Source organism: Asterias amurensis, chromosome 4 (assembly GCF_032118995.1).
Source record: "Asterias amurensis chromosome 4, ASM3211899v1".
In the NCBI taxonomy this organism is placed as follows: domain Eukaryota; kingdom Metazoa; phylum Echinodermata; class Asteroidea; order Forcipulatida; family Asteriidae; genus Asterias; species Asterias amurensis.
In genome coordinates, this window is record NC_092651.1 from 14272367 (window position 1) to 14560724 (window position 288358).

Here is a 288358-nt window from a genome sequence, read left to right on the forward strand (position 1 = left end):
GTATATTCTCAAGATCTTGTCCGTTGTCAATAACAGAAGATGGTTCATCATTACTACGCCGGCCGTCGGCCTTACTAGCCAAGCTGATGGAAGGTGGAAGTAAAGGCTTCCGGGCCCTCCATCGACCAGTCATGTCTTTCATTGTACAACGCCATGATCTTGAAGGGCTACAGCTAGCCATGAAGCAGGCGCTACGCAAAGCATCGTGTCGGGTCTATGCACTTCAGGTATGTCTACATCTTTGGTGTCTTTACACAATGACTGGTAACGCATGTTACTGTACAGAACAACATGTCCCATGCTAAACAAACCTAGTCTGTCTTGCTGCTTTCATTGCCTAAATTGTCATTTTTTGCATTTGTCAGCAAGTGTTCTTGATGGCCAAATCAAGTAGTTCAATGCCACTCATAGATAACCACAAAATTCAATTCAAGAACACATTTATTTCCATACTCTCATAAAAGAATAACAACAGTTACATGTATTATGGAGTAAAGCAAAACATATCTTTAAGTAAGAGTAAACATAAATAAATAAATAGATGAATAAATAAAGTTGAGACATCAAAATTGGTTTTGAATGGAAACGATTTACAATAAATAAAACAATATTATTTAAAAAATAAATCTCTCAACAGGCGCTGAACTGGCTTCTACGCAGTGTAACCCAACTGACATCTCTACATGACCTCCTATGGCACTATGTGGGTGCCTTAACACCACTGGGCCCTGAGAAGGAGGAAGAGGTTGCAGACGCTGATAAGGGCAAAGGGAAGGAAGAGAAGAAGGATAAGAAGGAACCAGAACAGGTTAGTCAAAGGCAAAGGGAGAAAGGGCTGATAGATAGACAGATAGATAGATATTGATAGATAGGTAGATAGGAACCAGAACAGGTTAGACAAAGGTAAATAGATAGGAACCTTCAAGTGTATGCCATGGGTTAGCAGGGAAGTTTGGCCTGTGCGCATGCGTACTCCACGTTACTAAGCATTCTTCGCTTACACAGCTAGCTCAGGAGAATGTTGAATATAAACGCAGAGTTTAGCAGTAAGCAGAGCCATGACATTGGGCCTCGATTCAGGGTTCTCCTCGGGGGAACAATCCTGCAAAATCGTCAAATTGCTCAAACAATTTTAGCACGATCGTCAAATTGCGCAAATATTCCAAAATGATCGGCAAATTGCACAAACTATTCCTGCACGGTAGCTGATTGCACAGATCATTCCTTATTCTTGCAAGAGGAACTGAATGTACAACAAAATTTGCACAAACCATTTCAGATTTGCTTCCGTGTATTTTTTTATCCTGCTCTCCTATCGATCTTGCCTTTTACCGCACTGCTTGTTTCAACTGCCATTGAATTGTCAACCTCAGGGCGCCCATCCAAAACTACACATGTACATGTGAAGAACCCTGCTTATAATGAAGCATTAAACACTTTACTTTTTTTTCACATTACTTTGACAACTTTTTTGTTGTCTCATCTCTCCCCTCTCCCATGCAGCAAGACATCGATGGCTTAATGTGTGAGCATCCCCTCTCAGACATCTCCATTGCCGGCGAGGCAGTACACCCCCTCCCGACATCCTTCCACACCCTCCTCCAGACGGTGGCCGACATGATGATGCTCCTACCCCACGGTAGCGCTCTACAGCAGATGGCCATGAGGTGTTGGTGCCTACGGTTCCGCCCGGCTGATCACGTCTTCTTGCATCACTCCCATGTGTTCAGTAACATCAATCAGATCTTATCACGGTCGGATAGTCAGGAGGGAGAGGGGGAGGATAGCGTGGCTTCCAGTAGCGACTCCCTCCCAGCTAGCCTGGTATGTTGCTATTATTATTACTATGCTGCTATTGTTATTACAGGGTGGAGTGGTTAAGAGCACCAGACTCCAGCTGTGCGCCCAATTTCATAAAGCTGCTTGGTACAAAACCTTGCTAAGCACAATCAAAATATGCTTTCCAGAATGAGCTTACCAACCAAAACAGCATTGTACATGTACCATTTGTGGTTGGTCGCCCGCTTATTTTTGTTTAACAGAAAACTGTTAAGCAATATTTGCTACTTTTAAGCAGCTCTATGAATTTGGGCCCTGGTGTTTTTGGTTAGCAGAGTGTGGGTTTGAGTCCCTGTGGTGGAACTTATGCCTTAAGCAAGACACTTAACCATTATTGCTGCGACAATCAATATTTGTGATTCTCAGGGTATAATCTTTAAGTATTGCCAAAATGCCCTGTAGTGGCAATGGCAATTGTTCATATTACATCATGTAGATTTTGTTTCAAGGAACATGTGTTGAATGTTACATTAAAATAGACAATGAAGTTTTTAAGGGTAAAGAGAAAATAATAAGACTAAACATTGTTTGAAGAGTCGGGAACAAGGTTACTGATAAATCTACTTAAAAATGAAACCAGCCATTTTGCATTTGTTTGTATTTTTCAACACCAGAACACAGCCAAGGTAGAGCTCCTACGTGATGTAACCAATGCCACTGAGCTGTTAGTGTCCAGTCGAGCCGCTATGCTCCCCAGTCTGACAGACGGGTCCACAGAAACATTCTGGGAGTCTGGAGATGAAGACCGCAACCGGACTAAGTCTATTACAGTCACGTGCAATGATGGTCTGGTTGCCAGGATGGTTGCTGTTCACGTGGATAACTCAAGAGACTTGGGGGTAAGACTAACTTAATTACTACATGTAGTGATGTAGTATTTTCAAATCCTACCCGAGGGTAGTCTGAACATCTGTTGCACACTTCATGACTCATGAGTTACGCAAGAGAGCTGCCATCAGCCTAGGTCATTCCCTGTCAATAATCACTTTTCCCCTACATTGATTTCACATGGAGATATGCAGTCAAATCCTACATACCAAGACTACATGCAATTACATGTACTGTACATAATACTCATATGGACACTGCATACAGACCACTGGAAGAAGGCTTTCCATATCTGGCTTTTGATTGGTCCGAGGTGATGTTTGTCAGCTGCACCCACATCACCTTGGACCAATCAAAACACACAAAGGTAAAGCTCTGTCACTGCACGTTTATCCAATGCCATAACTGTATCTAATGAAATCACTGGTTCTAAAAAGCAAGTACCTGTCTTTATCCTTGTGGATAAAGACAGGTGACCAGGCTTTTATCTCGGGCTTTTATCACAAACCTCTCCACAGAACAATGTTTTCAATACTTCTTTACATATAAACGCCCACCTTACTCTCAACAGAACAAGGTAACAGGCGTCACGTTCTTCATCGGCCCCAACTCAGAATTCCTCCTGAAGACCCTCAACTCTAACCTAGAGGCCAGACACGTTGGTTGGGTGACCTGTAATCTTGACCTCTGTACGGAGAGTCCAAAGATCATCAAGGTGGAATTGAGGGGCCCGGATAGTCACCTCAGGGTCAGACAGGTCAAAGTACTCGGACAGAACGAAGGAGAGAATCTAAGCACAGGTACGTTACAGATTTTCCCTGAGAAATATTTGTTTTTAGAAAATAGAATTAGCTGTTGCAAACAACTTACCAACCAAAAGGAGAGCTGTTGTTAGTATGAAATATTATAAACTACAAGTGTATTCATCATTTTGAGAAACGTCTCCCTCTGACATGTCTGAAGTAACATAGTTATGAGAAAGAGGTAATTTCTCACCCAACTGTTAGTATGCATCTGAAAGCACACAAAGTTGTGCAACAAAGGTTTTTTTTTCTTTCATTATTCTCTTACAACTTCGATGACCAACTGAATCCAAATTTTCACAGATTTGTTATTTTATGCATATGTTGGGATACACCAAATGAGAGTACTGGTCTTTGACAATTTCCAAAGGTGTCCAGCTGTCGATTTCACCAAACCTTTTCTAATCTAGGATTAATCTTAGGACTTAAAACGTGTACAGTTCTGTAAACATGTAGACCTTAGAACGCATTGAACCTATCCTAAGCTAGGATGACTTATGCGTTTTAACTCGAGACAGGATTAATCGTAGCATTTAGCTGCTTTGCCTTTAAAAATCAATTGAATCTTCTACAGGTCCTCAGCAGTCTGCCCAAGCCCTGCAGCAGAAGAACTGTGAGGCGGAGACTCTGCGTGTCTTCAGGTTACTGACGTCTCAAGTGTTTGGGAAGCTCCTTAGTGATGAGGAGTCAGGAGAGGACAGGCTGGAGGAGAATGGAGAGAAACAAGATGAAGATGCTGCTGTAAGTTGCTCTTTGACTTATTATACCAATGGGAGGTAGTACTAGCACTTAAAGACTAACTAATTACATGAGGCTGTAATGGCCTAGTGGTTAAGAACTCTGGATTCAAGCTCCGTTGTTTAATCAGCAAAGTGTGGGTTTCAGTCTCGGTCGTGACACTTGTGTCCTTACGCCAGACACTGAAACCATGATTGCTTTAAAAAAGTTGGGGAGCCAGGCTTATGATGGATGATACCCAAGCCTACATCCGTATGGACTGTAAAGGGGGTAACCCTGTTTCAGCCCCAGGAGTAGGTGGCAACGGTCCCCTGGAGAAATAGTTGATTGTAGCTCACACCTTGAAGTGGCCTTCAGGCCTTGTGTGTCTGGCAACTTGCATTAAAAAAAAGAAGAAGAAAAAAAAAAAAAAAAAAAAAAAAACCTTTAGTTAACCATTGTGCACACTCGGACTTGCTCATTGAGTCACATTTTCAATACCATTTCCTCCATTCATTGTTGGATTTGTTGTCTTTTTCATGTTTTCAGGATATTGGAGATCCAGACCTTAGGGAGCATATGGTTGGGATTCTCTTTAGTCGAAGCAAGCTCACAAATCTACAAAAACAGGTAACATAGGACTCCACACACCGGTGTAACGGTCAAACCAAAATTAATATCTGTTATCCCTGATGCAAACTTAACATCTCTTAAAGAATATTACTTTTAAGAATTTTGTTTAAATTTTTTTTCATAAAAGGTTTGCTCTCACATCGTTCAAGCCATCCGCAAAGAAACCACCAAGATGAGAGAGGAGTGGGAGTCCAACCTGGCCACCAGGCCCGCTGCTGTTGTACTTAGCCCTGTGGATGACCCCCAGTCCCTCCTATCAACGGACGCCTACTGCTTTGAGCTTCTCTCCATGGTGTTGGCTCTGAGTGGGTCCAGCGTGGGGAGGATCTACGTTGCTCAGCAGGCCACCTTGCTGCAAGATCTACTGTCACTGCTGCATACAGGGACACCAAGGGTTCAGAGACAGGTGGGTGATCTGTTTTTGGTTTTTACTGAGGTGGTTTGTCATTGAATCTGGCCTTCTGAGTGGTGCAAAAAAAAAGTCCTCAAGTTTTGTTTTTGAATGTTGTATCCACGTATCTGGTCGATCCAGTCTTCAATCCTGCCATAATGTACCGCTGCTGACAAAGTCTTCACAACTGCTGGCCTGAAACTGTGGAAAAGTATATACCATCTCACATTAGATCACTTGACACTGTTTCCTCATTCAAAAACAACTTAAAAACTCACATGTTTTCCAGATGCTCTTCAAATGTATTTGTTTTTTCATTGCGTCTTGTTGCTGAGTGCCATGATCTACGATCCCGGCCATATCCCGTTGGGGCCCCCCTGCCCCCTTTCAAAGTTGGTACTCATTGTACGGTCTTCTCCGTTCGAGTCATTACAAAGCGCGGGACAGGGGACGAGAGAATAATTATTGTCAGGGGGAAGTGGACAGGAAATGGTTTGGGTGGCCCAAGCAATTTGGCCGGAATTGTAGATGGAATTGCGCTATAGAAATCTTGTTATTATTATTACTTTTCATGTTTCAAAGTTCTCCCTGAAAGAGCATAAAATTACACTTTAATGCAAGGTTATCTATCTAATGAAAATTAGTCCTTCACAAAAGTTCATTTGACCTCAGAGCCCCTCTTTAAATGCTTCTTTTTCACCTGTTTCCTCTTCAGGTTACGTCCATAATTCGACGCCTCCTTCCGGAAATCCCTCCCACCCACTTCGCCAAGCTGACCGGCGTCACCTCTCTACCTCCAGCTGACCTCAGCATCCTGACCCAGTCCAGCGACAAACCCAACCCTGAGTCCTCCATCGAGGAGAGCGTAGGCATCTTGGACATCTTCCTGGCCTGTGTGGCCAAGACGCTGACTGTCCAGAGCAAGGTGAAGGGAGGCGGGGGTCAGATACCGGGGCTTGGAGGTAAAGGTACCCACTCCTTGACCCTGGCTCGCCTGCAGCAGCTTTACCCTGTTGAGGAGAGCCCGTCCAAGAGGTCTAGTAAGGGACGCTGGTGGATGAGGGGAAGCATCTCACATAACATCGCTGAGAGGGTCATTGGTCTCATCAAGGATATGTCAGCCGTGAGTTACTCTTACCTTAGTCTCAAAAACATTATTTTTAAAAATTGATAATTAATGTTGTATCTCTCACAAAAGATGTACGGTGAAGGTACATTGTGTGTGTATCAAAGAAAGTTATATGTTTTTATCACACCCCTGAGTGAAATCTGCAATTTTGATTTGCTAATCACTGTTCTGATAAATCCTTTATCATACACCCTAAACGAGTATCATACCTTACACATTGTGCACATGCACAATAGTATAGTTGCGTAGCAACTTTGTTGTATTTACAAACTTGGCATTTCAGTGTCGGGTAAACAAGGCCATTCCTAATACATTTGTGATAGAATATATACATTGTTATTCCCGCTTTGAAACGTAGGTTTGCAACCTTCACTTGGGCAGAAATTGACACAAAATATTTCAATGCCATTCCCAAAAGCACACCGAGGGCTAACAATAAAGCAGCAAGAGGTAATAAAGCAGTATCTTATGGTATGGTAAAAACGCTATTAGGTTCGGTTTAGGGTGTGATACGAACTACATCTAGTCTCGGAGTCAAAATGTTTATCGTGACAATGGACAATCCAGCTTGCCAGGTAGCAATGCAGCTTGCTTCAATCCATTATGTTGTTGAGTAATCACTGGTTTTTTTTGTGATGTTATTCACAGGGTAAGCTGTCTGAAGTGTGGGCCAATGTCACCAAAGGTGCAATAGCTGAAGCAGTGCTTTCACTCACCAAGCTAGATGAGGCTAAGAGACAACCAGCTGAGTGCATCAAGACACACACTGTGAGTTTAGCCTAGGGTTTATTCTTAGAGCTGCTTAAACAGAAAAAGTTAGCTAAGCACAAAAGCAATTATGCTTACTAGATTAAGGTACCAAGCTAGATGAGGCTAAGAGACAACCAGCGGAGTGTATCAAGACACATTCTATGAGTTCAGGAAATATAACTAATGGTAATAGAAACAGTTGGTTTGAAGCCTACAGCATCTTTCGATTGTATACAACATTTAAAAAAAAAAATTCCGAAAGTAATGTGGTTATGTAAAAAATGTATCGGTTTTTACCCCCCCCCCCCCCAAAAAAAAAAAAAAGATGGGGATTAATTTTCCGGCTAGGACATATTCGCTCCAGATTTTTGTGACATCTCAAAAACGGACCACCTTTTGAATTGAGGTTTTCATATTTCAGTTTTATTGTACACATCTTAATTTATATCGGACGGAAACAATCAAACTGTTCCAAAAACCAAAGGTACACTTTGCCTTTAAATATGTGAGTGAGATTTTCTCCTGAGTTTTGATGTCTTATAATTACCCTTCTTATTTCCTCAGCTATGGTTATCTTTATCCTCACTGTGTGTACTGGAGACGGAGCATGTAGAGAGGTTATCATCAAGTCAATGGGGACACAGTAAAGAAGCTGGAGCCATCAAACAAAAGGTAAGAACTTATCTTAAATACAGTGGACACTATTGGTTATTGTCAAAGACTAGCCTTCACAGTTGGTGTATCTCAACATGTACAAAATAACAAACCTGTGAAAATTTGAGCTCAATCGGTCATCGAAGTTGCGAGATAATAATGAAAGAAGAAACACCCTTGTCACACGAAGTTGTGTGCGTTTAGATGGTTGATTTCTAGACCTCAAATTCTAAATTTGAGGTCTCGAAATCAAATTCATGGAAAATTACTTCTCTCTCGAAAACTATGGCTCTTCAGAGGGAGCCGTTTCTCACAATGTTTTATACTATCAACCTCTCCTCATTACTCATTACCAAGAAAGGTTTTTTGCTAATAATTACTTTGAATAATTACCAATAGTGTCCACTGCCTTTAAGCAGGTCTTTATAGTATGTCATGGCCGAGCCGTAAATAGCACCAGACTGTAGCTCTGGTGTGGGTCTGAGTCCCGGTTGTGGAACTTCTGTCCTTGAGCAAGACACTGCACCATACTTGGCCTTCTAGAATATTGTATAATGTTGAAGGGTAGCTGAACCTGATAAAGGAGATGTCCGTCGTGCAGTGTGTCCCATCCCACCAATGTCAGCATGTCAGACATACTTGAATCCCAGTGGTAGTCCTTCATAACAAAATAATGTATCCTTGTATAAAATGTGTACCTTTTATTTAATATGATGTATTCCTTCTTGTTTTCTCTTGGCAGCCTACTTGTGATAACCATGATGACGGTGAGACACCAGCCATCATCCTGTGCAATGAGTGTGCCAACCTGTGTGCTGAATGTGATAAGGTCTTACATCTACATCGCAGGACGAGATCTCATCAACGCAAGGTAATAATAATAAAAAATAACACAGAAGTCTGATATGGCGAATGTATCTACCACTTAAAGGAAACATTACTGAAGAAGTTTGAGATCGATCGGCCATCTGGGTCACAAGAATTTAGTGAAAAACAAATTACACATTTTGCATGACATCAACGCAAAAATTCATAAAACGCACTGACCGATAGACTCCAAACACTCAGTTCGATTATTTATTTCTCATCAAGTATGACATTTCAGAGAGAAATATTTCAAGGGATGTTTTCTACTACCATGTTTTATGTAAATCTGTGATCTTCACAATATTTGTTTTCTTACCAATTCTCTAAATGTTCCTTTAATTAATATTGTGGTTGTTAGTTTTATAATGAGTGTTACTTGTCTTCATGTTTTTGTAGGTCTTTAAGGAAGAGGAGGAGGCAATAAAGGTGGATCTTCATGAAGGATGCGGTCGTAGCAAACTCTTCTGGATCATGACGTTAACTGATTCCAAGACCCTCAAAGCAATGGTAGAATTCAAAGAGGCTGCCTCAGGTAGGGTACAAACAAATTATCTTTCTCTGTTCTCATAAAATTTACTATAAATTACTTTGTAGAGTATGTTCCATATTAGTTTAAGTGTAACTGAGTTCTACGGCACCCATGGCTTTACATCCCACCTGAAAGGCGCAGCAACGATGGTTAGGTATCTTGCTGAAGGACACAAGTGCCAAGACCGGGGCCCAATTTCATAGAGCTGCTTAAGCAAAAAAATTTGCTTAAGCACGAAAACAGCTCGCTTATTTTACACATGTTAACTGGCCAAAATGTTATGCCATATACATTGATTGTGACTGGTAATTAGCTGTTGTTCGCTTAGCATAACAATTGAGTGGAGTCTTGGCCAGTAATCTGATTTTACTAAGCAAGGATTTTTTTGCTTAAGCAAAATTTTGTGCTTAAGCAGCTCTATGAAATTGGGCCCGGGACTTGAATCCACACTCTGCTTATACTGCACAGCATCGACAAACGTTCTAAAAATAAGAAAAAAATATCCCCAATGTCACTACAATTTGACATCTGAATTTAATGACTTTTAACAGATTGATTGTTGGGATCTGAGAAAGATTGAAATAATGTTGTTGGCCCTATGACCAGGGCACTAATGTAAAGCGCATTGAGACGGTTATTGTGAAATGCGCTATGTAAGACATTATTATTATTATTATTATTATTATTATTATTATTATTATTATTATTATTATTGTTATTATTGTTATTATTATTATTATTGTTATTATTGTTATTATTGTTATTATTGTTATTATTGTTATTATTGTTATTATTATTATTATTATTATTATTATTATTATTATTATTATTATTATTATTATTATTATTATTATTATTATTATTATTATTATTATTATTATTATTATTATTATTATTATTATTATTATTATTATTATTATTATTATTATTATTATTATTATTATTATTATTATTATTATTATTATTATTATTATTATTATTATTATTATTATTATTATTATTATTATTATTATTATTATTATTATTATTATTATTATTATTATTATTATTATTATTATTATTATTATTATTATTATTATTATTATTATTATTATTATTATTATTATTATTATTATTATTATTATTATTATTATTATTATTATTATTATTATTATTATTATTATTATTATTATTATTATTATTATTATTATTATTATTATTATTATTATTATTATTATTATTATTATTATTATTATTATTATTATTATTATTATTATTATTATTATTATTATTATTATTATTATTATTATTATTATTATTATTATTATTATTATTATTATTATTATTATTATTATTATTATTATTATTATTATTATTATTATTATTATTATTATTATTATTATTATTATTATTATTATTATTATTATTATTATTATTATTATTATTATTATTATTATTATTATTATTATTATTATTATTATTATTATTATTATTATTATTATTATTATTATTATTATTATTATTATTATTATTATTATTATTATTATTATTATTATTATTATTATTATTATTATTATTATTATTATTATTATTATTATTATTATTATTATTATTATTATTATTATTATTATTATTATTATTATTATTATTATTATTATTATTATTATTATTATTATTATTATTATTATTATTATTATTATTATTATTATTATTATTATTATTATTATTATTATTATTATTATTATTATTATTATTATTATTATTATTATTATTATTATTATTATTATTATTATTATTATTATTATTATTATTATTATTATTATTATTATTATTATTATTATTATTATTATTATTATTATTATTATTATTATTATTATTATTATTATTATTATTATTATTATTATTATTATTATTATTATTATTATTATTATTATTATTATTATTATTATTATTATTATTATTATTATTATTATTATTATTATTATTATTATTATTATTATTATTATTATTATTATTATTATTATTATTATTATTATTATTATTATTATTATTATTATTATTATTATTATTATTATTATTATTATTATTATTATTATTATTATTATTATTATTATTATTATTATTATTATTATTATTATTATTATTATTATTATTATTATTATTATTATTATTATTATTATTATTATTATTATTATTATTATTATTATTATTATTATTATTATTATTATTATTATTATTATTATTATTATTATTATTATTATTATTATTATTATTATTATTATTATTATTATTATTATTATTATTATTATTATTATTATTATTATTATTATTATTATTATTATTATTATTATTATTATTATTATTATTATTATTATTATTATTATTATTATTATTATTATTATTATAATAATAACTTATTATGTAATACACCACTAACAGGTAACTCGGCTAGTGCTGCAGCAGGTAGCACCGTCGGCACATGCCGCTTTTGCGGCTCACTAGCGACAAGCGGCCTCCTGGCCGTAGGCAGCGTCTGCGATGATCCTGACTGTCAGAAACACATCAAGAATGCCTGCACCAAGACGCTGCCTTGTGGTCATCTCTGCGGAGGGGTCAAAGATGAAGACGTCTGCCTACCATGTCTGCATGGGTGCAGCAGGGACGTCTCCCTCAAGCAAGATGCTGATGATATGTGCATGATTTGCTTCACGGAGGCCTTGGCATGTGCTCCTGCTATACAGGTATTGTAGATGATTCAGTAATGATGATAACAATAATAGTTTACCCTCTTTCCTACAATAATAGTTAACCCTCCTACCATTTGATCATCTATCATGCACATGGTTTGTATGATAGATATCTATTCTAGCATGCAATATGATATACATGTGGTGAATGCATCTACAAAGTACACATTCAACCCTCATACTCTCGAACCATTTAATATCACTCTACTTTGATTTTGAATGATAGACACACTATGCTAGCCTGCAATATGATATCATGTGGTGAATAAGCCTTTTTGAGGTATGGTGGACGTGATAGGAGTGCACTGTTTTTACCCAAACCTTAATAGTATTGTGTCAATGTGTCCGCCATATCTCAAAAAGGCTTATATGTTTGGGAGTAACTGCATAATAACCTACAGCAGATGAAGAGAAGCAAGGTGTTCTGGCTTATATAATTTGTAACGCCATATTTTGTTTTACCCTTTGTTTATACAGCTTGACTGTGGTCATGTATTCCATCAACACTGCTGCCAGAATGTGTTAGAGAGACAGTGGGTTGGACCCAGGATCACCTTTGGGTTCTCCCTCTGCCCAATCTGCAAGGTATGAAGCTTGAGATACAGTGCAATATCAGACAAGACTTTCAATTTGTAGAACTATCAATGTGGTACTTTATCTTGACTTAGTGAGCACACCAGAAAAGTACATGCCACACACACACGGATGTCGAGTGAAGGACCACGTGGGCCTCCCCTAGTCTTGGTCAAGTTTTTGGCTTTTAGTAAAGTGCCCTCTCTTGATTTGACAAGACAATGACAAGTAAAATGGGGATCGCAAGGGCAGAGTTCGGCGGTTAACACATGTTCAGTCTGGGTGAAACGGTTCTATACACCAAAATCAGTAATCTTTCAAAAATGTTAAATACGCCTTCCTTCATTTCAACAAAATATTGTATTGCTATGGTTCGAGTCCCGGTTGTGACACTTGTGTCTCTGAGTAAGACACTTAGCTTTAATTTCATCTCTCCACCCAGGGGTGTAAATGGGTACCTGTGAGGGCAGAGATGTTTCTTGTGATTGATTTAGCTTGGAAGCGTATGTTTGTAGCACAGGCTGTATACTCCCCAGGGAGCTGAGATGGTTTAAGGAATGAATTAAATGGCCTAATGAGCAGGGGAAATAATGTTGAAAGCTCTCTGAGACGCCCCACAGGTGTGAAAAGCTTTATATAGAAACTGGTTATTAATACTATTATTATTTCTTCTTTCAGGCCAACATGGAACATAAAGTACTCCATGATGTCTTAACTCCAATCACTGACCTACAGGCGGACGTGAGACGCAAAGCTCTGATGAGACTAGAGTATGAGGGTCTACATAACTGTGAGGCTATCACAACGCCTGGTGCTAGGTTCTATAACGATACAGCAGGCTTTGCTATGAATCGATATGCGTACTATGTGTGCTTCAAATGTAAAAAGGTAAGGAGTGCTCTCAGGCTATAATAATAATAGTGGCTTCTTATATAGAGCGCATATCCGTCACTCAGTGACACTCAAGGTGCTTCAACATACAGTATTTTCCTGCAAGGTATGTGGGACTACATTTGATTTATGAGACCTACTCATAGTCATGGCGGCTGTTGCTCAGGGCCGAATTTCATAGAGCTGCTTAAGTAGAAAGTATTTTATACACATTCACTGTTGAGCAAAAATTAGCAGGATACCAGTTGCAAATGTTACACGTGACATGAATGTTTTGCTGGTAACCTTATTCTCGTAGGCATAATTTTCCTGGGCTCAGCTATTTTTTTGTGTTTTAACAGATCTATGAAATTGGTGCTGGTCCACAGACAGCAATTAAATGTGGTTACATAAGACATGAAGTTTTGCATGGTGGAATGATAATAAGAAATGTTAAGCCCATTTTAGAGCAACATTTGATAGAGAGGCATGCACTCTTTCCCTGAAGGCGGAAAGAGTATAGAGTCCAACTGTTGAGTCCTCCCATTCCTCTCACAACTACCATCAATCAAAAGAGATTTATTTAGATGGTATCATCGCAAATATGTTTCATAATTAAATGCATTTATGTTATTATGTTTCAATGTTTGTCTTTTCTCCCCGGTTTCTTCAGGCTTATTACGGAGGTGAAGCTCGCTGCGATCAAGAGATTGGGATACAGGGTGACTATGACCCAACTGAGTTAGTGTGTGGAGCATGCTCAGATGTATCCAGGGCTCAGGTAGGTGTTTGGTTACTTCTTGTTTTTTATGTATCGCATAACCCAGGAGACAAACACTGCTTTTCAATGGTGCCAAGTTAGACAATGCATTAAAGGCATTGAACATATGTGATAATTGGCAAAGACCAATATTTTCACTTGGCGTATCCCAACATACGCATAAAATAACAAATCTGTGAAATTGTTGACTCAATTGTTCATCAAAGTCGCGAGAAAATAGTGAAAGAAAAAACACCCTTGTTGCACAAAATTGTGTGCTTTCAGATTGCATATTCAAAGGCTTCATACATGTATTTTGTTTTGTTTTTTGAGTGAGAAAATACCTCTTTATAAAATATTATGTTACTTTAGAGGGAGCCATTTCTCACATAGTTTTATACTGTCAGCAGCTCTCCATTTTTTGCTAACAGATATTTTGAGTAATTACCAATAGTGTCCAGGACCTATAAGCAGAAACATACATAAGGGGGAAATTCCCTCTCAAACACAAACGCACAAACAGCTACGTTCAACCAAGGGCGTTATAACAAACAAAAGGTCAAAACAACTGTCCAAATAATGGTGGAACTACTGCTAACATAGTTAGAACAACATTTATGAGAGCCGCAGGAAATTCCACCAAACAAAATATGGACAACATTGACTCAAACCTTTTGCAAACGATGTTTTTTTTAATCTAACAAAATCCTCCAAACTCCAACGCTCATCTTTACTTTAATTTTGGTACCTCAGATGCGTCCAAAGAAATACGACAGATTTACTTGAGTACAAGAGATTCAAACCTTTTTGAAATGATGGTCTTGTGTCTAACAAAATCCTCCATCTTTCATCTAATTTGTTTGACCACAGATGTGTCCAAAGCATGGGACAGATTTCCTGGAGTATAAGTGCCGCTACTGCTGTTCAGTTGCTGTGTTCTTCTGCTTTGGTCGGACACATTTCTGCAATGCTTGCCACGATGATTTCCAAAGGATCACCAGCATTCCAAAGCCAGATCTTCCTCACTGCCCGGCTGGTAAGAGTGTACTGGGGTTGGATAGGGAAGGATGGGGGGGGGTGGAACATGGGTGATAGTTGAAGGGTTGGACCAGAATGGATCGATAGAATTTGAATTGAGATTCGGTGCGATTTTGTGACGTCAAAATTCGTATCACATTCGCAGGAAGTATGGACCAGGCTTCATATTTGAAGGTTTTTGGATTGATAGAGTTTGAGTTAGGCTGGAGATGGTGGGGATAATTCCATGTTTACTAAAATGTTCTTCACTGCATGTATCTGAAATCTGATTGCCTTGTGATATACCTGACTTGTCAGTTCGAAGACTTAACCCAAAAAAATCACACGGGAGTGTTTCACTTCAAATATCCTGGATGTTCATCCAAAACCTTAGGTGCTGAGATACATTTTGCAAAGTGCCTCTTGTAATTGTGAGATACACCATAATACACCACAAATCTGATATTCTGATGAAGTTTGTGACATAATTATCGTGGTGTCAGTTCAAAAACTTTGTGTCACTCGTGGGAGTGTCTTGGCCGAGCGGTTAAGAGCACCGAATTCAAACTCTGGTGTTTCTGATCAGCAGAGTGTGGGTTTGAATCCCCAGCCGTGACACTTGTGTCCTTAAGCAAGACACATAATCATTGCTTCGTCCTTCGGATGGGACGTAAAGTCGTTGGTCCCATGTGTTGTGTAAACGCATGTAAAAGAACCCAGTGCACTTATCGAAAAGAGAAGGGGTTAGCCCCGGTGTTCCTGGCTGGATTGGCAGCATATTGCGCCACAGCACCTTGTAAACCATTACATGGTGCTTAAGGATTAGGTCTTTTATCTCAAAAATTTGCCCCACTCCTTGCAGTAATAATACCTGGCGCTTTGTATCCTTTGGCAAAAGGCGCGTTATAAATACGGTTATTATTATTAATAATATTATTATTATTATTATTATTATTATTATTATTATTATTATTATTATTATTATTATTATTATTATTATTATTATTATTATTATTATTATTATTATTATTATTATTATTATTATTGATCAGTTTGCCATCAGCTAAGTACATAGTGTTACATGTTGTGAGTTATTATATTTCTTGTTTTCTTTGTTTAGGTCCGAGAGCCAAGCAACTTGAAGGAGACGAATGCCCTCTTCATGTAGAGCATCCACCGACAGGAGAAGAGTTCGCTCTGGGCTGTGGAGTCTGTAGGAATGCTCATACATTCTGAACCCCTTAACCAAGGCATACCCCTGTAAGAGTTGCAAGGGGGTGGGGGTGAAGTCTGGTGCAACAGGTGCTGATAATTCCATAGTTCCCGATCAGTCAAAGTTGAATCTTGTGTCTCCAGTGACTATGCTCCAACATTCTGACTTGTAAATCATCATTCTCTGTGGAGTTTTTACATACCTGGCTTTATGCAGAATGTGTACAGCTGGATTGAGATTTTGTATTGGATTCCTGACTGCATTTCTACTTGGTGGATGAAGGGAGTTCTCAAAAACGAGAAAAACAAATAATAAAAAAATTGAATATTCCTTAAAAGTTACACACATTTGCCATGTAAATTGTGACCTCAATTTTCCGAAGTAGCGTGAAAGTTTGCAGCTGCCAATATGTTCCCACGTCCAAAGAGCCGATCTATCCTGCCAGTCTATGTGACATATAAATAGTGGTGGAATCTCTCAAATGCTTAAAGAAAGTTATTGCAAATCATTTCTGAGAAAATGGAATTAGCTGTTGCAAACTGCTTACCAACCCAAAGGATCTGTGGTATAAGTGCATAAATTAGTTAATGACCTGATACCTCGAGAAAGACTCTGCTAAGGTCGAAACGTCAGGTCATTAACTATTTGTTCAAATCATATCTGTCAGAATCATTTTTTATCTGGATATGTATCAGTGGTTGCATAGTAAACTTGAGATTTGGCAGTTTTTACTTTATGAATTGACTTTTATACAGCCAGCATCCCTCAGTAGTGTATTGCTGTATAGAAATACTAAGTTGAGTCTGTTTTGTGAAAGACTTTAAGCTTATTCTTTAAAGGGGAGGCTACACATCATGGAAAGTTAGTAGCTGTGCTTTGGACAGCTTAGTGGAATTAAGAAAAAAATGTTGTGGGTCCTGAGAAAAAGAGCGTAAAAAAGTATAGCTGTTTAGTATAGTGTCAGCACACAAGAACTTTGATAAAAAAACATGTAAAAATCTAAAATAAAATGGAAAAACAATGGAAAATACATAATAAAAAATCTTTAAAAACAAAATTCATGCGAGAAAAAAAAGAGAGTTAAAACCGTTAGAAACCGTTATAAATCAAAACAAAATCACTGAAAAAAATCAGTCAGCTTTTAAAATAATTTAGTTGGTTTTCAAAAGAAGCCGTAGCTGCATTTCCTTTGGCCGTTAACTGGTGGAGTTTGTTAGTGTTCGGTCGTAGGTAGGGGTGCCATATCAACATTTCTTTTTCAACATAATCTATTCAAAACATACCAAGTATGGTACACATAAAAAACGTGCATATTGCGTCAGTATTTGATTGGTTTAATTTTTCACTGTCGGAGAGTAATGTCAATGTGAACAAAAGAATTTCCTTGGTTTAGTGTCATAATTGTGAGGCTTAAATGCAAAAGAAACGAGCCCAGGAAAAATGAGGAACAAAGTGACATGTATCGAGCAACTACAACAAATCCTTGACTGAAATGATTTGGTGTGATACACGTAACTGCATTTTTTTTGCTGAAGTTCCTTTACAATTAATTTGCTATATATTTTTTAATGACGTGCAATGCTTAAACTAATGAATTTTTGTATTTTATTTTTCTCATTTTGTCCATTTTTATTTTTGTTGGTTTGTATAATTCAGATTCATGGAATTGTTATCTTTAAAAAATTTAGCAGTATTATTTCGCTGTTTGCGTTATGTTTAGCTATTGACGGTGGAAGGTAAACATCCAAAGGATTAGTATTTCCACATACATTTAGCAGATTGTCTCGTCTTTGTCTGTGTCTGAAATGGCTGAGGTATGGATTGAAGAGCCAAGTTCACTTAAGCTGCAGCAAAAGGCTGGCTTATTTGTACACAGCAGTAGTTCAGTTTAGATACTGTCAGTTGAGTGTAAAACTCATCCAAGGAAAAGCTTCAGTCTGTGTATTTTTATTTTAATATCTTTTTGGAATTCATTAAAAAGATGCCTAATAATGTGTGGCAACACAATAATGTTTGAAGATGACAACAAAACGCCTCCTTAGAGAGGAATATGTTACCATGGTATAACAAAGATATTGTTGCACGCTGTGTTGGGTGTCCATGGGTTTGTTACACCCTCGGGGCCAGTGGAACGCTTGGCTTTGCCGAAGGTGCTATACTGGACGAACATAGCATCAAAAATGATATATGATGACAATGGATGAACCTCTGCGGAAAGTTTCTAAAAGAATGTTTCCGTTATCATGTTTTTATGAAAGTAATGTAATCCACTGTTGCTGGTATGATATTTGACCCTCGTGCAAAAGAACTTGTCATGTTTGTTAGAAACAATCTTGACTGATTTTTTTTTAAGGCCAGAAAGCCAGATTAAAATGGATTGAAAAGTTTCCCAATTTGGGGGGTATTTTATGAGAAACAACTTACTTGATTGTGTATGCTGCTTGTAATTTCAGCTTGAGGAACGAGAATGAGGAATGAAGAGGGACTGTTCTCTTAATGATCACTAATGTAGGAAAGGTGGAGTGATGTTTATTTATAAATTAGATGAAATGATTTCATGGAATGTTGGCTAAATCGTTGCTGCGAAGTGCTTCTCAAAAATTGTACAATAAATTTGTTTTTCCTGATTGGATTTCTCTATCTGTATATTTAATCCATAAAATGTAACAGAGGGGTGATATTATTGGAAGAGGAGAAATGAAATTGTATGAAGAAGAAAAAAATTGCGGAACATATTAAGGGAAATGTTTAAAAATTGTATTGCATTTTGTATAAAGTACAAAAACTCTTGCATCTGTCGCAAGAATAATAATTACTATACTCATTTTCCTATACAGTAGTAAACAAAAATATATCCAGAAGTATTGTAGTTATCTTTTTTTTTTATATAAAGATAACATTATATACCTCGTTATCTAGTTACAGTGGTATCCCAGTTCAGTACAACTTCTTTTCTTAAAAAAACAAATCCAACATGTAACCCCAAAATAAATATATTTCTTTGATGGATTGAAGACCAACTATTTGTATAAAAATCAGATACGTATTGTTATAATTAGCTTAGAAGAAGGAGTATGTCTATAAGAAATCATAAAACATTAAAATGATTTCATAAATTCAGGATAATTGTATGTTTTTATATGAACTTTAAGAAGCTTGAGACGGGTTGCCCTTAAGTTTGTGATAAAATAATTTGGAGTGTTGACTTGGAGTGCTGACTAGTCTCCCCCGTGGTGATTTTGATGTTATACAACTGAGCCATGTAAAATCAGCTCTGGAGATGAATTAAGGCCATGTCTGAAATAACGACTTCGGCTACAGCTACGGCTAGAATGCGCACCTCTGCCTATTCTTCAACACTGTCAGCAACACTGATCTAGCCACAGCTGTAGCCGAAGTCACCGTTTCGAACACAGCTTAAGGCTGGACTTTCAATTTAGGAACTGCATGATGTCACTCGGTATTAGTGTGTACAAACTGCTCAATTAGTTCCATTAGAATTAAAGACATTCCTGCCAGAATTTTACGCCAAACCGATTGCTTTTTTTTTTACATGATGACTACTATGTTTGCTACATATCAGTCATCGGTACGTTAGAATGATAAATCAGGAATGCGTTAAAATAGGCACTTGTATGCTCTGCACAAAGTACTTGATTTACAGCATTGGTCACTTAAGACTGGTACCTAGAAGGCCATACAAACAGTTTGTGGATGAGCCTTCTGGGAACCATTCCCACCTACTCTCATTGGGGAGGTGGGCAAATTTTCATATCTGCACAATTCCAAAGAAAAGCAGCCAAATTTACTAAGCATAGAAAACCGTTGCTTCGCAGATAGACAGGTTACCAGCTCCCTAAAATGCCATGTGATTGTATATTGCTTGTGATCGGTTCCATGCTTACAGTTGCTTAGCAACATTTGTTCCTGCTAAGCACAATTAACATGTGGATGTGTGTGTTTGTACATTGATGTCCCTTTCTGTTCATCTATTTGGGAGACTATATCTATGTCCTTCTTTATACAAATAAAATTGTCAGAAAAATTGCCAGTGTGTAAGTTGTAAGTTGTAAAATGTGGACGAGTGGTGTGGGAAGTTGAAACAAAAAGCAGGAATTGAGAAAGTGTAAATATCAAATAAACGTACATATAAATGAAGAAATTTCAGACAGTGATTTGTTGTATTGTTATTCAGAAAGAGTAGGTTATAGACATTTATCATGGTGCAGCCATCTTGAAGTTTTCCCCTTGACGCCAATGTAACCAAACCGAGGCTTGAAGAACAAAATAGTCCGGTTCCTATTTGCAAAATGATTAGTAGCATTAGTTACTGATATTCAATACTAGGAACATGACCAGTATGGAGACAGCATGGTAAAGGTCTATTGTTCTTGTTTATACAATTGTAAAGCACCACTACATGAAGAACTACATCACACATTCCATCGTCTATAAACAGTTCTGAACAAAATAAACCACTGGAGAAACTGATTGGGTAACTTTGTAACTTTCTAAATGATTTGGGGGTTTGAACAACCATATTTATACACTTCTTGAATTTGCATGAAGAGTTCTGTCATTAACTGAACAAATACAATCCTTTATACTTGGCATGAAGTACAATGAAAGGTGCACTTAATCATGGAAATCATTTCAGTGACTAATTATTCATAAATTTGGCCAATCGCAGTCTGGCTAGACGTTGACCTGTAATTAGCTGGACAAATTTGGACACTGGCCTTTAGTTCATTCCACCAGTGATAAAACTATGGTGCAATTCTTATCAAATGTGGGGTTTTATGTTTAAATCTCTGTTTGTGCGTGGAAAGTCATTGGTAACGTGGTCTATTGACCAATCACAGCTGTGTCTTTTGAAGAAACCCAATAATTTTGAGTAAACTTTTACTTATTGTTTATCATCAATCAGTGCCCCCTCCCCTTTGGGGGCGGGGGGGGGGGTACATGAAAAATAACATGCAATACAAGTCTTTGTCCCTGAAAAGGTTTTGTGACTTATCAAGGATTTAAGGGTAGTTTTCTTCAAGGGCTGTGGAAATAATTGTGGCCTTGTGTCTGGTGACCAGTTTCTGTGTAGCTATAATTTTCTGTGCTGAGCAAGTTTTTTCTGGGCAAAATAAAATCTGGCCCTATACATATTCCAGTCTATTCCCATAAAAAAAAAACATGTTATTTATTGTTCATACAACAAAATGTCCAGCAGCAGAAGCTGAAAGGGTCAAAGTACACCATAAAAATATCAAAAATAACGACCAAATAAATAGAAGGCTCGATTTGTGAACAAAAATAGTTGGTGTATAAATTTTGTGGGTGATAACGCCCATAGCATCGTCAAAATTGCCAAGAATTTTGCGACCGTTAATTGTAAATAGCGCCCTCTGTTGATAGATTAATACACCAGACTTCGGAGCCTCACATAGAGCTTTTAGCTCTATGGAGCCTCAACATTTTTTAACCATCTTTTGTATAAAGACACGAGCATAGATAAAGAAGAACACTTGCCAAAACCATAGTAATATAGATAGTACCGGTATATTTAGTTGTTACTGTATGCTTAACAGCCACTAGTTCCCTAGAAGTTAAAGAAGGCAGAATTTTTTAGTGAGATGCATTAAAAACCACAAAAGTTTCATTCCCAGAAAATCGTTGGCGTCTAAGATTTTAATTAATACAAAGTATTACTACTAGAATATACATTCCTTTACATACCCCGATACAACATTGTTTGAAATCAGATAAATTGACTTGCTTTATTATGCCCTTATTATTGTTTTGTGGGCAGCCTATTTTGTTGTCACCATTATTATTTGGCATTATCAAAACACCAAGCGTGCATTCTTGGTACGATTGTAAAGCCTATCTCTTTCAGGTATATAAAGTTACTTGACACTTGCAAATGAATCGAAATAAAGATTTTCAGGTTTATAAAAAGTCGGTCTACACTTCCATTTTATAAGAGTGCACTCATTTGGCTTGGGTGTATATTAGGCTATCTCAACATGCCCAATCCTATTCAACATCCAAAAAAGCTAACGGACGACATTTTGCACACCTGCACATTCCTTTACATAATTGTTGTTCTAGTATGCAAATCAGGAAAACTTGACATCAAGCCAAAGTTGTTGTCACCCACGTGTGTGTATGAGATGTGACAGCATAAGTGAGCAATGGGCGGGGCTTATTTTCCGCTTGCCTTTCTAGGCATTCGATTGGCCGAAATTCGGCATACCAGCGATAACGGAACGGGTTTCCTTTCTTATGTAATTATGCGGTTTGTCGAATTGCTCACTTGTTGGAGAAGAGATGCCATTTCTAGAAAAGTGTCAGCACAAAGAGGGTGTGTGTGCTGCAGCTAGTGCTTTAAACGCACGTGGGTTTGTTTTGGAGAAAGCTGAATTTTTATGTGACTCGGACCCTTCTACCTCCATGCTCGGACTGTTCCACCTTCCCACCGGCCCGGGACATTTTTATTCTCTTTGGAATGAATATGTGGCTCACATTTGGGCGAACATTCTGTGTTGAGTTTGCAACCGGCTTTGAGAGATCTACACGAGGTTGGCCAGGGCCCTTTACAGAGAACAAGACAACGAACGTCTGCAACTTGAACTTACAAAACAAACTGTCGACCGACTTCATTGTGGAACTCTTGGCTGTGCGAATTCCACGGAGTTTAGCCTGAAGACTGTAGCCAACAGTTAGACTAACTTCACTGGCCTCATATAGGCCAAGAGCCGCAGGATGGGGCCATCTATTGTCTACTCTTTGGAACAGATTTATTGCTCAAATTTTGGGCGACAATTCTGTGTTGAGTTTGCAAACGGCTTTGAGAGTTCTGCAACGTCGTTGTGGAACTCTTGGCTGTGCGAATTCCACGGAGTTTTGCACGAAGACTGTAGCTGTAGCCATACGACCACTGGCCAGGGGAGCACGGAGAGGGACGACATGACCGGGTGGAGACACGAGCATGAAGGGGAGAGAGACGCCAAACACACGGCATGCATACAAACACGCGCAGGGCCTCCGGAGGCCGAGACCACAGTCAGCAGTTTCGACAGCAGTTATGTGAGTGACTGTTTCAGCAAAGGCAAGTAGTGTTCATACAAGCAGATTTTCTTCAAAAGATCAAAACTAGAAATAAACATGAACTTGAAGTACTTAAGACATGATCTTTTGGAAGAATTTCAGAGTGTGATAGTAATTCGCGATTTGTCAAGAAAGGAAGTGAAGTTCAACTTCAATTCAAGCACGAAATCTTCAAGTATCATGTATTTTGTCTAATGAGCGATGTCAAGATACAATTGCATACAAGTGTTCAAGCAAGAAATCTTCAATGTGTTATTTTGTTGTCCTATGAGCGATTTGTCAAGAAAGAAGTGTTCAACAAGCAAGAAATCTTCAAGTACAAGGTATTTTGTCTAATGAGCGATTTGTCAAGATACACAAGTGTCAAGCAAGAAATCTTCATTTTTCTATTTGTTTTACTTTTTATTTTTGTTGTCCCACCCAAGCGAAAGAGGTGGGGGGGGGGGGGGGGTAACGTTTTTTGGTATAAATAAGCCTATTGTGAACAGTTGTGAACAGTGGTGCCTGACCAGCTGAACTCTTAAAACCTTACATAGCATGAACTCTAGTACCTAACCAGGGAACTTTTCAAATCTTGGTATATGAACAAAGGACATGTGAACCGAACTGAACTTCATTTTATTTTTTTACTTTATTTTTTATTTTTATTTTTAAATGAGTGCTCAAATTGAAGCCCTACTTTATGAACTTTTGTGCCTGACTAGGACATGTGAACTGAACTATTTTTATTTTTTTTAACTGAACACTTAAAACCTCGGCGTATAAACTTTAGGAGATGTGTACTGAGCTACACTACGTTTTTTTTTAACTGCAAACTCTTCAAGCATGGGTATACAATGACCTAAAGTACAAGACAAGGAGATGTGGACTGATTTTTTATTTTTTTTTAAAGAATTTTTAAAACCTTGGTAAAATCAACTTTAGTGCCTGACCATGATGTGAACTGGATTGCACTAGGCCTACATTTTTTTAAACTGAACTCTTCGACCCTTGGTAGGCCTATCCCATACTATGAACTCTAATACATGACTTGCCCTAATCACAGACTCCTTTTGTTTGTAGTGTACAGATGAAAGGAGTCAGTTATCAGAGTTATTAGTGCCTGACCAAGGTAATATGGACTGAAAACTAAACTCTTAAAACCTTGGTTTACAAACTCTAGTGCCTTTAGTGTTTTTATTAATGAGTTTTAAACATAGGCCTTAAAACCTTGGTGAATGGACTTTTTCGCTAGCCAAAGAAATGTTGAGCGTACTTCATTTTTTAAAACCGAACTCTTCAAACTTGGTATATGAACTCTTATCAAGGAAATGTGGACTAAACTTGTTTTTTTTTACCGAACTTTTTAAACCTTGGTAGGCCTATCATGAACTTTGTGCCTAACTAAGGAAATGTAAACTGAACTTTTTTACCAAACTCTCATGAACTTGAAATGTGCCTGAAATTCTGAGTCAACAAATTACAAACTCTACTCTGTAACATGTACTGACTATTATCACGTGAAGAGACTTTCTTCAATGAACAAAGCCCAACATCTACTTGCATGCCGTGTGTCTGCTGTGTTGTCTATGGATTGACTGTGCGCGTGTTTTGTCTATGGATATGTGGTGTGTGCTTCGCCAGCGTCTACCAATCTATGGAAGAGATGAAAACATCATCAGTGGGTAAGCTCATTCATTTCAAGATTCAATGGATTGAGGTAAGCGAAGAACTAACAATTTCCTCCCAACATTCTCCTCATTTTGTTCATATAAAAATCCAACAACATAATATAGGTGCTGGTTGATGTTGGTCAACGTTAACTTACCTTCCTTTGTGATGATGCAACTACCACAGCTAGTTCCAGAGGTCTGTCTTGTATTGCATATGGTCGTAGCCAGTGATGCAAACAATAAGTTTTATTTTTGGGCAGAAGTTTTCTTGGGCTGTGAAGGACCAGTGTTTGACATGTTAAGTTTCTTCAATGTAATACTTAAATACTGGCATAAAGCCAGAGAAGTTTTGTTTTTGTTTTGTAATTGTGGAAACACGAACTTCCTACATCATCTTTTTAACTACTGCATTTCTTTTACCACCTTTGGTAAATGAAAATTTAGTTGAATGACATCAACAGACATTCTCTTAATTAGGTCTTTGTTTGTTAAAGCTAATTGGTTTTATCTTCAGACAAATATATTAAAAATCTTTACTCGTGGACCTTTGGAAAACTAATAGCTATACATGTACCACATCAAGTAGAACAACTAATCAGACTGCTCTGACATAAACGACCTGATTAATTTAGTCTAAAATTAGTCTAAAATAGAAACCATCTTAAGTTTGCAAGTCGCATTTATAAGCAGTAAAGGTGCCCTCTATTGTCAGACAAGCCAAAAATTAATGATTAATAAGTCAGTTCTGCCATAAAAATAAACTTGATAAAATTCACTTCAGAGCATATATCATGTATCAGTATGCCTAAGTTTGTAATGAGTCGTGGGAATTGGAATTAGCATCAAACACCTCCTTTATTGTCAAAACTGAAAGAAATAATAATGTTCTGCCATGAGCTCTTAAAAATTTGCTTTATATCTGGTAACCGATGGTTTTGCATCTGTTTTTATGTATTTATCATTGATAATTACTTTAAAAAGTTTGTAATGAGTAGGCTTACTGAGAATATATATTATTAGCACTCCCTCTATTGTCAAATCTATGAAAGTTCTGCCATAAGAATGAACTTTTTTTTAAAGTTAAGTTATAAGGCACTGTATGCCTATCGTGTATGCTTGCATGGCACGCCTGTGTTTATGTAAAGGCTATACATTTATCTTTTGATAAAATTTAGTCTAGTAGACACAGTTTGTAAAGAGTTGCGGGAAGTAGCGCTAGGATGACCACGCCCTCTATTGTTAGAGTGACAAATGAATAAAGTTAGGCTGTTTTGTGTCTCTGTTCAGGGTTAACTTGAAAAAGTTTGTAATGAGTTTGTAATGAGTACCTGGAATATCTAACATGAGCACCCCCTCTATTGTCAGAATGATGAAAGTGCTGCCATAAAGAATGAACTTTGTATAAAGTTAAGTTATAGGGCCTTTAGGCCTATCAAGTATGCTTGCTTGCCTGTGTTTATGTAAAGGCTATACATTTATCTTTTGATAAAATTTAGTCTAGTAGACACAGTTTGTAAAGAGTAGAGGGAAGTAGCACTAGGATGACCACGCCCTCTATTGCCAGAGAGACAAATAAATAAAGTTTGGCCATTTTGTGTCTGTATTTAGGGTTAACTTAAAAAAGTTTGTAATGAGTACCTGGAATATCTAACATGAGCACCCCCTCTATTGTCAGAATGACGAAAGTTCTGCCGTAAGAATGAACTTAAAGTTCTAGGGCCTATATCATGTATGGTTGCAAGCCTGTGCTTTGTGTTAAGGCTAACATTTGGCTTTGTGATAAAGAATAGTATTATTGCTCTAAATTAGGCCATTGAAATTAAATTTATTTAATTTACTTGTAAGGGCGTATATCGTGTTCACTTGCGTGTCAAAGTTGGTGCAAAGACTAGCTTGTATCTTTCAAACACACTTAACATGAGTATTATTACCCAATTAATTAAGTCCAGTTTAATCTAGTAGACACCAGTCACACCACCATATTTTGTAATGAGACATGGGAATTGGCATGAGCATCGAACGTTAACACACTCTCTTTCTGCCATGAACTCCAAATAAAATTTGCTTCTAATGTCTATATCATGTATGCTTGTGCATCTGTGCTTATTTTAAGGCTAGTGATTATATTTGATATATACATCAAAGATAATACTTCAAAGTTATATATGCTGCAGTATTTGCAATTTACCCCACATAACACTAAAGTAAAGACATTTGGATCTCCACTTCATTTGTTCACGTATTTTGTAATTTACACCTTGGGTACAGTTTTTAAGCGCAGCGATTAAAGCATAAGAAATAAACTGTAATACCACACAAGAAATGGAAAAAATTAGTTCTCGGACAGAACAAATATCAAGCGCTGCAACATTTTAAATGTGTATCGGCTGCGAAAAAAAGAAAAAAGATTTCCAGAACAGAAGGATGAACAGGTGCATGAAGAATCCTGAGAAGTATCTCTCACTCCAGAGGGAACCAGGCATACGCCAAGTCTGGTCCAAAACTGTTGAAGCCTGGACACAATGATCAGCCATGGAGGAACCAGAGAGTGATGCCGTGGTAACGGGTTCGTATCAATAGTAACAATTACTTGAGAGGCCTAGAAGTAAGTCTTAGGTTTAGAAATAACTGTTTTCCCCATCCAGGTTCAAATCCAGGTTTGTATTTGGTTTTACTGAGTCTTGGTTCTAATAATTTTTTTCGGAACCAAAGATTTTACAAAGTAAACTAATTAAAAATCAGGAAAATTCGAACCAAGACAAAGTATTTATAACTACACTGTCGCCAAGACATGGAAAGATGCGTGACCTGAGATTGGCAGGGTTTGGAATGAGCAACTCCAGTGTAGCTGAAATGGTTAAGTATCAGGTTAAGTATAAATTGTTATCTCCATGCCTTAACCCCTTCCTCCACAGGTTAACCAATCTTTTTCTTTGCAGCCTTAATTTTGACTTGTTTGTTTCTTCCACAGCCATAACCTATTTTTTTTGTTTTTATATACAGTGGAAGTGTTATCGTAACTACATCAATGTAGTGTGAAAATGGAGATTGGTGAAGTATTTGGTGAAGTATTTTGTGAACAAACTTTTGTGCGTGCTAACCTGGATTTATATCCAATCTTCTTCCACAGCCATGACCTTTTAAAATTTTTATGGAGGCAATGTTTTCTTGAGCTCGATACAGCATTATTGGTCATTTTGTAAATTGAGTTTGGTATGAGGTACAAAACTGTAAATTTTAATGTGGATTAACGGCACTATAAATGTCACAGACCAATATTCTCACTTGGTGTATCCCCACATGCATAAAATCACAAATCTGTGAAAATTTGAACTCGATTGGTCATCAAAAATGCAAGACAATGTATAGTGAAAGAAAAAACAGCATTGTTGCACAAATTTGTGTGAGTTCAGATGCCTACTAAAAGGTTTCAGGCCTGAAGTTTTTTATAATTTGACTGAGAAGTTACCTCGAAAAACAGTGATGTTAACCTTGGTTTTATCAGCCATAACTCTTTTTTCTTTATATGCAGGTTGCGTCCTCATCTAACACAGTTTTGGCCTGGAAATGGAGTTAAGTTTGTTAATGTATTGTCATAGGTTCGACATAACCCCAATATTAAGATATTTATTCTTGTTTTGTTTTCTTTGTTTCAGCTACAAGATATCCTTCACTTTTTGCCGATGCCACATTGTGCAGCCATTGTATCTCGACACAGGCTATTTGGTAAAGTATCACCAGCAGTGTTGTAGCCCAGTGGGCGATGCTGGGCAGGACTGCCAAGAAATCACATGTTTTGCCCAGCACTTTGGGCAAAATACATTGTGTCGCCCAGCACAGATTTTCCCCAGTATTATTAATTAACGACTTCTTAACGCCTTTATCCCCGATGTAAATTTAACATCTTTTATTCTCAACGACTATAGTTGTGAGATATTTCACTTTAAATATCCCTCTTGAACAAAATTTGAAGCTTCAAACAGCGTGTAATGTTTCATATCGGGGACAGTGCGAATCTGAACTTAAGCGGTCACGGAAGTGGAATACACCGATCCATTAAGCCAGGCCCAATTATCATTGACCATTCACAACCGCGAAATCTGATCACCATTTGAATCGTTTGGTGATCTTTGCACTAACGGTGATCGGGTTACGCAGCTGTGATTGGTCAACTGGTAAGGAGGCGGGGCGTAATGGATCAGTCTATTGCGTTGGTGCTGGGGCCAAGGATATGAAGTGTTTGGCCGTATTAATTGTTGGGCTACATGATGACCATGAGGTTTGATAGCGGATCGAAACCCTGTGGAAAACGCATGCGCAATGTAATCAACCGGAACCAGCCATGGGGGTAGGGTCGCCGATGCATGACCCAATATTCAACCTTGTGGGCTAGTTCAGTCCGCTCGAGGACAACATACCCACTGTGTGAACACAAGCTCATTTTGGATTAAGTCATTTTTATCTTTTGGACACCTGAGGTGCTTGGAATGAGGGTTAGTTTAACTATGGAGCAATAAATTAACTCCTCCTCTGAACCTACCCAATGAAGGTGGCCAGAGGTCTTGAAAATAAAAACACATAAATATTGTCAAATCCCAGACAGCCAGTCTGGACAAATGGTGTTCTGGGTGGCAATTGTAATTGGGATGGGCTGTGTGTGAAAATGAGAGGCCCTGCAAAGTACAAGCTTACATTAGCCATGAACTGTCCGAAATTGTCAGAGTCTGGTGTTTCTAGCCTCAGGCAAAGATTATAGTTGTTGAATCAAATGAGATTCAAGTGCAGCCATTATAAGCTTGATTGTAAAGGATACCAGTTGGTAAGGATTATTTCAAAAAACTAAAGTTCAACCTCACAAAGTTCTCATTAAATCTCAAATTATTTCTCTTATTATACCCTTTCCACAGAGATTGTGTTCAGTATTCCGTTCTGTATCATTTGAAAACTTCATCCCTGTGCCACTGATGGGTGACTGAATTTTACTGGGTGCTTCTCAAAAGTTTGTCTGTCTTCATGCCTACCGACTTCCCTTGATCTCATCAGCGAGTCAACCTTTAAGAGACAAACACTCTCCCTGTTTTACTGGAAACATTTTCAGCGTTGGAGAATTTGGTCAGCCAACTCTCAGTAGCAGGCAGTATTCAGCATTTTTGTTGTTGGAGATTTTGGTATAGTGTTAGCCCACCCTCTCAACCATCAAAATGGTTCACAACAATAACATTTAGATGACTTGTGAAACTGTGTGAACTGAAAAGTGAAATTAAATTGATACAAGAAGTATTGTGTACTAGATACAGGCTTGAAATACTAGCATTGCACACTTTGGAGTGTTACACTTGAAATGTAATTGTACCAACATTTAAGACAATCTGTATTATCAAAATCTTCACACATTGAACTCACTTTGAGATATCGTAGCTACTTCCTGATTGCATTATTGAAATATACAGGATATAATTCATCCTTTAAACAAATTATTTGATCTTTCCTAAACAAAATCATTGGTTTTTAAGTAAAGCTTGGTCAGAAATCAGTGTAAGAATTTATTCTGAACTGTTATTATAACACTGTTAGGTCATTTTCCCTACAAACTGCAGGTGAAAGCTGAGACAGGACAGTTGCCACCTCTACACCCTACGCCTCTTCTTCCCACCCTGCAATCTTGCCTGCACCATTCCACTTGTACTACTTGCTGCTCTCCATTTAGTCCAAGAGTCTCAGCGCCTCTGATGATGCATACGTCGTATAGCCTTAAGGTAATCCATGCTTACTTTTCTTTGCTTTCTCTGCTAGTAATCTTGATTATATATGCACATGTAATAACTCTTTTTCCCCATAAAAAGCAGAAGTCTTTGCAAATACTTTCAACAATGGCAACCAATGAGACAACACTTGGTTGATTTTGTCTTCCAATATTTAACTGGAACCTACTATAGAGGAAGTTTAATTGAGAACTTCACAAAAATCTAATTATATCTTGAACTTTTACTCATTAACCCAGTCAGCACTGATAACATGTCTTCAGTAGTCTATTCTGTGTCGTTTGAAACCACAAAATCACCGAAAATTGTCTGACCCTAAATCTGAACATTGTCCCATGCCCGCATGGCAGATTTTTTCAGATTTTTTACTAAAAACTCAACATCAACAAATTCTCAATGTGTCTCAAACTTTGGTTGATTGACTCAGTCTGCACTGATGAAATGTCTTCAGTAAACTGTTCTGTTTCATTTGAAAACATAAAGACACCAAAAGTTGTTTGACCCCCAACTCTGAAAATTTGCCCATGCCAGTATTGTCCTCAGTAGTTGTCACAAAGCCGTGTTATCCCAAATACCAAATATCAAAACTAAAGAAAACTGTTCCTCCAAGCACACCACAAAATTACAAATAAACGGTGACTTGTGAATTAATGCGTTTTATGCTAACTTATTTATTTACAATTGAGTATTTACACTAGGACCAATTTAACAAAGGAAAATAAAATACAAATAAATTATTAAATTACGATGTCACAAATCAGTTCAACAATAATCCTTCAAAGTCTCGACGACTATTGGGCCATAAATTACTCTTCTGGCTTCCACCGCCCACTGCCTGCAATATAAGTTTGTTTCAAGTTTACATCACCAATCCTTCTCATCATTAGGCCCGGGAGTCTCTCCGGAGTCTGGACCGTCTGTCCTCTGCTGCACTGCCCTTGCATCCACCAAATTATTGATCTATCAGCTAAACAGCTATCGCTATACCCCTTGGCTATCGCCAAATACGACTGCAATGCTTCGGCTATCGCGACTACATTAATACTTTAGGCTATCGCCAAACATTACTAGGCTATCGCCCAACATGACTCCACTACTTTAGGCTAGCGCCAATCGCTTCTTAGGCTAACACCCAACTGTGCTAATGCACTCCTCGAGATGCTGGACGGATCTGAACCTAAGACATTCCACTGTCCATAAGGTTCCCAATACATTACTAAGTAAGAAATAACTTACAAATGGAACCCTGTTAATACCATATATGGTCAATGAGGTAGGGCCACGCCCCAAACTTACGTTTTAGCTGTCTAGACATGTCGTGCACTTAATCAACTAATACCATAAACTACAGAGCCCTCTTGTGACAGTAGTCCTTTCTGTATCATTTGGAACCATAAACTCACCCAAAAATTTTGTAAAGCCGGCATCACTGTTTTTTCTGATGAATCTAAAAAAAGTTGTTGTTTACCCAGTCTCGGCTGATGAAATGTATTGAGTAGTCCAAACTCTGTATCATTGGGAACCATAAAACCAAAGGAAATTTGTTGACCCCAAATCGGAAATTTTTGACCATACCCGCATGGTCGATTTTTTTCAGTTCTTACCCAAAACCCAAACTTACAAAATTCTGAATAAATCTCAAACTTTTGCTTGTTTACCCATCCCACACTGATAAAATGTGTTCAGTAGTCCTTTCTGTACCATTTGAAACCATAAAATCACCCAAAATTTGTTGACCCGAAATCTGAAAATTTTGTGATGCCGGTATCACAGATTTTTTAAATTTTGGACCAAAACTCCAAACTTACAAAATGCTCAATAAATCTCAAACTTTTGCTCGATTACCCATCCCACACTGATGAAATGTGTTCAGTAGTCCTTTCTGTATCATTTGAAACCATAAAATCACTGAAAATTTGTTGACCCGAAATCTGAAAATTTTGTGATGCCGGCATCACAGATTTTTTATAATTTTGGCCATAAAACCCAAACTTAAAAAACGCTCAATAAATCTCAAACTTTTGCTCGATTAGCTATCCCACACTGATAAAATGTGTTCAGTAGTCCTTTCTGTATCATTTGAAACCATAAAATCATTGAAAATTTGTTGACCCGAAATCTGAAAATTTTGTGATGCCGGCATCACAGATTTTTTAAATTTTGGCCCAAAAACCCAAACCTCCAAATTGCTCAATAAATCTCAAACTTTTGCTTGTTAACCCATCCCACACTGATAAAATGTGTTCAGTAGTCCTTTCTGTATCATTTGAAACCATAAAATCACCCAAAATTTGTTGACCCGAAATCTGAAAGTTTTGTGAAGCCGGCATCACAGATTTTGGGGATTTTGGACCAAAACTCCAAACTTATAAAATGCTCAATAAATCTCAAACTTTAGCTCGTTTGGCTATCCCACACTGACAAAATGTGATTAGTAGTCCTTTCTGTATCATTTGAAACCATAAAATCACCAAAAATTTGTTGACCCGAAATCTGAAAATTTTGTGATGCCGACATCACTGATTTTTTAAATTTTGGCCCAAAAACCCAAACCTCCAAAATGCTCAATAAATCTCAAACTTTTGCTTGATTACCCATCCCACACTGATGAAATGTGTTCAGTAGTCCTTTCTGTATCATTTGAAACAATAAAATCACCCAAAATTTGTTGACCCGAAATCTGAAAATTTTGTGATGCCGGCATCACAGATTTTTCATAATTTTGGCCCTAAAACCCAAACTTAAAAAATGCTCAATAAATCTCAAACTTTTGCTCGATTAGCTATCCCACACTGATAAAATGTGTTCGGTAGTCCTTTCTGTATCATTTGAAACCATAAAATCACCCAAAATTTGTTGACCCGAAATCTGAAATTTTTGTGATGCCGGCATCACAGATTTTTTATAATTTTGGCCCTAAAACCCAAATTAAAAAATGCTCAATAAATCTCAAACTTTTGCTCGATTAGCTATCCCACACTGATAAAATGTGTTCAGTAGTCCTTTCTGTATCATTTGAAACCATAAAATCACTGAAAATTTGTTGACCCGAAATCTGAAAATTTTGTGATGCCGGCAAAACAGATTTTTTAAATTTTGGCCCAAAAACCCAAACCTCCAAAATGCTCAATAAATCTCAAACTTTTGCTCGATTACCCATCCCACACTGATGAAATGTGTTCAGTAGTCCTTTCTGTATCATTTGAAACCATAAAATCACCCAAAATTTGTTGACCCGAAATCTGAAAATTTTGTGATGCCGGCATCACAGATTTTTTTATAATTTTGGCCCAAAAACCCAAACTTACAAAATGCTCAATAAATCCCAAAGTTTTGCTTGTTAACCCATCCCACACTGATAAAATGTGTTCAGTAGTCCTTTCTGTATCATTTGAAACCCTAAAATCACTGAAAATTTGTTGACCCGAAATCTGAAAAGTTTGTGATGCCGGCATCACAGATTTTTTATAATTTTGGCCCTAAAACCCAAACTTACAAAATGCTCAATTAATCTCAAACTTTTGCTTGATTAGCTATCCCACACTGATAAAATGTGTTCAGTAGTCCTTTCTTTATCATATGAAACCATAAAATCACCCAAAATTTGTTGACCCGAAATCTGAAAATTTTGTGATGCCGGCATCACAGATTTTTTATAATTTTGGCCCTAAAACCCAAACTTAAAAAATGCTCAATAAATCTCAAACTTTTGCTCGATTAGCTATCCCACACTGAAAAAATGTGTTCAGTAGTCCTTTCTGTATCATTTGAAACCATAAAATCACTGAAAATTTGTTGACCCGAAATCTGAAAATTTTGTGATGCCGGCATCACAGATTTTTTAAATTTTGGCCCAAAAACCCAAACCTCCAAAATGCTCAATAAATCTCAAACTTTTGCTTGATTACCCATCCCACACTGATGAAATGTGTTCAGTAGTCCTTTCTGTATTATTTGAAACCATAAAATCACCCAAAATTTGTTGACCCGAAATCTGAAAATTTTGTGATGCCGGCATCACAGATTTTTTTATTATTTTTGCCCCAAAACCCAAATTTACAAAATGCTCAATAAATCTCAAACTTTTGCTTGTTAACCCATCCCACACTGATAAAATGTGTTCAGTAGTCCTTTCTGTATCATTTGAAACCATAAAATCACTGAAAATTTGTTGACCTGAAATCTGAAAATTTTGTGATGCCGGCATCAGAGATTTTTTAAATTTTGGCCCAAAATCCCAAACCTCCAAAATGCTCAATAAATCTCAAACTTTTGCTCGATTACCCATCCCACACTGATGAAATGTGTTCAGTAGTCCTTTCTGTATCATTTGAAACCATAAAATCACCCAAAATTTGATGACCCGAAATCTGAAAATTTTGTGATGCCGGCATCACAGATTTTTTTATAATTTTTGCCCAAAAACCCAAACTTACAAAATGCTCAATAAATCTCAAACTTTTGCTTGTTAACCCATCCCACACTGATAAAATGTGTTCAGTAGTCCTTTCTGTATCATTTGAAACCATAAAATCACCCAAAATTTGTTGACCCGAAATCTGAAAATTTTGTGATGCCGGCATCACAGATTTTTTAAATTTTGGCCCAAAAACCCAAACCTCCAAAATGCTCAATAAATCTCAAACTTTTGCTTGATTACCCATCCCACACTGATGAAATGTGTTCAGTAGTCCTTTCTGTATCATTTGAAACCATAAAATCACCCAAAATTTGTTGACCCGAAATCTGAAAATTTTGTGATGCCGGCATCACAGATTTTTTTATAATTCTTGCCCAAAAACCCAAACTTACAAAATGCTCAAGAAATTTTAAACTTTTGCTTGTTAACCCATCCCACACTGATAAAATGTGTTCAGTAGTCCTTTCTGTATCATTTGAAACCATAAAATCACCCAAAATTTGTTGACCCGAAATCTGAAAATTTTGTGATGCCGCCATCACAGATTTTTTAAATTTTGGCCCAAAAACCCAAACCTCCAAAATGCTCAATAAATCTCAAACTTTTGCTCGATTACCCATCCCACACTGATGAAATGTGTTCAGTAGTCCTTTCTGTATCATTTGAAACCATAAAATCACTGAAAATTTGTTGACCCGAAATCTGAAAATTTTGTGATGCCGGCATCACAGATTTTTTAAATTTTGGCCCAAAAACCCAAACCTCCAAAATGCTCAATAAATCTCAAACTTTTGCTCGATTACCCATCCCACACTGATGAAATGTGTTCAGTAGTCCTTTCTGTATTATTTGAAACCATAAAATCACCCAAAATTTGTTGACCCGAAATCTGAAAATTTTGTGATGCCGGCGTCACAGATTTTTTTATTATTTTTGCCCAAAAACCCAAACTTACAAAATGCTCAATAAATCCCAAAGTTTTGCTTGTTAACCCATCCCACACTGATAAAATGTGTTCAGTAGTCCTTTCTGTATCATTTGAAACCATAAAATCACCCAAAATTTGTTGACTCGAAATCTGATATTTTGTGATGCCGGCATCACAGATTTTTTTTATAATTTTGGCCCAAAACCCCAAACTTACAAAATGCTCAATAAATCTCAAACTTTTGCTCGATTAGCTATCCCACACTGATAAAATGTGTTCAGTAGTCCTTTCTGTATCATTTGAAACCATAAAATCACCCAAAATTTGTTGACCCGAAATCTGAAATTTTTGTGATGCCGGCATCACAGATTTTTTTAATAATTTTTGCCCAAAAACCCAAACTTACAAATTGCTCAATAAATCTCAAACTTTTGCTTGTTAACCCATCCCACACTGATAAAATGTGTTCAGTAGTCCTTTCTGTATCATTTGAAACCATAAAATCACTGAAAATTTGTTGACCCGAAATCTGAAAATTTTGTGATGCCGGCATCACAGATTTTTATAATTTTGGCCCTAAAACCCAAACTTACAAAATGCTCAATTAATCTCAAACTTTTGCTTGATTAGCTATCCCACACTGATAAAATGTGTTCAGTAGTCCTTTCTTTATCATATGAAACCATAAAATCACCCAAAATTTGTTGACCCGAAATCTGAAAATTTTGTGATGCCGGCATCACAGATTTTTTATAATTTTGGCCCTAAAACCCAAACTTAAAAAATGCTCAATAAATCTCAAACTTTTGCTCGATTAGCTATCCCACACTGATAAAATGTGTTCAGTAGTCCTTTCTGTATCATTTGAAACCATAAAATCACTGAAAATTTGTTGACCCGAAATCTGAAAATTTTGTGATGCCGGCATCACAGATTTTTTAAATTTTGGCCCAAAAACCCAAACCTCCAAAATGCTCAATAAATCTCAAACTTTTGCTTGATTACCCATCCCACACTGATGAAATGTGTTCAGTAGTCCTTTCTGTATTATTTGAAACCATAAAATCACCCAAAATTTGTTGACCCGAAATCTGAAAATTTTGTGATGCCGGCATCACAGATTTTTTTATTATTTTTGCCCCAAAACCCAAACTTACAAAATGCTCAATAAATCTCAAACTTTTGCTTGTTAACCCATCCCACACTGATAAAATGTGTTCAGTAGTCCTTTCTGTATCATTTGAAACCATAAAATCACTGAAAATTTGTTGACCCGAAATCTGAAAATTTTGTGATGCCGGCATCAGAGATTTTTTAAATTTTGGCCCAAAATCCCAAACCTCCAAAATGCTCAATAAATCTCAAACTTTTGCTCGATTACCCATCCCACACTGATGAAATGTGTTCAGTAGTCCTTTCTGTATCATTTGAAACCATAAAATCACCCAAAATTTGATGACCCGAAATCTGAAAATTTTGTGATGCCGGCATCACAGATTTTTTTATAATTTTGGCCCAAAAACCCAAACTTACAAAATGCTCAATAAATCTCAAACTTTTGCTTGTTAACCCATCCCACACTGATAAAATGTGTTCAGTAGTCCTTTCTGTATCATTTGAAACCATAAAATCACCCAAAATTTGTTGACCCGAAATCTGAAAATTTTGTGATGCCGGCATCACAGATTTTTTAAATTTTGGCCCAAAAACCCAAACCTCCAAAATGCTCAATAAATCTCAAACTTTTGCTTGATTACCCATCCCACACTGATGAAATGTGTTCAGTAGTCCTTTCTGTATCATTTGAAACCATAAAATCACCCAAAATTTGTTGACCCGAAATCTGAAAATTTTGTGATGCCGGCATCACAGATTTTTTTATAATTTTTGCCCAAAAACCCAAACTTACAAAATGCTCAAGAAATTTTAAACTTTTGCTTGTTAACCCATCCCACACTGATAAAATGTGTTCAGTAGTCCTTTCTGTATCATTTGAAACCATAAAATCACTGAAAATTTGTTGACCCGAAATCTGAAAATTTTGTGATGCCGCCATCACAGATTTTTTAAATTTTGGCCCAAAAACCCAAACCTCCAAAATGCTCAATAAATCTCAAACTTTTGCTCGATTACCCATCCCACACTGATGAAATGTGTTCAGTAGTCCTTTCTGTATCATTTGAAACCATAAAATCACCCAAAATTTGTTGACCCGAAATCTGAAAATTTTGTGATGCCGGCATCACAGATTTTTTAAATTTTGGCCCAAAAACCCAAACCTCCAAAATGCTCAATAAATCTCAAACTTTTGCTCGATTACCCATCCCACACTGATGAAATGTGTTCAGTAGTCCTTTCTGTATTATTTGAAACCATAAAATCACCCAAAATTTGTTGACCCGAAATCTGAAAATTTTGTGATGCCGGCGTCACAGATTTTTTTATTATTTTTGCCCAAAAACCCAAACTTACAAAATGCTCAATAAATCCCAAAGTTTTGCTTGTTAACCCATCCCACACTGATAAAATGTGTTCAGTAGTCCTTTCTGTATCATTTGAAACCATAAAATCACCCAAAATTTGTTGACTCGAAATCTGATATTTTATCGATGCCGGCATCACAGATTTTTTTTATAATTTTGGCCCAAAACCCCAAACTTACAAAATGCTCAATAAATCTCAAACTTTTGCTCGATTAGCTATCCCACACTGATAAAATGTGTTCAGTAGTCCTTTCTGTATCATTTGAAACCATAAAATCACCCAAAATTTGTTGACCCGAAATCTGAAATTTTTGTGATGCCGGCATCACAGATTTTTTTTATAATTTTTGCCCAAAAACCCAAACTTACAAATTGCTCAATAAATCTCAAACTTTTGCTTGTTAACCCATCCCACACTGATAAAATGTGTTCAGTAGTCCTTTCTGTATCATTTGAAACCATAAAATCACTGAAAATTTGTTGACCCGAAATCTGAAAATTTTGTGATGCCGGCATCACAGATTTTTTAAATTTTGGTCCAAAAACCCAAACCTCCAAAATGCTCAATAAATCTCAAACTTTTGCTCGATTACCCATCCCACACTGATGAAATGTGTTCAGTAGTCCTTTCTGTATCATTTGAAACCATAAAATCACCCAAAATTTGATGACCCGAAATCTGAAATTTTTGTGATGCCGGCATCACAGATTTTTCATAATTTTGGCCCTAAAACCCAAACTTAAAAAATGCTCAATAAATCTCAAACTTTTGCTCGATTAGCTATCCCACACTGATAAAATGTGTTCAGTAGTTCTTTCTGTATCATTTGAAACCATAAAATCACCCAAAATTTGTTGACCCGAAATCTGAAATTTTTGTGATGCCGGCATCACAGATTTTTTTATATTTTTTGCCCAAAAACTCAAACTTACAAAATGCTCAATAAATCTCAAACTTTTGCTTGTTAACCCATCCCACACTGATAAAATGTGTTCAGTAGTCCTTTCTGTATCATTTAAAACCATAAAATCACTGAAAATTTGTTGACCCGAAATCTGAAATTTTTGTGATGCCGGCATCACAGATTTTTTAAATTTTGGTCCAAAAACCCAAACCTCCAAAATGCTCAATAAATCTCAAACTTTTGCTTGTTAACCCATCCCACACTGATAAAATGTGTTCAGTAGTCCTTTCTGTATCATTTGAAACCATAAAATCACCCAAAATTTGTTGACCCGAACTCTGAAAATTTTGTGATGCCGGCATCACAGATTTTTCATAAACTTGGCCCTAAAACCCAAACTTAAAAAATGCTCAATAAATCTCAAACTTTTGCTCGATTAGCTATCCCACACTGATAAAATGTGTTCAGTAGTTCTTTCTGTATCATTTGAAACCATAAAATCACCCAAAATTTGTTAACCCGAAATCTGAAATTTTTGTGATGCCGGCATCACAGATTTTTTTATATTTTTTGCCCAAAAACTCAAACTTACAAAATGCTCAATAAATCTCAAACTTTTGCTTGTTAACCCATCCCACACTGATAAAATGTGTTCAGTAGTCCTTTCTGTATCATTTGAAACCATAAAAGCACTGAAAATTTGTTGACCCGAAATCTGAAAATTTTGTGATGCCGGCATCACAGATTTTTTAAATTTTGGCCCAAAAACCCAAACCTCCAAAATGCTCAATAAATCTCAAACTTTTGCTTGTTAACCCATCCCACACTGATAAAATGTGTTCAGTAGTCCTTTCTGTATCATTTGAAACCATAAAATCACTGAAAATTTGTTGACCCGAAATCTGAAAATTTTGTGATGCCGGCATCACAGATTTTTTAAATTTTGGCCCAAAAACCCAAACTTACAAAATGCTCAATAAATCTCAAACTTTTGCTTGTTAACCCATCCCACACTGATAAAATGTGTTCAGTAGTCCTTTCTGTATCATTTGAAACCATAAAATCACCCAAAATTTGTTGACCCGAAATCTGAAAATTTTGTGATGCCGGCATCACAGATTTTTTAAATTTTGGCCCAAAAACCCAAACGTCCAAAATGCTCAATAAATCTCAAACTTTTGCTCGATTACCCATCCCACACTGATGAAATGTGTTCAGTAGTCCTTTCTGTATCATTTGAAACCATAAAATCACCCAAAATTTGTTGACCCGAAATCTGAAAATTTTGTGATGCCGGCATCACAGATTTTTTTTATAATTTTTGCCCAAAAACCCAAACTTACAAATTGCTCAATAAATCTCAAACTTTTGCTTGTTAACCCATCCCACACTGATAAAATGTGTTCAGTAGTCCTTTCTGTATCATTTGAAACTATAAAATCACTGAAAATTTGTTGACCCGAAATCTGAAAATTTTGTGATGCCGGCATCACAGATTTTTTAAATTTTGGTCCAAAAACCCAAACCTCCAAAATGCTCAATAAATCTCAAACTTTTGCTCGATTACCCATCCCACACTGATGAAATGTGTTCAGTAGTCCTTTCTGTATCATTTGAAACCATAAAATCACCCAAAATTTGTTGACCCGAAATCTGAAATTTTTGTGATGCCGGCATCACAGATTTTTTTTATAATTTTTGCCCAAAAACCCAAACTTACAAATTGCTCAATAAATCTCAAACTTTTGCTTGTTAACCCATCCCACACTGATAAAATGTGTTCAGTAGTCCTTTCTGTATCATTTGAAACCCTAAAATCACTGAAAATTTGTTGACCCGAAATATGAAAATTTTGTGATGCCGGCATCACAGATTTTTTATAATTTTGGCCCTAAAACCCAAACTTACAAAATGCTCAATTAATCTCAAACTTTTGCTTGATTAGCTATCCCACACTGATAAAATGTGTTCAGTAGTCCTTTCTTTATCATATGAAACCATAAAATCACCCAAAATTTGTTGACCCGAAATCTGAAAATTTTGTGATGCCGGCATCACAGATTTTTTATAATTTTGGCCCTAAAACCCAAACTTAAAAAATGCTCAATAAATCTCAAACTTTTGCTCGATTAGCTATCCCACACTGATAAAATGTGTTCAGTAGTCCTTTCTGTATCATTTGAAACCATAAAATCACTGAAAATTTGTTGACCCGAAATCTGAAAATTTTGTGATGCCGGCATCACAGATTTTTTAAATTTTGGCCCAAAAACCCAAACCTCCAAAATGCTCAATAAATCTCAAACTTTTGCTTGATTACCCATCCCACACTGATGAAATGTGTTCAGTAGTCCTTTCTGTATTATTTGAAACCATAAAATCACCCAAAATTTGTTGACCCGAAATCTGAAAATTTTGTGATGCCGGCATCACAGATTTTTTATAATTTTGGCCCAAAAACCCAATTTTACAAAATGCTCAAGAAATTTTAAACTTTTGCTTGTTAACCCATCCCACACTGATAAAATGTGTTCAGTAGTCCTTTCTGTATCATTTGAAACCATAAAATCACTGAGATTTTTTTATTATTTTTGCCCCAAAACCCAAACTTACAAAATGCTCAATAAATCTCAAACTTTTGCTTGTTAACCCATCCCACACTGATAAAATGTGTTCAGTAGTCCTTTCTGTATCATTTGAAACCATAAAATCACTGAAAATTTGTTGACCCGAAATCTGAAAATTTTGTGATGCCGGCATCAGAGATTTTTTAAATTTTGGCCCAAAATCCCAAACCTCCAAAATGCTCAATAAATCTCAAACTTTTGCTCGATTACCCATCCCACACTGATGAAATGTGTTCAGTAGTCCTTTCTGTATCATTTGAAACCATAAAATCACCCAAAATTTGTTGACCCGAAATCTGAAAATTTTGTGATGCCGGCATCACAGATTTTTTTTATAATTTTTGCCCAAAAACCCAAACTTACAAATTGCTCAATAAATCTCAAACTTTTGCTTGTTAACCCATCCCACACTGATAAAATGTGTTCAGTAGTCCTTTCTGTATCATTTGAAACTATAAAATCACTGAAAATTTGTTGACCCGAAATCTGAAAATTTTGTGATGCCGGCATCACAGATTTTTTAAATTTTGGTCCAAAAACCCAAACCTCCAAAATGCTCAATAAATCTCAAACTTTTGCTCGATTACCCATCCCACACTGATGAAATGTGTTCAGTAGTCCTTTCTGTATCATTTGAAACCATAAAATCACCCAAAATTTGTTGACCCGAAATCTGAAATTTTTGTGATGCCGGCATCACAGATTTTTTTTATAATTTTTGCCCAAAAACCCAAACTTACAAATTGCTCAATAAATCTCAAACTTTTGCTTGTTAACCCATCCCACACTGATAAAATGTGTTCAGTAGTCCTTTCTGTATCATTTGAAACCCTAAAATCACTGAAAATTTGTTGACCCGAAATATGAAAATTTTGTGATGCCGGCATCACAGATTTTTTATAATTTTGGCCCTAAAACCCAAACTTACAAAATGCTCAATTAATCTCAAACTTTTGCTTGATTAGCTATCCCACACTGATAAAATGTGTTCAGTAGTCCTTTCTTTATCATATGAAACCATAAAATCACCCAAAATTTGTTGACCCGAAATCTGAAAATTTTGTGATGCCGGCATCACAGATTTTTTATAATTTTGGCCCTAAAACCCAAACTTAAAAAATGCTCAATAAATCTCAAACTTTTGCTCGATTAGCTATCCCACACTGATAAAATGTGTTCAGTAGTCCTTTCTGTATCATTTGAAACCATAAAATCACTGAAAATTTGTTGACCCGAAATCTGAAAATTTTGTGATGCCGGCATCACAGATTTTTTAAATTTTGGCCCAAAAACCCAAACCTCCAAAATGCTCAATAAATCTCAAACTTTTGCTTGATTACCCATCCCACACTGATGAAATGTGTTCAGTAGTCCTTTCTGTATTATTTGAAACCATAAAATCACCCAAAATTTGTTGACCCGAAATCTGAAAATTTTGTGATGCCGGCATCACAGATTTTTTATAATTTTGGCCCAAAAACCCAATTTTACAAAATGCTCAAGAAATTTTAAACTTTTGCTTGTTAACCCATCCCACACTGATAAAATGTGTTCAGTAGTCCTTTCTGTATCATTTGAAACCATAAAATCACTGAGATTTTTTTATTATTTTTGCCCCAAAACCCAAACTTACAAAATGCTCAATAAATCTCAAACTTTTGCTTGTTAACCCATCCCACACTGATAAAATGTGTTCAGTAGTCCTTTCTGTATCATTTGAAACCATAAAATCACTGAAAATTTGTTGACCCGAAATCTGAAAATTTTGTGATGCCGGCATCAGAGATTTTTTAAATTTTGGCCCAAAATCCCAAACCTCCAAAATGCTCAATAAATCTCAAACTTTTGCTCGATTACCCATCCCACACTGATGAAATGTGTTCAGTAGTCCTTTCTGTATCATTTGAAACCATAAAATCACCCAAAATTTGATGACCCGAAATCTGAAAATTTTGTGATGCCGGCATCACAGATTTTTTTATAATTTTTGCCCAAAAACCCAAACTTACAAAATGCTCAATAAATCTCAAACTTTTGCTTGTTAACCCATCCCACACTGATAAAATGTGTTCAGTAGTCCTTTCTGTATCATTTGAAACCATAAAATCACCCAAAATTTGTTGACCCGAAATCTGAAAATTTTGTGATGCCGGCATCACAGATTTTTTAAATTTTGGCCCAAAAACCCAAACCTCCAAAATGCTCAATAAATCTCAAACTTTTGCTTGATTACCCATCCCACACTGATGAAATGTGTTCAGTAGTCCTTTCTGTATCATTTGAAACCATAAAATCACCCAAAATTTGTTGACCCGAAATCTGAAAATTTTGTGATGCCGGCATCACAGATTTTTTTATAATTTTGGCCCAAAAACCCAATTTTACAAAATGCTCAAGAAATTTTAAACTTTTGCTTGTTAACCCATCCCACACTGATAAAATGTGTTCAGTAGTCCTTTCTGTATCATTTGAAACCATAAAATCACTGAAAATTTGTTGACCCGAAATCTGAAAATTTTGTGATGCCGCCATCACAGATTTTTTAAATTTTGGCCCAAAAACCCAAACCTCCAAAATGCTCAATAAATCTCAAACTTTTGCTCGATTACCCATCCCACACTGATGAAATGTGTTCAGTAGTCCTTTCTGTATTATTTGAAACCATAAAATCACCCAAAATTTGTTGACCCGAAATCTGAAAATTTTGTGATGCCGGCGTCACAGATTTTTTTATTATTTTTGCCCAAAAACCCAAACTTACAAAATGCTCAATAAATCCCAAAGTTTTGCTTGTTAACCCATCCCACACTGATAAAATGTGTTCAGTAGTCCTTTCTGTATCATTTGAAACCATAAAATCACCCAAAATTTGTTGACTCGAAATCTGATATTTTGTGATGCCGGCATCACAGATTTTTTTTATAATTTTGGCCCAAAAACCCAAACTTACAAAATGCTCAATAAATCTCAAACTTTTGCTTGTTAACCCATCCCACACTGATAAAATGTGTTCAGTAGTCCTTTCTGTATCATTTGAAACCATAAAATCACTGAAAATTTGTTGACCCGAAATCTGAAAATTTTGTGATGCCGGCATCACAGATTTTTTAAATTTTGGCCCAAAAATCCAAACCTCCAAAATGCTCAATAAATCTCAAACTTTTGCTCGATTACCCATCCCACACTGATGAAATGTGTTCAGTAGTCCTTTCTGTATCATTTGAAACCATAAAATCACCCAAAATTTGTTGACCCGAAATCTGAAAATTTTGTGATGCCGGCATCACAGAATTTTTTATAATTTTGGCCCAAAAACCCAAACTTACAAAATGCTCAATAAATCTCAAACTTTTGCTTGTTAACCCATCCCACACTGATAAAATGTGTTCAGTAGTCCTTTCTGTATCATTTGAAACCATAAAATCACCCAAAATTTGTTGACCCGAACTCTGAAAATTTTGTGATGCCGGCATCACAGATTTTTCATAAATTTGGCCCTAAAACCCAAACTTAAAAAATGCTCAATAAATCTCAAACTTTTGCTCGATTAGCTATCCCACACTGATAAAATGTGTTCAGTAGTTCTTTCTGTATCATTTGAAACCATAAAATCACCCAAAATTTGTTAACCCGAAATCTGAAATTTTTGTGATGCCGGCATCACAGATTTTTTTATATTTTTTGCCCAAAAACTCAAACTTACAAAATGCTCAATAAATCTCAAACTTTTGCTTGTTAACCCATCCCACTCTGATAAAATGTGTTCAGTAGTCCTTTCTGTATCATTTGAAACCATAAAATCACTGCAAATTTGTTGACCCGAAATCTGAAAATTTTGTGATGCCGGCATCAGAGATTTTTTAAATTTTGGCCCAAAAACCCAAACCTCCAAAATGCTCAATAAATCTCAAACTTTTGCTTGTTAACCCATCCCACACTGATAAAATGTGTTCAGTAGTCCTTTCTGTATCATTTGAAACCATAAAATCACCCAAAATTTGTTGACCCGAAATCTGAAAATTTTGTGATGCCGGCATCACAGATTTTTTAAATTTTGGCCCAAAAACCCAAACTTAAAAAATGCTCAATAAATCTCAAACTTTTGCTCGATTAGGTATCCCACACTGATAAAATGTGTTCAGTAGTTCTTTCTGTATCATTTGAAACCATAAAATCACCCAAAATTTGTTAACCCGAAATCTGAAATTTTTGTGATGCCGGCATCACAGATTTTTTTATATTTTTTGCCCAAAAACTCAAACTTACAAAATGCTCAATAAATCTCAAACTTTTGCTTGTTAACCCATCCCACACTGATAAAATGTGTTCAGTAGTCCTTTCTGTATCATTTGAAACCATAAAATCACTGAAAATTTGTTGACTCGAAATCTGAAAATTTTGTGATGCCGGCATCAGAGATTTTTTAAATTTTGGCCCAAAAACCCAAACCTCCAAAATGCTCAATAAATCTCAAACTTTTGCTTGTTAACCCATCCCACACTGATAAAATGTGTTCAGTAGTCCTTTCTGTATCATTTGAAACCATAAAATCACTGAAAATTTGTTGACCCGAAATCTGAAAATTTTGTGATGCCGGCATCACAGATTTTTTAAATTTTGGCCCCAAAACCCAAACTTACAAAATGCTCAATAAATCTCAAACTTTTGCTTGTTAACCCATCCCACACTGATAAAATGTGTTCAGTAGTCCTTTCTGTATCATTTGAAACCATAAAATCACCCAAAATTTGTTGACCCGAAATCTGAAAATTTTGTGATGCCGGCATCACAGATTTTTTAAATTTTGGCCCAAAAACCCAAACGTCCAAAATGCTCAATAAATCTCAAACTTTTGCTCGATTACCCATCCCACACTGATGAAATGTGTTCAGTAGTCCTTTCTGTATCATTTGAAACCAAAAAATCACCCAAAATTTGTTGACCCGAAATCTGAAAATTGTGTGATGCCGGCATCACAGATTTTTTTATAATTTTGGCCCAAAAACCCAAACTTACAAAATGCTCAATAAATCTCAAACTTTTGCTTGTTAACCCATCCCACACTGATAAAATGTGTTCAGTAGTCCTTTCTGTATCATTTGAAACCATAAAATCACTGAAAATTTGTTGACCCGAAATCTGAAAATTTTGTGATGCCGGCATCACAGATTTTTTAAATTTTGGCCCAAAAATCCAAACCTCCAAAATGCTCAATAAATCTCAAACTTTTGCTCGATTACCCATCCCACACTGATGAAATGTGTTCAGTAGTCCTTTCTGTATCATTTGAAACCATAAAATCACCCAAAATTTGTTGACCCGAAATCTGAAAATTTTGTGATGCCGGCATCACAAATTTTTTTATAATTTTGGCCCAAAAACCCAAACTTACAAAATGCTCAATAAATCTCAAACTTTTGCTTGTTAACCCATCCCACACTGATAAAATGTGTTCAGTAGTCCTTTCTGTATCATTTGAAACCATAAAATCACCCAAAATTTGTTGACCCGAACTCTGAAAATTTTGTGATGCCGGCATCACAGATTTTTCATAAATTTGGCCCTAAAACCCAAACTTAAAAAATGCTCAATAAATCTCAAACTTTTGCTCGATTAGCTATCCCACACTGATAAAATGTGTTCAGTAGTTCTTTCTGTATCATTTTAAACCATAAAATCACCCAAAATTTGTTAACCCGAAATCTGAAATTTTTGTGATGCCGGCATCACAGATTTTTTTATATTTTTTGCCCAAAAACTCAAACTTACAAAATGCTCAATAAATCTCAAACTTTTGCTTGTTAACCCATCCCACACTGATAAAATGTGTTCAGTAGTCCTTTCTGTATCATTTGAAACCATAAAATCACTGCAAATTTGTTGACCCGAAATCTGAAAATTTTGTGATGCCGGCATCAGAGATTTTTTAAATTTTGGCCCAAAAACCCAAACCTCCAAAATGCTCAATAAATCTCAAACTTTTGCTTGTTAACCCATCCCACACTGATAAAATGTGTTCAGTAGTCCTTTCTGTATCATTTGAAACCATAAAATCACTGAAAATTTGTTGACCCGAAATCTGAAAATTTTGTGATGCCGGCATCACAGATTTTTTTATAATTTTTGCCCAAAAACCCAAACTTACAAAATGCTCAATAAATCTCAAACTTTTGCTTGTTAACCCATCCCACACTGATAAAATGTGTTCAGTAGTCCTTTCTGTATCATTTGAAACCATAAAATCACTGAAAATTTGTTGACCCGAAATCAGAAAATTTTGTGATGCCGGCATCAGAGATTTTTTAAATTTTGGCCCAAAAACCCAAACTTACAAAATGCTCAATAAATCTCAAACTTTTGCTTGTTAACCCATCCCACACTGATAAAATGTGTTCAGTAGTCCTTTCTGTATCATTTCAAACCATAAAATCACTGAAAATTTGTTGACCCGAAATCTGAAAATTTTGTGATGCCGGCATCACAGATTTTTTAAATTTTGGCCCAAAAACCCAAACCTCCAAAATGCTCAATAAATCTCAAACTTTTGCTCGATTACCCATCCCACACTGATGAAATGTGTTCAGTAGTCCTTTCTGTATCATTTGAAACCATAAAATCACCAAAAATTTGATGACCCGAAATCTGAAAATTTTGTGATGCCGGCATCACAGATTTTTTTATATTTTTGGCCCAAAAACCCAAACTTACAAAATGCTCAATAAATCTCAAACTTTTGCTTGTTAACCCATCCCACACTGATAAAATGTGTTCAGTAGTCCTTTCTGTATCATTTCAAACCATAAAATCACTGAAAATTTGTTGACCCGAAATCTGAAAATTTTGTGATGCCGGCATCACAGATTTTTAAAATTTTGGCCCAAATACCCAAACTTCCAAAATGCTCAATAAATCTCAAACTTTTGCTTGATTACCCATCCCACACTGATGAAATGTGTTCAGTAGTCCTTTCTGTATCATTTGAAACCATAAAATCACTGAAAATTTGTTGACCCGAAATCTGAAAATTTTGTGATGCCGGCATCACAGATTTTTTAAATTTTGGCCCAAAAACCCAAACTTACAAAATGCTCAATAAATCTCAAACTTTTGCTTGTTAACCCATCCCACACTGATGAAATGTGTTCAGTAGTCCTTTCTGTATTATTTGAAACCATAAAATCACCCAAAATTTGTTGACCCGAAATCTGAAAATTTTGTGATGCCGGCATCACAGATTTTTTTATAATTTTGGCCCAAAAACCCAAACTTACAAAATGCTCAATAAATCTCAAACTTTTGCTTGTTAACCCATCCCACACTGATAAAATGTGTTCAGTAGTCCTTTCTGTATCATTTCAAACCATAAAATCACTGAAAATTTGTTGACCCGAAATCTGAAAATTTTGTGATGCCGGCATCACAGATTTTTTAAATTTTGGCCCAAAAACCCAAACCTCCAAAATGCTCAATAAATCTCAAACTTTTGCTTGATTACCCATCCCACACTGATGAAATGTGTTCAGTAGTCCTTTCTGTATCATTTGAAACCATAAAATCACCCAAAATTTGTTGACCCGAAATCTGAAAATTTTGTGATGCCGGCATCACAGATTTTTTTTATAATTTTGGCCCAAAAACCCAAACTTACAAAATGCTCAATAAATCTCAAACTTTTGCTTGTTAACCCATCCCACACTGATAAAATGTGTTCAGTAGTCCTTTCTGTATCATTTGAAACCATAAAATCACTGCAAATTTGTTGACCCGAAATCTGAAAATTTTGTGATGCCGGCATCACAGATTTTTTAAATTTTGGCCCAAAAACCCAAACCTCCAAAATGCTCAATAAATCTCAAACTTTTGCTCGATTACCCATCCCACACTGATGAAATGTGTTCAGTAGTCCTTTCTGTATCATTTGAAACCATAAAATCACCCAAAATTTGATGACCCGAAATCTGAAAATTTTGTGATGCCGGCATCACAGATTTTTTTATATTTTTGGCCCAAAAACCCAAACTTACAAAATGCTCAATAAATCTCAAACTTTTGCTTGTTAACCCATCCCACACTGATAAAATGTGTTCAGTAGTCCTTTCTGTATCATTTGAAACCATAAAATCACTGAAAATTTGTTGACCCGAAATCTGAAATTTTTGTGATGCCGGCATCAGAGATTTTTTAAATTTTGGCCCAAATACCCAAACCTCCAAAATGCTCAATAAATCTCAAACTTTTGCTTGACTACCCATCCCACACTGATGAAATGTGTTCAGTAGTCCTTTCTGTATCATTTGAAACCATAAAATCACCCAAAATTTGTTGACCCGAAATCTGAAAATTTTGTGATGCCGGCATCACAGATTTTTTTATAATTTTGGCCCAAAAACCCAAACTTACAAAATGCTCAATAAATCTCAAACTTTTGCTTGTTAACCCATGTCACACTGATAAAATGTGTTCAGTAGTCCTTTCTGTATCATTTGAAACCATAAAATCACTGAAAATTTGTTGACCCGAAATCTGAAAATTTTGTGATGCCGGCATCACAGATTTTTTAAATTTTGGCCCAAAAACCCAAACCTCCAAAATGCTCAATAAATCTCAAACTTTTGCTCGATTACCCATCCCACACTGATGAAATGTGTTCAGTAGTCCTTTCTGTATCATTTGAAACCATAAAATCACCCAAAATTTGATGACCCGAAATCTGAAAATTTTGTGATGCCGGCATCACAGATTTTTTTTTATAATTTTGGCCCAAAAACCCAAACTTACAAAATGCTCAATAAATCTCAAACTTTTGCTTGTTGACCCATCCCACACTGATAAAATGTGTTCAGTAGTCCTTTCTGTATCATTTGAAACCATAAAATCACTGAAAATTTGTTGACTCGAAATCTGAAAATTTTGTGATGCCGGCATCACAGATTTTTTAAATTTTGGCCCAAAAACCCAAACCTCCAAAATGCTCAATAAATCTCAAACTTTTGCTTGATTACCCATCCCACACTGATGAAATGTGTTCAGTAGTCCTTTCTGTATCATTTGAAACCATAAAATCACCCAAAATTTGTTGACCCGAAATCTGAAAATTTTGTGATGCCGGCATCACAGATTTTTTTATAATTTTGGCCCAAAAACCCAAACTTACAAAATGCTCAATAAATCTCAAACTTTTGCTTGTTAACCCATCCCACACTGATAAAATGTGTTCAGTAGTCCTTTCTGTATCATTTGAAACCATAAAATCACCCAAAATTTGTTGACCCGAAATCTGAAAATTTTGTGATGCCGGCATCACAGATTTTTTTTATAATTTTGGCCCAAAAACCCAAACTTACAAAATGCTCAATAAATCTCAAACTTTTGCTTGTTAACCCATCCCACACTGATAAAATGTGTTCAGTAGTCCTTTCTGTATCATTTGAAACCATAAAATCACTGCAAATTTGTTGACCCGAAATCTGAAAATTTTGTGATGCCGGCATCACAGATTTTTTAAATTTTGGCCCAAAAACCCAAACCTCCAAAATGCTCAATAAATCTCAAACTTTTGCTCGATTACCCATCCCACACTGATGAAATGTGTTCAGTAGTCCTTTCTGTATCATTTGAAACCATAAAATCACCCAAAATTTGTTGACCCGAAATCTGAAAATTTTGTGATGCCGGCATCACAGATTTTTTTATATTTTTGGCCCAAAAACCCAAACTTACAAAATGCTCAATAAATCTCAAACTTTTGCTTGTTAACCCATCCCACACTGATAAAATGTGTTCAGTAGTCCTTTCTGTATCATTTGAAACCATAAAATCACCCAAAATTTGTTGACCCGAAATCTGAAAATTTTGTGATGCCGGCATCACAGATTTTTTAAATTTTGGCCCAAAAACCCAAACCTCCAAAATGCTCAATAAATCTCAAACTTTTGCTTGATTACCCATCCCACACTGATGAAATGTGTTCAGTAGTCCTTTCTGTATCACTTGAAACCATAAAATCACCCAAAATTTGTTGACCCGAAATCTGAAAATTTTGTGATGCCGGCATCACAGATTTTTTTATAATTTTGGCCCAAAAACCCAAACTTACAAAATGCTCAATAAATCTCAAACTTTTGCTTGTTAACCCATCCCACACTGATAAAATGTGTTCAGTAGTCCTTTCTGTATCATTTGAAACCATAAAATCACTGAAAATTTGTTGACCCGAAATCTGAAAATTTTGTGATGCCGGCATCACAGATTTTTAAAATTTTGTCCCAAAAACCCAAACCTCCAAAATGCTCAATAAATCTCAAACTTTTGCTTGATTACCCATCCCACACTGATGAAATGTGTTCAGTAGTCCTTTCTGTATCATTTAAAACCATAAAATCACCCAAAATTTGTTGACCCGAAATCTGAAAATTTTGTGATGCCGGCATCTCAGATTTTTTTATAATTTTTGCCCAAAAACCCAAACTTACAAAATGCTCAATAAATCTCAAACTTTTGCTTGTTAACCCATCCCACTCTGATAAAATGTGTTCAGTAGTCCTTTCTGTATCATTTGAAACCATAAAATCACTGAAAATTTGTTGACCCGAAATCTGAAAATTTTGTGATGCCGGCATCACAGATTTTTTAAATTTTGGCCCAAAAACCCAAACCTCCAAAATGCTCAATAAATCTCAAACTTTTGCTCGATTACCCATCCCACACTGATGAAATGTGTTCAGTAGTCCTTTCTGTATTATTTGAAACCATAAAATCACCCAAAATTTGTTGACCCGAAATCTGAAAATTTTGTGATGCCGGCATCACAGATTTTTTATAATTTTGGCCCAAAAACCCAATTTTACAAAATGCTCAAGAAATTTTAAACTTTTGCTTGTTAACCCATCCCACACTGATAAAATGTGTTCAGTAGTCCTTTCTGTATCATTTGAAACCATAAAATCACTGAGATTTTTTTATTATTTTTGCCCCAAAACCCAAACTTACAAAATGCTCAATAAATCTCAAACTTTTGCTTGTTAACCCATCCCACACTGATAAAATGTGTTCAGTAGTCCTTTCTGTATCATTTGAAACCATAAAATCACTGAAAATTTGTTGACCCGAAATCTGAAAATTTTGTGATGCCGGCATCAGAGATTTTTTAAATTTTGGCCCAAAATCCCAAACCTCCAAAATGCTCAATAAATCTCAAACTTTTGCTCGATTACCCATCCCACACTGATGAAATGTGTTCAGTAGTCCTTTCTGTATCATTTGAAACCATAAAATCACCCAAAATTTGATGACCCGAAATCTGAAAATTTTGTGATGCCGGCATCACAGATTTTTTTATAATTTTTGCCCAAAAACCCAAACTTACAAAATGCTCAATAAATCTCAAACTTTTGCTTGTTAACCCATCCCACACTGATAAAATGTGTTCAGTAGTCCTTTCTGTATCATTTGAAACCATAAAATCACCCAAAATTTGTTGACCCGAAATCTGAAAATTTTGTGATGCCGGCATCACAGATTTTTTAAATTTTGGCCCAAAAACCCAAACCTCCAAAATGCTCAATAAATCTCAAACTTTTGCTTGATTACCCATCCCACACTGATGAAATGTGTTCAGTAGTCCTTTCTGTATCATTTGAAACCATAAAATCACCCAAAATTTGTTGACCCGAAATCTGAAAATTTTGTGATGCCGGCATCACAGATTTTTTTATAATTCTTGCCCAAAAACCCAAACTTACAAAATGCTCAAGAAATTTTAAACTTTTGCTTGTTAACCCATCCCACACTGATAAAATGTGTTCAGTAGTCCTTTCTGTATCATTTGAAACCATAAAATCACCCAAAATTTGTTGACCCGAAATCTGAAAATTTTGTGATGCCGCCATCACAGATTTTTTAAATTTTGGCCCAAAAACCCAAACCTCCAAAATGCTCAATAAATCTCAAACTTTTGCTCGATTACCCATCCCACACTGATGAAATGTGTTCAGTAGTCCTTTCTGTATCATTTGAAACCATAAAATCACTGAAAATTTGTTGACCCGAAATCTGAAAATTTTGTGATGCCGGCATCACAGATTTTTTAAATTTTGGCCCAAAAACCCAAACCTCCAAAATGCTCAATAAATCTCAAACTTTTGCTCGATTACCCATCCCACACTGATGAAATGTGTTCAGTAGTCCTTTCTGTATTATTTGAAACCATAAAATCACCCAAAATTTGTTGACCCGAAATCTGAAAATTTTGTGATGCCGGCGTCACAGATTTTTTTATTATTTTTGCCCAAAAACCCAAACTTACAAAATGCTCAATAAATCCCAAAGTTTTGCTTGTTAACCCATCCCACACTGATAAAATGTGTTCAGTAGTCCTTTCTGTATCATTTGAAACCATAAAATCACCCAAAATTTGTTGACTCGAAATCTGATATTTTGTGATGCCGGCATCACAGATTTTTTTTATAATTTTGGCCCAAAACCCCAAACTTACAAAATGCTCAATAAATCTCAAACTTTTGCTCGATTAGCTATCCCACACTGATAAAATGTGTTCAGTAGTCCTTTCTGTATCATTTGAAACCATAAAATCACCCAAAATTTGTTGACCCGAAATCTGAAATTTTTGTGATGCCGGCATCACAGATTTTTTTAATAATTTTTGCCCAAAAACCCAAACTTACAAATTGCTCAATAAATCTCAAACTTTTGCTTGTTAACCCATCCCACACTGATAAAATGTGTTCAGTAGTCCTTTCTGTATCATTTGAAACCATAAAATCACTGAAAATTTGTTGACCCGAAATCTGAAAATTTTGTGATGCCGGCATCACAGATTTTTATAATTTTGGCCCTAAAACCCAAACTTACAAAATGCTCAATTAATCTCAAACTTTTGCTTGATTAGCTATCCCACACTGATAAAATGTGTTCAGTAGTCCTTTCTTTATCATATGAAACCATAAAATCACCCAAAATTTGTTGACCCGAAATCTGAAAATTTTGTGATGCCGGCATCACAGATTTTTTATAATTTTGGCCCTAAAACCCAAACTTAAAAAATGCTCAATAAATCTCAAACTTTTGCTCGATTAGCTATCCCACACTGATAAAATGTGTTCAGTAGTCCTTTCTGTATCATTTGAAACCATAAAATCACTGAAAATTTGTTGACCCGAAATCTGAAAATTTTGTGATGCCGGCATCACAGATTTTTTAAATTTTGGCCCAAAAACCCAAACCTCCAAAATGCTCAATAAATCTCAAACTTTTGCTTGATTACCCATCCCACACTGATGAAATGTGTTCAGTAGTCCTTTCTGTATTATTTGAAACCATAAAATCACCCAAAATTTGTTGACCCGAAATCTGAAAATTTTGTGATGCCGGCATCACAGATTTTTTTATTATTTTTGCCCCAAAACCCAAACTTACAAAATGCTCAATAAATCTCAAACTTTTGCTTGTTAACCCATCCCACACTGATAAAATGTGTTCAGTAGTCCTTTCTGTATCATTTGAAACCATAAAATCACTGAAAATTTGTTGACCCGAAATCTGAAAATTTTGTGATGCCGGCATCAGAGATTTTTTAAATTTTGGCCCAAAATCCCAAACCTCCAAAATGCTCAATAAATCTCAAACTTTTGCTCGATTACCCATCCCACACTGATGAAATGTGTTCAGTAGTCCTTTCTGTATCATTTGAAACCATAAAATCACCCAAAATTTGATGACCCGAAATCTGAAAATTTTGTGATGCCGGCATCACAGATTTTTTTATAATTTTGGCCCAAAAACCCAAACTTACAAAATGCTCAATAAATCTCAAACTTTTGCTTGTTAACCCATCCCACACTGATAAAATGTGTTCAGTAGTCCTTTCTGTATCATTTGAAACCATAAAATCACCCAAAATTTGTTGACCCGAAATCTGAAAATTTTGTGATGCCGGCATCACAGATTTTTTAAATTTTGGCCCAAAAACCCAAACCTCCAAAATGCTCAATAAATCTCAAACTTTTGCTTGATTACCCATCCCACACTGATGAAATGTGTTCAGTAGTCCTTTCTGTATCATTTGAAACCATAAAATCACCCAAAATTTGTTGACCCGAAATCTGAAAATTTTGTGATGCCGGCATCACAGATTTTTTTATAATTTTTGCCCAAAAACCCAAACTTACAAAATGCTCAAGAAATTTTAAACTTTTGCTTGTTAACCCATCCCACACTGATAAAATGTGTTCAGTAGTCCTTTCTGTATCATTTGAAACCATAAAATCACTGAAAATTTGTTGACCCGAAATCTGAAAATTTTGTGATGCCGCCATCACAGATTTTTTAAATTTTGGCCCAAAAACCCAAACCTCCAAAATGCTCAATAAATCTCAAACTTTTGCTCGATTACCCATCCCACACTGATGAAATGTGTTCAGTAGTCCTTTCTGTATCATTTGAAACCATAAAATCACCCAAAATTTGTTGACCCGAAATCTGAAAATTTTGTGATGCCGGCATCACAGATTTTTTAAATTTTGGCCCAAAAACCCAAACCTCCAAAATGCTCAATAAATCTCAAACTTTTGCTCGATTACCCATCCCACACTGATGAAATGTGTTCAGTAGTCCTTTCTGTATTATTTGAAACCATAAAATCACCCAAAATTTGTTGACCCGAAATCTGAAAATTTTGTGATGCCGGCGTCACAGATTTTTTTATTATTTTTGCCCAAAAACCCAAACTTACAAAATGCTCAATAAATCCCAAAGTTTTGCTTGTTAACCCATCCCACACTGATAAAATGTGTTCAGTAGTCCTTTCTGTATCATTTGAAACCATAAAATCACCCAAAATTTGTTGACTCGAAATCTGATATTTTATCGATGCCGGCATCACAGATTTTTTTTATAATTTTGGCCCAAAACCCCAAACTTACAAAATGCTCAATAAATCTCAAACTTTTGCTCGATTAGCTATCCCACACTGATAAAATGTGTTCAGTAGTCCTTTCTGTATCATTTGAAACCATAAAATCACCCAAAATTTGTTGACCCGAAATCTGAAATTTTTGTGATGCCGGCATCACAGATTTTTTTTATAATTTTTGCCCAAAAACCCAAACTTACAAATTGCTCAATAAATCTCAAACTTTTGCTTGTTAACCCATCCCACACTGATAAAATGTGTTCAGTAGTCCTTTCTGTATCATTTGAAACCATAAAATCACTGAAAATTTGTTGACCCGAAATCTGAAAATTTTGTGATGCCGGCATCACAGATTTTTTAAATTTTGGTCCAAAAACCCAAACCTCCAAAATGCTCAATAAATCTCAAACTTTTGCTCGATTACCCATCCCACACTGATGAAATGTGTTCAGTAGTCCTTTCTGTATCATTTGAAACCATAAAATCACCCAAAATTTGATGACCCGAAATCTGAAATTTTTGTGATGCCGGCATCACAGATTTTTCATAATTTTGGCCCTAAAACCCAAACTTAAAAAATGCTCAATAAATCTCAAACTTTTGCTCGATTAGCTATCCCACACTGATAAAATGTGTTCAGTAGTTCTTTCTGTATCATTTGAAACCATAAAATCACCCAAAATTTGTTGACCCGAAATCTGAAATTTTTGTGATGCCGGCATCACAGATTTTTTTATATTTTTTGCCCAAAAACTCAAACTTACAAAATGCTCAATAAATCTCAAACTTTTGCTTGTTAACCCATCCCACACTGATAAAATGTGTTCAGTAGTCCTTTCTGTATCATTTAAAACCATAAAATCACTGAAAATTTGTTGACCCGAAATCTGAAATTTTTGTGATGCCGGCATCACAGATTTTTTAAATTTTGGTCCAAAAACCCAAACCTCCAAAATGCTCAATAAATCTCAAACTTTTGCTTGTTAACCCATCCCACACTGATAAAATGTGTTCAGTAGTCCTTTCTGTATCATTTGAAACCATAAAATCACCCAAAATTTGTTGACCCGAACTCTGAAAATTTTGTGATGCCGGCATCACAGATTTTTCATAAACTTGGCCCTAAAACCCAAACTTAAAAAATGCTCAATAAATCTCAAACTTTTGCTCGATTAGCTATCCCACACTGATAAAATGTGTTCAGTAGTTCTTTCTGTATCATTTGAAACCATAAAATCACCCAAAATTTGTTAACCCGAAATCTGAAATTTTTGTGATGCCGGCATCACAGATTTTTTTATATTTTTTGCCCAAAAACTCAAACTTACAAAATGCTCAATAAATCTCAAACTTTTGCTTGTTAACCCATCCCACACTGATAAAATGTGTTCAGTAGTCCTTTCTGTATCATTTGAAACCATAAAAGCACTGAAAATTTGTTGACCCGAAATCTGAAAATTTTGTGATGCCGGCATCACAGATTTTTTAAATTTTGGCCCAAAAACCCAAACCTCCAAAATGCTCAATAAATCTCAAACTTTTGCTTGTTAACCCATCCCACACTGATAAAATGTGTTCAGTAGTCCTTTCTGTATCATTTGAAACCATAAAATCACTGAAAATTTGTTGACCCGAAATCTGAAAATTTTGTGATGCCGGCATCACAGATTTTTTAAATTTTGGCCCAAAAACCCAAACTTACAAAATGCTCAATAAATCTCAAACTTTTGCTTGTTAACCCATCCCACACTGATAAAATGTGTTCAGTAGTCCTTTCTGTATCATTTGAAACCATAAAATCACCCAAAATTTGTTGACCCGAAATCTGAAAATTTTGTGATGCCGGCATCACAGATTTTTTAAATTTTGGCCCAAAAACCCAAACGTCCAAAATGCTCAATAAATCTCAAACTTTTGCTCGATTACCCATCCCACACTGATGAAATGTGTTCAGTAGTCCTTTCTGTATCATTTGAAACCATAAAATCACCCAAAATTTGTTGACCCGAAATCTGAAAATTTTGTGATGCCGGCATCACAGATTTTTTTTATAATTTTTGCCCAAAAACCCAAACTTACAAATTGCTCAATAAATCTCAAACTTTTGCTTGTTAACCCATCCCACACTGATAAAATGTGTTCAGTAGTCCTTTCTGTATCATTTGAAACTATAAAATCACTGAAAATTTGTTGACCCGAAATCTGAAAATTTTGTGATGCCGGCATCACAGATTTTTTAAATTTTGGTCCAAAAACCCAAACCTCCAAAATGCTCAATAAATCTCAAACTTTTGCTCGATTACCCATCCCACACTGATGAAATGTGTTCAGTAGTCCTTTCTGTATCATTTGAAACCATAAAATCACCCAAAATTTGTTGACCCGAAATCTGAAATTTTTGTGATGCCGGCATCACAGATTTTTTTTATAATTTTTGCCCAAAAACCCAAACTTACAAATTGCTCAATAAATCTCAAACTTTTGCTTGTTAACCCATCCCACACTGATAAAATGTGTTCAGTAGTCCTTTCTGTATCATTTGAAACCCTAAAATCACTGAAAATTTGTTGACCCGAAATATGAAAATTTTGTGATGCCGGCATCACAGATTTTTTATAATTTTGGCCCTAAAACCCAAACTTACAAAATGCTCAATTAATCTCAAACTTTTGCTTGATTAGCTATCCCACACTGATAAAATGTGTTCAGTAGTCCTTTCTTTATCATATGAAACCATAAAATCACCCAAAATTTGTTGACCCGAAATCTGAAAATTTTGTGATGCCGGCATCACAGATTTTTTATAATTTTGGCCCTAAAACCCAAACTTAAAAAATGCTCAATAAATCTCAAACTTTTGCTCGATTAGCTATCCCACACTGATAAAATGTGTTCAGTAGTCCTTTCTGTATCATTTGAAACCATAAAATCACTGAAAATTTGTTGACCCGAAATCTGAAAATTTTGTGATGCCGGCATCACAGATTTTTTAAATTTTGGCCCAAAAACCCAAACCTCCAAAATGCTCAATAAATCTCAAACTTTTGCTTGATTACCCATCCCACACTGATGAAATGTGTTCAGTAGTCCTTTCTGTATTATTTGAAACCATAAAATCACCCAAAATTTGTTGACCCGAAATCTGAAAATTTTGTGATGCCGGCATCACAGATTTTTTATAATTTTGGCCCAAAAACCCAATTTTACAAAATGCTCAAGAAATTTTAAACTTTTGCTTGTTAACCCATCCCACACTGATAAAATGTGTTCAGTAGTCCTTTCTGTATCATTTGAAACCATAAAATCACTGAGATTTTTTTATTATTTTTGCCCCAAAACCCAAACTTACAAAATGCTCAATAAATCTCAAACTTTTGCTTGTTAACCCATCCCACACTGATAAAATGTGTTCAGTAGTCCTTTCTGTATCATTTGAAACCATAAAATCACTGAAAATTTGTTGACCCGAAATCTGAAAATTTTGTGATGCCGGCATCAGAGATTTTTTAAATTTTGGCCCAAAATCCCAAACCTCCAAAATGCTCAATAAATCTCAAACTTTTGCTCGATTACCCATCCCACACTGATGAAATGTGTTCAGTAGTCCTTTCTGTATCATTTGAAACCATAAAATCACCCAAAATTTGATGACCCGAAATCTGAAAATTTTGTGATGCCGGCATCACAGATTTTTTTATAATTTTTGCCCAAAAACCCAAACTTACAAAATGCTCAATAAATCTCAAACTTTTGCTTGTTAACCCATCCCACACTGATAAAATGTGTTCAGTAGTCCTTTCTGTATCATTTGAAACCATAAAATCACCCAAAATTTGTTGACCCGAAATCTGAAAATTTTGTGATGCCGGCATCACAGATTTTTTAAATTTTGGCCCAAAAACCCAAACCTCCAAAATGCTCAATAAATCTCAAACTTTTGCTTGATTACCCATCCCACACTGATGAAATGTGTTCAGTAGTCCTTTCTGTATCATTTGAAACCATAAAATCACCCAAAATTTGTTGACCCGAAATCTGAAAATTTTGTGATGCCGGCATCACAGATTTTTTTATAATTTTGGCCCAAAAACCCAATTTTACAAAATGCTCAAGAAATTTTAAACTTTTGCTTGTTAACCCATCCCACACTGATAAAATGTGTTCAGTAGTCCTTTCTGTATCATTTGAAACCATAAAATCACTGAAAATTTGTTGACCCGAAATCTGAAAATTTTGTGATGCCGCCATCACAGATTTTTTAAATTTTGGCCCAAAAACCCAAACCTCCAAAATGCTCAATAAATCTCAAACTTTTGCTCGATTACCCATCCCACACTGATGAAATGTGTTCAGTAGTCCTTTCTGTATTATTTGAAACCATAAAATCACCCAAAATTTGTTGACCCGAAATCTGAAAATTTTGTGATGCCGGCGTCACAGATTTTTTTATTATTTTTGCCCAAAAACCCAAACTTACAAAATGCTCAATAAATCCCAAAGTTTTGCTTGTTAACCCATCCCACACTGATAAAATGTGTTCAGTAGTCCTTTCTGTATCATTTGAAACCATAAAATCACCCAAAATTTGTTGACTCGAAATCTGATATTTTGTGATGCCGGCATCACAGATTTTTTTTATAATTTTGGCCCAAAAACCCAAACTTACAAAATGCTCAATAAATCTCAAACTTTTGCTTGTTAACCCATCCCACACTGATAAAATGTGTTCAGTAGTCCTTTCTGTATCATTTGAAACCATAAAATCACTGAAAATTTGTTGACCCGAAATCTGAAAATTTTGTGATGCCGGCATCACAGATTTTTTAAATTTTGGCCCAAAAATCCAAACCTCCAAAATGCTCAATAAATCTCAAACTTTTGCTCGATTACCCATCCCACACTGATGAAATGTGTTCAGTAGTCCTTTCTGTATCATTTGAAACCATAAAATCACCCAAAATTTGTTGACCCGAAATCTGAAAATTTTGTGATGCCGGCATCACAGAATTTTTTATAATTTTGGCCCAAAAACCCAAACTTACAAAATGCTCAATAAATCTCAAACTTTTGCTTGTTAACCCATCCCACACTGATAAAATGTGTTCAGTAGTCCTTTCTGTATCATTTGAAACCATAAAATCACCCAAAATTTGTTGACCCGAACTCTGAAAATTTTGTGATGCCGGCATCACAGATTTTTCATAAATTTGGCCCTAAAACCCAAACTTAAAAAATGCTCAATAAATCTCAAACTTTTGCTCGATTAGCTATCCCACACTGATAAAATGTGTTCAGTAGTTCTTTCTGTATCATTTGAAACCATAAAATCACCCAAAATTTGTTAACCCGAAATCTGAAATTTTTGTGATGCCGGCATCACAGATTTTTTTATATTTTTTGCCCAAAAACTCAAACTTACAAAATGCTCAATAAATCTCAAACTTTTGCTTGTTAACCCATCCCACTCTGATAAAATGTGTTCAGTAGTCCTTTCTGTATCATTTGAAACCATAAAATCACTGCAAATTTGTTGACCCGAAATCTGAAAATTTTGTGATGCCGGCATCAGAGATTTTTTAAATTTTGGCCCAAAAACCCAAACCTCCAAAATGCTCAATAAATCTCAAACTTTTGCTTGTTAACCCATCCCACACTGATAAAATGTGTTCAGTAGTCCTTTCTGTATCATTTGAAACCATAAAATCACCCAAAATTTGTTGACCCGAAATCTGAAAATTTTGTGATGCCGGCATCACAGATTTTTTAAATTTTGGCCCAAAAACCCAAACTTAAAAAATGCTCAATAAATCTCAAACTTTTGCTCGATTAGGTATCCCACACTGATAAAATGTGTTCAGTAGTTCTTTCTGTATCATTTGAAACCATAAAATCACCCAAAATTTGTTAACCCGAAATCTGAAATTTTTGTGATGCCGGCATCACAGATTTTTTTATATTTTTTGCCCAAAAACTCAAACTTACAAAATGCTCAATAAATCTCAAACTTTTGCTTGTTAACCCATCCCACACTGATAAAATGTGTTCAGTAGTCCTTTCTGTATCATTTGAAACCATAAAATCACTGAAAATTTGTTGACTCGAAATCTGAAAATTTTGTGATGCCGGCATCAGAGATTTTTTAAATTTTGGCCCAAAAACCCAAACCTCCAAAATGCTCAATAAATCTCAAACTTTTGCTTGTTAACCCATCCCACACTGATAAAATGTGTTCAGTAGTCCTTTCTGTATCATTTGAAACCATAAAATCACTGAAAATTTGTTGACCCGAAATCTGAAAATTTTGTGATGCCGGCATCACAGATTTTTTAAATTTTGGCCCCAAAACCCAAACTTACAAAATGCTCAATAAATCTCAAACTTTTGCTTGTTAACCCATCCCACACTGATAAAATGTGTTCAGTAGTCCTTTCTGTATCATTTGAAACCATAAAATCACCCAAAATTTGTTGACCCGAAATCTGAAAATTTTGTGATGCCGGCATCACAGATTTTTTAAATTTTGGCCCAAAAACCCAAACGTCCAAAATGCTCAATAAATCTCAAACTTTTGCTCGATTACCCATCCCACACTGATGAAATGTGTTCAGTAGTCCTTTCTGTATCATTTGAAACCAAAAAATCACCCAAAATTTGTTGACCCGAAATCTGAAAATTGTGTGATGCCGGCATCACAGATTTTTTTATAATTTTGGCCCAAAAACCCAAACTTACAAAATGCTCAATAAATCTCAAACTTTTGCTTGTTAACCCATCCCACACTGATAAAATGTGTTCAGTAGTCCTTTCTGTATCATTTGAAACCATAAAATCACTGAAAATTTGTTGACCCGAAATCTGAAAATTTTGTGATGCCGGCATCACAGATTTTTTAAATTTTGGCCCAAAAATCCAAACCTCCAAAATGCTCAATAAATCTCAAACTTTTGCTCGATTACCCATCCCACACTGATGAAATGTGTTCAGTAGTCCTTTCTGTATCATTTGAAACCATAAAATCACCCAAAATTTGTTGACCCGAAATCTGAAAATTTTGTGATGCCGGCATCACAAATTTTTTTATAATTTTGGCCCAAAAACCCAAACTTACAAAATGCTCAATAAATCTCAAACTTTTGCTTGTTAACCCATCCCACACTGATAAAATGTGTTCAGTAGTCCTTTCTGTATCATTTGAAACCATAAAATCACCCAAAATTTGTTGACCCGAACTCTGAAAATTTTGTGATGCCGGCATCACAGATTTTTCATAAATTTGGCCCTAAAACCCAAACTTAAAAAATGCTCAATAAATCTCAAACTTTTGCTCGATTAGCTATCCCACACTGATAAAATGTGTTCAGTAGTTCTTTCTGTATCATTTTAAACCATAAAATCACCCAAAATTTGTTAACCCGAAATCTGAAATTTTTGTGATGCCGGCATCACAGATTTTTTTATATTTTTTGCCCAAAAACTCAAACTTACAAAATGCTCAATAAATCTCAAACTTTTGCTTGTTAACCCATCCCACACTGATAAAATGTGTTCAGTAGTCCTTTCTGTATCATTTGAAACCATAAAATCACTGCAAATTTGTTGACCCGAAATCTGAAAATTTTGTGATGCCGGCATCAGAGATTTTTTAAATTTTGGCCCAAAAACCCAAACCTCCAAAATGCTCAATAAATCTCAAACTTTTGCTTGTTAACCCATCCCACACTGATAAAATGTGTTCAGTAGTCCTTTCTGTATCATTTGAAACCATAAAATCACTGAAAATTTGTTGACCCGAAATCTGAAAATTTTGTGATGCCGGCATCACAGATTTTTTTATAATTTTTGCCCAAAAACCCAAACTTACAAAATGCTCAATAAATCTCAAACTTTTGCTTGTTAACCCATCCCACACTGATAAAATGTGTTCAGTAGTCCTTTCTGTATCATTTGAAACCATAAAATCACTGAAAATTTGTTGACCCGAAATCAGAAAATTTTGTGATGCCGGCATCAGAGATTTTTTAAATTTTGGCCCAAAAACCCAAACTTACAAAATGCTCAATAAATCTCAAACTTTTGCTTGTTAACCCATCCCACACTGATAAAATGTGTTCAGTAGTCCTTTCTGTATCATTTCAAACCATAAAATCACTGAAAATTTGTTGACCCGAAATCTGAAAATTTTGTGATGCCGGCATCACAGATTTTTTAAATTTTGGCCCAAAAACCCAAACCTCCAAAATGCTCAATAAATCTCAAACTTTTGCTCGATTACCCATCCCACACTGATGAAATGTGTTCAGTAGTCCTTTCTGTATCATTTGAAACCATAAAATCACCAAAAATTTGATGACCCGAAATCTGAAAATTTTGTGATGCCGGCATCACAGATTTTTTTATATTTTTGGCCCAAAAACCCAAACTTACAAAATGCTCAATAAATCTCAAACTTTTGCTTGTTAACCCATCCCACACTGATAAAATGTGTTCAGTAGTCCTTTCTGTATCATTTCAAACCATAAAATCACTGAAAATTTGTTGACCCGAAATCTGAAAATTTTGTGATGCCGGCATCACAGATTTTTAAAATTTTGGCCCAAATACCCAAACTTCCAAAATGCTCAATAAATCTCAAACTTTTGCTTGATTACCCATCCCACACTGATGAAATGTGTTCAGTAGTCCTTTCTGTATCATTTGAAACCATAAAATCACTGAAAATTTGTTGACCCGAAATCTGAAAATTTTGTGATGCCGGCATCACAGATTTTTTAAATTTTGGCCCAAAAACCCAAACTTACAAAATGCTCAATAAATCTCAAACTTTTGCTTGTTAACCCATCCCACACTGATGAAATGTGTTCAGTAGTCCTTTCTGTATTATTTGAAACCATAAAATCACCCAAAATTTGTTGACCCGAAATCTGAAAATTTTGTGATGCCGGCATCACAGATTTTTTTATAATTTTGGCCCAAAAACCCAAACTTACAAAATGCTCAATAAATCTCAAACTTTTGCTTGTTAACCCATCCCACACTGATAAAATGTGTTCAGTAGTCCTTTCTGTATCATTTCAAACCATAAAATCACTGAAAATTTGTTGACCCGAAATCTGAAAATTTTGTGATGCCGGCATCACAGATTTTTTAAATTTTGGCCCAAAAACCCAAACCTCCAAAATGCTCAATAAATCTCAAACTTTTGCTTGATTACCCATCCCACACTGATGAAATGTGTTCAGTAGTCCTTTCTGTATCATTTGAAACCATAAAATCACCCAAAATTTGTTGACCCGAAATCTGAAAATTTTGTGATGCCGGCATCACAGATTTTTTTTATAATTTTGGCCCAAAAACCCAAACTTACAAAATGCTCAATAAATCTCAAACTTTTGCTTGTTAACCCATCCCACACTGATAAAATGTGTTCAGTAGTCCTTTCTGTATCATTTGAAACCATAAAATCACTGCAAATTTGTTGACCCGAAATCTGAAAATTTTGTGATGCCGGCATCACAGATTTTTTAAATTTTGGCCCAAAAACCCAAACCTCCAAAATGCTCAATAAATCTCAAACTTTTGCTCGATTACCCATCCCACACTGATGAAATGTGTTCAGTAGTCCTTTCTGTATCATTTGAAACCATAAAATCACCCAAAATTTGATGACCCGAAATCTGAAAATTTTGTGATGCCGGCATCACAGATTTTTTTATATTTTTGGCCCAAAAACCCAAACTTACAAAATGCTCAATAAATCTCAAACTTTTGCTTGTTAACCCATCCCACACTGATAAAATGTGTTCAGTAGTCCTTTCTGTATCATTTGAAACCATAAAATCACTGAAAATTTGTTGACCCGAAATCTGAAATTTTTGTGATGCCGGCATCAGAGATTTTTTAAATTTTGGCCCAAATACCCAAACCTCCAAAATGCTCAATAAATCTCAAACTTTTGCTTGACTACCCATCCCACACTGATGAAATGTGTTCAGTAGTCCTTTCTGTATCATTTGAAACCATAAAATCACCCAAAATTTGTTGACCCGAAATCTGAAAATTTTGTGATGCCGGCATCACAGATTTTTTTATAATTTTGGCCCAAAAACCCAAACTTACAAAATGCTCAATAAATCTCAAACTTTTGCTTGTTAACCCATGTCACACTGATAAAATGTGTTCAGTAGTCCTTTCTGTATCATTTGAAACCATAAAATCACTGAAAATTTGTTGACCCGAAATCTGAAAATTTTGTGATGCCGGCATCACAGATTTTTTAAATTTTGGCCCAAAAACCCAAACCTCCAAAATGCTCAATAAATCTCAAACTTTTGCTCGATTACCCATCCCACACTGATGAAATGTGTTCAGTAGTCCTTTCTGTATCATTTGAAACCATAAAATCACCCAAAATTTGATGACCCGAAATCTGAAAATTTTGTGATGCCGGCATCACAGATTTTTTTTTATAATTTTGGCCCAAAAACCCAAACTTACAAAATGCTCAATAAATCTCAAACTTTTGCTTGTTGACCCATCCCACACTGATAAAATGTGTTCAGTAGTCCTTTCTGTATCATTTGAAACCATAAAATCACTGAAAATTTGTTGACTCGAAATCTGAAAATTTTGTGATGCCGGCATCACAGATTTTTTAAATTTTGGCCCAAAAACCCAAACCTCCAAAATGCTCAATAAATCTCAAACTTTTGCTTGATTACCCATCCCACACTGATGAAATGTGTTCAGTAGTCCTTTCTGTATCATTTGAAACCATAAAATCACCCAAAATTTGTTGACCCGAAATCTGAAAATTTTGTGATGCCGGCATCACAGATTTTTTTATAATTTTGGCCCAAAAACCCAAACTTACAAAATGCTCAATAAATCTCAAACTTTTGCTTGTTAACCCATCCCACACTGATAAAATGTGTTCAGTAGTCCTTTCTGTATCATTTGAAACCATAAAATCACCCAAAATTTGTTGACCCGAAATCTGAAAATTTTGTGATGCCGGCATCACAGATTTTTTTTATAATTTTGGCCCAAAAACCCAAACTTACAAAATGCTCAATAAATCTCAAACTTTTGCTTGTTAACCCATCCCACACTGATAAAATGTGTTCAGTAGTCCTTTCTGTATCATTTGAAACCATAAAATCACTGCAAATTTGTTGACCCGAAATCTGAAAATTTTGTGATGCCGGCATCACAGATTTTTTAAATTTTGGCCCAAAAACCCAAACCTCCAAAATGCTCAATAAATCTCAAACTTTTGCTCGATTACCCATCCCACACTGATGAAATGTGTTCAGTAGTCCTTTCTGTATCATTTGAAACCATAAAATCACCCAAAATTTGTTGACCCGAAATCTGAAAATTTTGTGATGCCGGCATCACAGATTTTTTTATATTTTTGGCCCAAAAACCCAAACTTACAAAATGCTCAATAAATCTCAAACTTTTGCTTGTTAACCCATCCCACACTGATAAAATGTGTTCAGTAGTCCTTTCTGTATCATTTGAAACCATAAAATCACCCAAAATTTGTTGACCCGAAATCTGAAAATTTTGTGATGCCGGCATCACAGATTTTTTAAATTTTGGCCCAAAAACCCAAACCTCCAAAATGCTCAATAAATCTCAAACTTTTGCTTGATTACCCATCCCACACTGATGAAATGTGTTCAGTAGTCCTTTCTGTATCACTTGAAACCATAAAATCACCCAAAATTTGTTGACCCGAAATCTGAAAATTTTGTGATGCCGGCATCACAGATTTTTTTATAATTTTGGCCCAAAAACCCAAACTTACAAAATGCTCAATAAATCTCAAACTTTTGCTTGTTAACCCATCCCACACTGATAAAATGTGTTCAGTAGTCCTTTCTGTATCATTTGAAACCATAAAATCACTGAAAATTTGTTGACCCGAAATCTGAAAATTTTGTGATGCCGGCATCACAGATTTTTAAAATTTTGTCCCAAAAACCCAAACCTCCAAAATGCTCAATAAATCTCAAACTTTTGCTTGATTACCCATCCCACACTGATGAAATGTGTTCAGTAGTCCTTTCTGTATCATTTAAAACCATAAAATCACCCAAAATTTGTTGACCCGAAATCTGAAAATTTTGTGATGCCGGCATCTCAGATTTTTTTATAATTTTTGCCCAAAAACCCAAACTTACAAAATGCTCAATAAATCTCAAACTTTTGCTTGTTAACCCATCCCACTCTGATAAAATGTGTTCAGTAGTCCTTTCTGTATCATTTGAAACCATAAAATCACTGAAAATTTGTTGACCCGAAATCTGAAAATTTTGTGATGCCGGCATCACAGATTTTTTAAATTTTGGCCCAAAAACCCAAACCTCCAAAATGCTCAATAAATCTCAAACTTTTGCTCGATTACCCATCCCACACTGATGAAATGTGTTCAGTAGTCCTTTCTGTATTATTTGAAACCATAAAATCACCCAAAATTTGTTGACCCGAAATCTGAAAATTTTGTGATGCCGGCATCACAGATTTTTTATAATTTTGGCCCAAAAACCCAATTTTACAAAATGCTCAAGAAATTTTAAACTTTTGCTTGTTAACCCATCCCACACTGATAAAATGTGTTCAGTAGTCCTTTCTGTATCATTTGAAACCATAAAATCACTGAGATTTTTTTATTATTTTTGCCCCAAAACCCAAACTTACAAAATGCTCAATAAATCTCAAACTTTTGCTTGTTAACCCATCCCACACTGATAAAATGTGTTCAGTAGTCCTTTCTGTATCATTTGAAACCATAAAATCACTGAAAATTTGTTGACCCGAAATCTGAAAATTTTGTGATGCCGGCATCAGAGATTTTTTAAATTTTGGCCCAAAATCCCAAACCTCCAAAATGCTCAATAAATCTCAAACTTTTGCTCGATTACCCATCCCACACTGATGAAATGTGTTCAGTAGTCCTTTCTGTATCATTTGAAACCATAAAATCACCCAAAATTTGATGACCCGAAATCTGAAAATTTTGTGATGCCGGCATCACAGATTTTTTTATAATTTTTGCCCAAAAACCCAAACTTACAAAATGCTCAATAAATCTCAAACTTTTGCTTGTTAACCCATCCCACACTGATAAAATGTGTTCAGTAGTCCTTTCTGTATCATTTGAAACCATAAAATCACCCAAAATTTGTTGACCCGAAATCTGAAAATTTTGTGATGCCGGCATCACAGATTTTTTAAATTTTGGCCCAAAAACCCAAACCTCCAAAATGCTCAATAAATCTCAAACTTTTGCTTGATTACCCATCCCACACTGATGAAATGTGTTCAGTAGTCCTTTCTGTATCATTTGAAACCATAAAATCACCCAAAATTTGTTGACCCGAAATCTGAAAATTTTGTGATGCCGGCATCACAGATTTTTTTATAATTTTGGCCCAAAAACCCAATTTTACAAAATGCTCAAGAAATTTTAAACTTTTGCTTGTTAACCCATCCCACACTGATAAAATGTGTTCAGTAGTCCTTTCTGTATCATTTGAAACCATAAAATCACTGAAAATTTGTTGACCCGAAATCTGAAAATTTTGTGATGCCGCCATCACAGATTTTTTAAATTTTGGCCCAAAAACCCAAACCTCCAAAATGCTCAATAAATCTCAAACTTTTGCTCGATTACCCATCCCACACTGATGAAATGTGTTCAGTAGTCCTTTCTGTATTATTTGAAACCATAAAATCACCCAAAATTTGTTGACCCGAAATCTGAAAATTTTGTGATGCCGGCGTCACAGATTTTTTTATTATTTTTGCCCAAAAACCCAAACTTACAAAATGCTCAATAAATCCCAAAGTTTTGCTTGTTAACCCATCCCACACTGATAAAATGTGTTCAGTAGTCCTTTCTGTATCATTTGAAACCATAAAATCACCCAAAATTTGTTGACTCGAAATCTGATATTTTGTGATGCCGGCATCACAGATTTTTTTTATAATTTTGGCCCAAAAACCCAAACTTACAAAATGCTCAATAAATCTCAAACTTTTGCTTGTTAACCCATCCCACACTGATAAAATGTGTTCAGTAGTCCTTTCTGTATCATTTGAAACCATAAAATCACTGAAAATTTGTTGACCCGAAATCTGAAAATTTTGTGATGCCGGCATCACAGATTTTTTAAATTTTGGCCCAAAAATCCAAACCTCCAAAATGCTCAATAAATCTCAAACTTTTGCTCGATTACCCATCCCACACTGATGAAATGTGTTCAGTAGTCCTTTCTGTATCATTTGAAACCATAAAATCACCCAAAATTTGTTGACCCGAAATCTGAAAATTTTGTGATGCCGGCATCACAGAATTTTTTATAATTTTGGCCCAAAAACCCAAACTTACAAAATGCTCAATAAATCTCAAACTTTTGCTTGTTAACCCATCCCACACTGATAAAATGTGTTCAGTAGTCCTTTCTGTATCATTTGAAACCATAAAATCACCCAAAATTTGTTGACCCGAACTCTGAAAATTTTGTGATGCCGGCATCACAGATTTTTCATAAATTTGGCCCTAAAACCCAAACTTAAAAAATGCTCAATAAATCTCAAACTTTTGCTCGATTAGCTATCCCACACTGATAAAATGTGTTCAGTAGTTCTTTCTGTATCATTTGAAACCATAAAATCACCCAAAATTTGTTAACCCGAAATCTGAAATTTTTGTGATGCCGGCATCACAGATTTTTTTATATTTTTTGCCCAAAAACTCAAACTTACAAAATGCTCAATAAATCTCAAACTTTTGCTTGTTAACCCATCCCACTCTGATAAAATGTGTTCAGTAGTCCTTTCTGTATCATTTGAAACCATAAAATCACTGCAAATTTGTTGACCCGAAATCTGAAAATTTTGTGATGCCGGCATCAGAGATTTTTTAAATTTTGGCCCAAAAACCCAAACCTCCAAAATGCTCAATAAATCTCAAACTTTTGCTTGTTAACCCATCCCACACTGATAAAATGTGTTCAGTAGTCCTTTCTGTATCATTTGAAACCATAAAATCACCCAAAATTTGTTGACCCGAAATCTGAAAATTTTGTGATGCCGGCATCACAGATTTTTTAAATTTTGGCCCAAAAACCCAAACTTAAAAAATGCTCAATAAATCTCAAACTTTTGCTCGATTAGGTATCCCACACTGATAAAATGTGTTCAGTAGTTCTTTCTGTATCATTTGAAACCATAAAATCACCCAAAATTTGTTAACCCGAAATCTGAAATTTTTGTGATGCCGGCATCACAGATTTTTTTATATTTTTTGCCCAAAAACTCAAACTTACAAAATGCTCAATAAATCTCAAACTTTTGCTTGTTAACCCATCCCACACTGATAAAATGTGTTCAGTAGTCCTTTCTGTATCATTTGAAACCATAAAATCACTGAAAATTTGTTGACTCGAAATCTGAAAATTTTGTGATGCCGGCATCAGAGATTTTTTAAATTTTGGCCCAAAAACCCAAACCTCCAAAATGCTCAATAAATCTCAAACTTTTGCTTGTTAACCCATCCCACACTGATAAAATGTGTTCAGTAGTCCTTTCTGTATCATTTGAAACCATAAAATCACTGAAAATTTGTTGACCCGAAATCTGAAAATTTTGTGATGCCGGCATCACAGATTTTTTAAATTTTGGCCCCAAAACCCAAACTTACAAAATGCTCAATAAATCTCAAACTTTTGCTTGTTAACCCATCCCACACTGATAAAATGTGTTCAGTAGTCCTTTCTGTATCATTTGAAACCATAAAATCACCCAAAATTTGTTGACCCGAAATCTGAAAATTTTGTGATGCCGGCATCACAGATTTTTTAAATTTTGGCCCAAAAACCCAAACGTCCAAAATGCTCAATAAATCTCAAACTTTTGCTCGATTACCCATCCCACACTGATGAAATGTGTTCAGTAGTCCTTTCTGTATCATTTGAAACCAAAAAATCACCCAAAATTTGTTGACCCGAAATCTGAAAATTGTGTGATGCCGGCATCACAGATTTTTTTATAATTTTGGCCCAAAAACCCAAACTTACAAAATGCTCAATAAATCTCAAACTTTTGCTTGTTAACCCATCCCACACTGATAAAATGTGTTCAGTAGTCCTTTCTGTATCATTTGAAACCATAAAATCACTGAAAATTTGTTGACCCGAAATCTGAAAATTTTGTGATGCCGGCATCACAGATTTTTTAAATTTTGGCCCAAAAATCCAAACCTCCAAAATGCTCAATAAATCTCAAACTTTTGCTCGATTACCCATCCCACACTGATGAAATGTGTTCAGTAGTCCTTTCTGTATCATTTGAAACCATAAAATCACCCAAAATTTGTTGACCCGAAATCTGAAAATTTTGTGATGCCGGCATCACAAATTTTTTTATAATTTTGGCCCAAAAACCCAAACTTACAAAATGCTCAATAAATCTCAAACTTTTGCTTGTTAACCCATCCCACACTGATAAAATGTGTTCAGTAGTCCTTTCTGTATCATTTGAAACCATAAAATCACCCAAAATTTGTTGACCCGAACTCTGAAAATTTTGTGATGCCGGCATCACAGATTTTTCATAAATTTGGCCCTAAAACCCAAACTTAAAAAATGCTCAATAAATCTCAAACTTTTGCTCGATTAGCTATCCCACACTGATAAAATGTGTTCAGTAGTTCTTTCTGTATCATTTTAAACCATAAAATCACCCAAAATTTGTTAACCCGAAATCTGAAATTTTTGTGATGCCGGCATCACAGATTTTTTTATATTTTTTGCCCAAAAACTCAAACTTACAAAATGCTCAATAAATCTCAAACTTTTGCTTGTTAACCCATCCCACACTGATAAAATGTGTTCAGTAGTCCTTTCTGTATCATTTGAAACCATAAAATCACTGCAAATTTGTTGACCCGAAATCTGAAAATTTTGTGATGCCGGCATCAGAGATTTTTTAAATTTTGGCCCAAAAACCCAAACCTCCAAAATGCTCAATAAATCTCAAACTTTTGCTTGTTAACCCATCCCACACTGATAAAATGTGTTCAGTAGTCCTTTCTGTATCATTTGAAACCATAAAATCACTGAAAATTTGTTGACCCGAAATCTGAAAATTTTGTGATGCCGGCATCACAGATTTTTTTATAATTTTTGCCCAAAAACCCAAACTTACAAAATGCTCAATAAATCTCAAACTTTTGCTTGTTAACCCATCCCACACTGATAAAATGTGTTCAGTAGTCCTTTCTGTATCATTTGAAACCATAAAATCACTGAAAATTTGTTGACCCGAAATCAGAAAATTTTGTGATGCCGGCATCAGAGATTTTTTAAATTTTGGCCCAAAAACCCAAACTTACAAAATGCTCAATAAATCTCAAACTTTTGCTTGTTAACCCATCCCACACTGATAAAATGTGTTCAGTAGTCCTTTCTGTATCATTTCAAACCATAAAATCACTGAAAATTTGTTGACCCGAAATCTGAAAATTTTGTGATGCCGGCATCACAGATTTTTTAAATTTTGGCCCAAAAACCCAAACCTCCAAAATGCTCAATAAATCTCAAACTTTTGCTCGATTACCCATCCCACACTGATGAAATGTGTTCAGTAGTCCTTTCTGTATCATTTGAAACCATAAAATCACCAAAAATTTGATGACCCGAAATCTGAAAATTTTGTGATGCCGGCATCACAGATTTTTTTATATTTTTGGCCCAAAAACCCAAACTTACAAAATGCTCAATAAATCTCAAACTTTTGCTTGTTAACCCATCCCACACTGATAAAATGTGTTCAGTAGTCCTTTCTGTATCATTTCAAACCATAAAATCACTGAAAATTTGTTGACCCGAAATCTGAAAATTTTGTGATGCCGGCATCACAGATTTTTAAAATTTTGGCCCAAATACCCAAACTTCCAAAATGCTCAATAAATCTCAAACTTTTGCTTGATTACCCATCCCACACTGATGAAATGTGTTCAGTAGTCCTTTCTGTATCATTTGAAACCATAAAATCACTGAAAATTTGTTGACCCGAAATCTGAAAATTTTGTGATGCCGGCATCACAGATTTTTTAAATTTTGGCCCAAAAACCCAAACTTACAAAATGCTCAATAAATCTCAAACTTTTGCTTGTTAACCCATCCCACACTGATGAAATGTGTTCAGTAGTCCTTTCTGTATTATTTGAAACCATAAAATCACCCAAAATTTGTTGACCCGAAATCTGAAAATTTTGTGATGCCGGCATCACAGATTTTTTTATAATTTTGGCCCAAAAACCCAAACTTACAAAATGCTCAATAAATCTCAAACTTTTGCTTGTTAACCCATCCCACACTGATAAAATGTGTTCAGTAGTCCTTTCTGTATCATTTCAAACCATAAAATCACTGAAAATTTGTTGACCCGAAATCTGAAAATTTTGTGATGCCGGCATCACAGATTTTTTAAATTTTGGCCCAAAAACCCAAACCTCCAAAATGCTCAATAAATCTCAAACTTTTGCTTGATTACCCATCCCACACTGATGAAATGTGTTCAGTAGTCCTTTCTGTATCATTTGAAACCATAAAATCACCCAAAATTTGTTGACCCGAAATCTGAAAATTTTGTGATGCCGGCATCACAGATTTTTTTTATAATTTTGGCCCAAAAACCCAAACTTACAAAATGCTCAATAAATCTCAAACTTTTGCTTGTTAACCCATCCCACACTGATAAAATGTGTTCAGTAGTCCTTTCTGTATCATTTGAAACCATAAAATCACTGCAAATTTGTTGACCCGAAATCTGAAAATTTTGTGATGCCGGCATCACAGATTTTTTAAATTTTGGCCCAAAAACCCAAACCTCCAAAATGCTCAATAAATCTCAAACTTTTGCTCGATTACCCATCCCACACTGATGAAATGTGTTCAGTAGTCCTTTCTGTATCATTTGAAACCATAAAATCACCCAAAATTTGATGACCCGAAATCTGAAAATTTTGTGATGCCGGCATCACAGATTTTTTTATATTTTTGGCCCAAAAACCCAAACTTACAAAATGCTCAATAAATCTCAAACTTTTGCTTGTTAACCCATCCCACACTGATAAAATGTGTTCAGTAGTCCTTTCTGTATCATTTGAAACCATAAAATCACTGAAAATTTGTTGACCCGAAATCTGAAATTTTTGTGATGCCGGCATCAGAGATTTTTTAAATTTTGGCCCAAATACCCAAACCTCCAAAATGCTCAATAAATCTCAAACTTTTGCTTGACTACCCATCCCACACTGATGAAATGTGTTCAGTAGTCCTTTCTGTATCATTTGAAACCATAAAATCACCCAAAATTTGTTGACCCGAAATCTGAAAATTTTGTGATGCCGGCATCACAGATTTTTTTATAATTTTGGCCCAAAAACCCAAACTTACAAAATGCTCAATAAATCTCAAACTTTTGCTTGTTAACCCATGTCACACTGATAAAATGTGTTCAGTAGTCCTTTCTGTATCATTTGAAACCATAAAATCACTGAAAATTTGTTGACCCGAAATCTGAAAATTTTGTGATGCCGGCATCACAGATTTTTTAAATTTTGGCCCAAAAACCCAAACCTCCAAAATGCTCAATAAATCTCAAACTTTTGCTCGATTACCCATCCCACACTGATGAAATGTGTTCAGTAGTCCTTTCTGTATCATTTGAAACCATAAAATCACCCAAAATTTGATGACCCGAAATCTGAAAATTTTGTGATGCCGGCATCACAGATTTTTTTTTATAATTTTGGCCCAAAAACCCAAACTTACAAAATGCTCAATAAATCTCAAACTTTTGCTTGTTGACCCATCCCACACTGATAAAATGTGTTCAGTAGTCCTTTCTGTATCATTTGAAACCATAAAATCACTGAAAATTTGTTGACTCGAAATCTGAAAATTTTGTGATGCCGGCATCACAGATTTTTTAAATTTTGGCCCAAAAACCCAAACCTCCAAAATGCTCAATAAATCTCAAACTTTTGCTTGATTACCCATCCCACACTGATGAAATGTGTTCAGTAGTCCTTTCTGTATCATTTGAAACCATAAAATCACCCAAAATTTGTTGACCCGAAATCTGAAAATTTTGTGATGCCGGCATCACAGATTTTTTTATAATTTTGGCCCAAAAACCCAAACTTACAAAATGCTCAATAAATCTCAAACTTTTGCTTGTTAACCCATCCCACACTGATAAAATGTGTTCAGTAGTCCTTTCTGTATCATTTGAAACCATAAAATCACCCAAAATTTGTTGACCCGAAATCTGAAAATTTTGTGATGCCGGCATCACAGATTTTTTTTATAATTTTGGCCCAAAAACCCAAACTTACAAAATGCTCAATAAATCTCAAACTTTTGCTTGTTAACCCATCCCACACTGATAAAATGTGTTCAGTAGTCCTTTCTGTATCATTTGAAACCATAAAATCACTGCAAATTTGTTGACCCGAAATCTGAAAATTTTGTGATGCCGGCATCACAGATTTTTTAAATTTTGGCCCAAAAACCCAAACCTCCAAAATGCTCAATAAATCTCAAACTTTTGCTCGATTACCCATCCCACACTGATGAAATGTGTTCAGTAGTCCTTTCTGTATCATTTGAAACCATAAAATCACCCAAAATTTGTTGACCCGAAATCTGAAAATTTTGTGATGCCGGCATCACAGATTTTTTTATATTTTTGGCCCAAAAACCCAAACTTACAAAATGCTCAATAAATCTCAAACTTTTGCTTGTTAACCCATCCCACACTGATAAAATGTGTTCAGTAGTCCTTTCTGTATCATTTGAAACCATAAAATCACCCAAAATTTGTTGACCCGAAATCTGAAAATTTTGTGATGCCGGCATCACAGATTTTTAAAATTTTGTCCCAAAAACCCAAACCTCCAAAATGCTCAATAAATCTCAAACTTTTGCTTGATTACCCATCCCACACTGATGAAATGTGTTCAGTAGTCCTTTCTGTATCATTTAAAACCATAAAATCACCCAAAATTTGTTGACCCGAAATCTGAAAATTTTGTGATGCCGGCATCTCAGATTTTTTTATAATTTTTGCCCAAAAACCCAAACTTACAAAATGCTCAATAAATCTCAAACTTTTGCTTGTTAACCCATCCCACTCTGATAAAATGTGTTCAGTAGTCCTTTCTGTATCATTTGAAACCATAAAATCACTGAAAATTTGTTGACCCGAAATCTGAAAATTTTGTGATGCCGGCATCACAGATTTTTTAAATTTTGGCCCAAAAACCCAAACCTCCAAAATGCTCAATAAATCTCAAACTTTTGCTCGATTACCCATCCCACACTGATGAAATGTGTTCAGTAGTCCTTTCTGTATCATTTGAAACCATAAAATCACCCAAAATTTGATGACCCGAAATCTGAAAATTTTGTGATGCCGGCATCACAGATTTTTTTATAATTTTGGCCCAAAAACCCAAACTTACAAAATGCTCAATAAATCTCAAACTTTTGCTTGTTAACCCATCCCACACTGATAAAATGTGTTCAGTAGTCCTTTCTGTATCATTTGAAACCATAAAATCACTGCAAATTTGTTGACCCGAAATCTGAAAATTTTGTGATGCCGGCATCACAGATTTTTTAAATTTTGGCCCAAAAACCCAAACCTCCAAAATGCTCAATAAATCTCAAACTTTTGCTCGATTACCCATCCCACACTGATGAAATGTGTTCAGTAGTCCTTTCTGTATCATTTGAAACCATAAAATCACCCAAAATTTGTTGACCCGAAATCTGAAAATTTTGTGATGCCGGCATCACAGATTTTTTTTATAATTTTGGCCCAAAAACCCAAACTTACAAAATGCTCAATAAATCTCAAACTTTTGCTTGTTAACCCATCCCACACTGATAAAATGTGTTCAGTAGTCCTTTCTGTATCATTTGAAACCATAAAATCACTGCAAATTTGTTGACCCGAAATCTGAAAATTTTGTGATGCCGGCATCACAGATTTTTTAAATTTTGGCCCAAAAACCCAAACCTCCAAAATGCTCAATAAATCTCAAACTTTTGCTCGATTACCCATCCCACACTGATGAAATGTGTTCAGTAGTCCTTTCTGTATCATTTGAAACCATAAAATCACCCAAAATTTGTTGACCCGAAATCTGAAAATTTTGTGATGCTGGCATCACAGATTTTTTTATATTTTTGGCCCAAAAACCCAAACTTACAAAATGCTCAATAAATCTCAAACTTTTGCTTGTTAACCCATCCCACACTGATAAAATGTGTTCAGTAGTCCTTTCTGTATCATTTGAAACCATAAAATCACCCAAAATTTGTTGACCCGAAATCTGAAAATTTTGTGATGCCGGCATCACAGATTTTTTAAATTTTGGCCCAAAAACCCAAACCTCCAAAATGCTCAATAAATCTCAAACTTTTGCTTGATTACCCATCCCACACTGATGAAATGTGTTCAGTAGTCCTTTCTGTATCATTTGAAACCATAAAATCACCCAAAATTTGTTGACCCGAAATCTGAAAATTGTGTGATGCCGGCATCACAGATTTTTTTATAATTTTGGCCCAAAAACCCAAACTTACAAAATGCTCAATAAATCTCAAACTTTTGCTTGTTAACCCATCCCACACTGATAAAATGTGTTCAGTAGTCCTTTCTGTATCATTTGAAACCATAAAATCACTGAAAATTTGTTGACCCGAAATCTGAAAATTTTGTGATGCCGGCATCACAGATTTTTTAAATTTTGGCCCAAAAACCCAAACCTCCAAAATGCTCAATAAATCTCAAACTTTTGCTTGATTACCCATCCCACACTGATGAAATGTGTTCAGTAGTCCTTTCTGTATCATTTGAAACCATAAAATCACCCAAAATTTGTTGACCCGAAATCTGAAAATTTTGTGATGCCGGCATCACAGATTTTTTTATAATTTTGGCCCAAAAACCCAAACTTACAAAATGCTCAATAAATCTCAAACTTTTGCTTGTTAACCCATCCCACACTGATAAAATGTGTTCAGTAGTCCTTTCTGTATCATTTGAAACCATAAAATCACCCAAAATTTGTTGACCCGAAATCTGAAAATTTTGTGATGCCGGCATCACAGATTTTTTTTATAATTTTGGCCCAAAAACCCAAACTTACAAAATGCTCAATAAATCTCAAACTTTTGCTTGTTAACCCATCCCACACTGATAAAATGTGTTCAGTAGTCCTTTCTGTATCATTTGAAACCATAAAATCACTGCAAATTTGTTGACCCGAAATCTGAAAATTTTGTGATGCCGGCATCACAGATTTTTTAAATTTTGGCCCAAAAACCCAAACCTCCAAAATGCTCAATAAATCTCAAACTTTTGCTCGATTACCCATCCCACACTGATGAAATGTGTTCAGTAGTCCTTTCTGTATCATTTGAAACCATAAAATCACCCAAAATTTGTTGACCCGAAATCTGAAAATTTTGTGATGCCGGCATCACAGATTTTTTTATATTTTTGGCCCAAAAACCCAAACTTACAAAATGCTCAATAAATCTCAAACTTTTGCTTGTTAACCCATCCCACACTGATAAAATGTGTTCAGTAGTCCTTTCTGTATCATTTGAAACCATAAAATCACCCAAAATTTGTTGACCCGAAATCTGAAAATTTTGTGATGCCGGCATCACAGATTTTTTAAATTTTGGCCCAAAAACCCAAACCTCCAAAATGCTCAATAAATCTCAAACTTTTGCTTGATTACCCATCCCACACTGATGAAATGTGTTCAGTAGTCCTTTCTGTATCACTTGAAACCATAAAATCACCCAAAATTTGTTGACCCGAAATCTGAAAATTTTGTGATGCCGGCATCACAGATTTTTTTATAATTTTGGCCCAAAAACCCAAACTTACAAAATGCTCAATAAATCTCAAACTTTTGCTTGTTAACCCATCCCACACTGATAAAATGTGTTCAGTAGTCCTTTCTGTATCATTTGAAACCATAAAATCACTGAAAATTTGTTGACCCGAAATCTGAAAATTTTGTGATGCCGGCATCACAGATTTTTAAAATTTTGTCCCAAAAACCCAAACCTCCAAAATGCTCAATAAATCTCAAACTTTTGCTTGATTACCCATCCCACACTGATGAAATGTGTTCAGTAGTCCTTTCTGTATCATTTAAAACCATAAAATCACCCAAAATTTGTTGACCCGAAATCTGAAAATTTTGTGATGCCGGCATCTCAGATTTTTTTATAATTTTTGCCCAAAAACCCAAACTTACAAAATGCTCAATAAATCTCAAACTTTTGCTTGTTAACCCATCCCACTCTGATAAAATGTGTTCAGTAGTCCTTTCTGTATCATTTGAAACCATAAAATCACTGAAAATTTGTTGACCCGAAATCTGAAAATTTTGTGATGCCGGCATCACAGATTTTTTAAATTTTGGCCCAAAAACCCAAACCTCCAAAATGCTCAATAAATCTCAAACTTTTGCTCGATTACCCATCCCACACTGATGAAATGTGTTCAGTAGTCCTTTCTGTATTATTTGAAACCATAAAATCACCCAAAATTTGTTGACCCGAAATCTGAAAATTTTGTGATGCCGGCATCACAGATTTTTTATAATTTTGGCCCAAAAACCCAATTTTACAAAATGCTCAAGAAATTTTAAACTTTTGCTTGTTAACCCATCCCACACTGATAAAATGTGTTCAGTAGTCCTTTCTGTATCATTTGAAACCATAAAATCACTGAGATTTTTTTATTATTTTTGCCCCAAAACCCAAACTTACAAAATGCTCAATAAATCTCAAACTTTTGCTTGTTAACCCATCCCACACTGATAAAATGTGTTCAGTAGTCCTTTCTGTATCATTTGAAACCATAAAATCACTGAAAATTTGTTGACCCGAAATCTGAAAATTTTGTGATGCCGGCATCAGAGATTTTTTAAATTTTGGCCCAAAATCCCAAACCTCCAAAATGCTCAATAAATCTCAAACTTTTGCTCGATTACCCATCCCACACTGATGAAATGTGTTCAGTAGTCCTTTCTGTATCATTTGAAACCATAAAATCACCCAAAATTTGATGACCCGAAATCTGAAAATTTTGTGATGCCGGCATCACAGATTTTTTTATAATTTTTGCCCAAAAACCCAAACTTACAAAATGCTCAATAAATCTCAAACTTTTGCTTGTTAACCCATCCCACACTGATAAAATGTGTTCAGTAGTCCTTTCTGTATCATTTGAAACCATAAAATCACCCAAAATTTGTTGACCCGAAATCTGAAAATTTTGTGATGCCGGCATCACAGATTTTTTAAATTTTGGCCCAAAAACCCAAACCTCCAAAATGCTCAATAAATCTCAAACTTTTGCTTGATTACCCATCCCACACTGATGAAATGTGTTCAGTAGTCCTTTCTGTATCATTTGAAACCATAAAATCACCCAAAATTTGTTGACCCGAAATCTGAAAATTTTGTGATGCCGGCATCACAGATTTTTTTATAATTTTGGCCCAAAAACCCAATTTTACAAAATGCTCAAGAAATTTTAAACTTTTGCTTGTTAACCCATCCCACACTGATAAAATGTGTTCAGTAGTCCTTTCTGTATCATTTGAAACCATAAAATCACTGAAAATTTGTTGACCCGAAATCTGAAAATTTTGTGATGCCGCCATCACAGATTTTTTAAATTTTGGCCCAAAAACCCAAACCTCCAAAATGCTCAATAAATCTCAAACTTTTGCTCGATTACCCATCCCACACTGATGAAATGTGTTCAGTAGTCCTTTCTGTATTATTTGAAACCATAAAATCACCCAAAATTTGTTGACCCGAAATCTGAAAATTTTGTGATGCCGGCGTCACAGATTTTTTTATTATTTTTGCCCAAAAACCCAAACTTACAAAATGCTCAATAAATCCCAAAGTTTTGCTTGTTAACCCATCCCACACTGATAAAATGTGTTCAGTAGTCCTTTCTGTATCATTTGAAACCATAAAATCACCCAAAATTTGTTGACTCGAAATCTGATATTTTGTGATGCCGGCATCACAGATTTTTTTTATAATTTTGGCCCAAAAACCCAAACTTACAAAATGCTCAATAAATCTCAAACTTTTGCTTGTTAACCCATCCCACACTGATAAAATGTGTTCAGTAGTCCTTTCTGTATCATTTGAAACCATAAAATCACTGAAAATTTGTTGACCCGAAATCTGAAAATTTTGTGATGCCGGCATCACAGATTTTTTAAATTTTGGCCCCAAAATCCAAACCTCCAAAATGCTCAATAAATCTCAAACTTTTGCTCGATTACCCATCCCACACTGATGAAATGTGTTCAGTAGTCCTTTCTGTATCATTTGAAACCATAAAATCACCCAAAATTTGTTGACCCGAAATCTGAAAATTTTGTGATGCCGGCATCACAGAATTTTTTATAATTTTGGCCCAAAAACCCAAACTTACAAAATGCTCAATAAATCTCAAACTTTTGCTTGTTAACCCATCCCACACTGATAAAATGTGTTCAGTAGTCCTTTCTGTATCATTTGAAACCATAAAATCACCCAAAATTTGTTGACCCGAACTCTGAAAATTTTGTGATGCCGGCATCACAGATTTTTCATAAATTTGGCCCTAAAACCCAAACTTAAAAAATGCTCAATAAATCTCAAACTTTTGCTCGATTAGCTATCCCACACTGATAAAATGTGTTCAGTAGTTCTTTCTGTATCATTTGAAACCATAAAATCACCCAAAATTTGTTAACCCGAAATCTGAAATTTTTGTGATGCCGGCATCACAGATTTTTTTATATTTTTTGCCCAAAAACTCAAACTTACAAAATGCTCAATAAATCTCAAACTTTTGCTTGTTAACCCATCCCACTCTGATAAAATGTGTTCAGTAGTCCTTTCTGTATCATTTGAAACCATAAAATCACTGCAAATTTGTTGACCCGAAATCTGAAAATTTTGTGATGCCGGCATCAGAGATTTTTTAAATTTTGGCCCAAAAACCCAAACCTCCAAAATGCTCAATAAATCTCAAACTTTTGCTTGTTAACCCATCCCACACTGATAAAATGTGTTCAGTAGTCCTTTCTGTATCATTTGAAACCATAAAATCACCCAAAATTTGTTGACCCGAAATCTGAAAATTTTGTGATGCCGGCATCACAGATTTTTTAAATTTTGGCCCAAAAACCCAAACTTAAAAAATGCTCAATAAATCTCAAACTTTTGCTCGATTAGGTATCCCACACTGATAAAATGTGTTCAGTAGTTCTTTCTGTATCATTTGAAACCATAAAATCACCCAAAATTTGTTAACCCGAAATCTGAAATTTTTGTGATGCCGGCATCACAGATTTTTTTATATTTTTTGCCCAAAAACTCAAACTTACAAAATGCTCAATAAATCTCAAACTTTTGCTTGTTAACCCATCCCACACTGATAAAATGTGTTCAGTAGTCCTTTCTGTATCATTTGAAACCATAAAATCACTGAAAATTTGTTGACTCGAAATCTGAAAATTTTGTGATGCCGGCATCAGAGATTTTTTAAATTTTGGCCCAAAAACCCAAACCTCCAAAATGCTCAATAAATCTCAAACTTTTGCTTGTTAACCCATCCCACACTGATAAAATGTGTTCAGTAGTCCTTTCTGTATCATTTCAAACCATAAAATCACTGAAAATTTGTTGACCCGAAATCTGAAAATTTTGTGATGCCGGCATCACAGATTTTTTAAATTTTGGCCCCAAAACCCAAACTTACAAAATGCTCAATAAATCTCAAACTTTTGCTTGTTAACCCATCCCACACTGATAAAATGTGTTCAGTAGTCCTTTCTGTATCATTTGAAACCATAAAATCACCCAAAATTTGTTGACCCGAAATCTGAAAATTTTGTGATGCCGGCATCACAGATTTTTTAAATTTTGGCCCAAAAACCCAAACGTCCAAAATGCTCAATAAATCTCAAACTTTTGCTCGATTACCCATCCCACACTGATGAAATGTGTTCAGTAGTCCTTTCTGTATCATTTGAAACCAAAAAATCACCCAAAATTTGTTGACCCGAAATCTGAAAATTGTGTGATGCCGGCATCACAGATTTTTTTATAATTTTGGCCCAAAAACCCAAACTTACAAAATGCTCAATAAATCTCAAACTTTTGCTTGTTAACCCATCCCACACTGATAAAATGTGTTCAGTAGTCCTTTCTGTATCATTTGAAACCATAAAATCACTGAAAATTTGTTGACCCGAAATCTGAAAATTTTGTGATGCCGGCATCACAGATTTTTTAAATTTTGGCCCAAAAATCCAAACCTCCAAAATGCTCAATAAATCTCAAACTTTTGCTCGATTACCCATCCCACACTGATGAAATGTGTTCAGTAGTCCTTTCTGTATCATTTGAAACCATAAAATCACCCAAAATTTGTTGACCCGAAATCTGAAAATTTTGTGATGCCGGCATCACAAATTTTTTTATAATTTTGGCCCAAAAACCCAAACTTACAAAATGCTCAATAAATCTCAAACTTTTGCTTGTTAACCCATCCCACACTGATAAAATGTGTTCAGTAGTCCTTTCTGTATCATTTGAAACCATAAAATCACCCAAAATTTGTTGACCCGAACTCTGAAAATTTTGTGATGCCGGCATCACAGATTTTTCATAAATTTGGCCCTAAAACCCAAACTTAAAAAATGCTCAATAAATCTCAAACTTTTGCTCGATTAGCTATCCCACACTGATAAAATGTGTTCAGTAGTTCTTTCTGTATCATTTTAAACCATAAAATCACCCAAAATTTGTTAACCCGAAATCTGAAATTTTTGTGATGCCGGCATCACAGATTTTTTTATATTTTTTGCCCAAAAACTCAAACTTACAAAATGCTCAATAAATCTCAAACTTTTGCTTGTTAACCCATCCCACACTGATAAAATGTGTTCAGTAGTCCTTTCTGTATCATTTGAAACCATAAAATCACTGCAAATTTGTTGACCCGAAATCTGAAAATTTTGTGATGCCGGCATCAGAGATTTTTTAAATTTTGGCCCAAAAACCCAAACCTCCAAAATGCTCAATAAATCTCAAACTTTTGCTTGTTAACCCATCCCACACTGATAAAATGTGTTCAGTAGTCCTTTCTGTATCATTTGAAACCATAAAATCACTGAAAATTTGTTGACCCGAAATCTGAAAATTTTGTGATGCCGGCATCACAGATTTTTTTATAATTTTTGCCCAAAAACCCAAACTTACAAAATGCTCAATAAATCTCAAACTTTTGCTTGTTAACCCATCCCACACTGATAAAATGTGTTCAGTAGTCCTTTCTGTATCATTTGAAACCATAAAATCACTGAAAATTTGTTGACCCGAAATCAGAAAATTTTGTGATGCCGGCATCAGAGATTTTTTAAATTTTGGCCCAAAAACCCAAACTTACAAAATGCTCAATAAATCTCAAACTTTTGCTTGTTAACCCATCCCACACTGATAAAATGTGTTCAGTAGTCCTTTCTGTATCATTTCAAACCATAAAATCACTGAAAATTTGTTGACCCGAAATCTGAAAATTTTGTGATGCCGGCATCACAGATTTTTTAAATTTTGGCCCAAAAACCCAAACCTCCAAAATGCTCAATAAATCTCAAACTTTTGCTCGATTACCCATCCCACACTGATGAAATGTGTTCAGTAGTCCTTTCTGTATCATTTGAAACCATAAAATCACCAAAAATTTGATGACCCGAAATCTGAAAATTTTGTGATGCCGGCATCACAGATTTTTTTATATTTTTGGCCCAAAAACCCAAACTTACAAAATGCTCAATAAATCTCAAACTTTTGCTTGTTAACCCATCCCACACTGATAAAATGTGTTCAGTAGTCCTTTCTGTATCATTTCAAACCATAAAATCACTGAAAATTTGTTGACCCGAAATCTGAAAATTTTGTGATGCCGGCATCACAGATTTTTAAAATTTTGGCCCAAATACCCAAACTTCCAAAATGCTCAATAAATCTCAAACTTTTGCTTGATTACCCATCCCACACTGATGAAATGTGTTCAGTAGTCCTTTCTGTATCATTTGAAACCATAAAATCACTGAAAATTTGTTGACCCGAAATCTGAAAATTTTGTGATGCCGGCATCACAGATTTTTTAAATTTTGGCCCAAAAACCCAAACTTACAAAATGCTCAATAAATCTCAAACTTTTGCTTGTTAACCCATCCCACACTGATGAAATGTGTTCAGTAGTCCTTTCTGTATTATTTGAAACCATAAAATCACCCAAAATTTGTTGACCCGAAATCTGAAAATTTTGTGATGCCGGCATCACAGATTTTTTTATAATTTTGGCCCAAAAACCCAAACTTACAAAATGCTCAATAAATCTCAAACTTTTGCTTGTTAACCCATCCCACACTGATAAAATGTGTTCAGTAGTCCTTTCTGTATCATTTCAAACCATAAAATCACTGAAAATTTGTTGACCCGAAATCTGAAAATTTTGTGATGCCGGCATCACAGATTTTTTAAATTTTGGCCCAAAAACCCAAACCTCCAAAATGCTCAATAAATCTCAAACTTTTGCTTGATTACCCATCCCACACTGATGAAATGTGTTCAGTAGTCCTTTCTGTATCATTTGAAACCATAAAATCACCCAAAATTTGTTGACCCGAAATCTGAAAATTTTGTGATGCCGGCATCACAGATTTTTTTTATAATTTTGGCCCAAAAACCCAAACTTACAAAATGCTCAATAAATCTCAAACTTTTGCTTGTTAACCCATCCCACACTGATAAAATGTGTTCAGTAGTCCTTTCTGTATCATTTGAAACCATAAAATCACTGCAAATTTGTTGACCCGAAATCTGAAAATTTTGTGATGCCGGCATCACAGATTTTTTAAATTTTGGCCCAAAAACCCAAACCTCCAAAATGCTCAATAAATCTCAAACTTTTGCTCGATTACCCATCCCACACTGATGAAATGTGTTCAGTAGTCCTTTCTGTATCATTTGAAACCATAAAATCACCCAAAATTTGATGACCCGAAATCTGAAAATTTTGTGATGCCGGCATCACAGATTTTTTTATATTTTTGGCCCAAAAACCCAAACTTACAAAATGCTCAATAAATCTCAAACTTTTGCTTGTTAACCCATCCCACACTGATAAAATGTGTTCAGTAGTCCTTTCTGTATCATTTGAAACCATAAAATCACTGAAAATTTGTTGACCCGAAATCTGAAATTTTTGTGATGCCGGCATCAGAGATTTTTTAAATTTTGGCCCAAATACCCAAACCTCCAAAATGCTCAATAAATCTCAAACTTTTGCTTGACTACCCATCCCACACTGATGAAATGTGTTCAGTAGTCCTTTCTGTATCATTTGAAACCATAAAATCACCCAAAATTTGTTGACCCGAAATCTGAAAATTTTGTGATGCCGGCATCACAGATTTTTTTATAATTTTGGCCCAAAAACCCAAACTTACAAAATGCTCAATAAATCTCAAACTTTTGCTTGTTAACCCATGTCACACTGATAAAATGTGTTCAGTAGTCCTTTCTGTATCATTTGAAACCATAAAATCACTGAAAATTTGTTGACCCGAAATCTGAAAATTTTGTGATGCCGGCATCACAGATTTTTTAAATTTTGGCCCAAAAACCCAAACCTCCAAAATGCTCAATAAATCTCAAACTTTTGCTCGATTACCCATCCCACACTGATGAAATGTGTTCAGTAGTCCTTTCTGTATCATTTGAAACCATAAAATCACCCAAAATTTGATGACCCGAAATCTGAAAATTTTGTGATGCCGGCATCACAGATTTTTTTTTATAATTTTGGCCCAAAAACCCAAACTTACAAAATGCTCAATAAATCTCAAACTTTTGCTTGTTGACCCATCCCACACTGATAAAATGTGTTCAGTAGTCCTTTCTGTATCATTTGAAACCATAAAATCACTGAAAATTTGTTGACTCGAAATCTGAAAATTTTGTGATGCCGGCATCACAGATTTTTTAAATTTTGGCCCAAAAACCCAAACCTCCAAAATGCTCAATAAATCTCAAACTTTTGCTTGATTACCCATCCCACACTGATGAAATGTGTTCAGTAGTCCTTTCTGTATCATTTGAAACCATAAAATCACCCAAAATTTGTTGACCCGAAATCTGAAAATTTTGTGATGCCGGCATCACAGATTTTTTTATAATTTTGGCCCAAAAACCCAAACTTACAAAATGCTCAATAAATCTCAAACTTTTGCTTGTTAACCCATCCCACACTGATAAAATGTGTTCAGTAGTCCTTTCTGTATCATTTGAAACCATAAAATCACCCAAAATTTGTTGACCCGAAATCTGAAAATTTTGTGATGCCGGCATCACAGATTTTTTTTATAATTTTGGCCCAAAAACCCAAACTTACAAAATGCTCAATAAATCTCAAACTTTTGCTTGTTAACCCATCCCACACTGATAAAATGTGTTCAGTAGTCCTTTCTGTATCATTTGAAACCATAAAATCACTGCAAATTTGTTGACCCGAAATCTGAAAATTTTGTGATGCCGGCATCACAGATTTTTTAAATTTTGGCCCAAAAACCCAAACCTCCAAAATGCTCAATAAATCTCAAACTTTTGCTCGATTACCCATCCCACACTGATGAAATGTGTTCAGTAGTCCTTTCTGTATCATTTGAAACCATAAAATCACCCAAAATTTGTTGACCCGAAATCTGAAAATTTTGTGATGCCGGCATCACAGATTTTTTTATATTTTTGGCCCAAAAACCCAAACTTACAAAATGCTCAATAAATCTCAAACTTTTGCTTGTTAACCCATCCCACACTGATAAAATGTGTTCAGTAGTCCTTTCTGTATCATTTGAAACCATAAAATCACCCAAAATTTGTTGACCCGAAATCTGAAAATTTTGTGATGCCGGCATCACAGATTTTTAAAATTTTGTCCCAAAAACCCAAACCTCCAAAATGCTCAATAAATCTCAAACTTTTGCTTGATTACCCATCCCACACTGATGAAATGTGTTCAGTAGTCCTTTCTGTATCATTTAAAACCATAAAATCACCCAAAATTTGTTGACCCGAAATCTGAAAATTTTGTGATGCCGGCATCTCAGATTTTTTTATAATTTTTGCCCAAAAACCCAAACTTACAAAATGCTCAATAAATCTCAAACTTTTGCTTGTTAACCCATCCCACTCTGATAAAATGTGTTCAGTAGTCCTTTCTGTATCATTTGAAACCATAAAATCACTGAAAATTTGTTGACCCGAAATCTGAAAATTTTGTGATGCCGGCATCACAGATTTTTTAAATTTTGGCCCAAAAACCCAAACCTCCAAAATGCTCAATAAATCTCAAACTTTTGCTCGATTACCCATCCCACACTGATGAAATGTGTTCAGTAGTCCTTTCTGTATCATTTGAAACCATAAAATCACCCAAAATTTGATGACCCGAAATCTGAAAATTTTGTGATGCCGGCATCACAGATTTTTTTATAATTTTGGCCCAAAAACCCAAACTTACAAAATGCTCAATAAATCTCAAACTTTTGCTTGTTAACCCATCCCACACTGATAAAATGTGTTCAGTAGTCCTTTCTGTATCATTTGAAACCATAAAATCACTGCAAATTTGTTGACCCGAAATCTGAAAATTTTGTGATGCCGGCATCACAGATTTTTTAAATTTTGGCCCAAAAACCCAAACCTCCAAAATGCTCAATAAATCTCAAACTTTTGCTCGATTACCCATCCCACACTGATGAAATGTGTTCAGTAGTCCTTTCTGTATCATTTGAAACCATAAAATCACCCAAAATTTGTTGACCCGAAATCTGAAAATTTTGTGATGCCGGCATCACAGATTTTTTTTATAATTTTGGCCCAAAAACCCAAACTTACAAAATGCTCAATAAATCTCAAACTTTTGCTTGTTAACCCATCCCACACTGATAAAATGTGTTCAGTAGTCCTTTCTGTATCATTTGAAACCATAAAATCACTGCAAATTTGTTGACCCGAAATCTGAAAATTTTGTGATGCCGGCATCACAGATTTTTTAAATTTTGGCCCAAAAACCCAAACCTCCAAAATGCTCAATAAATCTCAAACTTTTGCTCGATTACCCATCCCACACTGATGAAATGTGTTCAGTAGTCCTTTCTGTATCATTTGAAACCATAAAATCACCCAAAATTTGTTGACCCGAAATCTGAAAATTTTGTGATGCTGGCATCACAGATTTTTTTATATTTTTGGCCCAAAAACCCAAACTTACAAAATGCTCAATAAATCTCAAACTTTTGCTTGTTAACCCATCCCACACTGATAAAATGTGTTCAGTAGTCCTTTCTGTATCATTTGAAACCATAAAATCACCCAAAATTTGTTGACCCGAAATCTGAAAATTTTGTGATGCCGGCATCACAGATTTTTTAAATTTTGGCCCAAAAACCCAAACCTCCAAAATGCTCAATAAATCTCAAACTTTTGCTTGATTACCCATCCCACACTGATGAAATGTGTTCAGTAGTCCTTTCTGTATCATTTGAAACCATAAAATCACCCAAAATTTGTTGACCCGAAATCTGAAAATTGTGTGATGCCGGCATCACAGATTTTTTTATAATTTTGGCCCAAAAACCCAAACTTACAAAATGCTCAATAAATCTCAAACTTTTGCTTGTTAACCCATCCCACACTGATAAAATGTGTTCAGTAGTCCTTTCTGTATCATTTGAAACCATAAAATCACTGAAAATTTGTTGACCCGAAATCTGAAAATTTTGTGATGCCGGCATCACAGATTTTTAAAATTTTGTCCCAAAAACCCAAACCTCCAAAATGCTCAATAAATCTCAAACTTTTGCTTGATTACCCATCCCACACTGATGAAATGTGTTCAGTAGTCCTTTCTGTATCATTTAAAACCATAAAATCACCCAAAATTTGTTGACCCGAAATCTGAAAATTTTGTGATGCCGGCATCTCAGATTTTTTTATAATTTTTGCCCAAAAACCCAAACTTACAAAATGCTCAATAAATCTCAAACTTTTGCTTGTTAACCCATCCCACTCTGATAAAATGTGTTCAGTAGTCCTTTCTGTATCATTTGAAACCATAAAATCACTGAAAATTTGTTGACCCGAAATCTGAAAATTTTGTGATGCCGGCATCACAGATTTTTTAAATTTTGGCCCCAAAACCCAAACCTCCAAAATGCTCAATAAATCTCAAACTTTTGCTCGATTACCATCCCACACTGATGAAATGTGTTCAGTAGTCCTTTCTGTATCATTTGAAACCATAAAATCACCCAAAATTTGATGACCCGAAATCTGAAAATTTTGTGATGCCGGCATCACAGATTTTTTTATAATTTTGGCCCAAAAACCCAAACTTACAAAATGCTCAATAAATCTCAAACTTTTGCTTGTTGACCCATCCCACACTGATAAAATGTGTTCAGTAGTCCTTTCTGTATCATTTGAAACCATAAAATCACCCAAAATTTGTTGACCCGAAATCTGAAAATTTTGTGATGCCGGCATCACAAAATGCTCAATAAATCTCAAACTTTTGCTTGTTAACCCATCCCACACTGATAAAATGTGTTCAGTAGTCCTTTCTGTATCATTTGAAACCATAAAATCACTGCAAATTTGTTGACCCGAAATCTGAAAATTTTGTGATGCCGGCATCACAGATTTTTTAAATTTTGGCCCAAAAACCCAAACCTCCAAAATGCTCAATAAATCTCAAACTTTTGCTCGATTACCCATCCCACACTGATGAAATGTGTTCAGTAGTCCTTTCTGTATCATTTGAAACCATAAAATCACCCAAAATTTGTTGACCCGAAATCTGAAAATTTTGTGATGCCGGCATCACAGATTTTTTTTATAATTTTGGCCCAAAAACCCAAACTTACAAAATGCTCAATAAATCTCAAACTTTTGCTTGTTAACCCATCCCACACTGATAAAATGTGTTCAGTAGTCCTTTCTGTATCATTTGAAACCATAAAATCACTGCAAATTTGTTGACCCGAAATCTGAAAATTTTGTGATGCCGGCATCACAGATTTTTTAAATTTTGGCCCAAAAACCCAAACCTCCAAAATGCTCAATAAATCTCAAACTTTTGCTCGATTACCCATCCCACTCTGATGAAATGTGTTCAGTAGTCCTTTCTGTATCATTTGAAACCATAAAATCACTGAAAATTTGTTGACCCGAAATCTGAAAATTTTGTGATGCCGGCATCACAGATTTTTTTATATTTTTGGCCCAAAAACCCAAACTTACAAAATGCTCAATAAATCTCAAACTTTTGCTTGTTAACCCATCCCATACTGATAAAATGTGTTCAGTAGTCCTTTCTGTATCATTTGAAACCATAAAATCACTGAAAATTTGTTGACCCGAAATCTGAAAATTTTGTGATGCCGGCATCACAGATTTTTTAAATTTTGGCCCAAAAACCCAAACCTCCAAAATGCTCAATAAATCTCAAACTTTTGCTCGATTACCCATCCCACACTGATGAAATGTGTTCAGTAGTCCTTTCTGTATCATTTGAAACCATAAAATCACCCAAAATTTGTTGACCCGAAATCTGAAAATTTTGTGATGCCGGCATCACAGATTTTTTTTATAATTTTGGCCCAAAAACCCAAACTTACAAAATGCTCAATAAATCTCAAACTTTTGCTCGATTACCCATCCCACTCTGATGAAATGTGTTCAGTAGTCCTTTCTGTATCATTTGAAACCATAAAATCACCCAAAATTTGATGACCCGAAATCTGAAAATTTTGTGATGCCGGCATCACAGATTTTTTTATATTTTTGGCCCAAAAACCCAAACTTACAAAATGCTCAATAAATCTCAAACTTTTGCTTGTTAACCCATCCCACACTGATAAAATGTGTTCAGTAGTCCTTTCTGTATCATTTGAAACCATAAAATCACTGAAAATTTGTTGACCCGAAATCTGAAAATTTTGTGATGCCGGCATCACAGATTTTTTAAATTTTGGCCCAAAAACCCAAACCTCCAAAATGCTCAATAAATCTCAAACTTTTGCTCGATTACCCATCCCACACTGATGAAATGTGTTCAGTAGTCCTTTCTGTATCACTTGAAACCATAAAATCACCCAAAATTTGTTGACCCGAAATCTGAAAATTTTGTGATGCCGGCATCACAGATTTTTTTATAATTTTGGCCCAAAAACCCAAACTTACAAAATGCTCAATAAATCTCAAACTTTTGCTTGTTAACCCATCCCACACTGATAAAATGTGTTCAGTAGTCCTTTCTGTATCATTTGAAACCATAAAATCACTGAAAATTTGTTGACCCGAAATCTGAAAATTTTGTGATGCCGGCATCACAGATTTTTTAAATTTTGGCCCAAAAACCCAAACCTCCAAAATGCTCAATAAATCTCAAACTTTTGCTCGATTACCCATCCCACACTGATGAAATGTGTTCAGTAGTCCTTTCTGTATCATTTGAAACCATAAAATCACCCAAAATTTGATGACCCAAAATCTGAAAATTTTGTGATGCCGGCATCACAGATTTTTTTATAATTTTGGCCCAAAAACCCAAACTTACAAAATGCTCAATAAATCTCAAACTTTTGCTTGTTGACCCATCCCACACTGATAAAATGTGTTCAGTAGTCCTTTCTGTATCATTTGAAACCATAAAATCACCCAAAATTTGTTGACCCGAAATCTGAAAATTTTGTGATGCCGGCATCACAGATTTTTTAAATTTTGGCCCAAAAACCCAAACCTCCAAAATGCTCAATAAATCTCAAACTTTTGCTTGATTACCCATCCCACACTGATGAAATGTGTTCAGTAGTCCTTTCTGTATCACTTGAAACCATAAAATCACCCAAAATTTGTTGACCCGAAATCTGAAAATTTTGTGATGCCGGCATCACAGATTTTTTTATAATTTTGGCCCAAAAACCCAAACTTACAAAATGCTCAATAAATCTCAAACTTTTGCTTGTTAACCCATCCCACACTGATAAAATGTGTTCAGTAGTCCTTTCTGTATCATTTGAAACCATAAAATCACTGAAAATTTGTTGACCCGAAATCTGAAAATTTTGTGATGCCGGCATCACAGATTTTTAAAATTTTGTCCCAAAAACCCAAACCTCCAAAATGCTCAATAAATCTCAAACTTTTGCTTGATTACCCATCCCACACTGATGAAATGTGTTCAGTAGTCCTTTCTGTATCATTTAAAACCATAAAATCACCCAAAATTTGTTGACCCGAAATCTGAAAATTTTGTGATGCCGGCATCTCAGATTTTTTTATAATTTTTGCCCAAAAACCCAAACTTACAAAATGCTCAATAAATCTCAAACTTTTGCTTGTTAACCCATCCCACTCTGATAAAATGTGTTCAGTAGTCCTTTCTGTATCATTTGAAACCATAAAATCACTGAAAATTTGTTGACCCGAAATCTGAAAATTTTGTGATGCCGGCATCACAGATTTTTTAAATTTTGGCCCAAAAACCCAAACCTCCAAAATGCTCAATAAATCTCAAACTTTTGCTCGTTACCCATCCCACACTGATGAAATGTGTTCAGTAGTCCTTTCTGTATCATTTGAAACCATAAAATCACCCAAAATTTGATGACCCGAAATTTGAAAATTTTTAGATGCCGGCATCACAGATTTTTTTATAATTTTGGCCCAAAAACCCAAACTTACAAAATGCTCAATAAATCTCAAACTTTTGCTTGTTGACCCATCCCACACTGATAAAATGTGTTCAGTAGTCCTTTCTGTATCATTTGAAACCATAAAATCACCCAAAATTTGTTGACCCGAAATCTGAAAATTTTGTGATGCCGGCATCACAGATTTTTTTATAATTTTGGCCCAAAAAACCAAACTTACAAAATGCTCAATAAATCTCAAACTTTTGCTTGATTACCCATCCCACACTGATGAAATGTGTTCAGTAGTCCTTTTTGTATCATTTGAAACCATAAAATCACCCAAAATTTGTTGACCCGAAATCTGAAAATTTTGTGATGCCGGCATCACAGATTTTTTTTATAATTTTGGCCCAAAAACCCAAACTTACAAAATGCTCAATAAATCTCAAACTTTTGCTTGTTAACCCATCCCACACTGATAAAATGTGTTCAGTAGTCCTTTCTGTATCATTTGAAACCATAAAATCACTGCAAATTTGTTGACCCGAAATCTGAAAATTTTGTGATGCCGGCATCACAGATTTTTTAAATTTTGGCCCAAAAACCCAAACCTCCAAAATGCTCAATAAATCTCAAACTTTTGCTCGATTACCCATCCCACACTGATGAAATGTGTTCAGTAGTCCTTTCTGTATCATTTGAAACCATAAAATCACTGAAAATTTGTTGACCCGAAATCTGAAAATTTTGTGATGCCGGCATCACAGATTTTTGTTATAATTTTGGCCCAAAAACCCAAACTTACAAAATGCTCAATAAATCTCAAACTTTTGCTTGTTAACCCATCCCACACTGATAAAATGTGTTCAGTAGTCCTTTCTGTATCATTTGAAACCATAAAATCACTGCAAATTTGTTGACCCGAAATCTGAAAATTTTGTGATGCCGGCATCACAGATTTTTTAAATTTTGGCCCAAAAACCCAAACCTCCAAAATGCTCAATAAATCTCAAACTTTTGCTCGATTACCCATCCCACACTGATGAAATGTGTTCAGTAGTCCTTTCTGTATCATTTGAAACCATAAAATCACCCAAAATTTGTTGACCCGAAATCTGAAAATTTTGTGATGCCGGCATCACAGATTTTTAAAATTTTGGCCCAAAAACCCAAACCTCCAAAATGCTCAATAAATCTCAAACTTTTGCTTGATTACCCATCCCACACTGATGAAATGTGTTCAGTAGTCCTTTCTGTATCACTTGAAACCATAAAATCACCCAAAATTTGTTGACCCGAAATCTGAAAATTTTGTGATGCCGGCATCACAGATTTTTTTATAATTTTGGCCCAAAAACCCAAACTTACAAAATGCTCAATAAATCTCAAACTTTTGCTTGTTAACCCATCCCACACTGATAAAATGTGTTCAGTAGTCCTTTCTGTATCATTTGAAACCATAAAATCACTGAAAATTTGTTGACCCGAAATCTGAAAATTTTGTGATGCCGGCATCACAGATTTTTAAAATTTTGTCCCAAAAACCCAAACCTCCAAAATGCTCAATAAATCTCAAACTTTTGCTTGATTACCCATCCCACACTGATGAAATGTGTTCAGTAGTCCTTTCTGTATCATTTAAAACCATAAAATCACCCAAAATTTGTTGACCCGAAATCTGAAAATTTTGTGATGCCGGCATCTCAGATTTTTTTTATAATTTTTGCCCAAAAACCCAAACTTACAAAATGCTCAATAAATCTCAAACTTTTGCTTGTTAACCCATCCCACTCTGATAAAATGTGTTCAGTAGTCCTTTCTGTATCATTTGAAACCATAAAATCACTGAAAATTTGTTGACCCGAAATCTGAAAATTTTGTGATGCCGGCATCACAGATTTTTTAAATTTTGGCCCAAAAACCCAAACCTCCAAAATGCTCAATAAATCTCAAACTTTTGCTCGATTACCCATCCCACACTGATGAAATGTGTTCAGTAGTCCTTTCTGTATAAAATCACTGAAAATTTGTTGACCCGAAATCTGAAAATTTTGTGATGCCGGCATCACAGATTTTTTAAATTTTGGCCCAAAAACCCAAACCTCCAAAATGCTCAATAAATCTCAAACTTTTGCTCGTTACCCATCCCACACTGATGAAATGTGTTCAGTAGTCCTTTCTGTATCATTTGAAACCATAAAATCACCCAAAATTTGATGACCCGAAATTTGAAAATTTTTAGATGCCGGCATCACAGATTTTTTTATAATTTTGGCCCAAAAACCCAAACTTACAAAATGCTCAATAAATCTCAAACTTTTGCTTGTTGACCCATCCCACACTGATAAAATGTGTTCAGTAGTCCTTTCTGTATCATTTGAAACCATAAAATCACCCAAAATTTGTTGACCCGAAAACTGAAAATTTTGTGATGCCGGCATCACAGATTTTTTTATAATTTTGGCCCAAAAAACCAAACTTACAAAATGCTCAATAAATCTCAAACTTTTGCTTGATTACCCATCCCACACTGATGAAATGTGTTCAGTAGTCCTTTTTGTATCATTTGAAACCATAAAATCACCCAAAATTTGTTGACCCGAAATCTGAAAATTTTGTGATGCCGGCATCACAGATTTTTTTTATAATTTTGGCCCAAAAACCCAAACTTACAAAATGCTCAATAAATCTCAAACTTTTGCTTGTTAACCCATCCCACACTGATAAAATGTGTTCAGTAGTCCTTTCTGTATCATTTGAAACCATAAAATCACTGCAAATTTGTTGACCCGAAATCTGAAAATTTTGTGATGCCGGCATCACAGATTTTTTAAATTTTGGCCCAAAAACCCAAACCTCCAAAATGCTCAATAAATCTCAAACTTTTGCTCGATTACCCATCCCACACTGATGAAATGTGTTCAGTAGTCCTTTCTGTATCATTTGAAACCATAAAATCACTGAAAATTTGTTGACCCGAAATCTGAAAATTTTGTGATGCCGGCATCACAGATTTTTGTTATAATTTTGGCCCAAAAACCCAAACTTACAAAATGCTCAATAAATCTCAAACTTTTGCTTGTTAACCCATCCCACACTGATAAAATGTGTTCAGTAGTCCTTTCTGTATCATTTGAAACCATAAAATCACTGCAAATTTGTTGACCCGAAATCTGAAAATTTTGTGATGCCGGCATCACAGATTTTTTAAATTTTGGCCCAAAAACCCAAACCTCCAAAATGCTCAATAAATCTCAAACTTTTGCTCGATTACCCATCCCACACTGATGAAATGTGTTCAGTAGTCCTTTCTGTATCATTTGAAACCATAAAATCACCCAAAATTTGTTGACCCGAAATCTGAAAATTTTGTGATGCCGGCATCACAGATTTTTAAAATTTTGGCCCAAAAACCCAAACCTCCAAAATGCTCAATAAATCTCAAACTTTTGCTTGATTACCCATCCCACACTGATGAAATGTGTTCAGTAGTCCTTTCTGTATCACTTGAAACCATAAAATCACCCAAAATTTGTTGACCCGAAATCTGAAAATTTTGTGATGCCGGCATCACAGATTTTTTTATAATTTTGGCCCAAAAACCCAAACTTACAAAATGCTCAATAAATCTCAAACTTTTGCTTGTTAACCCATCCCACACTGATAAAATGTGTTCAGTAGTCCTTTCTGTATCATTTGAAACCATAAAATCACTGAAAATTTGTTGACCCGAAATCTGAAAATTTTGTGATGCCGGCATCACAGATTTTTAAAATTTTGTCCCAAAAACCCAAACCTCCAAAATGCTCAATAAATCTCAAACTTTTGCTTGATTACCCATCCCACACTGATGAAATGTGTTCAGTAGTCCTTTCTGTATCATTTAAAACCATAAAATCACCCAAAATTTGTTGACCCGAAATCTGAAAATTTTGTGATGCCGGCATCTCAGATTTTTTTTATAATTTTTGCCCAAAAACCCAAACTTACAAAATGCTCAATAAATCTCAAACTTTTGCTTGTTAACCCATCCCACTCTGATAAAATGTGTTCAGTAGTCCTTTCTGTATCATTTGAAACCATAAAATCACTGAAAATTTGTTGACCCGAAATCTGAAAATTTTGTGATGCCGGCATCACAGATTTTTTAAATTTTGGCCCAAAAACCCAAACCTCCAAAATGCTCAATAAATCTCAAACTTTTGCTCGATTACCCATCCCACACTGATGAAATGTGTTCAGTAGTCCTTTCTGTATCATTTGAAACCATAAAATCACCCAAAATTTGATGACCCGAAATTTGAAAATTTTTAGATGCCGGCATCACAGATTTTTTTATAATTTTGGCCCAAAAACCCAAACTTACAAAATGCTCAATAAATCTCAAACTTTTGCTTGTTGACCCATCCCACACTGATAAAATGTGTTCAGTAGTCCTTTCTGTATCATTTGAAACCATAAAATCACCCAAAATTTGTTGACCCGAAATCTGAAAATTTTGTGATGCCGGCATCACAGATTTTTTTATAATTTTGGCCCAAAAAACCAAACTTACAAAATGCTCAATAAATCTCAAACTTTTGCTTGATTACCCATCCCACACTGATGAAATGTGTTCAGTAGTCCTTTTTGTATCATTTGAAACCATAAAATCACCCAAAATTTGTTGACCCGAAATCTGAAAATTTTGTGATGCCGGCATCACAGATTTTTTTTATAATTTTGGCCCAAAAACCCAAACTTACAAAATGCTCAATAAATCTCAAACTTTTGCTTGTTAACCCATCCCACACTGATAAAATGTGTTCAGTAGTCCTTTCTGTATCATTTGAAACCATAAAATCACTGCAAATTTGTTGACCCGAAATCTGAAAATTTTGTGATGCCGGCATCACAGATTTTTAAAATTTTGGCCCAAAAACCCAAACCTCCAAAATGCTCAATAAATCTCAAACTTTTGCTCGATTACCCATCCCACACTGATGAAATGTGTTCAGTAGTCCTTTCTGTATCATTTGAAACCATAAAATCACCCAAAATTTGTTGACCCGAAATCTGAAAATTTTGTGATGCCGGCATCACAGATTTTTTTTATAATTTTGGCCCAAAAACCCAAACTTACAAAATGCTCAATAAATCTCAAACTTTTGCTTGTTAACCCATCCCACACTGATAAAATGTGTTCAGTAGTCCTTTCTGTATCATTTGAAACCATAAAATCACTGCAAATTTGTTGACCCGAAATCTGAAAATTTTGTGATGCCGGCATCACAGATTTTTTTATATTTTTGGCCCAAAAACCCAAACTTACAAAATGCTCAATAAATCTCAAACTTTTGCTTGTTAACCCATCCCACTCTGATAAAATGTGTTCAGTAGTCCTTTCTGTATCATTTGAAACCATAAAATCACTGAAAATTTGTTGACCCGAAATCTGAAAATTTTGTGATGCCGGCATCACAGATTTTTAAAATTTTGGCCCAAAAACCCAAACCTCCAAAATGCTCAATAAATCTCAAACTTTTGCTCGATTACCCATCCCACACTGATGAAATGTGTTCAGTAGTCCTTTCTGTATCATTTGAAACCATAAAATCACCCAAAATTTGATGACCCGAAATCTGAAAATTTTGTGATGCCGGCATCACAGATTTTTTTATAATTTTGGCCCAAAAACCCAAACTTACAAAATGCTCAATAAATCTCAAACTTTTGCTTGATTACCCATCCCACACTGATGAAATGTGTTCAGTAGTCCTTTTTGTATCATTTGAAACCATAAAATCACCCAAAATTTGTTGACCCGAAATCTGAAAATTTTGTGATGCCGGCATCACAGATTTTTTTTTATAATTTTGGCCCAAAAACCCAAACTTACAAAATGCTCAATAAATCTCAAACTTTTGCTTGTTAACCCATCCCACACTGATAAAATGTGTTCAGTAGTCCTTTCTGTATCATTTGAAACCATAAAATCACTGCAAATTTGTTGACCCGAAATCTGAAAATTTTGTGATGCCGGCATCACAGATTTTTTAAATTTTGGCCCAAAAACCCAAACCTCCAAAATGCTCAATAAATCTCAAACTTTTGCTCGATTACCCATCCCACACTGATGAAATGTGTTCAGTAGTCCTTTCTGTATCATTTGAAACCATAAAATCACCCAAAATTTGTTGACCCGAAATCTGAAAATTTTGTGATGCCGGCATCACAGATTTTTTTTATAATTTTGGCCCAAAAACCCAAACTTACAAAATGCTCAATAAATCTCAAACTTTTGCTTGTTAACCCATCCCACACTGATAAAATGTGTTCAGTAGTCCTTTCTGTATCATTTGAAACCATAAAATCACTGCAAATTTGTTGACCCGAAATCTGAAAATTTTGTGATGCCGGCATCACAGATTTTTTAAATTTTGGCCCAAAAACCCAAACCTCCAAAATGCTCAATAAATCTCAAACTTTTGCTCGATTACCCATCCCACACTGATGAAATGTGTTCAGTAGTCCTTTCTGTATCATTTGAAACCATAAAATCACCCAAAATTTGTTGACCCGAAATCTGAAAATTTTGTGATGCCGGCATCACAGATTTTTTTATATTTTTGGCCCAAAAACCCAAACTTACAAAATGCTCAATAAATCTCAAACTTTTGCTTGTTAACCCATCCCACACTGATAAAATGTGTTCAGTAGTCCTTTCTGTATCATTTGAAACCATAAAATCACTGAAAATTTGTTGACCCGAAATCTGAAAATTTTGTGATGCCGGCATCACAGATTTTTTAAATTTTGGCCCAAAAACCCAAACCTCCAAAATGCTCAATAAATCTCAAACTTTTGCTTGATTACCCACCCCACACTGATGAAATGTGTTCAGTAGTCCTTTCTGTATCATTTGAAACCATAAAATCACCCAAAATTTGTTGACCCGAAATCTGAAAATTGTGTGATGCCGGCATCACAGATTTTTTTATAATTTTGGCCCAAAAACCCAAACTTACAAAATGCTCAATAAATCTCAAACTTTTGCTTGTTAACCCATCCCACACTGATAAAATGTGTTCAGTAGTCCTTTCTGTATCATTTGAAACCATAAAATCACTGAAAATTTGTTGACCCGAAATCTGAAAATTTTGTGATGCCGGCATCACAGATTTTTAAAATTTTGTCCCAAAAACCCAAACCTCCAAAATGCTCAATAAATCTCAAACTTTTGCTTGATTACCCATCCCACACTGATGAAATGTGTTCAGTAGTCCTTTCTGTATCATTTAAAACCATAAAATCACCCAAAATTTGTTGACCCGAAATCTGAAAATTTTGTGATGCCGGCATCTCAGATTTTTTTATAATTTTTGCCCAAAAACCCAAACTTACAAAATGCTCAATAAATCTCAAACTTTTGCTTGTTAACCCATCCCACTCTGATAAAATGTGTTCAGTAGTCCTTTCTGTATCATTTGAAACCATAAAATCACTGAAAATTTGTTGACCCGAAATCTGAAAATTTTGTGATGCCGGCATCACAGATTTTTTAAATTTTGGCCCCAAAACCCAAACCTCCAAAATGCTCAATAAATCTCAAACTTTTGCTCGATTACCATCCCACACTGATGAAATGTGTTCAGTAGTCCTTTCTGTATCATTTGAAACCATAAAATCACCCAAAATTTGATGACCCGAAATCTGAAAATTTTGTGATGCCGGCATCACAGATTTTTTTATAATTTTGGCCCAAAAACCCAAACTTACAAAATGCTCAATAAATCTCAAACTTTTGCTTGTTGACCCATCCCACACTGATAAAATGTGTTCAGTAGTCCTTTCTGTATCATTTGAAACCATAAAATCACCCAAAATTTGTTGACCCGAAATCTGAAAATTTTGTGATGCCGGCATCACAAAATGCTCAATAAATCTCAAACTTTTGCTTGTTAACCCATCCCACACTGATAAAATGTGTTCAGTAGTCCTTTCTGTATCATTTGAAACCATAAAATCACTGAAAATTTGTTGACCCGAAATCTGAAAATTTTGTGATGCCGGCATCACAGATTTTTTAAATTTTGGCCCAAAAACCCAAACCTCCAAAATGCTCAATAAATCTCAAACTTTTGCTCGATTACCCATCCCACACTGATGAAATGTGTTCAGTAGTCCTTTCTGTATCATTTGAAACCATAAAATCACCCAAAATTTGTTGACCCGAAATCTGAAAATTTTGTGATGCCGGCATCACAGATTTTTTTTATAATTTTGGCCCAAAAACCCAAACTTACAAAATGCTCAATAAATCTCAAACTTTTGCTTGTTAACCCATCCCACACTGATAAAATGTGTTCAGTAGTCCTTTCTGTATCATTTGAAACCATAAAATCACTGCAAATTTGTTGACCCGAAATCTGAAAATTTTGTGATGCCGGCATCACAGATTTTTTAAATTTTGGCCCAAAAACCCAAACCTCCAAAATGCTCAATAAATCTCAAACTTTTGCTCGATTACCCATCCCACTCTGATGAAATGTGTTCAGTAGTCCTTTCTGTATCATTTGAAACCATAAAATCACCCAAAATTTGATGACCCGAAATCTGAAAATTTTGTGATGCCGGCATCACAGATTTTTTTATATTTTTGGCCCAAAAACCCAAACTTACAAAATGCTCAATAAATCTCAAACTTTTGCTTGTTAACCCATCCCATACTGATAAAATGTGTTCAGTAGTCCTTTCTGTATCATTTGAAACCATAAAATCACTGAAAATTTGTTGACCCGAAATCTGAAAATTTTGTGATGCCGGCATCACAGATTTTTTAAATTTTGGCCCAAAAACCCAAACCTCCAAAATGCTCAATAAATCTCAAACTTTTGCTCGATTACCCATCCCACACTGATGAAATGTGTTCAGTAGTCCTTTCTGTATCATTTGAAACCATAAAATCACCCAAAATTTGTTGACCCGAAATCTGAAAATTTTGTGATGCCGGCATCACAGATTTTTTTTATAATTTTGGCCCAAAAACCCAAACTTACAAAATGCTCAATAAATCTCAAACTTTTGCTTGTTAACCCATCCCACACTGATAAAATGTGTTCAGTAGTCTTTTCTGTATCATTTGAAACCATAAAATCACTGCAAATTTGTTGACCCGAAATCTGAAAATTTTGTGATGCCGGCATCACAGATTTTTTAAATTTTGGCCCAAAAACCCAAACCTCCAAAATGCTCAATAAATCTCAAACTTTTGCTCGATTACCCATCCCACTCTGATGAAATGTGTTCAGTAGTCCTTTCTGTATCATTTGAAACCATAAAATCACCCAAAATTTGATGACCCGAAATCTGAAAATTTTGTGATGCCGGCATCACAGATTTTTTTATATTTTTGGCCCAAAAACCCAAACTTACAAAATGCTCAATAAATCTCAAACTTTTGCTTGTTAACCCATCCCACACTGATAAAATGTGTTCAGTAGTCCTTTCTGTATCATTTGAAACCATAAAATCACTGAAAATTTGTTGACCCGAAATCTGAAAATTTTGTGATGCCGGCATCACAGATTTTTTAAATTTTGGCCCAAAAACCCAAACCTCCAAAATGCTCAATAAATCTCAAACTTTTGCTCGATTACCCATCCCACACTGATGAAATGTGTTCAGTAGTCCTTTCTGTATCACTTGAAACCATAAAATCACCCAAAATTTGTTGACCCGAAATCTGAAAATTTTGTGATGCCGGCATCACAGATTTTTTTATAATTTTGGCCCAAAAACCCAAACTTACAAAATGCTCAATAAATCTCAAACTTTTGCTTGTTAACCCATCCCACACTGATAAAATGTGTTCAGTAGTCCTTTCTGTATCATTTGAAACCATAAAATCACTGAAAATTTGTTGACCCGAAATCTGAAAATTTTGTGATGCCGGCATCACAGATTTTTTAAATTTTGGCCCAAAAACCCAAACCTCCAAAATGCTCAATAAATCTCAAACTTTTGCTCGATTACCCATCCCACACTGATGAAATGTGTTCAGTAGTCCTTTCTGTATCATTTGAAACCATAAAATCACCCAAAATTTGATGACCCAAAATCTGAAAATTTTGTGATGCCGGCATCACAGATTTTTTTATAATTTTGGCCCAAAAACCCAAACTTACAAAATGCTCAATAAATCTCAAACTTTTGCTTGTTGACCCATCCCACACTGATAAAATGTGTTCAGTAGTCCTTTCTGTATCATTTGAAACCATAAAATCACCCAAAATTTGTTGACCCGAAATCTGAAAATTTTGTGATGCCGGCATCACAGATTTTTTAAATTTTGGCCCAAAAACCCAAACCTCCAAAATGCTCAATAAATCTCAAACTTTTGCTTGATTACCCATCCCACACTGATGAAATGTGTTCAGTAGTCCTTTCTGTATCACTTGAAACCATAAAATCACCCAAAATTTGTTGACCCGAAATCTGAAAATTTTGTGATGCCGGCATCACAGATTTTTTTATAATTTTGGCCCAAAAACCCAAACTTACAAAATGCTCAATAAATCTCAAACTTTTGCTTGTTAACCCATCCCACACTGATAAAATGTGTTCAGTAGTCCTTTCTGTATCATTTGAAACCATAAAATCACTGAAAATTTGTTGACCCGAAATCTGAAAATTTTGTGATGCCGGCATCACAGATTTTTAAAATTTTGTCCCAAAAACCCAAACCTCCAAAATGCTCAATAAATCTCAAACTTTTGCTTGATTACCCATCCCACACTGATGAAATGTGTTCAGTAGTCCTTTCTGTATCATTTAAAACCATAAAATCACCCAAAATTTGTTGACCCGAAATCTGAAAATTTTGTGATGCCGGCATCTCAGATTTTTTTATAATTTTTGCCCAAAAACCCAAACTTACAAAATGCTCAATAAATCTCAAACTTTTGCTTGTTAACCCATCCCACTCTGATAAAATGTGTTCAGTAGTCCTTTCTGTATCATTTGAAACCATAAAATCACTGAAAATTTGTTGACCCGAAATCTGAAAATTTTGTGATGCCGGCATCACAGATTTTTAAAATTTTGGCCCAAAAACCCAAACCTCCAAAATGCTCAATAAATCTCAAACTTTTGCTCGTTACCCATCCCACACTGATGAAATGTGTTCAGTAGTCCTTTCTGTATCATTTGAAACCATAAAATCACCCAAAATTTGATGACCCGAAATTTGAAAATTTTTAGATGCCGGCATCACAGATTTTTTTATAATTTTGGCCCAAAAACCCAAACTTACAAAATGCTCAATAAATCTCAAACTTTTGCTTGTTGACCCATCCCACACTGATAAAATGTGTTCAGTAGTCCTTTCTGTATCATTTGAAACCATAAAATCACCCAAAATTTGTTGACCCGAAATCTGAAAATTTTGTGATGCCGGCATCACAGATTTTTTTATAATTTTGGCCCAAAAAACCAAACTTACAAAATGCTCAATAAATCTCAAACTTTTGCTTGATTACCCATCCCACACTGATGAAATGTGTTCAGTAGTCCTTTTTGTATCATTTGAAACCATAAAATCACCCAAAATTTGTTGACCCGAAATCTGAAAATTTTGTGATGCCGGCATCACAGATTTTTTTTATAATTTTGGCCCAAAAACCCAAACTTACAAAATGCTCAATAAATCTCAAACTTTTGCTTGTTAACCCATCCCACACTGATAAAATGTGTTCAGTAGTCCTTTCTGTATCATTTGAAACCATAAAATCACTGCAAATTTGTTGACCCGAAATCTGAAAATTTTGTGATGCCGGCATCACAGATTTTTTAAATTTTGGCCCAAAAACCCAAACCTCCAAAATGCTCAATAAATCTCAAACTTTTGCTCGATTACCCATCCCACACTGATGAAATGTGTTCAGTAGTCCTTTCTGTATCATTTGAAACCATAAAATCACTGAAAATTTGTTGACCCGAAATCTGAAAATTTTGTGATGCCGGCATCACAGATTTTTTTTATAATTTTGGCCCAAAAACCCAAACTTACAAAATGCTCAATAAATCTCAAACTTTTGCTTGTTAACCCATCCCACACTGATAAAATGTGTTCAGTAGTCCTTTCTGTATCATTTGAAACCATAAAATCACTGCAAATTTGTTGACCCGAAATCTGAAAATTTTGTGATGCCGGCATCACAGATTTTTTAAATTTTGGCCCAAAAACCCAAACCTCCAAAATGCTCAATAAATCTCAAACTTTTGCTCGATTACCCATCCCACACTGATGAAATGTGTTCAGTAGTCCTTTCTGTATCATTTGAAACCATAAAATCACCCAAAATTTGTTGACCCGAAATCTGAAAATTTTGTGATGCCGGCATCACAGATTTTTTAAATTTTGGCCCAAAAACCCAAACCTCCAAAATGCTCAATAAATCTCAAACTTTTGCTTGATTACCCATCCCACACTGATGAAATGTGTTCAGTAGTCCTTTCTGTATCACTTGAAACCATAAAATCACCCAAAATTTGTTGACCCGAAATCTGAAAATTTTGTGATGCCGGCATCACAGATTTTTTTATAATTTTGGCCCAAAAACCCAAACTTACAAAATGCTCAATAAATCTCAAACTTTTGCTTGTTAACCCATCCCACACTGATAAAATGTGTTCAGTAGTCCTTTCTGTATCATTTGAAACCATAAAATCACTGAAAATTTGTTGACCCGAAATCTGAAAATTTTGTGATGCCGGCATCACAGATTTTTAAAATTTTGTCCCAAAAACCCAAACCTCCAAAATGCTCAATAAATCTCAAACTTTTGCTTGATTACCCATCCCACACTGATGAAATGTGTTCAGTAGTCCTTTCTGTATCATTTAAAACCATAAAATCACCCAAAATTTGTTGACCCGAAATCTGAAAATTTTGTGATGCCGGCATCTCAGATTTTTTTTATAATTTTTGCCCAAAAACCCAAACTTACAAAATGCTCAATAAATCTCAAACTTTTGCTTGTTAACCCATCCCACTCTGATAAAATGTGTTCAGTAGTCCTTTCTGTATCATTTGAAACCATAAAATCACTGAAAATTTGTTGACCCGAAATCTGAAAATTTTGTGATGCCGGCATCACAGATTTTTTAAATTTTGGCCCAAAAACCCAAACCTCCAAAATGCTCAATAAATCTCAAACTTTTGCTCGATTACCCATCCCACACTGATGAAATGTGTTCAGTAGTCCTTTCTGTATCATTTGAAACCATAAAATCACCCAAAATTTGATGACCCGAAATTTGAAAATTTTTAGATGCCGGCATCACAGATTTTTTTATAATTTTGGCCCAAAAACCCAAACTTACAAAATGCTCAATAAATCTCAAACTTTTGCTTGTTGACCCATCCCACACTGATAAAATGTGTTCAGTAGTCCTTTCTGTATCATTTGAAACCATAAAATCACCCAAAATTTGTTGACCCGAAATCTGAAAATTTTGTGATGCCGGCATCACAGATTTTTTTATAATTTTGGCCCAAAAAACCAAACTTACAAAATGCTCAATAAATCTCAAACTTTTGCTTGATTACCCATCCCACACTGATGAAATGTGTTCAGTAGTCCTTTTTGTATCATTTGAAACCATAAAATCACCCAAAATTTGTTGACCCGAAATCTGAAAATTTTGTGATGCCGGCATCACAGATTTTTTTTATAATTTTGGCCCAAAAACCCAAACTTACAAAATGCTCAATAAATCTCAAACTTTTGCTTGTTAACCCATCCCACACTGATAAAATGTGTTCAGTAGTCCTTTCTGTATCATTTGAAACCATAAAATCACTGCAAATTTGTTGACCCGAAATCTGAAAATTTTGTGATGCCGGCATCACAGATTTTTTAAATTTTGGCCCAAAAACCCAAACCTCCAAAATGCTCAATAAATCTCAAACTTTTGCTCGATTACCCATCCCACACTGATGAAATGTGTTCAGTAGTCCTTTCTGTATCATTTGAAACCATAAAATCACCCAAAATTTGTTGACCCGAAATCTGAAAATTTTGTGATGCCGGCATCACAGATTTTTTTTATAATTTTGGCCCAAAAACCCAAACTTACAAAATGCTCAATAAATCTCAAACTTTTGCTTGTTAACCCATCCCACACTGATAAAATGTGTTCAGTAGTCCTTTCTGTATCATTTGAAACCATAAAATCACTGCAAATTTGTTGACCCGAAATCTGAAAATTTTGTGATGCCGGCATCACAGATTTTTTTATATTTTTGGCCCAAAAACCCAAACTTACAAAATGCTCAATAAATCTCAAACTTTTGCTTGTTAACCCATCCCACACTGATAAAATGTGTTCAGTAGTCCTTTCTGTATCATTTGAAACCATAAAATCACCCAAAATTTGTTGACCCGAAATCTGAAAATTTTGTGATGCCGGCATCACAGATTTTTTAAATTTTGGCCCAAAAACCCAAACCTCCAAAATGCTCAATAAATCTCAAACTTTTGCTTGATTACCCATCCCACACTGATGAAATGTGTTCAGTAGTCCTTTCTGTATCACTTGAAACCATAAAATCACCCAAAATTTGTTGACCCGAAATCTGAAAATTTTGTGATGCCAGCATCACAGATTTTTTTATAATTTTGGCCCAAAAACCCAAACTTACAAAATGCTCAATAAATCTCAAACTTTTGCTTGTTAACCCATCCCACACTGATAAAATGTGTTCAGTAGTCCTTTCTGTATCATTTGAAACCATAAAATCACTGAAAATTTGTTGACCCGAAATCTGAAAATTTTGTGATGCCGGCATCACAGATTTTTAAAATTTTGTCCCAAAAACCCAAACCTCCAAAATGCTCAATAAATCTCAAACTTTTGCTTGATTACCCATCCCACACTGATGAAATGTGTTCAGTAGTCCTTTCTGTATCATTTAAAACCATAAAATCACCCAAAATTTGTTGACCCGAAATCTGAAAATTTTGTGATGCCGGCATCTCAGATTTTTTTATAATTTTTGCCCAAAAACCCAAACTTACAAAATGCTCAATAAATCTCAAACTTTTGCTTGTTAACCCATCCCACTCTGATAAAATGTGTTCAGTAGTCCTTTCTGTATCATTTGAAACCATAAAATCACTGAAAATTTGTTGACCCGAAATCTGAAAATTTTGTGATGCCGGCATCACAGATTTTTTAAATTTTGGCCCAAAAACCCAAACCTCCAAAATGCTCAATAAATCTCAAACTTTTGCTCGTTACCCATCCCACACTGATGAAATGTGTTCAGTAGTCCTTTCTGTATCATTTGAAACCATAAAATCACCCAAAATTTGATGACCCGAAATTTGAAAATTTTTAGATGCCGGCATCACAGATTTTTTTATAATTTTGGCCCAAAAACCCAAACTTACAAAATGCTCAATAAATCTCAAACTTTTGCTTGTTGACCCATCCCACACTGATAAAATGTGTTCAGTAGTCCTTTCTGTATCATTTGAAACCATAAAATCACCCAAAATTTGTTGACCCGAAATCTGAAAATTTTGTGATGCCGGCATCACAGATTTTTTTATAATTTTGGCCCAAAAAACCAAACTTACAAAATGCTCAATAAATCTCAAACTTTTGCTTGATTACCCATCCCACACTGATGAAATGTGTTCAGTAGTCCTTTTTGTATCATTTGAAACCATAAAATCACTGAAAATTTGTTGACCCGAAATCTGAAAATTTTGTGATGCCGGCATCACAGATTTTTTTTATAATTTTGGCCCAAAAACCCAAACTTACAAAATGCTCAATAAATCTCAAACTTTTGCTTGTTAACCCATCCCACACTGATAAAATGTGTTCAGTAGTCCTTTCTGTATCATTTGAAACCATAAAATCACTGCAAATTTGTTGACCCGAAATCTGAAAATTTTGTGATGCCGGCATCACAGATTTTTTAAATTTTGGCCCAAAAACCCAAACCTCCAAAATGCTCAATAAATCTCAAACTTTTGCTCGATTACCCATCCCACACTGATGAAATGTGTTCAGTAGTCCTTTCTGTATCATTTGAAACCATAAAATCACTGAAAATTTGTTGACCCGAAATCTGAAAATTTTGTGATGCCGGCATCACAGATTTTTTTTATAATTTTGGCCCAAAAACCCAAACTTACAAAATGCTCAATAAATCTCAAACTTTTGCTTGTTAACCCATCCCACACTGATAAAATGTGTTCAGTAGTCCTTTCTGTATCATTTGAAACCATAAAATCACTGCAAATTTGTTGACCCGAAATCTGAAAATTTTGTGATGCCGGCATCACAGATTTTTTAAATTTTGGCCCAAAAACCCAAACCTCCAAAATGCTCAATAAATCTCAAACTTTTGCTCGATTACCCATCCCACACTGATGAAATGTGTTCAGTAGTCCTTTCTGTATCATTTGAAACCATAAAATCACCCAAAATTTGTTGACCCGAAATCTGAAAATTTTGTGATGCCGGCATCACAGATTTTTTAAATTTTGGCCCAAAAACCCAAACCTCCAAAATGCTCAATAAATCTCAAACTTTTGCTTGATTACCCATCCCACACTGATGAAATGTGTTCAGTAGTCCTTTCTGTATCACTTGAAACCATAAAATCACCCAAAATTTGTTGACCCGAAATCTGAAAATTTTGTGATGCCGGCATCACAGATTTTTTTATAATTTTGGCCCAAAAACCCAAACTTACAAAATGCTCAATAAATCTCAAACTTTTGCTTGTTAACCCATCCCACACTGATAAAATGTGTTCAGTAGTCCTTTCTGTATCATTTGAAACCATAAAATCACTGAAAATTTGTTGACCCGAAATCTGAAAATTTTGTGATGCCGGCATCACAGATTTTTAAAATTTTGTCCCAAAAACCCAAACCTCCAAAATGCTCAATAAATCTCAAACTTTTGCTTGATTACCCATCCCACACTGATAAAATGTGTTCAGTAGTCCTTTCTGTATCATTTGAAACCATAAAATCACCCAAAATTTGTTGACCCGAAATCTGAAAATTTTGTGATGCCGGCATCACAGATTTTTTAAATTTTGGCCCAAAAACCCAAACCTCCAAAATGCTCAATAAATCTCAAACTTTTGCTCGATTACCCATCCCACACTGATGAAATGTGTTCAGTAGTCCTTTCTGTATCATTTGAAACCATAAAATCACCCAAAATTTGATGACCCGAAATTTGAAAATTTTTAGATGCCGGCATCACAGATTTTTTTATAATTTTGGCCCAAAAACCCAAACTTACAAAATGCTCAATAAATCTCAAACTTTTGCTTGTTGACCCATCCCACACTGATAAAATGTGTTCAGTAGTCCTTTCTGTATCATTTGAAACCATAAAATCACCCAAAATTTGTTGACCCGAAATCTGAAAATTTTGTGATGCCGGCATCACAGATTTTTTTATAATTTTGGCCCAAAAAACCAAACTTACAAAATGCTCAATAAATCTCAAACTTTTGCTTGATTACCCATCCCACACTGATGAAATGTGTTCAGTAGTCCTTTTTGTATCATTTGAAACCATAAAATCACCCAAAATTTGTTGACCCGAAATCTGAAAATTTTGTGATGCCGGCATCACAGATTTTTTTTATAATTTTGGCCCAAAAACCCAAACTTACAAAATGCTCAATAAATCTCAAACTTTTGCTTGTTAACCCATCCCACACTGATAAAATGTGTTCAGTAGTCCTTTCTGTATCATTTGAAACCATAAAATCACTGCAAATTTGTTGACCCGAAATCTGAAAATTTTGTGATGCCGGCATCACAGATTTTTTAAATTTTGGCCCAAAAACCCAAACCTCCAAAATGCTCAATAAATCTCAAACTTTTGCTCGATTACCCATCCCACACTGATGAAATGTGTTCAGTAGTCCTTTCTGTATCATTTGAAACCATAAAATCACTGAAAATTTGTTGACCCGAAATCTGAAAATTTTGTGATGCCGGCATCACAGATTTTTTTTATAATTTTGGCCCAAAAACCCAAACTTACAAAATGCTCAATAAATCTCAAACTTTTGCTTGTTAACCCATCCCACACTGATAAAATGTGTTCAGTAGTCCTTTCTGTATCATTTGAAACCATAAAATCACTGCAAATTTGTTGACCCGAAATCTGAAAATTTTGTGATGCCGGCATCACAGATTTTTTAAATTTTGGCCCAAAAACCCAAACCTCCAAAATGCTCAATAAATCTCAAACTTTTGCTTGTTAACCCATCCCACACTGATAAAATGTGTTCAGTAGTCCTTTCTGTATCATTTGAAACCATAAAATCACTGAAAATTTGTTGACCCGAAATCTGAAAATTTTGTGATGCCGGCATCACAGATTTTTAAAATTTTGTCCCAAAAACCCAAACCTCCAAAATGCTCAATAAATCTCAAACTTTTGCTTGATTACCCATCCCACACTGATGAAATGTGTTCAGTAGTCCTTTCTGTATCATTTAAAACCATAAAATCACCCAAAATTTGTTGACCCGAAATCTGAAAATTTTGTGATGCCGGCATCTCAGATTTTTTTTATAATTTTTGCCCAAAAACCCAAACTTACAAAATGCTCAATAAATCTCAAACTTTTGCTTGTTAACCCATCCCACTCTGATAAAATGTGTTCAGTAGTCCTTTCTGTATCATTTGAAACCATAAAATCACTGAAAATTTGTTGACCCGAAATCTGAAAATTTTGTGATGCCGGCATCACAGATTTTTTAAATTTTGGCCCAAAAACCCAAACCTCCAAAATGCTCAATAAATCTCAAACTTTTGCTCGATTACCCATCCCACACTGATGAAATGTGTTCAGTAGTCCTTTCTGTATCATTTGAAACCATAAAATCACCCAAAATTTGATGACCCGAAATTTGAAAATTTTTAGATGCCGGCATCACAGATTTTTTTATAATTTTGGCCCAAAAACCCAAACTTACAAAATGCTCAATAAATCTCAAACTTTTGCTTGTTGACCCATCCCACACTGATAAAATGTGTTCAGTAGTCCTTTCTGTATCATTTGAAACCATAAAATCACCCAAAATTTGTTGACCCGAAATCTGAAAATTTTGTGATGCCGGCATCACAGATTTTTTTATAATTTTGGCCCAAAAAACCAAACTTACAAAATGCTCAATAAATCTCAAACTTTTGCTTGATTACCCATCCCACACTGATGAAATGTGTTCAGTAGTCCTTTTTGTATCATTTGAAACCATAAAATCACCCAAAATTTGTTGACCCGAAATCTGAAAATTTTGTGATGCCGGCATCACAGATTTTTTTTATAATTTTGGCCCAAAAACCCAAACTTACAAAATGCTCAATAAATCTCAAACTTTTGCTTGTTAACCCATCCCACACTGATAAAATGTGTTCAGTAGTCCTTTCTGTATCATTTGAAACCATAAAATCACTGCAAATTTGTTGACCCGAAATCTGAAAATTTTGTGATGCCGGCATCACAGATTTTTTAAATTTTGGCCCAAAAACCCAAACCTCCAAAATGCTCAATAAATCTCAAACTTTTGCTCGATTACCCATCCCACACTGATGAAATGTGTTCAGTAGTCCTTTCTGTATCATTTGAAACCATAAAATCACCCAAAATTTGTTGACCCGAAATCTGAAAATTTTGTGATGCCGGCATCACAGATTTTTTTTATAATTTTGGCCCAAAAACCCAAACTTACAAAATGCTCAATAAATCTCAAACTTTTGCTTGTTAACCCATCCCACACTGATAAAATGTGTTCAGTAGTCCTTTCTGTATCATTTGAAACCATAAAATCACCCAAAATTTGTTGACCCGAAATCTGAAAATTGTGTGATGCCGGCATCACAGATTTTTTAAATTTTGGCCCAAAAACCCAAACCTCCAAAATGCTCAATAAATCTCAAACTTTTGCTCGATTACCCATCCCACACTGATGAAATGTGTTCAGTAGTCCTTTCTGTATCATTTGAAACCATAAAATCACCCAAAATTTGTTGACCCGAAATCTGAAAATTTTGTGATGCCGGCATCACAGATTTTTTTATATTTTTGGCCCAAAAACCCAAACTTACAAAATGCTCAATAAATCTCAAACTTTTGCTTGTTAACCCATCCCACACTGATAAAATGTGTTCAGTAGTCCTTTCTGTATCATTTGAAACCATAAAATCACTGAAAATTTGTTGACCCGAAATCTGAAAATTTTGTGATGCCGGCATCACAGATTTTTTAAATTTTGGCCCAAAAACCCAAACCTCCAAAATGCTCAATAAATCTCAAACTTTTGCTTGATTACCCATCCCACACTGATGAAATGTGTTCAGTAGTCTTTTCTGTATCACTTGAAACCATAAAATCACCCAAAATTTGTTGACCCGAAATCTGAAAATTTTGTGATGCCGGCATCACAGATTTTTTTATAATTTTGGCCCAAAAACCCAAACTTACAAAATGCTCAATAAATCTCAAACTTTTGCTTGTTAACCCATCCCACACTGATAAAATGTGTTCAGTAGTCCTTTCTGTATCATTTGAAACCATAAAATCACCCAAAATTTGTTGACCCGAAATCTGAAAATGTTGTGATGCCGGCATCTCAGATTTTTTTATAATTTTTGCCCAAAAACCCAAACTTACAAAATGCTCAATAAATCTCAAACTTTTGCTTGTTAACCCATCCCACACTGATAAAATGTGTTCAGTAGTCCTTTCTGTATCATTTGAAACCATAAAATCACTGAAAATTTGTTGACCCGAAATCTGAAAATTTTGTGATGCTGGCATCACAGATTTTTTAAATTTTGGCCCAAAAACCCAAACCTCCAAAATGCTCAATAAATCTCAAACTTTTGCTCGATTACCCATCCCACACTGATGAAATGTGTTCAGTAGTCCTTTCTGTATCACTTGAAACCATAAAATCACCCAAAATTTGATGACCCGAAATCTGAAAATTTTGTGATGCCGGCATCACAGATTTTTTTATAATTTTGGCCCAAAAACCCAAACTTACAAAATGCTCAATAAATCTCAAACTTTTGCTTGTTAACCCATCCCACACTGATAAAATGTGTTCAGTAGTCCTTTCTGTATCATTTGAAACCATAAAATCACCCAAAATTTGTTGACCCGAAATCTGAAAATTTTGTGATGCCGGCATCACAGATTTTTTTATAATTTTGGCCCAAAAAACCAAACTTACAAAATGCTCAATAAATCTCAAACTTTTGCTTGATTACCCATCCCACACTGATGAAATGTGTTCAGTAGTCCTTTCTGTATCATTTGAAACCATAAAATCACCCAAAATTTGTTGACCCGAAATCTGAAAATTTTGTGATGCCGGCATCACAGATTTTTTTTATAATTTTGGCCCAAAAACCCAAACCTCCAAAATGCTCAATAAATCTCAAACTTTTGCTTGATTACCCATCCCACACTGATGAAATGTGTTCAGTAGTCCTTTCTGTATCATTTAAAACCATAAAATCACCCAAAATTTGTTGACCCGAAATCTGAAAATTTTGTGATGCCGGCATCTCAGATTTTTTTTATAATTTTTGCCCAAAAACCCAAACTTACAAAATGCTCAATAAATCTCAAACTTTTGCTTGTTAACCCATCCCACTCTGATAAAATGTGTTCAGTAGTCCTTTCTGTATCATTTGAAACCATAAAATCACTGCAAATTTGTTGACCCGAAATCTGAAAATTTTGTGATGCCGGCATCACAGATTTTTTAAATTTTGGCCCAAAAACCCAAACCTCCAAAATGCTCAATAAATCTCAAACTTTTGCTCGATTACCCATCCCACACTGATGAAATGTGTTCAGTAGTCCTTTCTGTATCATTTGAAACCATAAAATCACCCAAAATTTGATGACCCGAAATTTGAAAATTTTTAGATGCCGGCATCACAGATTTTTTTATAATTTTGGCCCAAAAACCCAAACTTACAAAATGCTCAATAAATCTCAAACTTTTGCTTGTTGACCCATCCCACACTGATAAAATGTGTTCAGTAGTCCTTTCTGTATCATTTGAAACCATAAAATCACCCAAAATTTGTTGACCCGAAATCTGAAAATTTTGTGATGCCGGCATCACAGATTTTTTTATAATTTTGGCCCAAAAAACCAAACTTACAAAATGCTCAATAAATCTCAAACTTTTGCTTGATTACCCATCCCACACTGATGAAATGTGTTCAGTAGTCCTTTTTGTATCATTTGAAACCATAAAATCACCCAAAATTTGTTGACCCGAAATCTGAAAATTTTGTGATGCCGGCATCACAGATTTTTTTTATAATTTTGGCCCAAAAACCCAAACTTACAAAATGCTCAATAAATCTCAAACTTTTGCTTGTTAACCCATCCCACACTGATAAAATGTGTTCAGTAGTCCTTTCTGTATCATTTGAAACCATAAAATCACCCAAAATTTGTTGACCCGAAATCTGAAAATTTTGTGATGCCGGCATCACAGATTTTTTTTATAATTTTGGCCCAAAAACCCAAACCTCCAAAATGCTCAATAAATCTCAAACTTTTGCTTGATTACCCATCCCACACTGATGAAATGTGTTCAGTAGTCCTTTCTGTATCATTTAAAACCATAAAATCACCCAAAATTTGTTGACCCGAAATCTGAAAATTTTGTGATGCCGGCATCTCAGATTTTTTTTATAATTTTTGCCCAAAAACCCAAACTTACAAAATGCTCAATAAATCTCAAACTTTTGCTTGTTAACCCATCCCACTCTGATAAAATGTGTTCAGTAGTCCTTTCTGTATCATTTGAAACCATAAAATCACTGCAAATTTGTTGACCCGAAATCTGAAAATTTTGTGATGCCGGCATCACAGATTTTTTAAATTTTGGCCCAAAAACCCAAACCTCCAAAATGCTCAATAAATCTCAAACTTTTGCTCGATTACCCATCCCACACTGATGAAATGTGTTCAGTAGTCCTTTCTGTATCATTTGAAACCATAAAATCACCCAAAATTTGATGACCCGAAATTTGAAAATTTTTAGATGCCGGCATCACAGATTTTTTTATAATTTTGGCCCAAAAACCCAAACTTACAAAATGCTCAATAAATCTCAAACTTTTGCTTGTTGACCCATCCCACACTGATAAAATGTGTTCAGTAGTCCTTTCTGTATCATTTGAAACCATAAAATCACCCAAAATTTGTTGACCCGAAATCTGAAAATTTTGTGATGCCGGCATCACAGATTTTTTTATAATTTTGGCCCAAAAAACCAAACTTACAAAATGCTCAATAAATCTCAAACTTTTGCTTGATTACCCATCCCACACTGATGAAATGTGTTCAGTAGTCCTTTTTGTATCATTTGAAACCATAAAATCACCCAAAATTTGTTGACCCGAAATCTGAAAATTTTGTGATGCCGGCATCACAGATTTTTTTTATAATTTTGGCCCAAAAACCCAAACTTACAAAATGCTCAATAAATCTCAAACTTTTGCTTGTTAACCCATCCCACACTGATAAAATGTGTTCAGTAGTCCTTTCTGTATCATTTGAAACCATAAAATCACTGCAAATTTGTTGACCCGAAATCTGAAAATTTTGTGATGCCGGCATCACAGATTTTTTAAATTTTGGCCCAAAAACCCAAACCTCCAAAATGCTCAATAAATCTCAAACTTTTGCTCGATTACCCATCCCACACTGATGAAATGTGTTCAGTAGTCCTTTCTGTATCATTTGAAACCATAAAATCACCCAAAATTTGTTGACCCGAAATCTGAAAATTTTGTGATGCCGGCATCACAGATTTTTTTTATAATTTTGGCCCAAAAACCCAAACTTACAAAATGCTCAATAAATCTCAAACTTTTGCTTGTTAACCCATCCCACACTGATAAAATGTGTTCAGTAGTCCTTTCTGTATCATTTGAAACCATAAAATCACTGCAAATTTGTTGACCCGAAATCTGAAAATTTTGTGATGCCGGCATCACAGATTTTTTTATATTTTTGGCCCAAAAACCCAAACTTACAAAATGCTCAATAAATCTCAAACTTTTGCTTGTTAACCCATCCCACTCTGATAAAATGTGTTCAGTAGTCCTTTCTGTATCATTTGAAACCATAAAATCACTGAAAATTTGTTGACCCGAAATCTGAAAATTTTGTGATGCCGGCATCACAGATTTTTTAAATTTTGGCCCAAAAACCCAAACCTCCAAAATGCTCAATAAATCTCAAACTTTTGCTCGATTACCCATCCCACACTGATGAAATGTGTTCAGTAGTCCTTTCTGTATCATTTGAAACCATAAAATCACCCAAAATTTGATGACCCGAAATCTGAAAATTTTGTGATGCCGGCATCACAGATTTTTTTATAATTTTGGCCCAAAAACCCAAACTTACAAAATGCTCAATAAATCTCAAACTTTTGCTTGTTGACCCATCCCACACTGATAAAATGTGTTCAGTAGTCCTTTCTGTATCATTTGAAACCATAAAATCACCCAAAATTTGTTGACCCGAAATCTGAAAATTTTGTGATGCCGGCATCACAGATTTTTTTATAATTTTGGCCCAAAAAACCAAACTTACAAAATGCTCAATAAATCTCAAACTTTTGCTTGATTACCCATCCCACACTGATGAAATGTGTTCAGTAGTCCTTTTTGTATCATTTGAAACCATAAAATCACCCAAAATTTGTTGACCCGAAATCTGAAAATTTTGTGATGCCGGCATCACAGATTTTTTTTTATAATTTTGGCCCAAAAACCCAAACTTACAAAATGCTCAATAAATCTCAAACTTTTGCTTGTTAACCCATCCCACACTGATAAAATGTGTTCAGTAGTCCTTTCTGTATCATTTGAAACCATAAAATCACTGCAAATTTGTTGACCCGAAATCTGAAAATTTTGTGATGCCGGCATCACAGATTTTTTAAATTTTGGCCCAAAAACCCAAACCTCCAAAATGCTCAATAAATCTCAAACTTTTGCTCGATTACCCATCCCACACTGATGAAATGTGTTCAGTAGTCCTTTCTGTATCATTTGAAACCATAAAATCACCCAAAATTTGTTGACCCGAAATCTGAAAATTTTGTGATGCCGGCATCACAGATTTTTTTTATAATTTTGGCCCAAAAACCCAAACTTACAAAATGCTCAATAAATCTCAAACTTTTGCTTGTTAACCCATCCCACACTGATAAAATGTGTTCAGTAGTCCTTTCTGTATCATTTGAAACCATAAAATCACTGCAAATTTGTTGACCCGAAATCTGAAAATTTTGTGATGCCGGCATCACAGATTTTTTAAATTTTGGCCCAAAAACCCAAACCTCCAAAATGCTCAATAAATCTCAAACTTTTGCTCGATTACCCATCCCACACTGATGAAATGTGTTCAGTAGTCCTTTCTGTATCATTTGAAACCATAAAATCACCCAAAATTTGTTGACCCGAAATCTGAAAATTTTGTGATGCCGGCATCACAGATTTTTTTATATTTTTGGCCCAAAAACCCAAACTTACAAAATGCTCAATAAATCTCAAACTTTTGCTTGTTAACCCATCCCACACTGATAAAATGTGTTCAGTAGTCCTTTCTGTATCATTTGAAACCATAAAATCACTGAAAATTTGTTGACCCGAAATCTGAAAATTTTGTGATGCCGGCATCACAGATTTTTTAAATTTTGGCCCAAAAACCCAAACCTCCAAAATGCTCAATAAATCTCAAACTTTTGCTTGATTACCCATCCCACACTGATGAAATGTGTTCAGTAGTCCTTTCTGTATCATTTGAAACCATAAAATCACCCAAAATTTGTTGACCCGAAATCTGAAAATTGTGTGATGCCGGCATCACAGATTTTTTTATAATTTTGGCCCAAAAACCCAAACTTACAAAATGCTCAATAAATCTCAAACTTTTGCTTGTTAACCCATCCCACACTGATAAAATGTGTTCAGTAGTCCTTTCTGTATCATTTGAAACCATAAAATCACTGAAAATTTGTTGACCCGAAATCTGAAAATTTTGTGATGCCGGCATCACAGATTTTTAAAATTTTGTCCCAAAAACCCAAACCTCCAAAATGCTCAATAAATCTCAAACTTTTGCTTGATTACCCATCCCACACTGATGAAATGTGTTCAGTAGTCCTTTCTGTATCATTTAAAACCATAAAATCACCCAAAATTTGTTGACCCGAAATCTGAAAATTTTGTGATGCCGGCATCTCAGATTTTTTTATAATTTTTGCCCAAAAACCCAAACTTACAAAATGCTCAATAAATCTCAAACTTTTGCTTGTTAACCCATCCCACTCTGATAAAATGTGTTCAGTAGTCCTTTCTGTATCATTTGAAACCATAAAATCACTGAAAATTTGTTGACCCGAAATCTGAAAATTTTGTGATGCCGGCATCACAGATTTTTTAAATTTTGGCCCCAAAACCCAAACCTCCAAAATGCTCAATAAATCTCAAACTTTTGCTCGATTACCATCCCACACTGATGAAATGTGTTCAGTAGTCCTTTCTGTATCATTTGAAACCATAAAATCACCCAAAATTTGATGACCCGAAATCTGAAAATTTTGTGATGCCGGCATCACAGATTTTTTTATAATTTTGGCCTAAAAACCCAAACTTACAAAATGCTCAATAAATCTCAAACTTTTGCTTGTTGACCCATCCCACACTGATAAAATGTGTTCAGTAGTCCTTTCTGTATCATTTGAAACCATAAAATCACCCAAAATTTGTTGACCCGAAATCTGAAAATTTTGTGATGCCGGCATCACAAAATGCTCAATAAATCTCAAACTTTTGCTTGTTAACCCATCCCACACTGATAAAATGTGTTCAGTAGTCCTTTCTGTATCATTTGAAACCATAAAATCACTGCAAATTTGTTGACCCGAAATCTGAAAATTTTGTGATGCCGGCATCACAGATTTTTTAAATTTTGGCCCAAAAACCCAAACCTCCAAAATGCTCAATAAATCTCAAACTTTTGCTCGATTACCCATCCCACACTGATGAAATGTGTTCAGTAGTCCTTTCTGTATCATTTGAAACCATAAAATCACCCAAAATTTGTTGACCCGAAATCTGAAAATTTTGTGATGCCGGCATCACAGATTTTTTTTATAATTTTGGCCCAAAAACCCAAACTTACAAAATGCTCAATAAATCTCAAACTTTTGCTTGTTAACCCATCCCACACTGATAAAATGTGTTCAGTAGTCCTTTCTGTATCATTTGAAACCATAAAATCACTGCAAATTTGTTGACCCGAAATCTGAAAATTTTGTGATGCCGGCATCACAGATTTTTTAAATTTTGGCCCAAAAACCCAAACCTCCAAAATGCTCAATAAATCTCAAACTTTTGCTCGATTACCCATCCCACTCTGATGAAATGTGTTCAGTAGTCCTTTCTGTATCATTTGAAACCATAAAATCACCCAAAATTTGATGACCCGAAATCTGAAAATTTTGTGATGCCGGCATCACAGATTTTTTTATATTTTTGGCCCAAAAACCCAAACTTACAAAATGCTCAATAAATCTCAAACTTTTGCTTGTTAACCCATCCCATACTGATAAAATGTGTTCAGTAGTCCTTTCTGTATCATTTGAAACCATAAAATCACTGAAAATTTGTTGACCCGAAATCTGAAAATTTTGTGATGCCGGCATCACAGATTTTTTAAATTTTGGCCCAAAAACCCAAACCTCCAAAATGCTCAATAAATCTCAAACTTTTGCTCGATTACCCATCCCACACTGATGAAATGTGTTCAGTAGTCCTTTCTGTATCATTTGAAACCATAAAATCACCCAAAATTTGTTGACCCGAAATCTGAAAATTTTGTGATGCCGGCATCACAGATTTTTTTTATAATTTTGGCCCAAAAACCCAAACTTACAAAATGCTCAATAAATCTCAAACTTTTGCTTGTTAACCCATCCCACACTGATAAAATGTGTTCAGTAGTCCTTTCTGTATCATTTGAAACCATAAAATCACTGCAAATTTGTTGACCCGAAATCTGAAAATTTTGTGATGCCGGCATCACAGATTTTTTAAATTTTGGCCCAAAAACCCAAACCTCCAAAATGCTCAATAAATCTCAAACTTTTGCTCGATTACCCATCCCACTCTGATGAAATGTGTTCAGTAGTCCTTTCTGTATCATTTGAAACCATAAAATCACCCAAAATTTGATGACCCGAAATCTGAAAATTTTGTGATGCCGGCATCACAGATTTTTTTATATTTTTGGCCCAAAAACCCAAACTTACAAAATGCTCAATAAATCTCAAACTTTTGCTTGTTAACCCATCCCACACTGATAAAATGTGTTCAGTAGTCCTTTCTGTATCATTTGAAACCATAAAATCACTGAAAATTTGTTGACCCGAAATCTGAAAATTTTGTGATGCCGGCATCACAGATTTTTTAAATTTTGGCCCAAAAACCCAAACCTCCAAAATGCTCAATAAATCTCAAACTTTTGCTCGATTACCCATCCCACACTGATGAAATGTGTTCAGTAGTCCTTTCTGTATCATTTGAAACCATAAAATCACCCAAAATTTGTTGACCCGAAATCTGAAAATTTTGTGATGCCGGCATCACAGATTTTTTTATAATTTTGGCCCAAAAACCCAAACTTACAAAATGCTCAATAAATCTCAAACTTTTGCTTGTTAACCCATCCCACACTGATAAAATGTGTTCAGTAGTCCTTTCTGTATCATTTGAAACCATAAAATCACTGAAAATTTGGTGACCCGAAATCTGAAAATTTTGTGATGCCGGCATCACAGATTTTTTAAATTTTGGCCCAAAAACCCAAACCTCCAAAATGCTCAATAAATCTCAAACTTTTGCTCGATTACCCATCCCACACTGATGAAATGTGTTCAGTAGTCCTTTCTGTATCATTTGAAACCATAAAATCACCCAAAATTTGATGACCCAAAATCTGAAAATTTTGTGATGCCGGCATCACAGATTTTTTTATAATTTTGGCCCAAAAACCCAAACTTACAAAATGCTCAATAAATCTCAAACTTTTGCTTGTTGACCCATCCCACACTGATAAAATGTGTTCAGTAGTCCTTTCTGTATCATTTGAAACCATAAAATCACCCAAAATTTGTTGACCCGAAATCTGAAAATTTTGTGATGCCGGCATCACAGATTTTTTAAATTTTGGCCCAAAAACCCAAACCTCCAAAATGCTCAATAAATCTCAAACTTTTGCTTGATTACCCATCCCACACTGATGAAATGTGTTCAGTAGTCCTTTCTGTATCACTTGAAACCATAAAATCACCCAAAATTTGTTGACCCGAAATCTGAAAATTTTGTGATGCCGGCATCACAGATTTTTTTATAATTTTGGCCCAAAAACCCAAACTTACAAAATGCTCAATAAATCTCAAACTTTTGCTTGTTAACCCATCCCACACTGATAAAATGTGTTCAGTAGTCCTTTCTGTATCATTTGAAACCATAAAATCACTGAAAATTTGTTGACCCGAAATCTGAAAATTTTGTGATGCCGGCATCACAGATTTTTAAAATTTTGTCCCAAAAACCCAAACCTCCAAAATGCTCAATAAATCTCAAACTTTTGCTTGATTACCCATCCCACACTGATGAAATGTGTTCAGTAGTCCTTTCTGTATCATTTAAAACCATAAAATCACCCAAAATTTGTTGACCCGAAATCTGAAAATTTTGTGATGCCGGCATCTCAGATTTTTTTATAATTTTTGCCCAAAAACCCAAACTTACAAAATGCTCAATAAATCTCAAACTTTTGCTTGTTAACCCATCCCACTCTGATAAAATGTGTTCAGTAGTCCTTTCTGTATCATTTGAAACCATAAAATCACTGAAAATTTGTTGACCCGAAATCTGAAAATTTTGTGATGCCGGCATCACAGATTTTTTAAATTTTGGCCCAAAAACCCAAACCTCCAAAATGCTCAATAAATCTCAAACTTTTGCTCGTTACCCATCCCACACTGATGAAATGTGTTCAGTAGTCCTTTCTGTATCATTTGAAACCATAAAATCACCCAAAATTTGATGACCCGAAATTTGAAAATTTTTAGATGCCGGCATCACAGATTTTTTTATAATTTTGGCCCAAAAACCCAAACTTACAAAATGCTCAATAAATCTCAAACTTTTGCTTGTTGACCCATCCCACACTGATAAAATGTGTTCAGTAGTCCTTTTTGTATCATTTGAAACCATAAAATCACCCAAAATTTGTTGACCCGAAATCTGAAAATTTTGTGATGCCGGCATCACAGATTTTTTTTATAATTTTGGCCCAAAAACCCAAACTTACAAAATGCTCAATAAATCTCAAACTTTTGCTTGTTAACCCATCCCACACTGATAAAATGTGTTCAGTAGTCCTTTCTGTATCATTTGAAACCATAAAATCACCCAAAATTTGTTGACCCGAAATCTGAAAATTTTGTGATGCCGGCATCACAGATTTTTTAAATTTTGGCCCAAAAACCCAAACCTCCAAAATGCTCAATAAATCTCAAACTTTTGCTCGATTACCCATCCCACACTGATGAAATGTGTTCAGTAGTCCTTTCTGTATCATTTGAAACCATAAAATCACTGAAAATTTGTTGACCCGAAATCTGAAAATTTTGTGATGCCGGCATCACAGATTTTTTTTATAATTTTGGCCCAAAAACCCAAACTTACAAAATGCTCAATAAATCTCAAACTTTTGCTTGTTAACCCATCCCACACTGATAAAATGTGTTCAGTAGTCCTTTCTGTATCATTTGAAACCATAAAATCACTGCAAATTTGTTGACCCGAAATCTGAAAATTTTGTGATGCCGGCATCACAGATTTTTTAAATTTTGGCCCAAAAACCCAAACCTCCAAAATGCTCAATAAATCTCAAACTTTTGCTCGATTACCCATCCCACACTGATGAAATGTGTTCAGTAGTCCTTTCTGTATCATTTGAAACCATAAAATCACCCAAAATTTGTTGACCCGAAATCTGAAAATTTTGTGATGCCGGCATCACAGATTTTTTAAATTTTGGCCCAAAAACCCAAACCTCCAAAATGCTCAATAAATCTCAAACTTTTGCTTGATTACCCATCCCACACTGATGAAATGTGTTCAGTAGTCCTTTCTGTATCACTTGAAACCATAAAATCACCCAAAATTTGTTGACCCGAAATCTGAAAATTTTGTGATGCCGGCATCACAGATTTTTTTATAATTTTGGCCCAAAAACCCAAACTTACAAAATGCTCAATAAATCTCAAACTTTTGCTTGTTAACCCATCCCACACTGATAAAATGTGTTCAGTAGTCCTTTCTGTATCATTTGAAACCATAAAATCACTGAAAATTTGTTGACCCGAAATCTGAAAATTTTGTGATGCCGGCATCACAGATTTTTAAAATTTTGTCCCAAAAACCCAAACCTCCAAAATGCTCAATAAATCTCAAACTTTTGCTTGATTACCCATCCCACACTGATGAAATGTGTTCAGTAGTCCTTTCTGTATCATTTAAAACCATAAAATCACCCAAAATTTTTTGACCCGAAATCTGAAAATTTTGTGATGCCGGCATCTCAGATTTTTTTTATAATTTTTGCCCAAAAACCCAAACTTACAAAATGCTCAATAAATCTCAAACTTTTGCTTGTTAACCCATCCCACTCTGATAAAATGTGTTCAGTAGTCCTTTCTGTATCATTTGAAACCATAAAATCACTGAAAATTTGTTGACCCGAAATCTGAAAATTTTGTGATGCCGGCATCACAGATTTTTTAAATTTTGGCCCAAAAACCCAAACCTCCAAAATGCTCAATAAATCTCAAACTTTTGCTCGATTACCCATCCCACACTGATGAAATGTGTTCAGTAGTCCTTTCTGTATCATTTGAAACCATAAAATCACCCAAAATTTGATGACCCGAAATTTGAAAATTTTTAGATGCCGGCATCACAGATTTTTTTATAATTTTGGCCCAAAAACCCAAACTTACAAAATGCTCAATAAATCTCAAACTTTTGCTTGTTGACCCATCCCACACTGATAAAATGTGTTCAGTAGTCCTTTCTGTATCATTTGAAACCATAAAATCACCCAAAATTTGTTGACCCGAAATCTGAAAATTTTGTGATGCCGGCATCACAGATTTTTTTATAATTTTGGCCCAAAAAACCAAACTTACAAAATGCTCAATAAATCTCAAACTTTTGCTTGATTACCCATCCCACACTGATCAAATGTGTTCAGTAGTCCTTTTTGTATCATTTGAAACCATAAAATCACCCAAAATTTGTTGACCCGAAATCTGAAAATTTTGTGATGCCGGCATCACAGATTTTTTTTATAATTTTGGCCCAAAAACCCAAACTTACAAAATGCTCAATAAATCTCAAACTTTTGCTTGTTAACCCATCCCACACTGATATAATGTGTTCAGTAGTCCTTTCTGTATCATTTGAAACCATAAAATCACTGCAAATTTGTTGACCCGAAATCTGAAAATTTTGTGATGCCGGCATCACAGATTTTTTAAATTTTGGCCCAAAAACCCAAACCTCCAAAATGCTCAATAAATCTCAAACTTTTGCTCGATTACCCATCCCACACTGATGAAATGTGTTCAGTAGTCCTTTCTGTATCATTTGAAACCATAAAATCACCCAAAATTTGTTGACCCGAAATCTGAAAATTTTGTGATGCCGGCATCACAGATTTTTTTTATAATTTTGGCCCAAAAACCCAAACTTACAAAATGCTCAATAAATCTCAAACTTTTGCTTGTTAACCCATCCCACACTGATAAAATGTGTTCAGTAGTCCTTTCTGTATCATTTGAAACCATAAAATCACTGCAAATTTGTTGACCCGAAATCTGAAAATTTTGTGATGCCGGCATCACAGATTTTTTAAATTTTGGCCCAAAAACCCAAACCTCCAAAATGCTCAATAAATCTCAAACTTTTGCTCGATTACCCATCCCACACTGATGAAATGTGTTCAGTAGTCCTTTCTGTATCATTTGAAACCATAAAATCACCCAAAATTTGTTGACCCGAAATCTGAAAATTTTGTGATGCCGGCATCACAGATTTTTTTATATTTTTGGCCCAAAAACCCAAACTTACAAAATGCTCAATAAATCTCAAACTTTTGCTTGTTAACCCATCCCACACTGATAAAATGTGTTCAGTAGTCCTTTCTGTATCATTTGAAACCATAAAATCACTGAAAATTTGTTGACCCGAAATCTGAAAATTTTGTGATGCCGGCATCACAGATTTTTTAAATTTTGGCCCAAAAACCCAAACCTCCAAAATGCTCAATAAATCTCAAACTTTTGCTTGATTACCCATCCCACACTGATGAAATGTGTTCAGTAGTCCTTTCTGTATCACTTGAAACCATAAAATCACCCAAAATTTGTTGACCCGAAATCTGAAAATTTTGTGATGCCGGCATCACAGATTTTTTTATAATTTTGGCCCAAAAACCCAAACTTACAAAATGCTCAATAAATCTCAAACTTTTGCTTGTTAACCCATCCCACACTGATAAAATGTGTTCAGTAGTCCTTTCTGTATCATTTGAAACCATAAAATCACCCAAAATTTGTTGACCCGAAATCTGAAAATGTTGTGATGCCGGCATCTCAGATTTTTTTATAATTTTTGCCCAAAAACCCAAACTTACAAAATGCTCAATAAATCTCAAACTTTTGCTTGTTAACCCATCCCACACTGATAAAATGTGTTCAGTAGTCCTTTCTGTATCATTTGAAACCATAAAATCACTGAAAATTTGTTGACCCGAAATCTGAAAATTTTGTGATGCTGGCATCACAGATTTTTTAAATTTTGGCCCAAAAACCCAAACCTCCAAAATGCTCAATAAATCTCAAACTTTTGCTCGATTACCCATCCCACACTGATGAAATGTGTTCAGTAGTCCTTTCTGTATCACTTGAAACCATAAAATCACCCAAAATTTGATGACCCGAAATCTGAAAATTTTGTGATGCCGGCATCACAGATTTTTTTATAATTTTGGCCCAAAAACCCAAACTTACAAAATGCTCAATAAATCTCAAACTTTTGCTTGTTAACCCATCCCACACTGATAAAATGTGTTCAGTAGTCCTTTCTGTATCATTTGAAACCATAAAATCACCCAAAATTTGTTGACCCGAAATCTGAAAATTTTGTGATGCCGGCATCACAGATTTTTTTATAATTTTGGCCCAAAAAACCAAACTTACAAAATGCTCAATAAATCTCAAACTTTTGCTTGATTACCCATCCCACACTGATGAAATGTGTTCAGTAGTCCTTTCTGTATCATTTGAAACCATAAAATCACCCAAAATTTGTTGACCCGAAATCTGAAAATTTTGTGATGCCGGCATCACAGATTTTTTTTATAATTTTGGCCCAAAAACCCAAACTTACAAAATGCTCAATAAATCTCAAACTTTTGCTTGTTAACCCATCCCACACTGATAAAATGTGTTCAGTAGTCCTTTCTGTATCATTTGAAACCATAAAATCACTGCAAATTTGTTGACCCGAAATCTGAAAATTTTGTGATGCCGGCATCACAGATTTTTTAAATTTTGGCCCAAAAACCCAAACCTCCAAAATGCTCAATAAATCTCAAACTTTTGCTCGATTACCCATCCCACACTGATGAAATGTGTTCAGTAGTCCTTTCTGTATCATTTGAAACCATAAAATCACCCAAAATTTGTTGACCCGAAATCTGAAAGTTTTGTGATGCCGGCATCACAGATTTTTTTTATAATTTTGGCCCAAAAACCCAAACTTACAAAATGCTCAATAAATCTCAAACTTTTGCTTGTTAACCCATCCCACACTGATAAAATGTGTTCAGTAGTCCTTTCTGTATCATTTGAAACCATAAAATCACTGCAAATTTGTTGACCCGAAATCTGAAAATTTTGTGATGCCGGCATCACAGATTTTTTAAATTTTGGCCCAAAAACCCAAACCTCCAAAATGCTCAATAAATCTCAAACTTTTGCTCGATTACCCATCCCACTCTGATGAAATGTGTTCAGTAGTCCTTTCTGTATCATTTGAAACCATAAAATCACCCAAAATTTGATGACCCGAAATCTGAAAATTTTGTGATGCCGGCATCACAGATTTTTTTATATTTTTGGCCCAAAAACCCAAACTTACAAAATGCTCAATAAATCTCAAACTTTTGCTTGTTAACCCATCCCACACTGATAAAATGTGTTCAGTAGTCCTTTCTGTATCATTTGAAACCATAAAATCACTGAAAATTTGTTGACCCGAAATCTGAAAATTTTGTGATGCCGGCATCACAGATTTTTTAAATTTTGGCCCAAAAACCCAAACCTCCAAAATGCTCAATAAATCTCAAACTTTTGCTCGATTACCCATCCCACACTGATGAAATGTGTTCAGTAGTCCTTTCTGTATCACTTGAAACCATAAAATCACCCAAAATTTGTTGACCCGAAATCTGAAAATTTTGTGATGCCGGCATCACAGATTTTTTACTAATTTTGGCCCAAAAACCCAAACTTACAAAATGCTCAATAAATCTCAAACTTTTGCTTGTTAACCCATCCCACACTGATAAAATGTGTTCAGTAGTCCTTTCTGTATCATTTGAAACCATAAAATCACTGAAAATTTGTTGACCCGAAATCTGAAAATTTTGTGATGCCGGCATCACAGATTTTTTAAATTTTGGCCCAAAAACCCAAACCTCCAAAATGCTCAATAAATCTCAAACTTTTGCTCGATTACCCATCCCACACTGATGAAATGTGTTCAGTAGTCCTTTCTGTATCATTTGAAACCATAAAATCACCCAAAATTTGATGACCCAAAATCTGAAAATTTTGTGATGCCGGCATCACAGATTTTTTTATAATTTTGGCCCAAAAACCCAAACTTACAAAATGCTCAATAAATCTCAAACTTTTGCTTGTTGACCCATCCCACACTGATAAAATGTGTTCAGTAGTCCTTTCTGTATCATTTGAAACCATAAAATCACCCAAAATTTGTTGACCCGAAATCTGAAAATTTTGTGATGCTGGCATCACAGATTTTTTAAATTTTGGCCCAAAAACCCAAACCTCCAAAATGCTCAATAAATCTCAAACTTTTGCTCGATTACCCATCCCACACTGATGAAATGTGTTCAGTAGTCCTTTCTGTATCACTTGAAACCATAAAATCACCCAAAATTTGATGACCCGAAATCTGAAAATTTTGTGATGCCGGCATCACAGATTTTTTTATAATTTTGGCCCAAAAACCCAAACTTACAAAATGCTCAATAAATCTCAAACTTTTGCTTGTTAACCCATCCCACACTGATAAAATGTGTTCAGTAGTCCTTTCTGTATCATTTGAAACCATAAAATCACCCAAAATTTGTTGACCCGAAATCTGAAAATTTTGTGATGCCGGCATCACAGATTTTTTTTATAATTTTGGCCCAAAAAACCAAACTTACAAAATGCTCAATAAATCTCAAACTTTTGCTTGATTACCCATCCCACACTGATGAAATGTGTTCAGTAGTCCTTTCTGTATCATTTGAAACCATAAAATCACCCAAAATTTGTTGACCCGAAATCTGAAAATTTTGTGATGCCGGCATCACAGATTTTTTTTATAATTTTGGCCCAAAAACCCAAACTTACAAAATGCTCAATAAATCTCAAACTTTTGCTTGTTAACCCATCCCACACTGATAAAATGTGTTCAGTAGTCCTTTCTGTATCATTTGAAACCATAAAATCACTGCAAATTTGTTGACCCGAAATCTGAAAATTTTGTGATGCCGGCATCACAGATTTTTTAAATTTTGGCCCAAAAACCCAAACCTCCAAAATGCTCAATAAATCTCAAACTTTTGCTCGATTACCCATCCCACACTGATGAAATGTGTTCAGTAGTCCTTTCTGTATCATTTGAAACCATAAAATCACCCAAAATTTGTTGACCCGAAATCTGAAAGTTTTGTGATGCCGGCATCACAGATTTTTTAAATTTTGGCCCAAAAACCCAAACCTCCAAAATGCTCAATAAATCTCAAACTTTTGCTTGATTACCCATCCCACACTGATGAAATGTGTTCAGTAGTCCTTTCTGTATCACTTGAAACCATAAAATCACCCAAAATTTGTTGACCCGAAATCTGAAAATTTTGTGATGCCGGCATCACAGATTTTTTTATAATTTTGGCCCAAAAACCCAAACTTACAAAATGCTCAATAAATCTCAAACTTTTGCTTGTTAACCCATCCCACACTGATAAAATGTGTTCAGTAGTCCTTTCTGTATCATTTGAAACCATAAAATCACTGCAAATTTGTTGACCCGAAATCTGAAAATTTTGTGATGCCGGCATCACAGATTTTTTAAATTTTGGCCCAAAAACCCAAACCTCCAAAATGCTCAATAAATCTCAAACTTTTGCTCGATTACCCATCCCACTCTGATGAAATGTGTTCAGTAGTCCTTTCTGTATCATTTGAAACCATAAAATCACCCAAAATTTGATGACCCGAAATCTGAAAATTTTGTGATGCCGGCATCACAGATTTTTTTATATTTTTGGCCCAAAAACCCAAACTTACAAAATGCTCAATAAATCTCAAACTTTTGCTTGTTAACCCATCCCACACTGATAAAATGTGTTCAGTAGTCCTTTCTGTATCATTTGAAACCATAAAATCACTGAAAATTTGTTGACCCGAAATCTGAAAATTTTGTGATGCCGGCATCACAGATTTTTTAAATTTTGGCCCAAAAACCCAAACCTCCAAAATGCTCAATAAATCTCAAACTTTTGCTCGATTACCCATCCCACACTGATGAAATGTGTTCAGTAGTCCTTTCTGTATCACTTGAAACCATAAAATCACCCAAAATTTGTTGACCCGAAATCTGAAAATTTTGTGATGCCGGCATCACAGATTTTTTACTAATTTTGGCCCAAAAACCCAAACTTACAAAATGCTCAATAAATCTCAAACTTTTGCTTGTTAACCCATCCCACACTGATAAAATGTGTTCAGTAGTCCTTTCTGTATCATTTGAAACCATAAAATCACTGAAAATTTGTTGACCCGAAATCTGAAAATTTTGTGATGCCGGCATCACAGATTTTTTAAATTTTGGCCCAAAAACCCAAACCTCCAAAATGCTCAATAAATCTCAAACTTTTGCTCGATTACCCATCCCACACTGATGAAATGTGTTCAGTAGTCCTTTCTGTATCATTTGAAACCATAATATCACCCAAAATTTGATGACCCAAAATCTGAAAATTTTGTGATGCCGGCATCACAGATTTTTTTATAATTTTGGCCCAAAAACCCAAACTTACAAAATGCTCAATAAATCTCAAACTTTTGCTTGTTGACCCATCCCACACTGATAAAATGTGTTCAGTAGTCCTTTCTGTATCATTTGAAACCATAAAATCACCCAAAATTTGTTGACCCGAAATCTGAAAATTTTGTGATGCCGGCATCACAGATTTTTTTATAATTTTGGCCCAAAAAACCAAACTTACAAAATGCTCAATAAATCTCAAACTTTTGCTTGATTACCCATCCCACACTGATGAAATGTGTTCAGTAGTCTTTTCTGTATCACTTGAAACCATAAAATCACCCAAAATTTGTTGACCCGAAATCTGAAAATTTTGTGATGCCGGCATCACAGATTTTTTTATAATTTTGGCCCAAAAACCCAAACTTACAAAATGCTCAATAAATCTCAAACTTTTGCTTGTTAACCCATCCCACACTGATAAAATGTGTTCAGTAGTCCTTTCTGTATCATTTGAAACCATAAAATCACCCAAAATTTGTTGACCCGAAATCTGAAAATTTTGTGATGCCGGCATCACAGATTTTTTAAATTTTGGCCCAAAAACCCAAACCTCCAAAATGCTCAATAAATCTCAAACTTTTGCTCGATTACCCATCCCACACTGATGAAATGTGTTCAGTAGTCCTTTCTGTATCACTTGAAACCATAAAATCACCCAAAATTTGTTGACCCGAAATCTGAAAATTTTGTGATGCCGGCATCACAGATTTTTTTATAATTTTGGCCCAAAACCCAAACTTACAAAATGCTCAATAAATCTCAAACTTTTGCTTGTTAACCCATCCCACACTGATAAAATGTGTTCAGTAGTCCTTTCTGTATCATTTGAAACCATAAAATCACTGAAAATTTGTTGACCCGAAATCTGAAAATTTTGTGATGCCGGCATCACAGATTTTTTTATAATTTTGGCCCAAAAAACCAAACCTCCAAAATGCTCAATAAATCTCAAACTTTTGCTCGATTACCCATCCCACACTGATGAAATGTGTTCAGTAGTCCTTTCTGTATCATTTGAAACCATAAAATCACCCAAAATTTGATGACCCAAAATCTGAAAATTTTGTGATGCCGGCATCACAGATTTTTTTATAATTTTGGCACAAAAACCCAAACTTACAAAATGCTCAATAAATCTCAAACTTTTGCTTGTTAACCCATCCCACACTGATAAAATGTGTTCAGTAGTCCTTTCTGTATCATTTGAAACCATAAAATCACTGCAAATTTGTTGACCCGAAATCTGAAAATTTTGTGATGCCGGCATCACAGATTTTTTAAATTTTGGCCCAAAAACCCAAACCTCCAAAATGCTCAATAAATCTCAAACTTTTGCTTGTTAACCCATCCCACACTGATAAAATGTGTTCAGTAGTCCTTTCTGTATCATTTGAAACCATAAAATCACCCAAAATTTGTTGACCTGAAATCTGAAAATTTTGTGATGCCGGCATCACAGATTTTTTAAATTTTGGCCCAAAAACCCAAACCTCCAAAATGCTCAATAAATCTCAAACTTTTGCTCGATTACCCATCCCACTCTGATGAAATGTGTTCAGTAGTCCTTTCTGTATCATTTGAAACCATAAAATCACCCAAAATTTGATGACCCGAAATCTGAAAATTTTGTGATGCCGGCATCACAGATTTTTTTATATTTTTGGCCCAAAAACCCAAACTTACAAAATGCTCAATAAATCTCAAACTTTTGCTTGTTAACCCATCCCACACTGATAAAATGTGTTCAGTAGTCCTTTCTGTATCATTTGAAACCATAAAATCACTGAAAACTTGTTGACCCGAAATCTGAAAATTTTGTGATGCCGGCATCACAGATTTTTTAAATTTTGGCCCAAAAACCCAAACCTCCAAAATGCTCAATAAATCTCAAACTTTTGCTAGATTACCCATCCCACACTGATGAAATGTGTTCAGTAGTCCTTTCTGTATCACTTGAAACCATAAAATCACCCAAAATTTGTTGACCCGAAATCTGAAAATTTTGTGATGCCGGCATCACAGATTTTTTTATAATTTTGGCCCAAAAACCCAAACTTACAAAATGCTCAATAAATCTCAAACTTTTGCTTGTTAACCCATCCCACACTGATAAAATGTGTTCAGTAGTCCTTTCTGTATCATTTGAAACCATAAAATCACCCAAAATTTGTTGACCCGAAATCTGAAAATTTTGTGATGCCGGCATCACAGATTTTTTTTATAATTTTGGCCCAAAAACCCAAACTTACAAAATGCTCAATAAATCTCAAACTTTTGCTTGTTAACCCATCCCACACTGATAAAATGTGTTCAGTAGTCCTTTCTGTATCATTTGAAACCATAAAATCACTGCAAATTTGTTGACCCGAAATCTGAAAATTTTGTGATGCCGGCATCACAGATTTTTTAAATTTTGGCCCAAAAACCCAAACCTCCAAAATGCTCAATAAATCTCAAACTTTTGCTTGATTACCCATCCCACACTGATGAAATGTGTTCAGTAGTCCTTTCTGTATCATTTGAAACCATAAAATCACCCAAAATTTGATGACCCGAAATCTGAAAATTTTGTGATGCCGGCATCACAGATTTTTTTTATAATTTTGGCCCAAAAACCCAAACTTACAAAATGCTCAATAAATCTCAAACTTTTGCTTGTTGACCCATCCCACACTGATAAAATGTGTTCAGTAGTCCTTTCTGTATCATTTGAAACCATAAAATCACTGAAAATTTGTTGACTCGAAATCTGAAAATTTTGTGATGCCGGCATCACAGATTTTTAAAATTTTGGCCCAAAAACCCAAACCTCCAAAATGCTCAATAAATCTCAAACTTTTGCTCGATTACCCATCCCACACTGATGAAATGTGTTCAGTAGTCCTTTCTGTATCATTTGAAACCATAAAATCACCCAAAATTTGTTGACCCGAAATCTGAAAATTTTGTGATGCCGGCATCACAGATTTTTTTATAATTTTGGCCCAAAAACCCAAACTTACAAAATGCTCAATAAATCTCAAACTTTTGCTTGTTAACCCATCCCACACTGATAAAATGTGTTCAGTAGTCCTTTCTGTATCATTTGAAACCATAAAATCACCCAAAATTTGTTGACCCGAAATCTGAAAATTTTGTGATGCCGGCATCACAGATTTTTTTTATAATTTTGGCCCAAAAACCCAAACTTACAAAATGCTCAATAAATCTCAAACTTTTGCTTGTTAACCCATCCCACACTGATAAAATGTGTTCAGTAGTCCTTTCTGTATCATTTGAAACCATAAAATCACTGAAAATTTGTTGACCCGAAATCTGAAAATTTTGTGATGCCGGCATCACAGATTTTTTAAATTTTGGCCCAAAAACCCAAACCTCCAAAATGCTCAATAAATCTCAAACTTTTGCTCGATTACCCATCCCACACTGATGAAATGTGTTCAGTAGTCCTTTCTGTATCATTTGAAACCATAAAATCACCCAAAATTTGTTGACCCGAAATCTGAAAATTTTGTGATGCCGGCATCACAGATTTTTTTTATAATTTTGGCCCAAAAACCCAAACTTACAAAATGCTCAATAAATCTCAAACTTTTGCTTGTTAACCCATCCCACACTGATAAAATGTGTTCAGTAGTCCTTTCTGTATCATTTGAAACCATAAAATCACTGCAAATTTGTTGACCCGAAATCTGAAAATTTTGTGATGCCGGCATCACAGATTTTTTTTATAATTTTGGCCCAAAAACCCAAACTTACAAAATGCTCAATAAATCTCAAACTTTTGCTTGTTAACCCATCCCACACTGATAAAATGTGTTCAGTAGTCCTTTCTGTATCATTTGAAACCATAAAATCACCCAAAATTTGTTGACCCGAAATCTGAAAATTTTGTGATGCCGGCATCACAGATTTTTTAAATTTTGGCCCAAAAACCCAAACCTCCAAAATGCTCAATAAATCTCAAACTTTTGCTCGATTACCCATCCCACACTGATGAAATGTGTTCAGTAGTCCTTTCTGTATCATTTGAAACCATAAAATCACCCAAAATTTGTTGACCCGAAATCTGAAAATTTTGTGATGCCGGCATCACAGATTTTTTTTATAATTTTGGCCCAAAAACCCAAACTTACAAAATGCTCAATAAATCTCAAACTTTTGCTTGTTAACCCATCCCACACTGATAAAATGTGTTCAGTAGTCCTTTCTGTATCATTTGAAACCATAAAATCACTGCAAATTTGTTGACCCGAAATCTGAAAATTTTGTGATGCCGGCATCACAGATTTTTTAAATTTTGGCCCAAAAACCCAAACCTCCAAAATGCTCAATAAATCTCAAACTTTTGCTCGATTACCCATCCCACACTGATGAAATGTGTTCAGTAGTCCTTTCTGTATCATTTGAAACCATAAAATCACCCAAAATTTGATGACCCGAAATCTGAAAATTTTGTGATGCCGGCATCACAGATTTTTTTATATTTTTGGCCCAAAAACCCAAACTTACAAAATGCTCAATAAATCTCAAACTTTTGCTTGTTAACCCATCCCACACTGATAAAATGTGTTCAGTAGTCCTTTCTGTATCATTTGAAACCATAAAATCACTGAAAACTTGTTGACCCGAAATCTGAAAATTTTGTGATGCCGGCATCACAGATTTTTTAAATTTTGGCCCAAAAACCCAAACCTCCAAAATGCTCAATAAATCTCAAACTTTTGCTCGATTACCCATCCCACACTGATGAAATGTGTTCAGTAGTCCTTTCTGTATCACTTGAAACCATAAAATCACCCAAAATTTGTTGACCCGAAATCTGAAAATTTTGTGATGCCGGCATCACAGATTTTTTTATAATTTTGGCCCAAAAACCCAAACTTACAAAATGCTCAATAAATCTCAAACATTTTGCTTGTTAACCCATCCCACACTGATAAAATGTGTTCAGTAGTCCTTTCTGTATCATTTGAAACCATAAAATCACCCAAAATTTGTTGACCCGAAATCTGAAAATTTTGTGATGCCGGCATCACAGATTTTTTTATAATTTTGGCCCAAAAACCCAAACTTACAAAATGCTCAATAAATCTCAAACTTTTGCTTGTTAACCCATCCCACACTGATAAAATGTGTTCAGTAGTCCTTTCTGTATCATTTGAAACCATAAAATCACCCAAAATTTGTTGACCCGAAATCTGAAAATTTTGTGATGCCGGCATCACAGATTTTTTTTATAATTTTGGCCCAAAAACCCAAACTTACAAAATGCTCAATAAATCTCAAACTTTTGCTTGTTAACCCATCCCACACTGATAAAATGTGTTCAGTAGTCCTTTCTGTATCATTTGAAACCATAAAATCACTGAAAATTTGTTGACCCGAAATCTGAAAATTTTGTGATGCCGGCATCACAGATTTTTTAAATTTTGGCCCAAAAACCCAAACCTCCAAAATGCTCAATAAATCTCAAACTTTTGCTCGATTACCCATCCCACACTGATGAAATGTGTTCAGTAGTCCTTTCTGTATCATTTGAAACCATAAAATCACCCAAAATTTGTTGACCCGAAATCTGAAAATTTTGTGATGCCGGCATCACAGATTTTTTTTATAATTTTGGCCCAAAAACCCAAACTTACAAAATGCTCAATAAATCTCAAACTTTTGCTTGTTAACCCATCCCACACTGATAAAATGTGTTCAGTAGTCCTTTCTGTATCATTTGAAACCATAAAATCACTGCAAATTTGTTGACCCGAAATCTGAAAATTTTGTGATGCCGGCATCACAGATTTTTTAAATTTTGGCCCAAAAACCCAAACCTCCAAAATGCTCAATAAATCTCAAACTTTTGCTCGATTACCCATCCCCAGTGATGAAATGTGTTCAGTAGTCCTTTCTGTATCATTTGAAACCATAAAATCACCCAAAATTTGATGACCCGAAATCTGAAAATTTTGTGATGCCGGCATCACAGATTTTTTTATATTTTTGGCCCAAAAACCCAAACTTACAAAATGCTCAATAAATCTCAAACTTTTGCTTGTTAACCCATCCCACACTGATAAAATGTGTTCAGTAGTCCTTTCTGTATCATTTGAAACCATAAAATCACTGAAAATTTGTTGACCCGAAATCTGAAAATTTTGTGATGCCGGCATCACAGATTTTTTAAATTTTGGCCCCAAAACCCAAACCTCCAAAATGCTCAATAAATCTCAAACTTTTGCTTGATTACCCATCCCACACTGATGAAATGTGTTCAGTAGTCCTTTCTGTATCACTTGAAACCATAAAATCACCCAAAATTTGTTGACCCGAAATCTGAAAATTTTGTGATGCCGGCATCACAGATTTTTTTATAATTTTGGCCCAAAAACCCAAACTTACAAAATGCTCAATAAATCTCAAACTTTTGCTTGTTAACCCATCCCACACTGATAAAATGTGTTCAGTAGTCCTTTCTGTATCATTTGAAACCATAAAATCACTGCAAATTTGTTGACCCGAAATCTGAAAATTTTGTGATGCCGGCATCACAGATTTTTTAAATTTTGGCCCAAAAACCCAAACCTCCAAAATGCTCAATAAATCTCAAACTTTTGCTCGTTTACCTATCCCACACTGACAAAATGTGCTCAGTAGTCCTTTCTGTATCATTTGAAACCATAAAATCACCCAAAATTTGTTGACACGAAATCTGACAAATTTGTGATGCCGGCATCACAGATTTTTTAAATTTTGGCCCAAAAACCCAAACCTCCAAAATGCTCAATAAATCTCAAAATTTTGCTCGATTACCCATCCCACACTGATGAAATGTGTTCAGTTGTCCTTTCTGTATCATTTGAAACCATAAAATCACCCAAAATTTGTTGACCCGAAATCTGAAAATTTTGTGATGCCGGCATCACAGATTTTTTATAATTTTGGCCCAAAAACCCAAACTTACAAAATGCTCAATAAATCTCAAACTTTTGCTCGTTTACCCATCCCACACTGACAAAATGTGCTCAGTAGTCCTTTCTGTATCATTTGAAACCATAAAATCATCCAAAATTTGTTGACCCGAAATCTGAAAATTTTGTGATGCCGGCATCACAGATTTTTTTTATAATTTTGGCCCAAAAACCCAAACTTAGAAAATGCTCAAAAAAAGTCAAACTTTTGCTCGTTTACCCATCCCGCACTGATAGAATGTGTTCAGTAGTCGTTTCTGTATCATTTGAAACCATAAAATCACGCGAAATTTGTTGACCTGAAGTCTGAAAATTTTGTGATGCCGGCATCACAGATTGTTTATAATTTTGGCCCAAAAACCCAAACTTACAAAATGCTCAATAAATCTCAAACTTTTGCTCAATTACCCATCCCTCACTGATAAAATGTGTTCAGTAGTCCTTTCTGTATCATCTGAAACCATAAAATCACCCAAAATCACATATTTTTTATAAATTTTGGCCCAAAAACCCAAACTTACAAAGTTCGCAATAAATCTCAAACTTTTGCTTGTTTACCCATCGACACAGATATTTTGTGACGCCGACATCATAGTTTTCAGTAGTCTGTTTTGTATCATTGGGAACCATGCAATCATCGGAAATTTGTTGACCTCAAATCTGAAATTTGACTATACGTTGCCAGATGCAATTGTGTTTGCCATGCAATACTGTCCGCTTCTGATACAATTGCACATGCAATCGTGTACGGGGCTATGCAAAAACCTTCTAAAGACATGTACATGACTGTACTACATGTATGTGCGCGCGTAAGCGAGCACGCTTGCACTGAACCTCCATTTTTGCAGCAGGAGTATTTCTCATGTCATTCATGACATGCTCTTACATACAGCTTGTACAAAAAATGGCGAACGTGTACCGTCGACCAAGGGTGTTTAATTTACTGCAGGGACGGTTTTGCTCTGAATTACACAACTGCCTATGCAAAAGTGTCCGGGAGGACACAATTTCATTATGCAGCAGCGTCTGGGCGGACACTATTGCTCATATGCAAAACCGTTCCGCAGACATTTGTGCATATTCAATAAAAATCCAAACTCACCAGTTTCTCAATATATTATCTGAATATTTTGGTTGTATACCCAGTACCGACTGATAAAATGTCTTCAGTAGTCTGTTCTGTATCTTTGGGAACAATGAAGTCATCAGAAATTTGTTGACCCAAATCTGAATTTTTGACCATACTGGCATGGTAGATTTTAATTTCTGACCAAAAATCAAAACTCCCAAATTTCTCAATAAATCTAAATCGTTTTGGTTGTATACCATAGAGTTATATAGAAGAACTAGAGGGCGCACGAGTGATGCTTCGTGCACAAACGCCACGGTGACAAGCGCGTCATTCTGCACGCGGGTTGAATATGAAATACACGTTTGAGGTTTTTTTTATTGAACGCTCACGCGATGCTGTATGTTCAACTTACAAAATGGTTGCACAAACACACACTGTGAGATAGCTGCTTTGTCAACTTAGAAAATGGCCGCCTGCTCGTATACAGGCCAGTGCATGCTGTAGTTCTTATATGTGACAGGTATAAAGTAATACCCCCCACAAAACTATTTTCTTATGCATTCAATTTCCTTTTTAATGAATATTCATATCCTCGGGCGCCACCAACGGCGACCCCTCCGTCATTATTCTCTGCGTCGGAGACGAACGAACATTGAATATTCCCTTCGTCTTCTTTTACAGGTAAAACAACATTCCATTCTTTTATTTTACTTTGCTATCACATTTTAGAATTATATTAAATAGTACTCACCTAGTTTGTCTCTTTTCGTACCTACACTTTACTTGACCGAGTTTGGTAAAAATGCATTATTTCCGATGTTTTACTAGTACCGTATACATCGTTGTGTTATTTGATATTTGTAGAAGTGAAACGAAGGTTTATGCTTTGTAAATACTTGTTGCCTTTGAGTACCATTTCATTGTTTAAATATCTAAATCAATTGAGGTTCAAGGAAACCGTCGATTAGTTATTCCTAAGGTTTGTTCTTTTCTATACAATTAATTCGTTAGAAGGGTTCGGTCGCAAGATGGCGACCGACCAGGAGTTTTGGCGGGAAATACGTTCTTTGTTTAAGAGTTAATGGGTTATTATTTCCTTTGGAGCACATTGTTTATAAGTGTTGATGTTCCTTCCCAGTACAATTTATACGTGAACATAAGGGATAAGTCAATTAATTGTTTATGGTATTTTCCTTTAATAGATTGGTTCATTCCGTAATAGTGTAGTTATTTCATTTGTAAATAATATTGTGCTTTAATTTATTTTTATTATATTATCACGTGTCATTATTCTCTGCGTCGGAGACGAACGAACATTGAATATTCCCTTCGTCTTCTTTTACAGAATAAACGTTATAACTGCAGCCAAAGTGTCCTCGTATCCCTCATTTTGACCTCAAAGTTAGAGTGTCACATTTGGTGGAGAATCCGGGTACGAGGAGCCACCTACGGCTGCTGAGATAGAAGTGGACCTATACCGACACTTCTTCGTCAACAACACTACCATTTCCGTCTGATGTCCTAAATCCAGAGATCTACCCCTAAGCTACCGTGTGAGTCTGATGTCTTGAATCCAGAAATCTACCCCTATTGCTACTGTTTGGCGTCATACCATTTGAACAGAAGGAAGGATGTTACTACCCACTGGACCTTGATGTATTTCCCGGAGTAACTACACAATCGCTAACTGATCAAGAGGGGCCACTCCCCGATTTGCCTTATTTGGACAGATTAGCGCCGGTTTGAACTGAACCCCCACTTCAAATCGTTCACGACGGAGATGAGGACAACGGCCGGTCATCTAACATTCGGACGGAATTGTAATCATTGAACGATTGACATTCCCGGGAGTGTAAAACACAATGACATTGTGGTTTCTTTTGTAGACTCACCTGAAGGAGAACACAAGTAATAGTTATTGTCACGACTAATTGCTAAACGATCGGTCTGAGAACTAATCCAACCTGAATACCCGAGAGTACAATAACCGCAACCGCAGAAGGAATTCGGTACTCAAACCTGAACTATTGTACCATTGAGCAACGATATCCTTTCATTGTGCATCATTGTATTTTATCAATTGTTTACTCTCAAATGGAATTCTGACTATTGCATGACAGGTGTAACTATTTAAACCAGGTGCTGCTTTTGTAAAGAATCCTTTGTGCTTAATTTAGTTACGCACTGCGCTCTTTGCTTTTTGTTACAATGAACAGCGGCACTTAGCATTTTTGGACTAGCTTAGCTCGAATTAAGGATTTGCCCATAATGGTTATAAGCCCTCCCTGCAAGAAACAAAATTCCATTGTTCTGGTGTATTTGAAATTTCATAAGTGAGAATTGTTTTGTGATACCATATTGCCGAATATTAACTTCATTTAATCTTTTTGACAATTGAACATAATTGTTTTGGGTTCTACTTTTGAATTTTGAAGTATATTCATTGAGGTACATGCATTGTTTTTACTTATAATTGGTGGTAATTCAAAGTCTGCTAGTTGCTCTGGTACCCAGCAGCATGGCTACTTCAAGACGTAAACTAGGGTTACGACAAACGGAAGAACACCTATTCCCTACTCCATCATCAATCCGTGGTCATCCACAAACCAGAAGTTCACCCCTCCATCGGTTTTCTTCCGCCCGTCAAGATGGTCCAGAGACTTCGCACACCCCACCGCTTCACACATCTACGACCCGTACCGCACAGCCCCTTAGTCCTTCGATCGATCGACTGATCCGGACTCCGCCTCCACCACCCCGTCTCTCAACTGGCGTACTAGAGGACATCCAACACTCTAGAGCACTCGGAGACGAAATCCTAGCTGACATTGCTGAGATAGGACACCGTTTGTCAGAAAACAAACGCTATCAGACACAACAAGCGAGAAATCAACCCAAGCCATTGTATGACGTACAAGCCCACCGAACTACCAGACAGGATTCATCGACACCAGTCTATCCAAACACTCAATACCACAATGGCGACCTTCTAGGGAATCAACCACAACCATTTCCAAGCCAAGTACCAGTGCATCTGATGCCCTCCCATCAAGTCAAAAGTGTGCCCGTCTACACCGGAAGAGAAGGTTCCAACATCGCTATCGAAGACTGGATCAGAGATACCAAATACTTGATCGACAGCACTTCTATGTCAGCCCAGATGCAGTTTGGAACAATTGTCAGGTACCTCGGTGGAGCTGCTAGAAAACTGGTTCTAAACTTAACGCCCCGTCATCAAACACCGGAACACGCGTTTGCCGAACTAAGATCCCAGTTTGGAGACATTTCAATGCTTGGAGATCCACTTGCTGACTTTTATGAAAGATTTCGACACCCTAATGAGTCGCCAGGCATCTACGCAGTAGAACTAGAAGCAACTCTTAGAAGCGTGGAGGAAAGAATGAATAACAATCATCCCCTGCCGAACCGTAATAAGATGTTAACTCAACAGTTCATGCGGGGAGTACGTGATGAGAAGGTGACAAATAGACTAGCTCCAATGAAACCCAGGGAAATGGAATTTCATGAACTCCAAATCGAACTGAGACAAATAGACAGAGAAGCTCGTGCATCGAACATGTTCAAACCTAAAGTACCGATGCAATCTCAAGACACCCCTGCGAAAGCAACGTCACAACCAATACAGGCTCAACAGAAGTATCCGAAGATGAACACGAAACCACACGCTACTTCCCCGCCTGGTGCTAAGAGCACAGATGGAAACCATGATAGTGATGACGTTATCCAGACTCTCATACTCAAGTTTCGGGAGCTTGCACAGAAAGTGGAAAATCTGACTGCCAAACAGACGAATGCGCAGACGTACACGCCATACCAGCAGCCGATGTATCCCCCACAACATCAACAAGGGTACCAGCCTCATAACCCTAGAACTTATGATCGACAAGGTGGTCCAAGAGCGTTCGTGTGTCACAGATGCGGCAACGAGGGTCACATTGCTAAGGGATGCCGGTCACAGCCTTTAAACTTCCAGGGCCCACGGTCAGAGGGCAAGCCGTCGGACGCCCGGAGCTCAGCCCAATAACTCTTTCTCCATCACAAGGTAGTCTGGTTACCTCCACAATACAGCAGGCTAACCAGAAGTGTGGGCAGGCTGTTCACCAACGACTGATTGGCCCTCAGAACGAAGACTTCGTCGAAGTAAATGGTAAAACCTGCAAGGCTCTCATCGATTCTGGCTCACAGATTTCCTCTATAACTGAAGACTTGTGGAAGACACACCCTGACCTTAACCTGATTGAGCTGTCTACATCCGACGTGCGTATAGAAGGAGCAAGTGGGCAACGTGTCTCATACTTGGGCGTACTTCCGATATCGCTTACAGTTTTGGACATCCACTACAGAGACGTGCCCGTGTTTGTTGTTCCCACTGATGACTACCGGCGACGTGTTCCTGTTTTAATTGGCACCAACGTTATCCGTGCGTCTAAGCGAGACCAACAGCAAATAAGAGGCGATGACTTCATGAAACAATGCGGAGATGAGAACCTCGCCTGGCATACGGCATACATGAACACTGCTAACTGTGAGAAAGAGGAGCTCAGCGGGAGATTAGGCTACGTAAAGTATCTTGGTCCTCACCGTACAACAGTTCCTGCCGGTGAAGAAGTCGAAGTTATCGGCCAAGCCCCACCAAACCCGACTGGCCAAACATATACTGCAGTTGTTGAGGGACTACCAAGCAGCGCTTCGTGTTTAAGAATCGCACACATAGTCACTGACGTCACCCGCAATCGGAAAGTAACAGTACGAGTCTGTAATACATCTACAAGGCCCATCACTCTCCATCGTAACTCAAAGTTAGCAGAACTATCCCAAGTCATTCACGTTGAGCCCGAGTGCCAAAAGCCGATAACGACAGCAGAAGGAAGTGTATCTGAAGTAAAACGACATCAAGATGTTCAACTGGACACGCCAGAAAAGGAACCAAAAGGGGTTCCAGCCCTGGATCTTTCTTCTTCAGCAATCAAAGATGACTTCGAGAGAAAACAGCTGGAGGATCTCCTTCTGAAATATTCAGATGTTTTCTCCGTCAATTCTCAGGACTTTGGTCACACCTCGACTATAAAGCACAGCATTCCCCTCATCGACAAGCAACCTTTCCGTCTTCCATACCGACGAATCCCACCTGCGCTCTACGAATCAGTTAAAGACGAACTAGCACGAATGGAAAAGTCAAAAGTTATCCGACGTAGCTGTTCACCGTACGCATCCCCAATAGTTGTAGCCCACAAGAAGGACGGCTCTATAAGACTGTGTATTGACTACCGACAACTTAACAGCAGAACAGTGAGAGATGCGTTTCCCCTTCCGCGGATTGAGGAATCATTGGACGCACTGGGAAATGCGTCACTATTTAGCACGTTAGACTTAACATCTGGCTACTGGCAGGTTGAAATGGAGGAGCAAGACAAGCATAAAACGGCATTCTCTACACCTACAGGACTATTCGAGTGCAACAGGATGCCGTTTGGTTTGCAAAACGCCCCGGCGACATTCCAAAGGCTGATATCAACCTGCTTACGAGACCTCAATTTTTCTACCTGCCTGTTATACCTAGACGACATCATTGTGTTTTCTTCATCTTTCGAAGAGCATATTCAACGTCTAGACAAGGTCTTCGCTTGCTTGAAACAGCACGGTCTTAAGCTTAAACCGTCCAAGTGCAATCTCCTTCAACAGAAAGTGAAGTACCTTGGCCACATTGTGTCTGCAGAGGGCATCGCCACAGATCCAGACAAAGTTCTACAAGTCCAGAATTGGCAACGACCCAGTACCAGAAAAGAACTCCTTCGATTCCTTGGTTTTACGGGATACTGTAGACGTTTCATCAAGGGGTACTCCAACATAGTGGCACCCCTCTACCAGCTAACTTCAGGTGACCCCAGAAGAAATAAACAAGGCAAGAGAAAGCCGTCACGTCCTGCACCACCGTACATTTGGACAGCCGAATGCGAAGAAGCATTTAGAACTTTGAAGACACTTATGACGACTGCCCCGATCTTGGCCTATGCCGACTACAGCAAGCCATTCATCCTACAGATTGATGCGTCAGGAACAAGCCTTGGTGCTGTCTTAAGCCAACTTCAAAACGGCAAAGAAAGAATCATCGCTTATGCAAGCCGAGGTCTTTCTTCATGCGAGAAGCGATATCCTGCACACAAGTTGGAATTCTTATCCCTCAAGTGGGCGATGACAGACAAATTAAGAGACTACCTCCTTGGTGCCCAAACTACAGTGTTGACAGATAACAACCCACTTCTGTATGTAACTACCAGTGCAAAGTTAGACGCAACAGGGCAACGATGGGTCGCAGCACTATCACAATTTAACTTCTCCGTCAAGTACAAGCCAGGCAAAGATAACGCTGCGGCCGATGCTCTATCAAGGAAGTGCAGCCAAGTTTCAACTATGACGTCCATCGACCCCAACATGCAAACCAAGAAGATACCTGCTGATGTAGTGAAGGCAATCTGTGAATGCCACCAACAAGAATCATTCTTCTTCGTAGAGCCGATAGCGTTACAGTGTCAGGCAGCCACCATACGGAGTACAAAGTCATACCATCCAGCCGGAAGCACAGATCTACCAAATATACCCCATAAGGAATTGGCCATTGCTCAGAGAGACGATCTCAACATAGGCAGAGTTATACTCTACATGGAGCGTGGAAAAAGACCAACACACACTGAGAAGCTAAGGGAGTCACCAGACTGCTTACCGTATTTCCGACAGTGGGAAAAACTCTGCATAAAAGATGACATCCTTTACCGGATGAGGAAATCCCAAGATGGAAAACCTTCACTGCAACTAATGCTCCCAGCACAATACCAAGACATCGCACTAACAGCACTACACAACGATATGGGTCACATGGGCTTGGATAGAACCCTTGACATGGTTCGCGCTAGATTCTTCTGGCCAAAGATGGCGGATGATGTAAAGCGATGGTGTGACAAATGTAAACGATGCTGTCTGCGCAAAACTTCAGAAACCAAAACAAGAGTTCCCCTTGTATCTATCGTCACCAGTGAACCGATGGAGCTACTATGCATCGACTACCTAAAGCTTGAACGGTCAAAAGGCGGTTTTGAGAATATCCTCGTAGTGACGGACCACTTCACTAAGTACGCTCAAGCCTACCCTACGCGTGACCAAAAAGCGGAGACTGTCGCCAAAGTTCTATGGACAGATGTCATCCAGCATTACGGCTTTCCACAACGAATCCATGCCGATCAAGGGCGCAACTTCGAAAGCAAATTAATAGCAGAGATTTGTAAGGTTGCAGGGATCAAGAAAAGTAGAACAACACCCTATCACCCCCAGGGAAACGGGCAAACGGAGCGGTTTAATCACACACTTCTTTCAATGTTAGGAACCCTGGAAGAGCAACAGAAAAAGAACTGGAAAGAACACGTCAGTTCCATGACTCACGCCTACAATTCCACCAAGCATGAGACAACAGGATACGCGCCATTTTACTTAATGTTTGGAAGACACGCCAACTTACCAATTGATCTAATGTTCGGCCTCGGAACAAGCGACCTAAGCCAACCCACCTACGAAGAGTTCGCAATAGACCTGAGAGATCGCCTACAATATGCGTACAAGACCGCCAGTGATGCTGCTAGACTTGCCAAAAGCAAACAGAAACGCCTCTATGATAGGGGAACCAAAGAAGCACCCCTTCAACTCGGCGATAGAGTACTCGTACAAAACAAACACATTATTGGGACACAGAAACTAAGAGACAGATGGGAGCCTTACCCCTACGTGGTGATTTCCAAGCAACCCGACCTACCGGTCTACACCGTCCGTTCGACGCATAGTGCAAAAGAGAGGGTTCTACATCGAAACTTACTCACCCCATGTATGTTTCTTCCTACTGATGAGAACGGCACCATCCCGCAAGAAAAAACACTAACAGATGTAGAGACCATGGAAGACACGTTTATCGGCGCAAGTCAAACCCCAGATGACGAAATACAAACAGAAAAAAACACAACCTCAGAAGAATCAGAAGAGGAAACCGATATCGCCTTTGTTCCCGTGGCTATACATTTACCAAGGGAACAATCTACATCACAAGTATTGCCTTCTTCACCATCCACACCAACCCCAGTCAACGTTTCCTCTGACACATCAACATCACTTGTGAAGAACGAATACACAAACACACAAGAAGAATCTCATTGGTCTGCAAATCTCTCAGATGACGTCAGGATATCCTCACCGGAGCAACCACCAAAGAGCCCCACAGCACCAGTCATAGAAACACAAGACACTGGCCGACCAAAAAGAATACGGAAACCTGTTGTGAGATTTACATACGATTTTCTTGGGCAAACCAAAATTCATCGAGCGACTCCAACAAAAGAAGACATCTACAGAGATAAACTTGAGGCAGGAAGACAAATATTCAGCAACTGGAAGTCTCCTGAGATGTCAGCGACTCGGAAAAAGGTCTATCTTCAATTAGCCAGAAAAGAAACTGTCATTTTAGGGGAACATTGAATTTTTTAACTTAACAGAAGGTCTTTCGAACTGAGGAATCGGGAAAATAGATGTCCTTAGTTGCGAGATACTTTCAATTATGTGATTATGTAGTATTGGTTATATTTTTGACATGTAAAAGGTATTGTGGTTTATCAAACGGTTAAAAAAAAAAAAAAAAAAAATTAACAGTTGTTTTGAGTTACCCAGCCATTACATTATGTTTGCATTTCAGTAGACCTATACACAAAGTGAGGCCAGCGCCCATTCAAAATTTGAGCGTGTTTAAAGGTGTCTTTGTAAATAATTGTTGATTTAAAATGTGTAGCGTAAAAAGACGCACATTTTGTGCTAGAACTAAATTAAAATGTCGAGGACGACATTTTTTTTCACACAGGGGGATAATGTGACAGGTATAAAGTAATACCCCCCACAAAACTATTTTCTTATGCATTCAATTTCCTTTTTAATGAATATTCATATCCTCGGGCGCCACCAACGGCGACCCCTCCGTCATTATTCTCTGCGTCGGAGACGAACGAACATTGAATATTCCCTTCGTCTTCTTTTACAGGTAAAACAACATTCCATTCTTTTATTTTACTTTGCTATCACATTTTAGAATTATATTAAATAGTACTCACCTAGTTTGTCTCTTTTCGTACCTACACTTTACTTGACCGAGTTTGGTAAAAATGCATTATTTCCGATGTTTTACTAGTACCGTATACATCGTTGTGTTATTTGATATTTGTAGAAGTGAAACGAAGGTTTATGCTTTGTAAATACTTGTTGCCTTTGAGTACCATTTCATTGTTTAAATATCTAAATCAATTGAGGTTCAAGGAAACCGTCGATTAGTTATTCCTAAGGTTTGTTCTTTTCTATACAATTAATTCGTTAGAAGGGTTCGGTCGCAAGATGGCGACCGACCAGGAGTTTTGGCGGGAAATACGTTCTTTGTTTAAGAGTTAATGGGTTATTATTTCCTTTGGAGCACATTGTTTATAAGTGTTGATGTTCCTTCCCAGTACAATTTATACGTGAACATAAGGGATAAGTCAATTAATTGTTTATGGTATTTTCCTTTAATAGATTGGTTCATTCCGTAATAGTGTAGTTATTTCATTTGTAAATAATATTGTGCTTTAATTTATTTTTATTATATTATCACGTGTCATTATTCTCTGCGTCGGAGACGAACGAACATTGAATATTCCCTTCGTCTTCTTTTACAGAATAAACGTTATAACTGCAGCCAAAGTGTCCTCGTATCCCTCATTTTGACCTCAAAGTTAGAGTGTCACATATATATAACTCTATGTTGTATACCCAGTCTCGACTGATAAATGTCGTCAGTAGTCTGGTCTGTATCTTTGGGAACCATGAAATCGTCAGCACTTTGTTGACCCCAAATCTGAATATTTGACCTTACCGGCACATGGTCGAATTATTTTATTTCGAACCAAAAATCCATACATACAAAATTCGCAATAAATCTGAATATTTTGGTAGTATACCTATTCCGACTGATAAAATGTCTTTATTAGTCTGTTCTGTATCATTGGGAATCATTAAATAATTGGAAATTTGTTGACCCCAAACCTGAATGTTTGACTATACCGGCATGGTCGAATTATTTCATTTTGGACTAAAAATCAAAACTTAATTTATTGAGAAATTTGAATATTTTGGTTTTATGCCTAGTCTCGACTGTTAACATGTCTTCAGCAGTCTGTTCGGCATCAATTGGAACCTTAAAATCATATGAAATTTGTTGACCCCAAATCTGAAACTTTGACCATACCGGTGACAGATGCATTTGTGTTCGCCATGCAATACTGTCCGCTCTGGATACTTTTGCACATGCAATCTTTTCCGGGGCTATGCAAAAAACTTTCGGCGGTTATGTACATAACTGTACTACATGTATGTGCGCCTGTAAGCGAGCGTGCATGCACTGAACCTATGTACATGCAGCATGAATATTCACATATTTTAAAAACGCCTCTTTTTTCAAGAGGTGCTGCGTTCTTAAAAAGTAGCCCTGTCCTGCTTTGATCCCTGTTTGCAGTGTGAAACGGTCGCACAATATCCGGATTGGAAGTCACACAAGTATTAACCAAAAAGCTGATTTCCTATAGAGCTAGTGTAAAACATAGTGTATATCCATGTTGAAATTTTACCACCAACCCTATCCGGATAAGGTTTGACACGGATCAAAGGTCAATAGTGTGAAAAGGCCTAATGTCTAATTATGTTATAAAAATACTGTTACTTAATTACAAATATAACTTTTATGTAGGCTATTTTTAGTGTAGGCCTATATTCTAACTATGTTTTAATAATAAAAATAATACTTTTGAACTTCTAGTACACTATGGATCATTTTTGTGTTATCAAAATGATTAAAGGTAAACTAGATTTAACTTTTTGTTTCTTCTCATGACAGACGCTTTACAGCAACTTATTGGGTGAGGAACATACTTGTGTATGGAACATCGTTGTACCTAACAGCCTCCGCAAGTGCAGAGTTCTTTGCTGACATTGCACTGTCACCGATGGAAGCAGTCAAGGTGCGCATTCAAACAATGCCAGGATTCGCAAATACATTAAGGGAGGTTGAACCAAAGCTTTGGGCCATGGAAGGTATTAGAGGATAGGTCATTTAGAATTTTATAATAGTTTTTTTTTTATATTGGACAAGGGCCAAATCTCATCAAGCTTTTTAGCAGAAAATTGTTGAACCAGTTTCTTTGCTAAGCAATAGTTATGGGTTGAACCAGTGGCACCACCGGAACATCATGGAATGTTGGCTGGTAACCTGTATTTGCTTAGCCTTCTTTTCTTGTGCTTAGCAGGTTTCTGTGCTTCATAAAATTGGCAATGGCCATACCATTCCAAACCCATAGGCAAGAAAACTTGATTTGTTTTGTTTAGTTCTGTACATTGTTTGCTACCTTGGTTGTTTTGACTATTTGGTGTATATGATTTATTTCAAAACTTATATGCGAGTTTAAAGAATATTTCTAAACCTTTCTCCCATAGATTCTATTAAGGTCTGCCTCCACTCTGGTTGAGACAAATCTCATACACAATGATGAAGTTTGCTTGCTTTGAGAGACATGTAGAGTTCTTGTACAAAAATGTAGTCCCAAAGCCACGCTCCGACTGCACCAAATCAGAACAGCTTGTGGTCACCTTCTTAGTCGGTTACATTGGTAAGTGATTTTTTTTTCTTTGTTCGATATCCTGAAATTTTCATTAACACATGTTGTACTAGCTGTCAACTCTTAACTTATATAAAATTGTGCAGAGAACAGTCCTAATGCACACAGGGTTGGACAAATCAACCACAAGTTTGAGTCGCCTGCATGTTTTTATTTTCACTAGCTATTTGCTGTGCATTGCACAGAGTGCAAGATGGATTTTACTCTCAGTATTAGGTACTTTCTACAAAGTATGACAGGGTTGTGGACCTTGGTTTTTATTGCATGAATGTACCTCACACACTTCCTTAGATCCGCTCTTGGGATGGTATTACAGTTTAGTTATCATGTAATGGGTGACTTTCTGTAGAGCCATTCAGCAACACTATTAATGTTGTGTTCCATGGGAGTGCTTGAGTCATTGGTGTGTAAGAGTAGAATACCTCCGCTATGAGCAAAATAGTACATATTGTGATGACCTCTTTATGGCTCGACGTTCACCACCCATCTGCATCAACATGTTCTTTGTTGATGTTAGATTCAAGTGAAGGTGTCGAGGCATTTGGTCAACTTTGTACACATGGTGTCATGCTTGTGATGGGGACATTAGTTTTTTTCAATTTGTGTTTTACATTGACATTTAGTGGGAGGGAGTATTTATTCTGTCAGTTTGTTTCATGGTTTAATAAATAAAATGTAGCAAGGGGTTTCATAAGCCATTTTGAGATATGGTGGACACACTACTATAAGCACTGTATGGTTTGTGTAAATCTGTCTGTATACACCCAAACCACACAGTGCACTCCTATAGTGGCCACCATATCTCAAAAAGGTTTATTGCGGAACTGGGCCTTTTACTTTTCATTCATTTGAAAATCCTGACATGTATTGTCTCGGTTAGTATCCAGACTTGTATTAATAATCCAGATGTTCATAATTCAATTCATCCAGTCTCTGCTTGATCTCTTTTCTTGTCCTTATAGGTTTGTGGAAGGGTTTGGTTGGTACCTTTACTGCTGTACAATGGTTCATCTATGACTCGATTATAATAAGGTGTACTTCCGTCTGCCCCGCCCACCACCACCAGAGATGCCAGAGAGCCTCAAGCAGAAGTTGGCTGCCAAATAGGTCAATTTAGAAATCCACATAAACCCAGTTAGATAAAAATAAATCAAATTTATTACAGAAATATTTAACTAGGAAAAAAACACAAAGACAACAATTACCATCGTTGTTGATATTTTGTTTTGGTTTGTGGGTTTTTAAAACTGAACTTCTCATGAACACATCATTTAAAATAAAAATTTAAGACTTGAAGACTGGTTATTTAAAAACAATATTTTGGTTTTCAGTTTATCCCACCCATGATGAAAACAAATTAACAATTGTGATCAATAAAGACACCTTTTCCATTCTCTGTTGTTAATTCAGACACACATTTGAAAAATGATTTGACATTGACCGTATAGACTGGACCCTAAGTCCCACAGGAATATTTTTTTCATAGTGATCCTTTGAGTGAGAAAACAAAACCCAAATCCTTCCTTTATTTTTGTCAACTAAGTTGCCGTGCTGTCTTTATGAGATACTGTCAAGAGGGAAGGTGTGTTCTTCTGAACCTTTGAACTTATTTATTGATGTTATAACAGCTCAACATACCTTTTGTGTTGAATTCATTCTAACAACATTTTAAAGGTATGATTTTGAAACATTGGAGCACAGGTTGGGCACTCAGAAACCTTTTGCTCCACTAAACCAGAAACATCATATGTGCTTAAGGGTTAGGAGAAGTAGACAATGAAGTTACCAGAAAGGTCGATTAATGTCAATGATGAAAGCAATCAAATTTCTGCATAAGTGTTTTTCTTTCTTTCATTATTCTCTTTTAAATGTCCACAGGTTTTTTTATTTTATGCATATCTCTCTTGGGATACACTAAGTGAGAATACTAATCTTTGACAATAACCAAAGGTGTCCAACTAACTTTAATTATTAGCTCTTATGTAGAAATCAAAACTTGGAGTTGAACAATAAACAGATTTTCATTATCAATTTGCAGTCAGAGGGTGATCCATTAATCACAATATAAATAACATGAACATGAATTTAGTATAGCAGTGATGACAATTGGAAATTGTCTGTGAAATGAATGGATGTACAAAATAGTATTTTTTAAGAATGTTAATAGCAGTGTTGTCATTGATTGAGACTTTAATGTAATATTTATGATAGACATTAAATTGCACAATATGACTGTGTGAAGGTTCTAGCCATTCATTCAACATATATTTCATAAGAAGTGTGAATCAATGAACTGACATTATCATGTGTTTTGCAGCAGAGCAAAATAATAAACGAAACTTATGACATCGGTTATCAAAATAAGGTGTTTCTTGTCGGATTTGAGTTTGTATTAACATGGTTTTACTCCCAATGACCCTGTCCTGGCCTGTTGTAATTCAGTGCCTAAAGGCACTGGACGCTTGTAATTACTAAATTAAAAATTAACTGTCAATATAAAACTTACTTGGCTGTTGATAGTATAAATCATTGTGAGAGACGGCTCTTTCTAAAGTAACAAGGTTTTTGAGAGCGGCAATTTCTCACTTGTATATTAAAAGAGGAATAATTAAGCAACAAAAGTTTCCCCATAACTGCCATATGTGAGGGAAGGCAATAAAAACTAATCTTAACAGCGGTTCGGAACTTTTCGTGTGCTCTCGGAACATTCCGGCACAGTTCGCGATGATCCCCCACGCAGCAGGTTTGGGGAGTTGTTACATAAGAGTGGACTAACCACTAGGACCTGGTTGTTTATATTTTCATGTTTAAAAGATGCAAGCACTGCTTCAGACCTCAGCAGCAGGTTTGGGGAGTTGTGACATAAAAGTGGACTAACCACTGGGACCTGGTTGTTTTTATTTTCATGTTTAAAAGATGCAAGCACTGCTTCAGACCTCTTTATCAGATACATTTGTAGCACCAGGTTTGGGGAGTTGTTACATAAGAGTGGACTAACCACTGGGACCTGGTTGTTTATATTTTCTTGTTTAAAAGATGCAATTACTGCTTCAGACCTCTTTATCAGGTACATTTGTAGCAGCAGGTTTGGGGAGTTGTTACATAAGAGTGGACTAACCACTAGGACCTGGTTGTAACGCTCGGGTATTCTCCAATGGGCCGAACCGCTGTGGAGTTTAGTATTAAGTGCCTTCCATATGTGAGGGTGTGTTAATACGAAGTTTCCACTTTATATGGGGACTTAGGCCTACACAAAGTCCGCGCAGTGCTTTTTACAGTATTAATGAATGTGTAAAAGTTTAAGTGCAAAAGATGTAAATGTAGTGAATGCAACTAAGCTGTATGTGTGTGTCTGTCCTTAAGTTGAGCATGTAGGTCCTAATTACAATGGATCCCACAAAAGGCAATCTCAATAGGAACAATAAATGATCTCAAGGAAGTTTTAAAGCCATTGGACCCTTTCGGTAAACAGTTTTGTCCAAGGCCCACACTTTGTGTTTCACAAATTCTATATCAAATAACAAACCTGTGAAAATTTGGGCTTAATCGGTCATCGGAGTCGGGAGAAAATAACAGGAAAACCCACCCTTGTATCCGCGCCTTTCGTCGTGTCATGACATGTGTTTAAAATAAATCCGTAACGAGAATTGATATTGTTTTACTGTTTTCTCGAAAAGTAAAGCATTTCATAGAATAATATTTCAAGAGAAGTATTTCACCACTACCTTCTGTAAACCCTGTCAGTTATTTGTAAATCTGTGAACTTTTTTTTTTCCTGTACTGAAAGGGTTCAATGGCTTTAAGGGAACAATAGGTGAACAATAGACAGGACCCTTAATATATTTGGAATAACTTTCATAAAGCCGTGTAGCAGAAAGTGCTGCTGAAGGCTTGGTCACAAAATACTAGATTTCACCCCCTCCCAAAAAAAGTTAAGCCCCTCCCCGACCGATAACTTGATTGGCACACACCTGGCAAGTGAGGGCGCTCGCGTGGTGAAAATAAAGTCAATTAAAGTTTGCTAATTTCTCAAGGTGAATCTGTTATTTTATTCGAACGAATACTGGAATTTAAGCCGTAACCTAAACATTTTTATGAGGTAATATTAACATTTTATAGCTATAAATGATTAGAAAGCAAACAAACAAAGGATAATGAATTACGAAATTGTTTGAAAATGAGCCGCAAATACCGAGGCTAAGTGCGAGTTACACGTTTTGCAGTAGGTCATTAAATTTACTGTTGAAATACAAAACCAAAAATTTAACAATTTTTTTTCAAATTTCGGTTCACTTTTTTGAATAACTCGCCCCAAAGATTAGTTCCCCAAACGCACTACGACAGCGGTAATTTTGATGTACAGAAAACAAACATCCCTCAATAATTTGTAGAGTTGTTTGCGTACATATCTATACAATTAAAGACATCAGACACTATTGGTAATTTTCAAAGACTAGTCTTGACAGTTGGTGTATCTCAACAAATGCATAAAATAGCAAACCTGTGAAAATTCGAGCTCAATCTGTCGTCGAAGTTGCAAGATATTAATGAAAGAAAAACACCCTTGTCGCACCATGGTCACACGAAGTTGTGTGCTTTCAGATGCTTGATTTCGAGACCTCAAATTCTAAATCTGGGGTCTCAAAATCAAATTCGTGGAAAATTACTTCTTTCTCGAAAACGACGTCACTTGGGAGCTGTTTCTCACAATGTTTTATCACATCAACCTCTCCCCGTTACTCGTAATCAAGAAAGGTTTATTGATAGTAATTATATTTTGAGTAATTACCATAAGTGCCACTCCCTTTAAATAACCAAATGAATAAAAGCGTAATAAAAAACATGGACTGTGCAATTTAGGGGATGTTCGCTTTTTTTCAGGGACCATTCAACTTCTAGTCTCAGCTCCCTGGAAAATAAAAAGTAAAAACCATTGAGTTTCATTTTGAAGTTGCCGTAAACCACTGATATTAACTTTGGCACGGTAAGGCCATCCTATAATACTTCAACTAATTCGGACATGGGCATACAATTTCAATCCGGGGTCCACCCAAAAACACAAAAGCCATTTACTATTGATATGCAGATTCGGTCTTGAAAACCAATCAGCAACCGGGCGCTGTGTACAGGTTAGAAATCAGTGACAAAATGGCCGGAGTCCTTCAAGATTGAATGTCAACACTGCCCTGCGATGACCGTCTCCATTTGACTGCCACTTTTTAAGAGTTTTGCTTTAGATTTTTTAAATACCCATGTCAGGGAAGTAGTAGCTGAAAACACTTTTTACTGAATGTTGTAAAATACAGCAGATCGAGAAACTTCATGAGGACATTACAAGGCAAGTCCGGAACTCTCGCACGGGAGCTCCGGACTTGCCGTGCAAGTTGCATGCAGTAACCACGGCGTTAAGGTAAACAATGGAGTCAGCCCGGACAAAATGTTTACTTTTTGCGACTTCGACACTTTTAAGAGTTCAAAGAGTCTTTTTCATACATTCTTTTGATCTTTTTGAACATTCAAGTATGTCATTTTACTTCTTAAGGGGTGGCAGTCAGAAATGGTTAGGACCTGGGCCCGTTGACAGTCTGATTGACAGTGACACACATTATGATTAATGACAGTTGCCATGGTTGCCGTTGCCGTTTTATCAAGACTGCAGTTTACAGCAGAATGAGGATATGATGACACCATTCTCCATTGTCTCACATCATAATGTATCCTTTATGAAAACTAATTTTAACATACCTGCTTACTATTGATGAAGTTTTTGAAGATGTATAATTAAACTGTTCTTTTTGTAATCTAAAACAATTATGTACCAAAAGTTTTGGATTTCATTCCTACCCAAGTAATATCATGTGGGTTTTATCACCGTGATGTGGATTATTGTGATATTCTTTTAGCTGCGGAATGTAACCATTTCATTTGTTTGTTGATGTATTATCTGTTATGGTCTCTACGATATAAATTATTTAAAACACACATACAACCAAGAAACATGAACTAGTACAGTGTTGATGCTTTAAAGGCCCTCTACTTGAACCTTTTTCATAACAAGGAATGCATGTTGCCATTTAGAGCAGAAAAGACACCAGCCAGTTACTCTATTTCTTCCCTGTAAAAACATTATTTAAATTCAGTTTATCATTAACAAATCATCAAATAAAATGTCCCAAACTAAGCTACAACCAAAATTATAAATAGCTACAGTTGTTTGGAGAATTGGAACAATGGAATAAATTTCCTTATGCAACAGTAGTGCACAGTACAATTAAATGAAATACTGTTCACAAAAACTAATAGAAGAAAAATAAGCCATGAACAAAACAGGAACTTGGAGGAATTCATTTTTTTATGAAAATTTGTCAACTTCAATATACAAACTTAGAGCACAAGGACGATATTGGTAATTGGTAGTTTCCATGACTAGAACAACTTGTTTTTTTATAAGCCAAATAACTTTATTAAAGTTATTAATTTTAATGTTAATGTCGATCAAGCAACTCACAAGATCAAAACTAGTTGTTATACTAATTCTTAAAAACTCTTGTAGTTGTATAATGAGGCAAAAAACTTAATTAAAGTTATTATCAAACAACTCATAAGATCAAAACTTTTTGGTTCAAGAAATATTAGTCAAAGGAAAGTTGTTGACCATTACCATATTTACACCATATAAGTCTTGTGCAAATCTATAAATACTTGTGGAAGTACACTGTTACATGAAGAAACAAAATTGTTGGGTAGGTTATCATAATGCTGAAAATACCACACCATGGTAAATCATTCTGGAGGTGTCTGGCTCTTCATGGGATCCGGTTTCAATTTGGAAACCCTGCCTAGTGGCTAACTAGTGTATTTTAAATAATGAAAGTACAATAGTTTGCTCACCCTGGTTTGAATTTGTAAGCAGAATTAGACACCAGAATCATTCCTACTGCATGGTTTTCATTTAAAGCTTGGAGATGTTATACATGAACATAGTTTGCTGTGCACCCTGGATTAAAGCAGAATTGAACTTCAGAAATCCTGTTAGTGGAAGTACATAGCTTGCTGGTTGCAATTTTTAAGCAGAGTCATGAAACTTTGAAGAATACATGTATAATCAGTGGTATCGTCGTTGTCTAGAGTGTTTCACTCCACTGCAGGAGGAAATCCTCTTCACCAAATCTCCATCTCACTCTATTCAGCGCTGTTGTTGCCAAGCAATGCCCCTGTGTGAACTTAGTTCATCTCTTCATCTTCTGTTTTGTCGCCCTCTATTTCTTGTCCACATTCTTGGAGTCCAGTTGGTTGTTTTACATGCCCACCTCTTGTCATGCCTCCTTGCTAGGTGGCCTGCCCATCTCCACTTTTTTGATTTGATCGTCTTGATAATATCCTGCACCCTTGATTTCTTTCTTAGCTCCTGGTTCGTCACTGTCAAGATATTTCTCAGTTTTACTGATTATAGCGTTGCCTAATACCCGGAAATGTGTGTCTTATTAATATTACACTATTCTTCTTACAACAACGAAAGAAAATAAAATTGTTGTGCTCCTTCGCTACGCTCATATGCATGAAAAACAGTTTTACCCTTATGAACAACCAAAATAAGCACACAGATACGCAGTCAAGTATATTCTACAAATTTATTGAAAAACATGGGAATAAGGCCAGGATTCGGCCGACTCTGAAATTTGACAAAGAAAAATGCAGTAAGTGGGTTTTACCTCGTAAAAATATTATTTTCACCAGAAGCAGCAGAATAATGCCTGTACGAAGCCCCATCTTGGGCTTGACGAAAGCTTGAAGACCTTTTTTGTAGCTTCCTTCCTTCCAAATCTTTCAGGGCTGCTTCTTCAGCGATTAGGACTTTCTTTTGCACCTCTACCGACTAATCTTTCTTGCCGCCGCTTTCCAAGTGCTGGACAGTTACCCAACCGGCTTTACTTGAGTCTGCGATCTTGATCTTCTGTTTGCGATCGGTAGTTAGATCTTCTGCTTTGACGATGGTATCAAAAACTTCTTGTAAGTCGCTTTTTTGTAGAAGTGAGTTCTTCATCCGTGCGAGAAGAATCTCTAGCTCGCCGCAGAAAGCCTACTGTGCCGAGTTACCGGGCTTTGAGAGCTCCCGGGCTTCTAGTTTGTTCTTTATTACTTTCAGCTCAGTGTCGTCCTGAGGTTTGTTATTATTTGATAATGCCTCGAATTTTGAGTTAAAGTAGAGCTGGAACTTCTCAAATAAGGCGTTAGTGTCCAAGTTTCCAGGTTGCTCGGGCATAGACATCGTTAGAAATTTGTCGTAACAAACTAGTTTAACTCTGATAAAATGTTTTAAAGTATACTCAGCAACTGAAAAAGACCTGAACTGGAGACTCATAGATTCCTTTTGCTTATATACTATGTATACGCTTCAGCAGTTTGATATTATGCTTCAATGAGTTTGGAATGTAATGGCATGATCGATCTCAGTATGGTGACATCGATTGCCAGCGCCCTACGCACGTGACCCGGGGTGCTACACACACAATAATTTTGGCATTCAAACAGACAAAACTAAATAGACAATTCAATTAAGTTTCACTGTATTCTTCTTTACAATTCTGTAGACATCATTATTTACAATCATTTATATTTACAAACATTCTTAGTATCAGATTCAGTGGAGTCTTCACACAAGAATATAGACAATTTCAAGACTACTTTCCAGTGAAGACTTTCATTCGATTCAGTTGATTAATACTTTCAAGTCCTCACAAATTTATATACAATCACAATATAATTATTTGTTGAGTACTTCCAACCAGTTCAGTGGCTACAGTAACCATACATACGTACATGTAAGCCATCAAAGTTAATAACAGCAATCTTGATTCACCAATTTGGGTGCTGGCTCCTAACACTGCCTTTAAGTGTGGGTGAGGCTAGTCAAGGCCGCTCACTTGCCACGCCCTTGGCTTCTTCAATCGGTTTGGCCTTCTCGTCTCTCTCTCTCTCTTTCAAGCCTTTCTCAGGATGAATTTCCAGAACAACACTCAGTAATACTCTTGGCTCGGAACTCTTAGGTCGGAACTCGAAACTTGGAAACTCTTAGCTCAGACCTCAGAACCACGATTTCTACATCATGGTGTATCTTATCTGTACAGCGGCAACACTGACCCTGACGATTCTCACAAATAGATGATTGCACTCGGCACTGCCTTCAATAAATAGCCCACTACAAAAGTAATGTCTTCAAAAAGTCGCTGCCCAAAATATGTCTGCTGTAGCTGTAGCTACGCCCGATGACTATATTCTAGAGGTACTATCAAACTCACGTCTTCTCAATCTTGATTTGAAAATCATCTGCCCACTTTCCAGCTCTAACTCTGACTATACTCCAACTTGATCCATCATCATGTCGAGCGCCATCTAGAAGCTCGAGCCTGCCCAGTGATTTTTCTCCAGATGTTCCGGTCCAGCATGCAGGAGCGAAGTTCCTCAGCGCTGGTCAAGCCGGTGTCTCGTTTTAGTGTGTCTACAAAGGAGAGGCATCTTCTCCCACGCGAGGCCTTGCCTTGGGTGGGCTCCCAGAGGATGGTTGGGCAAGCGGCAAGCTCCGAGTGGCGGACACAGTGCCCAGCGAGCTTGAGTCGGCGTTCATGGATCTTCTCTGTGGCCTTTGGCCAACCAGCATACAGGTTGGAGTTTCTCATGTGGTCCTGCCAGGGGATGTTTAGGGCCATACGCAGCATCCTGGTGTAGCAACCATCCAGAGACTTCTCCATACTGGTGGTGAGGGTCCAGGTCTCAGCTCCGTATAGTAGCACTGACTCCACTGTTGCGACAAATAGTGATCTTTTCAGCCGGGCACTCAGCGTTGATGACACTAGTTGATCCACTAGTTCACGACTGTTGTCAATGCCAGACCCTGGCAACTATTGTGAATTTTAGACTTCCCTTTATTTTACAAAGTGAATTCTTTCTCAAGCATGACAACTCCCAAAAGCAAATTTGCTGACAAACCATACATTGAAATCTATAAATAAAAGCAGCAAATCTAAAAGTAACAAAAAGCTGCATGCTGCATATTTTGTGATGAACACAATTCTTTAGCTTGAAATAAACAACACTCTTTAATTATATAAGGGGATTTAATATTTACAGAAATTTACAGAAAATGTAGTACAGTTTGTTATTTTGTAACCTCATTGGATATTTTCTTACCTCATGGGGTATTTTCTTATGCCCTGGTTTGGCTAAATAAACCAATAATCTATTAATTCAATTTAAATATACAACTTTCTTCTAAGCTAACAAATGTGCTTCTTTCAAGCCTTGGTTGAAACTATATACAAGTCACAACTTTTTCTTGTCAACGTTTAACTCAAAGATTCTGCTTTCGACCTCAAGTACAAGTTGTTTACATCATCCTTAGATTGATCTCAAGGGTTCATCCACTACTAAATCAATAATTCAGAGCACATCTTTGCCTGTTTTCAGTTGCTCTGGACGCCCTGACTCATGTCTCTTGCCTGCTTGTCGACTTCGCCAATCGGTCCTTCAAGTATGGCCGTAGGCCTAGCCCCATAAAGTTGGTCAGTGGTTGACTCAAACTCTTCGTCACGATCAATGGTTGGGCATGCGTCTAATTAAAACCGGGGTTGGGTGGTCATGATATTCTCGATGTAGTAGGGCACGGTTCCAGGCTGTGGGCTCTGGTGGAAATCAGTTACTGAAGAATTTCCAAAATCACAATATTTCGCGGTGGACTTTCTATCTCACGGAAACTCTTAATACAGTTGAGTCTGCCCTATAACCTGCAGGGCTTCACTTTAGTAAGCCATATTGGGAAGTTTGACCAAAAGGGTTGAGAGTAACTTATCTTAAAGGTTTTACAGTAAGAAAAACATATTGAGTATAATCTATTTGTAAAGCACAAAACTAAATCATTGAAAACGGACGACCCTTTAGTAAGGAATACTTATTTCTTTGTTGTTCTAAAGCATTCGGGTGACTCATATAATACCTTCGTTAATCCAAGTTAAGTAACTAGACCACAAAATCAGCAAAAAACAGAGAATAGCCACCAAGGAAATAAAATGTCAGCTTTTACGCATTCTTATGTATCATATATGAGCGAAAACAGCATAAGACTACTGGTGGTACAATCGTGAAAAATTACTTTGCATCATTAGGTAAAATTTTGATATGGTGGTAACCAGACTTAGTCGAATTATAGAGAATCTTGTGAAAGAAATTGCAACCTTATTTTACAATCGTCTAGTTTGAAGTTTCAGAACGAATTTGTTCAGTCTGCTTAATCAATCGTATTAGATTTCAAGATCGTTATCTTTCATGATTAATAATCACATCGTACCTCGAATAAATCTACAAACTTGTAAAACAAGTTTGCTTCTTAAATGCATTCGGGCCTTTCATATACTACATTCCTAAATCCAAGTTAAGTAACTTGATCACAAGATCGGCCAAAAACTGAGGATGGCCACCAAGGAAATAAAAATGCCAGCTTTTTCACATTAACATGGATCATATGATCAAGAACAGCATGCAGGTATCAAGATTTCTGTTGGTGAAATTTCGACAGGGTACCCAGACTTAGTCGAAATAGAACTATAGAGAAACTTGCGAAAGAAATTGCAACCTTATTTTCAAATTTTGAAGTTTCTGAACGAATTTGTTCAGTCTGCTTAATTCTAGAATCAATTGTTTCTTATCATTTGCCTGATAAGGGACCCGCAATGAAAGAGTGTTCTGTTTTCTCTACGATTGTTTGAGATTAAACAATCTCATTTAACGCTGAATTGTTAATTTGGAAGAACCATTTATTCCTCCATGGAAGAACCAAGGGGTGGAATTTCAAAAACCATTCATAATCACAGACATGATCAAGTGAGATGAACAAAATTAGGCCACATTTTTCGTGTCTTTGACCATAAATTTATCAGATGTCGAGATCATTATCTTACATGATTAAAAGTCACATCGTACCTCTAAATACATCTACAAACTTGTCAAACAAATTTGTCTCTAAAATGCATTCGGGCCTTTCATATAATACATTCCTTCATCCAAGTTAAGTATTAGACCACAAAATCGGCCAAAAACAGAGGATGGTTGCCAAGCAAATAAACATCAGCTTTTACACTTTATTATGGATCATAATGATCAAGAACAACAGGTATTGAGACTTACTGGTGGTGAAATTCCGATGTGATGGTAACCATACATAGTTGAAATAGAACACTAGAGAATCTTGTGAAAAATGTGCAACCTTCCAATCTTCTAGTTTAAAGTTTTTTGAATGAATTTGTTAAATCTGCTTAAATCTAGAATCAATCGTTTCTTACCAGTTGCTTGATAAGCTACTGATAAGGGATCCGCTATGAAAGAGGGCTCTGTTTTCTCTACGATTATTTGAGATGAAATCAATTCCATGATGAAAACTATTTTGAAAACTTTCTCATTTAGCGCTGATTTATTCGGAAGGACCAAGAGGTGGCATTTCTAAAACGAGATATTGTAACCATTCATAACACAAACATGATCAATTGAGATGAACAAAATTAGTACGGAAATTGTGCGTGTCTTCTTTGACTATAAATTTATCAGATTTCAAGACCGTTATTTTACATGATTAATAATCACACCGTACCTCTAAATAGATATACAAACTTGTCAAACATGTTTGCTTCTTTAATGCTGACTTAGGGCTGCTGTGGTGTAGCCGAGTGAGTGGGCAGCTCTGGCTCTAGGTCTTGGTCTTATCGATATGGAACGGGCACTCTCTGGACCAGTGTCCTTGCATTCTGCAGTTGTAGCAGACGTCAGCCTTCAACATGCCTGTCAACAAAGAATTGAAAAAACCAACAGAAGAAAAAGAAAACATTATATGTTCCATAATTATGTGGAACTTATATCGTATATAAAATACGCTGTTGTCGAAATGCGACCCTAACTCCGGGTTATCTGGAGATGGGTTAAACTTCTTTCTTCTTTCGATGCTTTTAATGCGGCTTCCTCATCTATTATGATTCTTTTGGCCTCTTCTGGCGTTCTATCATTTCCTGTCTTGTCTAGCTCTTGTACAGCGGCCCAGCTAGCCAATTGCTACAGTCTACAATTTTGATTGTTCTCTTTCTTTCTGCAATGATGCCTTCGGCTCCTTTAAGTGCCTCAATGGCTGCTGGAATGTTGATCTTCTCGAGGGCAGCCTTGATTTTATCGTGGGCGATTCCGACTTTTCTGCAGATTTCAAATTGTGCCGAGTTCACATCACGGGTCTTGTCACTACTTTTGCCTCCAATTTATTTGTGAGTTCCTTTATAATGTAAACTTGATCAGCTGTCTTTTCTGGAAATTTGAATGCTTTCCAATTTGTGGTTGAAATATTCTTTGAATTTATTAAATCGTTTCTCTTGATCGCGGGTTGATCTTTATCAGTTGACATTGGAACCTAATATCATATATAAAATACGCTGTTGTGGAAATGCGACACTAACACTACAGCAGAGTAAGCAGCGGTCTGAATTGGATGCTGTTGCTAAGGATGCTGCTTTTATACTGACATGCATCAATGCACTCAAATGAATGAATCACGACACAGTTCATTCATTTTGGGTAACCCGCGTTTAATTCATGTGACGCATACGACGGGTACTCCTGTCATTCAAACAATAAAAACTACATTTAAGAGAACAAAGTAAAACAACGGTGGGGTGCCCAGGAGAGCATACAAGTCTTGAAAAATAACTATCGCCTAAAGGCGTATGTCTCCTAAATCCCCAAAATACATTAAGGCAAGAGAGGACATATAAAAAAGCACAGAAGATAATACAAATCACTGAATAACTGTAAAAGGCAAACGAGCAAAGACATACACATACACATAAAGGATATATGTTTAAAGGCAGTGGACACTATTGGTAATTACTCAAAATAGTTGTTAGCATAAAATCTTTCTTGGTGATGAGTAATGGGGAGAGGTTGATGGTATAAAACATTGTCAGAAACGGCTCCCTCTGAAGTGTTCAAATTAACTTTGGCTTATTTATTTTTATTTTAAATAAACTCACAGGATCAAAACCTATTGTTTTGCTCATTTTCCAAAACATAGGATTTCAATCAATACTACTCATCATCATCCGTCGTCCTTAGACAGAATAGCAGAAGCAGCTTTGATGAAGTGGTGCCAGGTTGCTTTGTCCCTCATGAGTTGTTGAGTCTCGTTTTGATTGAGATTTGTGTCTCGGGTGATGGTGTCAGTGTAGCTCATTTTCCTCCTGCCGCGATTTGGATGTCCGCCAGGGGGATTCCAGAAGACCAGATGCGATATAGGTTGATCCGCTGTTGATCCGCTGTCAATACTACTATTTCATGGGAAGTTGTTGACCAATACCATCTTTGTACCGTCATGTGAAAATGTATAATATTTGTGGAAGTTCTAAGAACTAGTTGTTTTAAAATGCAAATATCTCGATTAAAGTTCTTGAATTTAATCACATACTACTTTTGATCAAGCAACTCATGAGATCAAAACTATTTGTTTTGCTCATTTTCAAAAACATACCAATTTTAAGCAATATTATTTCATGGGATGTTGTTGACTGTTACCAATTCTTTGTACCATGTAAGCTAAGTGCATCCCCTTTAACAGGAATAACTTAAGTTTGCATACAGCTATTTCATAATGCATTAGTTAAGGCACATCATCACATCACTACCTGTCTGGTCAGGTGCATCTGCTAATGATAACCTGTAGCACGTTACAACCTGTCACAGAGTAGGGGTAAGGGGTTCGTGGGGGCTTTATAAAAAAATAAGATAGGTAGTGCACGTTAAAGAACACAGAACACTTCTTATGCTTTCACCTTGTTTGGTGGTCTGGGCAGAAATACAGCCCTGGAAAAGTAGTTGCGATAACCTAACCCTCCTCCCTTCGGCCGTCGGGAGGAGGGTTACGCTATCGCAACTATAGAACATAAAGGCAAATGTTGTGGAAGTAATCTCTCACCCAAACAATACCAAGTGGATTCTGTCACTGCACATAAAAGAACTGGGAACACCAATCATGGAGGAATAGGTATGAACTCAAAGGGTTTCCATTGCCCCACGTTAGTCAGTTGGACCCAGTGCATGTGATGACCGTGGGGTTTTCATTGCCCAATTACCCTCTTTATTTTGGCATTGCCTCCTTCCCTTCCATTCGACTATGGTTGGATCCTCCTCTAGTGAAATACTCTTCTGTCCGTTGTTAGTCCGACGGACCTAGCGAAATACTCTTCTTTTCGGCGTTGGTCCGACCAACCCGGCACAGGTGATAGATGGGTTTCCATTGATCCACTACCCTCTTTAGTTTGGCATTGCCTCCTTCCCTTCCATTCGGCTATGGTTGGATCCGGGGATCCTCCTCTAGCAAAACACTCTTCTTTTTGGCGTTGGTCCGACCAACCCGGCACATTTGATAGTAGGGTTTCCATTGATCCACTACTGTCTTTATTTTGGCATTGCCTCCTTCCCTTCCATTCGGCTATGGTTGGATCCGGGGATCCTCCTCTAGCAAAATACTCTTCTTTTCGGCGTTGGTCCGACCAACTTGGCACAGGTATTAGTGAAGTTTCCATTGATCCACTACTGTCTTTATTTTGGCATTGCCTCCTTCCCTTCCATTCGGCTATGGTTGGATCCGGGGATCCTCCTCTAGCAAAATACTCTTCTTTTGGCGTTGGTCCGACCAACCCGGCACATGTGATAGTAGGGTTTCCATTGATCCACTACTGTCTTTATTTTGGCATTGCCTCCTTCCCTTCCATTCGGCTATGGTTGGATCCGGGGATCCTCCTCTAGCAAAATACTCATCTTTTCGGCGTTGGTCCGACCAACCCGGCACAGGTGACACAGGGGTTTCCATTGATCCATTACCCTCTTTATTTTGACGTTCCCTCCTTCCCTTCCATCTGGCTATGGTTGGAAACTGGGATCCTACTAGGATCCTCCGACCAACCCGGCACAGGTATTAGTGGGGTTTCTATTGATCCACTACCCTCTTTAGTTTGGCATTGCCTCCTTCCTTTCCATTCGGCTATGGTTGGATCCGGGGATCCTCCTCTAGCGAAATACTCTTCTTTTCGGCATTGGTCCGACCAACCCGGCACAGGTATTAGTGGGGTCCATTGATCCACTACCCTCTTTAGTTTGGCATTGCCTCCTTCCCTTCCATTCAGCTATGGTTGGATCCGGGGATCCTCCTCTAGCAAAATACTCTTCTTTTCGGCGTTGGTCCGACCAACCCGGCACATGTGATAGTAGGGTTTCCATAAAAAAAATAAGATAGGTAGTGCACATAAAAGAACCCAGAACACTTCTTATGCTTCCAACTTGCTTGGTGGTCTTGGCAGGAGTACAGCCCTGGTACATTTAGTTGCGATAACCTAACCCACCTCCCTTCGGCCGTCGAGAGGAGGGTTACGCTATCGCAACTATAAAACATAATGGCAGTGAGGGTTTGATTTTCCACTCAAGCAATACCATGTTTTGGTATCTGCACGAACAAATTCTTGAAAACTTGGCACTCATTTTCACATGTGATAGTAGGGTTTCCATTGATCCACTATACCCTCTTTATTTTGGCATTGCCTCCTTCCCTTCCATTCGGCTATGGTTGGATCTGGGGATCCTCCTCTAGCGAGATACTCTTCTGATCGGCGTTGGTCCGACCAACCCAGCACATGTGTTTGTGGGGTTTCCATTTCTCCACTACCTTCATTATTTTGGCATTGCCTCCTTCCCTTCCATTCGGCTATGGTTGGATTCTGGGATCCTCCTCTAGCGAAATACTCTTCTGATCGGTGTTGGTCCGACCGTCCCAGCACATGTGTTTGTGGGGTTTCCATTTCTCCACTACCTTCTTTATTTTGGCATTGCCTCCTTCCCTTCCATTCGGCTATGGTTGGATCCTGGGATCCTCCTCTAGCGAAATACTCTTCTGATCGGCGTTGGTCCGACCGACCCAGCACATGTGTTTGTGGGGTTTCCATTTCTCCACTTCCTTCTTTATTTTGGCGTTGCCTCCTTCCCTTCCATTCGGCTATGGTTGGATCCTGGGATCCTCCTCTAGCAAAATACTCTTCTTTTGGCGTTGGTCCGACCAACCGGCACATGTATTAGTGGGGTTTCCATTGATCCACTACCCTCTTTATTTTGGCATTGCCTCCTTCCCTTCCATTCGGCTATGGTTGGATCCTTGGATCCTCCTCTAGCGAAATACTCTTCTTTTGGCGTTGGTCCGACCGACCCGGCACATGTGATAGGGTTTCCATTTCTCCACTACCCTCTTTATTTTGGCGTTGCCTCCTTCCATTCAATTTGGCTATGGTTAGAAATTATTCTAAATTATAGTAAATCCAAATCCCACTTCTGTACACCAATGTTACACTTTTTCTTAGGACCTCATATCATCACATCACAACCTGTCAGGTCAGGTGCATCCTGCTAACGTTAACCTGTAGCACGTTACAACCTGTCACAGAGTAGGGGGAAGGGGTTTGTGGGGGGCTTCATCAAAATATAAGATAGGTAGTGCACATAAAAGAACCCAAAACACTTCTTGTGCTTCCACCTTGCTTGGTGGGCTTGGCAGGAATACAGCCCTGGTACATTTAGTTGCGATAACCTAACCCACCTCCCTTCGGCCGTCGAGAGGAGGGTTACTATAGAACTATAGAACATAATGGCAGTGAGGGTTTGATTTTCCACTCAAGCAATACCATGTTATGGTATCTGCATGAACAAATTCTTGAAAACTTGGCACTCATTTCACATTGAAGGATTAGTTTCTTGACACCAATGCATACCAATAATAAGGTTGTGTTTTTGTGTCTTTAACTTTGAAGTATAGCCTACATGTGAATACAGTACATTGGGCAAATAATAACAATTCTGAAACTTTTATTATATTGAAATAATAACTTGGGAGGGGGGGGGGGCAATACAGCTCCTTACATGTACTGGCTATCACCACACCATAGGGATTGAAATTTTTAAAGTTTTACCACTTGTAGAAACACACAGTATTTTGATTGAGTACATACTGCAGGATGTGTTCAATTAGAATTGTCATTAGTTTAGTTTTATAAAAGCGAAAACATAACAGTGTGAAAAATTATCTTTGGCCGAACAAAAAAAAATGTATACAAAATTGTGACACCACCCTTGATACTTTACAACTCATGGTTACAATTTTATGTCCATGTCACACCCTTTTTTATTGGGGGCATGAAGTCACTAAAGTTGGCCCAAACATTTAGGTCTCAATTTCACCTGCTGACTGGACAAGTGAGATTTATTAGATTCCAATTAGCCTCATATCTGTCAAACTTCTTATAAACAAAGGCAGTTTCCTATGTTAGTGCATGGTGGAGGCAAGGGGTGGTTTTCTAGAGGCCATCCTCTGCAGATACTTAAAATTAAACCATGCATGAATGTAGGTGCTACCATTGTTTGAACGAAATTTACTTCAAAGTTAAATTCTAACTTTACATTTGTTACCTACCTTTGATAATGAAAAGGAGCATTGTGTTTAAAAGATAGCATTAAAAAAACCACAGGAACACTTTTTAACTGGAACAATTTCTAACTATGAACCTGATGAGGGTGTGTGTAAACACTACTACCACAATCATGATCATTGGTGGGTAATTGAAAGAACCTAATGTCAGAAACAGAGTGTGGTATTACATGATGAGAGACTGACGTGTGATGAGATGTGTGTGTGTGCATTAAAACAAAACCTGTGGCCTTTTTTTGTCTCACAAAAAGTACTGTAGCTTGGAAGGTAGGCTTGGGTGCAATTACAAATAAATGTTGGTAGTTCATGGGTTACCATTGCCAATAGAAATTGCCCAAGCCTACCATAAAACATGAGATGGTGCAGGTGAAGGTGGAAGACTTTTGAAGAAACCAGGGGTCCTTGGTGTGCACCATCAGTAGGGTACCCCAGTTGTATATGAGGACAAAGACACCTAGTTATTTCAGGGAGTTTCCGAGAGAGAATATAGTGGTTTTGGCAAGGAGGAGCTTTCTGGTTGGTGGTTTCTTGATGCTTGGACTTTTGATCAAGAGCTGAGACCCTGGGCAGACACTTGCACTTCCTGATGTCCTCCTCAAGCTGTGACCTGTGGTTGTTGGGCATTTCGGCGGTTCCTGTGGGTAATGGCAGGGTGGGAGTTCGCTGGGATGTTTGCTGGTGTATCAGGTCCTGGCTGTATGGTTTGCGAATGTTGCACCATTAAGGATAGCAGCTGATGGAATAGGGGTTATTGTGGTTGCCTGTGTTGTCAGACGGGTCTTCGTAAGTGCTTCTTGAATCTGTGTTAATCTGGGTGGGTGGTTGTCGATAGTTCTATGAGGAGGATGTATGTGGCTAATCGTGAATGTAAGGCGCTTCTTTACAGGGTGTAGACTTGTAAGGTGCACATGTAGTCCAGACTTGAGGCTGGCATTGAACGGGGTCCATGGCGCCAGCACAAGTTAGTCCGGTGATGATAACTACTGATTTAATCCATCAATGGTACCTAGATGGGTTAAATTAGTACGAGGGAGCTGGGTTAAACTTGTGTGGATCTCGGGAGATGCCAAGCTCAACTCTGTAGGCTCACATCTTGCTCGTTGGAGCCCCGGTAATGAAGTTCATTGCAGTCTTACAGGCATTATTAGTTACATACATTCTTCCCACTGAACCATCGATAAGCACACATTCAGAGGAACACATTTTCTGGAGGCCAGAGAGCCGGCTGCTGCACAGACGATCACCGTAGCTCTTATCCATCAGTTGCCTAACTTGATGCTGCAAGGTTGGCATGGCATGCAGACGGGGCTTGGAACTTTGGCCATTCCAGTGGCTTCTGCTCTGTTCATTATTCACAGGTGCCAAAGGAATGCCTAATGATCACACCTCACAGCTTGTACAGGTGGGCACCAAGAAGGTCAAGTCTCTGACTAGGGCCTTGGTGTCTTGATCAGGAGCCCAGGCATTGAGATTTCATCAATTGGGGGGTAAGTCCTTGACATTACCACTTCTCTCTCCCCCTTTAGGGAAATAACTAGTGATGTCAAACCACCTGTCCTCATATATAATGCATTCACCACCAATCCTTATAACACAGTAGTGCATAATCATCTTGCATGCGTGCTGCACACTTAAAACCCTTCGCATCGATACACTTGCAGCTGACCACTTAAAATCACTTATTAGCTAATGAGTGATTTTAAATAAGCACTAAAACATTTCCATTTTGTGTACAGTCTATTCTTGCATCAACAAATACAAACAGGACAAATGGCATGTGTTTAAGAAACTTGATTCAGCCTGTTCAGCTGTGTTCATACTTGATCCCATTGTTTTTGTTCCAAGTCCCTGGGGTCTACTGTAAAATCAAAAGAGAAAAACGAACACAAGTTGGCTGTGTGGAGGAATAAATAAAAACAATTATCAAATTATTCTCACATCTTCTTGTTTTTGTGCTAAAAAGAGTATTTTTAAAAAGAACAATCCTCCATGCTGCATATTTTATCTAAGTGGCTGCAATTCCCCTTGAAAACTTTTTGTTTCTTCTTATTTTGATAAAATTGCAGTACCAGTTGCAGAAACCAATGTAGATGAGCTGCTGAAAAAAAATCACATCAAAATTTGTACACTGAATTGTTTATAAACCAAAATTTTAATGACAACCTAGCAATATAGGTTTGTCATTAAAAAATAAAAAAGAGACATTTACAGCAAGTGGTGCAGCATCAGCGTGTAGTGCAGCCATTTATGCTCCTGGACTGTGTTAAGGATTGCTGGTGATGTGGGTACTCTAAAAGGAAGTAGCTATGATGATGGTTGCCCAGTGACTGGAGTGTGAGCTAGGGTCCCTGCAATGAGGAAACAGGCAGGGTTTAGAAACACACTCCAGTCAGTTTTGTCAATTTGTGTGTTTATTGGTAAACAATCTCAACCACCCCTCCATTTGCAATAAATGCTTTACTCATTATGGAATGGAATAGAACAAGAATGCACATTTCATTGATTACTCATCAGAGTCTAATTGTTTGGAAATACTATTTCATCTGCTCAGGACTATACGATCATTAGTGCAACTGATGGGTTTCATTAAATTACTGTTGCATATTTTGGAGCTCTTGGAGTTTACTGCTTAAAAGTGATCTTCAAGGCTTTTGTTTGGTAAAAAAGGAAACATTTATTTTGGATATATATGTTTTTTAAATTGACACATACTTTTCGAATGACTTTTGATCATTATGTCATGTTTTTTTACATACTTGTTAAGGACATTGGTATGTCTACTCGGGAACAAACATTTTCTACTCAGGAACAAAAGTTTTACAGAAACGAAGGACAAAATGTACAACATAATGAGTACAAGTATGAGTTTATGGAGGGGGTGGTGGGATTGTGGTGGCATTTAGGTGTCGTTATGGTTAGCCAGAAATACTAAGGCTACATTTATAGGGCATACAGCTACTTCCTATTGCATAAGGCACACCATTACATCACATTGGTCAGGTCAGGTGCTTATATTAGCTTGCATCTGCTAGCGGTAAACCTGTAGCCCGTTACAACCTGCCACAGAGAGGGCCCTCCTCACCCTGCTACAAAACACCACTGCATTGTATAGCATGATGCCACCATCCAAACATCCTGGTGGTGAGGACTGGTTTCTTCAAAAGTTAACAGCTGGGCCCAATTTCATAAAGCTGTGAAGCAGATTGGTTTTAATTTCTTTCAAAATAATTTGACGAGCAAGAAAATACTGTGGAACTTTTTATAAACAGTCCACCCGCTTGACTAAATGGTTCCTGCTTATGCTTTGCAAATTAGAACTAATATAAAAATCCACCCTGGAAGCCGAAATTTGTATTATCAAAACAGTTAACAGAACCCATGAATGCATTTCATTGGTTGTGGCAGTGCTTTATTTGTAGATAAAAGACCCAAGTGTTAGATGCATATGACACGTGGGTCTACTTTTACATTTCTTGTACATACTTTGTACTTACAACGCAATCATTTCTACAGTTAATTTCAATAGTTGATCAGTCTAGAGCTTCAGCTTGAAATTGGGTCCAACAGGCCCGTAGTGACACTACTCCTTAAATTACATCTCAAGAAAATCTTGGTTCACTTCATTTCATTTCACTTTATATCTTATAATTGACTCACTTACTTAAGTACTTTCCTGGGGATGAGGTACATACTATCTTTAGCAGTGGATCCAGGTGGTGGCCCTTGGGCCCGGGGGCCACCCCCTGTCCCCTATATACTCTCTTCAGGAAACTTCTTAATAAATAATGTAAAAAGGGAAGAACAAATGTTTTGCAAAACATTTGTTCTTCTCAATTCTCGTCATCAAAAACAAATCGGTCTCTTATGGCAAATTTTCTCATCACACATTGTCAGGTCAGGTGCTTATATCAGCTTGCATCGCTAACGGTATTCTGTAGCCCGTTACAACCTGTCACAGAGAAGGGGGCGGGGCTTGCTTAGCTTGCTCAAGTTAGACACCAATCACTTTGCAGCACAGTTAATTGAGCAGGCTGTCACCAGTGGCATTATTTTTAGGCCCAGCAGGGATTTTGAACCGTACTAGCCATTAGTCAGCTCTCACAATAATAGTGTCCCTCAAGCTATGGGCCTGTAGTAACAACCCCTCCCATCTTCCACTTCACCTGCATGTTCCATCTACCAGCTACGTTTTTGTCATATTCAAGTAGTACACAGTACTAAAGTGAGACAAAAAGAACACTCTTATTCAGAAAAATCTAAAGTTAGCACATTTGGAATTGTTTGTTCAAAAAATATTCCTAAACAAGCTATTTGGATGTCAAACTTTAGTTTAGTGTTTCACTGAAAAGAGGTTCACAGACAATTTTATTTTACGGGATAAAACAAATTTCTTTTGTGCTCAGAAGAAAGTGTTTTAACAAACTTCACCCTAAAGTATAAAGCTGCAGGTTTTGAGTTTACAATTTTGTAAAAATGTGATAAATTGAATCGGTGAATGTCAAGTGTGAGAGAGCGTGGACATTTTATGGAAAATAAATCCCAAACATTTGTACACATGTTGAATGTCAAACAATATATTAATGTACAATGGGACTAAAGTTGAATGGAATCAGAATTATGCTAGTGCCACCCTGTTTCTGACAAGGATCTGAGGGTATTTTACAGAAGTCTTTTTACGTCGCATCTTTAAAGCGGCAGGGTAAACTTTTGGTAATACTGTCCAAGACCGGTATCCTCACTTGTGTATCACAACATTAGCACCAAATAACAAATCTGTACAAATTTGGGCTCAATCATCTGCCATCAAAGTTGCAAGAAAATAATGAAAGAAATAATTGCATAGAAGTACATGCTTCCACATGCTTCAAAGAGGCTTCATGTGTAAAGCCTTTCACAGATTCAAAACTGTTTGTGCAAAAATTACCTCTTTCTCTAAAACTCCATTCTGCAAAGTGGGTAATTTCTAGCACTGTTTATAACTTACAGCTCTTCAGTGCTATTCACCTGATGTCATAAAATTGTATAGTCCTTACCTTGGAGTATCTACCAAAGTACACCCGGCCATAACACAATGCTCCTCTACCAACTTTTCTAGTCCTTGGCTCACTGTTCAGTCCAGCAGGATGACATGATGCAGATATTCATCTATGCATCTTGTATAACCTTATCTGTTTGGGTCGAGATCCCTCTGTGATTTTGTACATTTTCATCCACATTAGTTCAATTTTTTATGGTGTGGTGAAACTCATGGTCTACAATACATGTAGCTAATGGTTCACTCTAATCTGATTTATTTAAAATAAAATTAATCTTCAGGGGAAAAGAACAGAGAATTGTACAGTAAACTCCTACAAGTCTGGAATGAATTTGGCAAGATGTATGGGATTTCATTTGAATGAAGGCAAAGAATTTGTAAAGCAAAAGACAAGTTCGGCTAATAATGCTATCCAATTTATCCAGGGCTTCCAGCTGGATTTGTTTGTGTTTTAAAGCTTTCGTTTGTTTGATTTTTAATCTCCTTTTTATATTGTATATATATATATTTTTATATTGTACAGAAATATATTTTTTACATTGTACATAATATGTAATTGTTTTATATTGTATATATATATGGATTATATCGTTGGCAGGGGTCTGGTTTAACACATCTTGTTAAACATTTTGGATACTTTTGTTTTAACCTTGACCGCCCCTGTCTTACTGAGTGGGTAATTGAGTGTATTGAGTGTATTGAGATAGTTCTGGGTTCAACTCCTCTCATAGTTTCCTACATTGTATTGAAGGGGAAAACTCTCAACATCTTTTCAAATAATAACGGTTTATTTTTTTGTTTGTGCTTCAGCAACCTATATATAAAGCCTTGTTTCAATTAATCATTGACAGACAATCTTGGTACGCTGATGTAAGACATCTGCACTACCATTCAGATTGTAGTGGGTTCAATTCCAACCCAAATCTCGTTCCCAGGTCTGATCAATCTAGCTGCACTCTTTCAGCATAACCCTTGGAAATGGTCATTAAAATGTGCCATGTAATGGCCCTAAGGCATTATAGCCGTAGGATGAGTGAAATCATCAAAGCATTTAAAAATATTTGAATGCCACACCAAGTATTTTCGCAACAGCTCTATTTGTAAAAGCTTTGTACATGTGCTTCCATTCTGGGGTCAACTTATAAAATGGTTCTGGGTTCAATTTCTGACTTGGTTTCCCATGCTTACTTGAAGGAACAATTCTGTATATATTTGTTATATCATAATGGTTTTGATGTTTTAGCAAAGTAGACGCATATACTTTTGAGCATTTATATGCAATCTTGTTGGTGTAAGGTATGACATCTGCACTACCATGCAGATTGTTGTGGGTTCGAGTCCCACCCAATTTGTCTATAGGTGCTTGAAGGGCATTAAATATGCATAGAGCTAGATGGCTGAAGATCAAAATGTTACAACATCAACAAATATAATTGAGATGCCATGCCAACCATTTTCACTAAAGCCTTTTTTACACCAGCAACTTTTACAGTCACATTATGTACTTCCATTGAATGCACTCTGGATGATTCTGGGTTCAACTTATGCTCCCCATAGAACCAATCAAAGCAGTAACTGATTCTACAGTGAAACCTCTGAACTCGTACACTCCCACTTCTCTAATATTTCTTCAGTCTCCTGACGATTAGCTTTAGTCGAAAGGTTAAGACCAATTAAGAACTTACTTCGTGGTAGTGAAGTTAATAACTATTCTATTAACTTAAGTAGTATTCCCGGCCGATTTTCTACCTTCTGCCCAGGTAGTAATTAAAAAGCTGGGCAGTTCTTTTCAGAACAGAGGACTTGAGAGAAGTCCCCTGAAAATCTTCTCCGTGGTGTAGTAGAATATAGATTATAGCAAGAACAAACTCAACCTGGCAAGTATCTACACACATGGTGTTGCCACAAACTAAATATATATCAATACCTCACCATGCAATCCCTCAAATCCCATAGAAACATTTTCTTAAACACATTAAAATGACTGACATGTCTCGTCAAAGTATTTTTACAAAATCCTTTTTGTACACTAGCAACTTGTTTGCATGTTCTTCCATTGATCTCAATTGGATGTTTCTTGGTTGAAACTTATGCTGAAGTTTCCTATTTCCATTGATCTCACTTGGTTGTTCTTGTTGGCAACTTATGCTGAAGTTTCCTACTTCCATTGATCTCACTAGGTTGTTCTTGGTTGCAACTTATGCTGAAGTTTCCTACTTCCATTGATCTCACTTGGATGTTTCTTGGTTGCAACTTATGCTGAAGTTTACTATACTTCCATTGATCTCACTTGGATGTTTCTTGGTTGAAACTTATGCTGAAGTTTCCTATTTCAATTGATCTCACTTGGTTGTTCTTGTTGGCAACTTATGCTGAAGTTTCCTACTTCCATTGATCTCACTTGGTTGTTCTTGGTTGCAACTTATGCTGAAGTTTCCTACTTCCATTGATCTCACTAAGATGTTTCTTGGTTGAACTTTATGCTAAAGTTTCCTACTTCCATTGATCTCACTTGGATGTTTCTTGGTTGCAACTTATGCTGAAGTTTACTATACTTCCATTGATCTCACTTGGTTGTTCTTGGTTGCAACTTATGCTGAAGTTTCCTACTTCCATTGATCTCACTTGGATGTTTCTTGGTTGCAACTTATGCTGAAGTTTCCTACTTCCATTGATCTCACTTGGATGTTTCTTGGTTGAAACTTATGCTGAAGTTTCCTACTTCCATTGATCTCACTTGGATGTTTCTTGGTTGCAACTTATGCTGAAGTTTCCTACTTCCATTGATCTCACTTGGATGTTTCTTGGTTGCAACTTATGCTGAAGTTTACTATACTTCCATTGATCTCACTTGGTTGTTTCTTGGTTGCAACTTATGCTGAAGTTTACTATACTTCCATTGATCTCACTTGGTTGTTCTTGGTTGCAACTTATGCTGAAGTTTCCTACATCCATTGATCTCAATTGGATGTTTCTTGGTTGCAACTTATGCTGAAGTTTACTATACTTCCATTGATCTCACTTCGTTGTTTCTTGGTTGCAACTTATGCTGAAGTTTACTATACTTCCATTGATCTCACTTGGTTGTTCTTGGTTGCAACTTATGCTGAAGTTTCCTACTTTAGTTTGGTTAAAAAACTTTATATATTTGTAAACCAGCTTTGTACGTGTGCTTCCATTCCTGGTTCAACTTATGAGACGGTTCTGGGTTCAATTTCTGTCTTAGTTTCCCATGTTTACTTGAAGGAAAAACCCTGCATATCTACTTGAATATCAGGTTTTTATTTTTGCTTCAGCAAAGTAGATGCATATACTTTTGAGCATTTATTCACAATCTTGTTGGTGTAAGGTATGACGTCTGCACTACTGAGCAGATTGTTGTGGGTTCGAGTCCCACCCAATTTGCCTATAGGTGATTGAAGGCATTGAATATACATATAGAGCTAGAATGCTAAAGTTAAAATATTATATACAGCATCAGAAAAAATTGAAATGAGACGCCAAGTGTTTTCACAAAAGACTTATTGTACACCAGCAACTTATACACATTATGTACTTCCATTGAATGCATTATAGATGATTCTGGGTTCAACTTTTGCTCCTCATAGACCAATCAAAGCAGTGACTGACTGTACACTGAAACCTCTGAACTTACTCCCACTTCTCTCACATCTCTTCAGTCTCCTGACGATGACTAGTGCAAGCTATAGTCCAAAGGTTGAGACCAATTAAGAATTCACTTTGTTTTAGTGAAGTTAATAGCGATCTAATATCTTAAGACGTTTTCCCGGTCGATTTTCTACCTTCCACCCAGGTAGTAGTTAAAAGGCAGGCGGTTCTTTTCGCAACAGAGAAGTCTTCTGAAAATCTACTCTGTGATAGTAGAATAAATAGCAAGAACAAAATCTACCTTGCAATAGACAAAACACATGGTGTTACCAAAAACAAAATGTATATCAATACCTCACCATGCAATGTCTCAAATCCCATAGAAAAAAATTCTTAAACTCATTAAAAGGATTGAAATGTCATGCCAAAGTATTTTCACAAAAGCCTTTTTTGTACACAAGCAACTTGTATGCATTATGTACTTGCATTGATCTCACTTGGATGGTTCTGGGTTCAACTTATGCTGAAGTTTCCTAGTTTTACTTGGTAAAAAATCTTTATATGTTTTTCAGTTTTTATATTTTGTGCTTCAGCGACTTCCCTATGTTAAGCTCCTGCAATACCTTTCAGCATTGATAGGCGTGACAAGGTGTGACATCTGCACAACTATGCAGATTGTTGTGGGTTCGAGTCCCACCCAATTTGTCTATAAATGCTCTAAGGTATTATATAAGCATAGCTAGGTTCCTGAAGTACAAAACTTTCCACAAAATTGAATTGATTGAATCCAAGTAAAATAAAAATTCAAAAGCATAATTTGTACCCAAAAGACTTCCTTTTCAGACTTTTGTCACCAAAACTTATGCAAATGAGTTAGAGAAAATATGCTCAGGCAGTTTTCATTATTTAGTTGGTGAGGAACAAATAGCAACTTTGTGTTTGCATGTGCAGGGGTAGAATTTGCTAGAAATAAATGTTAACATTGATTGACAATGTTAACAATTGCATGCTAACAAGCCTTGTGGCTGCACCTTTTGAGCATTGCCAGTTTACCAACCTAGCAAATAACTTTAGTTATGTCATAAAAATATGAGTGACTTTTGAGGTAACTATTAGATTTTGACAATTAAAATCCTTTTGGAAGTTAATATTCATAAGCATGAAATTCCTCCAGTGTTGCTCAATTGATTAGAAACCTACAGTGGCCCAACAATTTTAATTATTTTCTTTTGCCAGCAATAGCTGTATTAGCTAAAAATAATCATTGTGCAAGTTCATCATTCTTTTGACAAATAGGCCATTTTCACAATTAAGTATACCCAATTAAGTATACCTAAACAACTTTTACTAGTATAAGTCCAAAAACTCACTCTCTGTTATAAAACTCATATCCAGTTCCAATTCTCCAAAGAAATATTTCCATCTGATAAACTAATAATCCCCCCCCCCCCCCCCGCCGCCAAAAAAGCAAACAAACAAAAACAAATCACCCCAACAAAAATGCAAGTTATTGTTTGTAAACGGCTTGACAAAGGCTGACAAATGACAACACAACGCAACACACATAAACAACAGAAGCAGTCACTATACCAATTCTTTTTGCTGTGACAAATTTTCCAACAGCGAAATCTATTTTCACATCATTTAAAATCCCAGTCGAAACATCTAACTCAGTTTTTAACAGTCACTTTTCTAAATTTCAGTGACGTGACCTTTTACAACTGAACTGTAAGAAAACCTGTTTACTGTTAACGATTCTGGAGTAACAGACACCAACTGTGCTTTCATTGGCTTCATGGTACTTGCTTTTGCTATTAAACCTGTTCTGAAAACAATTCACTATTGTGTATCTTATTTTTATTTCTATAGAGTTGCTACTGAATTGCCATGCAGTACGCTAGGATGGTCTTGCAGCAGCGCTTAATGGAACCACACATGGACACGGGGTTGGAAGACCACAAGTCAGCTGGATCTCTGAACTAACGGTAGCGACACAACCACACAACCCTGGAGAAGTAGACGGTTGTTACTACATCACCAGGCAGTAGCCTTCATTGACTGATGTTGATGATGAACGAAGGAAATCAAAAGGAGTTTCAAAAGTGTCACTTTGGACGGATGTTGGATGCTGGTGGGGGCTTAGTGGCCACAGCTCCCCTAGGACCTGGATCCTGCCACTGGTGAACATTTTCAGGAACAAGACTGAGCAGGACACCTCAAGTGATTGCTGAAGAGTAAAGCACAGTTTCTTCTGTGAAGGTACAGAACAATTTGTTTATAAACATGTGAGTTAAACCCATTTTTGTTCCCCATTGAAGTGTGTAACTTGTATAATCGAATATGACTTCTCGTGACAGTACTATCATATCAATCTCAATTATTGAGTAATTACTCAATTAGGCATCGAGGCATTACTCGCATAACTCATTGAGACTTTACTCAATGAGGCATTACTCTAGGGAAATTAAGCTTCTTTTCTGAGTAAACAATTGTAGTGGTTTTTAACTTTTGACTTTGCTAAACAAAAGTTGACAGTATATCTTGATTTGGCTGTATTCCCTGTACCCACAAATCTTTGTTGTCTTTAAACCACTATTGCATCGGGCAGGAGTAGCAGCTTTGTTTAATGAATGCGCTAGTGAATCGAAACAGTTACATATTGCGCTGCCGGACAAGTTTCCCGTGTGACCCTTTTCATATAGGTCGGCATGATTCAAGTATGTAATGACTCCCGAGGTCAGGATATGATATTATTATAAGGACCCTCTTTCACTGCCATTGGTCAGACCATGTCTCCGAACAAAACCAGATTTGTTTGAGAATTTCCCTCAATATGGACATCGCGTGCTGGACCAACGGGTCTGGCAAATAACAGCATTTTACCATGTGTGTAGCAGGCATCATTTTAACAATCACAATGCCTTTTCCATTGTGATTACTTTCAATATTTATTGGACTAAACCAAAGGACGAGGGAAACAATGTGACTGTGTGAATGGCATGTTAGCAATATGTTGACTTTGGGTAATTGGAGAACTGAATACTTTGTACATAAAATACCGGGTGCTGTATCAATATTCTCAATTTTTTTTGATTATCAGACTTTAAAATTTGACTCCTTAAAATCATTGGACACTATTTGTTGTTACTTCAAGTAATTGTTAGTATCAAAATTTCTTGGTAGTAAAACGAGCTCTGGATAACTGTTTATAGTATTAAACATCAGAAACAATTCTTCACAGATTTGTTTTTTATATGCAAAATGTGCGGATCACCAAGTGAGAATCTTTGATAGTATTACCAAATGTAATGTGAAACTAATATCAGGGAGCAATTTCATCTAAATACAACCCAACCTTCGTTAAGACAAACGCAGGATAATTTAATTACCAATCAGAAGTGTCCTATAATCTGGGATCTAATTTTGAAAATAAGTTGAAAACCTCTTTCATCCAAATAGTTGTTTGTACGTGTATGTAAAACCAAACCTGATGTTTGGGGGTCATCCGTTATTACACATTGCAAAGATTTCAATTTCACAAACAAATTTGAAAAAAATGGTTTATATTCTTATTAGCAATTGCTGCTTAACAACTTTCAATGAGACCTGACCCAAAGTGGATCAAGATGGATCAGCAGCTGATGATTCATTTCAGGGCCTAATTTGATAGAGCTGCTTAAACAAAGAGCAGCCTAAACAAAAAGCAACTTAGCAAAAACTACCAGCCTACCAGAGTAACCAGGCAAAGTACCAATCCACATGTACTGATTTTGACTGGTTTCCCGCTAACTTTTCTGATTAAAGAAGTTTCATAAAATTGAAATCCTGCAGCTCTTTCAAAACGGAGCTGCTTAAGCACAAAGAGCAGCTGAGCACAACAACATTATGCTTACCAGAATAGACTACCAGTAAAGACCCCATGACACATGTGCAATACTCATTTTTGTTAAATAGATAAATGAATCTGCTTATGCAGTTCTATGAAACTAGACCAAGATCGTACTTTCACAGTTTTCGTGCTAAACAAAAATAGCCCCAGAATGTTACGTGTTTTCACCTGTCAGTTATAGTCAGCTATCTGTCTTAGACGGTCTTCGCTTTGTCAGTCATTAAGCCTGTTGCAATAAGCCATTCTTAGATAAGTCGGCGAATAGTAATGAAATATGAACAAACACACATTACTATATCTTTGATTACAACTGGTCGTCATTATCTAATAATGCCAAACCATCCGTAACAACAATTAGTGATGGCCTGGAAAAACCCTAAAGTAAGAATATGAGGCAACCAGCCTTTATCCAGCCTTTATTCAGCCTTTATGCTTAGAAGCGTTGATTGTAAAGAGTCAAGTTATCTTGGCACAATTTCTGATGGCAGAGTCGTAGAATGTGGGTCAAGACCCATAGTCATAGTTATGCCTGTGGTGAACTTTAATGTTAATAGAAGTATGGATTGTAAATGGTCATCTTGGCTCAAGTTCTGATGGCCGAATCTTAGAATGTGGGTCAAGATTCACATCATTTATAATGAACGCTTTTATATTAACTTAAAGTTCATTACAGGCATGACTATGGGTATGGATCTTGACCCGCATTCTACGATTCAGCCATCAGAATTTGAGGCAAGAAAACTTGACCATTTACATTTAAGTTCTAAAGGCTGAGTCATAGAATGTGGGTCAAAATCAAATGTTATAAGCAAGTGGTAAACTTGAATGCTTAGAAGTGTTTGTTGTAAATTTTCAAATTATCTTCCAGCTTTCGTGACGGAAGTAAAGCTAAATCGTTGGGTGTGCCTCAAGTTTAAACTATTTCCATTTCAACTGCAGGGAAGGGTACCCTCTTTTAAAAAAAGTTGAAAGCACACAAAACAAAATTAGCCTGAACACAACTTGGAGTTTCCAACTTTTAAAAGTGCTGGTTCTTTCTAGATATTTTGTTCTTGCATCAGATACTTTGCTTAATCGACATCTCACTGGATAAAAAGAAAAATAGTAGTAAATTTTATATTTTTTAACGTTTTTAACTTTTAAATTTTTAAATGTAAAATTACTTTTTCAACAATTAATGTTCAAATTTCATTGATCTGCTTTCAGCACACAAAAGTAATTAAGCCAATAAAATTATGCTTACCAGTCTAAGGGTGCCAGCTAAAACAATCATGTCACATGGACCATGTGACTACAACACTATCGTTTTTGCCTCTCCTTAAAATGTGTTAAGCGGTATTTTACTGCTTCAGCAGCTTTATGAAGTTGGGCAATTGGTGTTTTTGTAGTTTTTAACAGAAATTTTAAAGATCTTTACATGAGTAATGAAACGTACTTCCTGTCTTAGAAGTCTTAATTGTAGATAATTTTGATTGTAAATGGCGAATCATAATCTTGGCCCAATTTCTGATGGCAGAGTCATAGAATGTGGGTCAGATCCATGGTGTTAGTTAAGCATGACATTTTTTGGTCTTGGCAAAGTTAACCCCAAAATGTTCACGTCTTTTTAGCCAAGTGAGGAGATTTCTTTCGTTCTATTGCGCTATGATCTTGATGGAATAGCACCTTATAAATTTTAATTGTTATGTTATGTTAAGTTAACCCCTACTGATCCATCAATGAAAATAGCCTGCTATAAGAAACCTGCATATCTTGATACTGCAATATCTTCTGCTGCATTTAACCATCAATAAGACTGTTTTATGTCAGACAAGGCATCTGGACATCTTCTCCATCTTCTTCAGGATGTTCAGGTAAATGGAAGATATCTCTGCAAGACACAGACTGATGAAAGTGTTTATAACCTGAGAAACATTCAAGGAAATGTAACAAAATGGCATGCCAGCTTTTGTCCTCATTGTATGTTACAAAAGAATCTCAGTCAGATGAAGGCAATCAGATTTCAAGCACAGTCCATCATACCCTGGGAACTGTCTCATCTTCATTGTACTCAAACCTGCTTGAACTACTGAGGCATCAGTATCTACTCCTTATCCATAGATAGTCAGAAGATGCTGCCATCAGAGAGGGCATTTGTTTGAAGTTACTTCATACCTTGTGAAGACATTCCAGAAGTTTCCTGTTCTCAAAAGTTGTATCTTTGGTATGACAGGGTGCTAATCACAATGCATCTAATAAGTGAAGACTCCAGATGGAAGTAGATGCAAGAACTGCACAAAATTGCCACCAAAATCGGTTGTTTATTTCATGAAGTCCAGTCACAGAGTGGATTGTATGTCATGTTTGATACTGATGTTTGAGGACTGTCATATCTAATAAGAACAGCAATGAACAACCAGGATATCAGTATGTGTTGATGATGAATAACCACTGGAAACGAACGTAATTTGAGACTACAGACTCAAGTATATACGCAAGAAATTATAATTGATACCAACATCAGTTGTTTATTTCATGAAGTCCAGTCACAGAGTGGATTGTGTGTCATGAACCATGTTTTGTGCTGATAGAGGTTGTCATATCTAATGTAGTTTCAGAGTAACAAGGATACCAATGTTGATAGTGAAATAGTCAAGGGAAACATTTACATTGGAAACACTTATAGGAAAGATTTATATAATTAGATGCAAGAACTGGATATTTGCCATCAATGACGTTGTTTATTTCATGAAGTCCAGTCACAGAGTGGATTGTATGTCATGTTTGATACTGATGAGGACTGACCTATCTAATGTTGTTCTGGAGCAATAATTACCAACCAGGATACCAATAAGAGTGAATGGTGCACTAGTCAAGGGAAACATGTCTAAGTGGAGACTCTAGACTGAAGTATAGATGCAAGAACTGCATAGTTGACATCTACATGGGTTTATTATTTCATGAAGTCCAGTCACAGAGTGGATTGTATGTCATGTTTGATACTGATGGAGGACTGTCAGCAATAATGAGCGACCAAGACACCAATAAGTGTTAAATTTTAAATTTTTAAATTTTTAACTTTTTTTAAAAACTTTTTAACTCTTTGAACTATTCTTAACTGTTTAACTTTTGAAAATGTTCAGTCTGGGCCCAATGTTACAAATCTGCTTTAAGCATATCACAATTTTTTAAATGATGAACTTTTAAAAATTGTCCATGAAGCATATCATGTATGGTGGTACAACTTGTGCAACACCTATAGATAATGTGGGTCAAGATCCATAGTGGAAATTAAACCTGGGGTAAACTTTAATGCATAGAAGCGTTGATTGTTAATGGTGAAGTTTTCTTGCCTCAAATTCTGATGGTGGAATTGTAGAATGTTGGTCAATCCATAGTCATAGTTAAGCCTGTGGTAAAGTTTAATGTTAATAGAAGTGTGGATTGTAAATGGTCATCTTGGCTCAAGTTCTGATGGCCGAATCTTAGGATGTGGGTCAAGATCCACTCAATTTACAATGAGCGCTTCTATATCAACTTAAGGTTCATCACAGGCATAACTATGACTATGGACCCTGACACGCATTCTACGATTCAGCCATCAGAATTTGAGGCAAGAAAACTTCACCATTAACAATCATCACTTCTAAGCATTAAAGTTTACCCTAGGTTTAATTTTCACTATGGGTCTTGATCCACATTCTCTCTAGGTGTTGCACAAATTTTACCACCATACATGAAATGCTTCATGGAAAATTTTTAAAAGCTAATCATCTAAAAAAGTTGTGATATGCTGAAAGCGTTGTTTTCAAATTAGTAACTAAATCGTTGGGTGTGCCTCAGATGCACGTGTGTGTACAACAAACAAAAAGTAAACAACTGTTCCCATTTCAACTGCAGAGAAAGGTACCCCTTTAAACAAAAATTGAATTTGAAAATAGTAACACAATCAAACAAAATTTTGCCTGAGCACACATTAGATCAAACACACGATGTGTATTTTGTTCTAATATCAGAAATTTTACTTAATCAGCATCCTTCAGGAGAAGAGAACAATATAGTAGATTTTAAAAATTTAAATAATTTTAACCTTTTTAAGTTTTTAAAATATTCAAATTTTGTTGATCTGCTTTCAGCAGCAAAAGTACTTAAATGAATGAATGCTTACCAGACTAAGGGTACCAAGCAAAAAATTCATATCACATGGAACATGTGACTGGTGTGTATTGCTCATAGAAAAATATGAAATAACTAATGTTTAGCGGCACTTTGTTCTCAAGTAGCTAAGCATAATGAAATGATGCTTACCAGACTAAGGTTAGTAGCTGTATAGGCATGTCACTTGGACCATGTGACTGGTGTGCTGTCATTTTGCCTTTCCTAAAAATGAGTTAATCAACATTTTAATGCTTAAGCAGCTTTATGAAGTTTGGCAACTGGTGTTTTTGTGTTTTTTTATCAGTAATTTGTAAGATTTTGGGATGGGCCGTGAGGAGGTTGGAGTGGAACTTGTTTTCTTAAAAGTTTTAATTGTAAATAATCTTCATTGTAAATGGCAAAGTTATCTTGGCTCAAGTTCTTATGTTGGGCTGATTCAGATACAGAAATGTTAAGCCTGTGGTGGACTTTAATGCTAAGAAGCGTTGATTGTGAATAGACAAGTTATCTTAGCTCACATGTTCTAACGGCAGATTCATAGAATGTGGGTCAAGATCCATAGTCATAGTTTAGACTGTGCTGAACTTTAATGCTTAGAAGGGTTGATTGTATGGTCAAGTTATCTTGGCTCAAGTTCTGATGGTTGAATCGTAGATTGTTGGTCAATCCATAGTCATAGTTAAGCCTGTGGTGAACTTCAATGTTAATAGAAGTGTTGATTGTAAATGGTCATCTTGGCTCAAGTTCTGATGGCCGAATTATAGGATGTGGGTCAAGATCCACACAATTTACAATTGACGCTTCTGTTAAGATTAAGTTCACCACAGGCTTAGCTATGACTATGGATCTTGGCCAGCATTCTACAATTCAGCCACTAGAATATGAGCCAAGAAAACGTGACCATTTAAAATTAACTCTTCGTAGCATTAAAATTCACCGCATGCTCAACTATGACTATGGATCTTGGCCAACATTCTCTGGCTCAAGTTCTGGTGGCTGTGTCACAGAATGTGGGTCAAAATTAGATGGTTAGGTGCTTTAGATGATTTGATTGTAAATTGTCACTAGCTTTCTTCCAGCTTTGGAGCTGGAAGTAGCTAAATCAATGGTTTGCCTCAGATGCATGTGTGTGACGCAATGTCTTAAGAGATTACTACTACAACGGAAAAAGGATTGTAAAGGAGCATCACACTTTTACAAATAAGTTTCAACAATTTCCATTTCCACTGTAGGGAAGAGTACCCTCTTTTAAAAAAATAAATTGAAGTTGAAGAAAGAAACAAGCAAACAAAATTAGCTTGAACTCACTTTGGAATTCTGACCTGTTTAAGTCATAGAATGTGGGTTGAGAACCATAATAATAGTTGTTGTGAACTACAGTTTAGAACGTATAATAGCCAAGTCATCTGAGCATTGGAACTCCTGTTCTTATTGTTCGAGTTGTCAAAATGTTAGTTTTCATGTAGATGCAGACGTTGATGTAGCTGGGGGGGTGGGGGCAAGGGACGAGGACATGTGCCAAATAATTTGTTGTGTTTATTTTTTTAATGAGGTTTATTGGGGGGGGGGGTGGTTAAAGTTTATGACATGGCATCATCCTCTCATCTTGTCCCCAGGCGCCACGAACCCTATCTGCTTCACTGGATGCATCTATATACACAACTTAGACAAACGTACACAATGACAACATGTTTAAAGTTTACTTGTACACATTTAGTGACAATGCTTTGTACTTTCAAGGTATCGATGGTTGTACATCTGCCTAGTGTGCATGTATGGAACTTCTATAGAAAATTTGCTTGCTACCTTGGACTTCATGTGGGTACAGCCCCTGGTCGTAGTTAAAGACTGGTTTATTGGTTGACAAGGATATTTATCCAACACTGATGATCGTCAACATCCTCTGTGACCACCCACTGTGCCTCAGCGATCAACTATTTTTTGTTTATGAACATCTGTCAAGTCGCTTGTCCGACTACAAAATGGCCGTACAGGTCAGATTCAAAACACTGATACCAGGATGTTGTTGACCTCATGGTTTGTGTGGAAGTTCTTTGTTTTGTTGTCAAATACAAATGGTACCCTCAGTCATAGTTCAAAAGAAAACTTCAGAGAGGACAACATTGGTGTACAAGTATGAGCTTCATCTAAGGAGACTTGAATGAGGCAATGGTGCTTGTGAATCAATACTCACTGTGTGGGGAAACAGCACTGTCTCTACCAAGCTTCTCCCTGTAGTTGACTGGATTACTGCTCATAAGATGCTACCTCTTTCTTCAGATGACACTATCTCTGATGATAAAATGCTGACACTCTCTTCATCATCATGACCATGTTGCTTGTGCAGTGGTGCTTTTGAATCGGTTAAAAGCACTGTTTGGGGATGATAGCCTTTTTTGCTGATTGGTGAAAAGTTAACTAGAACATGGCCAAACATTGTTTGATAAGTTTACACAGTTTTTACTTAAAAGCAGGTTGTTTTTAAAGCCCTGAATCCTTCAACATCATCTAAATAGTTAACTGGGGAGTACTCAACTGAGCAGGGCATGATGGTTTATAACTGTTGGTACATACAGTAATTTTAGGAAAGAAATGCTCATTCATGTCATTGGAAATTTGTATAAAGATACATACAATTATGTGCAATGTGTGGAATGTTCTTTCATTTTTATAAATTGTACATTACACATTGCACACAGTGCATGATGCATTTCCTGCCTTAAAGTATTTAGACAACTCTCGTGCTCATGTTGTTTTAATTGCCTTCAATTTTGGAGTGCCCTCAATTCTCAAAGATCCTCCACTAAAAGCTACATGAAATTTTGATGATTTGGAAGGACGAGAGAATTCAAATTGATACAGCAACTCTAAAGGTCTTCTTTATTGTAATGTGATATGCCATTCATAATGTTCAATGTATTTCTTGGGAATTTTATTTTTTTGGAAGAAAATATTGTACATAACTTTTTTAAATTAACTTTTTGTGAAGATGCCTTTCTTCGGTTGTGAAATGCTTAGTTCTCTAGTCCATGTCCATATTGAGTGTGGTTAAAGTAGATCGTCGTCGTCGTCGTCGTTGTCGTTTTGCTCGGTTCCGCATCAATTTGTAATAGCCGGCCTGCGTTCAACTTCGTCATCTATTCACTGCTTCAATGCATTTCTTTTGCACTTGTATTTTATAGGTTTGTTGTTTCTGCTTTGCATCAGCTATATACAAACTTTTAAACAAAGTTTTGTATAATGATGTATAGCTGTTCAAAAAATCAAACACTTTCAATCTCTGGCTGTGCTCCAAGTAAGGATGATTAGCCCCCCAAATTAGTATAAAATAAGGCAAAGGAATTAGTTTTTAAACCAGTTAAATACAGAAAACCAATTGATCTTCATTGTCATTGTGCATGTATTCTCAAACTGAGGCTATAAAGAACACTACTCACTGCTTACTGCTCTTAATATTCCTGCTTGAACTTTGTGTGGGTATAGGAACACATGCCACATTTATATGTTTCTTCATTAACTGTGATTTTCAGAACTTGATAGATCTGCTGTCGCAAGAAGTCATGTTTGAGCTTTGCTTCTAAGAACCCCCCCCCCCTTGGTGTTTGATAATTCGCATATTTGTAACAAGTGTAGTTTTCATTTAGTATAAGGCGCATCTATGCGTACAATTATTATGCATTTATTCATTCATTCATATTCATTCATTCTTATTAAAAACCAACTGGCAGCTGAGTTATGTGGCATTATACAGGGTTAAATTGCGTTTAAAAAATTACAGAGACAAAGACATAAAATAGCACCACCGCTGTATGGGGATACATATAGGTACATTTTAACAAAGATGAAAATAAATACGAGTATAAATTTGACAAACTATGAAAGGGCATTATGAAAAAGCACAGAGTGTTGAGGGAACCCTATAATACATGCAAGGTATACTTAATAATAGGCATGGCTTTAAGATCATCCATACCACTGATCCTCAAACTGTTTGACATGACCCAAAAAATTAGACCACAACCTGTGACAAAATTGCAGAACTGCATCACAAAAGTTATGATTTCTCTCACCTGGCAAGACTGAAGATCTGAAAAGATGTTCTTGAAGATGACATTTCAGATTATTTTATTTCTCAGCAAAGTAAAAATAGTTAAGTTTAGGCCTACAATAGTCGTCAATTTCACAAAACTCTGCCTTTTTGAGGATTAAGACTTACGACAAGTTAAATTCCGTATCCGAAGACGTTCGGACGCATTGAACCCATCCTAAGTAAGAATGATTAACTCGTCCTTTTACGAGGTATGATTAATTCTAGCGTTTGTGAAATTGGCTTTATAATGGTAGTACAATATTTGACTATGCCAGTATATTACATTAGAGTAGTTTAATGTTGAACTAGGATAGTTTTTCTAGGATAGTTTTTCAGTAATATTAGAAGCAGAAGTAAATAAGTAGCAGTAGAATGGTATTAGAATATTTAATTATGCCAGTATATAACATTAAAGTAGTTTAAGATAGTACTAGGATAGTTTTTCAGTAAATATTAGAAGTAGAAGTAGATAAGTAGCAGTAGATAGAAATAATTTATCAGTAAATATTTAAATATTAGAAGTAGTAGTAGTAATAGTATATAACAGCATATCTTCAACAACATGTTTTTCTAAAAATCTCTCTTAACCAGGTGAGAGAAATAGCAGCATAAAATGTTTCAGGATCTTTTCAGATCAGTTTCTAGGAAACTTATGGGGAAAAACACCAAAGCTGGTCCTTGTTCTGTAGTAATTAACAATAATAAGCTTCCATTATTGAATGTCAATAGATGAATATAAACCTACAAACATTCACGTTGCAACTAAAAGCTGCATGTTAGTTTGATTCCTAATGCAATAACTTATTATTAAAGGCAATGCTACAGAGCCAACTTCATGGTTCTGCTTACTCATGGCTCTCTGCTTACTCATGGCTCTCTGCTTACTCATGGCTCTTTGCTTACTCATGGCTGTAATTACTTATGGCTCTCTGCTTACTCATGGCTGTGCTTACTCATGGCTCTCTGCTTACTCATGGCTGTACTTACTCATGGCTCTCTGCTTATTCATGGCTCTCTGCTTACTCATGGCCATGCTTACTCATGGCTATGCTTATACTCACGACTCTCTGCTTACTCATGGCTCTCTGCTTACTCATGGCTCTCTGCTCACTCATGGCTCTGTGCTTACTCGTGGCTCTCTGCTTACTCATGGCTGTGCTTACTCATGGCTCTCTGCTCGCTCATGGCTGTGCTTACTCATGGCGATGCTTACTCATGGCTCTGCTTATACTCATGACGCTCTGCTTACTCATGGCTCTCTGCTTACACATGGCTGTGCTTACTCATGGCTCTCTGCTTACTCATGGCTGTACTTACTCATGGTTCTCTGCTTACTCATGGCTTTCTGCTTACTCGTGGCTCTCTGCTTACTTATGGCTGTGCTTACTCATGGCTCTCTGCTTGCTCATGGCTGTGCTTACTCGTGGCTCTCTGCTTGCTCATGGCTGTGCTTACTCATGGCTCTCTGCTTGCTCATGGCTGTGCTTACTCATGGCTCTCTGCTTACTCAGTGTGTTTGTTCATGTATCTTTGTGCTTGTGTTGTTTTCTATGTGTTCATTGTCTACTAAGAGGATTTGTTTGTTTGTTTGATGGTTTGATTGTTTGTTTGAGTTTATGTGAGTTTGTTTTAGTGTCTGTTTTCAGTCTAGTAAGAGTTTTGTTTTCTAAGTATTTATTGTCTGGTTATCGTATTTGTTTGTTTGTTTGTTTGTTTATTTGTTTGTTTGTTTGTTTGTTTGTTTATTTGTTTGTTTGTTTGTGTGTGTGTGTGTTTGTTTGTTTGTTTGTTTGTTTGTTTGTTTGTCTGTTTGTCTGTTTGTCTGTTTGTCTGTTTGTCTGTTTGTCTGTGTGTCTGTTTGTCTGTGTGTCTGTGTGTCTGTTTGTCTGTTTGTCTGTTTGTCTGTTTGTCTGTTTGTCTGTTTGTCTGTTTGTCTGTTTGTCTGTTTGTCTGTTTGTCTGTTTGTCTGTTTGTCTGTTTGTCTGTTTGTCTGTGTGTCTGTGTGTCTGTGTGTCTGTGTGTCTGTTTGTCTGTTTGTCTGTTTGTCTGTTTGTCTGTTTGTCTGTTTGTCTGCTTGTCTGCTTGTCTTTTTGTCTGCTTGTCTGCTTGTCTGCTTGTCTGTTTGTCTGTTTGTCTGTTTGTCTGTTTGTCTGTTTGTCTCTTTGTCTGTTTGTCTGTTTGTTTGTTTGTTTTTAACATTACCTAATTTGTTACTATTTTGAGTCGTTTTTATCTTATTATGTTTGTTTGCTCCAAAACATTGTTTTAAAGTTTGCCTTGATTTTGTATACAAATAAAACGCAATAAAGATACAAACTGTTTACTTTGTGAATTTTTGCTTTATTGTCTCTGAGTCTGGGATGGATGGGAACAATCAGGCTTGGGTGGTGCACTTCTGCCTATTTAGGTGTGTCATGTGACATCTCTTTAATGGGGGGGGGTGCACTTCTGCCTATATGTGTATGTGACATTTGCTAAATAGCGGGGCGGGGGGGGGGGGTGTTGGACTACTGCCTAATTAGGTATGTCATGTGACATTTCTTTAATAGGGGGCTGGGGATGGGGCTTTGGGGATGCACTTCTGCCTATGTCATGTGACATATTTCCTTATTTCCTTAATTGGGGGGGGGGGGGTAAACCTCTGGCTAATTAGGTATGTCATGTGACATTAATAGCGGGGGGGGGGGGATTTTTTTTAATAGCGGGCGGTGCTGGGGGTGCACTTAACTTTTTCGTATTAGCTGGGGGGTGCATTTCTGCCTGAGGGTATGTCATGTGACATTTCCTTAATAGGGGTGGGGTTGGGTGGGGGCAATGACTTCTGCCTTATTAGGTATGTCATGTGACAATTTCTCTGCAAGGGGGGGCGCTGCACTTGTCATGTGACATTTTGTTATTAGGGGGTTTCACTTGAGGCTAATTAGGTTTGTCATATAATTAGGTCTCCATGTGACATGTTTTCATAAATGTCATGTGACATTTCCTTAATTGCGGGGGTGGGGGCGTTGTTCTTCTGCCTTATTAGGTATGTCATGTGACATTTGTTTAATAAGGGGGGCTGGGTGTGCACTTCTGCCTTATTAGGTATATGTCATGTGACATTGTCATACATGGGTGGCACTTCTGGCTAATTAGGTATATGTCATGTGACGATTCCTTAGTAGGGGGTGATGGGGTGGGGGTGGGGCAAGGCTCTATTTTAGGGGGGTGCACCTCTGCCTAATAAGACTTGTTTGTGACATTTCTTTAATGGGGGGGGGGGGGGCTGGGGTGCACCTCTGGCTAATAGGTATGTCATGTGACATATCCTTAATATGGGGATAGGGTGAACCTATGGCTAATTAGGTATGTCATGTGACATTTTCTTATTAGGGGGGGGTGCACTTCTGCCTATGTCATGTGACATTTAATGTGACATCCTTAATAGCAAGGGGGGAGGTTGCAGTCTTCTGGCTATTTTAGGGGGTGCACTTTTGCCTAGTTAGGCTTGTCTGTGACATTTCTTTAATGGAGGGGGGGGGGGCACTCTGGCTAATAGGTATGTCATGTGACATATCCTTAACAGCGGAAGTGGGGGGGGGGGGGCGTTGCACTGCCTAATAAGATATGTCATGTGACATTTCTTTAATAGGGGGTGCACTTTTGCCTAATTAGGTATATGGCTAATTAGGTATGTCATGTGACATTTCTTTATTAGCTGGGGGTGCATTTCTGGCTAAGGGTATGTCATGTGACATTTCCTTAATGGTGGGGGTGGGGGGACTTCTGCCTTAGGTATGTCATTTCTATGGGGGCGCTGGGGGTGCACCTGTCATGTGAAATTTTGCTACACATTACAGTAAACGAGACATTTAATCTAAATATAGTTGAATTGAATTAAATTAATTAAAATCAAATTAAAAATCAAATTAAAAATTACTTTAAATTATTTTCACAATATTTTTAACTAAGTTAAACTACAATACACTAATCTAAAATAACTTACACTACACTTATGTAAACAGCACTAAAAAAAATAAACTAATCTAATCATTTAGCGGGGTGCCGCACGGAGCGCGGCATCCCGCTAGTCTATAATTAAATTTTAAAACTTTTATTAATTTGGTTTTCTTTCTTGGATTCTCGCCTCTTGAGGGCGCTGTGTTGCAGCCAGTTACTGTCTTGCAGCCAGTTACCGTGACAAGTGAACACAAGTCATCGGAACACCTTTGCTATGAATTGGTGATTTTTCCTCGACCCTACAGACCTTGGACACAGGTAAATACATATTGACTTATTACCTCCATTTACAGTGATAATTTTGGTGTTTGGATGATCAAAAGAAGTGTTTTTAATGACTTGTTTTGAAAGTTCTCTAACGTTAACGAAGTGAATGGGTTTTTATGCAGCACCTATTTCGTGATAATTTGTTCTTGGAGTTATATTATAATATCGTAGGAGGTCTGTTTCCGTGGTGTCCCTAAAATCGTGGCAAATCTTTTACCTCTCTGTGCGCAATGTAAGCAGTGCCTAGATAAAAATTGTGTGGTTTTTCATTTGCCAAGCAAAGAGTCTCCTCTCCATTGACCAAAACTTAGAAAAAACATAAGGCTCCGTAGCCCAGGCATGCCAGGTTGGACTCCTCCGTTGCAGGCAACGCAACGGAGTCCAGGGTATTAAGGTCCCGTACCATTGCGAAAAATTTTCAAAAACCTGTGAAAAATATTTCTATCTAACTCGGGAGTCTGAACTTTTACTCGCATGTTCCTTGTAGTTACAACTCAAAGATCGCATTATTTAAAATTGTTGAATTTTCTCCTTTGGTATTAATATTTTGTGAAAAGAAAATTGAAATTAGCGTGTTCTGATCCCACGTCATGCACTAACTTCTGCATAAACACTTTCTTGCACTGATCACTTGCGGCCTACTATTTGCAGCCAAATCGCTGTCAACCTGCGTTAACCAAACACTAGTTAGTACTAGTTAGTGTTTGGTTAACGCAGGTTGACAGCGATTTGGCTGCAAATAGTAGGCCGCAAGTGATCAGTGCAAGAACTAAGCAGATGGATAATAGTCCGTGAGCAATTTACACAAAGCGCAGAACTATGCGATACCGAGCATTGTTGCCAAGGTTGGACTCCTCCGTTGCAGGCAACGCGACGGAGTCCAATTTTCAAAAATCTGTTACAAATATTTCTACCTAACTCGGGAGTCTGAACTTTTACTCACATGTTCCTTGTAGTTAAAACTCAAAGATCGCATTATTTAAAATTGTTGAATTTTCTCCTTTGGTGTTAATATTTTGTGAAAAGAAAATTGAAATTAGCGTGTTCCAATCCCACGTCGTTCACTAACTTCCGTGTAAATACTTTCTTGCACTGATCACTGGCGGCGCCATCAACTTGCGTCAACCACCCACTAAGCAGATGGATAATAGTCAGCGTATCTTTTTCCCAGGACAGATGAGGCCGTTCAATTGGCACATGCTAAGTGGCCACATCTGTCCTAGGAAAAAAACACACGCGCGCAGGAAAGCGCCCTCTGTTGTCTGTCTATATGACAAGAAGAAGCCATGTGAAATAAGCAAGATGGCGGCAGACGGCTTTGCTGCTTATAAATATTTTTAAAGAAAAAACTCACTTTGTAACCGAAATTCAACCTGAAACTCAAAAAAATTCTATTTGAGGTGTAGTGCTCCAAGTTCTATGCCTCCTGGATTTTAAATGTGTATTGTAGGAGTTGAAGGCGATTTGTTGGCACCTAACCAGTTGACGGCGAATAGCGGCAAGACAACCATGACAATGCGCTGCACTCTAAAGCCATGCGCACTTGGGCTCACACTATCAATTGGTATACGATGATCAACACCTTGTTAGCTGTGAACTCGTTGAGAATATAAAGGGACATCATGAGTATATGAACGAAATTTCAGCTTCTCAAATCAGGTAAATAAAGAAAATTGTTGTCAAACTTGTGTTCGCATTGTAAAGAACCTTTATACCCAGGACGTCAGTGCAGTGGCACTGACTGACGTCCTACCAAGGCTACGAGCATTGCATCTTGTGCTAAGACTTCATGAGCCGATAGCATTTTTTCCTAGGACAAATGAGGCCACTTTTTACCATAAATTAGCGCATGCTAACCGTCCCAAGAAAAAAAATATATGAGCGAAGGAAAGCGCCCTCTGTTGTCCGCACATATACAAAAAGCACTGTGAAAAAGCAAGAGGCAAGAATTTGCTGCACGCTTAGAATTTTTTGGGTTTTTTTTTACAAGAAAAAAAACTTGATATTTGTAACCGAAATTTAACCGGAAATTTATGAAAATTCTACTTGAGCTGAAATATTTTTATGCCTCCTGGATTTGTATATTATTGGAGTAGTTGATGGCGACTTAACGGCACCTACCCTGTTTTGACGACGAATAGCGGCGAGATAATGCACTGTACTCAAAGCCATGCGCACTTTGGCTCACATTTCACTATCAAGTGGTACACGATGATCAACATCGCCAGTGCAGAACTTCGACATATTTTCGGATATAATTTCTTCCATGGATATATTTGTTAGCTGTGAACTCTTATTAAAATTTAACATCTTATTAAAATTTAACATCTATTATAGCAGTGAACTCCTTGAGAATATAGTGAGGGACACTATGAATATATGAAAAGAATTTCAGCTTCTCAAATCAGGTGAAAAATAAAGTAAATTGTAGTCAAACTTGTGTTCACATTGTAAAGAACCTTTTCACCTTTATACGTCAGTGCAGTGGCACTGACTGACGTCCTACCAGGGCTAAAGGCTCTACTGGTTACTTGCACCTTTTCTCAATTTCTCTGGGGGGGGGGGGGGGCGCTGCACTTGTCATGTGGCATTTTGTTATTGTGGGGGGGGGGGGGGGTTGCACTTAAGGCTAATTAGGTATGTCATATAATTAGGTCTGCATGTGACATGTTTTTATAAATGTCATGTGACATTTCCTTAATAGCGGGGCTGGAGGCGTTGTTCTCTGCCTTATTAGGTATGTCATATGTGACATTTGTTTAATGGGGGCCTGGGTGTGCATTTCTGCCTTATTAGGTATATGTCGTGTGACATTTCCATACATGGGGAGGGGGGCACTTCTGGCTAATTAGATATTTCGTGTGACATTTCTTTAATAGGGGGTCGGGCTTGGGGGTGCACTTTTGCCTAGTTAGGTATATCTATGGCATTGGGGGGGGGGGGTGCACTTCCGGTTAATTATGTCATGTCACATTTTCTTAACAGCGGGGGTGGGGGGGGGGGACTTCAGGTATGTCATATGTGACATTTTTCTGTGGGTCGCTACATGGGGGGGGGGCACTTCTGGCTAATTACATGTAGGTATATGTCATGTGACATTTCCATAGTATGGAGTGGGGTGTTGGGGGGCAAGGACTTCTGCCTCATTAGGTATGTCATGTGACAATTTCTCTGCAGGGGGGGGGGGGGCGCTGCACTTGTCATGTGACATTTTGTTATTTGGGGGGGGGTGCACTTAAGGCTAATTAGGTATGTCATATAATTAGGTCTCCATGTGACATGTTTTCATAAATGTCATGTGACATTTCCTTAATAGCTGGGGTGGGGGCGTTGTTCTCTGCCTTATTAGGTATGTCATGTGACATTTGTTTAATAGGGGGCTGGGTGTGCACTTCTGCCTTATTAGGTATATGTCGTGTGACATTTCCATACATGGGGAGGGGGGCACTTCTGGCTAATTAGATATTTCGTGTGACATTTCTTTAATAGGGGGTCGGGCTTGGGGGTGCACTTTTGCCTAGTTAGGTATATCTATGGCATTGGGGGGGGGGGGGGTGCACTTCCGGCTAATTATGTCATGTCACATTTTCTTAATAGCGGGGGTGGGGGGGGGACTTCAGGTATGTCATATGTGACATTTTTCTGTGGGTCGCTGGGGGTCCACTTGTCATGTGACATTTTGTTATTAAGGGGGGGCAGGTGGCACTTGAGCTGGCTACTTGGGTATGTCATGTGACATTTTCCTAGCGGAGGGGGGGGGGGGTTGATGGGCTTCTGCCTAATTATGTACATGTCATGTAATTAGGTATGTCATGTCATTTTTAACCAATGTCATGTGACATTTCCTTAATAGCAGGGGTGGGGGGGGGCATTGTTCTTCTCCCAGGTTGAAATTCCAGTTGAACCTAGTTAAACTGGGTTTAACTGGAACTAGTTGAAACCAGTTAATAAACTAGTTAAACACAGTTAAAACCAGTTGGTTTAATATGGAAAATGGACAGAGACCAACTGGTTTATAATTTCAACCTAGTTGAACACGGTTAAACCTAGTCAAAACCAGTTGGTTAATATGGAAAATGGACGAGTTTGGTCACTTTCCAGTTGAACCAGTTGACCCCAGTTAACTAGGTTCAACTGGAATTTTGACCTGGGCTACCTTATTTGGTTAGTCGTAAAACTGCATCACTACATCCATCATGGCACAAAACTGCACTACACATTACAGTAAACTAGACATTTAATCTAAATTTAGTTGAATTGAATTAAATTAAATAAAATCAGATTAAAAATCAAATTAAAAATCAAAATAAAAATTCCTTTAATTTTCACAATATTTTTAACTAAGTTAAACTTCAATACACTAATCTAAAATAACTTACACTACACTTATGTAAACAGCACTAAATAAACTAATCTAATCATTTAACGGGGTGCTGTGCAAAGGGCGCCTCTTGAGGGCGCTGTGTTGCAGCCAGTTACTGTTTTTTTTTCCACCGTGACAAGTGTACACTAATCATACAAAGATTTACGGAAGACCTTTGCTATGAATTGGTGATTTTTCCTCGACCATACAGACCTTAGACACAGGTAAATACATATTGACTTATTATATTTCCATTTACAGTAATAATTTTGGTGTTTGGATGATCAAAAGAAGTGTTTTTTTATGACTTGTTTTGAAGGTTCTCTACCGAAACGAAGTGAATGGGTTTTTATGCAGCATCTATTTCGTGATAATTTTTTCATAGAGTTACATCGTAGGAGGTCCTGTTTCCGTGGTGTCCCTAAAATCGTGGCAAATCTTTTACCTCTCTGTGCGCGATGTAAACAGTGCCTAGATAAAAATTGTGTGGTTTTATGCGCCAAGCAAAGAGTCTCCTCTCCATTGACCAAAACTTAGAAAAAACACAACACAAGTAGGTATGTGACAAAACGAGGCATATAACCAACACGACGTATGAAGCTAAACCACGAATGGTTGTCATTAAAATACGCATACGCAAGTTGTGATCTCTTGCAGTCGTAATGTTGTGTTTATTTTTTAGCCAATACTATTTTCTGTATTAAATGTTTCTAAAGTTCAACCCCGTCATATTTTGTAGCGTTACTGCTTTGGGTAAACTGTCTACTGACACCTTTAATGGTTGGATCATGAATGGAGGTTTTCTTACCCTGTGTTCACACTATTTCCCAATAAATAGTGTGATTTGCATATTCATGAATATGCATTTAGGGTGAAGTTCAACCCAGTGTTTTGCATCTCAGTTGTTAACACGGTAGGGCGCCAAAAAGCTCTAAAAGGTGCTCATAGATTCATAGCCGCACCAAATGCTTGTGCTAATTAATATTCAAAAATTATTTTAAAAACTATTTTAGGTATCTGTACCTCTTGAAAACCAATCAAATATACTTTCGTACAACTAATAAAACATCTGATTTCTTTTCAATTTTTGGCAGGTCAGCTTTTTGAAATTTTTGCTTATTAGGCCATACATACCCTGGAAAAACACAGACCAATAATGTGTTTTTTTCCTAAACCGGTGCAAGTATGATCACTTTTTCACTTCCCAAGCCAAATAGGACCAACTCAAAGCCTATATTTTTCACGTCTCCTCAAAAGCTGAAGCACATACATGTAGCACCCAGGTTGTGATAAATTGTTATAGGCCCTTAGCGACACAGTTAATTGCATGACCCCAAAACAATATTTATTAAAAAGAATTTGAGGGCATGGAAATAATTATGATAACCCAGTTTTGCGCATGACTTTTGGCCTAAGTGGCACTCTGACAACGAATGGGGCTTATTCATCTCTTGTTACCTCTTGGCTATTGTAAAAATATATTACATCAAAGATAATTGAGCTAAAACAGAACACGAACAAACATAAACAATAGTATAAATTCCCCTTTTAAAAACCTTTTTCTTTTCCGAAGAAAGCAACAATAATAAGCCCAAACACTCTGAACAGAAACCGAGACACAAAGTCATTTATTTATATTTGGCTCTTCTAATTGTGTTTTTTTTAGATCTAAATAATTTGTTTTAGTGTTCGGGCGCAAGCAATTTCAAAATATACCGATACTTGTTAGCAATGACAATTAATTACGAAGAGGCTTTGAAAAGACAGGAAAATGCAGGAACACGAAGGGCTTTGAAAAGACAGGAAAATGCAGGAACACAAAGTTATAATAATTACCAGGAATATCACTACCGAGTAAGCATTAATCGTAATAATTATTATGAACCGGTAGGCCTATATCTCATTTACAAAAACTGATATAGATAATAATAATAATAGGGGTGGTGGGGGGGGGGGGAGGTTCACTTCTGGCTGGTTAGGTGTGTCATGTGAAAATTCCGTAACAGCTGGGGAGGGGGCGGGGCACTTCTGGCCAATATGTATTAGCGGGGGGGGGGGTACTTCTTCCTAGTTAGCTATGTCCTGTGACATTCCTTAATAAAGGGGGGGGTGCACTTCTGGCTATGTCGTAGTGACGTTACCTTATGGCGGTGCGGGGGGGGGGGGGGGGGTGTTGGACTACTGCCTAATTAGGTATGTCATGTGACATTTCTTTAATAGGGGGGGGGGTGGGGCTTTGGGGATGCACTTCTGCCTATGTCATGTGACATTTCCTTAATGGGGGGTAAAGCTCTGGCTAGTCATGTGACTTTAATATCAGGGGGGGGCGGGGTATTCTTTAATAGGGGGTGGTGCTGGGGTGCACTTTTGCCTTATTAGGTATGTCATGTGACATTTCCGTATTAACTGGGGGGTGGACTTCTGCCTAAGGGTATGTCATGTGACATTTCCTTAGTGGGGGGGGGGGGGGGCCGGGTCTTCTGCCTTACATTTGTAGGTGTGTCGTGTGACATTTCTCTGGGGGGCGCTCCACTTGTCATGTGACATTTTGTTTTGGGGGGGGGGGGGGTTGCACTTGAGGCGAATTAGGTATGTCATATAGTTAGGTCTGCATGTGATATTTTCATAAATGTCATGTGACATTTCCTTAATAGCGGGGGTGGGGGCGTGTTCTGACTTATTAGGTTGTCATGTGACATTTGTTTAATAAGGGGGGCTGGGGTGCACTTCTGCCTTATTAGGTATATGTCATGTGACATTTCTTTACTAGGGCGGTACCTTCTGCCTTATTAGGTATGTCATGTGACATTTTTTAATAGGGGCTGGGGGTTTGCACTTCTGCCTTATTTGGTATATGTTATATGACATTTCCTTACATGGGAGGGGGGTGCACTTCTGGCTAATTAGGTATATGTCATGTGACATTTCCTTACTAAGGGGGGTGCACTTCTGGCTAATTAGGTATTTGACATGTTTTTAATAGCGGGGAGGGGGGGTTGCACTCCTGGCTAATTAGTGGGTCATGTGACATTTCCTAAATGTTCTGCCTAAAGGTATATGTAATCTGACATGTCCTTATTAGCTGGGGGGGGGGGGGGTGTTGGACTTCTGCCTAATTAGAATAGGTATGTCTTAAGACATTTTTTTAATAGGGGGCGGCCTGGGTGGGGGATGCACTTCTGCCTATGTCACTGTGACATTTCCTTATTATGTTAATATTGGGGGGGTGCACTTCTGGCTAATTAGGTATTTAATGTGACATCCTTAATAGCAAGGGGGGTGCAGTCTTCTGGCCATTTTAGGAGGGGGGTACTTCTGCCTATAGGGTTGTCTGTGAAATTTCTTTAATGGAGGGGGGGGGGGGCGAGAGATGGGGACGGGCTGGCTAATAGGTACATGTATGTCATGTGACATCCTTAACAGCGAGGGGGGGGTGCACTGCCTAATTAGATATGTCATGTGACATTTCTTTAATAAGAGGTGGGGCTGGGGGTGCACTTTTGCCTGATTAGGTATTTGGCAGGCGGAGTGCATTCATGTCACATTTTCTTAATAGCAGGAGGGGGCTGCACTTCTGGCTAATTAGGTATGTCATGTGACATTTCTGTATAAGCTGGGGGTGCACTTCTGTCTAAGGGTATGTCATGTGGCATTTCCTTAATAGGGGGGTGGGGGCTTTTGCCTTATTAGGTATGTCATATGTGACATTTCTCTGGGGGGCGGTTGGGGGTGCATGTCATGTGACATTTTGTTATTAGGGGGGCAGGGTGGCACTTGAGGCTTATTGGGTATGTCATGTGAAATTTTCCTAGCCGGGGGGGGGGGGGGGGTTGTTGATGGGCTTCTGCCTAATTATGTATGTCATGTAATTGGGTATGTCATGTGATTTTTCATCAATGTCATGTGACATTTCCTTAATAGCGGCGGGGGGGGGGGGGGGGGCGTTGTTCTGCCTTAATAGGTAGGTTCATCATGGCACAAAACTGCGCTACACATTACAGTAAACTAGACATTTTATCTAAATTTAGTTGAATTAAACTAAATTAATTAAAATCAAATTAAAAATCAAATTAAAAACCAAATAAAAAACAAAATTAAAAATTCCCTTAAATTATTTTTAACAATATTTTTAACTTAGTTAAACTACAATATACTAATCTAAAATAACTTACACTACACTTATGTAAACAGCACTATATAAATGAATCTAATCATTTAACAGGGTGCCTAGTCTATAATTAAATTTTAAAACTTTTATTAATTTCTTTTTCTTTCTTGGATTCTCGCCTCTTGAGGGCACTGTGTTGCAGCCAGTTGCTGTTTTTTTTCCACCGTGACAAGTGTATACAAATCATACAAAGATTTACGGAACACGTTTGCTATGAATCGACCCTACAGACCTTGGACACAGGTAGATACATATTGACTCATTATATTTCCAATTACAGTAATAATTTGGGTGTTTGGATGATCAAAAGAAGTGTTTTTATGACTTGTTTTTGAAGGTTCTCTACCGAAACGAGGTGAATGGGTTTTTATGCAGCACCTATTTCGTGATAATTTGTTGATGGAGTTATAATATCGTAGGTGGTCCTGTTTCTGTGGTGTCCCTAAAATCTTTGACAAATCCTTTACCTCTCTGTGCGCGATGTAAACAGTGCCTAGATAAAAATTGTGTGGTTTTATGCGCCAAGCAAAGAGTCTCCTCTCCATTGACCAAAACTTAGAAAAAACACTTGGGTACATGTATGTGACAAAACGAGGCATATAACCAACACGACGTATGAAGCTAAACCACGAGTGGTTGTGATTAAAATACGCATGCGCAAGTTGTGATTAGTCTCTTGCAGTCGTAATGTTGTGTTTATTTTGTGGTTACTTATTACTTAATACTTGCACTTGTAGTTGTAAGTTGTATTGTGTAAATGCAAAAAGTTTGGTAATTTAGCCTTTAGGCATTTCTACAAACAAGTTACAAAAATATGTCATATGTTGAGGCCTTGTTAAAATGTTTGCCCACCGAAAAAGTATCATTAAACACTATTTCAATTCACAATTCATGATAATCAAATCATGTGACTGAATATTTTTCTGAACATTCTGAAAAAAAAGTACAGGAAAGAAGCCATGCGCCTTATTAGCCCTGGCGGCCTTACACTTTCATTTTGTACTACAGTGACGTCCTGGACATCAGGGTACACTTCTGGGGCGGAAAATGTTCACAGCTTCATAACTCAAATCTTACCTGCAACAAGCCACAAATTTCAACAGATTCACATTCTATTCCTCACAAATCCGTCATTTTTGTTAAATAATGCAGCTTCCAAGGTTAAAGAATTCCTGTTTTGATCAATGCTCACAGTTGTTTTCCATGCGTACGCGTACATTTGCGTACATTTTGACTGCTCTTTGAGGACACCATACGCTCAAGCGTCACGTTCACTTCATTTTTATTTTTATTTTGCGAGGTGTGCACAATGGGCGCTCGCACTCACAAACATGAACACAAACGCACACACGCAAGCACACACGTGGGGAATTCTTTAACGTTGGAAGCTGCATTATTTCACGAAAATGGCGGGATTTGTGAGGAATATATGAGGACCAAAACCCACCGCAAAAAAATATATGCCGCCATGGAATGTGAATCTGTTGAAAATTAGGGGCTTGTTGCAGGTAAGATTTAAGTTATGAAGCTGTGAAATTTTTCCGCCCCAGAAACAGGCCTGAACAGTTAGGGCTCTGTTCCTGTGTACAGAGAAAGAGGCCTATATAGGGCTAGTGCCTTATAAATATGATTTTCTTATATTTTTGGAGATTTTAATTTTTAACCCTCATAGTCATATCAATATTGTTATTAATATTAAAGTTTAAACATCAGCTTGTTGATTCAATTATCACAGTTTATTTATACGCTTTATTTTAAATATCAAGAAAAAAAAAAAATAAATAAAAAATCAGATTTGAAAGCCAGTAATTATTCACACTTTTTATTAGTATTGTTATTATTTTTTTTTCAAGTTACCATGGTGATTTTGGTGAACAGTAAGGATGTTAGTCAGTGCCGTGCACTTCTGCCTGGGTTTAATTCTCCCTTACAATAGGAACACAAAGTTGACTAAAATTTACATTATTTTTTACCTGATTTGAGAAGTTGAAACTCCATATTCTTAGTACTTCTAGAAACTATAAGGCTCCCCGTGAGCCTTAGAGGTCTAATATTTTGGGCCTCCTTAACGCTACACATGTTGAAATTGGCGTTGATTGATGGAAGTTTTACAACCATTAGCCACCAATAACCGAGGATTTCTTTGAACTACACTACCCTAAACTTATCCAAAACACTCAATATACATTCATGGTGCTTGTATTCCTTTTCGTTGAGTTAGATTAAAAAACATCTTTAAAAAAAGCTCTGCGTTCTTGATGCAATCACAGACATAAAGAATATATAGACGGACAGTAGGGGGGCGCCGAACTGTAATTTTGTACTTTCTCAAACCATGGGCGAAAGTGTATTTACGTCACGCCTTTTTGCACACTTTGTTACGCCGTGTGCGAGAACTTCAAAGGGAAATTCGCTTAATTTGAAAAGAGATTTTCATGTGTAAAATAATTTGTAAAGAAACAAATCTACAGACAGGAAACCCCCCAGAATAAAATAAATCCATTAAACAATTTTATTTAGGTTAAAAAGAAAGATTTTTGATATCAATTCAAAACACTAAGTGTCAAGAAAGAGAAAGTAAACTTTTCTTAAAAAGTTGCTCTCTACAACCAACCTCCTCAACCATAGAAAAAGTATACATACTTTTTCTATGGTTGAGGAGGGGCCATTTGGTTGTAGAGAGCAACTTTTGGACTACACATGTGTCCATTCTCCATGAGTCAAGGTATCGCCCACAACAGATCACAAAGGATTTAACTCTCAGGAAAAGTTATTTTTACAGCTGGAAAGTCTTTTATGTTTTCAATGCATGAAAGAACAAACTTTCACCTCAGAATGTAATAACATGTCATGAGCATTCCAGGTGACCAAAAAATAAAGCGTTGAACATATTGAGAAGTCAAAAAACCTGCGATGCGACAGAAAAACAATAGTGAGTATCAAGTTTTTAAATGTTTTTTAATTTAACTCAACAAAAGGGAAATAAAAGCATCATGAATGTATTGAGAGTGTGGGATAAGTTTTGATTGTGTACACTGGGATAGTACAAATGAAATTGTAGTTATTGGTGGCTGACGGTCGTAAAACGTCATCTATCAACTCTGACTTTAAAAACATAGCGTTAGGCCCTTCTTGCATTGTTTGTCGCACGCAAAGTATAAACAGGGTACAGGCCTGTAAATTTAAATGATGTCTGTGTGTGTGGCTGGATGGTGCGTTTGTATACTGTGTGATTATGTGCGTTGTGTTTTGTGCGATCACAAGCTGGTCAGCGGTACCTTTGCATGAATCCCCGTGTTATACCAGCAGGGCCTGATGCAACAAATAGGATAAAAAATTAGTTTGTGGTGGGTTCAAACTGAAGAATTGGTGACCTGTTGAATTTGAAATACTTAACGATTTTGGTGGGAGAAAATGTAACGAATTTGCATCCATCGTTCTTGTGAGGTCATGCAAGTAATGGTGGCTTCTTATTGGCCAGCAACTCACCACGCCGCAATGCATTATGCATTTTTCCCACTAAAGTCGTTGGCAAATGTATTGAAAAACATAAGGCCCCCAAAACGAGTTGGTAAAGGCGCTTGCCTTCGCAGCTTCGCCGCTTCGCCGCTCGTGGTGATATTCTTTTTTCGTGCGTTACATTTTTGGGGTTGTGCGTGCCATCCGGTGTGCCATGTGCGCCTTGACTAAAGGCTAACCCTCACATCAAGGACAACACTGTAGTATAATAAATTATACAAACTTGAAAGGCCTCCAGTGCTTTATAGTTATTTGGCATGGTGAGTGTCTCTCTGTGCTTGAGCAACTTTGTGACTGTAAAATATTTCAGTGTTAGTGTATCACAAAGTAATCGGAGTTCCTTATTGACATTCTGCCAAATCTATTCAATTGAGATCTTGCTTTTCAAAGCAAGAAGATGTATCCTACAGCATGTTAGCACACACATACATGTACTTGATTTATTTTATCATTGATCTGCATTGTATTGTATTTTGTCAAGGATTTGTTCACGCATCCTTGACAAGGATGCTGTGAAAACATCTTGCCACAGCCTTATGTTTGTGGCATTATGCAGGCCTGATACTTCTTGGAGGCAAGGAAGGTGATTGCCTCCTACAATGTACGTTCTCCCTTTATGAAAGAGCAATTCATTGGTGCCCTTGCCCTTTCAAAAAACGAAGCATACAAGCATGCATTATGATTTATATTATTTTATTTTAGGCCTGTTCGGTACATAGTAGGCTCCCTACATTGTAGGGTGTCATGGCTGAGTGGATAGGAGCACTGAACTCCAGCTCTGGTGCGCTTGTTCAGCAGAGTGTGGGTTCGATTCCTGGTCAAGAGCAATGACACGTAACTATAGATGCTTCTCTCCACCCAGGGGTAAATGGGTAACTGTGAGAGCAGAGATGGTTCTTGTGATTGATTTAGGCGAGAATCGCATATTAATTTTGCAAAGGATGTATACTCCCCAGGGAGCTGAGATGGTTTAAGAAATGATTTAAAGCCCAGTGACCAGGGGTAATAATGTTGAAAGCGCTTCGAGACGCCCTTCAGATGTGAAAAAACTAGTAAAAACTGGTTATTAGTATTACTATTGTAGTGGATTACCTATAACAAAATAAATTTATCTTTGGTCTGCAGATTTGATGAGTTCCACTTTGGCAAGTTCATCAATATGTATCTCAACCAAGTGTTCTTCTTTGACATCCATCCACCACTTGGCAGGTTATTGAGTGCAGGAGCTGGCTACATGGCTGATACCAATGTCACGTTTCCCTTAGAGAGGATCGGGAACGGTAAGAGAATCATGTTGTTAAGGGTGCGTTTTAATCACCCAAACCAGAAGCATGTTTGAGCTTTGGTCATTGGTTGAGTGTTTTTTCGTGCGTTTGATTGAACCACGGTAACAGTGACAAGGCTGGTCCGACCAAACAGTAACCGACGTAAAAGTAGCTATAAATATAAATATGAATAGTAAACTTGCGGGTACAACCATGAGTAAAGTCTCTTTTGAATGAGTGGTGGCTCTGAAAAGAGCCGGTTTGGTCTTGGCGTTTCAAACAGTATACTCCTGCTCATCTTTCTCCTGAATATGAGCAGAGTATACTTTTTGAATTATCAAGACCAAACCAGCTCTTTTCAGAGCCACCACTCCTTCAAAAGAGATTTTACTCAGGGCTATTCATATTTATAGTAACTCTTATTCTCCACACCATGCAAAGCTTCAAACACCACATAGTAACCAACTTGTTGGCTCGGTTAGGCTTAGTTTCAAGATGGCTGACTCTAAAATTGATTCCAAATTAATTCCTTAAAATAATGGAATACCCTGAATCATAACAACTAAATAATAATTATAAAATCACAAACACTAATTTCCATTAGTTGAATAAAAACAACGTTGTATATTTTAAGAACATAAACCTTTAGAGATGTTACTACAAAACAAACTACATGTTCAGCCAAAATGCATATGTACATGTACATGGACATGTGTACATATGTACATGTATGCACTGCAAAATTGCGGATCCAAAGTGGTTTCCTAATTGTTCACTTGTAATATTTATGACACGAGGCTGTACATGTACATGTATCTGAATTAGAGGGCTATAGCCATGGTCATGACTATTTGACACCTTACCTGATGAACTTTTCATTCCTCAAAAGTTTTTCTGTTGAAGGAACGTGTTTCCTTGGATCAGGCGAGTTGGCCTATGAAAAAGCCTTTGAAACCGTTTGATATAGAATGCATATTGTGAGAAAGATACCTTTAAAAGTAGAATATGACCCACACAAACATGCCTCAAAATTGCATGGTTTTCCTTTTACTTGGCATGCTTGGTTAACGTACATGGCATGCCATTTTGTTCAGTCTAATTTTTTACTCCACTAAATGGCGGACCATTTTAGTTCAGGAAGTAAAAGACAGATCACAACCGGCAATGTTGAGGCATACTTGTGTGGATTATTAAAGGTTACTTTAGGTTTACTTTTTTTAAACAAAAAATGGTTACAACATTTTTCATAGACCAACTCACCAGGGCCTAACTTCATAACGCTGCTTAAAGACAGTGGACACTTTTGGTAATTGTCAAAGACTAGTCTTCATAGTTGGTGTATCTCAGCATATATGCATAAAATAACAAACTTGTGAAAATTTTAGCTCAAGTTGCGAGATAATAATGAAAGAAAAATAGCCTTGTCACACAAAGTTGTGTGCTTTTAGATGGTTGATTTCGAGACCAAGTTTTAAATCTGAGGTCTCGAAATCACATTTGTGGTAATTTACTTCTTTCTCAAATACTATGGCACCACTTCAGAGGGAGCCGTTTCTCACTATGTTTTTTTATACCATCAACCTCTCCCCATTACTTTTCACCAAGAAAGGTTTCATGCCAATAATTATTTCGAGTAATTACCAATAGTGTCCACTGTCTTTAACAATAATTTTGTGCGGTACGCACCAGAGGGTTAGCATGCCTCTTCGGTAGCTTACGGCTAGCAGCGCTATGAAATGGTAATCACGCAGTAAGCACAAAATCGGCCACTAAGCAATGCTATGAAATTAGGCCCTGATCCAGTGCAACATGTCACTTTAACAGCCAACTTTCAAATGTGGGCTAAGATGACCCTTTGACTTGTCCCAGAATTTGCCACAAAGGGTGTATTAGCTCGCTGTAATAAAAGTCGCAGAGTTTGTTTAAAGCTTTAATGGTCCAAAAGAACAGTATTACAGTTTTTCTATTTCTTTCATTGTCTTCGGAATTGAATTGATCCTGTGCAATTGGACAACATTTATTTAACTATTGTTTGAAGTTTGCATGATGTGGATAAATTTAAAGAAACTATAAATACATGATGAACTTAAGGGTATACCCATGTGCAAATCTTTTTAGTGGGAGTGTTGGCTCTGAACAGAGCTGTTGTACTCTGCTCGTCTTCAGGAGAATGGACTACCGATGGTGGTGGGGCTTGTGAGTTGGTTGCTGGCTGGATGTGCAGGTAACCTTATTCCGGTAAGCATAATTTTGCTGGGCTTAGCTATTTTGTTGTGTTTAAACAGCTCTATGAAAATAGTGCTGGTCCAAAGACAGCAATTGAATGTAGTTTTATAAGACATGAAGGTTTGCATGGTGGAATGATAATGAGATATATTTTTGCGGTGACGTGGATAAATCTCTTTTGATAAAAACGCCTTTTGCACATTTGAGAGCAAAATTTGAAAACGACGCATGTATATTCTTTCCCTGATGGCGGGACGAGTATAGAGTCCAACTGTTGAGTCCTCCCATTCCTCTCACAACCGCCATCAATCAAAAGAGATTTATTTAGATGGTATCATCCCAAATATGTTTCATAATTTTAAAAATGCATTTAAAAATGCATTGATGTTATTATGTATTCAATGCATTCAATGTTAATGTTGGTTGTTTCTCCCTGGTTTCTTCAGGCTTATTACGGAGGTGAAGCTCGCTGCGATCAAGAGGTTGGAATACAGGGTGACTATGACCCTACTGAGTTAGTGTGTGGAGCATGCTCAGATGTATCCAGGGCTCAGGTAGGGGGTTTTACACCAAAGTTTTATTTCTTGTTTTTATGTATTGTTTAACCCGGGGAGACCAACACTGCTTTTTTAATGGTGCCCAGTGAGACAATGCATTAAGCACAGACCCGAATAAGGGGAAAATTCCCCCCCCCCCCTCCCCACATACAAATACAAAGACAGCTGTATTGAGCCAAAAGCATGATAAAGAACAATAATTACATAATTGTAGAATTACTGATTACATAGTTAACCATTTCATGGATTATTTATTTGAGTATTAATTTGATCATATGGACACATTTATTGTTCATTCATTTGTGAATGTCAACCACCCCAAAACAAGGTCACAATAGCATCCTCAAGCGTCCTCTTTCCAAATCAGAAAACTGTGGGCGTACAGTCTCTATTTTTTGTGTTACAACTAGTTTTACGTACGACAAATAGAAGAGTTAATACAACATTTAGGGAATTTCACCTAACAAGATATGAACAATTTTAAATAAAACATTTTGCAAACAATGTTTTGTTTATCAAACCAAATTCCTCCTAACTAATGCTCCATCTTTTTTCCAATTTGTTTGACCCCAGATGTGTCCAAAGCATGGGACAGATTTCCTGGAGTACAAGTGCCGCTACTGCCGTTCAGTTGCTGTGTTCTGCTTTGGTCGAACACATTTCTGCAATGCTTGCCACGATGACTTCCAAAGGATCACCAGCATTCCAAAGCCAGATCTTCCTCACTGCCCGGCTGGTAAGAGTGTACTGGGGTTGGATAGGGAAGGATAGGGGGTGGAACATGGGTGATAGTTGAAGTGTTGGTCGCTCCAACCCTTCAACTATGGATCGATAGAGAATTAAGCCTGGTTCATACTTTCTGTGAATGTAAAGCGTTTTTGATGTCTCATGGCTGTTTTTGCACCCAATGTTTCACACTAGTTGAACACAATTCATCTGTTGCGATTAATTTGTTGCAGGAAACATGAACCAGGCTTCATACTTGGGGTGGGGTGGGGTGGATGGATTGATAGGGTTTGAGTTGGACTGAATATTGTTGGGAAAATTTCATGGTACATAAAATTATATGCACTGCATGTATCTGAAATCTGATTGCCTTGTGATTTACTGACATGTCAGCTCAAAGACAAAAAGTTTGCAGCTGCCAACATGTTCCCACATCTTAAGAGCTCATCTGCCATCCTGCCAGCCTAACAGTGGTGGAATCTCTCAAATGCTAGAAGAAAGTTATTGCAAATCATTTCTGAGAAAATAGAATTAGCTGTTGCAAACTGCTTACCAACCCAAAGGATCTGTGGTATAAGTGCAAAAGTTAGTTATTGACCCGACACTTCGAGACAGACTCTCCTAGGGTCAAAACGTCAGACCATTAACTATGTTTTGAAATCATTTTTTTATCAGATGTGTACCAGCAGTCGTTGCATAGCAAACTTGCAATTTGGGGAGTTTTTATATTAATGGACATTTATACAGCTAGCATCTCTCAGTATTGTATTGCAGTAGTTGAGTATATGTCGTGAAAGACTCTCTTAAATGCTTTCTCTGAAGAGGGTAGGCTTAATACTTTTAGTAAGTTATACGCTGTGCTTTTTGTTAAGAGCTTAGTGGAATTAAAAAAAAGTTGTTTCGGGTACCAAGAAAAAGAGTTTAGCTATTTAGTAAAGTGTCCGCACAAAAGAACATTGATAAAAAAAAAACATATAAAAATGATGTTATACAATTGAGCCATGTAAAAACGACTTTTGAGATGGACTACGGCCATATCCGAAACAATGACTTTTGCTACAGCTACGGCTAGAATGCGCACCTCTGCCTATTCTTCAACACTGTCAGCAACACTGATCTAGCCACAGCAGTAGCCAAAGTCACCGTTTTGGACACAGCTTAAGGCTGGACTTTCAAATTAGGATCTGCATGGTGTCACTCGATATTAGTGTGTACAAACTGCTCAATTAGTTCCATTAGAATTAAAGACATTCCTGCCAGAATTTTACGCCAAACCGATTGCTTTTTTTTTTTACATGATGACTACTATGTTTGCTGCATATCAGTCATCGGTACGTTGGAATGATAAATCAGGAATGCGTTAAAATAGGCACTTATACTGTCTGCACAATGTGCTTGATTTACAGCATTCAGAAAGAGTTAGGTTAGGACTAGTCCTTGGAGATATTAAAAACTTAAGGCTAGTCCTAAGTGAGGACGAGTAACTCAACCTATTCTGGAAATAAAAGAAGTCTTAACTTGTGAAATCCACCCCTGGTCACTTAAGACCGGTACAGGTGTAGATACAGAAGGCCGCAAAACAGTTTGTCGATGAACCTTCAGGGAACCATTCCCCACCTATTCACATTGGGGAGGTCGACAAATTTTCATATCTGCACAATTCCAAAGAAAAGCAGCCAAATTTACTAAGTATAGAAAATCTTTGCTTCGCAGATAGACAGGTTACTAGCTCCCTAAAATGCCATGTGATTGTATATTGCTTGTGATCGGTTCCCTGCATACAGTTTCTTAGCGACATTTGTTCCTGCTAAGCACAGTTAACATGTGGATGTGTGTGTTTGTTTGTACATTGATGCCCCTTTCTGTTGGGAGACTATATCTATGTCCTTCTTTATACAAATTGTCGGAAAAATTGCCAGTGTGTAAGTTGTAAGTTGTAAAATGTGGACGTTGTGGTGTGGGAAGTTAAAACAAAAAGCAGGAATTGAGAAAGTGTAAATATTAAATAAACGTACATATAAATGAAAACATTTCAGACAGTGATTTGTTGTATTGTTATTCAGAAAGAGTAGGGTATAGACCTTTATCATGGTGCAGCCATGTTGAAGTTTTCCCCTTGACGTCAATGTAACCAAACTGAGGCTTGGTGAACAAACCAGTCTGGTTCCTATTTGCAAAATTGTTATTATCATTCATAACTGTTATTCGATACAAGAAACATGACCAATATGGAGACAGCATGGTAAAGGTCTATTGTTCTTGGATATACAATTATAAAGCACCACTACATGAAGAACTACATCACACATTCCATCGTCTATAAACAGTTCTGAACAAAATAAACCACTGGAGAAACTGATTGGGTAACTTTGTAACTTTCTAAATGATTTGGGGGTTTGAACAATCATATTTATACACTTCTTGAGTTTGCATGAAGAGCTCGTTAGCTAAACAAATTTATTTGATACAAATCTTTATACTTGGCATGAAGGACAATGTGGTGCAATCATTTCAGTGACTAATTATTCGTAAAATTTGGCCAATCGCAGTCTGGCTAGACGTTGACCTGTAATTAGCTGGACAGGTTTGGACACTGGCCTTTTAGCTCGTTCCACCAGTGATTAAACTATGGTGCAATTCTTATCAAATGTGGGGTTTTATGTTTAAATTTCTGTTTGTGTGTGGGAAGTAATTGGTAACGTGGTCTATCGACTAATCACAGCTGTGTCTCGACTAATCACAGCTGTGTCTTTTGAAGAAACCCAATGATTTTGAGTAAACGTTTACTCATTGTTTATCATCAATCTGGGGAAGGGGAGGGGGAAGATACATGAAAAATAACATGGAAGTCTCTTGTCCCTGAAAAAAGTTTGTGTAATTTATCAATTTCTTCAGGGGCTATGGAAATAATTGTGGCCTTGTGTCTGGTAACCAGTTTCTGTTAAGCTATACTTTTCTGTGCTTAGCAAGTTTTCTTGCTTACAGGCAAAACAAAGAAAGGCTAGATTTGTGAACAAAAATAGTAGGTGCATACATGTACATTTGCGGGTGATGCATCGCCAAAATTGCCAACAATTTTGAGACCGTTAATTGTAAATAGCGCCCTCTGTTGATGGATTATTACAACCAGCCTTCGGATCCTCACAGCAGACAATACATGAGCTTAGATAAATACAAATACTTGGCAAAAACCATTGGATTATATAATAAAGTACCGGTATATTTAGTTGTGACTGTATGCTTAACAGCATTAGTTCCCTAGAAATTAAAGAAGGCAGAATTTTTTAGTGAGATGCATTAAAAACCACAAAAGTTTCATTCCCAGACAATCGTTGGCGTCAAAGATTTTATTTGTTACAAAGTATTACTACTTGAATATACATTCCTTTACTGATACAACATTGTTGTATTTATTTTTAGAAATTAGATAACTTTACTTGCTTTATTATGCCCTTATTGTTGTCTTGTGATGTGGGCAGCCTACCATAATATTGGTTGTCATCTTATTTATTTGGCATAATCAAAACACCAGCGCGTGCATGTTGTACGATTGATACTGGCAATTGAATCGAAATTAAGATTTGTAGGTAAAGAAAAGTAGGTTTACCTTTCCGTTATAGAGGCTTATGTGTGTATTACATGTAATAGGCTATCTCAACATGCCCAATCCTATTCAACATCCAAAAAGCTAACGGACGACATTTTGCACACCTGCACATTCCTTTACATAATTGTTGTTCTAGTATGCAAATCAGGAAAACTTGACATCAAGCCAAAGTTGTTGTCACCCACGTGTGTGTATGAGATGTGACAGCATAAGTGAGCAATGGGCGGGGCTTATTTTCCACTTGCCTTTACTAGGCATTCGATTGGCCGAAATTCGGCATACCAGCGATAACGGAACGGGTTTCCTTTATTTTATGCAAACATGCGGTTTGTCGAATTGCTCATTTTTTGGAAGAGATGCCATTTCTAGAAAAGTGTCAGCACAAAGAGGGTGTGTGTGCTGCAGCTATAGTGCTTTAAACGCACGTGGGTTTGTTTTGGAGAAAGCTGAATTTTTATGTGACTCGGACCCGTCTACCCCCATGTTCGGACTGTTGTTCCACCTTTCCACCACCGGCCAGGGGACATTTTTATTTTCTTTGGAATGAATATGAGGCTCACATTTGGGCGAACATTCTGTGAGTTTGCATCATGAGTTTGCAACCGGCTTTGAGAGTTCTACACGAGGTTTGGCAGTGCCCTTGAGAACTAGGCAACGAACGTCTGCAACTTGAACTTACAAAACAAACTGTCGGCCGACTTCATTGTGGAACTCTTGGCTGTGCGAATTCCACGGAGTTTAGCCTGAAGACTGTAGCCAACAGTTAGACTAACTTCACTGGCCTCATATAGGCCAAGAACCGCAGGATGGGGGCCATCTATTTTCTACTCTTTGGAACAGATTTATTGCTCAAATTTGGGCGACAATTCTGTGTTGAGTTTGCAAACGGCTTTGAGAGTTCTGCAACGTCGTTGTGGAACTCTTGGCTGTGCGAATTCCACGGAGTTTTGCCCGAAGACTGTAGCTGTAGTAATACGACCACTGGCCAGGGGAGCACGGAGACGGACGACATGACCGGGCGGAGACACGAGCATGAAGGGGAGAGAGACACTAAACACACGGCATGCATTCAAACACGCGCATTGCCTCTGGAGGCCGAGACCACAGTCAGCAGTTTCGACAAGACCTCAGTCGTAGTGGGAGCGTTTCAGCAAGGGCAAGTAGTGTTCCTTCATGCGAATTTTCTTTCCAAAGATCAAAAATAGAAATAAACATGAACTTCAAATACTTCAGACATGATCTTTTGGAAGAATTTCAGAGAGGACGGTGATAATTCAGTTTGTCTAATGAGCGATTAGTACTTCAATTAAACTGATTTTTCCTTTGTTCACCGAACTCTTCACACTTGGTATATGAACTCTAATCAAGGAAATGTGGACTAAACTTCTTCTATTGTACTTAACTTTTCAAACCTTGGTAGGCCTTTAATGAACTCTGTGCCTAACCAAGGAAATGTAAACTTAACTTTTTTTTAAACCTTTTTTTGTTGTACTAGACTCTTATGAACTCAAAGTGCCTGAATTTATGAACCTACAAACTCTACTCTGTAACACGCACTGACTATTATCATGTGAAGAGACTTTCTTCAATGAACAAAGTTCAACCCTCACTTGCATGCCGTGTGTCTGCTGTGTTGTCTATGGATTGACTCTGTGTGTGTGTTTTGTCTATGGATATGTGGTGTGTGCTTCGCCAGTGTCTACCAGTCTATGGAAGAGATGAACACATCAGTTGGGTAAGCTCATTCATTTCAAGATTCAATGGATGGAGGTAAGCGAAGAACTAACAATTTCCTCCCAATATTCTCCTCATTTTTTTTCATAAAAAACCCCCAAACATAATATAGGTGCTGGTTGATGTTGGTCAACGTTAATTTACCTTCCTTTGTGATGATGCCACTATGGCATCTAGTTCTAATGGTCTGTCTTGTATTGCATATGGTCGTAGCCAGTGTGCAAACAATAAGTTTTATTTTTGGGCAGAAGTTTTCTTGGGCTGTGAAGGACCAGTGTTTGACATGTTAAGTTTCTTCAATGTAATACTTAAATACTGGCATAATAATAAAAAGCCAAAGAAGTTTTGCATTTTTTTTTATTAATTGTGGAAACACGAACTCCCCACATCATTTCTTTTACCACCTTTGGTATATGAAAATCAATTTTAATGACATCAACAAACATTCTCTTAATTAGGTCTTTGTTTGTTAAAGCTAAATGGTTTTCTCTTCAAACACATATATTAAAAATCTTTACTCGTGGACCTTTGGAAAACTTAGCTACATACATGTACCACATCAAGTAGAACGACTAATCTGAATGCTCTGACATTAACGACCGGATTAATTTAATATAAAATTAGTCTAAAATAGAAACCATCTTAAGTTTGCAAGGAGTAGCAAGAAGTCACATTTATAAGCAGTAAGGGTGCCCTCTATTGTCAGAAAAGTAAATAAATGATTAATAAGTCAGTTCTACCATAAAAATAAACTTGATAAAATTCACTTCAGAGCATATATCATGTATCAGTATGCCTAAGTTTATGAGTCGTGGGAATTGAAATTAGCATCAAACACCTCCTTTATTGTCAAAACTGAAAGAAATAATAATGTTCTGCCATGAGCTCTTAAAAATTTGCTTTATATCTTGTAACCAATGCTTTTGCATCTGTTTTTATGTATTTATCATTGATAAATACTTCAAAAAGTTTGTAATGAGTAGGCTTACTGAGAATATATATGAGCACTCCCTCTATTGTCAAAATGATGAAAGTTCTGCCATAAGAATGAACTTAAGTTAAGTTATAGGCACTGTATGCCTATCATGTATGCTTGCACGCCTGTGTTTATGTAAAGGCTATAAATTTACCTTTTGATAAAATTTAGTCTAGTAGACACAGTTTGTAAAGAGTTGCGGGAAGTAGCGCTAGGAAGACCACGCCCTCTATTGTCAGAGTGACAAATGAATAAAGTTAGGCCGTTTTGTGTCTCTGTTTAGGGTTAACTTGAAAAAGTTTGTAATGAGTTTGTAATGAGTACCTAGAATATCTAACATGAGCACCCCCTCTACTGTCAGAATGATGAAAGTGCTGCCATAAAGAATGAACTTTGTATAAAGTGAAGTTATAGGGCCTTTAGGCCTACCATGTATGCTTAAGAATGAACTTAAGTTAAGTTATAGGCACTGTATGCCTATCATGTATGCTTGCATGCCTTGTTTAATGTAAAGGATATACATTTATCTTTTGATACATTTTAGTCTAGTAGACACAGTTTGTAAAGAGTAGCGGGAAGTAGCGCTAGGATGACCACGCCCTCTATTGCCAGAGTGACAAATGAATAAAGTTAGGCCATTTTGTGTCCGTGTTTAGGGTTAACCTGAAAAAAGTTGTAATGAGTTTGTAAGGAGTACCTGGAATATCTTGAGCACCCCCTCTATTGTCAGAATGACAAAAGTTCTGCCGTAAGAACAAAGTTCTAGGGCCTATATCATGTATGGTTGCACGCCTGTGCTTTGTGTTAAGGCTAACATTTATCTTAGTGATAAAGAATAGTATTATTACTCCAAATTAGGTCATTGAAATTAAATTAATGGTGTATATCGTGTTTACTTGCGTGTCAAAGTTGGTGCAAAGACTAGCTTTTATCTCTCAAAACACACTTAACAAGAGTATTATTACCCAATTAATTAAGTCTAGTTTAATCTAGTAGACACCACCATATTTTGTAATGAGACGTTGGAGTTTGCATGAGCATCAAGCATTAGCCACTCCCTTTCTGCCATGAACTCCTCAAAAATTTGGTTCTAGGGTCATGTATGCTTGTGCATCTGTGCTTATGTTAAGGCTAGTGATTATATTTGATGAATACATCAAAGAGAATACTTAAAAGTTATATAACCTGCAGTACTTGCAGTTTATCCCACATCAATTGATGGAAATATACCACCAGGATTTAAATTGAACACTTGAGTAAATGGGGAATTCCTTAAAGGCAGTGGACACTATTGGTAATTACTCAAAATAATTGTTTGCATAAAACCTTTCTTGGTGACGAGTAATAGGGAGAGGTTGATGGTATAAAACATCGTGAGAAACGGCTCCCTCTGAAGTGAAGTAGTTTTCGAGAAATAAGTAATGTTCCACGAATTTGATTTAGAGACCTCAAATTTATAACTTGAGGTCTCAAAACCAACCTTCTAAACGCACACAACTTGGTGTGACAAGGGTGGCTTTTTCTTCTATTATTATTTTGCAACTTCGATGACCGTTTGAGCTCAAATTTTCACAGGTTTGTTATTTGATGCATATGTTGAGATACACCAACTGTGAAGGCTAGTCTTTGACAATTACTAATAGTGTCCACTGCCAGAGATAGTGAAACAAAGATATTATATTTATTCACCTTACAACAGGGTATACATTATCAAGGGGGCAATTAGTCAATATTATGTTTTGTCTAGTGAAATTATACTACATGTAGGTGGGACTAAGTGTGGTGATGACCCACTAGGCTAGGGTTCACAGTAAACGGCTGTCAAAGCGAGGACAGTGGCTAGCAGTGTTTAGGGGATTCCTACTAGTGGAGCAAGCCCTTGGGATAACAGTCTCTGTGTGTTGGGTTGTTCCTTAACCCAAACAGAGCGAGCTTTCCCTAAACAATCCTCAAGGATCCAATGATCCAATCAAGTCCTCCCTCCTCCAGTCGTCCACTGTTTCTCCTAAATAAAACCAGTAGTTCCTTGGAGTGCATCCCAAGTCTGTCACTTAGATTTGGGCAAAACATGCTCTTTTATATGCTCTACTAAGCCCCTCCCATGATCACTGCTTCATTTACAAAACTCTCCTATTGGCTAAAACAATGTGTAAAGAAAATGGGTAACACAACAAAAAAGTACAGTGACTAAAAGCTTAAACAATACACTCATAAATTCATGACTCTCCAACATGAACCCTGGTCAGTGACTACAACTTTTACAAGTAAACGCATACTCACACACAATATAAAGATACACCATATAGTGTAAAAAGCCCGGTCACACAGGCCCCGATAACGATAACGAGAACGATAACAATAAAAATGCACGCTCGCGATTGGTTGAATTGCTCCACGCAGAATACGCCCACGCTCATTCAACCAATCGAGGGCGTGCATTTTTCTTGTATCGTTTTCGTTCTCGTTATCGGTCCTGTGTGACCGAGCCTTAAACCAGCAACCCCAGTTTGAAAATTTGATACACTGGAAACCATAAATAGCCTTGGGCAAAGAATCACTGTCTGGGGAAAAAGGGTTCTCCCAAGAATGTTTACATTACAATTACCTTAATGACCCATGGGAGTTAAAGGGTCCTAGCTCTGTGGTTAAACCAGTGAGTGGAATCTACATACAAAATTTCATGTGCTCTATGGTTACAACAAACTGATACATGAATGCATAGACTTGGAAAAACAACCATTTCGTTTCACTGTCAAGAGCCAACGATGTAAACAATTCAAGACCCTGATGAATCTCCACAAGTTGGACTCTCTCAATATGATGCAGAAGATGGACTGCAGTAGAGACAACCAAAGTTGATCTCCACTAGTTACCAAAGTCATGGATCTGATTGGAAGGTAAAGTACACCACTCATCAATAGATAATGGATTGCACATGATGTCATTGACCATCAAAAATCGTGCACACGTATAAAGGTATTGACCAAGAGTTGTGTGCATCTCGGACACGTGTGCACTTATCCAGTGTTTATAATTAAGTATTGCGGTTGATGACGCTATGTGCAATCCACCTATAGACCACTCTCAGATGATGTCACTATTTGATCACTCACCATGCTGGAGTACTCTAAATGAATACAACAGTTTTCCTGAATATCTATCAAGTGCAGCTTAGGGTGGCCTCTGCTACAACTTGTACCCATCTATAACTGCATTTGGTAGAGAGCATAACATGAGAGCAAAACTTCAGCTCTAACACCTGCATCATCATCTGTAAGACACCAAAAACACACAATCAGCTCAGCCAGCCTTTTATTCATGATAAAGTCTCTGCTAAAACTCTTTAAAAAAACTGCTTCAGGATTTGATTTTCTTTAATTAAACTGGTGTACATTAAAGCAATTTGGACCTCAAATTTTAATTTCTATTAATTTACTAAATAGAGATATAAACAGTTGGCATGGTTTGTTTTACATCATTTTAGTGGTGACTATGTACTGCGCATTTTAACAAACGTGTGAAATCTTGAATTGATTGTTGACATTCTTTTTTTTTCTCACTTTGTTCTAAACTCAACAAGTTCTGGAAATGAAATGTCCTATGCAAAACTTAACACCTTTTTCAGACTGATTTCCCTGGTCTTATACAAATATTTTTTACTGGTGCTCTAAACTTTGTCGGGTAAGCCCCTGACAAGAGCTATTATCGAACGATCACTCACCCTCTTGTGGTGACATCATGCACCTCGGGCCAGCCCCAAGTGACCCAGTCGTTCCACAAACAGGGCACTTTGGGCTGACTTGGGTGAGCCCCTAGAAACAGTGGTGACGTTAAAGCTTTTTGAACGTACCAGGGGCAGAGCGGGGATCGACCCAGGGAAGGTATCGAAGGCATAGTGTTATTGTAAACAGTACTATTGTGTTTTTAACTACAGTACTAAGTACACTGTACACTCAGTTATGCTGTGCTCTTTGGGCTTAAAACAGTACTGCTACTGTTTATTTATGAAGCGATACAGCGATACATATCCAGAGAAGTGTCAAGATGAGAAGATAAGGCAAGAATAAACAAGAAGACTGGATTGGGCTCACAGTGCATTTATTTTGCACTGGGCTAGCCAGAGGGTCTGTCAAGGAGAGCAGACTAGAGAAGAACTAATGACCGAAAGGGAAAATAGGACATTTATACATTGGTCAGTGCATGGAGGAAGAACAGTGTGACATGGTCATAGGGTACGTTCAGACGTGGGGATAAACCCATTAATCCAAAATTGGTAAACTAACCCTACTTCAGAGATGCCAAGTCCAGAGCCCAGCTATGCGTGAGATTTTTCAAAGCTCAACCCCCCCCCCCACCCTCGAATAAAAAAAATTGCCAGTTTGAGAAGGCCTTTCGATAAAAAAAAATATATATTTTTTTTTATAAAAAAATCAGAAATTTAATTGTGGACAAAAAAGTGTTCCAAAATGCATCAAAAACCTCTTCATAATAATTAAAACTAACATGAGGTACACAGAATATGTTGATGGTTAATGTGGATGTACGATTGTGACAGATTATTTCCGTCAAAACTAAAAAAAAAATGACTAAAAAAGATGTCCAAAATCCTGCGCTCACTTGCTCTGCCTGTTGTGTCTTCGCTAGTGGAGCGCATTTAACAAGTTTGCTAAAACGAATCGGGAAAAACTTGTGCGCAATAAGCGTTTTGCGCTCTGCCGAATTTGTTGAACCTGCTGGAAGAGCAAAAGCGTGCACAATCTACAAATTTGTGCTCTGTTTGTACAAATTTTGTACAAAAAAATAATGATTCTGATAAACTGCGTGCAATCTGAAGATTGTGCAAACATTGTAGATTGCGTTTTTTGTACACACGAGCGTGATTTAGCAATGCATGATGTTAATTTGTATTTTTTTTCCTGGTCTGGCCCCAATGCGTGAGAAAATGGTTGCTGTGCATGTGAGCGTGAGACAGAGCCCAAATGCGTGAGTCTCACACCTAATGCGTGGGACTTGGTAGGTCTGCAATTCAAATGAGACACTACACAACCATACACACACAAATGGGAAACTACACAACCATACACAATTAAGGGGTAACTACACAACCATACACAATTAAGGGGTAACTACACAACCATACAAAAGTCAATGAGAAACTACACAACCATACACAAGTCAATGGGACACATCACAACCATACACAAGTCAATGGGACACTTCACAACCATACACAAGTCAATGGGACACTTCACAACCATACACAAGTCAATGGGAATTAACACAACCATACACCAGTCAATGGGAAACTATACAACTATACACAAGTCAATGGAAAACTACACAACCATACACAAGTCAATGGGAATATACACAACCATACACAAGTCAATGGGACACTTCACAACCATACACAAGTCAATGGGACACTTCACAACCATACACAAGTCAATGGGACACTTCACAACCATGCACAAGTCAATGGGAATTGACACAACCATACACAATTCAATGGGAAATATACAACCATACACAAGTCAATGGGAAACTACACAACCATACACAAGTCAATGGGAATATACACAACCATACACAAGTCAATGGGAAACTTCACAACCATACACAAGTCAATGGGACACTTCACAACCATACACAAGTCAATGGGACACTTCACAACCATACACAAGTCAATGGGAAACTTCACAACCATACACAAGTCAATGGGACACTTCACAACCATACACAAGTCAATGGGAAACTTCACAACCATACACAAGTCAATGGGACACTTCACAACCATACACAAGTCAATGGGCTACTTCACAACCATACACAAGTCAATGGGACACTTCACAACCATACACAAGTCAATGGGAATTGACACAACCTAACACCAGTCAATGGGAAACTATACAACTATACACAAGTCAATGGGAAACTACACAACCATACACAAGTCAATGGGAATATCCACAACCATACACAAGTCAATGGGAATATCCACAACCATACACAAGTCAATGGGACACTTCACAACCATACACAAGTCAATGGGACACTTCACAACCATACACAAGTCAATGGGACACTTCACAACCATACACAAGTCAATGGGAATTGACACAACCATACACCAGTCAATGGGAAACTATACAACTATACACAAGTCAATGGGAAACTACACAACCATACACAAGTCAATGGGAATATACACAACCATACACAAGTCAATGGAAAACTTCACAACCATACACAAGTCAATGGGACACTTCACAACCATACACAAGTCAATGGGACACTTCACAACCATACACAAGTCAATGGGACACTTCACAACCATGCACAAGTCAATGGGAATTGACACAACCATACACCATTCAATGGGAAATATACAACCATACACAAGTCAATGGGAAACTATACAACTATACACAAGTCAATGGGAAACTACACAACCATACACAAGTCAATGGGAATATACACAACCATACACAAGTCAATGGGAAACTACACAACCGTACACAAGTCAATGGGAATATACACAACCATACACAAGTCAATGGGAAACTTCACAACCATACACAAGTCAAATGGGACACTTCACAACCATACACAAGTCAATGGGACACATCACAACCATACACAAGTCAATGGGACACTTCACAACCATGCACAAGTCAATGGGAATTGACACAACCATACACCATTCAATGGGAAATATACAACCATACACAAGTCAATGGGAAACTACACAACTGTACACAAGTCAATGGGAATATACACAACCATACACAATTCCAGAGATGCCAAGTCCAGAGGCCAGCTGTGCGTGAGATTTTTCAAAGCTCAAAGGTTACGTCATCCTTGTGTATGGATCGACAGTGAGTACTAGCGTGTCTGTATGACCAAGCAAAACATCTGTCTCTCGCGTCTCTCTGCTGGCGGCCTTACCTTTATTTAGTCCCTGACAGTGCCGGTCCCCGGTGTTTCCCTTCGTCGAAAAGTTCCAAGTGGACATCGCAAGAGAACAAGTTTTTAGTACCACTTTTTGAAACTAACGCAGGTTTATGACAACGAACATGTTTTGTTTTTAACCAAGAAAGTGGCACATAAACACAGCTAGCTACACACACAGGACCGAGAATTAACACCAAAGTTTGGGTTCGAAAAACTAGGTTGTACTAGTTCCTTCCCTCAACAACTTTATTTAACAGTGATAAGATCAAGCCAAATGTATTGGTACCAGACTAATTTTTGATTGAAAAACACTTTTGTTAAAGTAACATAAGCATGTGTGAAGGCTACGACTTCTCAACTATAGTTGTGAGATATTTCCAATTTAAATTTCACTCTCGAAAATAATTTGAAGTGTGTAATATTTGTTTCTTGATCGAGGACAGGGCGAATCAGAACTTCAGCTGGCACAGAAATGGAATTGCATGCTGTGGCCAAGGATATGAAGTGATTTGGCCGTATTTGTTGGGCTACATGATGACCGTGAGGTCCATATAGCGGATCGAAACCCTTTGGAAAACGCATGCACAATGTAATGAACTGGAACTAGCCATGGGGGTGGGGGGGGGGGGCGCCCCGATGCAAGACCCAATATTCTACCTCATGGGCTAGTTTAGTCCGCTGGATGATGATAAACTTACTGTGAACGCAAGCCCATTTTGGATTAAGTCATTTTTATCTTTTGGACACCTGCGGTGCTTTGAATAAGGGTTAGTTTAACCATGGAGGTAGAAATCTCCATGGTTAAACTCCTCCTCTAAACCTACCAATAAAGGTGGCTAGAAGTCATTAAAATAAAAACACATAAATATTGTCAAATCCCAGACAGCCAGTCTGGACACAGTGATGTTTTTTCTCTTTCTAATCCTGTAGAGTACGTTTCACAAAAAGTGTAGAATTATTGTTTTTTCTTTAGCTTTGTCCGAGATCAAGAGAAGACACAAGATCAAGAGAAGACACCCAGGTAGAAGATCATGAAGTACCAGACTATTTCTCATGGAAGAAGCTAAATCTTGCTCTAACATCTGATGAACTCAAGTGAGTCCAGAAACAAGTCTACAAGTGAGTCATAATTTTAATGTAAATGTTTTACTTAAAATCTTCTGGCGGAGATCTTAACCCAAGTTCGTAGTCAGAAGTTGGAATCCATTGAAGGCTGCAGTCATGAGGTTTCATACTTAAAGCGGGCCCGGACCCCATGCTATAAATGGTATGTCCCCCCAGAGTAAAGAAGAATTGACGCCCCTGGTTTGTTGGAACATAGCTGTCGATGCTGTTTAAAAAAGAAAAACTTTTGTAGAATATTTAGTGCTGTATTTCCTTTTTGTTTTTGTTAAATGAAATGCAATATGGGGTTACTATTTTTTTAAATTGCTGAAACTATCCCGCCTCCAAAAGGTTCATTTAAGTGCCAAATAATAGCTCAGAATAAACGACTAGAGCATCTAGGAGCCCAACAAAAACTGGGGCCCTTAAACGGGCTGCGGACCCCACGCCATGGTATGGCATACCGTGTCTCTGGCAAAACCCAGCACCCCTTGGAATAAAGTGCTCTTGTGGGCCCGGAGGTTTCATACCTCACCCTGAGGAAAATCATGTTTTTCCCTGACAGCTTACCTGTCTTGCATCAAGTAAAGCCTTTTAGGAGACAAATGTTCTGGTGAGTGTCGTGGCTGAGCGGTTAATAGCACCGAATTCAAACTCTGGTGTTTCTCAACAGCAGAGTGTGGGTTCGACTCCCCAGCCGTGACACTTGTGTCCTTAAGCAAGACACATAACCATTGCTTAGTCCTTCGGATGGGACGTAAAGACGTTCCATGTGTTGTGTAAACGCATGTAAAAGAACCCAGTGCACTTATTGAAAAGAGTGTTCCTGGCTGGATTGGCAGCATTTCGCGACACAGCACCTTGTAAACCATTACACGGTGCTTAAGGATTAGGTCTTATATCTCAAAAATCGCCCCACTCCTTGCAGTAATAATACCTGGCGCTTTGTATCCTTTGGCAAAAGGCGCGTTATAATCAGTTATTATTATTTATTATTATTATTTTGTTTGGGGTTCAAATGTTAAAGCGCCCCTGTACGCCAGAGGTTGTTCAAGGGAAGGTGTACATTTGGTGATCACTCTAAAGTTAATTGCAATTAAACCCTTGGTTAGAATCCTTTATCAGTGTTTGTGGAAAAAAATGATCCAGAGAAACGTTACACTGTGAAGTAATGCAGAAAATGATCTGCCTTGATAAAATGTTTTCAGTAGTCCGTTCTGTATCATTTTGATAAAATTAATGAACATTTTTGACCCAAAATCTGAAAATGTTTTGATGCCGGCATGACAGATTTTAAAAAATATTTACTAAAAATTACTTGAAGTTCTCAATAAATCTCAAATTATTTCTTACATACCCTTTCCACAGAGATTGTGGTCAGTATTCCGTTCTGTATCATTTGAAAACTTCATCCCTGCCTACCGACTTCCCTTGATCTCATCAGCGAGTCAACCTTTAAGAGACAAACACTCTCTCTGTTGTACTGGAAACATTTTCAGCATTGGAGAATTTGGTCAGCCAACTCTCAATAGCAGGCAGTATTCAGCATTTTTGTTGTTGGAGATTTTGGTAAAGTGTTAGCCCATCCTCTAAACCATCAAAATGGTTCACAACAATAACAGTTAGATGACTTGTGAAACTGTGTGAATGTGAACTGAAAAGTGAAATTAAATTGGTACAAGAAGTATTGTGTACTAGATACAGGCTTGAAATACTAGCATCGCACACTTTGGAGTGTTACACTTGAAATGTAATTGTACCAACATTTAAGACAATCTGTATTATCAAAATCTTCACACATTGAACTCACTTTGAGATATCGTAGCTACTTCCTGATTGCATTATTGAAATATACAGGATATAATTCATCCTTTAAACAAATTATTTGATCTTTCCTAAACAAAATCATTGGTTTTTAAGTAAAGCTTGGTCAGAAATCAGTGTAAGAATTTATTTTGAACTGTTATTATAACACTGTTAGGTCATTTTCCCTACAAACTGCAGGTGAAAGCTGAGACAGGACAGTTGCCACCTCTACACCCTACGCCTCTTCTTCCCACCCTGCAATCTTGCCTGTACCATTCCACTTGTGCTACTTGCTGCTCTCCATTTAGTCCAAGAGTCTCTGCGCCTCTGATGATGCATACGTCCTATAGCCTTAAGGTAATCCATGCTTACTTTTCTTTGCTTTCTCTGCTAGTAATCTTGATTATATATGCACATGTAATAACTCTTTTTCCCCATAAAAAGCAGAAGTCTTTGCAAATACTTTCAACAATGGCAACCAATGAGACAACACTTGGTTGATTTTGTCTTCCAATATTTAACTGGAACCTACTATAGAGGAAGTTTAATTGAGAACTTCACAAAAATCCAATTATATCTTGAACTTTTACTCATGTACCCAGTCAGCACTGATAACATGTCTTCAGTAGTCTATTCTGTGTCGTTTGAAACCACAAAATCACCGAAAATTGTCTGACCCTAAATCTGAACATTGTCCCATGCCCGCATGGCAGATTTTTTCAGATTTTTTACTAAAAACTCAACATCAACAAATTCTCAATGTGTCTCAAACTTTGGTTGATTGACTCAGTCTGCACTGATGAAATGTCTTCAGTAAACTGTTCTGTTTCATTTGAAAACATAAAGACACCAAAAGTTGTTTGACCCCCAACTCTGAAAATTTGCCCATGCCAGTATTGTCCTCAGTAGTTGTCACAAAGCCGTGTTATCCCAAATACCAAATATCAAAACTGAAGAAAACTGTTCCTCCAAGCACACCACAAAATTACAAATAAACGGTGACTTGTGAATTAATGCTTTTTATGCTAACTTATTTATTTACAATTGAGTATTTACACTAGGACCAATTTAACAAAGGAAAATAAAAGACAAATAAATTATTAAGTTACGATGTCACAAATCAGTTCAACAATAATCCTTCAAAGTCTCGACGACTATTGGGCCATAAATTACTCTTCTGGCTTCCACCGCCCACTGCCTGCAATATAAGTTTGTTTCAAGTTTACATCACCAATCCTTCTCGTCATTAGGCCTGGGAGTCTCTCCGGAGTCTGGACCGTCTGTCCTCTGCTGCACTGCCCTTGCATCCACCAAATTATTTATCTATCAGCTAAACAGCTATCGCTATACCCCTTGGCTATCGCCAAATACGACTGCAATGCTTCGGCTATCGCGACTACATTAATACTTTAGGCTATCGCCAAACATTACTAGGCTATCGCCCAACATGACTCCACTACTTTAGGCTAGCGCCAATCGCTTCTTAGGCTAACACCCAACTGTGCTAATGCACTCCTCGAGATGCTGGACGGATCTGAACCTAAGACATTCCACTGCCCATAAGGTTCCCAATACATTACTAAGTAAGAAATAACTTACAAATGGAACCCTGTTAATACCATATATGGTCAATGAGGTAGGGCAACGCCCCAAACTTACGTTTTAGCTGTCTAGACATGTCCTGCACTTAATCAAATAATACCATAAACTACAGAGCCCTCTTGTGACAGTAGTCCTTTCTGTATCATTTGGAACCATAAACTCACCCAAAAATTTTGTAAAGCCGGCAACAGTGTTTTTTCTGATGAATCTAAAAAAAGTTGTTGTTTACCCAGTCTCGGCTGATGAAATGTATTGAGTAGTCCAAACTCTGTATCATTGGGAACCATAAAACCAAAGGAAATTTGTTGACCCCAAATCGGAAATTTTTGACCATACCCGCATGGTCGATTTTTTTCAGTTCTTACCCAAAACCCAAACTTACAAAATTCTGAATAAATCTCAAACTTTTCCTTGTTTACCCATCCCACACTAATAAAATGTGTTCAGTAGTCCTTTCTGTACCATTTGAAACCATAAAATCACCCAAAATTGTTGACCCGAAATCTGAAAATTTTGTGATGCCGGTATCACAGATTTTTTTATTTTTGGCCCAAAAACCCAAACTTACAAAATTCTCAATAAATCTCAAACTTTTGCTCATTTACCTATCCCACACTGAGAAAATTTGTTCAGTAGTCCTTTCTGTATCATTTGAAACCATAAAATTACTGAAAATATGTTGACCGGAAATCTGAAAATTTTGTGATGCTGGCATCACAGATTTTTTAAATTTTGGCCCAAAAACCCAAATTACAAAATGCTCAATAAATCTAAAACTTTTTGTCCGTTTACCTATCCCACACTGACAAAATGTGTTCAGTAGTCCATTCTGTATTATTTGAAACCATAAAAACCACCCAAAATTTGTTGACCCGAAATCTGAAAATTTTGTGATGCCGGCATCACAGATTTTTGGGATTTTGGACCAAAACTCCAAACTTACCAAATTGTCAATAAATCTCAAACTTTGCTCGTTTACCCATCCCACTCCGACAAAATGTGTTCAGTAGTCCTTTCTGTATCATTTGAAACCTTAAAATCACCCAAAATTTGTTGACCCGAAATCTCAAAATTTTGTGATGCTGGCATCACAGATTTTTTTAATTTTGGCCCAAAAACCCAAACTTACAAAATGCTCAATAAATCTCAAACTTGTGCCCGTTTACCTATCCCACAAAGACAAAATGTGTTCAGTAGTCCTTTCTGTATCATTTGAAACCATAAAATCACCCAAAATTTGTTGACCCGAAATCTGAAAATTTTGTGATGCCGGCATCACAGATTTTTAAAATTTTGGCCCAAAAACCCAAACTTACAAAATGCTCAATAAATCTCAAACTTTTGCTCGTTTACCCATCCCACACTGACAAAATGTGTTCAGTAGTTCTTTCTGTATCATTTGAAACCATAAAATCATCCAAAATTTGTTGACCCGAAATCTGAAAATTTTGTGATGCCGGCATCACAGATTTTTTAAATTTTAGCCCAAAAACCCAAACTTCCAAAATGCTCAATAAATCTCAAACTTTTGCTCGATTACCCATCCCACACTGATAAAATGTGCTTAGTAGTCCTTTCTGTATCATTTGAAACCATAAAATCACCCCAAATTTGTTGACCCGAAATCTGAAAATTTTGTGATGCCGGCACCACAGATTTTTTTCAATTTTGGACCAAAAACCCAAACTTACAAAATGCTCAATAAATCTCAAACTTTTGCTCGTTTACCCATCCCACACTGATAAAATGTGTTCAGTAGTCCTTTCTGTATTATTTGAAACCATATAATCACCCAAAATTTGTTGACCCGAAATCTGAAAATTTTGTGATGCCGGCATCACAGATTTTTTAAATTTTCGTCCAAACACCCAAACTTACAAAATGCTCAATAAATCTCAAACTTTTGCTCGTTTACCCATCCCACACCAACAAAATGTGCTCAGTAGTCCTTTCTGTATCATTTGAAACCTTAAAATCACCCAAAATTTGTTGACCCGAAATCTGAAAATTTTGTGATGCCGGCATCACAGATTTTTAAATTTTTAGCCCAAAAACCCAAACTTACAAAATGCTCAATAAATCTCAAACTTTTGCTCGTTTACCCATCCCACACTGATAAAATGTGTTTAGTAGTCCTTTCTGTATCATTTGAAGCTATAAAATAACCCAATATTTGTTGACCCGAAATCTGAAAATTTTGTGATGCCGGCATCACAGATTTTTTAAATTTTTGCCAAAAAACCCAAACTTACAAAACGTCAATAAATCTCAAACTTTTGCTCGTTTACCCATCCCACACTGACAAAATGTGTTCAGTAGTCCTTTCTGTATCATTTGAAACCATAAAATCACCCCAAGTTTGTTGACCCGAAATCTGAAAATTTTGTGATGCCGGCACCACAGATTTTTTTCAATTTTGGACCAAAAACCCAAACTTACAAAATGCTCAATAAATCTCAAACTTTTGCTCGATTAGCTATCCCACACTGATAAAATGTGTTCAGTAGTCCTTTCTGTATTATTTGAAACCATATAATCACCCAAAATTTGTTGACCCGAAATCTGAAAATTTTGTGATGCTGGCATCACAGATTTTTTATAAATTTTCGTCCAACACCCAAACTTACAAAATGCTCAATAAATCTCAAACTTTTGCTCGGTAACCCATCCCACACTGATAAAATGTGTTCAGTAGTCCTTTCTGTATCATTTGAATTCATAAACTTACCGAAAATTTGTTGACCCGAAATCTGAAAATTTTGTGATGCCGGCATCACAGATTTTTGGGATTTTGCACCAAAACTCCAAACTTACAAAATTGTCAATAAATCTCAAACTTTTGCTCGTTTACCCATCCCACTCCGACAAAATGTGCTCAGTAGTCCTTTCTGTATCATTTGAAACCTTAAAATCACCCAAAATTTGTTGACCCGAAATCTGAAAATTTTGTGATGCCGGCATCACAGATTTTTTAAAAATTTTCGCCCGAAGACCCAAACTTACAAAATGCTCAATAAATCTCAAACTTTTGCTCGTTTACCCATCCCACACTGATGAAATGTGTTCAATAGTCCTTTCTGTATCATTTGAAACCATAAAATCACCGACAATTTGTTGACCCGAAATCTGACATTTTTGTGATGCCGGCATCACAGATTTTTTTAATTTTGGCCCAAAAACTAAAACTTACAAAATGCTCAATAAATCTCAAACTTTTGCTCGATTAGCTATCCCACACTGATAAAATGTGTTCAGTAGGCCTTTCTGTATCATTTGAAACCATAAAATCACCCAAAATTTGTTGACCCGAAATCTGAAAATTTTGTTAATGCCGGCATCACAGATTTTTTATAATTTTGGCCCTAAAACCCAAAGTTAAAAAATGCTCAATAAATCTCAAACTTTCGCTCGATTAGCTATCCCACAGTGATAAAATGTGTTCAGTAGTCCTTTCTGTATCATTTGAAACCATAAAATCACCCAAAATTTGTTGACCCGAAATCTGAAAATTTTGTGATGCCGGCATCACAGATTTTTTTATAATTTTGGCCCTAAAACCCAAACTTAAAAAATGCTCAATAAATCTCAAACTTTTGCTCGTTTACCCATCCCACACTGATAAAATGTGTTCAGTAGTCCTTTCTGTATCATTTGAAACCATAAAATCACTGAAAATTTGTTGACCTGAAATCTGAAAATTTTGAGATGCCGGCATCACAGATTTTTTTATAATTTTGGCCCAAAACCCCAAACTTACAAAATGCTCAATAAATCTCAAACTTTTGCTCGATTACCCATCCCACACTGATAAAATGTGTTCAGTAGTTTTTTTTGTATCATTTCAAACCATAAAATCACCCAAAATTTGTTGACCCGAAATCTGAAAATTTTGTGATGCCGGCATCACAGATTTTTTATAATTTTGGCCCCAAAACCCAAACTTACAAAATGCTCAATAAATCTCAAACTTTTGCTTTTTAACCCATCCCACACTGATAAAATGTGTTCAGTAGTCCTTTCTGTATCATTTGAAACCATAAAATCACTGAAAATTTGTTGACCCGAAATCTGAAAATTTTGTGATGCCGGCATCACAGATTTTTTAAATTTTGGCCCAAAAACCCAAACCTCCAAAATGCTCAATAAATCTCGAACTTTTGCTCGATTACCCATCCCACACTGATAAAATGTGTTCAGTAGTCCTTTCTGTATCATTTGAAACCATAAAATCACCAAAAATTTGTTGACCCGAAATCTGAAAATTTTGTGATGCCGGCATCACAGATTTTTTAAATTTTGGCCAAAACACCAAAACTTACAAAATGCTCAATAAATCCCAAACTTTTGCCCGTTTACCCATCCCACACTGACAAAATGTGCTCAGTAGTCCTTTCTGTATCATTTGAAACCATAAAATCACCCAAAATTTGTAGGCCTGAAATCTGAAAATTTTGTGATGCCGGCATCACAGATTTTTTATAATTTTGGCCCTAAAACCCAAACTTACAAAATGCTCAATAAATCTCAAACTTTTGCTCGATTAGCTATCCCACACTGATAAAATGTGTTCAGTAGTCCTTTCTGTATCATTTGAAACCATAAAATCACTGAAAATTTGTTGACCCGAAATCTGAAAATTTTGTGATGCCGGCGTCACAGATTTTTTAAATTTTGGCCCAAAACCCCAAACCTCCAAAATGCTCAATAAATCTCAAACTTTTGCTCGATTACCCATCCCACACTGATGAAATGTGTTCAGTAGTCCTTTCTGTATCATTTGAAACCATAAAATCACCCAAAATTTGTTGACCCGAAATCTGAAAATTTTGTGATGCCGGCATCACAGATTTTTTTTAATTTTGGCCCTAAAACCCAAACTTACAAAATGCTCAATAAATCTCAAACTTTTGCTCGATTAGCTATCCCACACTGATAAAATGTGTTCAGTAGTCCTTTCTGTATCATTTGAAACCATAAAATCACTGAAAATTTGTTGACCCGAAATCTGAAAATTTTGTGATGCCGGCATCACAGATTTTTTTATAATTTTGGCCCAAAAACCCAAACTTACAAAATGCTCAATAAATCTCAAACTTTTGCTTGTTAACCCATCCCACACTGATAAAATGTGTTCAGTAGTCCTTTCTGTATCATTTGAAACCATAAAATCACTGAAAATTTGTTGACCCGAAATCTGAAAATTTTGTGATGCCGGCATCACAGATTTTTTAAATTTTGGCCCAAAAACCCAAACCTCCAAAATGCTCAATAAATCTCAAACTTTTGCTCGATTACCCATCCCACACTGATGAAATGTGTTCAGTAGTCCTTTCTGTATCATTTGAAACCATAAAATCACTGAAAATTTGTTGACCCGAAATCTGAAAATTTTGTGATGCCGGCATCACAGATTTTTTAAATTTTCGTCCAAACACCCAAACTTACAAAATGCTCAATAAATCTCAAACTTTTGCTCGTTTACCCATCCCACACCAACAAAATGTGCTCAGTAGTCCTTTCTGTATCATTTGAAACCTTAAAATCACCCAAAATTTGTTGACCCGAAATCTGAAAATTTTGTGATGCCGGCATCACAGATTTTTAAATTTTTAGCCCAAAAACCCAAACTTACAAAATGCTCAATAAATCTCAAACTTTTGCTCGTTTACCCATCCCACACTGATAAAATGTGTTTAGTAGTCCTTTCTGTATCATTTGAAGCTATAAAATAACCCAATATTTGTTGACCCGAAATCTGAAAATTTTGTGATGCCGGCATCACAGATTTTTTAAATTTTTGCCAAAAAACCCAAACTTACAAAACGTCAATAAATCTCAAACTTTTGCTCGTTTACCCATCCCACACTGACAAAATGTGTTCAGTAGTCCTTTCTGTATCATTTGAAACCATAAAATCACCCCAAGTTTGTTGACCCGAAATCTGAAAATTTTGTGATGCCGGCACCACAGATCTTTTTCAATTTTGGACCAAAAACCCAAACTTACAAAATGCTCAATAAATCTCAAACTTTTGCTCGATTAGCTATCCCACACTGATAAAATGTGTTCAGTAGTCCTTTCTGTATTATTTGAAACCATATAATCACCCAAAATTTGTTGACCCGAAATCTGAAAATTTTGTGATGCTGGCATCACAGATTTTTTATAAATTTTCGTCCAACACCCAAACTTACAAAATGCTCAATAAATCTCAAACTTTTGCTCGGTAACCCATCCCACACTGATAAAATGTGTTCAGTAGTCCTTTCTGTATCATTTGAATTCATAAACTTACCGAAAATTTGTTGACCCGAAATCTGAAAATTTTGTGATGCCGGCATCACAGATTTTTGGGATTTTGCACCAAAACTCCAAACTTACAAAATTGTCAATAAATCTCAAACTTTTGCTCGTTTACCCATCCCACTCCGACAAAATGTGCTCAGTAGTCCTTTCTGTATCATTTGAAACCTTAAAATCACCCAAAATTTGTTGACCCGAAATCTGAAAATTTTGTGATGCCGGCATCACAGATTTTTTAAAAATTTTCGCCCGAAGACCCAAACTTACAAAATGCTCAATAAATCTCAAACTTTTGCTCGTTTACCCATCCCACACTGATGAAATGTGTTCAATAGTCCTTTCTGTATCATTTGAAACCATAAAATCACCGACAATTTGTTGACCCGAAATCTGACATTTTTGTGATGCCGGCATCACAGATTTTTTTAATTTTGGCCCAAAAACTAAAACTTACAAAATGCTCAATAAATCTCAAACTTTTGCTCGATTAGCTATCCCACACTGATAAAATGTGTTCAGTAGGCCTTTCTGTATCATTTGAAACCATAAAATCACCCAAAATTTGTTGACCCGAAATCTGAAAATTTTGTTAATGCCGGCATCACAGATTTTTTATAATTTTGGCCCTAAAACCCAAAGTTAAAAAATGCTCAATAAATCTCAAACTTTCGCTCGATTAGCTATCCCACAGTGATAAAATGTGTTCAGTAGTCCTTTCTGTATCATTTGAAACCATAAAATCACCCAAAATTTGTTGACCCGAAATCTGAAAATTTTGTGATGCCGGCATCACAGATTTTTTTATAATTTTGGCCCTAAAACCCAAACTTAAAAAATGCTCAATAAATCTCAAACTTTTGCTCGTTTACCCATCCCACACTGATAAAATGTGTTCAGTAGTCCTTTCTGTATCATTTGAAACCATAAAATCACTGAAAATTTGTTGACCTGAAATCTGAAAATTTTGAGATGCCGGCATCACAGATTTTTTTATAATTTTGGCCCAAAACCCCAAACTTACAAAATGCTCAATAAATCTCAAACTTTTGCTCGATTACCCATCCCACACTGATAAAATGTGTTCAGTAGTTTTTTTTGTATCATTTCAAACCATAAAATCACCCAAAATTTGTTGACCCGAAATCTGAAAATTTTGTGATGCCGGCATCACAGATTTTTTATAATTTTGGCCCCAAAACCCAAACTTACAAAATGCTCAATAAATCTCAAACTTTTGCTTTTTAACCCATCCCACACTGATAAAATGTGTTCAGTAGTCCTTTCTGTATCATTTGAAACCATAAAATCACTGAAAATTTGTTGACCCGAAATCTGAAAATTTTGTGATGCCGGCATCACAGATTTTTTAAATTTTGGCCCAAAAACCCAAACCTCCAAAATGCTCAATAAATCTCGAACTTTTGCTCGATTACCCATCCCACACTGATAAAATGTGTTCAGTAGTCCTTTCTGTATCATTTGAAACCATAAAATCACCAAAAATTTGTTGACCCGAAATCTGAAAATTTTGTGATGCCGGCATCACAGATTTTTTAAATTTTGGCCAAAACACCAAAACTTACAAAATGCTCAATAAATCCCAAACTTTTGCCCGTTTACCCATCCCACACTGACAAAATGTGCTCAGTAGTCCTTTCTGTATCATTTGAAACCATAAAATCACCCAAAATTTGTAGGCCTGAAATCTGAAAATTTTGTGATGCCGGCATCACAGATTTTTTATAATTTTGGCCCTAAAACCCAAACTTACAAAATGCTCAATAAATCTCAAACTTTTGCTCGATTAGCTATCCCACACTGATAAAATGTGTTCAGTAGTCCTTTCTGTATCATTTGAAACCATAAAATCACTGAAAATTTGTTGACCCGAAATCTGAAAATTTTGTGATGCCGGCGTCACAGATTTTTTAAATTTTGGCCCAAAACCCCAAACCTCCAAAATGCTCAATAAATCTCAAACTTTTGCTCGATTACCCATCCCACACTGATGAAATGTGTTCAGTAGTCCTTTCTGTATCATTTGAAACCATAAAATCACCCAAAATTTGTTGACCCGAAATCTGAAAATTTTGTGATGCCGGCATCACAGATTTTTTTTAATTTTGGCCCTAAAACCCAAACTTACAAAATGCTCAATAAATCTCAAACTTTTGCTCGATTAGCTATCCCACACTGATAAAATGTGTTCAGTAGTCCTTTCTGTATCATTTGAAACCATAAAATCACTGAAAATTTGTTGACCCGAAATCTGAAAATTTTGTGATGCCGGCATCACAGATTTTTTTATAATTTTGGCCCAAAAACCCAAACTTACAAAATGCTCAATAAATCTCAAACTTTTGCTTGTTAACCCATCCCACACTGATAAAATGTGTTCAGTAGTCCTTTCTGTATCATTTGAAACCATAAAATCACTGAAAATTTGTTGACCCGAAATCTGAAAATTTTGTGATGCCGGCATCACAGATTTTTTAAATTTTGGCCCAAAAACCCAAACCTCCAAAATGCTCAATAAATCTCAAACTTTTGCTCGATTACCCATCCCACACTGATGAAATGTGTTCAGTAGTCCTTTCTGTATCATTTGAAACCATAAAATCACTGAAAATTTGTTGACCCGAAATCTGAAAATTTTGTGATGCCGGCATCACAGATTTTTTAAATTTTGGCCCAAAAACCCAAACCTCCAAAAAGCTCAATAAATCTCAAACTTTTGCTTGATTACCCATCCCACACTGATGAAATGTGTTTAGTAGTCCTTTCTGTATCATTTGAAACCATAAAATCACCCAAAATTTGTTGACCTGAAATCTGAAAATTTTGTGATGCCGGCATCACAGATTTTTTTATAGTTTTTTCCCAAAAACCCAAACTTACAAAATGCTCAATAAATCTCAAACTTTTGCTCGATTACCCATCCCACACTGATGAAATGTGTTCAGTAGTCCTTTCTGTATCATTTGAAACCATAAAATCACCCAAAATTTGTTGACCCGAAATCTGAAAATTTTGTGATGCCGGCATCACAGATTTTTTTATAATTTTGGCCCAAAAACCCAAACTTACAAAATGCTCAATAAATCTCAAACTTTTGCTTGTTAACCCATCCCACACTGATAAAATGTGTTCAGTAGTCCTTTCTGTATCATTTGAAACCATAAAATCACTGAAAATTTGTTGACCCGAAATCTGAAAATTTTGTGATGCCGGCATCACAGATTTTTTAAATTTTGGCCCAAAAACCCAAACCTCCAAAATGCTCAATAAATCTCAAACTTTTGCTCGATTACCCATCCCACACTGATGAAATGTGTTCAGTAGTCCTTTCTGTATCATTTGAAACCATAAAATCACCCAAAATTTGTTGACCCGAAATCTGAAAATTTTGTGATGCCGGCATCACAGATTTTTTTATAATTTTGGCCCAAAAACCCAAACTTACAAAATGCTCAATAAATCTCAAACTTTTGCTTGTTAACCCATCCCACACTGATAAAATGTGTTCAGTAGTCCTTTCTGTATCATTTGAAACCATAAAATCACTGAAAATTTGTTGACCCGAAATCTGAAAATTTTGTGATGCCGGCATCACAGATTTTTCAAATTTTGGCCCAAAAACCCAAACCTCCAAAATGCTCAATAAATCTCAAACTTTTGCTCGATTACCCATCCCACACTGATGAAATGTGTTCAGTAGTCCTTTCTGTATCATTTGAAACCATAAAATCACTGAAAATTTGTTGACCCGAAATCTGAAAATTTTGTGATGCCGGCATCACAGATTTTTTTATAATTTTGGCCCAAAAACCCAAACTTACAAAATGCTCAATAAATCTCAAACTTTTGCTTGTTAACCCATCCCACACTGATAAAATGTGTTCAGTAGTCCTTTCTGTATCATTTGAAACCATAAAATCACTGAAAATTTGTTGACCCGAAATCTGAAAATTTTGTGATGCCGGCATCACAGATTTTTTAAATTTTGGCCCAAAAACCCAAACCTCCAAAATGCTCAATAAATCTCAAACTTTTGCTCGATTACCCATCCCACACTGATGAAATGTGTTCAGTAGTCCTTTCTGTATCATTTGAAACCATAAAATCACTGAAAATTTGTTGACCCGAAATCTGAAAATTTTGTGATGCCGGCATCACAGATTTTTTAAATTTTGGCCCAAAAACCCAAACCTCCAAAAAGCTCAATAAATCTCAAACTTTTGCTTGATTACCCATCCCACACTGATGAAATGTGTTTAGTAGTCCTTTCTGTATCATTTGAAACCATAAAATCACCCAAAATTTGTTGACCTGAAATCTGAAAATTTTGTGATGCCGGCATCACAGATTTTTTTATAATTTTTTCCCAAAAACCCAAACTTACAAAATGCTCAATAAATCTCAAACTTTTGCTCGATTACCCATCCCACACTGATGAAATGTGTTCAGTAGTCCTTTCTGTATCATTTGAAACCATAAAATCACCCAAAATTTGTTGACCCGAAATCTGAAAATTTTGTGATGCCGGCATCACAGATTTTTTTATAATTTTGGCCCAAAAACCCAAACTTACAAAATGCTCAATAAATCTCAAACTTTTGCTTGTTAACCCATCCCACACTGATAAAATGTGTTCAGTAGTCCTTTCTGTATCATTTGAAACCATAAAATCACTGAAAATTTGTTGACCCGAAATTTGAAAATTTTGTGATGCCGGCATCACAGATTTTTTAAATTTTGGCCCAAAAACCCAAACCTCCAAAATGCTCAATAAATCTCAAACTTTTGCTCGATTACCCATCCCACACTGATGAAATGTGTTCAGTAGTCCTTTCTGTATCATTTGAAACCATAAAATCACTGAAAATTTGTTGACCCGAAATCTGAAAATTTTGTGATGCCGGCATCACAGATTTTTAAAATTTTGGCCCAAAAACCCAAACCTCCAAAAAGCTCAATAAATCTCAAACTTTTGCTTGATTACCCATCCCACACTGATGAAATGTGTTTAGTAGTCCTTTCTGTATCATTTGAAACCATAAAATCACCCAAAATTTGTTGACCTGAAATCTGAAAATTTTGTGATGCCGGCATCACAGATTTTTTTATAATTTTTTCCCAAAAACCCAAACTTACAAAATGCTCAATAAATCTCAAACTTTTGCTCGATTACCCATCCCACACTGATGAAATGTGTTCAGTAGTCCTTTCTGTATCATTTGAAACCATAAAATCACCCAAAATTTGTTGACCCGAAATCTGAAAATTTTGTGATGCCGGCATCACAGATTTTTTTATAATTTTGGCCCAAAAACCCAAACTTACAAAATGCTCAATAAATCTCAAACTTTTGCTTGTTAACCCATCCCACACTGATAAAATGTGTTCAGTAGTCCTTTCTGTATCATTTGAAACCATAAAATCACTGAAAATTTGTTGACCCGAAATCTGAAAATTTTGTGATGCCGGCATCACAGATTTTTTAAATTTTGGCCCAAAAACCCAAACCTCCAAAATGCTCAATAAATCTCAAACTTTTGCTCGATTACCCATCCCACACTGATGAAATGTGTTCAGTAGTCCTTTCTGTATCATTTGAAACCATAAAATCACCCAAAATTTGTTGACCCGAAATCTGAAAATCGTGATGCCGGCATCACAGATTTTTTTATAATTTTTGCCCAAAAACCCAAACTTACAAAATGCTCAATAAATCTCAAACTTTTGCTTGATTACCCATCCCACACTGATGAAATGTGTTCAGTAGTCCTTTCTGTATCATTTGAAACCATAAAATCACCCAAAATTTGTTGACCCGAAATCTGAAAATTTTGTGATGCCGGCATCACAGATTTTTTATAATTTTGGCCCTAAAACCCAAACTTAAAAAATGCTCAATAAATCTCAAACTTTTGCTGGATTAGCTATCCCACACTGATAAAATGTGTTCAGTAGTCCTGTCTGTATCATTTGAAACCATAAAATCACCCAAAATTTGTTGACCCGAAATCTGAAAATTTTGTGATGCCGGCATCACAGATTTTTTATAATTTTGGCCCTAAAACCCAAACTTAAAAAATGCTCAATAAATCTCAAACTTTTGCTCGATTAGCTATCCCACACTGATAAAATGTGTTCAGTAGTCCTTTCTGTATCATTTGAAACCATAAAATCACCCAATATTTGTTGACCCGAAATCTGAAAATCGTGATGCCGGCATCACAGGTTTTTTTAATAATTTTTGCCCAAAAACCCAAACTTACAAAATGCTCAATAAATCTCAAACTTTTGCTTGATTACCCATCCCACACTGATGAAATGTGTTCAGTAGTCCTTTCTGTATCATTTGAAACCATAAAATCACCCAAAATTTGTTGACCCGAAATCTGAAAATTTTGTGATGCCGGCATCACAGATTTTTTATAATTTTGGCCCTAAAACCCAAACTTAAAAAATGCTCAATAAATCTCAAACTTTTGCTGGATTAGCTATCCCACACTGATGAAATGTGTTCAGTAGTCCTTTCTGTATCATTTGAAACCATAAAATCACCCAAAATTTGTTGACCTGAAATCTGAAAATTTTGTGATGTCGGCATCACAGATTTTTTAATAATTTTTGCCCAAAAACCCAAACTTACAAAATGCTCAATAAATCTCAAACTTTTGCTTGTTAACCCATCCCACACTGATAAAATGTGTTCAGTAGTCCTTTCTGTATCATTTGAAACCATAAAATCACTGAAAATTTGTTGACCCGAAATCTGAAAATTTTGTGATGCCGGCATCACAGATTTTTTAAATTTTGGCCCAAAAACCCAAACCTCCAAAATGCTCAATAAATCTCAAACTTTTGCTCGATTACCCATCCCACACTGATGAAATGTGTTCAGTAGTCCTTTCTGTATCATTTGAAACCATAAAATCACTGAAAATTTGTTGACCCGAAATCTGAAAATTTTGTGATGCCGGCATCACAGATTTTTCAAATTTTGGCCCAAAAACCCAAACCTCCAAAATGCTCAATAAATCTCAAACTTTTGCTCGATTACCCATCCCACACTGATGAAATGTGTTCAGTAGTCCTTTCTGTATCATTTGAAACCATAAAATCACCCAAAATTTGTTGACCCGAAATCTGAAAATTTTGTGATGCCGGCATCACAGATTTTTTATAATTTTGGCCCTAAAACCCAAACTTAAAAAATGCTCAATAAATCTCAAACTTTTGCTGGATTAGCTATCCCACACTGATAAAATGTGTTCAGTAGTCCTGTCTGTATCATTTGAAACCATAAAATCACCCAAAATTTGTTGACCCGAAATCTGAAAATTTTGTGATGCCGGCATCACAGATTTTTTATAATTTTGGCCCTAAAACCCAAACTTACAAAATGCTCAATAAATCTCAAACTTTTGCTCGATTAGCTATCCCACACTGATAAAATGTGTTCAGTAGTCCTTTCTGTATCATTTGAAACCATAAAATCACCCAATATTTGTTGACCCGAAATCTGAAAATCGTGATGCCGGCATCACAGGTTTTTTTTATAATTTTTGCCCAAAAACCCAAACTTACAAAATGCTCAATAAATCTCAAACTTTTGCTTGATTACCCATCCCACACTGATGAAATGTGTTCAGTAGTCCTTTCTGTATCATTTGAAACCATAAAATCACCCAAAATTTGTTGACCCGAAATCTGAAAATTTTGTGATGCCGGCATCACAGATTTTTTATAATTTTGGCCCTAAAACCCAAACTTAAAAAATGCTCAATAAATCTCAAACTTTTGCTGGATTAGCTATCCCACACTGATGAAATGTGTTCAGTAGTCCTTTCTGTATCATTTGAAACCATAAAATCACCCAAAATTTGTTGACCTGAAATCTGAAAATTTTGTGATGTCGGCATCACAGATTTTTTAATAATTTTTGCCCAAAAACCCAAACTTACAAAATGCTCAATAAATCTCAAACTTTTGCTTGTTAACCCATCCCACACTGATAAAATGTGTTCAGTAGTCCTTTCTGTATCATTTGAAACCATAAAATCACTGAAAATTTGTTGACCCGAAATCTGAAAATTTTGTGATGCCGGCATCACAGATTTTTTAAATTTTGGCCCAAAAACCCAAACCTCCAAAATGCTCAATAAATCTCAAACTTTTGCTCGATTACCCATCCCACACTGATGAAATGTGTTCAGTAGTCCTTTCTGTATCATTTGAAACCATAAAATCACTGAAAATTTGTTGACCCGAAATCTGAAAATTTTGTGATGCCGGCATCACAGATTTTTCAAATTTTGGCCCAAAAACCCAAACCTCCAAAATGCTCAATAAATCTCAAACTTTTGCTCGATTACCCATCCCACACTGATGAAATGTGTTCAGTAGTCCTTTCTGTATCATTTGAAACCATAAAATCACTGAAAATTTGTTGACCCGAAATCTGAAAATTTTGTGATGCCGGCATCACAGATTTTTTTATAATTTTCGCCCAAAAACCCAAACTTACAAAATGCTCAATAAATCTCAAACTTTTGCTTGTTAACCCATCCCACACTGATAAAATGTGTTCAGTAGTCCTTTCTGTATCATTTGAAACCATAAAATCACCCAAAATTTGTTGACCCGAAATCTGAAAATTTTGTGATGCCGGCATCACAGATTTTTTAAATTTTGGCCCAAAAACCCAAACCTCCAAAATGCTCAATAAATCTCAAACTTTTGCTCGATTACCCATCCCACACTGATGAAATGTGTTCAGTAGTCCTTTCTGTATCATTTGAAACCATAAAATCACTGAAAATTTGTTGACCCGAAATCTGAAAATTTTGTGATGCCGGCATCACAGATTTTTAAAATTTTGGCCCAAAAACCCAAACCTCCAAAAAGCTCAATAAATCTCAAACTTTTGCTTGATTACCCATCCCACACTGATGAAATGTGTTTAGTAGTCCTTTCTGTATCATTTGAAACCATAAAATCACCCAAAATTTGTTGACCTGAAATCTGAAAATTTTGTGATGCCGGCATCACAGATTTTTTTATAATTTTTTCCCAAAAACCCAAACTTACAAAATGCTCAATAAATCTCAAACTTTTGCTCGATTACCCATCCCACACTGATGAAATGTGTTCAGTAGTCCTTTCTGTATCATTTGAAACCATAAAATCACCCAAAATTTGTTGACCCGAAATCTGAAAATTTTGTGATGCCGGCATCACAGATTTTTTTATAATTTTGGCCCAAAAACCCAAACTTACAAAATGCTCAATAAATCTCAAACTTTTGCTTGTTAACCCATCCCACACTGATAAAATGTGTTCATTAGTCCTTTCTGTATCATTTGAAACCATAAAATCACTGAAAATTTGTTGACCCGAAATCTGAAAATTTTGTGATGCCGGCATCACAGATTTTTTTATAATTTTGGCCCAAAACCCCAAACTTACAAAATGCTCAATAAATCTCAAACTTTTGCTCGATTACCCATCCCACACTGATAAAATGTGTTCAGTAGTCCTTTCTGTATCATTTCAAACCATAAAATCACCCAAAATTTGTTGACCCGCAATCTGAAAATTTTGTGATGCCGGCATCACAGATTTTTTATAATTTTGGCCCTAAAACCCAAACTTACAAAATGCTCAATAAATCTCAAACTTTTGCTCGATTAGCCATCCCACACTGATAAAATGTGTTCAGTAGTCCTTTCTGTATCATTTGAAACCATAAAATCACCCAAAATTTGTTGACTCGAAATCTGAAAATTTTGTGATGCCGGCATCACAGATTTTTTTAATAATTTTGGCCCAAAACCCCAAACCTCCAAAATGATAAATAAATCTCAAACTTTTGCTCGTTTACCCATCCTACACTGATCAAATGTGTTCAGTAGTCCTTTCTGTATCATTTGCAACCATAAAATCACCGAAAATTTGTTGACCCGAAACCTGAAAATTTTGTGATGCCGATATCACAGATTTTTTTTAATTTTGGCCCTAAAATCCAAATTTAAAAAATGCTCAATAAATCTCAAATTTTTGCTCGATTAGCTATCCCACACTGATAAAATGTGTTCAGTAGTCCTTTCTGTATCATTTGAAACCATAAAATCACTGAAAATTTGTTGACCCGAAATCTGAAAATTTTGTGATGCCGGCATCACAGATTTTTTAAATTTTGGCCCAAAAACCCAAACCTCCAAAATGCTCAATAAATCTCAAACTTTTGCTCGTTTACCCATCCCACACTGATCAAATGTGTTCAGTAGTCCTTTCTGTATCATTTGCAACCATAAAATCACCAAAAATTTGTTGACCCGAAACCTGAAAATTTTGTGATGCCGGTATCACAGATTTTTTTTAATTTTGGCCCTAAAACCCAAATTTAAAAAATGCTCAATAAATCTCAAATTTTTGCTCGATTACCCATCCCACACTGATCAAATGTGTTCAGTACTCCTTTCTGTATCATTTGAAACCATAAAATCACCCAAAATTTGTTGACCCGAAACCTGAAAATTTTGTGATGCCGGCATCACAGATTTTTTAAATTTTGGCCCAAAAACCCAAACCTCCAAAATGCTCAATAAATCTCAAACTTTTGCTCGATTACCCATCCCACACTGATGAAATGTGTTCAGTAGTCCTTTCTGTATCATTTGAAACCATAAAATCACCCAAAATTTGTTGACCCGAAATCTGAAAATTTTGTGATGCCGGCATCACAGATTTTTTTTAATTTTGGCCCTAAAACCCAAACTTACAAAATGCTCAATAAATCTCAAACTTTTGCTCGATTAGCTATCCCACACTGATAAAATGTGTTCAGTAGTCCTTTCTGTATCATTTGAAACCATAAAATCACTGAAATTTGTTGACCCGAAATCTGAAAATTTTGTGATGCCGGCATCACAGATTTTTAAAATTTTGGCCCAAAAACCCAAACCTCCAAAATGCTCAATAAATCTCAAATTTTTGCTGGATTACCCATCCCACACTGATGAAATGTGTTCAGTAGTCCTTTCTGTATCATTTGAAACCATAAAATCACCCAAAATTTGTTGACCCGAAATCTGAAAATTTTGTGATGCCGGCATCACAGATTTTTTTATAATTTTGGCCCAAAAACCCAAACTTACAAAATGCTCAATAAATCTCAAACTTTTGCTTGTTAACCCATCCCACACTGACAAAATGTGTTCAGTAGTCCTTTCTGTATCATTTGAAACCATAAAATCACCCAAAATTTGTTGACCCGAAATCTGAAAATTTTGTGATGCCGGCATCACAGATTTTTTATAATTTTGGCCCTAAAACCCAAACTTACAAAATGCTCAATAAATCTCAAACTTTTGCTCGATTAGCTATCCCACACTGATAAAATGAGTTCATTAGTCCTTTCTGTATCATTTGAAACCATAAAATCACTGAAAATTTGTTGACCCGAAATCTGAAAATTTTGTGATGCCGGCATCACAGATTTTTTAAATTTTGGCCCAAAACCCAAACCTCCAAAATGCTCAATAAATCTCAAACTTTTGCTCGATTACCCATCCCACACTGATGAAATGTGTTCAGTAGTCCTTTCTATATCATTTGAAACCATAAAATCACCCAAAATTTGTTGACCTGAAATTTTGGCCCAAAAACCCAAACCTCCAAAATGCTCAATAAATCTCAAACTTTTGCTCGATTACCCATCCCACACTGATGAAATGTGTTCAGTAGTCCTTTCTATATCATTTGAAACCATAAAATCACCCAAAATTTGTTGACCCGAAATCTGAAAATTTTGTGATGTCGGCATCACAGATTTTTTTATAATTTTGGCCCTAAAACCCAAACTTACAAAATGCTCAATAAATCTCAAACTTTTGCTTGTTAACCCATCCCACACTGATAAAATGTGTTCAGTAGTCCTTTCTGTATCATTTGAAACCATAAAATCACGGAAAATTTGTTGACCTGAAATCTGAAAATTTTGTGATGCCGGCATCACAGATTTTTTAAATTTTGGCCCTAAAACCCAAACTTAAAAAATGCTCAATAAATCTCAAACTTTTGCTCGATTAGCTATCCCACACAGATAAAATGTGTTCATTAGTCCTTTCTGTATCATTTGAAACCATAAAATCACCCAAAATTTGTTGACCCGAAATCTGAAAATTTTGTGATGCCGGCATCACAGATTTTTTTAATTTTGGCCCAAAAACCCAAACTTACAAAATGCTCAATAAATCTCAAACTTTTGCTCGTTTACCCATCCCACACTGATAAAATGTGTTCAGTAGTCCTTTCTGTATCATTTGAAACCATAAAATCACCCAAAATTTGTTGACCCGAAATCTGAAAATTTTGTGATGCCGGCATCACAGATTTTTTTATAATTTTGGCCCAAAAACCCAAACTTACAAAATGCTCAATAAATCTCAAACTTTTGCTTGTTAACCCATCCCACACTGATAAAATGTGTTCAGTAGTCCTTTCTGTATCATTTCAAACCATAAAATCACCCAAAATTTGTTGACCCGAAATCTGAAAAGTTTGTGATGCCGGCATCACAGATTTTTTATAATTTTGGCCCTAAAACCCAAACTTACAAAATGCTCAATAAATCTCAAACTTTTGCTCGATTAGCTATCCCACACTGATAAAATGTGTTCAGTAGTCCTTTCTGTATCATTTGAAACCATAAAATCACTGAAAATTTGTTGACCCGAAATCTGAAAATTTTGTGATGCCGGCATCACAGATTTTTTATAATTTTGGCCCTAAAACCCAAACTTACAAAATGCTCAATGAATCTCAAACCTTTGCTCGGTTACCCATCCCACACTGATAAAATGTGTTCAGTAGTCCTTTCTGTATCATTTAAAACCATAAAATGACCGAAAATTTGTTGACCCAAAATCTGAAAATTTTGTGATGCCGGCATCACAGATTTTTTAAATTTTGGCCAAAACACCCAAACTTACAAAATTCTCAATAAATCCCAAACTTTTGCCCGTTTACCCATCCCACACTGACAAACTGTGCTCAGTAGTCCTTTCTGTATCATTTGAAACCATAAAATCACCCAAAATTTGTAGGCCCAAAATCTGAAAATTTTGTGATGCCGGCATCACAGATTTTTTTTAATTTTGGCCCAAAAACCCAAACTTACAAAATGCTCAATAAATCTCAAACTTTTGCTTGTTAACCCATCCCACACTGATAAAATGTGTTCAGTAGTCCTTTCTGTATCATTTGAAACCATAAAATCACTGAAAATTTGTTGACCCGAAATCTGAAAATTTTGTGATGCCGGCATCACAGATTTTTTATAATTTTGGCCCTAAAACCCAAACTTACAAAATGCTCAATAAATCTCAAACTTTTGCTCGATTAGCTATCCCACACTGATAAAATGTGTTCAGTAGTCCTTTCTGTATCATTTGAAACCATAAAATCACCCAAAATTTGTAGGCCCAAAATCTGAAAATTTTGTGATGCCGGCATCACAGATTTTTTTTAATTTTGGCCCAAAAACCCAAACTTACAAAATGCTCAATAAATCTCAAACTTTTGCTTGTTAACCCATCCCACACTGATAAAATGTGTTCAGTAGTCCTTTCTGTATCATTTGAAACCATAAAATCACTGAAAATTTGTTGACCCGAAATCTGAAAATTTTGTGATGCCGGCATCACAGATTTTTTATAATTTTGGCCCTAAAACCCAAACTTACAAAATGCTCAATAAATCTCAAACTTTTGCTCGATTAGCTATCCCACACTGATAAAATGTGTTCAGTAGTCCTTTCTGTATCATTTGAAACCATAAAATCACTGAAAATTTGTTGACCCGAAATCTGAAAATTTTGTGATGCCGGCATCACAGATTTTTTATAATTTTGGCCCTAAAACCCAAACTTACAAAATGCTCAATGAATCTCAAACTTTTGCTCGGTTACCCATCCCACACTGATAAAATGTGTTCAGTAGTCCTTTCTGTATCATTTGAAACCATAAAATGACCGAAAATTTGTTGACCCAAAATCTGAAAATTTTGTGATGCCGGCATCACAGATTTTTTAAATTTTGGCCAAAACACCCAAACTTACAAAATTCTCAATAAATCCCAAACTTTTGCCCGTTTACCCATCCCACACTGACAAAATGTGCTCAGTAGTCCTTTCTGTATCATTTGAAACCATAAAATCACCCAAAATTTGTAGGCCCGAAATCTGAAAATTTTGTGATGCCGGCATCACAGATTTTTTTTAATTTTGGCCCAAAAACCCAAACTTACAAAATGCTCAATAAATCTCAAACTTTTGCTTGTTAACCCATCCCACACTGATAAAATGTGTTCAGTAGTCCTTTCTGTATCATTTGAAACCATAAAATCACTGAAAATTTGTTGACCCGAAATCTGAAATTTTTGTGATGCCGGCATCACAGATTTTTTAAATTTTGGCCCAAAAACCCAAACGTCCAAAATGCTCAATAAATCTCAAACTTTTGCTCGATTACCCATCCCACACTGATGAAATGTGTTCAGTAGTCCTCTCTGTATCATTTGAAACCATAAAATCACCCAAAATTTGTTGACCCGAAATCTGAAAATTTTGTGATGCCGGCATCACAGATTTTTTTATAATTTTGGCCCAAAAACCCAAACTTACAAAATGCTCAATAAATCTCAAACTTTTGCTTGTTAACCCATCCCACACTGATAAAATGTGTTCAGTAGTCCTTTCTGTATCATTTGAAACCATAAAATCACCCAAAATTTGTTGACCCGAAATCTGAAAATTTTGTGATGCCGGCATCACAGATTTTTTATAATTTTGGCCCCAAAACCCAAACTTACAAAATGCTCAATAAATCTCAAACTTTTGCTTGTTAACCCATCCCACACTGATAAAATGTGTTCAGTAGTCCTTTCTGTATCATTTGAAACCATAAAATCACCCAAAATTTGTTGACCCGAAATCTGAAAATTTTGTGATGCCGGCATCACAGATTTTTTTATAATTTTGGCCCAAAAACCCAAACTTACAAAATGCTCAATAAATCTCAAACTTTTGCTTGTTAACCCATCCCACACTGATAAAATGTGTTCAGTAGTCCTTTCTGTATCATTTGAAACCATAAAATCACTGAAAATTTGTTGACCCGAAATCTGAAAATTTTGTGATGCCGGCATCACAGATTTTTGAAATTTTGGCCCAAAAACCCAAACGTCCAAAATGCTCAATAAATCTCAAACTTTTGCTTGTTAACCCATCCCACACTGATAAAATGTGTTCAGTAGTCCTTTCTGTATTATTTGAAACCATAAAATCACCCAAAATTTGTTGACCCGAATTCTGAAATATTTGTGATGCCGGTATCACAGATTTTTTATAATTTTGGCCCTAAAACCCAAACTTAAAAAATGCTCAATAAATCTCAAACTTTTGCTCGATTAGCTATCCCACACTGATAAAATGTGTTCAGTAGTCCTTTCTGTATCATTTGAAACCATAAAATCACTGAAAATTTGTTGACCCGAAATCTGAAAATTTTGTGATGCCGGCATCACAGATTTTTTTATAATTTTGGCCCAAAACCCCAAACTTACAAAAAGCTCAATAAATCTCAAACTTTTGCTCGATTACCCATCCCACACTGATGAAATGTGTTCAGTAGTCCTTTCTGTATCATTTGAAACCATAAAATCACCCAAAATTTGTTGACCCGAAATCTGAAAATTTTGTGATGCCGGCATCACAGATTTTTTTAATTTTGGCCCAAAACCCCAAACTTACAAAATGCTCAATGAATCTCAAACTTTTGCTCGATTACCGATCCCACACTGATGAAATGTGTTCAGTAGTCCTCTCTTTATCATTTGAAACCATAAAATCACTGAAAATTTGTTGACCCGAAATCTGAAAATTTTGTGATGCCGGCATCACAGATTTTTTTATAATTTTGGCCCAAAAACCCAAACTTACAAAATGCTCAATAAATCTCAAACTTTTGCTCGTTTACCCATCCCACACTGATCAAATGTGTTCAGTAGTCCTTTCTGTATCATTTGCAACCATAAAATCACCGAAAATTTGTTGACCCGAAACCTGAAAATTTTGTGATGCCGGTATCACAGATTTTTTTTAATTTTGGCCCTAAAACCCAAATTTAAAAAATGCTCAATAAATCTCAAATTTTTGCTCGATTACCCATCCCACACTGATCAAATGTGTTCAGTACTCCTTTCTGTATCATTTGAAACCATAAAATCACCCAAAATTTGTTGACCCGAAACCTGAAAATTTTGTGATGCCGGTATCACAGATTTTTTTTAATTTTGGCCCTAAAACCCAAATTTAAAAAATGCTCAATAAATCTCAAATTTTTGCTCGATTAGCTATCCCACACTGATAAAATGTGTTCAGTAGTCCTTTCTGTATCATTTGAAACCATAAAATCACTGAAAATTTGTTGACCCGAAATCTGAAAATTTTGTGATGCCGGCATCACAGATTTTTTAAATTTTGGCCCAAAAACCCAAACCTCCAAAATGCTCAATAAATCTCAAACTTTTGCTCGATTACCCATCCCACACTGATGAAATGTGTTCAGTAGTCCTTTCTGTATCATTTGAAACCATAAAATCACCCAAAATTTGTTGACCCGAAATCTGAAAATTTTGTGATGCCGGCATCACAGATTTTTTTAAATTTTGGCCCTAAAACCCAAACTTACAAAATGCTCAATAAATCTCAAACTTTTGCTCGATTAGCTATCCCACACTGATAAAATGTGTTCAGTAGTCCTTTCTGTATCATTTGAAACCATAAAATCACTGAAATTTGTTGACCCGAAATCTGAAAATTTTGTGATGCCGGCATCACAGATTTTTAAAATTTTGGCCCAAAAACCCAAACCTCCAAAATGCTCAATAAATCTCAAACTTTTGCTGGATTACCCATCCCACACTGATGAAATGTGTTCAGTAGTCCTTTCTGTATCATTTGAAACCATAAAATCACCCAAAATTTGTTGACCCGAAATCTGAAAATTTTGTGATGCCGGCATCACAGATTTTTTTATAATTTTGGCCCAAAAACCCAAACTTACAAAATGCTCAATAAATCTCAAACTTTTGCTTGTTAACCCATCCCACACTGACAAAATGTGTTCAGTAGTCCTTTCTGTATCATTTGAAACCATAAAATCACCCAAAATTTGTTGACCCGAAATCTGAAAATTTTCTGATGCCGGCATCACAGATTTTTTATAATTTTGGCCCTAAAACCCAAACTTACAAAATGCTCAATAAATCTCAAACTTTTGCTCGATTAGCTATCCCACACTGATAAAATGTGTACATTAGTCCTTTCTGTATCATTTGAAACCATAAAATCACTGAAAATTTGTTGACCCGAAATCTGAAAATTTTGTGATGCCGGCATCACAGATTTTTTAAATTTTGGCCCAAAAACCCAAACCTCCAAAATGCTCAATAAATCTCAAACTTTTGCTCGATTACCCATCCCACACTGATGAAATGTGTTCAGTAGTCCTTTCTGTATCATTTGAAACCATAAAATCACAGAAAATTTGTTGACCCGAAATCTGAAAAGTTTGTGATGCCGGCATCACAGATTTTTTTAATTTTGGCCCAAAAACCCAAACTTACAAAATGCTCAATAAATCTCATACTTTTGCTGGATTACCCATCCCACACTGATAAAATGTGTTCAGTAGTCCTTTCTGTATCATTTGAAACCATAAAATCACCAAAAATTTGTTGACCCAAAATCTGAAAATTTTGTGATTTTTTTAAATTTTGGCCCAAAAACTCAAACTTACAAAATGCTCAATAAATCTCAAACTTTTGCTCGATTAGCTATCCCACACTGATAAAATGTGTTCAGTAGTCCTTTCTGTATCATTTGAAACCATAAAATCACAGAAAATTTGTTGACCCGAAATCTGAAAATTTTGTGATGCCGGCATCACAGATTTTTTTAATTTTGGCCCAAAAACCCAAACTTACAAAATGCTCAATAAATCTCATACTTTTGCTCGATTAGCTATCCCACACTGATAAAATGTGCTCAGTAGTCCTTTCTGTATCATTTGAAACCATAAAATCACTCAAAATTTGTTGACCCGAAATCTGAAAATTTTGTGATGCCGGCATTACAGATTTTTTAATTTTTGGCCCAAAAACCCAAACCTCCAAAATGCTCAATAAATCTCAAACTTTTGCTGGATTACCCATCCCACACTGATGAAATGTGTTCAGTAGTCCTTTCTGTATCATTTGAAACCATAAAATCACCCAAAATTTGTTGACCCGAAATCTGAAAATTTTGTGATGCCGGCATCACAGATTTTTTTATAATTTTGGCCCAAAAACCCAAACTTACAAAATGCTCAATAAATCTCAAACTTTTGCTTGTTAACCCATCCCACACTGACAAAATGTGTTCAGTAGTCCTTTCTGTATCATTTGAAACCATAAAATCACCCAAAATTTGTTGACCCGAAATCTGAAAATTTTCTGATGCCGGCATCACAGATTTTTTATAATTTTGGCCCTAAAACCCAAACTTACAAAATGCTCAATAAATCTCAAACTTTTGCTCGATTAGCTATCCCACACTGATAAAATGTGTACATTAGTCCTTTCTGTATCATTTGAAACCATAAAATCACTGAAAATTTGTTGACCCGAAATCTGAAAATTTTGTGATGCCGGCATCACAGATTTTTTAAATTTTGGCCCAAAAACCCAAACCTCCAAAATGCTCAATAAATCTCAAACTTTTGCTCGATTACCCATCCCACACTGATGAAATGTGTTCAGTAGTCCTTTCTGTATCATTTGAAACCATAAAATCACAGAAAATTTGTTGACCCGAAATCTGAAAAGTTTGTGATGCCGGCATCACAGATTTTTTTAATTTTGGCCCAAAAACCCAAACTTACAAAATGCTCAATAAATCTCATACTTTTGCTGGATTACCCATCCCACACTGATAAAATGTGTTCAGTAGTCCTTTCTGTATCATTTGAAACCATAAAATCACCAAAAATTTGTTGACCCAAAATCTGAAAATTTTGTGATTTTTTTAAATTTTGGCCCAAAAACTCAAACTTACAAAATGCTCAATAAATCTCAAACTTTTGCTCGATTAGCTATCCCACACTGATAAAATGTGTTCAGTAGTCCTTTCTGTATCATTTGAAACCATAAAATCACAGAAAATTTGTTGACCCGAAATCTGAAAATTTTGTGATGCCGGCATCACAGATTTTTTTAATTTTGGCCCAAAAACCCAAACTTACAAAATGCTCAATAAATCTCATACTTTTGCTCGATTAGCTATCCCACACTGATAAAATGTGCTCAGTAGTCCTTTCTGTATCATTTGAAACCATAAAATCACTCAAAATTTGTTGACCCGAAATCTGAAAATTTTGTGATGCCGGCATTACAGATTTTTTAATTTTTGGCCCAAAAACCCAAACCTCCAAAATGCTCAATAAATCTCAAACTTTTGCTGGATTACCCATCCCACACTGATGAAATGTGTTCAGTAGTCCTTTCTGTATCATTTGAAACCATAAAATCACCCAAAATTTGTTGACCCGAAATCTGAAAATTTTGTGATGCCGGCATCACAGATTTTTTTATAATTTTGGCCCAAAAACCCAAACTTACAAAATGCTCAATAAATCTCAAACTTTTGCTTGTTAACCCATCCCACACTGACAAAATGTGTTCAGTAGTCCTTTCTGTATCATTTGAAACCATAAAATCACCCAAAATTTGTTGACCCGAAATCTGAAAATTTTCTGATGCCGGCATCACAGATTTTTTATAATTTTGGCCCTAAAACCCAAACTTACAAAATGCTCAATAAATCTCAAACTTTTGCTCGATTAGCTATCCCACACTGATAAAATGTGTTCATTAGTCCTTTCTGTATCATTTGAAACCATAAAATCACTGAAAATTTGTTGACCCGAAATCTGAAAATTTTGTGATGCCGGCATCACAGATTTTTTAAATTTTGGCCCAAAAACCCAAACCTCCAAAATGCTCAATAAATCTCAAACTTTTGCTCGATTACCCATCCCACACTGATGAAATGTGTTCAGTAGTCCTTTCTGTATCATTTGAAACCATAAAATCACAGAAAATTTGTTGACCCGAAATCTGAAAAGTTTGTGATGCCGGCATCACAGATTTTTTTAATTTTGGCCCAAAAACCCAAACTTACAAAATGCTCAATAAATCTCATACTTTTGCTGGATTACCCATCCCACACTGATAAAATGTGTTCAGTAGTCCTTTCTGTATCATTTGAAACCATAAAATCACTGAAAATTTGTTGACCCGAAATCTGAAATTTTTGTGATGCCGGCATCACAGATTTTTTAAATTTTGGCCCAAAAACCCAAACGTCCAAAATGCTCAATAAATCTCAAACTTTTGCTCGATTACCCATCCCACACTGATGAAATGTGTTCAGTAGTCCTCTCTGTATCATTTGAAACCATAAAATCACCCAAAATTTGTTGACCCGAAATCTGAAAATTTTGTGATGCCGGCATCACAGATTTTTTTATAATTTTGGCCCAAAAACCCAAACTTACAAAATGCTCAATAAATCTCATACTTTTGCTCGATTAGCTATCCCACACTGATAAAATGTGCTCAGTAGTCCTTTCTGTATCATTTGAAACCATAAAATCACTCAAAATTTGTTGACCCGAAATCTGAAAATTTTGTGATGCCGGCATTACAGATTTTTTAATTTTTGGCCCAAAAACCCAAACTTACAAAATGCTCAATAAATCTCATACTTTTGCTCGATTAGCTATCCCACACTGATAAAATGTGCTCAGTAGTCCTTTCTGTATCATTTGAAACCATAAAATCACCGAAAATTTGTTGACCCAAAATCTGAAAATTTTGTGATTTTTTTAAATTTTGGCCCAAAAACTCAAACTTACAAAATGCTCAATAAATCTCCAACTTTTGCTCGATTAGCTATCCCACACTGATAAAATGTGTTCAGTAGTCCTTTCTGTATCATTTGAAACCATAAAATCACCCAAAATTTGTTGACCCGAAATCTGAAAATTTTGTGATGCCGGCATCACAGATTTTTTTAATTTTGGCCCAAAAACCCAAACTTACAAAATGCTCAATAAATCTCAAACTTTTGCTCGATTACCCATCCCACACTGATAAAATGTGTTCAGTAGTCCTTTCTGTATCATTTGAAACCATAAAATCACAGAAAATTTGTTGACCCGAAATCTGAAAAGTTTGTGATGCCGGCATCACAGATTTTTTTAATTTTGGCCCAAAAACCCAAACTTACAAAATGCTCAATAAATCTCATACTTTTGCTGGATTACCCATCCCACACTGATAAAATGTGTTCAGTAGTCCTTTCTGTATCATTTGAAACCATAAAATCACCGAAAATTTGTTGACCCAAAATCTGAAAATTTTGTGATTTTTTTAAATTTTGGCCCAAAAACTCAAACTTACAAAATGCTCAATAAATCTCAAACTTTTGCTCGATTAGCTATCCCACACTGATAAAATGTGTTCAGTAGTCCTTTCTGTATCATTTGAAACCATAAAATCACAGAAAATTTGTTGACCCGAAATCTGAAAATTTTGTGATGCCGGCATCACAGATTTTTTTAATTTTGGCCCAAAAACCCAAACTTACAAAATGCTCAATAAATCTCATACTTTTGCTCGATTAGCTATCCCACACTGATAAAATGTGCTCAGTAGTCCTTTCTGTATCATTTGAAACCATAAAATCACCGAAAATTTGTTGACCCAAAATCTGAAAATTTTGTGATTTTTTCATAATTTTGGCCCAAAACCCCAAACTTACAAAATGCTCAATAAATCTCAAACTTCTGCTCGTTTACCCATCCCACACTGATAAAATGTGTTCAGTAGTCTTTTCTGTATCATTTGAAACCATAAAATCACCAAAAATTTGTTGACCCGAAATCTGAAAATTTTGTGATGACGGCATCACAGATTTTTTTAATTTTGGCCCAAAAACCCAAACTTACAAAATGCTCAATAAATCTCATACTTTTGCTCGATTACCCATCCCATCTGATGAAATGTGTCTAGTAGTCATTTCTGTATCATTTGAAACCATAAAATCACCGAAAATTTGTTGACCAGAATTCTGAAATTTTTGTGATGCCGGCATCACAGATTTTTTAAATTTTGGCCCAAAAACTCAACCTTACAAAATGCTCAATAAATCTAAAACTTTTGCTCGATTAGCTATCCCACACTGATAAAATGTGTTCAGTAGTCCTTTCTGTATCATTTGAAACCATAAAATCACGGAAAATTTGTTGACCCGAATTCTGAAATATTTGTGATGCCGGCATCACAGATTTTTTAAATTTTGGCCCAAAAACTCAAACTTACAAAATGCTCAATAAATCTCAAACTTTTGCTCGATTAGCTATCCCACACTGATAAAATGTGTTCAGTAGTCCTTTCTGTATCATTTGAAACCATAAAATCACCGAAAATTTGTTGACCCGAAATCTGAAAATTTTGTGATGACGGCATCACAGATTTTTTTTAATTTTGGCCCAAAAACCCAAACTTACAAAATGCTCAATAAATCTCAAACTTTTGCTCGTTTACCCATCCCACACTGATAAAATGTGTTCAGTAGTCTTTTCTGTATCATTTGAAACCATAAAATCACCAAAAATTTGTTGACCCGAAATCTGAAAATTTTGTGATGCCGGCATCACAGATTTTTTTAATTTTGGCCCAAAAACCCAAACTTACAAAATGCTCAATAAATCTCAAACTTTTGCTCGATTAGCTATCCCACACTGATAAAATGTGTTCAGTAGTCCTTTCTGTATCATTTGAAACCATAAAATCACCGAAAATTTGTTGACCCAAAATCTGAAAATTTTGTGATTTTTTTAAATTTTGGCCCAAAAACTCAAACTTACAAAATGCTCAATAAATCTCAAACTTTTGCTCGATTAGCTATCCCACACTGATAAAATGTGTTCAGTAGTCCTTTCTGTATCATTTGAAACCATAAAATCACCGAAAATTTGTTGACCCGAAATCTGAAAATTTTGTGATGACGGCATCACAGATTTTTTTAATTTTGGCCCAAAAACCCAAACTTACAAAATGCTCAATAAATCTCAAACTTTTGCTTGTTAACCCATCCCACACTGATAAAATGTGTTCAGTAGTCCTTTCTGTATCATTTGAAACCATAAAATCACCCAAAATTTGTTGACCCGAAATCTGAAATTTTTGTGATGCCGGTATCACAGATTTTTTTTAATTTTGGCCCTAAAACCCAAACTTTAAAAATGCTCAATAAATCTAAAACTTTTGCTCGATTAGCTATCCCACAATGATAAAATGTGTTCAGTAGTCCTTTCTGTATCATTTGAAACCATAAAATCACCGAAATTTTGTTGACCCGAAATCTGAAAATTTTGTGATGCCGGCATCACAGATTTTTTTATAATTTTGGCCCAAAACCCCAAACTTACAAAATGCTCAATAAATCTCAAACTTTTGCTCGATTACCCATCCCACACTGATAAAATGTGTTCAGTAGTCCTTTCTGTATCATTTGAAACCATAAAATCACAGAAAATTTGTTGACCCGAAATCTGAAAATTTTGTGATGCCGGCATCACAGATTTTTTTAATTTTGGCCCAAAAACCCAAACTTACAAAATGCTCAATAAATCTCATACTTTTGCTCGATTAGCTATCCCACACTGATAAAATGTGCTCAGTAGTCCTTTCTGTATCATTTGAAACCATAAAATCACCGAAAATTTGTTGACCCAAAATCTGAAAATTTTGTGATTTTTTCATAATTTTGGCCCAAAACCCCAAACTTACAAAATGCTCAATAAATCTCAAACTTCTGCTCGTTTACCCATCCCACACTGATAAAATGTGTTCAGTAGTCTTTTCTGTATCATTTGAAACCATAAAATCACCAAAAATTTGTTGACCCGAAATCTGAAAATTTTGTGATGACGGCATCACAGATTTTTTTAATTTTGGCCCAAAAACCCAAACTTACAAAATGCTCAATAAATCTCATACTTTTGCTCGATTACCCATCCCATCTGATGAAATGTGTCTAGTAGTCATTTCTGTATCATTTGAAACCATAAAATCACCGAAAATTTGTTGACCAGAATTCTGAAATTTTTGTGATGCCGGCATCACAGATTTTTTAAATTTTGGCCCAAAAACTCAACCTTACAAAATGCTCAATAAATCTAAAACTTTTGCTCGATTAGCTATCCCACACTGATAAAATGTGTTCAGTAGTCCTTTCTGTATCATTTGAAACCATAAAATCACGGAAAATTTGTTGACCCGAATTCTGAAATATTTGTGATGCCGGCATCACAGATTTTTTAAATTTTGGCCCAAAAACTCAAACTTACAAAATGCTCAATAAATCTCAAACTTTTGCTCGATTAGCTATCCCACACTGATAAAATGTGTTCAGTAGTCCTTTCTGTATCATTTGAAACCATAAAATCACCGAAAATTTGTTGACCCGAAATCTGAAAATTTTGTGATGACGGCATCACAGATTTTTTTTAATTTTGGCCCAAAAACCCAAACTTACAAAATGCTCAATAAATCTCAAACTTTTGCTCGTTTACCCATCCCACACTGATAAAATGTGTTCAGTAGTCTTTTCTGTATCATTTGAAACCATAAAATCACCAAAAATTTGTTGACCCGAAATCTGAAAATTTTGTGATGCCGGCATCACAGATTTTTTTAATTTTGGCCCAAAAACCCAAACTTACAAAATGCTCAATAAATCTCAAACTTTTGCTCGATTAGCTATCCCACACTGATAAAATGTGTTCAGTAGTCCTTTCTGTATCATTTGAAACCATAAAATCACCGAAAATTTGTTGACCCAAAATCTGAAAATTTTGTGATTTTTTTAAATTTTGGCCCAAAAACTCAAACTTACAAAATGCTCAATAAATCTCAAACTTTTGCTCGATTAGCTATCCCACACTGATAAAATGTGTTCAGTAGTCCTTTCTGTATCATTTGAAACCATAAAATCACCGAAAATTTGTTGACCCGAAATCTGAAAATTTTGTGATGACGGCATCACAGATTTTTTTAATTTTGGCCCAAAAACCCAAACTTACAAAATGCTCAATAAATCTCAAACTTTTGCTTGTTAACCCATCCCACACTGATAAAATGTGTTCAGTAGTCCTTTCTGTATCATTTGAAACCATAAAATCACCCAAAATTTGTTGACCCGAAATCTGAAATTTTTGTGATGCCGGTATCACAGATTTTTTTTAATTTTGGCCCTAAAACCCAAACTTTAAAAATGCTCAATAAATCTAAAACTTTTGCTCGATTAGCTATCCCACAATGATAAAATGTGTTCAGTAGTCCTTTCTGTATCATTTGAAACCATAAAATCACTGAAAATTTGTTGACCCGAAATCTGAAAATTTTGTGATGCCGGCATCACAGATTTTTTTATAATTTTGGCCCAAAACCCCAAACTTACAAAATGCTCAATAAATCTCAAACTTTTGCTCGATTACCCATCCCACACTGATAAAATGTGTTCAGTAGTCCTTTCTGTATCATTTCAAACCATAAAATCACCCAAAATTTGTTGACCCGCAATCTGAAAATTTTGTGATGCCGGCATCACAGATTTTTTATAATTTTGGCCCTAAAACCCAAACTTACAAAATGCTCAATAAATCTCAAACTTTTGCTCGATTAGCCATCCCACACTGATAAAATGTGTTCAGTAGTCCTTTCTGTATCATTTGAAACCATAAAATCACCCAAAATTTGTTGACTCGAAATCTGAAAATTTTGTGATGCCGGCATCACAGATTTTTTAAATAATTTTGGCCCAAAACCCCAAACCTCCAAAATGATCATTAAATCTCAAACTTTTGCTCGATTACCCATCCCACACTGATAAAATGTGTTCAGTAGTCCTTTCTGTATCATTTCAAACCATAAAATCACCCAAAATTTGTTGACCCGCAATCTGAAAATTTTGTGATGCCGGCATCACAGATTTTTTATAATTTTGGCCCTAAAACCCAAACTTACAAAATGCTCAATAAATCTCAAACTTTTGCTCGATTAGCCATCCCACACTGATAAAATGTGTTCAGTAGTCCTTTCTGTATCATTTGAAACCATAAAATCACCCAAAATTTGTTGACTCGAAATCTGAAAATTTTGTGATGCCGGCATCACAGATTTTTTTAATAATTTTGGCCCAAAACCCCAAACCTCCAAAATGATCAATAAATCTCAAACTTTTGCTCGTTTACCCATCCCACACTGATCAAATGTGTTCAGTAGTCCTTTCTGTATCATTTGCAACCATAAAATCACCGAAAATTTGTTGACCCGAAACCTGAAAATTTTGTGATGCCGATATCACAGATTTTTTTTAATTTTGGCCCTAAAACCAAATTTAAAAAATGCTCAATAAATCTCAAATTTTTGCTCGATTAGCTATCCCACACTGATGAAATGTGTTCAGTAGTCCTTTCTGTATCATTTGAAACCATAAAATCACTGAAAATTTGTTGACCCGAAATCTGAAAATTTTGTGATGCCGGCATCACAGATTTTTTAAATTTTGGCCCAAAAACCCAAACCTCCAAAATGCTCAATAAATCTCAAACTTTTGCTCGTTTACCCATCCCACACTGATCAAATGCGTTCAGTAGTCCTTTCTGTATCATTTGCAACCATAAAATCACCGAAAATTTGTTGACCCGAAACCTGAAAATTTTGTGATGCCGGTATCACAGATTTTTTTTAATTTTGGCCCTAAAACCCAAATTTAAAAAATGCTCAATAAATCTCAAACTTTTGCTTGTTAACCCATCCCACACTGATAAAATGTGTTCAGTAGTCCTTTCTGTATCATTTGAAACCATAAAATCACCCAAAATTTGTTGACCCGAAATCTGAAAATTTTCTGATGCCGGCATCACAGATTTTATATAATTTTGGCCCTAAAACCCAAACTTACAAAATGCTCAATAAATCTCAAACTTTTGCTCGATTAGCTATCCCACACTGATAAAATGTGTTCATTAGTCCTTTCTGTATCATTTGAAACCATAAAATCACTGAAAATTTGTTGACCCGAAATCTGAAAATTTTGTGATGCCGGCATCACAGATTTTTTTATAATTTTGGCCCAAAACCCCAAACTTACAAAATGCTCAATAAATCTCAAACTTTTGCTCGATTACCCATCCCACACTGATAAAATGTGTTCAGTAGTCCTTTCTGTATCATTTCAAACCATAAAATCACCCAAAATTTGTTGACCCGCAATCTGAAAATTTTGTGATGCCGGCATCACAGATTTTTTATAATTTTGGCCCTAAAACCCAAATTTAAAAAATGCTCAATAAATCTCAAATTTTTGCTCGATTACCCATCCCACACTGATCAAATGTGTTCAGTACTCCTTTCTGTATCATTTGAAACCATAAAATCACCCAAAATTTGTTGACCCGAAACCTGATAATTTTGTGATGCCGGTATCACAGATTTTTTTAAATTTTGGCCCTAAAACCGAAATTTAAAAAATGCTCAATAAATCTCAAACTTTTGCTCGATTAGCTATCCCACACTGATAAAATGTGTTCAGTAGTCCTTTCTGTATCATTTGAAACCATAAAATCACTGAAATTTGTTGACCCGAAATCTGAAAATTTTGTGATGCCGGCATCACAGATTTTTAAAATTTTGGCCCAAAAACCCAAACCTCCAAAATGCTCAATAAATCTCAAACTTTTGCTGGATTACCCATCCCACACTGATGAAATGTGTTCAGTAGTCCTTTCTGTATCATTTGAAACCATAAAATCACCCAAAATTTGTTGACCCGAAATCTGAAAATTTTGTGATGCCGGCATCACAGATTTTTTTTTAGTTTTGGGCCAAAAACCCAAACTTACAAAATGCTCAATAAATCTCAAACTTTTGCTTGTTAACCCATCCCACACTGATAAAATGTGTTCAGTAGTCCTTTCTGTATCATTTGAAACCATAAAATCACCCAAAATTTGTTGACCCGAAATCTGAAAATTTTCTGATGCCGGCATCACAGATTTTTTATAATTTTGGCCCTAAAACCCAAATTTACAAAATGCTCAATAAATCTCAAACTTTTGCTCGATTAGCTATCCCACACTGATAAAATGTGTTCATTAGTCCTTTCTGTATCATTTGAAACCATAAAATCACTGAAAATTTGTTGACCCGAAATCTGAAAATTTTGTGATGCCGGCATCACAGATTTTTTTATAATTTTGGCCCAAAAACCCAAACTTACAAAATGCTCAATAAATCTCAAACTTTTGCTCGATTACCCATCCCACACTGATAAAATGTGTTCAGTAGTCCTTTCTGTATCATTTCAAACCATAAAATCACCCAAAATTTGTTGACCCGCAATCTGAAAATTTTGTGATGCCGGCATCACAGATTTTTTATAATTTTGGCCCTAAAACCCAAACTTACAAAATGCTCAATAAATCTCAAACTTTTGCTCGATTAGCCATCCCACACTGATAAAATGTGTTCAGTAGTCCTTTCTGTATCATTTGAAACCATAAAATCACCCAAAATTTGTTGACTCGAAATCTGAAAATTTTGTGATGCCGGCATCACAGATTTTTTTAATAATTTTGGCCCAAAACCCCAAACCTCCAAAATGATAAATAAATCTCAAACTTTTGCTCGTTTACCCATCCTACACTGATCAAATGTGTTCAGTAGTCCTTTCTGTATCATTTGCAACCATAAAATCACCGAAAATTTGTTGACCCGAAACCTGAAAATTTTGTGATGCCGATATCACAGATTTTTTTTAATTTTGGCCCTAAAATCCAAATTTAAAAAATGCTCAATAAATCTCAAATTTTTGCTCGATTAGCTATCCCACACTGATAAAATGTGTTCAGTAGTCCTTTCTGTATCATTTGAAACCATAAAATCACTGAAAATTTGTTGACCCGAAATCTGAAAATTTTGTGATGCCGGCATCACAGATTTTTTTAATTTTGGCCCAAAAACCCAAACCTCCAAAATGCTCAATAAATCTCAAACTTTTGCTCGATTACCCATCCCACACTGATAAAATGTGTTCAGTAGTCCTTTCTGTATCATTTGAAACCATAAAATCACCCAAAATTTGTTGACCCGCAATCTGAAAATTTTGTGATGCCGGCATCACAGATTTTTTATAATTTTGGCCCTAAAACCCAAACTTACAAAATGCTCAATAAATCTCAAACTTTTGCTCGATTAGCCATCCCACACTGATAAAATGTGTTCAGTAGTCCTTTCTGTATCATTTGAAACCATAAAATCACCCAAAATTTGTTGACTCGAAATCTGACAATTTTGTGATGCCGGCATCACAGATTTTTTTAATAATTTTGGCCCAAAACCCCAAACCTCCAAAATGATCAATAAATCTCAAACTTTTGCTCGTTTACCCATCCCACACTGATCAAATGTGTTCAGTAGTCCTTTCTGTATCATTTGCAACCATAAAATCACCGAAAATTTGTTGACCCGAAACCTGAAAATTTTGTGATGCCGATATCACAGATTTTTTTTAATTTTGGCCCTAAAACCAAATTTAAAAAATGCTCAATAAATCTCAAATTTTTGCTCGATTAGCTATCCCACACTGATGAAATGTGTTCAGTAGTCCTTTCTGTATCATTTGAAACCATAAAATCACTGAAAATTTGTTGACCCGAAATCTGAAAATTTTGTGATGCCGGCATCACAGATTTTTTAAATTTTGGCCCAAAAACCCAAACCTCCAAAATGCTCAATAAATCTCAAACTTTTGCTCGTTTACCCATCCCACACTGATCAAATGCGTTCAGTAGTCCTTTCTGTATCATTTGCAACCATAAAATCACCGAAAATTTGTTGACCCGAAACCTGAAAATTTTGTGATGCCGGTATCACAGATTTTTTTTAATTTTGGCCCTAAAACCCAAATTTAAAAAATGCTCAATAAATCTCAAATTTTTGCTCGATTACCCATCCCACACTGATCAAATGTGTTCAGTACTCCTTTCTGTATCATTTGAAACCATAAAATCACCCAAAATTTGTTGACCCGAAACCTGATAATTTTCTGATGCCGGCATCACAGATTTTTTTTAATTTTGGCCCTAAAACCCAAACTTACAAAATGCTCAATAAATCTCAAACTTTTGCTCGATTAGCTATCCCACACTGATAAAATGTGTTCATTAGTCCTTTCTGTATCATTTGAAACCATAAAATCACTGAAAATTTGTTGACCCGAAATCTGAAAATTTTGTGATGCCGGCATCACAGATTTTTTTATAATTTTGGCCCAAAACCCCAAACTTACAAAATGCTCAATAAATCTCAAACTTTTGCTCGATTACCCATCCCACACTGATAAAATGTGTTCAGTAGTCCTTTCTGTATCATTTCAAACCATAAAATCACCCAAAATTTGTTGACCCGAAATCTGAAAATTTTGTGATGCCGGCATCACAGATTTTTTTAAATTTTGGCCCTAAAACCCAAACTTACAAAATGCTCAATAAATCTCAAACTTTTGCTCGATTAGCCATCCCACACTGATAAAATGTGTTCAGTAGTCCTTTCTGTATCATTTGAAACCATAAAATCACCCAAAATTTGTTGACTCGAAATCTGAAAATTTTGTGATGCCGGCATCACAGATTTTTTTAATAATTTTGGCCCAAAACCCCAAACCTCCAAAATGATAAATAAATCTCAAACTTTTGCTCGTTTACCCATCCTACACTGATCAAATGTGTTCAGTAGTCCTTTCTGTATCATTTGCAACCATAAAATCACCGAAAATTTGTTGACCCGAAACCTGAAAATTTTGTGATGCCGATATCACAGATTTTTTTTAATTTTGGCCCTAAAATCCAAATTTAAAAAATGCTCAATAAATCTCAAACTTTTGCTCGATTAGCTATCCCACACTGATAAAATGTGTTCAGTAGTCCTTTCTGTATCATTTGAAACCATAAAATCACTGAAAATTTGTTGACCCGAAATCTGAAAATTTTGTGATGCCGGCATCACAGATTTTTTAAATTTTGGCCCAAAAACCCAAACCTCCAAAATGCTCAATAAATCTCAAACTTTTGCTCGTTTACCCATCCCACACTGATCAAATGTGTTCAGTAGTCCTTTCTGTATCATTTGCAACCATAAAATCACCAAAAATTTGTTGACCCGAAACCTGAAAATTTTGTGATGCCGGTATCACAGATTTTTTTTAATTTTGGCCCTAAAACCCAAATTTAAAAAATGCTCAATAAATCTCAAATTTTTGCTCGATTACCCATCCCACACTGATCAAATGTGTTCAGTACTCCTTTCTGTATCATTTGAAACCATAAAATCACGGAAAATTTGTTGACCCGAATTCTGAAATATTTGTGATGCCGGCATCACAGATTTTTTAAATTTTGGCCCAAAAACTCAAACTTACAAAATGCTCAATAAATCTCAAACTTTTGCTCGATTAGCTATCCCACACTGATAAAATGTGTTCAGTAGTCCTTTCTGTATCATTTGAAACCATAAAATCACCGAAAATTTGTTGACCCGAAATCTGAAAATTTTGTGATGACGGCATCACAGATTTTTTTAATTTTGGCCCAAAAACCCAAACTTACAAAATGCTCAATAAATCTCAAACTTTTGCTCGTTTACCCATCCCACACTGATAAAATGTGTTCAGTAGTCTTTTCTGTATCATTTGAAACCATAAAATCACCAAAAATTTGTTGACCCGAAATCTGAAAATTTTGTGATGCCGGCATCACAGATTTTTTTAATTTTGGCCCAAAAACCCAAACTTACAAAATGCTCAATAAATCTCAAACTTTTGCTCGATTAGCTATCCCACACTGATAAAATGTGTTCAGTAGTCCTTTCTGTATCATTTGAAACCATAAAATCACCGAAAATTTGTTGACCCAAAATCTGAAAATTTTGTGATTTTTTTAAATTTTGGCCCAAAAACTCAAACTTACAAAATGCTCAATAAATCTCAAACTTTTGCTCGATTAGCTATCCCACACTGATAAAATGTGTTCAGTAGTCCTTTCTGTTTCATTTGAAACCATAAAATCACCGAAAATTTGTTGACCCGAAATCTGAAAATTTTGTGATGACGGCATCACAGATTTTTTTAATTTTGGCCCAAAAACCCAAACTTACAAAATGCTCAATAAATCTCAAACTTTTGCTTGTTAACCCATCCCACACTGATAAAATGTGTTCAGTAGTCCTTTCTGTATCATTTCAAACCATAAAATCACCCAAAATTTGTTGACCCGAAATCTGAAATTTTTGTGATGCCGGTATCACAGATTTTTTTTAATTTTGGCCCTAAAACCCAAACTTTAAAAATGCTCAATAAATCTAAAACTTTTGCTCGATTAGCTATCCCACAATGATAAAATGTGTTCAGTAGTCCTTTCTGTATCATTTGAAACCATAAAATCACCGAAATTTTGTTGACCCGAAATCTGAAAATTTTGTGATGCCGGCATCACAGATTTTTTTATAATTTTGGCCCAAAACCCCAAACTTACAAAATGCTCAATAAATCTCAAACTTTTGCTCGATTACCCATCCCACACTGATAAAATGTGTTCAGTAGTCCTTTCTGTATCATTTCAAACCATAAAATCACCCAAAATTTGTTGACCCGCAATCTGAAAATTTTGTGATGCCGGCATCACAGATTTTTTATAATTTTGGCCCTAAAACCCAAACTTACAAAATGCTCAATAAATCTCAAACTTTTGCTCGATTAGCCATCCCACACTGATAAAATGTGTTCAGTAGTCCTTTCTGTATCATTTGAAACCATAAAATCACCCAAAATTTGTTGACTCGAAATCTGAAAATTTTGTGATGCCGGCATCACAGATTTTTTTAATAATTTTGGCCCAAAACCCCAAACCTCCAAAATGATCAATAAATCTCAAACTTTTGCTCGATTACCCATCCCACACTGATAAAATGTGTTCAGTAGTCCTTTCTGTATCATTTCAAACCATAAAATCACCCAAAATTTGTTGACCCGCAATCTGAAAATTTTGTGATGCCGGCATCACAGATTTTTTATAAATTTGGCCCTAAAACCCAAACTTACAAAATGCTCAATAAATCTCAAACTTTTGCTCGATTAGCCATCCCACACTGATAAAATGTGTTCAGTAGTCCTTTCTGTATCATTTCAAACCATAAAATCACCCAAAATTTGTTGACTCGAAATCTGAAAATTTTGTGATGCCGGCATCACAGATTTTTTTAATAATTTTGGCCCAAAACCCCAAACCTCCAAAATGATCAATAAATCTCAAACTTTTGCTCGTTTACCCATCCCACACTGATCAAATGTGTTCAGTAGTCCTTTCTGTATCATTTGCAACCATAAAATCACCGAAAATTTGTTGACCCGAAACCTGAAAATTTTGTGATGCCGATATCACAGATTTTTTTTAATTTTGGCCCTAAAACCAAATTTAAAAAATGCTCAATAAATCTCAAATTTTTGCTCGATTAGCTATCCCACACTGATGAAATGTGTTCAGTAGTCCTTTCTGTATCATTTGAAACCATAAAATCACTGAAAATTTGTTGACCCGAAATCTGAAAATTTTGTGATGCCGGCATCACAGATTTTTTAAATTTTGGCCCAAAAACCCAAACCTCCAAAATGCTCAATAAATCTCAAACTTTTGCTCGTTTACCCATCCCACACTGATCAAATGCGTTCAGTAGTCCTTTCTGTATCATTTGCAACCATAAAATCACCGAAAATTTGTTGACCCGAAACCTGAAAATTTTGTGATGCCGGTATCACAGATTTTTTTTAATTTTGGCCCTAAAACCCAAATTTAAAAAATGCTCAATAAATCTCAAACTTTTGCTTGTTAACCCATCCCACACTGATAAAATGTGTTCAGTAGTCCTTTCTGTATAATTTGAAACCATAAAATCACCCAAAATTTGTTGACCCGAAATCTGAAAATTTTCTGATGCCGGCATCACAGATTTTAAATAATTTTGGCCCTAAAACCCAAACTTACAAAATGCTCAATAAATCTCAAACTTTTGCTCGATTAGCTATCCCACACTGATAAAATGTGTTCATTAGTCCTTTCTGTATCATTTGAAACCATAAAATCACTGAAAATTTGTTGACCCGAAATCTGAAAATTTTGTGATGCCGGCATCACAGATTTTTTTATAATTTTGGCCCAAAACCCCAAACTTACAAAATGCTCAATAAATCTCAAACTTTTGCTCGATTACCCATCCCACACTGATAAAATGTGTTCAGTAGTCCTTTCTGTATCATTTCAAACCATAAAATCACCCAAAATTTGTTGACCCGCAATCTGAAAATTTTGTGATGCCGGCATCACAGATTTTTTATAATTTTGGCCCTAAAACCCAAATTTTAAAAATGCTCAATAAATCTCAAATTTTTGCTCGATTACCCATCCCACACTGATCAAATGTGTTCAGTACTCCTTTCTGTATCATTTGAAACCATAAAATCACCCAAAATTTGTTGACCCGAAACCTGATAATTTTGTGATGCCGGTATCACAGATTTTTTTTAATTTTGGCCCTAAAACCCAAACTTACAAAATGCTCAATAAATCTCAAACTTTTGCTCGATTAGCTATCCCACACTGATAAAATGTGTTCATTAGTCCTTTCTGTATCATTTGAAACCATAAAATCACTGAAAATTTGTTGACCCGAAATCTGAAAATTTTGTGATGCCGGCATCACAGATTTTTTTATAATTTTGGCCCAAAACCCCAAACTTACAAAATGCTCAATAAATCTCAAACTTTTGCTCGATTACCCATCCCACACTGATAAAATGTGTTCAGTAGTCCTTTCTGTATCATTTCAAACCATAAAATCACCCAAAATTTGTTGACCCGCAATCTGAAAATTTTGTGATGCCGGCATCACAGATTTTTTATAATTTTGGCCCTAAAACCCAAACTTACAAAATGCTCAATAAATCTCAAACTTTTGCTCGATTAGCCATCCCACACTGATAAAATGTGTTCAGTAGTCCTTTCTGTATCATTTGAAACCATAAAATCACCCAAAATTTGTTGACTCGAAATCTGAAAATTTTGTGATGCCGGCATCACAGATTTTTTTAATAATTTTGGCCCAAAACCCCAAACCTCCAAAATGATAAATAAATCTCAAACTTTTGCTCGTTTACCCATCCTACACTGATCAAATGTGTTCAGTAGTCCTTTCTGTATCATTTGCAACCATAAAATCACCGAAAATTTGTTGACCCGAAACCTGAAAATTTTGTGATGCCGATATCACAGATTTTTTTTAATTTTGGCCCTAAAATCCAAATTTAAAAAATGCTCAATAAATCTCAAATTTTTGCTCGATTAGCTATCCCACACTGATAAAATGTGTTCAGTAGTCCTTTCTGTATCATTTGAAACCATAAAATCACTGAAAATTTGTTGACCCGAAATCTGAAAATTTTCTGATGCCGGCATCACAGATTTTTTATAATTTTGGCCCTAAAACCCAAACTTACAAAATGCTCAATAAATCTCAAACTTTTGCTCGATTAGCTATCCCACACTGATAAAATGTGTTCATTAGTCCTTTCTGTATCATTTGAAACCATAAAATCACTGAAAATTTGTTGACCCGAAATCTGAAAATTTTGTGATGCCGGCATCACAGATTTTTTTATAATTTTGGCCCAAAACCCCAAACTTACAAAATGCTCAATAAATCTCAAACTTTTGCTCGATTACCCATCCCACACTGATAAAATGTGTTCAGTAGTCCTTTCTGTATCATTTGAAACCATAAAATCACCCAAAATTTGTTGACCCGCAATCTGAAAATTTTGTGATGCCGGCATCACAGATTTTTTATAATTTTGGCCCTAAAACCCAAACTTACAAAATGCTCAATAAATCTCAAACTTTTGCTCGATTACCCATCCCACACTGATAAAATGTGTTCAGTAGTCCTTTCTGTATCATTTCAAACCATAAAATCACCCAAAATTTGTTGACCCGCAATCTGAAAATTTTGTGATGCCGGCATCACAGATTTTTTATAATTTTGGCCCTAAAACCCAAATTTTAAAAATGCTCAATAAATCTCAAATTTTTGCTCGATTACCCATCCCACACTGATCAAATGTGTTCAGTACTCCTTTCTGTATCATTTGAAACCATAAAATCACCCAAAATTTGTTGACCCGAAACCTGATAATTTTGTGATGCCGGTATCACAGATTTTTTTTAATTTTGGCCCTAAAACCGAAATTTAAAAAATGCTCAATAAATCTCAAACTTTTGCTCGATTAGCTATCCCACACTGATAAAATGTGTTCAGTAGTCCTTTCTGTATCATTTGAAACCATAAAATCACTGAAATTTGTTGACCCGAAATCTGAAAATTTTGTGATGCCGGCATCACAGATTTTTAAAATTTTGGCCCAAAAACCCAAACCTCCAAAATGCTCAATAAATCTCAAACTTTTGCTGGATTACCCATCCCACACTGATGAAATGTGTTCAGTAGTCCTTTCTGTATCATTTGAAACCATAAAATCACCCAAAATTTGTTGACCCGAAATCTGAAAATTTTGTGATGCCGGCATCACAGATTTTTTTTTAGTTTTGGCCCAAAAACCCAAACTTACAAAATGCTCAATAAATCTCAAACTTTTGCTTGTTAACCCATCCCACACTGATAAAATGTGTTCAGTAGTCCTTTCTGTATCATTTGAAACCATAAAATCACCCAAAATTTGTTGACCCGAAATCTGAAAATTTTCTGATGCCGGCATCACAGATTTTTTATAATTTTGGCCCTAAAACCCAAACTTACAAAATGCTCAATAAATCTCAAACTTTTGCTCGATTAGCTATCCCACACTGATAAAATGTGTTCATTAGTCCTTTCTGTATCATTTGAAACCATAAAATCACTGAAAATTTGTTGACCCGAAATCTGAAAATTTTGTGATGCCGGCATCACAGATTTTTTTATAATTTTGGCCCAAAACCCCAAACTTACAAAATGCTCAATAAATCTCAAACTTTTGCTCGATTACCCATCCCACACTGATAAAATGTGTTCAGTAGTCCTTTCTGTATCATTTCAAACCATAAAATCACCCAAAATTTGTTGACCCGCAATCTGAAAATTTTGTGATGCCGGCATCACAGATTTTTTATAATTTTGGCCCTAAAACCCAAACTTACAAAATGCTCAATAAATCTCAAACTTTTGCTCGATTAGCCATCCCACACTGATAAAATGTGTTCAGTAGTCCTTTCTGTATCATTTGAAACCATAAAATCACCCAAAATTTGTTGACTCGAAATCTGAAAATTTTGTGATGCCGGCATCACAGATTTTTTTAATAATTTTGGCCCAAAACCCCAAACCTCCAAAATGATAAATAAATCTCAAACTTTTGCTCGTTTACCCATCCTACACTGATCAAATGTGTTCAGTAGTCCTTTCTGTATCATTTGCAACCATAAAATCACCGAAAATTTGTTGACCCGAAACCTGAAAATTTTGTGATGCCGATATCACAGATTTTTTTTAATTTTGGCCCTAAAATCCAAATTTAAAAAATGCTCAATAAATCTCAAATTTTTGCTCGATTAGCTATCCCACACTGATAAAATGTGTTCAGTAGTCCTTTCTGTATCATTTGAAACCATAAAATCACTGAAAATTTGTTGACCCGAAATCTGAAAATTTTCTGATGCCGGCATCACAGATTTTTTATAATTTTGGCCCTAAAACCCAAACTTACAAAATGCTCAATAAATCTCAAACTTTTGCTCGATTAGCTATCCCACACTGATAAAATGTGTTCATTAGTCCTTTCTGTATCATTTGAAACCATAAAATCACTGAAAATTTGTTGACCCGAAATCTGAAAATTTTCTGATGCCGGCATCACAGATTTTTTATAATTTTGGCCCAAAAACCCAAACTTACAAAATGCTCAATAAATCTCAAACTTTTGCTTGTTAACCCATCCCACACTGATAAAATGTGTTCAGTAGTCCTTTCTGTATCATTTGAAACCATAAAATCACCCAAAATTTGTTGACCCGAAATCTGAAAATTTTCTGATGCCGGCATCACAGATTTTTTATAATTTTGGCCCTAAAACCCAAACTTACAAAATGCTCAATAAATCTCAAACTTTTGCTCGATTAGCTATCCCACACTGATAAAATGTGTTCATTAGTCCTTTCTGTATCATTTGAAACCATAAAATCACTGAAAATTTGTTGACCCGAAATCTGAAAATTTTGTGATGCCGGCATCACAGATTTTTTTATAATTTTGGCCCAAAACCCCAAACTTACAAAATGCTCAATAAATCTCAAACTTTTGCTCGATTACCCATCCCACACTGATAAAATGTGTTCAGTAGTCCTTTCTGTATCATTTCAAACCATAAAATCACCCAAAATTTGTTGACCCGCAATCTGAAAATTTTGTGATGCCGGCATCACAGATTTTTTATAATTTTGGCCCTAAAACCCAAACTTACAAAATGCTCAATAAATCTCAAACTTTTGCTCGATTAGCCATCCCACACTGATAAAATGTGTTCAGTAGTCCTTTCTGTATCATTTGAAACCATAAAATCACCCAAAATTTGTTGACTCGAAATCTGAAAATTTTGTGATGCCGGCATCACAGATTTTTTTAATAATTTTGGCCCAAAACCCCAAACCTCCAAAATGATAAATAAATCTCAAACTTTTGCTCGTTTACCCATCCTACACTGATCAAATGTGTTCAGTAGTCCTTTCTGTATCATTTGCAACCATAAAATCACCGAAAATTTGTTGACCCGAAACCTGAAAATTTTGTGATGCCGATATCACAGATTTTTTTTAATTTTGGCCCTAAAATCCAAATTTAAAAAATGCTCAATAAATCTCAAATTTTTGCTCGATTAGCTATCCCACACTGATAAAATGTGTTCAGTAGTCCTTTCTGTATCATTTGAAACCATAAAATCACTGAAAATTTGTTGACCCGAAATCTGAAAATTTTCTGATGCCGGCATCACAGATTTTTTATAATTTTGGCCCTAAAACCCAAACTTACAAAATGCTCAATAAATCTCAAACTTTTGCTCGATTAGCTATCCCACACTGATAAAATGTGTTCATTAGTCCTTTCTGTATCATTTGAAACCATAAAATCACTGAAAATTTGTTGACCCGAAATCTGAAAATTTTGTGATGCCGGCATCACAGATTTTTTTATAATTTTGGCCCAAAACCCCAAACTTACAAAATGCTCAATAAATCTCAAACTTTTGCTCGATTACCCATCCCACACTGATAAAATGTGTTCAGTAGTCCTTTCTGTATCATTTGAAACCATAAAATCACCCAAAATTTGTTGACCCGCAATCTGAAAATTTTGTGATGCCGGCATCACAGATTTTTTATAATTTTGGCCCTAAAACCCAAACTTACAAAATGCTCAATAAATCTCAAACTTTTGCTCGATTAGCCATCCCACACTGATAAAATGTGTTCAGTAGTCCTTTCTGTATCATTTGAAACCATAAAATCACCCAAAATTTGTTGACTCGAAATCTGAAAATTTTGTGATGCCGGCATCACAGATTTTTTTTATAATTTTGGCCCAAAACCCCAAACCTCCAAAATGATCAATAAATCTCAAACTTTTGCTCGTTTACCCATCCCACACTGATCAAATGTGTTCAGTAGTCCTTTCTGTATCATTTGCAACCATAAAATCACCGAAAATTTGTTGACCCGAAACCTGAAAATTTTGTGATGCCGATATCACAGATTTTTTTTAATTTTGGCCCTAAAACCAAATTTAAAAAATGCTCAATAAATCTCAAATTTTTGCTCGATTAGCTATCCCACACTGATGAAATGTGTTCAGTAGTCCTTTCTGTATCATTTGAAACCATAAAATCACTGAAAATTTGTTGACCCGAAATCTGAAAATTTTGTGATGCCGGCATCACAGATTTTTTAAATTTTGGCCCAAAAACCCAAACCTCCAAAATGCTCAATAAATCTCAAACTTTTGCTCGTTTACCCATCCCACACTGATCAAATGCGTTCAGTAGTCCTTTCTGTATCATTTGCAACCATAAAATCACCGAAAATTTGTTGACCCGAAACCTGAAAATTTTGTGATGCCGGTATCACAGATTTTTTTTAATTTTGGCCCTAAAACCCAAATTTAAAAAATGCTCAATAAATCTCAAATTTTTGCTCGATTACCCATCCCACACTGATCAAATGTGTTCAGTACTCCTTTCTGTATCATTTGAAACCATAAAATCACCCAAAATTTGTTGACCCGAAACCTGATAATTTTGTGATGCCGGTATCACAGATTTTTTTTAATTTTGGCCCTAAAACCGAAATTTAAAAAATGCTCAATAAATCTCAAATTTTTGCTCGATTAGCTATCCCACACTGATAAAATGTGTTCAGTAGTCCTTTCTGTATCATTTGAAACCATAAAATCACTGAAAATTTGTTGACCCGAAATCTGAAAATTTTGTGATGCCGGCATCACAGATTTTTTAAATTTTGGCCCAAAAACCCAAACCTCCAAAATGCTCAATAAATCTCAAACTTTTGCTCAATTACCCATCCCACACTGATGAAATGTGTTCAGTAGTCCTTTCTGTATCATTTGAAACCATAAAATCACCCAAAATTTGTTGACCCGAAATCTGAAAATTTTGTGATGCCGGCATCACAGATTTTTTTTAATTTTGGCCCTAAAACCCAAACTTACAAAATGCTCAATAAATCTCAAACTTTTGCTCGATTAGCTATCCCACACTGATAAAATGTGTTCAGTAGTCCTTTCTGTATCATTTGAAACCATAAAATCACTGAAATTTGTTGACCCGAAATCTGAAAATTTTGTGATGCCGGCATCACAGATTTTTAAAATTTTGGCCCAAAAACCCAAACCTCCAAAATGCTCAATAAATCTCAAACTTTTGCTGGATTACCCATCCCACACTGATGAAATGTGTTCAGTAGTCCTTTCTGTATCATTTGAAACCATAAAATCACCCAAAATTTGTTGACCCGAAATCTGAAAATTTTGTGATGCCGGCATCACAGATTTTTTTTTAGTTTTGGCCCAAAAACCCAAACTTACAAAATGCTCAATAAATCTCAAACTTTTGCTTGTTAACCCATCCCACACTGATAAAATGTGTTCAGTAGTCCTTTCTGTATCATTTGAAACCATAAAATCACCCAAAATTTGTTGACCCGAAATCTGAAAATTTTCTGATGCCGGCATCACAGATTTTTTATAATTTTGGCCCTAAAACCCAAACTTACAAAATGCTCAATAAATCTCAAACTTTTGCTCGATTAGCTATCCCACACTGATAAAATGTGTTCATTAGTCCTTTCTGTATCATTTGAAACCATAAAATCACTGAAAATTTGTTGACCCGAAATCTGAAAATTTTGTGATGCCGGCATCACAGATTTTTTTATAATTTTGGCCCAAAACCCCAAACTTACAAAATGCTCAATAAATCTCAAACTTTTGCTCGATTACCCATCCCACACTGATAAAATGTGTTCAGTAGTCCTTTCTGTATCATTTCAAACCATAAAATCACCCAAAATTTGTTGACCCGCAATCTGAAAATTTTGTGATGCCGGCATCACAGATTTTTTATAATTTTGGCCCTAAAACCCAAACTTACAAAATGCTCAATAAATCTCAAACTTTTGCTCGATTAGCCATCCCACACTGATAAAATGTGTTCAGTAGTCCTTTCTGTATCATTTGAAACCATAAAATCACCCAAAATTTGTTGACTCGAAATCTGAAAATTTTGTGATGCCGGCATCACAGATTTTTTTAATAATTTTGGCCCAAAACCCCAAACCTCCAAAATGATAAATAAATCTCAAACTTTTGCTCGTTTACCCATCCTACACTGATCAAATGTGTTCAGTAGTCCTTTCTGTATCATTTGCAACCATAAAATCACCGAAAATTTGTTGACCCGAAACCTGAAAATTTTGTGATGCCGATATCACAGATTTTTTTTAATTTTGGCCCTAAAATCCAAATTTAAAAAATGCTCAATAAATCTCAAATTTTTGCTCGATTAGCTATCCCACACTGATAAAATGTGTTCATTAGTCCTTTCTGTATCATTTGAAACCATAAAATCACTGAAAATTTGTTGACCCGAAATCTGAAAATTTTGTGATGCCGGCATCACAGATTTTTTAAATTTTGGCCCAAAAACCCAAACCTCCAAAATGCTCAATAAATCTCAAACTTTTGCTCGTTTACCCATCCCACACTGATCAAATGTGTTCAGTAGTCCTTTCTGTATCATTTGCAACCATAAAATCACCAAAAATTTGTTGACCCGAAACCTGAAAATTTTGTGATGCCGGTATCACAGATTTTTTTTAATTTTGGCCCTAAAACCCAAATTTAAAAAATGCTCAATAAATCTCAAATTTTTGCTCGATTACCCATCCCACACTGATCAAATGTGTTCAGTACTCCTTTCTGTATCATTTGAAACCATAAAATCACCCAAAATTTGTTGACCCGAAACCTGAAAATTTTGTGATGCCGGCATCACAGATTTATTAAATTTTGGCCCAAAAACCCAAACCTCCAAAATGCTCAAAAAAATCTCAAACTTTTGCTCGATTACCCATCCCACACTGATGAAATGTGTTCAGTAGTCCTTTCTGTATCATTTGAAACCATAAAATCACCCAAAATTTGTTGACCCGAAATCTGAAAATTTTGTGATGCCGGCATCACAGATTTTTTTTAATTTTGGCCCTAAAACCCAAACTTACAAAATGCTCAATAAATCTCAAACTTTTGCTCGATTAGCTATCCCACACTGATAAAATGTGTTCAGTAGTCCTTTCTGTATCATTTGAAACCATAAAATCACTGAAATTTGTTGACCCGAAATCTGAAAATTTTGTGATGCCGGCATCACAGATTTTTAAAATTTTGGCCCAAAAACCCAAACCTCCAAAATGCTCAATAAATCTCAAACTTTTGCTGGATTACCCATCCCACACTGATGAAATGTGTTCAGTAGTCCTTTCTGTATCATTTGAAACCATAAAATCACTGAAAATTTGTTGACCCGAAATCTGAAAATTTTGTGATGCCGGCATCACAGATTTTTTTATAATTTTGGCCCAAAAACCCAAACTTACAAAATGCTCAATAAATCTCAAACTTTTGCTTGTTAACCCATCCCACACTGACAAAATGTGTTCAGTAGTCCTTTCTGTATCATTTGAAACCATAAAATCACCCAAAATTTGTTGACCCGAAATCTGAAAATTTTCTGATGCCGGCATCACAGATTTTTTATAATTTTGGCCCTAAAACCCAAACTTACAAAATGCTCAATAAATCTCAAACTTTTGCTCGATTAGCTATCCCACACTGATAAAATGTGTTCATTAGTCCTTTCTGTATCGTTTGAAACCATAAAATCACTGAAAATTTGTTGACCCGAAATCTGAAAATTTTGTGATGCCGGCATCACAGATTTTTTAAATTTTGGCCCAAAAACCCAAACCTCCAAAATGCTCAATAAATCTCAAACTTTTGCTCGATTACCCATCCCACACTGATGAAATGTGTTCAGTAGTCCTTTCTATATCATTTGAAACCATAAAATCACCCAAAATTTGTTGACCTCAAATTTTGGCCCAAAAACCCAAACCTCCAAAATGCTCAATAAATCTCAAACTTTTGCTCGATTACCCATCCCACACTGATGAAATGTGTTCAGTAGTCCTTTCTATATCATTTGAAACCATAAAATCACCCAAAATTTGTTGACCCGAAATCTGAAAATTTTGTGATGTCGGCATCACAGATTTTTTTATAATTTTGGCCCTAAAACCCAAACTTACAAAATGCTCAATAAATCTCAAACTTTTGCTCGATTAGCTATCCCACACTGATAAAATGTGTTCATTAGTCCTTTCTGTATCATTTGAAACCATAAAATCACTGAAAATTTGTTGACCCGAAATCTGAAAATTTTGTGATGCCGGCATCACAGATTTTTTTATAATTTTGGCCCAAAACCCCAAACTTACAAAATGCTCAATAAATCTCAAACTTTTGCTCGATTACCCATCCCACACTGATAAAATGTGTTCAGTAGTCCTTTCTGTATCATTTCAAACCATAAAATCACCCAAAATTTGTTGACCCGCAATCTGAAAATTTTGTGATGCCGGCATCACAGATTTTTTATAATTTTGGCCCTAAAACCCAAACTTACAAAATGCTCAATAAATCTCAAACTTTTGCTCGATTAGCCATCCCACACTGATAAAATGTGTTCAGTAGTCCTTTCTGTATCATTTGAAACCATAAAATCACCCAAAATTTGTTGACTCGAAATCTGAAAATTTTGTGATGCCGGCATCACAGATTTTTTTAATAATTTTGGCCCAAAACCCCAAACCTCCAAAATGATAAATAAATCTCAAACTTTTGCTCGTTTACCCATCCTACACTGATCAAATGTGTTCAGTAGTCCTTTCTGTATCATTTGCAACCATAAAATCACCGAAAATTTGTTGACCCGAAACCTGAAAATTTTGTGATGCCGATATCACAGATTTTTTTTAATTTTGGCCCTAAAACCCAAACTTACAAAATGCTCAATAAATCTCAAACTTTTGCTCGATTAGCTATCCCACACTGATAAAATGTGTTCAGTAGTCCTTTCTGTATCATTTGAAACCATAAAATCACTGAAATTTGTTGACCCGAAATCTGAAAATTTTGTGATGCCGGCATCACAGATTTTTAAAATTTTTGCCCAAAAACCCAAACCTCCAAAATGCTCAATAAATCTCAAACTTTTGCTGGATTACCCATCCCACACTGATGAAATGTGTTCAGTAGTCCTTTCTGTATCATTTGAAACCATAAAATCACCCAAAATTTGTTGACCCGAAATCTGAAAATTTTGTGATGCCGGCATCACAGATTTTTTTTTAGTTTTGGCCCAAAAACCCAAACTTACAAAATGCTCAATAAATCTCAAACTTTTGCTTGTTAACCCATCCCACACTGATAAAATGTGTTCAGTAGTCCTTTCTGTATCATTTGAAACCATAAAATCACCCAAAATTTGTTGACCCGAAATCTGAAAATTTTCTGATGCCGGCATCACAGATTTTTTATAATTTTGGCCCTAAAACCCAAACTTACAAAATGCTCAATAAATCTCAAACTTTTGCTCGATTAGCTATCCCACACTGATAAAATGTGTTCATTAGTCCTTTCTGTATCATTTGAAACCATAAAATCACTGAAAATTTGTTGACCCGAAATCTGAAAATTTTGTGATGCCGGCATCACAGATTTTTTTATAATTTTGGCCCAAAACCCCAAACTTACAAAATGCTCAATAAATCTCAAACTTTTGCTCGATTACCCATCCCACACTGATAAAATGTGTTCAGTAGTCCTTTCTGTATCATTTCAAACCATAAAATCACCCAAAATTTGTTGACCCGCAATCTGAAAATTTTGTGATGCCGGCATCACAGATTTTTTATAATTTTGGCCCTAAAACCCAAACTTACAAAATGCTCAATAAATCTCAAACTTTTGCTCGATTAGCCATCCCACACTGATAAAATGTGTTCAGTAGTCCTTTCTGTATCATTTGAAACCATAAAATCACCCAAAATTTGTTGACTCGAAATCTGAAAATTTTGTGATGCCGGCATCACAGATTTTTTAAATAATTTTGGCCCAAAACCCCAAACCTCCAAAATGATAAATAAATCTCAAACTTTTGCTCGTTTACCCATCCTACACTGATCAAATGTGTTCAGTAGTCCTTTCTGTATCATTTGCAACCATAAAATCACCGAAAATTTGTTGACCCGAAACCTGAAAATTTTGTGATGCCGATATCACAGATTTTTTTTAATTTTGGCCCTAAAATCCAAATTTAAAAAATGCTCAATAAATCTCAAATTTTTGCTCGATTAGCTATCCCACACTGATAAAATGTGTTCATTAGTCCTTTCTGTATCATTTGAAACCATAAAATCACTGAAAATTTGTTGACCCGAAATCTGAAAATTTTGTGATGCCGGCATCACAGATTTTTTAAATTTTGGCCCAAAAACCCAAACCTCCAAAATGCTCAATAAATCTCAAACTTTTGCTCGTTTACCCATCCCACACTGATCAAATGTGTTCAGTAGTCCTTTCTGTATCATTTGCAACCATAAAATCACCAAAAATTTGTTGACCCGAAACCTGAAAATTTTGTGATGCCGGTATCACAGATTTTTTTTAATTTTGGCCCTAAAACCCAAATTTAAAAAATGCTCAATAAATCTCAAATTTTTGCTCGATTACCCATCCCACACTGATCAAATGTGTTCAGTACTCCTTTCTGTATCATTTGAAACCATAAAATCACCCAAAATTTGTTGACCCGAAACCTGAAAATTTTGTGATGCCGGCATCACAGATTTTTTAAATTTTGGCCCAAAAACCCAAACCTCCAAAATGCTCAAAAAAATCTCAAACTTTTGCTCGATTACCCATCCCACACTGATGAAATGTGTTCAGTAGTCCTTTCTGTATCATTTGAAACCATAAAATCACCCAAAATTTGTTGACCCGAAATCTGAAAATTTTGTGATGCCGGCATCACAGATTTTTTTTAATTTTGGCCCTAAAACCCAAACTTACAAAATGCTCAATAAATCTCAAACTTTTGCTCGATTAGCTATCCCACACTGATAAAATGTGTTCAGTAGTCCTTTCTGTATCATTTGAAACCATAAAATCACTGAAATTTGTTGACCCGAAATCTGAAAATTTTGTGATGCCGGCATCACAGATTTTTAAAATTTTGGCCCAAAAACCCAAACCTCCAAAATGCTCAATAAATCTCAAACTTTTGCTGGATTACCCATCCCACACTGATGAAATGTGTTCAGTAGTCCTTTCTGTATCATTTGAAACCATAAAATCACCCAAAATTTGTTGACCCGAAATCTGAAAATTTTGTGATGCCGGCATCACAGATTTTTTTATAATTTTGGCCCAAAAACCCAAACTTACAAAATGCTCAATAAATCTCAAACTTTTGCTCGATTAGCTATCCCACACTGATAAAATGTGTTCAGTAGTCCTTTCTGTATCATTTGAAACCATAAAATCACTGAAATTTGTTGACCCGAAATCTGAAAATTTTGTGATGCCGGCATCACAGATTTTTAAAATTTTGGCCCAAAAACCCAAACCTCCAAAATGCTCAATAAATCTCAAACTTTTGCTGGATTACCCATCCCACACTGATGAAATGTGTTCAGTAGTCCTTTCTGTATCATTTGAAACCATAAAATCACCCAAAATTTGTTGACCCGAAATCTGAAAATTTTGTGATGCCGGTATCACAGATTTTTTTTAATTTTGGCCCTAAAACCCAAATTTAAAAAATGCTCAATAAATCTCAAATTTTTGCTCGATTACCCATCCCACACTGATCAAATGTGTTCAGTACTCCTTTCTGTATCATTTGAAACCATAAAATCACCCAAAATTTGTTGACCCGAAACCTGAAAATTTTGTGATGCCGGCATCACAGATTTTTTAAATTTTGGCCCAAAAACCCAAACCTCCAAAATGCTCAAAAAAATCTCAAACTTTTGCTCGATTACCCATCCCACACTGATGAAATGTGTTCAGTAGTCCTTTCTGTATCATTTGAAACCATAAAATCACCCAAAATTTGTTGACCCGAAATCTGAAAATTTTGTGATGCCGGCATCACAGATTTTTTTTAATTTTGGCCCTAAAACCCAAACTTACAAAATGCTCAATAAATCTCAAACTTTTGCTCGATTAGCTATCCCACACTGATAAAATGTGTTCAGTAGTCCTTTCTGTATCATTTGAAACCATAAAATCACTGAAATTTGTTGACCCGAAATCTGAAAATTTTGTGATGCCGGCATCACAGATTTTTAAAATTTTGGCCCAAAAACCCAAACCTCCAAAATGCTCAATAAATCTCAAACTTTTGCTGGATTACCCATCCCACACTGATGAAATGTGTTCAGTAGTCCTTTCTGTATCATTTGAAACCATAAAATCACCCAAAATTTGTTGACCCGAAATCTGAAAATTTTGTGATGCCGGCATCACAGATTTTTTTATAATTTTGGCCCAAAAACCCAAACTTACAAAATGCTCAATAAATCTCAAACTTTTGCTCGATTAGCTATCCCACACTGATAAAATGTGTTCAGTAGTCCTTTCTGTATCATTTGAAACCATAAAATCACTGAAATTTGTTGACCCGAAATCTGAAAATTTTGTGATGCCGGCATCACAGATTTTTAAAATTTTGGCCCAAAAACCCAAACCTCCAAAATGCTCAATAAATCTCAAACTTTTGCTGGATTACCCATCCCACACTGATGAAATGTGTTCAGTAGTCCTTTCTGTATCATTTGAAACCATAAAATCACCCAAAATTTGTTGACCCGAAATCTGAAAATTTTGTGATGCCGGCATCACAGATTTTTTTATAATTTTGGCCCAAAAACCCAAACTTACAAAATGCTCAATAAATCTCAAACTTTTGCTTGTTAACCCATCCCACACTGACAAAATGTGTTCAGTAGTCCTTTCTGTATCATTTGAAACCATAAAATCACCCAAAATTTGTTGACCCGAAATCTGAAAATTTTCTGATGCCGGCATCACAGATTTTTTATAATTTTGGCCCTAAAACCCAAACTTACAAAATGCTCAATAAATCTCAAACTTTTGCTCGATTAGCTATCCCACACTGATAAAATGTGTTCAGTAGTCCTTTCTGTATCATTTGAAACCATAAAATCACTGAAAAATTGTTGACCCGAAATCTGAAAATTTTGTGATGCCGGCATCACAGATTTTTTAAATTTTGGCCCAAAAACCCAAACCTCCAAAATGCTCAATAAATCTCAAACTTTTGCTCGTTTACCCATCCCACACTGATCAAATGTGTTCAGTAGTCCTTTCTGTATCATTTGCAACCATAAAATCACCAAAAATTTGTTGACCCGAAACCTGAAAATTTTGTGATGCCGGTATCACAGATTTTTTTTAATTTTGGCCCTAAAACCCAAATTTAAAAAATGCTCAATAAATCTCAAATTTT

The 288358-nt window shown here is 36.2% G+C and overlaps 2 protein-coding genes, 1 long non-coding RNA gene and 1 other non-coding gene across 9 annotated transcripts in view; all 4 read left to right on the forward strand.

The window, feature by feature from the left end:
* LOC139935669 (E3 ubiquitin-protein ligase MYCBP2-like) overlaps positions 1–20851 on the forward strand; it is a 104035-nt gene extending 83184 nt beyond the window's left edge. For both annotated transcript variants that reach the window (XM_071930178.1, XM_071930179.1), the window contains exons 53-71: positions 37–227; positions 638–808; positions 1504–1824; positions 2454–2678; positions 3239–3467; positions 4045–4211; positions 4737–4817; positions 4948–5226; positions 5927–6334; positions 6989–7108; positions 7655–7762; positions 8487–8615; positions 9008–9143; positions 11559–11860; positions 12344–12451; positions 13118–13327; positions 13983–14090; positions 14940–15105; positions 16207–20851. In XM_071930178.1, the coding sequence (XP_071786279.1) occupies positions 37–227; positions 638–808; positions 1504–1824; positions 2454–2678; positions 3239–3467; positions 4045–4211; positions 4737–4817; positions 4948–5226; positions 5927–6334; positions 6989–7108; positions 7655–7762; positions 8487–8615; positions 9008–9143; positions 11559–11860; positions 12344–12451; positions 13118–13327; positions 13983–14090; positions 14940–15105; positions 16207–16322 (3575 nt within the window). In that variant the 3' untranslated portion in view covers positions 16323–20851. The remainder of the gene's footprint in view (positions 1–36; positions 228–637; positions 809–1503; positions 1825–2453; positions 2679–3238; positions 3468–4044; positions 4212–4736; positions 4818–4947; positions 5227–5926; positions 6335–6988; positions 7109–7654; positions 7763–8486; positions 8616–9007; positions 9144–11558; positions 11861–12343; positions 12452–13117; positions 13328–13982; positions 14091–14939; positions 15106–16206) is intronic.
* A 9578-nt stretch (positions 20852–30429) lies between these two features.
* LOC139936724 (uncharacterized) lies at positions 30430–156700 on the forward strand. The gene is made up of 4 exons (XR_011786007.1): positions 30430–30808; positions 153594–153790; positions 154190–154362; positions 155334–156700. It is a non-coding gene; the product is annotated as an uncharacterized lncRNA (long non-coding RNA).
* LOC139936773 (small nucleolar RNA SNORA53) lies at positions 154648–154832 on the forward strand. The gene has a single exon (XR_011786027.1). It is a non-coding gene; the product is annotated as a small nucleolar RNA SNORA53 (small nucleolar RNA).
* A 41105-nt stretch (positions 156701–197805) lies between the features above and the next one.
* Positions 197806–229158, forward strand: LOC139936721 (E3 ubiquitin-protein ligase MYCBP2-like). Of its 5 annotated transcripts, XR_011786004.1 has the most exons (7): positions 197806–197935; positions 211120–211274; positions 213378–213497; positions 213932–214039; positions 214616–214778; positions 223843–223982; positions 229013–229158. XR_011786004.1 is itself a non-coding variant. In XM_071931619.1 (6 exons), the coding sequence occupies exons 3-6, from the start codon at positions 213441–213443 to the stop codon at positions 223854–223856; spliced, it is 342 nt and encodes a 113-aa protein (XP_071787720.1). In that variant the 5' UTR covers positions 197806–197935; positions 211120–211274; positions 213378–213440; the 3' UTR covers positions 223857–223988. The 5 variants fall into 5 exon arrangements, 4 of the variants coding, with proteins under 4 accessions (XP_071787720.1, XP_071787717.1, XP_071787718.1 ...); XM_071931619.1 differs by lacking the exon at positions 229013–229158 and having other exon boundaries at positions 223843–223988; XM_071931617.1 differs by lacking the exons at positions 223843–223982; positions 229013–229158 and adding an exon at positions 206603–206718 and having other exon boundaries at positions 197837–197935; positions 214616–218087.
* The last annotated feature ends 59200 nt before the right edge of the window (positions 229159–288358 follow it).

Coding starts and splice junctions, on each gene's coding strand:
- LOC139936721 (XM_071931616.1), top strand. CDS start 213,441: ATGGTGGTGGGGCTTGTGAGTTGGTTGCTGGCTGGATGTGCAGGTAAC. Junction 213,498..213,931: donor GTGCAGGTAACCTTATTCCG/GTAAGCATAATT, acceptor TGGTTTCTTCAG/GCTTATTACGGAGGTGAAGC. Junction 214,040..214,615: donor CAGATGTATCCAGGGCTCAG/GTAGGGGGTTTT, acceptor GTTTGACCCCAG/ATGTGTCCAAAGCATGGGAC.